Genomic DNA, 288,358 nt, shown 5'->3' with positions numbered 1-288,358 from the left:
CGTCTAATTTGCCATTGAGAATAGAATTCCTGCCACTCACCTATGGGTGAGCTGGCCAGCTGCCACCAGACTCCACATTGACAATGCGCTAACAGGTTAATTCACCCACTTGGCACTTGTCCCCTGCACTTGCTACAGTTGTGCTACTGCGTAATGGGATGAGTGATGGTATAGTCAACTTATTATACAGCATCTTGTGTAATGACAGGCGGGTGTCCTCCCCATGGTTGAATACAGAATGCTTCACTCTGCTGCCTGCTTGAGAGCTTTATGTTGCTTTCAGCCCTTCCTCTTGACTTTCCTCAGCTCTCTCACCAACAGTAAACATAAGAAGCCTTGGGAAGACGCCTTCAAGGGAAATATCAGAAAAATCATTTTAGAAAAATGAAGAAAAATATTGGTAACGGAAGCCTTTTAAGATGTCTGCTGCATGGTGCTAGGCATTCTGTGCATCCCTCACCCTCTGGTCTCCGGGACACTGCACTGGCTGCACCACTTTTAGGTACACCCCTGCAGGAATGAAGAGAGAGCCTAGAGAACACAATGTGCAACAATTAATTTTCCCGGGGGGTGGAGAGTGGGTGGGGGCGGGGGCAGGGGAGGGGGGGTTGTCTAGAAAAAACATTCTACAAGTTTTTCGAGGCATAGATACAATTGATAAAATTGGCTTTATAACTCTTTGCTCACTTCAATGATAGCGAAATGACTAATGTGGTGTTTCCTGGAGCGCCTCATAAAGCAAGCTTTTTAGAACTACCGGATATTACTACCACTTGTGTTTAAAACCAGGGGCTCTCTGGGGGGCGTGGCTTGCGCGCCGCTGCGAGATGGCGGTCCGCGCTTGAGCTCCGTGCTGAGCAAGTGCTGACGGAGGGTTAGCTGCCGCTTCGGACTGCCCCGGTCATTTCGGAAGTTGGCCTCATGGATATGAAGCTGTCAAGTGTGCTATGAGGGAGTGTTCCTGATCTTTGAGGCTGCTGGTGATTACATTTCGGGCGTCTTTAGTTGGCGCTCGGTGTTTTCGCGAGCGGCCGCCATTTTGTTTTCTCACGAGCGGAGATGTTGCTTCTCCTCAGCACTACGTCGACACTGCTACTGATCTGCCAGGAATAAGGACAAACAAGAGCTGGTGACGTTCCTCACATTTCCTAAGTTTTTATTGATTTTTTATTTTCCCCTGCTGCTTTGCTGCCTATTATGAACATATTTTTTGGTTTCCTACCGATATACTTCTCGTCAGAGCACCGTCATTGCCCTTTTATGGGGCCTCTTTGATTTATGTCTCTTGGTTGTTCCTGGGTGTTGGAAGGAGCCCTTGTGGTACCTGCAGAGTATGATTTATTTGTGAGGTGGTTCCTTTCCCTGACCCTGGAGGCCGCCATTATTTTTTGCCTGTTCTCTTGCTGAGAGCGCGCTCTCCATTTTGCTCGTTTCTCTTTGGCATATTGAGCTTTCCTACTACATTTGGCACTCTCTTTCCGTAATCTGTCTGGAGGAGTGTATTTTGCTCCTGCTGTGGTGGTGTGCTCGATGGCTGCGATTATGGGCCCGTCACCAAATGTTAAAGACGCAAAGGACTCTAAAGCGTCTCTTAAGAGTAAGTAAGTAAGTAAGTAGCTTTATTCGATACAAACATATCATAAAAGCATTTTCCACACATTTTTAAAAAAAAGAACATTTTTAAAAAACAATCATCAGTATAAAAACATTTCATATCCGAAACAGCGTATTGGGTAAGGGGGGTCCTTCACTGGGTTAACAGTTTTCTTGCAGTTCTTAGACGCCAAGCCCAGCCCAAAAATTTTGCCATACAAGTGGAAAAAAAGGGTCTAGCATCTGTACGTAAAATATGCAGAGCTTCTAAGTGAGAGCGAGTTCCCAAACACCTGCACAAGGGCTTCAACCACCTACGTCTCGGAGCTACATAGACGCTACATTCAAACAGCATGTGGGACACAGACTCTACCCTTAGATCACAAAATGGGCAATAGGGTACAGTTTGAGCGGGCGGTTTCCAAGTGGACATGAACTCACATAGTGGAAGCACCCCCACCCTAAACTTAATGTACAGTGCTCTGTCCCATGAGCTCTGAATGGTATCTAGATAAAGTTCCCTTGACGGCGAGTCTTTGACCGACAGAAACAGAACTACAGATTTACAATGATTTATACTTCGGGCCCTCTCATTGTCCACCCATGCCCAATAAACCTTCTTTAACTGTTGTTTCGGGGGTGCAGATTTGTTGGCCCAAGCCTCTCCTAGGCCTAATTTGTAGAGCAGCTTTTTTACCTCCCTAAGCCAGATGATCTTATGAAAACCCGGTAATGACAAAATGTCATTCAAGGCTTCTGCATAGCTTCTTAGTTCCTGTACATTCCAGATCCTGGACCATAACAAAAGTGGGCGTAATTTTGCTTGGTCGCAGATTGCCCGGGTACCTGCATCTAGCAGCAATGGGATTGTTGGCGTGCTGTGGGGCAAACCCATTAGATCTTTATGGAAGTTGTTCTCAAGATGGGCCAAAGTGTCAACTCCATGGGTGCCCCACAGCTCAGCACCATAAAGTGCCGCACTTACAACCCTAGCCCTATAAATATCTAGGGGAGCCCCAATAGGTTTTAATACTGAGGCTCGCTGTTCCTTGAGCAACACACCTGCCACCCTTTTGTGAGTAAGAAGGATTTTTTGGTGGTGTGCCTTCCAACTCATGGTATCACTGATGCGTATACCCAGATAATCAAATTCTTTGACGCGATCAAGTGGGACAGAATCTAGGACCGGGGGATAGACGGATTTTTTGGGCGGGTTAAGGACTAAAAACTTAGTTTTGCCTATGTTTATAGCCAAACCCCTTCCTTCACAGAAGGTTTGAAAGCTAGAAAGCAGCGATTGAATGCCCATTGGTGATTTTGAGATTAGGAGGGTATCGTCTGCGAACAGGAGCGTTGGGATTTTCCTACCAGCCAGGGTTGGTGCATCCGATGGTTGTTGTAGAAGATGCTCCACCACTCCGTTAATATAAAGAGAAAACAGAGTGGGGGCAAGCACGCAGCCCTGGCGAACGCCTCTGTCCACGGGGATACGAGATGTTTTCTCTCCCTGTGTACCCCATCTAATTTGGGCGAAATTCCTATCATGAAATTTCACGAGCAGCGACAGCAAATAAGGAGGGAGGCCTAACCCATCGAGGACGTTCCATAAAAGTGCACGTGGTACCAGGTCGAAGGCGGTCCGCAAGTCAATGAAGACTAGATACAGACTGCCCCCTCCCAGCACCACCACTTTCCAATAGATCATTAGAAGGCGGAACGTCTGCTCGATTGTGCCTGTTCCTGTTCTGAAGCCCGCTTGAAGATCTGACAGGATGTGATTTCCATCTGCCCACTCATTGATCCTGCCCAATACCACCTTCCCTGCTACCTTTTGAGAAGAGTCCAATAAACTAATTGGACGGTAGTTCGCTGGGTCGTCCCTAGAACCTTTTTTGAAAATAGGAACGACCTCAGCACCCCTCCATGAATCAGGAAAAACTCCACCCATCATAACTTCGTTCAAAAGCGAGGCAATTAATCTACTCCAAATGGGTGGGTAATTCCTGATTAGGTCTCCGGGGATTCCGTCAGGACCCGCTGCTTTGTTCGGGACAATACCTTGTATTGCTCTCTCTACTTCTAAGCTGGTAAATAGGCCATCATAGCACGGTAGGATGATTGTAGGATTAGGCAATAAACCCATGGGTGGGCAAGCTAGCTGGGGGAGGCCTGGGGGAGCGGAGTACAGTTGTGAGAAGTGGTCGAACCATACCCCCCCTATAATGTTACAAGTTAGCTGCTGGTCAGTGGGCTTTTCCCTAGATCTTAATAGGTCCCAGAACCTCTTGGCATCCTTCCTGGTGCTAGCCTCTACTAAGTCTCCCCAAAAGTTAAAATCATAAACCTGTTTGGCTTCAAATATGGTTTTTTTGTAGAATTTTCTAGCAGCCCTAATAGCAACTGTGTCTTTGGACTTTAATGTCACAACAAGTTCCTTCTTAGCTTCACGACATTTTACAGTATACCACTTATCTGACTGTTTAGGCAAGGTTTTCGGGGGACCCCTACGAGAGATTTGGGGAACAATAAATAAGTCACTCAGTGCCAAAACAGTCTCAGTGAATAGAGGTAAGATCTTATTGTCGGTTGAGCTTAAAGTGTTCATCCGGGGCTCCACCTCTTCCAAAATAGACCCGGCTTGGGCCATCCTTGTTTCATCAGCCAAGACTTTTGCCCACTTTAAGCGCCTGCTACAGTTTGCGGGGACTAATTCGTGGGAAGATTTCCACTTATGTCCGAGTGGGCCTTGGCTTCCAGCCTGCCAGGGAAATGAAATAGATAGCGATAAGGGGTTGTGGTCGCTATCGCCCGACACTATAACCTCCATATCTAGGTGATATAGCCAGAGATTGTAATTAAGCATAATATAATCAATCCTAGACGTATGGTCTTGTCTGTTATAAGTGTGTGCACCCATATGGTCAGATTTGGATCGGCCATTTGTCGGTCGCAAATTATGCTCCATACAGAGGGCATTGATCTCTATTGCGTTTTGCGACCATTTTGGAATCGGGTCAAGATTCAAAATAGGAATACCTCTCCTGGTGTCCTCCTCAAAAGTGTCCAAGATATCTTCGCTGGCCAAGGGCTCAAAACAGCAGTTAAAATCGCCTGCAAGCATTATATAGGAGTCCGCTTTGCAAGCAGCCAGGTTGTGGTTTAGGCCTGTAGTAGGTAGATGGGATACACCGCCTTTGGCACCCCTCAGGTAAATGTTGAAGATTTCCATACTTCTTCCCCCTTTGTGAGTTATCGTTAACCACTGGAGATCCGGTGATTGAGTAATTCTTTCTTTCACCCTGAAGCCGAGAGTAATACTAATCCATATAATAAGGCCGCCTGACGGGCGACCTTTGGATCCCTGCTCCTGGACTGCAGGGATAAAAAAGGTGGAAAATCCCACTCGATGTCTTGGCTCCAAACACCAAGTTTCCTGAAAGAGGCAAATGTGAAAGGGTTCCAGAAAGTCGTTCCATTCGGGGATGTCAAAGTTACGACCAAGACCAGCCACATTCCAAGATAACATTTTTAAAACAGAGTCAGCTTTTGGAGAGACCTTGATGGGATCAATGGGCATAGGCATAGGAGAAACAATCGCACCCACAGGTCTTGAGGACCTCACCAATGGCTCATTTTGCTGGAGAATGGGGGTCGCATAGGAGACCAGGCAGGTAGAATCCGGGTAATCAAGAGAAGTAGATGCAGGGGGGGTCATGGAGAGCAAGTTTGACCAATTTACCCTGCTACAATTTACTATTGTGTCCAATGACAAAGTCACCCCATCAACCCTTTCATTCTTGGATCGTCCTACTCGGACTGGACAATCAATGGAATGATGCCTTTGTGAGGTTAAGAATTCCCTTCGGGGTTGTTTGGGTGGTTGCACAGGGAGTCAATCCACCTCCTCTAGGCCACCAAATCTGTTAAAAGTAGAGAGACCATTCCAATGAGGGGGGGTCTCCCGGTGACACCAGGGCCTATTCGGCCGTTGGTGGTGTTGGACCAGTGACCAATTATCCCCCTGGTTACAGATGGATCGGGGGGGATAAAAAAAGGATAGTGGTTTGGGTTTGACTAAGGAGTCATCATTGCTAGGCCAACTACAGATGTGGTGTGCCGTGTGTGGGTCTTCGAAGGTCACTACTATGCAGTCCCCCGAACTGGATTTCAGCGTTGGCCCTACCCAGGGGGTCCTGCGGACCATCAGTACGCGACTTCTTCTACCATTGGGAATTGGTCTGTTAACATTTAACCAGTGCATTATTTTGTTTTTAAGCGACCAGTGATTTTCGAATTGGCCATTGCCTATCATAGGAACACCCGTCAAGACAACCACATAGTCGTTTGCCTCTGGGGGAAGGTCAATATAGCCTCCTCTAAAATTATCTTTGACTGGGGGAACCTGGGTTTTACTGGGAATCGATCTGTTTAGTGTTTCGCGTTTGGGATGTTGCAGGTTGCGTGTGAGACCTTGTGGGGGAGACTTTGGTTTAACACAAGCTTGCTCCTCCATAACTGGCCTTGGTTTAACGCGAGCTTGCTCCCCCATAACTGACCTTGGTTTAGGGACAGATTTTATTGTGGATGGTACTAAAGAGGAGGCTAGATTGGTTTGGGGTGCGGTAGGTTGTGGCATTGAGTCTGCTGCAATAATGCCCTGATTTTCCAGACTTTTCAACCCAAGAGTGGCCAAAGCAATAATGCTCTTCTCTATTTCTAGCAAGTTATTTTCTATCCTTGATAGTCTTAGATCTAGAGGTAACAAAAGTTTTTTAAGTGTGTCCCAAACCACCTCTATAAATTCTTTATTGTTATTGGTTAACCCGTCCACTTCGGGGTCCACACCTACTGGGGTATTAAGGAAGGGAATAGATGTATTTTGTCCCTGCCCCTTACTACATGACTGGGTATTAGGGGTATTCACTACTCCAGCTTTGGGTGCTGTGATGTTGGTCACTAGTAAATCTTTTGGGACAGCAATTTTCGCTTTCTTGCGGAAATAAGCTGAGCGAGAATTGCGTTTCCTCTTCGGTTGTTTACCACTGGGGATATTATTAGACAGATTCGGGAAAAGTGCAATGGGGACAGGAGTGTGCACACTAAGAGGTGTCGATGGAGTTTCCTCATTCTTACTTCCCGAGGCAAATTGGGGAGTAGCCGGGATCGGAGGATGGTAAACATCTGCCTGAGTGACTATACAATGCGGGCGGGCTGGGCGCTCAGGGGTAACAGAAGTGGCTATGTGGCCTAGAGAGGATTTCTTAGAAAGTGCAATTACTTGGGACACTCTTCTGGCGGCATCTAGTTCTAGCGAGACCCGAGATTGGAGCTTGAATATCTCTTCGTCTATAGCTATGTTAGTGCGGGTTATAAAGTCATCCATGGGGCCACTAATTTGTGACCCACGTTTAGAAGACTTGCTACGGGTTACCCTTGGATCCATAGCGCTAAGGCACTGTAACAAAGGTAGATCTATTTCCCCTCAGTTATTAGTTTAGCTTCCAAAACTGTCGAGCCAAGAGGGGTGGGCCAGTCCAGTCCTCTCAGTCCTCGAACGGCCTCAAACGGCCCGCTCTTTGCCCGGTCTTAGCCCGGTCTTAGCCCCGGACGCTCCCGCGCGCTCCCGCGCAGCGTCACTCTCCGATATTTATGGGCCAAAGACCAATGGGGTATGTTGTAAGAAGTTGGGGGCGGGGCGTTCAGGGAGAGCGGGGCCAGGTGACTCAGCCTCCGGGACCGGGACTCCTGGGAAGGTGAGTCCCGGTTCACGCTCGCAGCCCTGATTCCTCACACGCCCCCACAGAGCAGCCAGGCAGGAGACCACAGACAGGCGATACAGGTGAGGGGAATCCGCAGCGGGACCCGCGAAGCGGGTTCCGCAAGTCGTGGGTTTGAGCAGCCCTCACACAGGTGCAGCGTCGGCCAGGACCAACAAACAAACAAACAGCGTCCCACGAAGAAAGGGTCCAGGTGCCTTTTAAGTTTGTAAAAAGGTGGGGGCGGGGCGTTCAGGGAGAGCGGGGCCAGGTGACTCAGCCTCCGGGACCGGGACTCCTGGGAAGGTGAGTCCCGGTTCACGCTCGCAGCCCTGATTCCTCACACGCCCCCACAGAGCAGCCAGGCAGGAGACCACAGACAGGCGATACAGGTGAGGGGAATCCGCAGCGGGACCCGCGAAGCGGGTTCCGCAAGTCGTGGGTTTGAGCAGCCCTCACACAGGTGCAGCGTCGGCCAGGACCAACAAACAAACAAACAGCGTCCCCATCTCTTAAGAGGTCCAAACAGATATCCCCTACACCTGAATCCGCGCAAAAGGTCCCCAGTTCCACTCTTGAGACTATCCTGTCATGCCTTAATGAGGTATATGAAATTGCGCAGTCTACCAAGACTAACACAGATTTATTACAAGTGGAGGTGTTAACCATCAGGAATGATTTCAAGGCCCTTTCCCTTCGCGTTTCGGACACAGAAGCACGTATTAGTGGCGCAGAGGATTCCATGCAGAAGCAATCTAGATCTCTCTCAAAGTTAGAGCACTCAATGGCAGCATTGCGGAAAGACCTCACTGAGCAAGAAGATCGCAACCGTAGGTCTAATCTGCACATTTTTGGTCTTCCGGAGGATGTTGAGAAGGATGCATCTTCTATGATTGATTTCCTTTATCAATGGATTCCTTCCACACTGCAAATTTCTTTCCAAAGAGATTTTGAGCTGGAACGTGCACACCGGGTTCCCACCTTTCGCTCTAAATCTGCTACGCAACCTAGAGCGATAATTTTTAAGCCATTGCGCCATCAACATACAGAACAAATTTTGGCTCATATGCGGAAGGTTAGGGTTGTCTCTTGGAATGGACATCGTATTTCAATTTCTCAAGATTTTTCCAGAAACACGGTAATAAGGAGGAAGGGCTTTCTTAATCTCCGGAAGCGTTTAGCTGAGATGAATATCCCCTTCTCCTTTGCCGGACCTTCAAAATTCCATATTACTTTCAAAGGTCGCTCCAGAATCTTCGATGAAACTGCTGAATTGAGCTCGTTTTTGGACAATCAGATGGAGCTACAGATGGATCTTCAAATGGAGGCTTCGCTTGTTCCTGGTTCCTCTGGCACCTGATGTGGTTATACATACTACAATGAGTTTTCTTCTTTGCCAGATCTATTAAGTTTAATCTCTTTTAGATTTGTGCATGTGGTCCTAGTGTCCATTGTTCTTGGTGTGCTTTTGTCGTCTTTTGATGTTCCCTCCCTATCGTTATAGTGTAGTGGTTTTTTATTGTCGTTAGTACTTCTGTTTGATTCTTCCAATATTTTGTGGTAGTGTTTCTTGGTGGCTTTATTTCACCCATGTACACTTGTCGTCCTTATTACTCCTTTCCTTCACAATTTGTCTTTCCATATATTGGTCCGGGTTCGTTTCTTCTCCCATTGTATGACTTCTTTATTTTCCTCAAATTGGTGTGTGTGATTTGGTCTTCTCTCTCTTTGTTTTTTGGTCTTTCTCCCTGATCATCGTTTCGGTTGTCTCGTATATATGGAGTACGCCATTGTTTTTTTTTAATGTTTGGATATATTGTTTGGTTATGTATTTGATTCATAGATGCTTATTAGATGATTATTAATTGCTATTATTAGGGATAATCTTTCTTTTCTGTATAGTTAGTGTGAGAAGTTGGCCTGGTATATGATGCTCACTAGTTAAAGTGATCACCTTGTACCATGCCAAGCAACCCTTATGGTGTGGTTGTAAGTCAACCTTTTCGGACTAGCTGCCCTAGTGGTAGCGTAGGCTAAGCAGTCTTTGAGGCTAAACTCGTGAAGCGTGTTAAGCCAGCTGTTTTACCAAATGTAACCCCCTTTTATACCAATGAAAGGACACCACACAGATATATATTCAAAATATATATGTATTTATTTCTCAAAGTAACCCCTAGTCTCTTTATGAGCACAGGAGCACAAATCGTCAAACAAGATTACAGTAGAATACACAGAAGTTGCACTTTATATGGATAGGCCCTGGTGGCCGCTCGAACCATATACTAAAATAGTGGTATAAGTACCACGAACAGAAAAGGGAAAAGGCCTAGGGCCTCTAGAATCGCTGGGCCTACAAGGAGCTAACTTCAGTTAGTGACCAGGAGGTCCACGGGTGGCGTGTGCAGAGCAAATAGTCACACGCGTGTTCCCATAGGTTTCAAAGGGTGCGTAAAAAGTACAAAGTTACTGCAAAGAGGATCTTCCGGATGGACTAGGAACTCAAGATTTGGAACACAGGCACTAGAGATGTAATACTACACTTGGGCACAGGTGTGCCAGCTTTACCTCACCCACAGGAAGCGGGTGCATAGGCCTCGAAGTGCGTCGGGTTTCTTCTATCTGTTCCGTGGAGCTTGAAGACAAAGATGCTGCAGGCGGTCGGTCCGGGAGAGATGCAGTGGATCCAAGAGTGGATCGGAGATGTTGAAGACCTGTAAGCAGAGGGGACAGTGTTCACAGTCACTAGCCAGTGACCAGCGTGGCACCAGGTGGGTACCAGGCAATGTCGGGTGCAAACAGGAAGAAAGGTGTAGCTTGTCTCTGCAGCCACGTGGTCCCTGGAGGTCGACGACGTCCAGGAGTCGGTTCACGAGCTGTCCCACGCAGGCTCTCGCTGTCGGCGGTGTCGGCGACTTGATCGAAGCAAACAAGCCTTGGCAAAAGCAATTGTTGTAGGAGATGAAATAAGCTGATGGTTCTGACCAGCAGGGTCAGAAGGACTGCTCCTTTGGAGGGGAGCAAGGGTTAGTCTGGAGCAACCAGACCAGTGGTGTATTTTGTAAAGTTCGTCGCCAAGATGGCTACTAGCCAGCGGGCCAGCAACCGGTTAGGCGCGTCAAGTGGCAAAATGCAGAAGGGCCCCACGCAGATCGTGGAGATGCTGGAGGGCTCACCTTTGGTGCAGATGCTGCTCGAGGGTTGGGCTTCTCAGATCCCAAAGCACAACTTGGAGGGAGCCTCGGTTGTTGCACTTGTCAGCTTGTCGTGGTCGTTTCAAGATGGCTGGCTCCACGTGTCTCGGTGCCTCCACGGGTCTCCTCTTTTCAGGGACTGTGGATCGGGCGGTGAGAGGTCTGGAGGTCCAGGTCTTGTCAGTCTCTGGGCTCGGGCTCCGGCGGGAGGCGGCGGCAAAGCAGACGTTGATTCGCTGGATGGTGCTTGCGTTAGCAAGGTGGTCACTCCCTGACCACAGGGGAGATTTCCTGCAGTCTTCTGTGCAGCAGAATGTCGAAGTTCCCGTCTTCTTCTTAGTTTCAAGTTGATTCCAGGATGTCTGAAGTCTTAGGACGCAGCTCCTACCTTTAAGCGGATTCTAGGGGCCGGACTACCTGCTAGGTCCCTCCCTATGGGTGGGACCAGGAAGGGGGGTGGTTACACCCCCAATCCTTTGTCCAGCTCGCCCCAGGCCCGGGACTGGTGTGCCCCAGGACCGGTTTGAACTGGCATATGCACCGAGGCTCCTTGTGAGCCACAGGCATGTCTGGTTTCTTTCAAGCCCTACCTGTCCAATACACAAAATCCTGTCTGGGGTGGTGCATGCACCTCCCCTGGCAGGAAACCCTTTGTCCACACCTCCCAAGCTGGAAGGACTCCCAGCAGCAGGAGGGCAGACTTGTGTCTGTGGTGGCAGCATCCATTTTGTGGAGCTGAGGCTATGTCTGATTTTACCCGGGTTTCAGGTACTGTACATGTCGTGTCCCTCTAGAAGGGTGGAATGCTAACCCCGTCGCCAGAATTGGCGAGGGGTTAGTATTCCAATTCGTATGACACCTTACTCGACATGTTTTGATAAAGCCAAACCAAAGATAGCATTTAACCGCGAGGTTCATAATGCACTTAAGAGTATATGGTATGACGATATCTGGAAACAGTAGAAGGAAGTTGTTCCGACCACTGCAGACAGGCTCAGCTCATGCCAGAGCACCATCTCACATGGAACCAAGCACTCTGCCTTCAGGATTGTTAAGGCCTGCCATAGGAGTGACTTATAGGTTACCATGTGTCCCATTTAAGGGTAGGTATAGGTATACTACACCTAAGTAAGAGGTGATTACACCAACTTACCCCAGCTGAGTGATCAGCCAGTTGTGTCAAATTGTTAGGCCAAGCCTGGGGTGGCATAATACATGCTTCAGCCCCTGGCAGGCCTTGGGTACACCAATGCCCTGGGTACCTAGTGTACACTGGTACAGGGGCTGACAGGGTGATCCACTTCCAATTGGTTATGCACCTAGGGTGCATAGTTTTAATTTAGTAGAGAGAACAGCAGGCTGGGGGTCTGATTGACAGGCCCACAGCCTCAATATGTCAAAAACCAGTGAAGCAAAAAGCAAAAATTTGGGGTGACCATAGGATAGCAGACCCTACTCTCCTACACAACCCCCCCCCCCCCAAACGCTGGGACATTAAACTAGCCTTGACCAGTCTCATCTTCATGTCCTAAGTGGAAGTACCTGGAGAGACCATCTGCATTCCCATGGTCAGTACCTGGCTGGTGCTCCACTGTAAAGTCCATCCCCTGTAGGGAAATGGACCACCTAAGCAGTTTGGGGTTTTCACCCTTCATCTGATTTAGCCACAAGAGGGGCTTATGGTCGGTCTGAATCTTGAAGTGAGTGCCAAACAAGTATGGCCTCAGCTTCTTCAGGGCCCACACCACAGCAAAGGCCTCCCTCTCAATAGCTGACCAATTCTTCTCTCTGGGGGTCAACCTTCTGCTAATAAAAGCAATGGGTTGGTCTTGACCATCTACATTAAGTTGTGACAGCACAGCTCCCACACCCAACTCAGAAGCATCTGTTTGGACAATATGCTCTTTGGAGTAGTCAGGACTTTTCAGGATAGGTGCAGAGCACATGGCCTCCTTCAGGTCATCAAATGCCTTTTGACAGCTTACTGTCCACTGAACCTTTTTGGGCATCTTCTTGGATGTCAGATCATTAAGAGGAGTCACAATGGATCCATAGTTCTTAACAAACTTCCTGTAGTACCCAGTCAAGCCCAAGAAAGCTCGAACTTGAGTCTGGGTGGTTGGAGGGGACCAATCCTTGATGGATTGTATCTTACTCTCCAGTGGTTGAACTTGGCCTCCACCTACAAGGTGGCCCAAATATACAACCTTACTCTGCCCTATCTGGCACTTAGTAGCCTTGATAGTGAGGCCTGCCCTTTGCAGAGCCTCAAGAGCCTTCTTCAGGTGGATCAGGTGATCCTCCCAGGTAGAGCTAAAGACAGCAATGTCATCAAGATATGCTGCGCAAAAGTCATCCAACCCAGTAAGGACTTGGTTCACCAGCCTTTGGAAGGTGGCAGGTGCATTCTTCAGACCAAAGGGCATCACCACAAACTGGTAGTGCCCACCTGGGGTTGAGAATGCTGTTTTGGCCTTAGACTCCTCAGCTAATCTGATTTGCCAATAGCCAGCTGTTAAGTCAAATGTGCTCAAAAACTTTGCAGAAGCTAGTTTGTCTATGAGCTCATCTGCCCTTGGAATAGGGTGTGCATCTGTCCTGGTGACAGCATTGAGACCCCTGTAGTCCACACAGAACCTCATTTCTCTCTTGCCATCTTTGGTGTGAGGTTTGGGGACCAGAACCACTGGGCTAGCCCAGGGGCTCTCTTAGGGTTCAATTACACCTAATTCCAGCATTTTATGTACCTCAGCCTTTATACAGTCCCTGACGTGGCCAGGTTGTCTGTAAAGCTTGTTCTTTACAGGCAGACTGTCACCAGTGTCCACCACATGGGTACACCAGTCAGTTTGACTAGGTATCAAGGAAACCATATGTGAAAATGATTGTAGAACCTGTCTACATTCAGTCTGCTGATGGGCAGTGAGGTTGCCTCCAAGGGTCACTCCTTCAACTGAGCCATCTTCAGGGTTCTGAGACAACAGGTCTGGGAGAGGGTCACTCTCTTCCTCCTGTCCCTCATCTGTAGCCATGAGCAAGCCCATGTCTGCCCTGTCAACATATGCTTTAAGCCTGTTAACATGGAGTACCCTGTGGGGACTCCTGGGAGTTCCTAGGTCTACCAAGTAGGTGACCTCTCCCTTCTTTTCCAGGATTGTATGGGGTCCAGACCATTTGTCTTGGAGTGCTGCTGGGGCCACTGGCTCCAACACCCATACCTTCTGTCCTGGCTGAAACTCAACCAAGACAGCCTTTTGGTCATGCCAAGCTTTCTGTAAGGCCTGGCTTGCCTCAAGGTTTTTGGATGCCTTCTCCATATACTCAGCCATCCTGGAGCGGAGACCAAGTACATAGTCCACTATGTCTTGCTTAGGCTTTTTGAGAGGTAACTCCCATCCTTCCTTCACCAAACACAGTGGGCCTCTTACAGGGTGCCCAAACAACAATTCAAAGGGGCTGTAGCCAACTCCTTTTTGTGGGACCTCTCTGTAAGCAAACAGAAGGCAGGGTAGAAGGATGTCCCATCTTCGCCTGAGCTTTTCAGGTAATCCTTTGATCATACCCTTTAGGGTCTTGTTGAATCTCTCAACAAGCCCATTGCATTGTGGGTGATAAGGGGTGGTGAACTTGTAGTTGACACCACATTCCTTCCACATAGCTGTCAAGTATCCTGACATAAAGTTGGTACCTCTGTCAGATACTACCTCCTTAGGAAACCCCACTCTGGAGAATACTCCCAGCAGGGCCCTGGCCACAACAGGTGCTGTAGTGGTCCTAAGGGGAATTGCCTCTGGATACCTGGTGGCATGATCCACTACCACCAGTATAAATCTGTGCCCAGATGCAGTGGGAGGATCCATGGGACCCACTATGTCTATTCCCACTCTTTCAAAGGGGACCCCCACCACAGGTAGTAGTATTAGGGGGGCCTTTGTTGTGCCACCTGATTTGCCACTGGCTTGGCAGGTCACACAGGAGCGACAAAACTCCTTTGTATCTTCATTCATATGAGGCCAGTGAAAGTGAGGGACAAGCCTGTCCCAAGTCTTATTCTGGCCTAAGTGTCCTGCTAAAGGAATATCATGGGCCAAGGTAAGAAGGAAGCCCCTAAATTGCAGAGGTATAACCAACCTCCTGGTAGCACCAGGCTTGGGGTCTCTAGCCTCTGAATAAAGGAGCCCTTCATCCCAATACACTTTATGGGTACCTTGAGCATTCCCAGCAGCCTCAGCAGCAGCCAGCTGTCTGAGGGGTTCAAGAGAGGGACAGGATAACTGAGCCTGCCTCAAGTCAGCCCTTGAAGGTCCCCCTGTCCCCAGAAACTCAACCTGATCAGGTTCAAGCTCTTCAGGGACAGTTCCTTCAGGGTCCTCTAGATCAGCTTCCTGGGAAGGCTGATCATCACTCCGAGGCAGGGGGGAAGGCACAGCCTTGACCCTCCTGTTCTTCTTCTTGGTAGGTGCTTGGTCCATTGTTCCAGGATCCAAGACCTGAGGTTCAGTGAGGCACTTTTTGGCCTGTGACCTGGTCACAGCAAGGACATGTGATGATATACCTAACATCTCTGCATGAGTCCTGTACTCCACTTCTGACCATAGAGAACTCTCTAGGTCATTGCCCAACAAACATTCTACTGGGAGGTCTGCACTAACCACAACCCTTTTGAGGCCAGTTACCCCTCCCCATGAGAAGTTAACAACTGCCACACTATGTGAAGTAGTGGCATTGCTGGCATTGGTCACCAGGTAATTCTCACCTGGTATGTACTGTCCAGGGTCCACAAAGCCTGGTGTCACCATAGTGACACTGGCACATGTGTCCCTGTAGGCTTGAGCCACTTTTTCATTTATTAAAGGAGTCTGTCTGTACTTGCCCAGGTTACTGGGGCTCACAGTCAGGGACAAATCAATGTCCCCATCACAGATCAAGACTGCCTGTGTCAGGGTTCTGTCTAAGTCAGAATCTCCTTCAGTTCCCATAGTGATTCCCACTACACCCCTTGTCTGGGGACCAACACTGCTAACAGTAGTACTGGGAGCAGGTGCCTTAGGGGCAACAGTGTTGGGAGCTCCACCCTTTTTGCAATCACTAGTCCAGTGAGTTGTATTTTTGCAATGATTGCACCAGGGTTTCTTTTGACCTTCTTTCTTCTTTTTGGACTGTTGTTGGGACCCACCCTCCTTAGCAGTAGTTTGGGGCCCTGTTGAAGACTTCTGGTATTTAGGTTTCTGATCTCCACCCTTTTGGTCTGTTTTCTTCTGATCACCCCCTTGGCCCTGGTTCTGGTTCTTTTGCTTAACCCTGGTTCTGACCCATTTGTCTGCCTTCTTTCCCAATTCTTGGGGAGAGGTCAGATCAGAGTCAACCAAGTGTTGATGCAGTTGCTGGTTTTGACAGTTATTTAAAATCTGTTCTCTCATCATCAAATTATACAATCCTGTAAAATCAGATACCTTACTTCCCAGCAACCAACCCTCCAAAGCCTTAGTGGCACATTCAACATATTCAGACCAGTCCTGAGTCTGTGTCTTTTGGGTGTCTCTGAACATTAACCTGTACTGTTCAGTGGTTAAGCCTAACCCATCTACCAGAACACTCTTCAGGACTCTGTAATTTCTGACATCCTCTTCTCTAACAGTGAGGAGTCTGTCTCTGCCTCTTCCTTCAAAGGAGAGCCAGAGGATTGCTGCCCACTGGTCTTCAGGAACCTGCTGTACTTTGCAGGCTCTCTCAAGAGCAGTTATCCATTTGTGGATGTCATCCCCACTTTTGTAGGGGGGCACAACCTTAGACAGGTTCCTATTATCAAAGACCCTATCTTTGTCCTTAGGGACAATGCTGCCACCAGTGGGTATAGACCCACTCTCTCTAGGTTGCCTAGCCTTGTTCAGTTTTTCTTCCATCAGGGCTACTTCTAGCTCCTGCTTCCTGATCCTCAGCTGGGCTTCCTGCATTCTGGCCTCATGTTCCCTCCTCTGAGGGGTGGTCATCCTTTTCCTGGAGTGACCTTGAGAGCCTCTAGAGCCATGAGAAGCATTGGAGTCACCTGAGCGATTCCTTTGCCTCCCAAGCCCTGTGTTAAGTCCACTGGGGAGATCCAATGGGGTAAACCCACTGTCAGTCCCCAATAGCCTTAGTTTAGCTGGGCCAAGTATAACACTTGGCACTGGGCTAGTTCTCCCTTCATCATCACTACTTTCTGTATCAGCACCTTTATCACTCTCATCCTCTGTGGTATTATTGCCATCTAAGGGGTGACTATTGGAACTGGGTACCTCTGTAGCATCTTCAGAAGGGGGGCCTCCTGTTCCTGACCCTAAGGGGGCTAACTGGGAAGCTTTCTTGAGCTCTCTCTGATTCTCATCATTTTGCAAGAGTTCTCTGAGCTCAGCAGAGGTAGGGTTCTTGGGCTGTTTAAGGCCTCTAAGAGTTGCCAAATGCCTGAGCTCATTCTGATTAAGGGTAGCAAAGATGGATGGTGCCCTCTGGGGGTCACTCTCAACAGAGATAGGTACAGTGGACCCCTCTGCCCCAGCCATTGCTCTTAAGTGTGGGTGGATGTGTTGCAATCTACCTACACTTGGGTTTACCTACTAAACCTATCTAGTAGTTGTAGTCAGGGTGTGCTACTCCCTTTTCTCTACAACAACTAAGTTCAGTAGAACTTATGTATATCTAATCTTGTTTTATATGTACCTACAGGTACCTATGTGATCTTTCAATTGGTAACCAAGAGATTACAATGGTAAAACACAGCAAGCTCAAATCCAACCGCTGCTCACCAATGTGAGAAGTTGGCCTGGTATATGATGCTCACTAGTTAAAGTGATCACCTTGTACCATGCCAAGCAACCCTTATGGTGTGGTTGTAAGTCAACCTTTTCGGACTAGCTGCCCTAGTGGTAGCGTAGGCTAAGCAGTCTTTGAGGCTAAACTCGTGAAGCGTGTTAAGCCAGCTGTTTTACCAAATGTAACCCCCTTTTATACCAATGAAAGGACACCACACAGATATATATTCAAAATATATATGTATTTATTTCTCAAAGTAACCCCTAGTCTCTTTATGAGCACAGGAGCACAAATCGTCAAACAAGATTACAGTAGAATACACAGAAGTTGCACTTTATATGGATAGGCCCTGGTGGCCGCTCGAACCATATACAAAAATAGTGGTATAAGTACCACGAACAGAAAAGGGAAAAGGCCTAGGGCCTCTAGAATCGCTGGGCCTACAAGGAGCTAACTTCATTTAGTGACCAGGAGGTCCACGGGTGGCGTGTGCAGAGCAAATAGTCACACGCGTGCTCCCATAGGTTTCAATGGGTGCGTAAAAAGTACAAAGTTACTGCAAAGAGGATCTTCCGGATGGACTAGGAACTCAAGATTTGGAACACAGGCACTAGAGATGTAATACTACACTTGGGCACAGGTGTGCCAGCTTTACCTCACCCACAGGAAGCGGGTGCATAGGCCTCGAAGTGCGTCGGGTTTCTTCTATCTGTTCCGTGGAGCTTGAAGACAAAGATGCTGCAGGCGGTCGGTCCGGGAGAGATGCAGTGGATCCAAGAGTGGATCGGAGATGTTGAAGACCTGTAAGCAGAGGGGACAGTGTTCACAGTCACTAGCCAGTGACCAGCGTGGCACCAGGTGGGTACCAGGCAATGTCGGGTGCAAACAGGAAGAAAGGCTTAGCTTGTCTCTGCAGCCACGTGGTCCCTGGAGGTCGACGACGTCCAGGAGTCGGTTCACGAGCTGTCCCACGCAGGCTCTCGCTGTCGGCGGTGTCGGCGACTTGATCAAAGCAAACAAGCCTTGGCAAAAGCAATTGTTGTAGGAGATGAAATAAGCTGATGGTTCTGACCAGCAGGGTCAGAAGGACTGCTCCTTTGGAGGTGAGCAAGGGCCAGTCTGGAGCAACCAGACCAGCAGTGTATTTTGTAAAGTTCGTCACCAAGATGGCTACTAGCCAGCGGGCCAGCAACCGGTTAGGCGCGTCGAGTGGCAAAATGCAGAAGGGCCCCACGCAGATCGTGGAGATGCTGGAGGGCTCACCTTTGGTGCAGATGCTGCTCGAGGGTTGGGCTTCTCAGATCCCAAAGCACAACTTGGAGGGAGCCTCGGTTGTTGCACTTGTCAGCTTGTCGTGGTCGTTTCAAGATGGCTGGCTCCACGTGTCTCGGTGCCTCCACGGGTCTCCTCTTTTCAGGGACTGTGGATCGGGCGGTGAGAGGTCTGGAGGTCCAGGTCTTGTCAGTCTCTGGGCTCGGGCTCCGGCGGGAGGCGGCGGCAAAGCAGACGTTGATTCGCTGGATGGTGCTTGCGTTAGCAAGGTGGTCACTCCCTGACCACAGGGGAGATTTCCTTCAGTCTTCTGTGCAGCAGAATGTCGAAGTTCCCGTCTTCTTCTTAGTTTCAAGTTGATTCCAGGATGTCTGCAGTCTTAGGACACAGCTCCTACCTTTAAGCGGATTCTAGGGGCCGGACTACCTGCTAGGTCCCTCCCTATGGGTGGGACCAGGAAGGGGGGTGGTTACACCCCCAATCCTTTGTCCAGCTCGCCCCAGGCCCGGGACTGGTGTGCCCCAGGACCGGTTTGAACTGGCATATGCACCGAGGCTCCTTGTGAGCCACAGGCATGTCTGGTTTCTTTCAAGCCCTACCTGACCAATACACAAAATCCTGTCTGGGGTGGTGCATGCACCTCCCCTGGCAGGAAACCCTTTGTCCACACCTCCCAAGCTGGAAGGACTCCCAGCAGCAGGAGGGCAGACTTGTGTCTGTGGTGGCAGCATCCATTTTGTGGAGCTGAGGCTATGTCTGATTTTACCCGGGTTTCAGGTACTGTACATGTCGTGTCCCTCTAGAAGGGTGGAATGCTAACCCCGTCGCCAGAATTGGCGAGGGGTTAGTATTCCAATTCGTATGACACCTTACTCGACATGTTTTGATAAAGCCAAACCAAAGATAGCATTTAACCGCGAGGTTCATAATGCACTTAAGAGTATATGGTATGACGATATCTGGAAACAGTAGAAGGAAGTTGTTCCGACCACTGCAGACAGGCTCAGCTCATGCCAGAGCACCATCTCACTTGGAACCAAGCACTCTGCCTTCAGGATTGTTAAGGCCTGCCATAGGAGTGACTTATAGGTTACCATGTGTCCCATTTAAGGTTAGGTATAGGTATACTACACCTAAGTAAGAGGTGATTACACCAACTTACCCCAGCTGAGTGATCAGCCAGTTGTGTCAAATTGTTAGGCCAAGCCTGGGGTGGCATAATACATGCTTCAGCCCCTGGCAGGCCTTGGGTACACCAATGCCCTGGGTACCTAGTGTACACTGGTACAGGGGCTGACAGGGTGATCCACTTCCAATTGGTTATGCACCTAGGGTGCATAGTTTTAATTTAGTAGAGAGAACAGCAGGCTGGGGGTCTGATTGGCAGGCCCACAGCCTCAATATGTCAAAAACCAGTGAAGCAAAAAGCAAAAATTTGGGGTGACCATAGGATAGCAGACCCTACTCTCCTACAGTTAGTGTTTATATCTATTTCACTGTTATATCATTGATTGATTTGTTTACTTATCATTATTAATTGTCTTTTACGACTAGGTCGGATCTCTATAGATGTATTGTAATTGTTGGGCTTATGTTTCTTTATTTTCATGCTCGTATATTTAAGATATTCTCGTCTCTTTTAATTACATTCAGTGCAACGGGTTCTATGTATTTGTGGTCGGTTTTGTATAAGCTTATTTATAGAGTTTACATGTTTATATATCGTCTCTCTTCTCTTATTTATCTGCCATAGGGCTTCATTGATTGTTATATTGATCTTTACTACATGCTGTTCTCTACTATGTTTTTCGTATTTTCTTTATAATGTACCATATATTATCCTTTGTAATGTATTTCTTTCTCTTTATTCCTTTCTGCTCTTCGTGGCGTCTGCTTTGGTTTGATTTTACCTAATAGTGTCGATAGCTTTTAGCTTCTTTTTCATTAGCTCTTTTTGATTGCATTTGTTTTTTCTCTCTTTTCTACTCTTTCCATTTTTTATGCTCCCTTATAGGTGTTATCTATTTATTAACTTGGTTACATACGTCGCCTTTATAAACTTTATGCTGTACTGTTTATAGAATACTATAATTAATTCCTGTTCATATCCTTTAGACGGTTCTTCTTTTTAACTACGCATAATCAGATATGTACTGGCTTGGGGCTATTTATGCTGATGGTTTTTACCCCTCATGTTGGCCCCCTTGCTCTTTTTCCCATGTTCCCCCTGGTATGAATTTGGTCTTTTTCAGACCTTTCTTGTGGGCTCTTCTCTCTCTTTTTCTGTCTATTTTCTGGCTTTCTTTTTCCTCTTCTTTCTCCTTTTCTCTTCGGATTTCCTTCCTGGATTCTCCCTGTTGCGTGTTGATGTCTAGTGTCTGGTGGCGTGTTTTTTTGGAGGTTGTTGTTCATTTTTCATATATGCAATATCCTTTTCTCCTATTAATAGCTCTATGTCTGATTTGAATATACTCTCCCTCAATGTTAAAGGGGTTAAATCACCCAGTTAAAAGGTCGAAGATTTTAGACTACTGCAAATCTCTTTCTTCGGATCTAGTCCTTTTTCAAGAGACAAAGGTCTCTGTCAAGGAGGCGTTATTTCTGAAGAAAGAATGGGTGTCTGATGTTGCGTGTTCAGATGCTTGTGGTAAAAGAAATGGGGTAATTACTTTAGTTTCCAAACATTCTGGATTATCTATAGTTTCCTCTGAACAGGATACAGAGGGACGTTGGTTACTATCTAAGGTGTCCGATGGTAATGTTGTTCTCTTTGTCATGAATATTTATGCCCCTAACAAGGATGATCCGTCTTTTTGGAAAGCAATTACCGAAAAATTAAATGACACACCTCATTTGGGCAATCTTATTGTAGGAGGAGATTTTAATTTACCAATGGATCCTATATTGGATAGGAATACTGCTTTTAACTTTCGTCCCCCTCAAGCACATAAACAAATGATTAATATGTGTGCTCTGACCCATCTTCAGGACGTTTGGCGTCTCCATAATCCCACTGGCAGTGATTTCTCCTTTTTTTCTTCCCCTCATTCGTCTTTTTCACGCATTGATTATCTTTTGGTTCACTCCTCTCTTGTTCAATCTTCTTCTTCGCCGCTTATCCATCCTATCTTAATTTCAGACCATGCCGCGGTGACGTTCACACTTACGTCTTTTGCTCCTAGGGCAAGGGCTCGATCTTGGAGACTAAATACAGAAATTTTACATGATGATTCCCAGGTTCGAGAGTTTTCCAATGATATTGAGACGTTTTTTCTTGAGAATAGTGGTTCAGTAAGTTCCCCTGTGGTTCTCTGGGACTCTTTTAAATGCACTTTCCGTGGTCAGGTCATTAAGTGTATGTCAAGGAGGAATGCTGCCATTAAAAAGGAACTCACGGACTTAGCAGATGAGATTAAACGTCAGGAATCTATTTTTCGACATTCTAAGGATAAGTCATGCTTACAATCTATTAAATATTTAAAAATATTCGTACAATACTATTGTTACTAAGAGAGCTCATATTGGCCTTCAGGATCAGAAATCTAAGCGGTTGTTGTTAAAAAATCGTGCGGGCAGGATCCTTGCGGCTACTTTAAAGTTCCAGGAATCTTCTTATAAATCTTCCCAAATCTCTTCTATTAATGACCATCTTGGTAACAAAAAATTTCAGTCTGCAGAAATTCTTGAGGTCTTTCGCGATTTCTATAATAATTTATATACCCCTACTACTCAGGCTTCTTTTGAACAGTGCCAGGAGTTTTTGAAGACAGTTCCTTTGAAAGTTTTATCGGAGGTAGATAATAATTAATTGAATTGCCCGAATACCTCTGATGAGATTATTTCCGCGATTAAAGCTACTCGCTCTGGTAAGGCTCCGGGTCCTGATGGGTATCCTATTTTGTTTTATAAGACCTTTCTCTCTGTGATTGTTCCGAAACTTCAATCGGTCTTTGATGCTTTTATTAAAGATGGCTCTGTGTCTGGCTCTGCTGCTGATGCTACTATTGTAGTAATCCCCAAAGAAGGGAAAGATCATTCAGACCCCAAAAATGTTCGTCCTATTTACCTTCTCAACATGGAAGCTAAGATTTTTGCTAAAATCTTAGCTAAACGCTTAGAATCCTTCATTCCTCAATTGGTTCATCCTTCCCAAACAGGTTTTGTTAAGGGACGTCTGCACGTGATAATATCCGTACTTTCTGTCACATTCTAGGTGCCGCCAAGCGATCCAATCTTCCGGCGGCGGCCTTGGCCCTTGATGCTGAAAAGGCCTTTGATAAGGTCTCTTGGCCTTTTTTACGAGCTGTTTTATGTGCGCATAACCTTGGTGATTCCTTTATCCGTATGGTTATGTCTCTTTACTCCCGACCTAGAGCTAACATTAGAGTGAATGGAGCTACGTCGTCCTTTTTTAACCTGTGCCAAGGTACTAGACAAGGATGTCCTTTGTCTCCTCTTTTATTTTTGTTGTCCATCGATCCTCTTCTCAGAATGATTGACGTTCATCCAGACATTAAGGGATTTTCTTTTGGACCCCATCAGATAAAAGCAGCTGCTTATGCTGATGATGTTCTCATTTTCTCAGATGATATTGCACGTGCCATTCCTGCTATTTCTGATACAATTTCTATTTTCTCAAATGTTTCAGGTTATACCCTGAACAAAGACAAGACAGAGATGTTCCCCTTAAATGCTTATTGTTTCTCCTCACATATGGGCACGGCGGGCTTTAAGTGGCCATCTAAACAACTAAAATATTTGGGTATTTATTTTTGTTCCACCCTTTATGCTACGGTTTCTTATAATGAATCTCAAACTATTCTTAAGGTGCGACATCTTTTAGAAAATTGGTCTCCGAAGCATATTTCTTGGTGGGGCCGACTCCAAACTCTTAAAATGATGATAACACCTATCATTAATTTTGTTTCTTCTATGCTTCCAGTAAAGCTCTCTGATGCCTTTTTTCATGAACTTGATTTAATTACTTCCAAATTCTTATGGAATGACAAAAGGGCTAGAATTGCCTATAAATTCTTGAGGAAATCCTACGATATGGGAGGATGTAATCTTCCTGATTGGGAGAAATATCAGTCTGCTTTTCTGGCCTCTCAGGGTGCGCTCTGGTTTTCCTCTCCCTTTATTCATGTTCCAGCCTGGTTGCTAATAGAACAGGAATTGGCCTCTCCTCTTCCGACTGCCTCTTTCTTAACCACGAATACCCTTTCTATTCCATTCTCTAGATCTATTATTCTAGACACTATTGCTGCGGTTCGCAAGGTTGATAAGAGAGTGGCGACTCCACTGCATAAAACTAGATGGTCATCTATTTGGCGAAATTCCAAAATTAAAATTAATATTGATCCAGACTTGATGTCTTATTGGTCGGGGAAAGGTATCTCATTGGTTAAACACTTATATTACTCCAATAATGATCCTCTCCCTTTCTCTACCCTGGCTCAGCAATTTTCTTTATCTAATTTAGATTTTTATACCTTTCTTAAGATAAAGGTAGCACTTGCTAAAGTACATCTTCATCCTTCCTCCCCTACGATTACGCTTTTTCAATTATGGATTAAATCTGGTCATGTAGCATCTAGGATTTATAAATTTTTGTCGTCCTCGACACTTCCTTCTCAAACTGTTGCGCAGCAAAAATGGCTACGTCATTTCGAACATGGTGTTACCGATCATATTTCTTCAGACACTTGGCAAGACATTGGTAGGCTTTCTCTTCGCAATAAAATCGCCCCTTCATTAATGCAATCTAAGTTTTTCTCTATTAATCTTCTTCACTGGACTCCCACTCGTTTATACTCGTTAAATCTCAAAGAAGATAATCGATGTTGGAGTTGTGGTCTTGCACCAGGCGATTTCCAGCATATGTTCTTTGACTGCTCTCTTCTCCAATCCTTTTGGGGTTTAATTCACAAACACCTCATGCTTATCTTTAATATTAAGTTTCAACTCTCTTTTCCATTAATCCTTTTAGGCCCATTGGCGGCCTCGGTCCCGTTGCCTTTGGATTCCATGGAATTACAGTTGTTGGATCTTTTAATAACTATTGCAGTCAAAGTAATTCTCATGGAGTGGAAATCTTTTTCTTCAGTTTCTTACCATACTTGGTGGGCATGGGTTTCTTTCCTACGTAGTACTCATACGTCAGTTGATCATACTCATCTTTCTCCGTCTATATCCAATGGTGTGTGGTTGGCTCTAGATACGTACATGCAAATGGCCTCAGAGGGGTTGGTGGACCAATATCCTTTTGATGTGTCTGGTTAATGTTGTCTTGGGTGTGGGGTGAATCCTTTGGAAATCCTTTTCTCTTCTTTCTCCTAATCTTGTCTTTCTCCTTCTTTATTCTATCTTTTTTCCTTCTTTGCTTTTTTCCTTTCTTTCCTTTCATCCCCAAATTAATATCTGTTGAGGGTACTTTTGATAATCACTTCTCCCGGCTATCCATTGCTTCCTCTTTAATTGACTTATTGTTCTGATATTTCCAGATTAATGAATTTTAAGGTGCTATTTTTATTGTTTTTCTCTTAATCTCCCATACTGTGTGTTTCAGCTGATATCACTTGTATCACTCTTGCTTGTATAGTATGTTTGCATTTACTCCTTTAAAATAATAAACTCTTTTGAAATCAAAAAACCAGGGGCTCTCTTTACTGTCTGAGGCATACATCATGTTGTCAGAAGAAGATGGCAAAATGGGAAAAACAAATTTCATTATTGGAGAGAGAACAAGGGGAGATTTGTGTATGTCCATGGCACTCAAAAACTAACAAGCACAGACTGGGTGACTCTCAGCAGTGTAACATGTTTGTAAAATAAACGGGAACCTGCAGCTACGAGCACGAAGCACTAAAATTAACAGGCAGCGATGAGCCGGGGAGAGAGGGGACCACGGCATGGAATATTAAGTGACTGTGATAGGTGCCAAAGCATTGAAAACAAGGGAGGGCGAGGTTGAGACAGGCAGGGAAGCGAGAGTAGAGAAATGTAAACAAGCGCGCGGGGCCACACTAATTGAAAAAAGATGGACCCTGCGCGCCACTGCTCACTCCCGCAAGGTGGATGCCAGCGCAAGCACAAGTGTAACAAAAGTACAGACCGATTTCTAAAAGTCATCTCCTAGAGCAGTGCTGTGCACTGCGCTATGCTCGACCTAAAAACAAAAGGTTCCCGGGGCTGCTGCCAATGTCCTGGGGTGTTTTCACAACTCCTAATGGACATTGGCTACTTGCACTGCTTCAACAATTTACTTTCTACTCGCTTCCGCTTTATTGCCGATCTACTTTCTCTTTGGGCTTGATATAGTGTTTATCGTATAAAGCGTCATGCTGGCATAATAGTAAAGCTTTGCTGTAAACACCGCAGCAAGGGTTGCCGGAGGGTCGCTGCAACCACGGCACTCCCAGCTGCACTTGTTCACCTCTCTCCAGCGCAGCAGTCTGACGGTAGCAGTTTCAGACTTCTTTCAACAGTCCCTGTGTGCCTCAGACACTGATTTTTCAGAGGAGCATGACGGGGGCAGGAGCATTTGTTTTGTCAGTATTTTTCAGTTTCTATATATAAATACAGACAATGAAAAAATGTTTCCAGTCTGTATTTATATGTAAAAATCCATTTAAATGGAAAATTGGAAGCCTTAGTTACGATTTCTTCAATAGTTAATGCAGTAAAGGTGAGTGGCTGAACACAATCCACTTGAAGAAGGAACGCAAACTTATCTAGCTTTAAGAAAATAACTATAAACGATAAACTTTCGGTTGTGTGTCTGTCAACAACTTCAACACCAATTGCCGAACTGACTCAATCATAGACAGCAGACAATTTGGGATAAAAAGCAGTCCTCCTGCAATTCCCATATACAAACATTTAGAATGCCCATATAAATCCCAAGAGGTGGCAACCATTATGTTTTTTTTCTACAGTAATCCTTCATCCACTCTCTCGAGAAGCAACCAGAATGCCTACCTTCCAGTGCATAAAGATGTAAGTTCAAATACTTTGTTGTAGATTACAGCAAGGCAGACACAGGGCATAAACATGCAAATCTGAACCTTTCCCAGATCTCCCCCTGTCACAGTCACTCTCCAATCAGTAAGTATGACAGAAACAGTTTGGCATTTTTTGAGGCTGCTATGCCACTTAAACTGTGTTTCCACTATAAACTACAGACCCCTTCCAACTCTGAAACCCTTCTCTGGTTCGGCAACCATTTTGGCCCGGTTGGTATGAAGGTCATACCAGGAGTACCTCAACTACAATACAACCGATCTCATAACTCCTTGCTCGTATTTATAAAGTGGCCTACACTTTTACTACGCATACTAAAAGAAATCTCATCAAAGATAGGGACTATCAATTTCTACTGTCTTTAGAAATACAAAACCACCTGGAAACTGAAAATTTAACTCTTTGAAACTGAAACGTGGATTTCCAATTACGCTCCCGTTTTAACCAAACATCTATTCACTCAACATCATAACATTATACGCACAAACAGAATCACAAGTAATTTTGGGGCTATCATTCATTTTAAATCGCTAATATGCACTGAGATTTCTGGCATCAAAAACAATTTGTTTGAAGATGTGTCCATCCGTTGCACAGTTTATTCCAATACAGCTATCACTGTGGCAACAATCTACAGACCCCTGTAACATAAAATAATAACCTTCTAATTATAGGTGATTTTAACCTCTGGGACAATGCCACGACTTCACAACCAAGAAACTTCTACAACCAAGAATCACACTTCATAGAAAACACAAACTTCCTAGGTTTTACTCAATTGGTTTAATTGCCTGTCCGCAAGGCTGACGATATGCTCAATTTGAGCAATCTGAGCAACCTCAACGTTCCAAATATTACTTTCACCCGAGTTTCATGGTCAGATAACTCACAAGTCCATGCACTAATGCAATTTCTACACCCAAGGTGCACTGGATTCTGCCAACCCATTGGACATTCCCTGACACAGCCACATCTCCGTACACCTGAGAAACCTGCACTGGCTCCCCGTCAGCAAGAGAATCACGTTCCGACTCCTCACCCACGCACACAAAGCTCTCCACAACCAAGGCCCAAGATGCCTCAACGACCGCGTGACCTTCTACACTCCCACCCGCCAGCTTCGATCAACCAGCCACGCCCTCGCCGCCGTCCCCCGCATCCGAAGAGCCACAACAGGAGGAAGATCCTTCTCCTACCTGGCTGCCAAGACGTGGAACTCCCTCCCCATCCACCTCCGCCTGACCCAAGACCACCTCTCCTTCAGGAAGCAACTCAAGACCTGGCTGTTCGAGCAGTAGCGGACCCCCCTCCCCCAAGCACCTTGAGACCCTCCGGGTGAGTAGCGCGCTATACAAATGCTTGATTGATTGATTGAACCCTACCAGCGAGCTCTTCAAAATCTGATCTTTGTCCTCTCCAAACATTCCGTAAAATAAGCGAACTCATTCAAATGAGCCATGTAATGAAATGATCATCTTTTTTAGGAGGAATTTTCCAAAATTTATGACAAACTAAATAACAGTCCTACCGTTCAAATTTCCAGCTCCAGCCACTCCACTGTTCAACACATCATTCTGCAACTTCAGACCTATGGCCCAGGTAGAAGTGGTTAGATCAACTGTATGAATAACAGCTTTAAAAAGCCCACATCCGATGTGCAGTGAAGTGGAATAAGGCATTCTTCAAGGCACCTCAAGTGATGGAAAACATCAACACGTCTATTCAACAAGGAAGGATACGTGCTATGCTATCAACCCCTCTACTGTCAGCAGGTCCCACTGTCCTTTACAATTTTGGCCCAGTGTCCAGTCTGCCATTCATATTGTCCTAGGTTGGATCAAAAAATTCCTGTCTGACATGAAACATCAAGTCAGTATAGGCTCTCTGGACCCTATGTGGAAACCAGAGTATTGCGGAGTCTCAATGATCATCAGCCTCTCCATTATTATCAAACAAATACATGCACCCCCTGGATTAAATCATTGATATTTATCACGTAAAGGTCCAGCAATACAGAAGTGAATCTCAAAGTCTTTCCTCACACTAACTGAGAACGCACCTGACGAAAACAGACTCTCAGCCGTCTATTGAGCACATCATTCTTCTTTGAAAGAAAGCTTCCTATGCCTCAAAGGGTAGAAAAAAAGAAGCCCCAGTTTCCAATAAGAGGGAAAAAATACAAAACTCTTTCATTTAGATGCCAACAGCGGTGTGCTACCCTCCTCTACCATCAGTAAGAGCAAAATACCTGGGAATTATATTCAACAAGGATATGACTTTTGACCCTCAGATAAACTCACAAGAGCACCAGTTTTCAACTACCCATGCTGAGAATAATCAGACCTCACCTCCTGTCTTGCCATCTCACTGAAATTATGAGGACTCTGGTTCTCCCTAAAATGGATTATTGGAACAGTATCTGTGACTGAAATCTGGATGAATATCACTAAAATAAATAGGCTCATGCCTTTGGAATGCCATACCATCTTCCCTGAGAAGTCTAGGAGACCAACGACAATTCAAGAAAGAACTGAAAATCTCCTGTTCACCAAAGAGTCCGATTCCAAACTGAATGTAAAGCCATCGCACAGAGACTTTAACTGTTTACTTATTTAAACTTTTTCCAAATAGAACACAGAATAAATGAATTACATAGTCTTCCTTTCATCTTTTAATACAAATTAAACTTTCGTCCTTGTCGTTGTTCTCCTCTGCTATCCCATACTTTGAGAAAAAGCCTCTCTTCCTAAATATGCGGACTTTCACATGGTAATTTAATTAAATTCTAGTTTTATTAACTTTAATTACTTCACTTAGTTTGAATTATATTATTTTATTACTAATTGAGTTATGTTCTTTCTTTTTTTTATTTCTTTACATATTTTATTGATTTGGCTGTTTACACCAAAAATTACGGCCCTTGAGGCCAACAATAAACCAATTATGAACAACGAAAAGTTCAAAGAAAAGTCCAACTATCTGCACAAACACATCCTTTCTCCTACCACCGACAGCAATCGATAGAACAGGATGAAAATCTACAAATAAAATTACATTTCTCACAATCACCCGGGCCATTTTCAACCCGTAAATGCCCTGACTTCACCATCCGGCAAGGAACACATTGGTCGGATAGGTTCCAGTTCAATAACCTTATAACCCGTCTAAGGCTGCCAGAGTTTGGGGTGTTTCTGGGGACATTCTCTAGCTTTACATACTGCTACTTCCATCCCCATACAATGGAACTTTCCATTCTTCGATACAGCTAGCAATGGAAGAGTCACAGCCTTCCACTCCTGTACTATGTCCCATTTTGCCAGGGTCAGGCCTAAGTATAAGAGAGACAATCAATATCTATTGCCACCTAAATCATTCGTAAGATGTAGCAGGGTAGGTTTAGGGTCTAGTGGGATCGACCAGATGAGAACCCTCCCCAGGCAGGCTGTCACCCCACACCAGTATTTCTGTAGAGCAGCTCCATACTGGGTGCAAAAATGTGCCTTCCTGTACACCACACCGAAGACAAGTAAGGGATGCTATCACACCATGTACCAGAATCTTCGTCACGTGAAGTATATTCTGGAAAGATACATGAGTTGTATGAGCCGGAGTCGGGCCACTATTGCGACGTTGTTCTGGAGAACTCCAACATCTGTCTACCATGTAGTCCGGAGGGCCCGGAACACGTCTGGTTAATTGGATCTGAGTGTTTTGTATATCTGTTTAACCTTTTGGTCTCTCAGGTCTCCCATCAGTATTTTGCCCTCTAATTGAATTAATTTGGGCAGGACCACCAGGTATGCTATATAGGGATCAGAGCATGGCAGAGTTGTCGATATCTATGAAACTGACTACGATGTAGCTGATATTCGGTTTGCAGAATTTGAAATGACTTTAGAACTGTCCCGTGCATTATGCCCCGCAGTGCAGAAATGCCAATGAGGTCCCTTTGACAGAACCCCTTCAGTGTTGCTACCTTTAAAAGTTGATTACCTCTCCATTGAGGCGTCTATTCGGTTAATTTGTTCCACCACCCCATCTGTTGGAGGGAGGAGCGCCACAAATTAAAGACCACCCTCGTCGCTGGGCGGCGATCTTTTTTATCTCTGCCCCATACAAGTAAGTATATGTGTGTCTCCCATTGCCCACCTCTCAGATGCATAGGCGAGATCACCCTGAATGCCATACAACCAGTTGTTGATCATCAATAGATGTGAGGCACGGTAGTATAATTCAATATCTGCTGCAGAGAGTCCCCCACAGTAGGTGGACTGAAAACACTTGCAATATATGAGGTCCCCCATCCCAGAGGAAGGTAGTAGGGATAGTGTTCAATTAACAGGACAATCGTCACAAATTGTCATAAGGGAAGTTCCGTAGCTGATATAGAAACCGAGGCAGGGACACCATATTAACAAGCATTGGCATAGCCAATAGGTCTCGCCTTTGGGAACTTATAAGTATTTAGTTATGCAGCATCATATCCTTGGTGCAACAACATCAACTGTTCCATGGCTAAACACATATACAGTCCCAAAGGCGAGACCTATTGGCTATGCCAATGCTTGTTTTTCAAGGGAAGCTAAACCCCCACTGTACACTCTTCACACATGGCTATTCACGGTATGCCCAAAGGGAACATAAACTTTTGTAACCCAAGGAGAGTCTGGATCGTATGGGGGCAACCGGGACAATTCAAGTTAGACAGCATAGAGTCTGTGCACCAAATTCCAAGACCGATTCTGGTCCAAGAGAGTTTGTGTGGAAAGTATCCCAATAAATATTGAAATGAGAGAGACAGAAATACAGAAATTGGGAGTAAGCGAATTAGTGAGCGGGAGAGAAAGACAGAGAGAGAATGAATGACAAAGAAACAAAAATATAGAGATGGAATTTTGGAGTTAGGAGAGAATATGAGGGGAGGAGGGAGAGAAAGGAAAACAGCGGGGTAAAGAGAGAAAGATGGAGGGGAGGAACAGCGAGATGAAATAATGTAAAAGACAGAGGTGGGTAAATATTGAAGAGATAATGCTGTGAGAGAGAAAGAGACCAAGAGAATGCAAGAAAGTGGACCAAACCGATAGTGGAGAAGACAGAGATAAAATGGGGAGTTGGATAGAGAGGAAGGGATGGTGAAGTGGGAGTTTAGTTACTTCAACACTCAGACTGAGACCCTTTGTAAGCTGCAACACACTTCACGAACACACAACATGCCTGTAACTTCCTTTAAAACAACAAAGTACGAGTGTATGCACTTCTGTCGAAGAGCAGTGATGCCCTTGCTTGTTCACGAAATTCGAGTTAACTGTTTAAATAGTTTGCCTAGAGCTAGTGCAGATGGTGCTCAAGCAACCAGCTTCCTCACTGCCTCCGGTTCCTGTCCAAAAATGTGATATTATCTCCTTCATCTGCAATTGTTCGCAATTGTTCGCCTCGTTTGAAACTGCTCCTGACTTAGGTGCACCTCTTTCTGCTTCCCCCATACCTTTCTGCTACCTCAAATGCAGTCTGCTTGCCTCATACGTCTCTGCTTGTGCCAGCTGAAACTGCCTGCATCGGCCATGACAAACTGCCTAAACCTCAAAGGCTAAATCAAAATCCTTCCCCGATACGACCAGTTTCTTTAGTGTCCCTTCGCCTCTATCCAGATTGTGCTAGGGCCTATTTAACACCATTCAGATGCTGACATGCCCTCCCTCCCAGAACCTCCATTTCCCAATTCCAAAGCATGAACCCCAGAGCAGATAACGTGGATCTTCCTAAAGACTCGTGGGTGAACGCAGCCAACCAAGAGATTGCACCACCAACACAAAAGTCGAACCTGACCAGCTTTGAATCCCGGCGTCAGCTCAACACGTTGTCATTCAGAGCAAATCATTTAATATCTCCGTGCCTAGAGAAAAGATCTGATCTTGAGTAATTCATTCTGGTGCTCAAGTAAAGCACGTTTTCGCTACATACAACGTGCAGAAAACAAAACTTGCACATACTTAAAAAGCTATCAACATCATGTTTTGGCATAAGATTTACACATATTTAGCAACTCAGCAATTATGTTATTTCCATCGGAGTTTTTCGGGCGCCGTTTTTCATGATTTTGTATTGGTTACGTCGTGCTACACTTGAAACTACATGTCCCATAATGCAATATGAAGAAGGGGACCTGTGAAACTTGTTTGGTGCCCGAAATGCAGCTCAAACAAGCACCTTTGAACAGCCAAATCCATATTTTGCACCGTTTCAGCTCAGGCCCAGTTCTAGAGGGTGGGCCGGGTGGGCCAGGCCCACCCAAACATGAGCCTGGCCCACCCAAACATGAACAGTGGCCCTGGCAGTGGCATCAGCAAAGCCAACAGAAAATGGCCACTACAATTTAAAACGTTCTCTGAACGTTTTTTTTTTCTTCTTTCCGGCTCGCTCCCCCAAACACGCATCTGCATCTCCTATTAGAAAGGTGGGCTGTGTCCCTGCCCACTCGAAGTGCAGGTACAGTAGGGGCAGGGCGAAGGTGACAAATCCTTTCGTTGGCACTGGATTTGTGTACCGTCCTGCTGCCTGGATATTTCATTCTTTTCAGTGCTGGTGAAGAGGAGTTTGTTTATGCGGGTTCATTTTCCTGACACATAGGGCTGCTTATCAGATGAAGCTGTGACAGAGTTTGTAAGGAGTAGATAAGAGAATGTGTGGCTATTGTTGCGTTTTTTTCATCTGTGTGCAAGACGCATACTTTGTGTGCTGGGTATATTTTATTTAAATCGTTTGTTTAAATCGTTAATATCATTATCATGACTTGTTCTGCCAAGGAGGCAGGACAACTATTAAAATGTCCAGATAACTCTGGTGATTAATGATCCTGCTGGAGAGCAACCCTTTGTCTGTTTGTAGTTTTTAAATGCAGATAAACTGTAGTTAACGTGGATAGCTCAGTGGGTTACTGCATTTGTCACAGAGATCCTTTGATTACTTGCAGTTCAGAAGTTACAATCCTAACATAGGACAGTGACCTAAGAACTGTCATCAAAGACCTGCATTCAACCTAGAATGGTATAATTAGATTTTTTATGTTTTATTGTATTGCTAGTTAGTTTAAATGTTCCCAGTCTTTCATAATTCTAATGTTGCAATAAAGAGTTTGTTTGGGCAGATATACATTCTAATCAGTAAAGCCAACCCCCAACCACTGGGGTATGCTTTAAATCCTGTGTTTGTGCTTCTCCAGACCTAACCCTCTCAAAACATATTGCCCAGCAGTATGGATGACATGTGATTCCTACACCTGGTAATCCTCATTAGTTTATGTGACATTCCCTATAGGCTGATTTACATACTTGTATGATTCATTGTCTCTGCATAATGTGTGCGTGATGTAAAGTACTGTGACACCCTACACTAAGAGTAGCGCTATACAACAAATAAAATGCATACGAGAGAGGGGCTACGGAGAGATGATGGGCACTGTTGGAGGGTGGCAGTGAGGGCATCCGAGGGGGACATCATGGGGGGAGGGGCTATGGAGCGCTGAGGGGCACTGGTGGAGGGTGGCAATAAGGGACTCTGAGGAGGAGGTCATGGGGTGGAGCTACGGAGAGATGATGGGCACTGGTGGAGGTTGTTTGTGAGGGAGTCTGAGGAGGAGGTCATGGGGAGGGGCTTTGGAGTGATGAGGGGCACTGGTGGAGGGTGGTAGGGAGGAAGTATGAGGGGGAGGTCATGGGGAGGAGCTACAGAGAGATGAGGGGCACTGGTGGAGGGTGGTAGGGAGGGAGTCTGAGGAGGAGGTCATGGGGAGGGGCTATGGAGTGATATGGGCACTGGTGGAGGGAGGTAGGGAGGGAGTCTGAGAAGGAGGCCATGAGGGGAAGAGGCTACGGAGAGATGAAGGGCAGTGTTGGAGGATGGTAATGAGGAAATCCGAGGAGGAGGTCAAGAGGGGGAGGTGCTTTGGAGCGATGAGGGGCACTGGCTTCAAGGCTTTCGTTTAGTAATAGGGACTTCCTTAATCTTGAACGCTTTATAATATGCTTAGCATTCAAGTACTTGTGTTGAAGCCTGGCCTGCTGGAATTCGAGGGTTTGCAGTTATATCCAGACATTGCTCTTACTGCCTGGCCAGCTGGAATTCAAGGGTATGCAGTTAGGTTTAAATCTTAGTCTTACTTTCAAATAACTCTCCAGATGCCCTGTGTACACACCGAAGCAATCCGGTGTATCATGCTGCCTCCTTGCAAGTACATATGATGTAATCAGGGCTTGTAGACTACCTCCAGAAGCGACAAATTGGGCCCGCAGTGGCCCACCCGAATGCGCCCTTGGCCCACCCAAATAAAAATTCCTAGAGCCGGGCCTGTTTCAGCTACGGATTTCCGCCTTTCACATGCACTCGTCCCAGGAGCAATTGAACTGGCAGATTTCCTACTTGCGCACTTCCGGTCACGTCGGAAGTTCTGCAGTAGGAAAGCCATGTCTGGCGAGCATTGTGATGGCAAGGGCAAGTGAGAGCCGTTGAGATCTTTGGGGGTGGAGAGATGGTGATTGCTTTGTGGTTTCGGCGACATCGAGGAGTCTTTCCACACTCAGCAATGGCAATGAATGTCATATTACAGGCTGCACCCTGTCTGTCTATCCACCTATCCATCTATCTAGATAGATAGATACACACACCCACACTCACTCACAGAGTGCAATATACTATTCATTACATCAGCATTTAATGTAGAGTATAGATGTATCTTGTTTCCACTCACTGGAAAGTGTTTGATTTTGCTAATCTTAGTTACAGCAAGTGCGTCTCCAAGTAAGTGAAAGAGTGGGTATGTTGAAAAACATCTAGTGAATATAACTGCTTATTACTTGGAGACCCTCAGATCCATACACTCGGGACGGATACCAAATAACACCGCTTCCCCCGCCCCCATCTCTGAGCCACCACTGTGAGTGAGTGCACTGGTTAACTTGCACGCTGCTATCTCCGCTCCACCACTCAAAAGAAAGATTTCGAAGTCCGCATTAGTGAGCTTGACTATTGCCTTCAAAAGCATAAATAAGTTTATGTTCAACAGTCACACTGCCAGAGGAAGAGAAAGTACCGGCAGCCTTGGAAAAAGAAGTCACTGCGACAAACCACTGCTGTCATCAGGTTAAAAAAATTCACAACGCAACACCAACCTCCAAAGTAACTGCAATAGTTCATTGAAATCACGGCCCGCATTGAAAACAGAAAACAATACGACTGTAAAAAAAAAAGAGTTTAAGAACAAGCAAGCACTGCTCTCGACATCAGTGCTGACACTCGAAAGGAAAAACAAGACAAGCCCGGCGGAGCGTGGCGCGCGTGCTTGGCGGGGGTGAGGGAGCGCATTCCAGGCGGGGAGCGGACCCTTTGAAGTGTGATGCCAAACGGATTGCATGGCGGCACTATGCGCGTGATTGTGCGCGTGCTCGCCATGCAATCCGCTTTTCGGAGCCCCTTACAATAGTCTCGCTTTGTGATCGCTTACGCGATAGCAAGGCGAGACCTAAAAACGGCTGAGTGGCCTGTCAGTGACAATAGCAAGACAACCAAATTTGGATATCCTCTCATAGATGAGCCAGAACTGGCTCCAAATTATGCAACCACACCAGGGTCTCATCAGGGGAAATTAACACACCAAAATATTTAAACCCATCTACTACATCTGCAGTCCAGAATCCCAGTCGAGCACCCTGGGCCCCCCACCACTGGAAACACCGTTGACTTTGATAAATCGATGTAAAGACCCGAGGTCTCCCCAAAGATACGCAGGATTTGCAGAACACAGTGCTCGAATTCTGCTGGTGTGGAGAGGATAAGGACATCATTGGCGTATAACGCTATTCTATCCGACGGCCCTCTCTCCAGTCAGGGGCTCTATACCGAGGGTAAACAGCAGGGGGGGCAGGAGCTAATCCTGTCGTGTCCCGCGCTGCACAGGAAATGAAGCTGATCTGACACCTGCCACATGAACTGATGCAGTTAAATTAGTATACAACTTGAGGCAAAAATTAAGGCACTGAAGTAACACAAAGAGATAGTCCCAGCTAACAAAGTCAAAGGCATAGTCTATGTCAGCCAGGAGGACAGCCGCTGGGCTTTCCAGCCTGTCGGCGAGTGCCAATGCATAGTAGAGGCGTCTGATATTGTGGCGAGTGACACAATGAGGCATAAACCCTGCCTGGTCAGGGTGGATCAGATCAGGAATCAAACATAACAGCCGGTTTGCAAGTGCCTTGGCCATGATCTTAATTTCCAGGTTTAGCAGAGAGATTGGGTGGTATGAGGAATGCTCATTCACCAACTGGCCATGTTTGGGGAATGAGTCTCGCATGATTGAAAACCTTGACACAGTCGTAAGGGAATGCTAGAAATGGAAATGCTGTGAGTTCATGTGTACATGTGTGCGTGTACGCATGCGTGTAAAATTCCCATCATCCACCCGAAGTGGTTTGCTTCATCATCTGGGAATTGGGGACTAATTTAGAGAACCATCTTCTACTTGACAAGTCGTAGATCTTGGTCTCTTTTATGTCCCAGACTGGTAAGTGGTAGTTTTGTTAGATGATGATTGGGTGTGATGGTCGCAGTGCTGGTGAAAGGTGGTGTATAAGTGCTGTTTAAAATATGTCTAGCAAGGCACTAAATAAACTTTATTGAGTAGCTACCTTGTTGACAAAGTCTAAAAACAGTGCTCTAACAGTTTCAAAATATAATAACTGTGTTGAAAAACGGTCTACATGTTTCTGCTAACGGATGAAAATCATCCAAGCTTTCGTCAGGACCTAAAAGCTACTGCGAAAAAACTGTGTAAATTAGTAGTGAAGTAGTGTATACAACCTGGACCCTAATGGAGGGCCAAGAAACTCCGTAGGAGGTAGTTTACATTCACTGACCTACACAAATGGAGAGAAAGAAAGAGAACACAACATTGCAAAACAACCCTTCACATAGTGTAATTATCAAGGTTAACAAATAGCATCCAGAACAGTGTCCGGTACACAAAATACTCATAGATGTATTTAGACTATAATAAGTCTGTGAACTTCAATCGGATAGAACGACTTAATGGCACTTACCCCATGTGTGATGGGTGTGCGCCTCACCTCACCTGGCTACTGCTCAGGTTTAAGGAGGCCCCGCTCTGTAAAGAAATCAGAGGGTTCGACAGTATTAAAACCTAGTTGTTAGTTCAATTAAAAACGCTATCGCCCAGCCGCATAATGTCAAGATGCGCCCGATCTCACTGAACGTCACCTAAATGCTACATCAATGGTAAGATCTCGAGGCAGTACTAACTCTCGGTAATGCATGTGAAGACTTCGTAATCGGCCTCAGTAGGGGGCCAACTTATCTAATGCGTGTCACTTTGCATCAAGTCCAAGCCTTCGCTTAATAGCGTCGAGAGCGACGTTTAGATATTTCTGACGGTAGGAAAATGCCAACTCACCTATCCGTCGGTACCTCTTGTCAGGACTGAGCTCGTAGGGGAGGCAACCTGCGATGTGTACGAGCTCAGTAGAAATAGAGAATGCCGATCTTCGTTGTCAGGGCAACCAGGAAGAAACGCGGCCGTCATTAGAACGCTGATGAAACGTCATCGCGTTCCGTTGGTGAGCCTGGGAAATGTAGTATTTGAACCGAAGGTTCTAATGGAAAGTAGTCGATGGGACCACAACTACACTCATCATCTCATTTTATCCATGAAATATGGGAGAAATAGATTAATCAAATGTTTGTTATTACGTGGGTGCACTGGGCCAACAGGTATATATAGAGCCCGTGTCTCATACTAAATCACAGCGTCCGTTCAGGACTCGGAACCACCTGATAACACGAGTGTTGGTGTTATAAACTGGACCCTTATTAGACAGTAAAGATCAATTCGCCATCAGTCTTAGTGAGACCACACCTGACTGGGGCGAGCGAGAAATGCCTATGATATATTGAGCATCCCTAGCTCGTAGTACAGTATATCTGAGAGGTACTGATTGGTGTCTGCTCTTAGAGTGAGGCCCATGGAATATCATCATTCAGCCCATTACGATCACTTTGAAGTCTAAAGACCCATTTCTGTTCCTTGTGGAATAGGAAATTAGTGATGTCTGTTATGTGTGGTGGGATGAATGGTTGTTCAAGGACTAACCACCTTATGTCTTCTGGTTTATGATTTAATGTGAGAAAATGGTTAGTCATTCTAGTCGCTTGTTTTTTCCGTCTAATAGTACTCTTGTGTTCACTTATTCTCACTTTAATTTTTCGGGTGGTCATCCCTACATATTTAAGTGAGCAAGGACATGTAATCAGATAGATGACTTTCTCTGAATTACAGTTAGTATGTTTATTGAGAATCCAAGGTTTAGGGGTGCCAATATCAACCGATTTAGTAGGTTCAGTCTGTGGGCAAACTGAACAGGAACCACAGGGATAGTGGCCCTGAACAGGTGGCAGGTTCCAGAGTGTTGATGTGATAGGGTTCCTCTTAACTTTTGGTCGTGTGTGTACCAAATTGTCCCTGAGGTTCGTTCCTCTCTTGAATGAGAAGAGTGGAGGAGGGATTTTTTCATTGTTCAGATTCAGAATACGCCAATGCTTGCGTACCACTTTTTGCACGTCATTTGACAATGTGCTAAAGGTGTTAACAAATGTCAGTCTCTTGAGTGGTGGTTTTGGTGTAGCTGGCGCAATGAGAGCATCCCTGTTATTGTTTGCCGCTCTTTTTTTGGCTTGTCTTACCAAGTGTATAGGGTATTTCTTTACTTTCAGTTGTTGTGACAAATCGGCTGCATGTTTGTCATAAGTCTCTTTAGTGGAACAGTTTCTGCGTATGCGCAGGAACTGTCCGATAGGTAGATTGTTCCTTAAGGACTTGGGATGGTGGCTCTGGAAGTTCAACAGAGAGTTCTTCGCTTGGGGTTTCTTGTATAGTTCACTCCCCAGAGTCCCTTGTGTGGGGTAGATGACAATGTCTAAGAAAGGCAATCTGCATTTATCGTGTGTCACAGTGAATCTCAAAAAGTTGTTTTGGGTGTTTAACCAAGCATGGAAATCAAGCAAGGTGGTAACATTGCCACGCCAGACTACCAAAATGTCGTCGATATACCTCTTCCATATGACAATTTTGTCACGGAAGGGATTGGTATTAGTCAACACATTATTCTGTTCAAATAAATGAACGTAGAGATTCGCCAGGCTGGGAGCAAAAATGCTCCCCATCGATGTGCCGGAGGTTTGGAGGTAGATGGTTTCCTCGTACCTGAAGAAATTTTCCTTCATTGCCAGCATTGCACATTCCATGATGAAATTGATCGGGGTAATCGTGACCAGATCTTTCGTATCAAGTAGACACCTGATAGCCTCTAGTGTTTCATCTTGGGGAATGCAGGTATAGAGTGATTCGACATCGAAACTAACCAGTAGGTCTGTTTCGATGTCAAATGGAGTCTCAGGTAACAGTCTGAGGGCATCTTTAGTGTCCTGAAGAAATGTTGGCATTTCTTTGACCAAGGGCCGTATAAAAAAGTCTACAAAAGTGGACAAGGGTTCTAAAAGTGACCCTATCCCTGAAATAATGGGACGTCCTGGTGGTGGTCTAGTGGCTTTGTGTATTTTGGGGAGGACATAAAAGTAGGGCATGACTGGATGTTTTGTAATTAAGAATTCAGACTCTTGCTGAGTGATCCAGCCTGATTCTTTGGCTTCATAAACCATGTCATTTATCTCTTTGGACAGTCTTGCGGTTGGGTCTTCGGGCAAAACCCGGTAGGATTTTGTATCATTTAATTGTCTAAGACATTCCGTCCGATAGGTGGCTGAGTCCAAAATGACAATGGCACCCCCCTTATCAGCAGGCTTGATGGTAATAGTGTCGTCATTAGATAATGTCGTCATAGCTTGTTTCTCCAAGAGAGGAAAGTTACAATAGCCGCTTCTACTTCTAGAGCAGGGAGAAGTAACATCATTGGTCACAGCTTGTTCAAAGACTTTGACGTTATCTGGCACTAGATGTGCTGGTGGAATAAAATTGGAGGGTGGTCTTAGACCTGTGTTAGTTTCTGCGAATAGATCATCTTGATCTATCGTATCGCCTCCCTTTTCTTTATTCTTGAAAAAGAAATGTAGACGAACTTTACGAAAGAATTTGCCCATTTCACACCTCAGTTGGAAGGGGTCGCCTATGGAAGTTGGAACAAAACCTAAACCTTTATTTAGGACCTCTAGTTCAGTTGAAGAGAGTTGACGCTGGCTTAGATTCACCACTAGTTTATCACGTTCACATTCATTTCTTGTGATTGTGTGTCCCATATGTTCTAAGGGTTCTGTGGTGGCTGGCCTGTTTGCCAGTGTACTTGTTGTGTTGGTCCTCCTCTTCTCCTGCCTCTGCTGCGTCCACGGCCTTGCCATAAAAAAGGTTGCTGTCCAAAAAGGGTAGGTGGGGGTGGCTGGCAAGGAAAGGGTGGCATGTGTGGAGCATATGGTGAGGGTTGAAAACCCCACGGTGCGGGGGGCCACCAGGGTCTGGGTTGATCATAGTAGTTTTGTGTACCTCGTCTCCTGTTGGCCCGTGAGCGCTGATTGTTTTGTCTTTGCGACGGTGTCCCTGTGGTGGAACCCTCTGAATCTGATGAGAGGGTGTCTGTCCCTGATGAAGAATAATTTGAGCCATATTTCTTGCCCTTTTTGTTATATTCTGGAGGGATGTAGGTGTCGCTGGTATATGGGTAGACTTTTTCGAAGGAGAAACGAGCCAGATCTTTTTTGAATTTTTCTATCTTCGTCAATAAGATAGTGTCTTTGTGCTCTTTATTGGCTTTATTGGTGTCCTCAAGATTTCTTTTAAATAGAGCACTTGTGATGGTGGCTTTTATTTGGCCCTCTAGAGCTTGTATTTCTACAAGGATAAGGTCGGCTGCCTTTTTGGCTGTAGAGATGATTAAAATCAGCCAGTCGCGGGTACAGCACTTATACACCACCTTTCACCAGCACTGCGACCATCACACCCAATCATCATCTAACAAAACTACCACTTACCAGTCTGGGACATAAAAGAGACCAAGATCTACGACTTGTCAAGTAGAAGATGGTTCTCTAAATTAGTCCCCAATTCCCAGATGATGAAGCAAACCACTTCGGGTGGATGATGGGAATTTTACACGCATGCGTACACGCACACATGTACACATGAACTCACAGCATTTCCATTTCTAGCATTCCCTTACGACTGTGTCAAGGTTTTCAATCATGCGAGACTCATAGCTGTTTATGTTTACTACTTCGTGGATTTGGGGATTACAACTATTTGAGTCTTTAAACTTTATCCCTTGGACCCCCACTCTTCTTTGAGATATTATTATTATAGTATAATACATGTTTGGGGAATACCAATATCTCTGCGTGGCACCAGTCAGAAGGGAGGGTTGCAACACGGGCCGCAGAGTTGATCACTATTAACATGTGCTCCCACAGTCTGGGCATATAAGCTTTGTAAAATTCGCAGGTGAACCCATTCGGTCTCAGGGCTTCCTGGCGTTTATCCCGCTAGGGACGACGTTAGCTCATCCCCGGTTAGTGCGCTATCCAGTGACTCACGGTCAGTGTCAGAAAGAACCCTAAGGGGTAGAGCATGCACGAAGTCCATAATGTGCTCCTGGGATAAGACCTCTTGCTGGGCGTACACTTCCTTAAAGTGACCAGCAAAGCTATCAGCCACTTTCCGAGGATCTGTGAGCAATAAGCCTGATGAGTCCCGAACCAATGGAACAGGGGAGGGACGATGAGCCCTCTGACTCAGATTGTGGAGAATTTTACTAGATTAACCCCCCCCCCCTCCCCCCCATTGGTAAATGCGACTTTATGCTGCCAACCAGGATTGTTTGGAATCGTCTAGTATGACCTGCAGCTATTGGTGTGGAAAAACACCCAGCTGCCTACGCGCATTCTGCCCATCTGTCTCACGGCCTTGCACGTCAAGCAGCCTCATCCCAGCTTCAAGATCCACCAAGTTGCATGTCTTAAAAACGCTGCAACTCCATGCAGTAGCTAATATCAATCCCCCACAACGTGGGTTTCGAAGCCTCTCACAGCATCTCAGGTGAGACATAAGATGGGACATTGTGTACGAAATATTCCACAATGGAGAGTTCCATATGGCGGCGGTATTCTGGTCTCGTAGGTGCCAGGGAGAAAGGCGCCAGCGGATGGCTGAGTGACAGCAGCCCACCTGGAGCCGTATGGCGATCAGAGAATGGTCAGACAGCCCTCTGGCTAAAACTGCATTGACAGAAACCCTATGTTTGTAAGGCCGAGGAACCAGGAAATAATCTAGGTGGGAAAATGAGCCTAGGGCAGTGGATAGGAATGTTCAGCCCTCGTCTCCAATGATGAGCCCTCCACACGTGCACCAAGCCCAGAGAGATGAAAGAAGACAATAGCATCGCACCCGATTACGAGAGTGCCCTACCAGGGTTCCAACGATAATTAACTGCAGGCTATACAACCCCGTGCCTGTCCACACCCAGTACTATGATTCCCTCCGGAAGGCCTATCCATAGCTTTGTCATTTGTTCCACAAACATGGGATCCAGGGAGCGAGGGGCAACACGCACATGAATGTGCAGCGTTACAGTAATTGCAAGGTACCGGCCCTGGTGGTCTAACCATGTTTTAGTATGTTGATATGGAGCAGTATTTTTGATCAGCATACCTGTACCCCTAGACCTCCTAGTAAAACCAGAGTAGAAGACCTGAGAGTAACCAAACCGAGCCAGGCAAGGGACCTTATTGCCTAGAAGTTTTGTCTCTTGGAGGAGATGGACATCTTCACCCACCCGTCTGGCCTGTTGCAGTACTGCCCCTCTCTTTATCTTGTCAAACAGGCTGTTCCGTGACACTATCTGCAGATGGTCCATATGACTGTTGGGTGAAAGGTCACTCAAAAAGGAGGAGAAAGTGAACATCAACAGCTGTGGAATGTGAGCAGGCGGGAGTGTGGCAGACATGAAACATATTGAATAAACCAAAACTTACAAAACTCCTCAAAAAGGAAAACCTATCTTCCAGGAATAGCAAATTCCCTCCCCCCCCATACCTTGGAAACAGGAAGTATCTGTCACGAGGCACATCATTCTTGGGTCCCAACCGGAGCCCAGTCAGGTCTGATCCAATGATTCCCCATACCCAACATAGAAAATGACCAGAAACAGTGGCGGAACGTAGGCAACCACTCCTACGTTCTACGGCCACACACAGAGCAAAGTTACATTGAAAAGCAGAGAAAACACTTCTAGGATTAAGAAATCTCAACAATGTTACTTGGGAGGGACTATGGGCATTTCCTGGGAGTTCTGTGTTCTACCTCCAGCCACTGGAGAGTCTTCAGTCCGCTGTGCGTTCTGTGTGGGTTCTGTGGTGGGCTGTGCCATCTGTTGCGACACTTCGTCAAGGTCTTCGCTGGTTAGTTACTCCTGTGTCTCTGGGAGGAATCCAAGTCTATTGTCAGAGGAGTGTGAGGTTTTACACTCATTCTTTCATATGTCCATTGGAAGACCTTTTCTGGTGTCTTGAAGAACATGGTTTGAGATCGATGCAGGACTTTGAGCTTTGCCGGGTATAGAACCATATAGCAAATATTAAGGTCCCTGAAACGCTGTTTCACCGCCTGAAAAGACTGGTGCTAGACAAGTCTTGTATAGTCTGAAAAGATTATGATAGGCTGTGAATCATGCACTATTTTGTCCTGGAGCCAGGCAAACTTGAGTATAGCATCCCTGTCCATATAATTAAGGGGTTTTGCAATCACCGGCTTGGGCCACACCACAGGAGGGGGACGCCACACCAAAGCCCTATGGGACCACGAAACAAGAGGATAGAACCCTGGGGGCATCAATGTATGAGGCCAATGATCCAAGAAATGTTCCATCGAGGGGCCAAATGTAAGTTGCTGCGGCAGGCCCTCCCTTCGGCATCTTCGTCCCTTGCCACTAGCTTCCCAGTGACCGTTGTGAGCTTCATCACGGAATGCTGCAGTGCATTAACTGTGTCTTTGACTCCAGAGACGCTACTCTCTGCCTCTGTGATTCTCTCAAAGATGTTCCTCAGGTTTTGACGGAGAAGGTTTATTCCGGTGCCCACCACACCAATCATGGCATCAAGCATGTCCAGCGATTGTGTGATGGCCACCAGGAGGGCAGCGTTGTCAGGGAACAAGCCTACCTGGCCAGTCGCCCCCGGAAGTGCTGGGTGACCCCCAAGTTGGGTGTATATATCCGCAGTGTACTGTTTGGACTCCCAGATGAAGCATTGCCCTTGGCCATATTGGTGGAAATGGATCCAGATGTAACAATTGGACTTAAGATGTACTAAGCTGCACAGCTGACTTGCCTGTCCACCCTCCCTTCCACACCCAGCGGTCCCACGCAGGAGGCAGCAGGGGAAGTCAGGAGATCCAAGGAAGATGCCAAAGAGGGGTTCACCTCTGCAGCCCAAAAGACGAGCCAATGTAAGCAGGATCTGAGATAGGGAGCACATTTCTGCAACCTGCACTCAACCTGGCCAGCTGTCTCCGCAGCAGGAGCATCAACCCTGTGTGACCCCCTTGGGCGGGAGACACACAGCTAATGTCTAGGTGCATTCAATTATTGAGTCTGTAGAAAACAGCAACAGATACAGTACCACCAAGGGGAACAGGAACAACCCAGGCAACAGCATCCACAGAATCTGCAAGTAGGGCTAAGATCCACAGGTCTCCACACCACGTTTGCCCACTAGCAGTCTATATTCTCATCCAGGTGGCCATTGGGTCTCTAGGAAGTCATCCGCCCCAACTGCGACTGAGCGGCTCAAGGGGCAAACCTCTACCTACCAGGCCACAGGGGCTCGGTGTTAGAGAGACTGTGCTGAGTCTCTGATGTATCCAGTGTGTGGTAAATGAGCCCTCTGACCTCCTGTGTGGCTACAGGAAGACAAGAAGCAACAAGAGTCCTTTCCCTGAAAGAACCCAGCTGACTTGTTGCAACTGGACCTGGACTGGACTATAGTTTGACGATGGTGGCGACTACTCAGTCTCCGCCTTGGTCAAACTAATACGACAAAGTGAGGGCTGTCGGAGAATAGGCTAAATGTCAGCCTGCCCAATTTAGATGGGCAGACTTATAGCTGCTTTTTACTGCATGTCACCGCCAGGCAAACCCTGGCAGTAAGGGGAAGTAAAAACTTCAAAATTCCCCCCTCACCATGGGAAGTAACTCCCATTGCGAGGGATGTGTTGCTTTTTATTTTGAAATTCCAATCAATGCTAGAAATGTCCATCAACCTGACAGATGTTTCTAAATTTGGCTGTCTGGACTACTGCCAGGGCGATGGAATAAAATACTCTGTTGCCCTGGCTGAGGAGAGCCTGACCCACAAAAATTAAATCAGGCTGTAAGTCAGAAGGCAAAATCTTTGACCAGGATGCACTTGGTTGGTGTATCCGACCCACGCTACATCTCGGTCGGTCTCACATTCCATCTTGGAGCAGTTTTACTTAACCCTTGATTATCACTGGCACTTTGTGATTTATCATTGTGGTGTCATTTTATTAAATTCTACTATATTGTTAAAATTTGGTTTGGGAAATGTATTGCTTTGCATTTTGACTTTATTACTGTTTTGGTACCACTTAATACTTTACACATTGCCCTAAGTTAAGCCTGTCTGCTCCCTGTCATAGATACAGGGGAGCTGAGCTCAGGTTAATTTAGCGACTTTGATGGTTCACCTTGACAAGAGCTGTGATTATTCCTTGAAATAATTCCTAGAAATAATAATCCAACTTTATATTTATATATATTCACTTTTTTGTAGCAAATAAACTTTATTTCTGCAACCAAATGCCTTATAAAGTATGAACAGTCAGATAAATACAGATAAAACAAGAGACAAAAACAAAATAGCCATCCATTACAAAAGATGTGGTTAAAGGAGCTAAAAGCAATATACATAAAAGGGATTACGTCCAATACCCAAAGAAAATTTAACATATAAATAGCTAATTTCATCCTAACAAGTTAAAATCGTTAAAATACAAGGAACTTTCTTTTGATACCCCACATATGCCCTAAACATTTGGTCACAGCAGAAGCATATAAGGTGGATGGGTCAGATCTCAAAATCCTGAGGGCAACTAAATGATTCTGTGTGCCCATAACCCTACAGACAGGTTTCACACATTTATCCTGGGGAATCCTGTAGGCTGGGCATACAAACCAAACATGGGCAACAGTCTCAAGGAGATCTATGGAACAGGGTCATCACTTAGATACAAATACAGAGTTGGTCCACCTACTTACGAATGCATTAAGCAAGCCTGCCGGCAGCCCTTCTGGCCCAGGTCCACCACAATCCTTCAAGAAAATTCTTCTAACTACCTTTGCTGCCACACCATTAAAAAGAATCATAAACAATTCCTTAACTATGGGAATATTTCCAGAAGACCTAAAAAGGGCATACATATGTCCATTACTAAAGGAAACAAACCTGGACCCGCTTAACCCCAACATCTACAAACCAATTACAAATGGACCTTTCCTGAGCAAACTGATAGAAAGAGCAGCATTCGCCCAGATGTCACAATTCATTGAAGATAATTCCATAATTTCAAACTTCCAAACAGGATTCCGTCCAGGAAGAGGCACAGAATATGCACTCATTATCATCTGGGATGACCTTAAGAACACAGCTGGCATAGAGGGGAATGCTTTTGACTGGATCACATCCTACCTTCAAACCAGAACAAATGCCATCCATACCCCCTTTCTCATCCAAACCATACTTCACAAAAGCAGGAGTCCCTCACACTCATGTTTTTCAACATCTACATGAAGTCATTACCGGCACCGATAATGATTTTCACCTCACATGCTACAACTATGCAAATGACACACAAATACTTTTAAACTGGAAACCCCCAAAGACATTGGAAACTCACACATTTTCAGTTGCCTCAGAAGCGTGGATCAGTGGATGACATGGAGCTATCTCAAATTGAATTATTCCAAAATAGAAACACTCACATGTGGCGATTGGAGAAATTATATTTATAACCCACTCACTGCCTGGCCTGGCGACCTGGGAACACTGACTAAAGTATCTAACAAAATAAGAAACCTCGGCATTACCATGGACTCCAAGCTATCAATGAATGCCCAATTGCACAAACTAACAAGGTCAAGATTCAAAGGCTTACAAAACTCTACAACACATCTCCCCCTACCTGGGATTTCCACACAAGATCCAGGCTACTATCTCTCTTGTACTGTCTAAACTCGACTGTAGGAGAGTAGGATCTGCTTCACATGTTTACCCCCACTTTTTGCTGGTGTTTCACTGTTTTTCAACTTTAGTCTGGCTGGGTCCCTGCTATTCAGGGCCCCAGCCTAGCTGCTTCCTCTCTACATTGATTGAATGTACTTTAGGTACAACACAAATTGGATCCTGAGGTACCCTTGTGAGTCCCTAGTATATGGTATACTATGTACCCAGGGCATAGGTACCCCAGAGGCCTGCCAGAGACTGAAGCATGTATTATGCCACCCCTGGAAAGACACCCAAAATGACACCACAGGTCTGCTACTGCAGCCTGGGTAAGGTGGTGCATACACCCCTTACTGGGGTATAGGTTCACTATACCTCACCTAACACTGCACATACAAACCTATCGGTCACTCCTATGGCAGGCCTTATCAATCCTGAAGGCAGAGTGCTTGCTTATATGTGAGAGGGTGCCCAGGCATGAGCTAAGCCCCTCTGCAGACTTCGGAATCTCTTCTCCGGGGTAGTCAGTGGTGCAGCCTGACCATATACTCTTAAGTGCATTATATCTTAAACGGTTAATGCTAACTTTGGACTGGCTGCACGGAAACATGTTGTGTTTGGTGTCAAACACCTTGGAATCATACCCCCATACCAGTAACTGGTGTGGGAGTATGATCCCACCCTTCTAGAGGGAGAGACATGGCAGTGCTGGGTTACCCGGTAGAAACTTAACAGAGCCCTGGCATCACAAAATATATGCTGAAGTCACAGACACGGGTCTAGCCTCCTGCTGCTGACCGAAACTCCGGCAGGGGAGGCCTGGACAATAGGTTTCCTGTCACAGGGAGGTGTAACCACCTCCCAGACAGGCTTATGTGTATTAGGGCTTCGTGGAAGCACTCTCTGAGTGCTTTGAAGTCCTGCACTGGGGGCACATTTGGTGTCCCTGTGCATAGTCCAGCTCAAACCAGTTCAGGGGCTTCCAGCCCCTGCTCTGGCGCAAAACTGGACAAAGGAAATGGGTGTAGCCACCCTTCTTTCCAAATCCTCCCATAGGTGGGTCCCCAGAGCTAGTCCAACCCCTTCCTTAGTTATAAGTAAGGAACCTCTGTGACCAAAACTTTAGATATCCCTGGACGAAACTCTGAAGCTGAATCCTGGAACTTCGACGCTCTACTCAAGACTAGAGGACTGAAGAAATCTCCCTTGGGGTCAAGGAGTGAATTCCCTGCTTGGCAGGCGCCAACGAAGCAATTTGCCGGCCTGCATTTCCGAAGCTCCCGCCGGACTTCGAAGTATTTGCAGCCCAGGAAGAGGATTTCCAGACATCTCACAGGCCGATCCAAGTTCCCAGCAAAGCTTAGACCCACAGCCCTCGTGAGTAGCGTGGAACCGGAACTCCTGGTCATCGTGCACTTTTGCAAGTGCATTGACTTCTCGACGTCTCTTGAAGTCGTGCTTGGGCTCACTTGTAGCCCCCACCTCGAGCACAGAATCCACTGAGGATTGTCGGCCTAGTCACTCTGGGTGACCCGTGGGCTGCCATTTTGTGTTTCGTCTCAAGGTCCCTTTGCGATACCTGGTTCATCGACTGGTGGGTCCCTGAGGGGGTAACTTTGATTTTCCTTGGGCTTCCCTGGTTGCTCCAGATGGGCCCGACTCTCCACCAAGTGGTGAGTCCCACAGACCTTGCCGGTCTGCACCGAAGCATCTTTCTCGTTTCCGCATGGGTTGCTGTTGCCAAGGCTTGTTGTGTCCAATCCGGGCACCGACTTTGCAGCACTCAACATCCTTCGTGTGACAGCTCGAATCCAGCTCCTGGTCATCCTCGACACCTCCTGGTCCTCATGGCTGAAGATTCAAGCTTCACCTCCTTCACCTGAAATCACCCGACATCGGTGGGCATCTGCCTATCGTCTTCCTGGTCACTGGCAAGTGCTGAAGGATGTCTCTAGTCTGTGTCAGAAGGACAGGCGACAATTTCATAATTTGTCCAAATCAGAACATCATGCCCTGCAATGACTAGCTGAGGATGAGTCTATTACCATCAAACCAGCAGATAAGGGTGGAGCAATTGTCATCTTAGATACTGAGACCTATAGATCAGAATGCAGGCGCCAACTTGACAATTTTTGATTTTATCGATCATTGAAAATGGATCCCACTGCATATCTTTCTTTAACCATCAAGAGAATGGTAGATGAAGCAAAGGACAAGGGGTGGGTTACTGATCATGAGGCTTCTTTTTTAGTAACCCTCCATCCCATTACCCCTTATTTCTATGTTCTTCCTAAAATTCACAAGGACCAGCGACCACCACCAGGTGGGCCCATTATCTCTGGGATTGGCTCGATTTTAGAGCCTTTATCGACTTTTGTCAATTTTTTCTTAAGACCCCTGGTGCGTAGCATGCCGACTTATGTACAAGATACTAAGGACCTGCTACGCCTTTTGGCAGAAACTCCCTTTGACAACGAGCGGGACTATTTGGTCTGGTTCGATGTCGAATCCTTATACACATGCATACCACAAGATGAGACTTTATCTACGATTGAGAGATTACTCGATAACACAGCCATGGACAGTATAACACCGATCCAATTTATCATGGCCTGTGCAACCCTGGCAATGAAGGAGAGTTTCTTCAAATTCGAGGAAGAAATGTTTCTCCAAACCTCTGGTACTTCCATGAGCAGGGTTTTCGCTCCCAGCTTGGCCAATCTCTATGTTCATAATTTTGAACAAACAGAGATATTACAAGAGAATAATCCCTATGTACAACACATCCAAGTATGGAAGCGTTATATTGATTACATCTTTGTGGTCTGGAGAGGTCCTCCTGATTCTATCATATCATTCCATCACTGGTTGAACACGAGGAATGAGTTTCTAAAATTCACTTTTGAATTTTCCTTAACTAGTCTCCCATTCTTAAACGTGCGTATTTTTCCAGAAGACAATGGTTTGGGCATGGAACTTTATCGTATCCCCCCAGCACGCAATTCTCTACTCTCATATCAGAGCTTTCACCCTAAAGCCCTTCGTGATAACTTGCCATTTGGGCAATTTTTACGCATTCAACGTAATTGTACGTCTCTATTGAAATATGAGGAACACTCAAAATAATTAGCTCTTCAGCTAAAGGCAAGGAAATATCCGACAAAAGTAATTTGTAACTCAAAGAAAAGAGCGGCCAATAACAACAGGCAGGCATTGATTGAGCTGAATGCTCCGAAGGAAGAAGGAAAGAGACTTACATGTGTCAATACCTTTAGCGGTTATTCCAATGATATCAAGAAGAGTATCTTGAAACATTAGAAAATTCTCAATATTGGAGCTTCCCCTTTACCATCTCCCTTTTTGCTTTCAAAAGAAGCTCCAACATTAAGGATCACATTGTGCACACAAGACCCATTATGAAAAAATCAGGTTATCAAGCTTCTCCATGGGGATTACCTCCTGTACAGGGACATTTTCCGTGTGGGTCGTGCGCGACATGTGCACAGACCAAACACACTACGGAGATAGATATTGGGACAGATCGACCTTGGAGATTATCCAAGCACACTAACTGTAACAGTGAGAAGCTGATATATACGATCACATGCCCATGTGGTTTGCGCTACGTGGGTATGACTACACGCAAAGTGAAAATAAGAATCCTGGAGCATAAAAGTACCATACGCTGCAAGAAAAGGTCCACTAAGATGACTAATCACTTTATAGATCCGAACCACTCAGAATCCGATCTGAAATGGGTGGTTTTAGAGCAACCATTCATTCCACCACACATCACTGATTTTTCTAAGTTTTTACTTAATCGTGACCAACGGTGGGTGTTTAAGCTTCACACAGATACCAGTGGATTGAATGATGACATTCCCTGGTTATTACTGTGAATTGCACAATGAGAAGGTTTAATAAGTGCTCTCTATAATTTTTGAAGGTTCAATTCAGGCCAATCTAAGTGTTTTTATTGAGTCTTTCTACTAGCTATTTTGGCCTTTGCAAATAGAGGGCTATACAGGCCTTACCAGGTAGTTTTGTATCAACCTACTTTTTCTTGATTTCTCTATCCTTTCAAAACAAATGGTTTCAGATTGGCTTGATAGTATGGGCCACTGAAACTAGCATGATCATGGTGGCTCTGTTACACGACATTTCCTATTACCTATGGTCTGTCTACTATGCTATTCACTGATATGTTGGCAAAGCAACATTCTCTCAGTTCTATATGACTGCTTGCCATGAATTGTTGATTATATCTCTTGTCATAACTATATGGTGACTCTTCCACTTATACTGACGATGGGTTTCCATTCTAACAGAGATGTGAGCTATTTGGAGATACAACCATTTGACACAGACACCGTCTGATGAAACCGCTGACCGTGTCTGTCTTTTTTACCTTGGTAGCAATCTGGTTTTATTTTAACCGGTCTCTATGTTTACCTCTCAATCTTTATTTCCATTGAGGTGACACTACGATTGATTTGAAACATAGTGTGTGCGCATGTGCGAGTTGATTAGTACGCGCAGTATGCGCAATCACATCTATCGCGCATGCGCGTGATGTTGAGTGTGAACGGTATGCGCATGTGTGTCATTCTCTCTCCCCCGTTGATCAGGCAATGCTTGGTCGACTATGGGTCCTCATTATTGACGAAGAAGGCTTTAAAATCCAATGGCGCCTTCTGTGTGGTGCCTCCGGTCACAGCCTCAGTCTGCGACGGGGTTCTGACGGATAGGTGAGTACACACCATGCTTTTCCCTTGTATCGGTTGAAGCGACCGGTTTAGACTTAGCAGCTTATGCAGAAATAGTGACTTCGAGGGCTATTTGATGTCTTAGGTCCCCGTTATTTTGTTTGTCATGTTGGTCCTTCTGAATAACTCCCGGTACACAGATGGAGGTTAAGCCCATTGGTATAACAGAGTTTTGGGCAGATCATATAAGAATGGGAACTGAGATGTGACATGTACTTCCAGAATAAGCTACATGAATTTTTAGAGTGTAGAAGTCATTTTAAATGCTTTATGCTTATTTCTAGTCTACTTTTGCGTTTGATCTCTAGCATGTGAGCAGTTAGTGTTTCTCTATGTCGTTTTGTAGTAACCTGTGTGTTGAAATGGACATATGACACAGAGTTATATACTTATTTTTTGTAGAGCGGGGCCCCTTTCCCTGAGCTGTTGCCAGGTTGAGGTGAGGCTCATTATATCCAAAAGATTGGGTGAGTTAATTTCCACCTTTTAATTTGTTGAAGTAAGGGACAAGTAATGAGGCCCTTTCATTAAAAAATATGTGTGTTTATTTGCTTATTGTGGGGTATTAGCCTGACAAATGCCTATTTTCTGTTTTATAGGTATTTCCACTATCACTGATGGATACAATGGAGAATGGTTCATATCACAATAATATTGTGTTATGTTGCACTTTTTTAGGTTTTTCACTTAGCAGCAGCTTTGTACTTTTTTACGGTCCTGACAAAAGCCCAGATACTTTAATGATCAGAAGAGGAGAAACATGTTGACCTTTTGTTTACAACCAGCAGTTTAATTATCATACTGCTCTTGCACTGCTTTTTATATCTGCCAGTGGGAGCAAATCAATAAAGTTAGTTCTATTTGTTGCTCACTAGGTAGTTTTAAATCACATTCATTATTATTTGCCCTGCGTGTTTTCCATATTTTACCTTACTTGCCACGGGACTTTAGGATCCCTGACAGGTTAGCAGCTTCAATTTCTAAAAACATCCCTGAGCTCCTCCCTCACAGTGAGGGGGTTGTAGACCTCAGTGGAACTAGGTTTTTCCACTGAGAGGAGATTCCCAAATGATGAAGCATGTCACCTTTGGTGAGTGAGGGTAATCGTCCTTAAGGGATTTCTCTTTATTTTCTTTAACTTCTACATTGAGATCCAATACCCTTCATAATTTGCTACTTGATACACACTTTGTGAGTTTAGACCCAGTGAGGATATGTGTTAAAATACACTGGCAAGTGACCCAGACTCTGTCCCCTCTGCTTTCAGGTTCTTCTCATCTTCGATCCAGGCTTGGATCTCTTTGGACACTTCGCTTCTTCCCAGCAGCAGCACTTCTTTGCCAGCTCCCATTGAAATCGACGACGTGATCCGACACCATTTGACACCTATGCACCCGGCTTCCCTGGGTGAGGTAACACGAGTACTCCGGTGCTCCCATGGGTGTTGACCCTAGAACTTCCTAAGTCCCAAAGGGTTTGGTTCTGAATCAATTCTAAGTGTCCCTAATCTTTAAAAATCTAACCGCGACTTTCCCCATAGAAGCTAACGGGAGCTTGCGACTGTGTTCTCACACTGCACATGGCCCCCGTGGGTCCCATGTGTCACTACCTTGGGTGATTCTCTGGGGTTCCAGTGATTCTACAGGCTCTAGGCCTTGTGTCTAGTTAAGTCGTGGTACTTATACCACTATTTTAGTATATGGTTTGGCTCGCCCCTAGGACCTGACGTGTATTTGTGCTTATTCCTGTCATATTTGAAGTGTAACTTATGTGTTTTGACCTCTAGTCTCATAAAGAGCCTAGGAGGGTGTGTTTAGAAATAAATACACATATTTTATATATATACCTGGTGTGGTTGTCTTTCATTTAGGCACTCAAGGGATTATAGATTGGTAAAACAAGCTGCTTTACAGTCCTTCAAGACTTAGCCTGAAGGCTGCTCTCCATAGCTACCACTAGGATAGCTTTCAATAAAGGTTGTCTTTAACCTATAACCAATAAGGGGTTGTTTGGACTGGTACAGGGTGCCCACTATAACTAGTGGACAGCATATACCAGGCCAACTTCTCACATCGACTATGCCAAAAGCCTCTACCACTGATCATCTTTAACAACTATGAAAAGACTACAACGGATTCAGAACTTTACTGCCAGGCTATTCCTACATGTAAAGCCACAATCCCACATCTTCCCTGCCTTGAAGGCGCTACATAGGTTACCAGTTACCAGAAGATCCACATTCAAGCTGCTTTCTATCGTCCACCAAGCAATACAGGGCCTCTGTTCATCAGGAATGAAATCACCACAAACATTCAACAAAGGAACCTCCACTCTAGATTGACACCTTGCCTAAAAATCCCACCATACAAGAAAAAACCCATAGGTGGCACATCTTCCTCTGCTCAAGCAGCCAAACTATGGAATTAATTACCCACAAACATAAGATCCACAGATAACAATCTTATCCTCAGAAGACTACTCAAGGGTTGTCTCTTTCCTACATAATCACCAAACTCAAACACAAAGTGTACAGTATATCCCTGTGTATATAAACATTTGATTTGATTATATGTATGTATCTACATATGTGAATTTCTTGATATAAATATTTTTAATAGGTACTTATGTATCTATGTATTTATTACTTTACTACTACTGTAAAAAAAAAACTTTGACTCTCTCCAATGCACTACCCGTTATTTCTCCCTCTACCTCTCTTAATATACCCTCAATCTCCATTCCCTGACTCATCCCAAACCTCATTCTACTACTATGATCTTCAAAATAACCCTTTCTAGACTCTTCCCTCCTCTATGCCTCCTTGGATCACCCAAACCTTATTTTAACTCTATGATTTTCCAAACAACCTTTCTAATTTCTTTCCTCACCTATCCCTCCTTTGGCTCATCCCAAAACTCCTTTTACTACTCTGACCTCCTTAATTCATTTTTAGAGTCTTACCTCCTCCATCTCTTCTAAATTCTTCCCTCACCTATCCCTACTGTGACTTATCCAAAACCTCATCTTACTACTATGATCTCCCAATAAACACTTTCTAGACTCTTCCCTCTTTTATTCCCCCATTATCCTTTTCAATCCAACTAACAGACTCACATGTCCACCACTCAAATGAACTCAAATTTCAGTATAATAATCCACCACTTATCCTTTTTGGGTTCCGGAGTAGCGTGATACTCAATAAAAAGCAATTTGACGAATCATCAGGAGTAGTAAGCGCTATAGAAATACAATTACAATACAATTACACTGGAACTTTCGACTACTGCAGAAACAATCACCATGGCTCTGCTGAAACAAAGCAAGGGCAGTACATATTGTAAAGCATTCAAACTGCTGCCACCCATTAACCTAAACAAGAATATTCTAGTGAAAGTAATGGGGAAGGTTGTATGATTGAATTACGCATGCTTTTACAAACAATGCCTTTACAATGACTTCATTACAACTAAGCACAAAGGAAGTATGATAGGGTCTAAGGGAAAGTTTAATGACCTGCCTCAGTTCTAATCCCCTAATCCTATAATTGAAAAACAAATAAAGGAACTGGGGGTCTAACAAAATCCTGCAAATTGAGCAGAAATATGAAATAGAGGGCTAGTTAGTCCCACATAGCAGAGGAGGGAGTAAAAGAAAAAAGAAAAAGAAAGAGACAACCAAATGCAATCTATAAGGACCTCAGAGCGAAATTTTGGATACCCATCAATTGTTTGTGTGATCAATCTTATCATCTGGTCATCCAATCCAAAATAAGATGCTTCTCTTGATCATAGAGAGCATCTAATTGGGAGTGATTTCACTCAAGGGTGGTCCAAGATTGTCAACGGATTGGAGCGAGAAGACCAACCATAGTAAGATGATAGAGCAATCGAAAGGAGTGCAGTGCTACCAAAAGAAAATAGAGCGGTGTGTTAAAATAGAATTGTGAGAAAACACTACTAGTTTAATATGTGTCTCACATTCTAAGTAAAACAACAGTGCAAAAAGCAGTGTTAAACAAATAACTGCTATATAGAGAGGTCGACATGTTTCAGCCTAATGAGATCCATTTATCCCTGCGGCTTTCTTCAGGACCCTTGTTGTTAGATTTTCGCTACTGCAAACATGTGAAGAATAAAATGTATAGTGGAGAAAAGGAAAAAAGAAAATTTAAATTTATCTCACTATCATTTAAAGGTGGCACAATGTACAACCTTAAGTAGATCCTCCGCCTCAAAAGGCTGCAGTGTGCATCTGTCAAGAGAACAAATGGAGAGTGTCTCAGTCTTTAAAAATAGTACTCCCAATATTGTATTCGTACCCAGCCTTGTGTTAGGGGGCTTACCCGTAATGATCGAGGAACGGACCTCACCTCACCTGGATCCTGGCTCAGGACTAGGAGGCCCCGCTCTGTATGGAAGAAAAATTAACCTCCCAACATCCAGAAAATAATCATAAAAACCTTAATACATCTTCATAGGTGTGCTAGTGTAGTTAACTACTAGCGACTGTGTACCAAGTATATGTAAATAAAACCACACATATGGCAACCCAAGAGAAGAAACCTTGCCCATATACTGTGATAAAGTGCCGTAAAACAAGGGAAGAGGCAGTGTGAAAACCCATATTTTCTTTGCTTCCCCATGATGCTAAACGTCAAGTTTACACTATGAAAGTTCCTACAGAGTGTAAAAGTTATCAGGTAATAATACAAATTAATGTTGTCAGAAAAAGGAGGGTGTTCTCTGTAATGTTAAAGGCATAGTGGGAATGACAATCTGTATGTGCCAAACATGCTAAGGTTTTAAATAAGCTCCTATATAAAGTATCCACCAGAGGGAGCCTAAAACACGAGAGATTGCATATAAAACTACGGGCAAAATGACAATGTTACCTATGAAAAACCTCGTAAGGGTAGGGAGAGTGCTCACCTATCCGTCTTTGCCTCGTTGTGGCTGCAGAGTCAGGAGAGAGGTTACCCGAGCATTCAGCCAGGCGTGTTTATGAAGCCGAGAAAACCTCGTCAATTGCAAACGCGGGAGCCTATGATGTGCGTCATCAACTGTTGCCGGAAAAACATCAAGGACTTCAAAGTGACGTCACAGTGGAGGCGTCTGTAGTCCGTATATGTAGTTTACGCGCTAAAGATGTAGCTCGCGCGTTGCGGTTTGAGAGGGAATCGCTGTACATGTACACCGTAGCATTAACTGTGTATTGTCTGGTTTTTAAAGCCACTATTACAGACACCAGATCAAAGCACTCGAAACCTCAGTGTTAAAAAATTGAAGAAGAAACCATGGGAACGTGAACACGTGACCGCTAGTGTGTAGTAACTAACTACAAAAGGATGGCATATGTAGTTCTTAAGGAGATGTGTAGGTACTGACTACACCTCTTGAATGCTTGTATACAACTCACTCGTTACTGTGTGAGAGAGCCATGTAAAAGCAGCGTGAGTGCATAATCCCTAATAGGTAGTCACTACTAAAGAGGACTACAGGAAGATGTCAACAAAAAAATATTGGCATCTGTAGTTCATATAGATGCACTGCCTGGCCTAGTATGCGGTATTAAGATGTCATGGGACACTTAGCTATAATGCAACATCCTAAACCTTATGTGCATACCATGGTATCGTGGTGTTAGAACGTACCCAAAGCCAAATGCCATACCTTGGAACTATAATGTAGCATCATAGACCTCATGAGGGTACCAAAGTGACAGGGCATCCTAAATGAAAGAAACCAAAACCGCATAAGGGAGATATATAGAAACCATGAATTTCACAAACCCTTTTAAAGGGTGGTCCAAGGGATGTCATCGTTAAGACCCCTGACATCACTATGTAATCTAAACACCCATTTCTGCTCCTTTGTAAAGAGGTATTTAGTGATGTCACAGATATGGGACGGTATCATAGGCTTTTCAAGCACTGTCCACGAAAAATCTTCTGCCTTGGGGTTGTTTTCAATGAAATGTCTGGTTAATCTAGTGGTTGATTTCTTGCATCTGAATGAACTCTTGTGTTCTAACATGCGAGTCCTTACTTTGCGAGTTGTCATACCTACATATTTACATTGGCATGGACAAGTGAGTAGGTAAATAAGATTATCACTATTGCAATTAGTGAACTTCTTTTGCAACCAAGGTCTGTTAGTACCTATATCAATGGAGGTGGTGTGTATCGTTTGTGGGCAAATGGAGCAATTCCCACAGGGAAAATGGCCTGTCACTGCGGGGAGCTCCCATAAAGTGCCTACTGCTCTCTGAGGAATGGATTTCGGGCGTGTGTGTACTAAACGATCTCGTATTTTTCCAGATCTCTTGAAAGAGAACAAAGGAGGTGCCAACGATCCATCACAAGAGGTCAAAATGCGCCAATGTTTTCGGACACTCTTTTGTATCTCATTAGCCATCGTGCTGAAAGTGGTGACAAACGTCATCCGTTCAAGTATTGGTTTCTCAAAAGCGGGTTCCAAAAGCGCTTGACGGTGATTGTTAGTAGCCCGCTTTAATGAACGTTTCACCAATCTCCGAGGATATTGTCTAGAGACCAATTGTTCCGTTAGGGCCTCCGCGTGCTTCCTGAAAGTATTATCAGTAGAACAGTTCCTACGGACTCGCAGGAACTGTCCAAAAGGTAAGTTATCCCTTAATGATTTGGGGTGTTGACTGTCATATCGTAGTAGAGAGTTTCGAGACATAGGTTTCCGATAGAGTTCACTCTCTAACCCTGTAGGGGTAACAAAGATCGACAGATCTAGGAAGGCTAACCTTTTATCATCAATTTCAACTGTAAACTTCAGGAACTGGTTTCTGGTATTGAGCCATTGATGGAAAAGATGGATCGACTCACGATCGCCTCTCCACACCACCAGCACATCGTCAATATAGCGTTTCCACAATCGGATAGACTGAAGAAACGGATTAGTTGAATTGAAGATGTGTTGTTGTTCATAGGAATGGACATAGAGGTTGGCCAAACTAGGCGCAAAAATACTGCCCATGCTGGTCCCGGAGACTTGCAAGTAAATCTGGTCTTCGAATTTGAAGAAGTTGTCCTTCATGGCAAGTTTAGCCAATGCCATGATGAAATGAACCGGAGTGATGGAGTTCAGTTCGGTTTCATATAGAATAGCAGAAACTGTATCCAAGGTCTCATCTTGGGGAATAGAGGTATATAATGCCTCCACATCAAAAGAGACTAACAGATCCGTGTTCATATCAAAATCAATGATGGGCAGCAGACGTAATACATCTTTCGTATCTTGGAGATACGTAGGCATATTACTGACAATGGGTCTCAAAAAGAAATCTACAAACGTAGACAGAGGTTCCAGAATCGCTCCTTGTCCTGAGATGATGGGTCTCCCCGGCGGAGGTCTTTGGGCTTTATGTATTTACAACTAATGCATATGCTTTTACCACGAAAATGTAAGTATTTTACAGGTAAGTGTAACCCCTTTATATAGATAGATAGATAATACACTTCCCTGTGAAATACCCACATTTTCATTGCAAAGTCATGCGTGGTAAAGGCATATTTGTGGTAAAAACAATTGTTGCAAAGACATTCGTGGTAAAGACACATTAACTGTAATTGAGTCGTTGTAAAGGCTATGCGTGGTTCCGGCCTAGCTGTAAAGGCTGTTTCCAAATGGGGAACCATTTTTCACTGCTTAGGAGTAAGCTGGTTTTACTAAATCAGGCAGGGTTCATAGCCAGTAGAAAGACCTCAAATAATCCATGCACCATATTCACAGTAATAAACCAACTTAAACTGAGGCTAGACGCAGTTGCTTTGAAATCATGGATCGGCAAGCATCCAGCATAAATGGCGTACTGCAAGGTGTTAATCGTACAATATGTCACTCCATTCTCGCCCAATTCTGAGGATGTTCATGATGTGAACAACTTCTTCCCGCATGGGATTCACATCCATGCCACACACCAAAGTGATCACCTGCACTAAGCTGATCCATACAGTTTAAACATAGCCACATCCATGCTCACTGGATACACAAGGCAGCTATGCCTGAAACCCCAGCATAACCTATAATTCTACACACCATGCAAAACAATGACCCCTCCAGAACCAGTTGGTGCAGGAGACCCCGAATATTAGAATCATCCAAAACTGGGGTAGACAGACTGAAAAATCCCAAGAACGTTCCAAAAGAACAGGAAAACAAACTTAGGGCCACCAAATCGCCATCATCAAAATCATGTCTGCAATTTGTCTTTCAACCTAAGCAGACACCCTAGGAAGCATGGCAACCAGAGGAAAAGCATACAGTGTGTCCCCTGCAAGCTCCCAACCCCAGATACGGGTATCAGCGGACGTACTGGGAAAGCTGGGGAGAGATTCTTGAGGCAAAGAGGTTCACCTCATCCATGCCCTAGCTAACCATAAGTTCTCTGGTTCTCTGGTTCCAGTTCTCAATCAATGGTGTCTTTAAGGAACCAATATTTCCAGTCTGTCACCTTTTGGTGTGCCCAAGAAAGTACTCTGCTGTTCCCAAGATGCATCTGTTGAGGCAGAAGTCCCAAGAGTCCTTGGCCAATTCAGTCTGCATCTTGGAACAAGCACCTCCTTAGCAGATAATGTATCAAAGTAAATAAGTTGTTGTCCATCTTCAACTAAATAGAGCAGGTTATCATGAACTTGATCATACATTTCGAGAAATTCCAGACAAGTGCCGTGTAATTTTAGCTGCTCCAAACACCCCATTCCAGAAGATAAATCTCCAAACTGCGTACGCCAGTCCTAACATCTGGAGTCTGAGGAGGCATCAAAGAGGGCCTTTACATTTCAGGCACACATATGTTTCAGCCACTAGGTGACCTGTGTCCTAGCATCATCTGGCAGAGTCCCCAAGTCCAAGTATTTCAGTCCTTTACTCAAGTGGACACTTTCAGGCACAGAAGAGCCATGTAGTGAAAAGAAGCTGGAAAGATAACCTGTATGAAAGACTGCAATAGGGCCACTAATCTGGCAAACTGTCAAAGAGGCAGGAACTCCCAATAAAGAGCTTTTCTTTGTTCCTCTTTGATGTTGGCTATATTCTTGAATGGAAGGGGCTAGATGGCTGTGAAGAAATCTGAGACAATACCCAGTAAGGTCATCGTCTGGCTGGAGTTTGGTCATGTCCCTGTTGGTCACAAAAGAGACCAATCATCAACTCTAGATGTAACTGCAGCCTATTTACACTGTTTCATCAAAAGAAGATTATTCAGGTAAACTATAAAATAAACCCTTTGGGCCTCTGGTCTTCCATCACCCAATTGAGAAGCTTCACATTGCACCAAGGTGCTGAGGACAGCCCGAAAGGAGGCCAGTGAACTTGACCATTTGATCTCTCCACCGGAAATGGAAGAACTGCTTGTGAGGTATGAATATCAGGGAGGTCAGGTAAGAATCCTTTAGGCTCAACTAGACCATCATCCATGTGCAGCGTGGTATGCAGTAGGAGAATGTCCTCTATTTTGAAAAGGAGGTAATCCATTTGCTGAACCTGTGTTGGTTGATCACTGGTCTTTGTCCCTTATCGTTTTTTTCCACCAGGATGGTTTTGTTACAGGGGTGGCGAATCGTCCACACAAAAGCTACTTTCTCCTCCAAGGTTCTCCAAGGATGGAAAAATGAAGCAGAGTGGGATATCTTGTTTGCTTGTGGGATACATTAAACTTTATGTGGAAACCTACCACTGTTTGAAGTATCCAAAAGTCTCAGTCAACTAGCCCCATTTGTGCATGAAAAAATACTAGCAACCCTATCAATGTTAGATCAGAAAAAAGGGTGATTGTGAGCAACTGGGTTGTTGGTTCAATAGAGTGGAAACCCTGCTCGGGCAACAGTCACAATCCCAGGCAGGGTGAACCACTAAAGTCAGTCAGTCAGTCAGTCAAAAGTCACTTTATTCGGTTATTTAAAACCATAAAAGCATGTTAAAAATACCCATCACATTTCAAAACTAATTTTTTTTACATAAAATCAATCATGATTAAAACATAATCCCAAGTCTGAATATACATATACCACTATAAAATACAAACAGTATAAAAAACATTTCATACACAATGGATCAATGATACATAAAAGGATATGATTACCTAATCCTACTCACTCGCTGTTTCTTTTTTTTTCTTTAATCTAACTGCTGCTGCTAAAAAGCTCGCAATACTAAAAGTTTCCCAGGGACTACTCAACATCTGCAAATATATGAGCGCCGATCTAGCCTGCAGGAAACGTTTGTTCTTTAAGATAGGAAGGATATAACCTCTAAAGTCACTAAATAAACCTGAGATAACACTTTTCGTACCTTGGCACAAAAGCAGTCAGGCTTAACATATAGGTAATGTGTAAAGTATGTATGCAGCACACAAACAGTAATAAAGTGAAAACAAAACACAGCAATTTAAAATAGGAGAATAAATTGTTGGCAAAAAAAGGACAAAAATCCAATCAGAAGAACGAGAGTTATTATTTTTGATTGTTAACATTTAGGGGCCGATTCCGATCCTGAATCTTTTTTCCCCGTACGACTCGTATCCGTATTTTTTTCCGTATGAATCGTACAAGTCACGTCCGACCCGTGAAGTACGATCCGTATGGGAAAAAGTACATATGGATCTGCCCGATCCGTACGAATCGTAGCTGGAAAATTAGTACGAGACGGACCCGGACACTTCTCTGTACAAATCGTAAAAAATTAAGTCCGACCGTACTAGTACGTCCGGACCGGCTTTACAATTTACGATTCGTACGGAAAACGTCCCGTACACGGGGAATGACTTTGCCCGCTATGAAGCGAAGTTTGTACACACCGTATCCCAAGTGCGAATGTATGGTGCGTACCCCCAGCGCGTAGGTACGCACCGTACCCCCAGCGCATAGGTATGCACCGTACCCCCAGCGCATAGGTACTCACCGTACCCCCAGTGCGAATGTACGTGCGTACCCCCAGTGCATAGGTACGCACCGTACCCCCAGCGCGTAGGTATGCACCGTACCCCCAGCACGTAGGTACGCACTGTACCCCCAGTGCGAATGTACAGTGCGTACCCCCAGCGCGTATGTACGGTGCGTACCCCCAGCACGTATGTGCACACCGTACCCCCATTGCGAATGTACGGTGCATACCCCCAACATCGCGTATGTACGGCGGATGTTGCGGGTACGCGATGTTGCGGGTACGCACAGTACATATGCGATGGCAGTCTACGCACCCGCACCGAACATAAGCAATGGGGTGTACGCACCATACATAGCGATGTCCGTGTACGCACCTTACATCCATTACGCATGGGGGGTGTGGCTGTACGACTCGTACCCCTGTACCGTACTGAACCATGGACACTGTAAAACAGCACAAGGAGGGCATATTCGACTCGCACAACACCACAAAACACGTCTACACTGCACAATAAAATGGAAATGACTGACCTGAACACATCCAAACAGGCAAACAGAGGGGCAAAATCATAACCACCCCTTATAATACACCCACCAAAAATTCAAACTGAGCCCCACCCACAAATGGACCAATAAAAAGGGACCACACACACAAACCATGAGCCTTTGCAACAGACTCACTACTGCTACAGAGCACACACAAACCACTGCACCCATCCACCTTAACATATACACCTTCACACACACCCCTTCACACATACCCCCTCTCCACATTCAGACACACACCGTCACATTCAGACCCACACACCCACAACCATCCACACCCTCACCCCACACCATGCCCACCGACAAGAATCCAAAGTTCACAAGGGAGGAGCTGGAGATCCTTGTCAATGAAGTCATCAGAGTCGAGCCACAGCTGTTTGGAACATTGGTCAGACAGACCAGCATAGCTGAAAAATCACGCCTGTGGCAGAGGATCGTCGATAGGGTGAATGCTGTTGCACCCATCAGAAGGACCAGGACCGAATCCCAAGCCAGGTGGTACGATCTGCGGAGGGCCGGCGTCAAGAGAAAAATGAATGAAGAACACGCCCAGAGCAACATCACTGGAGGTGGTGCGCTCCGCAGACCAGTACATTACCATCCCTGGGAGGAGAAGGTGATGGCCATGCTTCCGCCGGTGGGAGTACATGGACTCCAAGGACTTCCAGAGCCTGGTGAGTACACAAACAACTTACGTAACATGGGGGTAATGGCATCCACACCCCAACTACACCAAATGCACGCAACTACCCCCAAGCCCTCACCCGCCAGAACCACAGTCAAAAACAACGCGAATGCCAATAACGTGTATGCCCCATTGAGAAAGCAAGGCCATGCTATGTCCCATGCTACATGAAGCACCAACCCACGAATGGATGTCCGGTATGCTGGGAGGGTGGGTGCCCCAAAACGCATGTTTGAATTCCAAATCAGACACAATTGCCCTCATCCCATATGGCCCAGCTACATACCCATGCACCATGCGCAATGCACAGGGATTGGGAAAGTACTGACAAGATAGCTCACACTTGGCCCTGGTGTAGGCAGCACAAGGCCCTCCTGTGACCAGTGCAAACACAAACACCAACACAACAAGGTCAGATATCTAGGACAGGAACTCACACTCACTGTCATGGCAGCATGCGCCATGGGGGGACAGCCACATCACCTGGGAGCCCCAGTGCCAAATCACACTACACCCACCAGCAGGCCCTGTCACACACACCCCTTACACAAGCCGACACCACCAGGACAGCCAATGGATTTACCCACTGTCACAATGGACATGTAACACAACAAGACCAATACTTAGCCGAAGAAGCACCCAAGCCACAAATCGACATGTCAAAGACTCAGGAGAACATATCAAGCTGTCCCCCGCAACATACCCATACACAAGTGAACATTGAGGAGAATGCTAGGCACATACAACTACCTGGAGGAACAGTGCCAACTTGAATGTGTATGAAACGTGCATGTTGCATGAAACAGCATTAACATTGTCTGTCTCTCACACACAGGGCAACATGATGAACATCCCCCCAACAATGGGGGTGAAGAATCACAGTCACAGGCTAGGGAGGAACCAGATCCCACCAGCAGCAACGCCTCTCAACACTCCACGGATGACCCCGACCGACCTGGACCTTCTGGTGTCCAAGCCCCTGCAGAACCTGGTTCAGGAACATCTGTGCCAACCACCACCCCCATTCCTGCCACATCCCAGGAGACACCCAGGAACCCTGCCCGCAGTGAACAACAGAGCCAGTCTGACCAGGAGGGACAAGGTGCGGCGGGCACCCAGGATGAGGCAGACAACACCGCCACTGCCATTCCTCAGGGGTCCTGTCGACCCGATGTGCCCGGCCAGGCTCGTGTGGGCAGGGGTGGTGGGAGTGGAGGCAGGCGGAGGCGAGAACCTGACCAGCCAGCTGAAGGGACCGGTATGTTACACTGGTCTGATCTCCCTGATCTCCCTGATCTCCCTGGTGTCACGCCGGTATGGAGGTATACCGGCGTGACACCAGGGAGATCAGCCAGGTAGTGGTGACCCTCACTGAGATCAAAAACCAGCAGGCCGAGCAACACGCCAGTCAACAACAACACCAAGGACGGATGGAGGCAAGACTGGCTGAGCTCCTGGCAGTGCAAAGGGACATAAGCCATTCACTCCGTCGGATCGCCGACAACATGGGCAACCCTCCCTGTCCCACCAGGCGCAGACCAGCACCAGCCACAGGGAGGGAGGAGGAGGAGGATTCGTCCGACGGAGCGTCCCAAACATCGTCAAGGCCTGCATCTGAGGGTCCCCGGAGGAAGGTTGGTCGTCCACGGAAAAGACCGTGAGAGGCAGCGGGCCATCCACATCTCCCAGGTCACCTGGCCTGGCACCTGGCCTTCATGTGCGACAGCATCACTTCATTGACTGACATCATCTGCCACATGGACTTGCTGGTCACAGTCTGACCAATGATGCCAAACACTGTGGGTTGGACTCTGATGACTTCAAATGCCAAGGATCCCATCTCCCCCTGTGAACTTTGGATTCTATGGTCCCTGCATTTCCCCTTTTTCTGTGCAAAAATCACGCCCCAGAGCTAGAAATAAAAAATTAATAATTGAAATTTCAAGTTGCAGTCATTTAGCATGAGTCCACAACATATGTGTGGGGATATGTCGAAGTATGCCTGAGTGTGGAACTAACTCCACCCATCCATACACTTGGATCTGAGTCCGGTCGAGGACACACATGGCTCACAATGTATCACAAAATACAGACATGGAGCACAATACTCATCCGTGATGGCCTCAAGCTGCTGAAGGGGGGCTTGCTATATTGCTCAGACAGACCAATTTGGAAGAGTTACATGAAGGTGTAGAGGTCATGGGTCATGTTGATGTGCCCGGGGAGGGAGTACCAGGTCTGTTTTGTGAGGTGGGAGAACTATCTCCTGCATGCAGATTTTATGTGGATGTGATGAATGGTGGCCAGGGCAAGGTGGGCTGCATGGAGTTGGGCAAACGGGGTGTTGGATGACACACGTCCAAGGTCGGTTTGGGTCTGGGGTTGTGGACTGCCTCCTGAGTGTGGTTGAGGAGTCTGAAGGTGATCCTGCAGCACACAGTGAGCCATTGTATCTCTCTCAGGTGGACGGTGATGTGGCTGGGGCGGGGGATGTTGCAGATGAGGTGTGCGGATGCACCCTGGATGTGGATAAGTTCTCCTGCATTTTTGCTGTTGTCCTCTGTAGAGGCCGGTGCTGTAGTTGAGCCGGCTGGTGTCCTGGACCAGGGGGACGGTCTGTCTTGCCTTGGAGTGGATCTATCTGGGGGTCATTAGCAGCATGTGGAGGGTGTTGCAGCATGAGGTACAGATGTTGGTGAGTTGCATGGTAATTGTGAGCGATGGGTCCATGATGAACGCCAGCTTGCGTGCGTGGCCACTGGGTGGTGGTGCGGTGCACAGACCAGTGGGACGCAGGGAGTTGACCCAGCCGTAAGGGGACAATCCTCAGATGATGACCTCTGTCCTGTCCAAGTCAAGCCTCAGATGGCTGATGTTCAGCCATTCATCAACGGATCTCATGCCTTCTTGAAGTTTGGATCTGGCAATGGCTGGCTCTTTGGTGAGTTTGAGGAGCAGCTGGGTGTCAATGGCATACCAGATGATGATGAGGTTGTGTGCACATGTGATGGTGGAGAGGGGGGTCATGGAGACATTGAAGATCATCACGCTGAGAGAAGAGCCCTGTGGCATGGGCCAGATGCCCCCAGTGTACTACATGTTGCAGGGTGGAGGCAGACTCCCTGGGCCTTGCTGGTGAGCTAATTTCTGATTTAATCCTGGGCCCTCCTCTGGATACCAGTGTTGGAGATGTGTGAGCTGACAGTGTGGTAGCACATGGTGTAGAATGCCGTTGAGAGGTCAAGGGTGGTGGCCTCACCATTGGTGAGCAGGGCAAAGTAGTCGTTGGTGGTGGCAATGATGACGGTTGCAGTGGTGTGATTACTGTTGAAAACGGTCTGGTGCCTGTTGGCTGCAGCTGGTTGCATGGAGGAAATTGGTCAGTTGGTTGTTGGGTGTCTTCCTGATGACATTTGCTGGGTAGGGAAGCAGGGTGATGTACCAGGAGATCCTGCGGTACTGCCGTCCGCTGTTTAAGAAGGGCTTGGGGCTCTGCATGCCTTCTGCACCCATGGAATGTGGCTAACTCAAAGGAGACATTCATGACGCGCTGGACGTGGGCTTCAAGGATGGGGAATGATGTGGTTGAGCTGTTGTGTGGGAAGGGGCCTGATGGAGAGCCAGAGTGGATGGTGCACATGATCCCGGTTGTGTACTTGCTGCTGACGGGAGTCCAGGACCTGAGGGGGTTTGTCTGCCTCTGTGTAGGCTGTTGTGTATGGCCATGAGCTAGCAGTGGTACAAAGTTGGAAGGGATGGGATCTGCCTTGCAAGGGTGGGGTGTCTTGGATGGAGATCTGCTGTCAGTTCACTCACAGTGCTGATGAGCTCCTTGATGTCGTGTGTTTGGGTGCCTTGGCACTATCTGAAGGATCTCCACTTGTCCTTGCTGATGATATGGTGATGGCTGTGTGTGGTGTGTTCCAGGGCTGTAAGGAAAATTATGTCTCTTTGTGTTGCAAGGTTTGCACAAGAGTCCGGCTAGGTCTGTAGGAGTCCAGTAGGTCTGCCTTGTCCCAGGTGCCTTAACTGTTGTTGTGCTTCACAGGAAAGTCCGTCAATGTGCCAAGATTGTTGGATCAGTTGCTGATCCAGTGCGTGAGTCTGCAGGGTGTGGCGGTGGTGTTGTTTTGAGTGTCCCACACAGCTTGTCTGTGGCGACTTACATCAAGCATCTTTGGGGGATCTGTAGCGGGGTGTGTGGCACTGTGTTGCTTGTTGGAGACGTGGATTCAAATGTTGATGGACCGATGATGGATGGTGGTGTGTTTCCCCTCTAGCAAGAAGTTACAGGCCCCCAGCCACATGTAGCCTGTTGAGGTGAGGGCTTGCGTGCAGATGTACGTGTTGATGGCTTAGCGGAATTGTGGATGTAGGCCTGCAGATCTGGAGATGAGTGTTACTCCGAGGGTTGCCAGGGAGTTGCTGTGAACCCGGATTTGTGACTCTGAGGGTGTACCTGTGAAGAAATAGCAATTCAGCCCCCGGGATTGGTTGTGGCGTCCCTGCGGGTGATCTTGGATCCGTCTGAGATGGCAATGAAGACGTCATGTGCTGAGGATGCTTTTGTCCAGGTTACAGTCATGAAGGTGATGTGTGGGGCTGTAGTGTTGAGAAGGTAACAGAGTCCAATGGCGTGCTGGTGGATGGAGCGGGTGTGGAGTAGGAGGCACATTACCTGGTTGTCCTGACAGGGTCAGGTAGGCTGGGCAGCGCTGTGTAGGCAGTTGGTGTAGCACACTCAGCATGCGAAGGTGTCGTGTGTGTGCTTAGGGGTTGCCTGATGGCAGGCGGATGATTGTCACGAGGATATTGCTTGGAGAGTGGCTGCAGCATGAGCCTGTTGTGTGACGTGGGTCATGCAAAGACTAGAGGGTCGTGCACTGTGCATGTTGCAGGCGCAGACGGTCCTGCCTTTGGCACAGTGCTGGGGCCACAGTGCCACAGAAAAGCTGCTGGCTGCATTTCGAATGGGTGGAGGGGGAAGGGCTGAGCATATTTGAGGCGTGGGGGTTGCACAATCAGGGCACTCTGAGTGGCGGGGCCGCAGGTGAGGCAGCAACAGGCGGAAGGGGTTAGAAATTATGCAAAAATCAACACACAAAGACAAGGAGGTCTGCAAGGCACAGTGCAACAGGTGCATGTCAAGGAAGGAGTGTCAGGTCACTCATGGGTCACTCCCAGAAAGTTTATGATCAATCACCATAAATTACAGCCACTGTATCAGGCAACAAAATGCGGAGATGCGCAAAGGAGACAAACCCTCAGCAGGCATTCACGTCCCGTTGTGGGGAGCAACCTGCACAAATACATGCACAACCAGGTACTTCATGCACAATAGAGATCATTAGCCATAAAGCACTGCATGCATGTTGCCAAAGTACACATACACTCATATGCTCAATCTCTGTCAATTATGCCATAGATGACGCATGCAAACTGGTAAGAGATTTGCAGTGACCGAGATGAGGCACTTTGGATTGTGCTGAACACCTTTATTCCACATACACACACAAAGGGATATGCATCCATATTAACAGACTCACAGGTCAGTTGACAGAACATGTGGGACATACGCTGGACACCCCCTTCACAACACGGATGATGTCAATCCCAATGAACTGGCACACAAGGTAAGGGGATGAGCAAAACACATCCTGCTGCACACGGAGAGGCTGCAATTCCCCATAGAGCATGTTGTTGTGATGTCCCCCACTATGTCCACCCGTAGCATCTGGAATGTTTCAGAGGCAAGGTTTACACACATTGATGCCTTCATCATACGCCATATTCCACTACAGATGACTGTCAAGAAGGCTGACTATCATGTCATGGGAGTGATGCTACATGTTATATGCTCCATCGTGAGAAGACATGTATGAATGGTACCACAACATGCACAGAAGCAGTCACCACACATTCCCAACCTGTACCACCACCAAAAAGCCTTGCTGCAATCCTTACCCAAACTGACATTTCCACATGTCCGTGCATGGAACGCTGATTCAGCACATGTTGCAATCCTCACGAGGAATAGCAGGAGGACAACGATGACACGAGCAGACAACAGGTGCAAAATAACTGGGAATGACAGACACACGAGAAATCACCTAAAACAATTCTCAACGCACACATGGAAGTGTACAAAACATGAACAATGTTGGACACATGTAAATTGCAAATCAAGTCTCTCCGCAAAACTGTGTTGCATGACATCATCACTCGAGTGACACATCAGAACACACATCCAAGTCACTTTGCATTCAGTCAGCTGGACACACACATTGCAACACATGCCAATCAATGCTACAAGCTTGCACACTCATACCCGGTGACTCACCATTATGAGAAGAAGTTGCGTATGAGCTGACTCCGGATATTATCCCCATCCTCCTCTCCATCACTAGCCCCGTGACCAAGCCCTTGATCCTCCACGGGTGGATGCTCCTGCTCATCTGGATCCAGGATGAGTGGCACTGCCTTCTCAACTGCCATGTTGTGCAGCATGCAGCACACGATGAAGATTTTGCAGACCTTCTCCGGGGCATAAGGGAGGGACCCGCCTGTCTTGTCCAGGCACCGGAATCGGCTCTTCAGGAGTCCAAACGTCCTCTCAATCACTTGCCTGGTCTGCCCGTGTGCATCGTTGTACCGGTGATCTGCAGCTGTTCTTGGGTTGCGGAGAGGTGTCATCAGCCATGGCATGTTGGGATAGCCAGAGTCCCCTACATGGAAACATCATGTAAATAAGTGGGTCAGGAGATGCCGTAAGAGACAAAGATACCGCAACACATAGGAAAAAAAGACTATACCCAACAAGACATGCTCGTTTGTTGTGCAGCCACTGCATCATTTGTGGCACCCTGCTACGCCTCATGATGTAGGCATCGTGTGCTGATCCTGGAAAACATGCACAGACATGGGAAATCAGCATGTTAGCAAGACACACCACAAGGGCATTTATCGAGTGGTAATGTTTGCGGTTGCGATAGGTTTGTTCCTGTGCCTGTGGTGGTACAAAAGCCACATGTGTACCATCAATGGACCCAATTACATGGGGCATCCCACCCAGGGCATAGAAATCCCCCTTGACATCCCTCAACCCCTCTGGAGTCGGAAATTTGATGAATTCATCAAGGTGCTCCAATATGGCTGCTAAAACATCACGCAGGACACGGCTGAACATAGTCTGGGACATCCCACCTACATCAGCTATGGTCAATTGAAACGTACCTGTGGCAAAAAATTGTAAGGCTGCCATCACCTTCATCTTGGGGGTCAGCGCAGTAGGATACCTGTGTTGCGGTTGGAGGTGTGGTGCCAGCTTGTTCGTCAGGTCCTCAATCAACTGTTGAGTGAATCTGTAACGGCGGATGCAGGCACGTTCCCTCATGGCACCCAAGTCTGGCATTAGTCTTGGGACAGGTGGTGCCCTGCAAAACATAGTTTTGAAGAATGAAGATTGAGAGTCAGCCAACATCAATGTCAATGAACATAGCACATGCTACACTGCTAATACACATCAGGTAACTATGGAGTCGGGTGTGTGCAATACATCCAGGACACAGATGCCAGCTTGCTGGTACTCCTACAAAAAGCCTGATACACCTGTTGATTGTCAAGTCTACATGACATGCCCTCAAGTGATTTGGGTTACAACAAACAAATGATGGACGGAATGCTGACAATGCAGACATTCTCCCCCAGTCAAGAGATCTGGGTTAAATCCATCGTTCTTTTGCCCACTACGCCACCCCAGTTCAGACATGGCCATATGCAAATCAGTCTTGACCCTGTGCCTCATGGGAACAGTCCAGCCCGAACTGCCAAGCCATGTCTTCCCTGGACCGGAATCAAGCATCCTAGGACCGGTTTCTGGCTATCAGCCGTCATCAGCCAGGATAGCTTGACTCCAGTGGCGTAGTGAGCACGGGACCCACGTCTGGGCATACCCATCCCACTTAGGGCGAAAAGTGTTACAACAAACAAATGATCGACGGAATGCTGACAATGCAGACATTCTCCCCCAGTCAAGAGATCTGGGTTAAATCCATCGTTCTTTTGCCCACTACGCCACCCCAGTTCAGACATGGCCATATGCAAATCAGTCTTGACCCTGTGCCTCATGGGAACAGTCCAGCCCGAACTGCCAAGCCATGTCTTCCCTGGACCGGAATCAAGCATCCTAGGACCGGTTTCTGGCTATCAGCCGTCATCAGCCAGGATAGCTTGACTCCAGTGGCGTAGTGAGCACGGGACCCACGTCTGGGCATACCCATCCCACTTAGGGCGAAAAGCGTTACAACAAACAAATGATGGACGGAATGCTGACAATGCAGACATTCTCCCCCAGTCAAGAGATCTGGGTTAAATCCATCGTTCTTTTGCCCACTACGCCACCCCAGTTCAGACATGGCCATATGCAAATCAGTCTTGTCCCTGTGCCTCATGGGAACAGTCCAGCCCGAACTGCCAAGCCATGTCTTCCCCAGACCGGAATCAAGCATCCTAGGACCGGTTTCTGGCTATCAGCCGTCATCAGCCAGGATAGCTTGACTCCAGTGGCGTAGTGAGCAGGGGACCCACGTCTGGGCATACCCATCCCACTTAGGGCGAAAAGCGTTACAACAAACAAATGATGGACGGAATGCTGACAATGCAGACATTCTCCCCCAGTCAAGAGATCTGGGTTAAATCCATCGTTCTTTTGCCCACTACGCCACCCCAGTTCAGACATGGCCATATGCAAATCAGTCTTGACCCTGTGCCTCATGGGAACAGTCCAGCCCGAACTGCCAAGCCATGTCTTCCCTGGAACGGAATCAAGCATCCTATGACCGGTTTCTGGCTATCAGCCGTCATCAGCCAGGATAGCTTGACTCCAGTGGCGTAGTGAGCACGGGACCCACGTCTGGGCATACCCATCCCACTTAGGGCGAAAAGCGTTACAACAAACAAATGATGGATGGAATGCTGACAATGCAGACATTCTCCCCCAGTCAAGAGATCTGGGTTAAATCCATCGTTCTTTTGCCCACTACGCCACCCCAGTTCAGACATGGCCATATGCAAATCAGTCTTGACCCTGTGCCTCATGGGAACAGTCCAGCCCGAACTGCCAAGCCATGTCTTCCCTGGACCGGAATCAAGCATTCTAGGGCCGGTTTCTGGCTATCAGCCGTCATCAGCCAGGATAGCTTGACTCCAGTGGCGTAGTGAGCACGGGACCCACGTCTGGGCATACCCATCCCACTTAGGGCGAAAAGCGTTACAACAAACAAATGATGGACGGAATGCTGACAATGCAGACATTCTCCCCCAGTCAAGAGATCTGGGTTAAATCCATCGTTCTTTTGCCCACTACGCCACCCCAGTTCAGACATGGCCATATGCAAATCAGTCTTGACCCTGTGCCTCATGGGAACAGTCCAGCCCGAACTGCCAAGCCATGTCTTCCCTGGACCGGAATCAAGCATCCTAGGACCGGTTTCTGGCTATCAGCCGTCATCAGCCAGGATAGCTTGACTCCAGTGGCGTAGTGAGCACGGGACCCACGTCTGGGCATACCCATCCCACTTAGGGCGAAAAGCGTTACAACAAACAAATGATGGATGGAATGCTGACAATGCAGACATTCTCCCCCAGTCAAGAGATCTGGGTTAAATCCATCGTTCTTTTGCCCACTATGCCACCCCAGTTCAGACATGGCCATATGCAAATCAGTCTTGACCCTGTGCCTCATGGGAACAGTCCAGCCCAAACTGCCAAGCCATGTCTTCCCTGGACTGGAATCAAGCATCCTAGGACCGGTTTCTGGCTATCAGCCGTCATCAGCCAGGATAGCTTGACTCCAGTGGCGTAGTGAGCACGGGACCCACGTCTGGGCATACCCATCCCACTTAGGGCGAAAAGCGTTACAACAAACAAATGATGGACGGAATGCTGACAATGCAGACATTCTCCCCCAGTCAAGAGATCTGGGTTAAATCCATCGTTCTTTTGCCCACTACGCCACCCCAGTTCAGACATGGCCATATGCAAATCAGTCTTGACCCTGTGCCTCATGGGAACAGTCAAGCCCGAACTGCCAAGCCATGTCTTCCCTGGACCGGAATCAAGCATCCTAGGACCGGTTTCTGCCTATCAGCCGTCATCAGCCAGGATAGCTTGACTCCAGTGGCGTAGTGAGCACGGGACCCACGTCTGGGCATACCCATCCCACTTAGGGCGAAAAGCGATACAACAAACAAATGATGGACGGAATGCTGACAATGCAGACATTCTCCCCCAGTCAAGAGATCTGGGTTAAATCCATTGTTCTTTTGCCCACTACGCCACCCCAGTTCAGACATGGCCATATGCAAATAAGTCTTGACCCTGTGCCTCATGGGAACAGTCCAGCCCGAACTGCCAAGCCATGTTTTCCCTGGACCGGAATCAAGCATCCTAGGACCGGTTTCTGGCTATCAGCCGTCATCAGCCAGGATAGCTTGACTCCAGTGGCGTAGTGAGCACGGGACCCACGTCTGGGCATACCCATCCCACTTAGGGCGAAAAGCGTTACAACAAACAAATGATGGACGGAATGCTGACAATGCAGACATTCTCCCCCAGTCAAGAGATCTGGGTTAAATCCATCGTTCTTTTGCCCACTACGCCACCCCAGTTCAGACCTTGACATATGCAAATCAGTCTTGACCCTGTGCCTCATGGGAACAGTCCAGCCCGAACTGCCAAGCCATGTCTTCCCTGGACCGGAATCAAGCATCCTAGGACCGGTTTCTGGCTATCAGCCGTCATCAGCCAGGATAGCTTGACTCCAGTGGCGTAGTGAGCACGGGACCCACATCTGGGCATACCCATCCCACTTAGGGCGAAAAGCGTTACAACAAACAAATGATGGACGGAATGCTGACAATGCAGACATTCTCCCCCAGTCAAGAGATCTGGGTTAAATCCATCGTTCTTTTGCCCACTACGCCACCCCAGTTCAGACATGGCCATATGCAAATCAGTCTTGACCCTGTGCCTCATGGGAAAAGTCCAGCCCGAACTGCCAAGCTATGTCTTCCCTGGACCGGAATCAAGCATCCTAGGACCAGTTTCTGGCTATCAGCCGTCATCAGCCAGGATAGCTTGACTCCAGTGGTGTAGTGAGCACGGGACCCACGTCTGGGCATACCCATCCCACTTAGGGCGAAAAGCGTTACAACAAACAAATGATGGACGGAATGCTGACAATGCAGACATTCTCCCCCAGTCAAGAGATCTGGGTTAAATCCATCGTTCTTTTGCCCACTACGCCACCCCAGTTCAGACATGGCCATATGCAAATCAGTCTTGACCCTGTGCCTCATGGGAACAGTCCAGCCTGAACTGCCAAGCCATGTCTTCGCTGGACCGGAATCAAGCATCCTAGGACCGGTTTCTGGCTATCAGCCGTCATCAGCCAGGATAGCTTGACTCCAGTGGCGTAGTGAGCACGGGACCCACGTCTGGGCATACCCATCCCACTTAGGGCGAAAAGCGTTACAACAAACAAATGATGGACGGAATGCTGACAATGCAGACATTCTCCCCCAGTCAAGAGATCTGGGTTAAATCCATTGTTCTTTTGCCCACTACGCCACCCCAGTTCAGACATGGCCATATGCAAATCAGTCTTGACCCTGTGCCTCATGGGAACAGTCCAGCCCGAACTGCCAAGCCATGTCTTCCCTGGACCGGAATCAAGCATCCTAGGACCGGTTTCTGGCTATCAGCCATCATCAGCCAGGATAGCTTGACTCCAGTGGCGTAGTGAGCACGGGACCCACGTCTGGGCATACCCATCCCACTTAGGGCGAAAAGCGTTACAACAAACAAATGATGGACGGAATGCTGACAATGCAGACATTCTCCCCCAGTCAAGAGATCTGGGTTAAATCCATCGTTCTTTTGCCCACTACGCCACCCCAGTTCAGACCTTGCCATATGAAAATCAGTCTTGACCCTGTGCCTCATGGGAACAGTCCAGCCCGAACTGCCAAGCCATGTCTTCCCTGGACCGGAATCAAGCATCCTAGGACCGGTTTCTGGCTATCAGCCGTCATCAGCCAGGATAGCTTGACTCCAGTGGCGTAGTGAGCACGGGACCCACGTCTGGGCATACCCATCCCACTTAGGGCGAAAAGCGTTACAACAAACAAATGATGGACGGAATGCTGACAATGCAGACATTCTTCCCCAGTCAAGAGATCTGGGTTAAATCCATCGTTCTTTTTCCCACTACGCCACCCCAGTTCAGACATGGCCATGTGCAAATCAGTCTTGACCCTGTGCCTCATAGGAACAGTCCAGCCCGAACTGCCAAGCTATGTCTTCCCTGGACCAGAATCAAGATTCCTAGGACCAGTTTCTGGCTATCAGCCGTCATCAGCCAGGATAGCTGGACTCAAGTGGTGTAGTGAGCACGGGACCCACGTCTGGGCATACCCATCCCACTTAGGGCGAAAAGCGTTACAAAAAACAAATAATGGACGGAATGCTGACAATGCAGACATTCTCCCCCAGTCAAGAGATCTGGGTTAAATCCATCGTTCTTTTGCCCACTACGCCACCCCAGTTCAGACATGGCCATATGCAAATCAGTCTTGACCCTGTGCCTCATGGGAACAGTCCAGCCAGAACTGCCAAGCCATGTCTTCCCTGGACCGGAATCAAGCATCCTAGGACCGGTGTCTGGCTATCAGCCGTCATCAGCCAGGATAGCTGGACTCAAGTGGTGTAGTGAGCACGGGACCCACGTCTGGGCATACCCATCCCACTTAGGGCGAAAAGCGTTACAACAAACAAATAATGGATGGAATGCTGACAATGCAGACATTCTCCCCCAGTCAAGAGATCTGGGTTAAATCCATCGTTCTTTTGCCCACTACGCCCCCCCAGTTCAGACCTTGCCATATGCAAATCAGTCTTGACCCTGTGCCTCATGGGAACAGTCCAGCCCGAACTGCCAAGCCATGTCTTCCCTGGACCGGAATCAAGCATCCTAGGACCGGTTTCTGGCTATCAGCCGTCATCAGCCAGGATAGCTTGACTCCAGTGGCGTAGTGTGCACGGGACCCACGTCTGGGCATACCCATCCCACTTAGGGCGAAAAGCGTTACAACAAACAAATGATGGACGGAATGCTGACAATGCAGACATTCTCCCCCAGTCAAGAGATCTGGGTTAAATCCATCGTTCTTTTGCCCACTACGCCACCCCAGTTCAGACATGGCCATATGCAAATCAGTCTTGACCCTGTGCCTCATTGGAACATTCCTGCCCGAACTGCCAAGCTATGTCTTCCCTGGACCAGAATCAAGCATCCTAGGACCAGTTTCTGGCTATCAGCCGTCATCAGCCAGGATAGCTTGACTCCAGTGGCGTAGTGTGCACGGGACCCACGTCTGGGTGTGCACGGGACCCACGTCTGGGCATACCCATCCCACTTAGGGCGAAAAGCGTTACAACAAACAAATGATGGACGGAATGCTGACAATGCATACATTCTCCCCCAGTCAAGAGATCTGGGTTAAATCCATCGTTCTTTTGCCCACTACGCCACCCCAGTTCAGACATGGCCATATGCAAATCAGTCTTGACCCTGTGCCTCATGGGAACAGTCCAGCCAGAACTGCCAAGCCATGTCTTCCCTGGACCGGAATCAAGCATCCTAGGACCGGTTTCTGGCTATCAGCCGTCATCAGCCAGGATAGCTTGACTCCAGTGGCGTAGTGAGCACGGGATCCACGTCTGGGCATACCCATCCCACTTAGGGCGAAAAGCGTTACAACAAACAAATGATGGACGGAATGCTGACAATGCATACATTCTCCCCCAGTCAAGAGATCTGGGTTAAATCCATTGTTCTTTTGCCCACTACGCCACCCCAGTTCAGACATGGCCATATGCAAATCAGTCTTGACCCTATGCCTCATGGGAACAGTCCAGCCCGAACTGCCAAGCCATGTCTTCCCTGGACCGGAATCAAGCATCCTAGGACCGGTTTCTGGCTATCAGCCATCATCAGCCAGGATAGCTTGACTCCAGTGGCGTAGTGAGCACGGGACTCACATCTGGGCATACCCATCCCACTTAGGGCGAAAAGCGTTACAACAAACAAATGATGGACGGAATGCTGACAATGCAGACATTCTCCCCCAGTCAAGAGATCTGGGTTAAATCCATCGTTCTTTTGCCCACTACGCCACCCCAGTTCAGACATGGCCATATGCAAATCAGTCTTGACCCTGTGCCTCATGGGAACAGTCCAGCCCGAACTGCCAAGCCATGTCTTCCCTGGACCGGAATCAAGCATCCTAGGACCGGTTTCTGGCTATCAGCCGTCATCAGCCAGGATAGCTTGACTCCAGTGGCGTAGTGAGCACGGGACCCACGTCTGGGCATACCCATCCCACTTAGGGCGAAAAGCGTTACAACAAACAAATGATGGACGGAATGTTGACAATGCATACATTCTCCCCCAGTCAAGAGATCTGGGTTAAATCCATCGTTTTTTTGGCAGTTCGGGCTGGACTGTTCCCATGAGGCACAGGGTCAAGACTGATTTGCATATGGCCATGTCTAAACTGTGGTGGTGTAGTGGGCAAAAGAACGATGGATTTAACCCAGATCTCTTGACTGGGGGAGAATGTATGCATTGTCAGCATTCCGTCCATCATTTGTTTGTTGTAACGCTTTTCGCCCTAAGTGGGATGGGTATTCCCAGACGTGGGACCCGTGCTCACTACGCCACTGGAGTCAAGCTATCCTGGCTGATGACGGCTGATAGCCAGAAACCGGTCCTAGGATGCTTGATTCCGGTCCAGGGAAGACATGGCTTGGCAGTTCGGGCTGGACTGCTCCCATGAGGCACAGGGTCAAGACTGATTTGCATATGGCCATGTCTAAACTGGGGTGGTGTAGTGGGCAAAAGAACGATGGATTTAACCCAGATCTCTTGACTGGGGGAGAATGTATGCATTGTCAGCATTCCGTCCATCATTTGTTTGTTGTAACGCTTTTCGCCCTAAGTGGGATGGGTATTCCCAGACGTGGGACCCGTGCTCACTACGCCACTGGAGTCAAGCTATCCTGGCTGATGACGGCTGATAGCCAGAAACCGGTCCCAGGATGCTTGATTCCGGTCCAGGGAAGACATGGCTTGGCAGTTCGGGCTGGACTGTTCCCATGAGGCACAGGGTCAAGACTGATTTGCATATGGCCATGTCTAAACTGTGGTGGTGTAGTGGGCAAAAGAACGATGGATTTAACCCAGATCTCTTGACTGGGGGAGAATGTATGCATTGTCAGCATTCCGTCCATCATTTGTTTGTTGTAACGCTTTTCGCCCTAAGTGGGATGGGTATTCCCAGACGTGGGACCCGTGCTCACTACGCCACTGGAGTCAAGCTATCCTGGCTGATGACGGCTGATAGCCAGAAACCGGTCCTAGGATGCTTGATTCCGGTCCAGGGAAGACATGGCTTGGCAGTTCGGGCTGGACTGTTCCCATGAGGCACAGGGTCAAGACTGATTTGCATATGGCCATGTCTAAACTGGGGTGGTGTAGTGGGCAAAAGAACGATGGATTTAACCCAGATCTCTTGACTGGGGGAGAATGTATGCATTGTCAGCATTCCGTCCATCATTTGTTTGTTGTAACGCTTTTCGCCCTAAGTGGGATGGGTATTCCGAGACGTGAGACCCGTGCTCACTACGCCACTGGAGTCAAGCTATCCTGGCTGATGACGGCTGATAGCCAGAAACCGGTCCCAGGATGCTTGATTCCGGTCCAGGGAAGACATGGCTTGGCAGTTCGGGCTGGACTGTTCCCATGAGGCACAGGGTCAAGACTGATTTGCATATGGCCATGTCTAAACTGGGGTGGTGTAGTGGGCAAAAGAACGATGGATTTAACCCAGATCTCTTGACTGGGGGAGAATGTATGCATTGTCAGCATTCCGTCCATCATTTGTTTGTTGTAACGCTTTTCGCCCTAAGTGGGATGGGTATTCCCAGACGTGGGACCCGTGCTCACTACGCCACTGGAGTCAAGCTATCCTGGCTGATGACGGCTGATAGCCAGAAACCGGTCCTAGGATGCTTGATTCCGGTCCAGGGAAGACATGGCTTGGCAGTTCGGGCTGGACTGTTCCCATGAGGCACAGGGCCAAGACTGATTTGCATATGGCCATGTCTAAACTGGGGTGGTGTAGTGGGCAAAAGAACGATGGATTTAACCCAGATCTCTTGACTGGGGGAGAATGTATGCATTGTCAGCATTCCGTCCATCATTTGTTTGTTGTAACGCTTTTCGCCCTAAGTGGGATGGGTATTCCCAGACGTGGGACCCGTGCTCACTACGCCACTGGAGTCAAGCTATCCTGGCTGATGACGGCTGATAGCCAGAAACCGGTCCTAGGATGCTTGATTCCGGTCCAGGGAAGACATGGCTTGGCAGTTCGGGCTGGACTGTTCCCATGAGGCACAGGGTCAAGACTGATTTGCATATGGCCATGTCTAAACTGGGGTGGTGTAGTGGGCAAAAGAACGATGGATTTAACCCAGATCTCTTGACTGGGGGAGAATGTATGCATTGTCAGCATTCCGTCCATCATTTGTTTGTTGTAACGCTTTTCGCCCTAAGTGGGATGGGTATTCCCAGACGTGGGACCCGTGCTCACTACGCCACTGGAGTCAAGCTATCCTGGCTGATGACGGCTGATAGCCAGAAACCGGTCCTAGGATGCTTGATTCCGGTCCAGGGAAGACATGGCTTGGCAGTTCGGGCTGGACTGTTCCCATGAGGCACAGGGTCAAGACTGATTTGCATATGGCCATGTCTAAACTGGGGTGGTGTAGTGGGCAAAAGAACGATGGATTTAATCCAGATCTCTTGACTGGGGGAGAATGTATGCATTGTCAGCATTCCGTCCATCATTTGTTTGTTGTAACGCTTTTCGCCCTAAGTGGGATGGGTATTCCCAGACGTGGGACCCGTGCTCACTACGCCACTGGAGTCAAGCTATCCTGGCTGATGACGGCTGATAGCCAGAAACCGGTCCTAGGATGCTTGATTCCGGTCCAGGGAAGACATGGCTTGGCAGTTCGGGCTGGACTGTTCCCATGAGGCACAGGGTCAAGACTGATTTGCATATGGCCATGTCTAAACTGGGGTGGTGTAGTGGGCAAAAGAACGATGGATTTAACCCAGATCTCTTGACTGGGGGAGAATGTATGCATTGTCAGCATTCCGTCCATCATTTGTTTGTTGTAACGCTTTTCGCCCTAAGTGGGATGGGTATTCCCAGACATGGGACCCGTGCTCACTACGCCACTGGAGTCAAGCTATCCTGGCTGATGACGGCTGATAGCCAGAAACCGGTCCTAGGATGCTTGATTCCGGTCCAGGGAAGACATGGCTTGGCAGTTCGGGCTGGACTGTTCCCATGAGGCACAGGGTCAAGACTGATTTGCATATGGCCATGTCTAAACTGGGGTGGTGTAGTGGGCAAAAGAACGATGGATTTAACCCAGATCTCTTGACTGGGGGAGAATGTATGCATTGTCAGCATTCCGTCCATCATTTGTTTGTTGTAACGCTTTTCGCCCTAAGTGGGATGGGTATTCCCAGACGTGGGACCCGTGCTCACTACGCCACTGGTGTCAAGCTATCCTGGCTGATGACGGCTGATAGCCAGAAACCGGTCCTAGGATGCTTGATTCCGGTCCAGGGAAGACATGGCTTGGCAGTTCGGGCTGGACTGTTCCCATGAGGCACAGGGTCAAGACTGATTTGCATATGGCCATGTCTAAACTGGGGTGGTGTAGTGGGCAAAAGAACGATGGATTTAACCCAGATCTCTTGACTGGGGGAGAATGTATGCATTGTCAGCATTCCGTCCATCATTTGTTTGTTGTAACGCTTTTCGCCCTAAGTGGGATGGGTATTCCCAGACGTGGGACCCGTGCTCACTACGCCACTGGAGTCAAGCTATCCTGGCTGATGACGGCTGATAGCCAGAAACCGGTCCTAGGATGCTTGATTCCGGTCCAGGGAAGACATGGCTTGGCAGTTCGGGCTGGACTGCTCCCATGAGGCACAGGGTCAAGACTGATTTGCATATGGCCATGTCTAAACTGGGGTGGTGTAGTGGGCAAAAGAACGATGGATTTAACCCAGATCTCTTGACTGGGGGAGAATGTATGCATTGTCAGCATTCCGTCCATCATTTGTTTGTTGTAACGCTTTTCGCCCTAAGTGGGATGGGTATTCCCAGACGTGGGACCCGTGCTCACTACGCCACTGGAGTCAAGCTATCCTGGCTGATGACGGCTGATAGCCAGAAACCGGTCCCAGGATGCTTGATTCCGGTCCAGGGAAGACATGGCTTGGCAGTTCGGGCTGGACTGTTCCCATGAGGCACAGGGTCAAGACTGATTTGCATATGGCCATGTCTAAACTGTGGTGGTGTAGTGGGCAAAAGAACGATGGATTTAACCCAGATCTCTTGACTGGGGGAGAATGTATGCATTGTCAGCATTCCGTCCATCATTTGTTTGTTGTAACGCTTTTCGCCCTAAGTGGGATGGGTATTCCCAGACGTGGGACCCGTGCTCACTACGCCACTGGAGTCAAGCTATCCTGGCTGATGACGGCTGATAGCCAGAAACCGGTCCTAGGATGCTTGATTCCGGTCCAGGGAAGACATGGCTTGGCAGTTCGGGCTGGACTGTTCCCATGAGGCACAGGGTCAAGACTAATTTGCATATGGCCATGTCTAAACTGGGGTGGTGTAGTGGGCAAAAGAACGATGGATTTAACCCAGATCTCTTGACTGGGGGAGAATGTATGCATTGTCAGCATTCCGTCCATCATTTGTTTGTTGTAACGCTTTTCGCCCTAAGTGGGATGGGTATTCCGAGACGTGAGATCCGTGCTCACTACGCCACTGGAGTCAAGCTATCCTGGCTGATGACGGCTGATAGCCAGAAACCGGTCCCAGGATGCTTGATTCCGGTCCAGGGAAGACATGGCTTGGCAGTTCGGGCTGGACTGTTCCCATGAGGCACAGGGTCAAGACTGATTTGCATATGGCCATGTCTAAACTGGGGTGGTGTAGTGGGCAAAAGAACGATGGATTTAACCCAGATCTCTTGACTGGGGGAGAATGTATGCATTGTCAGCATTCCGTCCATCATTTGTTTGTTGTAACGCTTTTCGCCCTAAGTGGGATGGGTATTCCCAGACGTGGGACCCGTGCTCACTACGCCACTGGAGTCAAGCTATCCTGGCTGATGACGGCTGATAGCCAGAAACCGGTCCTAGGATGCTTGATTCCGGTCCAGGGAAGACATGGCTTGGCAGTTCGGGCTGGACTGTTCCCATGAGGCACAGGGCCAAGACTGATTTGCATATGGCCATGTCTAAACTGGGGTGGTGTAGTGGGCAAAAGAACGATGGATTTAACCCAGATCTCTTGACTGGGGGAGAATGTATGCATTGTCAGCATTCCGTCCATCATTTGTTTGTTGTAACGCTTTTCGCCCTAAGTGGGATGGGTATTCCCAGACGTGGGACCCGTGCTCACTACGCCACTGGAGTCAAGCTATCCTGGCTGATGACGGCTGATAGCCAGAAACCGGTCCTAGGATGCTTGATTCCGGTCCAGGGAAGACATGGCTTGGCAGTTCGGGCTGGACTGTTCCCATGAGGCACAGGGTCAAGACTGATTTGCATATGGCCATGTCTAAACTGGGGTGGTGTAGTGGGCAAAAGAACGATGGATTTAACCCAGATCTCTTGACTGGGGGAGAATGTATGCATTGTCAGCATTCCGTCCATCATTTGTTTGTTGTAACGCTTTTCGCCCTAAGTGGGATGGGTATTCCCAGACGTGGGACCCGTGCTCACTACGCCACTGGAGTCAAGCTATCCTGGCTGATGACGGCTGATAGCCAGAAACCGGTCCTAGGATGCTTGATTCCGGTCCAGGGAAGACATGGCTTGGCAGTTCGGGCTGGACTGTTCCCATGAGGCACAGGGTCAAGACTGATTTGCATATGGCCATGTCTAAACTGGGGTGGTGTAGTGGGCAAAAGAACGATGGATTTAATCCAGATCTCTTGACTGGGGGAGAATGTATGCATTGTCAGCATTCCGTCCATCATTTGTTTGTTGTAACGCTTTTCGCCCTAAGTGGGATGGGTATTCCCAGACGTGGGACCCGTGCTCACTACGCCACTGGAGTCAAGCTATCCTGGCTGATGACGGCTGATAGCCAGAAACCGGTCCTAGGATGCTTGATTCCGGTCCAGGGAAGACATGGCTTGGCAGTTCGGGCTGGACTGTTCCCATGAGGCACAGGGTCAAGACTGATTTGCATATGGCCATGTCTAAACTGGGGTGGTGTAGTGGGCAAAAGAACGATGGATTTAACCCAGATCTCTTGACTGGGGGAGAATGTATGCATTGTCAGCATTCCGTCCATCATTTGTTTGTTGTAACGCTTTTCGCCCTAAGTGGGATGGGTATTCCCAGACGTGGGACCCGTGCTCACTACGCCACTGGAGTCAAGCTATCCTGGCTGATGACGGCTGATAGCCAGAAACCGGTCCTAGGATGCTTGATTCCGGTCCAGGGAAGACATGGCTTGGCAGTTCGGGCTGGACTGTTCCCATGAGGCACAGGGTCAAGACTGATTTGCATATGGCCATGTCTAAACTGGGGTGGTGTAGTGGGCAAAAGAACGATGGATTTAACCCAGATCTCTTGACTGGGGGAGAATGTATGCATTGTCAGCATTCCGTCCATCATTTGTTTGTTGTAACGCTTTTCGCCCTAAGTGGGATGGGTATTCCCAGACGTGGGACCCGTGCTCACTACGCCACTGGTGTCAAGCTATCCTGGCTGATGACGGCTGATAGTCAGAAACCGGTCCTAGGATGCTTGATTCCGGTCCAGGGAAGACATGGCTTGGCAGTTCGGGCTGGACTGTTCCCATGAGGCACAGGGTCAAGACTGATTTGCATATGGCCATGTCTAAACTGGGGTGGTGTAGTGGGCAAAAGAACGATGGATTTAACCCAGATCTCTTGACTGGGGGAGAATGTATGCATTGTCAGCATTCCGTCCATCATTTGTTTGTTGTAACGCTTTTCGCCCTAAGTGGGATGGGTATTCCCAGACGTGGGACCCGTGCTCACTACGCCACTGGAGTCAAGCTATCCTGGCTGATGACGGCTGATAGCCAGAAACCGGTCCTAGGATGCTTGATTCCGGTCCAGGGAAGACATGGCTTGGCAGTTCGGGCTGGACTGTTCCCATGAGGCACAGGGTCAAGACTGATTTGCATATGGCCATGTCTAAACTGGGGTGGTGTAGTGTGCAAAAGAACGATGGATTTAACCCAGATCTCTTGACTGGGGGAGAATGTATGCATTGTCAGCATTCAGTCCATCATTTGTTTGTTGTAACGCTTTTCGCCCTAAGTGGGATGGGTATTCCCAGACGTGGGACCCGTGCTCACTACGCCACTGGAGTCAAGCTAGCCTGGCTGATGACGGCTGATAGCCAGAAACCGGTCCTAGGATGCTTGATTCCGGTCCAGGGAAGACATGGCTTGGCAGTTCGGGCTGGACTGTTCCCATGAGGCACAGGGTCAAGACTGATTTGCATATGGCCATGTCTAAACTGGGGTGGTGTAGTGGGCAAAAGAACGATGGATTTAACCCAGATCTCTTGACTGGGGGACAATGTATGCATTGTCAGCATTCCGTCCATCATTTGTTTGTTGTAACGCTTTTCGCCCTAAGTGGGATGGGTATTCCCAGACGTGGGACCCGTGCTCACTACGCCACTGGAGTCAAGCTATCCTGGCTGATGACGGCTGATAGCCAGAAACCGGTCCTAGGATGCTTGATTCCGGTCCAGGGAAGACATGGCTTGGCAGTTCGGGCTGGACTGTTCCCATGAGGCACAGGGTCAAGACTGATTTGCGTATGGCCATGTCTAAACTCGGGTGGTGTAGTGGGCAAAAGAACGATGGATTTAACCCAGATCTCTTGACTGGGGGAGAATGTATGCATTGTCAGCATTCCGTCCATCATTTGTTTGTTGTAACGCTTTTCGCCCTAAGTGGGATGGGTATTCCCAGACGTGGGACCCGTGCTCACTACGCCACTGGAGTCAAGCTATCCTGGCTGATGACGGCTGATAGCCAGAAACCGGTCCTAGGATGCTCGATTCCGGTCCAGGGAAGACATGGCTTGGCAGTTCGGGCTGGACTGTTCCCATGAGGCACAGGGTCAAGACTGATTTGCATATGGCCATGTCTAAACTGGGGTGGTGTAGTGGGCAAAAGAACGATGGATTTAACCCAGATCTCTTGACTGGGGGAGAATGTATGCATTGTCAGCATTCCGTCCATCATTTGTTTGTTGTAACGCTGTACGGATACGCCAGCACTCCCATAGTGATAGGGACCCTACACACGCGTGTACGGTCCGTATCACTGTGGCGTACGCATACGCCAGCACTCCCATAGTGATAGGGACCCTACACACGTGTGTACGGTCCGTATCACTGTGGCGTACGCATACGCCAGCACTCCCATAGTGATAGGGACCCTGCACACGCGTGTACGGTCCGTATCACTGTGGCATACGCATACGCCAGCACTCCCATAGTGATAGGGACCCTACACACACGTGTACGGTCCGTATCACTATGGCGTACGCATACGCCAGCACTCCCATAGTGATAGGGACCCTACACACGCCCTCAGAGCGTATGTACGGTGCGTTTCACACCTGACAGTGGTGACAGGCGGCACACAGAAAGGAATTGAGCTGTCATACTTGGCCAAGGCTGGACATCAAGGCATTGTCTGTGCAGTACTACATGTGTCGGGCACAGGTGGGTCAGGCTGTGATGTGGCACTATACTCCTGAGGTGTGAAGCTAATAAAAGTATGATGAGCTGGGTACACATGTCATGTGTGATGGTGCCCTATGTGCCACACATCCCCTTCACTCCTTTGACATGTGTGCATGTAGTACAGACTTGTTGAGACATGCGTCACTGGCATGGCACAGTCAACGACACCCGCAACTGTCCCCTGATGCCAGGTACACGGAATATTACCCCTGACATGTGAATGCCCGCGTTGCACGCTGTAACTATGTCATGTGTGTGTCATGTGTTCCCATAGGTTTGCTGTAGGTGTTTGGTCAAATGCATCTGCAGTTGCTGCAACCAACATGTGTCTGTGTGTAGATGGCCATGGCACACTGTTACGCACACCAGCCCACATGTGTAATCCAACGTAAGGTGTGTATGTATGCATCAACACGGAGTTTCAAAACAAGGACATATCTGCATTCTCTCAATGTATGTGTGATCAGTCTTGACATGTAATCCTTCATGGCAAGGTGTGTGGTCTGTCCTTTTTCTATGACATGTGACCTGTGCCTCTAGTGTTCCGCAACCTGTCTGTACAATAAACATCCTTCTTCTGCACATGTGTGGATGTCTGTAACTCCTGCAATGCGTCTGCCTGTTCACTTACACTGGCCCACAGCTAGTTTCATGGCATGGCATATTGAGGTTGAGAATCAACCTTTGTAGCTGGCTCTTGGTAGGAGTGTCACCTGCCTGGCATACGTGTCCAGGGCATATTGCACAGAACTGACTCTGTATGTAGCATATGTGTATTGCCTGTTGAACATGTGCTCAGTACATTGACATTGGTGGTGTACTGTACTCACTCTTCGTTGTCCCTTCTAATTCACTGCAGGGCTCCGCCTCTCCCTCGACCAATTCCGGACTTGGCTGACCTGGGGGAACATGACTGTATACGCCGCTGCCGCTTCCCCCAACATTTGATTGAGGACTTGACGACACGGCTGGCACCACACCTCCAACCGCTACACAGGTATCCTACTGCACTGACACCCAAGATGAAGGTGATGGCAGCCCTACATTTCTTTGCCACGGGTACCTTTCAACATACCATTGCCCATGTTGGTGGCATGTCCCAAACCATGTTCAGCCGTGTTCTGCATGATTTTTTAGAGGCCATGTTGGATCACCTGGATGAGTTCATAAAATTCCCAACTCCTGAGCAGTTGACAGGTGTCAAGCGTGAGTTCTATGCCCTGTGAGGGATGCCCCATGTCATTGGGTCCATAGATGGAACACATGTGGCTTTGGTACCACCACAGGCACAGGAGGTAGCGTATAGGAACCGCAAGCATTACCACTCCATTAATGCCCTCGTGGTGTGTCTTGCCAACATGGTGATTTCACATGTCTGTGCTCGTTTTCCAGGATCAGCACACAATGCCTACATCATGAAGCGTAGCAGGGTGCCTGAAATGATGCTGCAGCTGCGCAACAAACGAGCATGTATTGTTGGTGGGTATACTCTGGCAGTCCTGTATTTAACGTCATCGTCCTGTCTTACTGCTTCTCCTGACCCACTGTTGTCCATGATGTTTCCATGTAGGGGACGCTGGCTATCCCAACATGCCATGGCTGATCACGCCTCTCTGCAACCCCAGCACGGCTGCCGATCACCGCTACAACAACGCCCATGGGCGGACCAGGCGAGTGATAGAGAGGACGTTTGGCTTCCTGAAGAGCCGATTCCGTTGCCTCCACAAGACCGGTGGCACACTCCCATATGCACCGGTGAAGGTCTGCAAGATCTTCCTCGTGTGCTGCATGCTGCACAACATGGCAGTGGAGAAAGCTGTGCCACTCATCCTGGATCCAGATGAGCAGGACCATCCACCCGTGGAGGATGAAGGGCTTGGTCACGAGGCAAGTGATGTGGAGGAGGAGGAGGCGGTAGAGGACATCTGGAGTCGGCTCATACGCAACTTCTTTGCTTAGTGGTGAGTTCCAGTGTCTGAGTGTGCACGCATTGGGCCGTGTGTGGCATGTGTTGCAATGTGTGTGTCCAGCTGCATGTCTGCCAAGTGAGTCAGAGGTGTGTTTGGATGTCTCACTCGAGTGATGGTGCAATGGAAGAATGTTTTTCCAGAGTCATCATTGTCACCTAGCATGTTGACAACCTTATACGTGCCGAGTACATGCACATGCACATGCATGCGGATGTACTTCTTTTGGCTGACTTCTGGTGTGTCTCTCATCCACAGGTACTTGCGCATGCTGTCTGCTGGTGGCATTGTTGTGCTCCTGCTATTCCTCATGAACACAGCAACATGTGCTGAATCAGCGTTACATGCACGGACAAGTTTGAAAATCTCCTTAGGGTAAGGGATGCAGCACGGCTTTTTGGGAGTGGTATTTGTTTTGAATGTGTGTGCACTGCTCCTGTTCATGTTTGGATACTTTACATACATGTAGAATCACCATGGGGCACATGACATGGAGCTGAATTCACCTGAATTGATGGTCAGACTTGGTGACAGTCATCTGTAATGGGATTGTGGATTGTGATGAAGCCATCAATGTGTGTAACACTGCCCTCGGAAACATACGGGTTGCACCGGGTTGACATGGTGTGTGAATTCCCCATTAGGGGCTCAATGGTGTATAGCAGCCTCTCCGTGAGCAGCAGGGGGTGTTTAGCTGTAACCCGTCACTTGTGTGCCAGTTCTATGGATTTCCAGCATCTGTGGTGCAAAGGGGGGTGCCAGTGTTGGTCCCACATGTTCATCCACATGACCTGTGTATGTGTTGACAGAGTTGCATTAGCATTCCGACACACATGAGTAATAAAGGTGTCCCTCTGCCTCCAAGGTGCCTCATCTCTGTCAATGGTGGTCTGTTGCCACTGTGCATGTGGCATGTCTGGCATTGTTCTCAGAGCTGGTGCATATGAGTCTATGTGTAGAGTAGCAAGATGCAAGCTGTTTGTCAGGGATTAGAATCTGTATTGTGCATGATGTCCATGGCTGTGTAGGTATTGAGGCATGTCAGTATCCACGACGGCCACTGTGCTGCATGTGAATCCATTGTGTGTGTGTGTGCCATGTTGAACCAGACATTCCTTCCTTGACATACACCTTTTGCATAGTTCCTTCCTGAGATCCTTGTCTTTGTGTGCTACTTGTGGCATTGTTTTCTTGACATGGCGCATGCTGCTGCAGGCCCTGCAGCAAGGGTACCCAGTGTCCACGCAAACGAGCTGGTGTTCATCATGGATTGCTTGCTGACATGTGCTATGCTGATCAGCAGCATCTGTGCCTCATGCTGCAGCACACTCTGCATTATGCACAAGATCCCCAGTTCCATCCACCTCAAGGCAAGAGGGAGACCATCCCCCAGGTCAACTACGACATCCGTGTCTAATCCTACCCTGCACTCTACGGACATGTGCGTTACAACTCCCATGATACTTGTCCACATCCAGGGTGCATCTGCACAGCTCTGCTTCTACATCCAGCGACCAGGCCACATCAACGTCCAACAGAGATGGGGGAATGGATCACTGCCAGATGCAGGATGACCTTCTCAATCCACGCACACACTCAGGATGCAGCCCACAACCACAACACAACCTTGTGGCACTGTGATCCAACACCCCATTGTGCCATCTCCATGCATCCAACCTTGGCCGGCCCACCATTCTCCACATCCACCTGACTTAAGCATGCAGGACATGGTTCTGCCACGTGTCTACACATACCTGGGACTCCCACCCCAGGACACTCCACATGATCCCTGACCTCTGCGCATGACTGTTGCTCTTCTAAATAGGTCTGTAGGCACAGTTGTGCGGGCACCCCCTCAGCTGGTTGGGCCCATCACGGGTGAGTATGGTGCGCCATGTCTGTATTGGATGATACATTATGACCCATGTGTGTCCTGTGCCAGACTCAGACCCCAGGGTATGGATGGTTGGAGTAACTTCTGAAATCAGGCATGGTTTGACTTTACAACACACACATGTAGTGGAATAATGCAAAATGACGGCATCATCTCGTGATTGTGATGATTTTTATTTGTGGTGGGGCACGTGTTTGGGGGGGATGACAAGAGGTGCTTGGCGGGAGTGTAGAATCCAAAGTTCACAGGGGGAGTTGGTATCCTTGCCATTGAAAGTCATCAGAGTCTATGCCACAGTCTTTGTCAACATTGGTCAGACAGTGACCAGCAAGGCCATGTGGCAGAGAATGTCATTTGCTGATGTGCTGCTGTTGGGCCAGAGGGCCAGGTGCCAGGCCAGGTGACCTGGGAGATGGTGATGTTCCGCTGACTCTCACGGTCTTTTGCGTGGACGACCCACCCTCCTGCGGGGACCCTCAGAAGCAGGCCGTGACGATGCTTGTGATGCTCCGTCGGATGAATCCTCCTCCTCCTGATCCCTCCCTGTGGGTGGTGATGTTCTTCGCCTGGTGGCACAGGGAGGGTTGCCCATGTTTTCGGCAATTCGACGGAGTACACGGGTCATGTCCGTTTGCACCTCCATGAGTTCAGCCTGTCTTGCCTCCATCCGTCCTTGGTGTCGCTGTTGACAGGCATGTTGCTTGGCCTGCAGGGTCTTCATTTCCTCGAGGGTCCCCTTGATGTCTGTGAGGGTGGACGCAATCTGGACAATGCCCCTGGCGTCACGCCGGTATGTGTCCAGGATGTTGCTGACGTGTGACATTACCGGTTCCTGAGCCAACTGGTCAGGTTTGCGCCTCCGCCGTCCTCCACTCCCACCACCCCTGCCCACTTGCGCCTGGCCTGCCGTTGTGGGCACATCGGGTCTCCGGGACCCCTGAGGGATGGCATTTGCGGTGTCACCTGCCTCCTCCTGGGTGCCCAGAGAACCTTGTCCCTCCTGGACAGACTGGCTGTGTTGTTGTGTGCGGGCAGGGCTCTTGGGTGTCTCCTGGGATGTGGCAGGAATGGGGGTGGTGGTTGGCACAGTTGTACCTGACGCAGGTGCTGCAGGTGGTTGGACACCAGAGGGGCCAGGTTGGTCTGGGTCATCCACGGAGTGGTGAGAGTCGTCGCTGCCGGTGGGGTCCTCTTCACGCAGAGCCTGGTCCTGTGAGTCTTCCCCCACAACACGATCGACGACGTTGACCTGTGTGTGAGAGAGACAGTGTTAATTGTGTTACATGCGACATCCATGTTTCATTCATTTTTGAGTTGGCACTGTTCCTCTGGGTGGTTGGATTTGGCTAGCATTCCTCTCACAGTGCACTTGTGCATGGGTATGTCCCTTGGCCACAGCTTTCGACACTTTACCTATGTGTGACACAATCTTAGTTGATGCATCTTTTGGGAACGCAGTCAGCAGTGTAGTGAGCGGGCGTAGCAAGCCATGCAGAGCCGCCTTACGTGTTGCACTGTACGTGGCCAAATGGTGTTTTTTCCATGCTATTTGAGAATGCAGGTAGGTAACTTAAGCATTTTGACAGGGTTCTGACAAACACAGTGGGTGGGTATACTGGGTGTAAGGTTATGTTTGTGCCTGCAGCACGGATGTACTCGTGCACAGATTGACACATGGCCGAGTGTTTATCAAAGGTTGAAGGGGGGGTTCACGCACTGCCAAACCTTGTCTACATGCACACAGTCCACCTGCTGATGAGCGGACATGGCCCCACCACCCAAGGGTTATTTGGTCTCCCTCTGTCTCCCTTTCTCCCTCCCTCTGTCAGCCTCCTCCCTCTGTCCGTCTCCCTCTGTCTCCCTTTCTCCCTCCCTCTGTCAGCCTCCTCCCACTGTCCGTCTCCCTCTGTCTCCCTTTCTCCCTCCCTCAGCCTCCTCCCACTGTCCCGTCTCCCTCTGTCTCCCTTTCTCCCTCCCTCTGTCAGCCTCCTCCCTCTGTCTGTCTCCCTCTGTCTCCCTTTCTCTCTCCCTCTGTCAGCCTCCTCCCACTGTCCGTCTCCCTCTGTCTCCCTTTCTCCCTCCCTCTGTCAGCCTCCTCCCACTGTCCGTCTCCCTCTGTCTCCCTTTCTCCCTCCCCCTGTCAGCCTCCTCCCTCTGTCTCCCTTTCTCCCTCCCTCTGTCAGCCTCCTCCCACTGTCCGTCTCCCTCTATCTCCCTTTCTCCCTCCCTCTGTCAGCCTCCTCCCTCTGTCCGTCTCCCTTTCTCCCACCCTCTGTCACCCTCCTCCCACTGTCTGTCTCCCGTTCTCCCTCCCTCTGTCACCCTCCTCCCACTGTCCGTCTCCATCCCTCTGTCAGCCTCCTCCCTCTGTCCGTCTCCCTTTCTCCCTCCCTCTGTCACCCTCCTCCCACTGTTCGTCTCCCTTTCTCCCTCCCTCTGTCACTCTCCTCCCACTGTCCGTCTCCCTGTCTCCCTTTCTCCCTTCCTCTGTCAGCCTCCTCCCTCTGTCCGTCTCCCTCTGTCTCCCTTTCTCCCTCCCTCTTTCAGCCTCCTCCCACTGTCCGTCTCCCTTTCTCCCTTCTTCTGTCAGCCTCCTCCCACTGTCCGTCTCCCTCTGTCTCCCTTTCTCCCTCCCTCTGTCAGCCTCCTCCCACTGTCCATCTCCCTTTCTCCCTCCCTCTGTCAGCCTCCTCCCACTGTCCGTCTCCCTCTGTCTCCCTTTCTCCCTCCCTCTGTCAGCCTCCTCCCTCTGTCCGTCTCCCTCTGTCTCCCTTTCTCCCTCCCTCTGTCACCCTCCTCCCACTGTCCGTCTCCCTCTGTCTCCCTTTCTCCCTCCCTCTGTCAGCCTCCTCCCTCTGTCCGTCTCCCTTTCTCCGTCCCTCTGTCACCCTCCTCCCACTGTCCGTCTCCCTTTCTCCCTCCCTCTGTCACCCTCCTCCCACTGTCCGTCTCCCTCTGTCTCCCTTTCTCCCTCCCTCTGTCAGCCTCCTCCCTCCCTCTGTCTGTCTCCCTGTGTCCACCTCTGTCTCCATCCCTCTCTCTCCCCCTCTCCCTCCCTCTGTGTGTCACCCTCTGTCACCTCAGCCCAGCTTCCTGGGCACACACAGTTTGCAGGTCTTTCAAAGGCCATTGGCTTGTTCATGTGGGTTTGTTTCTTATCTCCGGGCACCCATTGGGCGGAGTGTCTGAGTCTGCGCTGCTGCTGTGGCGGTGTGTGCTGACACTCTTTCAGAGTGATGCGTCTTCATTAGCTGCTGTTATGTGCAAATTGTGCCTTCATACCCATGTCATCCTGCAACGCGGCCACCATTAGCAGGCAACACAGTACTGTGTGGGGACACACTGTTTGTATGGCTGTGCCCTAGGTCATATGGGCTGAGGGCATTGTTGTGTGCTTCAGAGTTGCTCTATGTTAGTTTTGAGGCCCACCCTCCCGGCATCGGGGACATCCTGTCTTGTGTTGGTGTTTTGTGTGGCCTGTGACTTGGCATGGCTTTGCTTGGGGCATGGGGCATGGAGGCGCTAGTGGCATGTGTGTGTTTTTGGAGTGTGGTTGTGTCCGGTGCTGGCTTTGGGGGGGTTGCGTGCATTATTGGTATTTTGGTTGTGTATGGCATTCCCCCCTTGTGAGGTGAGTTGTTTGTGTACTCACCAGGCTCTCGGACTCCTTCTACTCCGTCTACTCCCACTGGCGGCAGCGTGGCCATCACCTTCTCCTCCCAGGGATGGCAGTGTACCAGTCTGCGGGGCGGCCCTCCTCCTGTGATATTGGCCTGGTTGTGCTCGTCCGTCATTTTGCGGCGGACCGTCCTCCGCAGATCGTACCACCTGGCTTGGCACTCATGCCTGGTCCTTCTGGTGGACCCAACAGCATTCACAGAATTGACAATCCTCTCCCACATGGCTGATTTTTCGGCTATGCTGGTCCGTCTGACCAATGTTCCAAAGAGCTGTGGCTCGACTCTGACGATTTCGTCGACAAGGACCTCCAGCTCCTCCTTGGTGAACTTTGGATTCTTGTTAGTGGGCATGGTGTGGGGTGTGGGTGTGGATGGTTGTGGGGGTGTGGGTGTGAATGGTTGTGGGGGTGTGAGTGTGGTTGTGCAGGTGTGTGTGTGTGAATGTGATGAGGGTGTGTTTGTGATGGTGGTTGTGTGAAGGAGTGCAAGTGTACGGTGTATTGATGTATGTAGTATGGTGCAGTGTGTTGTCTCTGTGGTCTGGCAGTAGTGGATCTGTTGCAAAGGATCATGGTTCGTGTGTGCTGGGCCTTTTTATTGGTCCATTTGTGGGTGTGGCTGTGTTTGAACTTTGGGTGGGTGTGTTATTAGGAGTGGTAGTGGTTTGGGCCTCTGTTTAGCTGTTTGTCAGTTGCAGGTCAGTGTATAGGATGTATTTGGGCTTGTTGGACATGTTTTGTGGTGTTGTGTGCATCGAATTGACTCTCCTTGTGTTTTTTTGGTTTGTCCTGGTTCAGTATGAGTGTTTTTTGCGTCTGTACGGTGCGTACATGGGCCATGTTGTTGTACAGTGCTGTCCTTTGCTATGGCTTAGTACGACTCGTACATGCGCGATGTTGGGTGAGGGTGCTGGTGTGGGGGCCTGGGGTAGGGTGCGTACAGACACGGGCAGGGTGTTAGTCCGCACCGTCCATCGGTGGTGGTGTTTCGCACCGTACATACAGGGGGGGCTGGGTGTACGCTCTGTACATACACTGGTGGGGTGTTGGTACGCTCCATTCATACACGGGTGGGGGTACGGTCCGTACATACACTGGTGGGGTGTTGGTACGCTCCATTCATACACGGGTGGAGGTACAGTCCGTACATACACGGGTGGGGAGTTGGTACGCTCCATGCATACACGGGTGGGGGTACGGTCCGTACATACACTGGTGGGGTGTTGGTACGCTCCATTCATACACGGGTGGGGGTACGGTCCGTACATACACTGGTGGGGTGTTGGTACGCTCCATGCATACACGGGTGGGGGTACGGTCCGTACATACACGGGTGGGGAGTTGGTACGCTCCATTCATACACGGGTGGGGGTACGGTCCGTACATACACTGGTGGGGTGTTGGTACGCTCTATTCATACACGGGTGGGGGTACGGTCCGTACATACACGGGTGGGGAGTTGGTACACTCCATGCATACATGGGTGGGGGTACGGGCCGTACATACACGGGTGGGGGTACGGTCTGTACAAACACGGGTGGGGAGTTGGTACGCTCCATGCATACACGGGTGGGGGTACGGTCCGTACATACACGGGTGGGGGTACGCTCCATACATACACTGGTGGGGTGTTGGTACGCTCCATTCATACACGGGTGGGAGTACGGTCCGTACATACACGGGTGGGGGTACGGTCTGTACATACACTGGTGGGGTGTTGGTACGCTCCATTCATACACGGGTGGGGGTACGGTCCGTACATACACTGGTGGGGTGTTGGTACGCTCCAGTCATACACGGGTGGGGGTACGGTCCGTACATACACTGGTGGGGGTATGCTCCGTACATATACGGGTGGGGGTACGCTCCGTACATACACTGGTGGGGTGTGGGTATGCTCCATTCATACACGGGTGGGGGTACGGTCCGTACATACACGGGTGGGGGTATGCTCTGTACATACACTGGTGGGGTGTGGGTACGCTCCATACATACACGGGTGGGGGTATGCTCCATACATACACTGGTGGGGGTTCGGCGCGTACATCCGCATCCGGGGGGCGTTTGGCGCGTACATGCGGGGGATGGGGGGGTTTGGCGCGTACATACGAGGGCTGGGGGGGTGTTCTGAGCGTACATACGGGGTCTGGGGTGGGGTGTTCGACACGTATGCGGTCACATGTCTCCATGGTTGCTATAGGAGTTCGGTCCGTACGGTGTTTTTTCCATACAGTTGTAAAATCGAAAGGACGGGAGTGATCGCACTTGCGCGGTCAGACTTCATTGTTCTGATTCGTACGGTAAATCGTCCGGGGATGTGTCGGACACATTTTCCGACCCGAGGACGTGTGGGGAAATGTTCCCGATGTGATTCGTATGGAGTTTTTCCCATGCGAATCGTACTTGGCAGTTTGTACGCTACTTGTACGATTCGTACGGAAAAAATTCCGGATACGATTTGTACGGGGGAAATTTTTCCAGGATCGGAATCGGCACCTTAGTTGAGAACACAGTTGCGCCAATGACTTGATACAGATTACTGATCTCTGTTGTTGGGTTTCAAAACCTGGCATAGAACTCTCCAGGATTAAGGTGCAGTGTAAAGAGTGGTACATAACAGGGTGCCTCTCAAGATTGTTAGCATTGTGAAACATTAGAGGAATCCCCTGCTTTCTATTCTGGGCTGCGCTGCATTAATTATTTTTTTTTTTTTAAATATTTGTATTCATTGCATAATGTCAAATATACAAATATCGATATTCATCATAGCATACCAAATTTAACATTTTACACATTTTTTTCCCTCCCACCCCCTTTCCCTCCCCTCCCCCCCACCCATTACCTCCCACTACCTCCCCCCACCCACCATGCAGGGGTTGTGCAGCTTCCCTTATCGTCTAAGAAGAATCCTCTATCCTTCAAATCATTTAGTCATTGGCTCCCAAATTTTTAGCCCTTTCATCCAAGCCTGTGTTCCTCTTTTCTCATAAATAGCTTTCTCAAAATTGTAATTAGCCGTCATACGAGACAGCCACTGATAAAAAGTTGGGGGGGAGGGATTCAGCCAAGCTGAAGCCAGACATAATCGAAATGTTGCCATACCAATAAACAGCAATTTTTCACCTGGTTACCCTTGTTGGTCCGTATCCACCCCTAATCCAATCAAAGATGGGGAAAGGACAATATCGTTCCCAAGCAGTTCCCTAAAAAAGGTTGAAATCTCTTGCTTTAGATTATTTAAGCCACTGCATGTAGCAAACATATGGTTTAAGTCCGCTTGATAGAATGAGCATCTAGGACATAAAGTCCCTCTCCCTGTCCCCCATTTTGCTATTTTCTTTGGGGTGTAATAAAGTGAGAAGCAAGTTTTGTAGTACTGGGCCTGAAGTCGGGCCGGGATTAAAATATTTTGCGCCAAATTTAATGAGTGTTTAAATAATTCTTCTGAGATTCCTATTTCTTCTTTCCACTTTTTTGCACGGTCTTCTAAGTCGTCTGGCATTAGTTCATTGAGGAGTTTATACATAACTCTAATAGGTGGTGGTTCAATCTTTCTCATATTATCAATAATATAATTATTACCAAAACCAATTGAGCCTCCGCATTTTTTACTTCAAAAATCCCGTATTTGTAGATATTTAAAAAAATGCCTCCTATCTAAATCAAACTTTCCCCTCAAATTGTCAAACGAGACTATGCCAGTTATTGTGTAGAAGTCCCCCAATTTGGTTAGGCCTTTTTCCTGCCAATTTTTAACTATAGAGTCTCTAAAAATTTCCGGCAAGTTATGATTATTACCAATTGGTGTATAGTAATTTAATCGGCCTAATCCAAGCTTTTTACGTATTGATTTCAAAACCTTACATCCACCAACCAGTATCTTAAAACGGACTTTCTTATAATGACAATCATGCAGGAACCTCCATGCCCATGCCTTTTCGCCCATTAAAAGTTCAATCAGTGTCGGTGTATCCTCTAGTGTTCTTTCTCTTGGTTTTTCACCGATAAGGGTTAAATTCCTCAAAAGAGTAATAACCCAATAATATAATCTTATGTTTGGAAGCGCAAGTTCACCCCTTTCTTTTGGCAAAGTTAAATATTTATGAGCCCTTCTTGGTTTATCATATGCCCAGATAAATTGTGAAAACAGATCCTCAATTTTCTTCAAACAATTATTGCTAAATTCTAATGGAATTGCTCTTAAATAATATAAACATTTGGGAAAAAAAAGCATTTTAATTATATTGCATCTTCCAATAATTGACAAATGTAGATTATGCAACCTGTTTAATTCCACTTTAGTTTTAGCTATCAAGGGATTGATATTCTCTTCAACAATATCTTCTATATTTGTCATAATATTAACTCCAAGATATGTGGCCTTATCAACCTGCCTATCATCATTATTCATAGTTATATTTTTACATAACATTTGTGTTTTAGAGCGATTGAGTGAATATCCGGAATATTGACCAAATCTCGCCGCCTCTGTCTCAATCTCGCTCATAGTTATTTCAGGATTGGCAGTCAGTACAGCTATATCATCGGCATAAGCCAATATTTTAGTTTCCCAGCCCTGAGAGATTATAGGGCTAATTTTAGGATAAGCCTCCAGTTGTTATCAAAAACTGTTTATATATAAGGCAAACAGAAGCGGCGAGCTTGGGCATCCTTGCCGAGTACCTCTTGAAATCTTAAATGAGTCTGTCAGCTCCCCATTTATATAAAGTTTTGCTGTAGGTTGGAAGTAATTACAACAAACAAATGATGGACGGAATGCTGACAATGCATACATTCTCCCCCAGTCAAGAGATCTGGGTTAAATCCATCGTTCTTTTGCCCACTACACCACCCCAGTTTAGACATGGCCATATGCAAATCAGTCTTGACCCTGTGCCTCATGGGAACAGTCCAGCCCGAACTGCCAAGCCATGTCTTCCCTGGACCGGAATCAAGCATCCTAGGACCGGTTTCTGGCTATCAGCCGTCATCAGCCAGGATAGCTTGACTCCAGTGGCGTAGTGAGTACGGGTCCCACGTCTGGGAATACCCATCCCACTTAGGGCGAAAAGCGTTACAACAAACAAATGATGGACGGAATGCTGACAATGCATACATTCTCCCCCAGTCAAGAGATCTGGGTTAAATCCATCGTTCTTTTGCCCACTACACCACCCCAGTTTAGACATGGCCATATGCAAATCAGTCTTGACCCTGTGCCTCATGGGAACAGTCCAGCCCGAACTGCCAAGCCATGTCTTCCCTGGACCGGAATCAAGCATCCTAGGACCGGTTTCTGGCTATCAGCCGTCATCAGCCAGGATAGCTTGACTCCAGTGGCGTAGTGAGTACGGGTCCCACGTCTGGGAATACCCATCCCACTTAGGGCGAAAAGCGTTACAACAAACAAATGATGGACGGAATGCTGACAATGCATACATTCTCCCCCAGTCAAGAGATCTGGGTTAAATCCATCGTTCTTTTGCCCACTACACCACCCCAGTTTAGACATGGCCATATGCAAATCAGTCTTGACCCTGTGCCTCATGGGAACAGTCCAGCCCGAACTGCCAAGCCATGTCTTCCCTGGACCGGAATCAAGCATCCTAGGACCGGTTTCTGGCTATCAGCCGTCATCAGCCAGGATAGCTTGACTCCAGTGGCGTAGTGAGTACGGGTCCCACGTCTGGGAATACCCATCCCACTTAGGGCGAAAAGCGTTACAACAAACAAATGATGGACGGAATGCTGACAATGCATACATTCTCCCCCAGTCAAGAGATCTGGGTTAAATCCATCGTTCTTTTGCCCACTACACCACCCCAGTTTAGACATGGCCATATGCAAATCAGTCTTGACCCTGTGCCTCATGGGAACAGTCCAGCCCGAACTGCCAAGCCATGTCTTCCCTGGACCGGAATCAAGCATCCTAGGACCGGTTTCTGGCTATCAGCCGTCATCAGCCAGGATAGCTTGACTCCAGTGGCGTAGTGAGTACGGGTCCCACGTCTGGGAATACCCATCCCACTTAGGGCGAAAAGCGTTACAACAAACAAATGATGGACGGAATGCTGACAATGCATACATTCTCCCCCAGTCAAGAGATCTGGGTTAAATCCATCGTTCTTTTGCCCACTACACCACCCCAGTTTAGACATGGCCATATGCAAATCAGTCTTGACCCTGTGCCTCATGGGAACAGTCCAGCCCGAACTGCCAAGCCATGTCTTCCCTGGACCGGAATCAAGCATCCTAGGACCGGTTTCTGGCTATCAGCCGTCATCAGCCAGGATAGCTTGACTCCAGTGGCGTAGTGAGTACGGGTCCCACGTCTGGGAATACCCATCCCACTTAGGGCGAAAAGCGTTACAACAAACAAATGATGGACGGAATGCTGACAATGCATACATTCTCCCCCAGTCAAGAGATCTGGGTTAAATCCAATGTCTGCATTGTCAGCATTCCGTCCATCATTTGTTTGTTGTAACGCTTTTCGCCCTAAGTGGGATGGGTATGCCCAGACGTGGGTCCCGTGCCCACTACGCCACTGGAGTCAAGCTATCCTGGCTGATGACGGCTGATAGCCAGAAACCGGTCCTAGGATGCTTGATTCCGGTCCAGGGAAGACATGGCTTGGCAGTTCGGGCTGGACTGTTCCCATGAGGCACAGGGTCAAGACTGATTTGCATATGGCCATGTCTGAACTGGGGTGGCGTAGTGGGCAAAAGAACGATGGATTTAACCCAGATCTCTTGACTGGGGGAGAATGTCTGCATTGTCAGCATTCCGTCCATCATTTGTTTGTTGTAACGCTTTTCGCCCTAAGTGGGATGGGTATGCCCAGACGTGGGTCCCGTGCCCACTACGCCACTGGAGTCAAGCTATCCTGGCTGATGACGGCTGATAGCCAGAAACCGGTCCTAGGATGCTTGATTCCGGTCCAGGGAAGACATGGCTTGGCAGTTCGGGCTGGACTGTTCCCATGAGGCACAGGGTCAAGACTGATTTGCATATGGCCATGTCTGAACTGGGGTGGCGTAGTGGGCAAAAGAACGATGGATTTAACCCAGATCTCTTGACTGGGGGAGAATGTCTGCATTGTCAGCATTCCGTCCATCATTTGTTTGTTGTAACGCTTTTCGCCCTAAGTGGGATGGGTATGCCCAGACGTGGGTCCCGTGCCCACTACGCCACTGGAGTCAAGCTATCCTGGCTGATGACGGCTGATAGCCAGAAACCGGTCCTAGGATGCTTGATTCCGGTCCAGGGAAGACATGGCTTGGCAGTTCGGGCTGGACTGTTCCCATGAGGCACAGGGTCAAGACTGATTTGCATATGGCCATGTCTGAACTGGGGTGGCGTAGTGGGCAAAAGAACGATGGATTTAACCCAGATCTCTTGACTGGGGGAGAATGTCTGCATTGTCAGCATTCCGTCCATCATTTGTTTGTTGTAACGTAGGTTGGAAGTAAAGCATCTTGAATGCGTGTATACGTTTTGGACCAATCTCGGCCTTTGCCAGGGTCTCCCATAAAAAAGGCCAAGAGACCCTGTCAAAGGCCTTTTCAGCATCCAGCAAAATTAGCGCAGTAGGATCCTTTATGATGTTAGCGGCATCAAAGAGTGATATAGCCCTTCTAATGTGGTCTGTTGTACCACGGCCTGGGATAAAGACATGTTGTTTTGGTGAAACAATTTTGTGAATCACCCCAGACAAACGAACAGCTAAGATTTTTGAGTAGATCTTACTGTCAGCATTTATTAAGGTAATCGGGCGATAAGAAGCAGGTTCGAGAGCTGATTTGTTCTTCTTAAGAAAAACGATTCTTTTTGCTTGTGTCCATGAGTCGGGAGGCCTCCCCCCATTATATAGATGCTCGATTAACTGTTGCATACCTCCCTTTAATTCAGTCGAGAATTTCTTGTAAAATTCCATTGGGATTTTATCTAGGCCAGTGGCTTTGCCACAAGGAAGACTATTGATACATAATAAAGTTTCAATCCATTGGGGGGCCTGTTCCATTTGCATCTGTTCATCCTGTGATAGTCGTGCAGGGGGAGATTGATCTAAATAAGCCTTAATATCTTTCAAGTTGTCGAGGTTAGTCTCGTAATACAATTCCTGATAATATCGATAGAATACCCTGCGTATCCCTTCTGGGTCAGTAATTTTACCTTGTGGGGTATCATTTATAGCTGCAATTGAGTTCCGTGTAGCTTTCAGTCTTGCCTTGATAGCTGAGTGATGGCCAACCTGTTCACTGCACTCGTAAGCTTCCTGTCTCCATGCGGTTAGAGTTTCTGCTGCTTTTTGTGCTATTATCTCCAAAAGGGATGATTTAGCTGCCATTATTTTTGCAAGCGAGTCTGAAGGGTCTCCCCCACTTTGAATTACTGTTATCAATTCTTCTTCTGCCCTTGCCAGACAACTTTGTTTATCATTTAATAATTGGCGTTTCTCTTTATTCTTGGATAATGAGAACCTAAATGTTTCTCCTCGTATTGCAGCTTTGAGTGCATCTCAGACAATTTCTATCCCTGTGCTTTCCAGATTCTCTCTAAGGAATTGAGGGATCTACAATTTCATATGCGTGCAGTAATCGTTGTTCATGAGCAAGGAGCGTTCAAAACTCCAGTTAGACATTCTTCTACTTCCCGGCCCTTTCCCTTTAAATTCGACTACTAAAGGATTATGGTCTGATATTATACAAGTGATTTTTTCTATTGAGCAAAGGTGTAGAATACAGTGTGATGCAAATATATAGTCTAACCTCACATGTTTACTATGTGGGCAAGAAAAGTGTGTATAACCCGGGTCTTGGGGGTACTGTGTATGCCAAACATCCGTGAGTGCTTGTTCGTGACATAATGTCTTCAATGCTCTCAGTACCTTTAGTTTCCTCCCTTTATAAATCCATGTTTTATTAGTATTAATATTCTTGCTAACAGGTAGGTTTATTCTGACATCTCCACATATAAGCAGTGGTAGAGGCCAAGTAGCTAACTCATTATTCAATTGGTCAAAAATTACCGGGTCATCCATGATACTTCCATAAATTGTACCTAAAGTGAATGAAGTAAATATATCTCCATTCCTTCTGCAACATTCTGTGATGACCCACCTCCCATTGCAATCAGCCAGTGTACGTGGAAATTGTATCATATGATTAGCTGAGAGAATCGCTACCCCACGTGTCCGTGTATTTTGTGTCGTAGCCCCTACTACTTTATATCCCAATTAAACGCTGCATTAGTTAAAATGGTCACTCTGCCACTGTTCGGATATGTGTTTAGAATACCACTGAATGGGTACCTGAAAAATACATTAGGGGCATAAATGCCTGCTCAGAGATGCCCAGGATCTCTTCACCCACACTATCATAGATTGGTTTATGAAGGTGGGCTCCCCCTACTGTAAATAACGACTTCCTGGAATAAGGGTGTCACAAATTACATAACATTGAGTCGAATCAATGATAGAATATCAATGTCAAGAATATCGAAGTCCTATCTACATTATGGTAAGTACAAAAATATTGGAAACAAATAACGTGTGTACGGACCATACCCACGCCCCCCAGAGCGTGGGTACGGTCCGTACACGCGTACACCTACATCACCACTACAATGGTGGTACGGACCGTACCCACGCCCCCCAGTGTGTGGGTATGGTCCGTACCACCATTGTAGTGGTGATGTAGGGGTACGCATGTACGGACCGTACCCTCGCTCTGGGGGGCGTGGGTATGGTCCGTACACGCGTACCCCTACATCACCACTACAATGGTGGTACGGACCGTACCCACGCCCCCCAGAGCGTGGGTACGGTCCGTACCACCATTGCAGTGGTGATGTAGGGGTACGTGTGTACGGACCGTACCCACGCCCCCCAGAGCGTGCGTACGGTCCGTACACCATTGCAGTGGTGATGTAGGGGTACGCGTGTACAGACCGTACCCACGGCCCCCAGATCGTGGGTACGTCCGTACACGCGTACCCCTACATCACCACTACAATGGTGGTACGGGACATACCCACACACCTCAGAGCGTGGGTACGGGCCGTACCACCATTGTAGAGGTGACGTAGGGGTGTGCGTGGTAGGCCCATACACACCCTATGAATGCATGGGTACGGGCCGTACCACCCGTACCCCTACGGCCCCATTACATGATGGATACAAGGCGTACACACGCCACAAATGTTGGTCTACCGCTTGGTGCAGCATATCAGCTGTAAATTGGGGGTGGTGTATGCCCAGGACAGCAGTGTACCACAGCAAGGGGGCAAGTGGGTGGGTGCAGAGGAATACCAGCAGTGGACACAGACATGTGAGGGGTGGGTGCAGAGGAATACCAGCAGTGGACACAGACATCGGGGTGGGTGCCTATCACTCCCAGCAGTGGACAGAGACATGGGGGTGGGTGCCTATCACTCCCAGCAGTGGACACAGACATGGGGGTGGGTGCAGAGGAATACCAGCAGTGGACAGAGACATGGGGGTGGGTGCCTATCACTCCCAGCAGTGGACAGAGACATGTGAGGGGTGGGTGCCTATCACTCCCAGCAGTGGACAGAGACATGGGGGTGGGTGCCTATCACTCCCAGCAGTGGACAGAGACATATGAGGGGTGGGTGCCTATCACTCCCAGCAGTGGAGAGAGACATGTGAGGGGTGGGTGCCTATCACTCCCAGCAGTGGACAGAGACATGTGAGGGGTGGGTGCCTATCACTCCCAGCAGTGGACACAGACATGGGGGTGGGTGCCTATCACTCCCAGCAGCGGGCACAGACATGGGGGTGGGTGCAGAGGAATACCAGCAGTGGACACAGACATGGGGGTGGGTGCCTATCACTCCCAGCAGTGGACAGAGACATGTGAGGGGTGGGTTCCTATCACTCCCAGCAGTGGACACCGACATGGGGGCGGGTGCCTATCACTCCCAGCAGTGGACAGAGACATGGGGGTGGGTGCCTATCACTCCCAGCAGTGGACACAGACATGGGGGTGGGTGCAGAGGAATACCAGCAGTGGACACAGACATGGGGGTGGGTGCCAATCACTCCCAGCAGTGGACACAGACATGGGGGTGGGTGCAGAGGAATACCAGCAGTGGACACAGACATGGGGGTGGGTGCCTATCACTCCCAGCAGTGGACAGAGACATGTGAGGGGTGGATGCCTATCACTCCCAGCAGTGGACAGAGACATGGGGTGGGTGCCTATCACTCCCAGCAGTGGACACAGACATGGGGGTGGGTGCCTATCACTCCCAGCAGTGGACAGACATGGGGGTGGGTGCAGAGGAATACCAGCAGTGGACACAGACATGGGTGTGTGTACATCCTTATCAGATGATCCCAATTCCATGGGTGTATGTACGCATCCCGATATTTGGACTATGTTGATAGTGCCATAACAACACATCACTGACAGCAGTGTCCCACTCCCATGAGGATGGATGTCTTTCCCCCACTGCATGACACACCACATGTGGGTGTGAGGACAAATCACACATGCATACCCACCCCTGGCAGATGCAGCACAAACCACACATAGAGATCATGCCACAAGACTGTATGGTCATGTCAATGCCTACTAAACTAAGAGAGACAAAGGGAACACACACTGTCACGCACATCCCAGGACTGATAGGAATGTACAGGTGCTGGGACAGCCACCAAGATGTTGTCTGTCATGGAAGGAATAGGGTGGAGTTCCCACAGATACAATGCCCACAATTGTGAGTCAGGTGTTCAAATACCCAGCAGAACAAGTACCATATGTGTGCTAGGCTGGGATTACACACATGCATTGTGCGGAAAAGGGACAATTTCTCCATGAAGGCATGGCAAAATACTCTATACACAAGTACAGTGAGTACCAAGGATGGCACAGACGATGCAGCCGGAGACATTGCTGAGCAGGCATGGCCAGAGTTGAAGGGATCAATCACCAACAAAGGAAATGTAGACACAGGGCAACACAACAATTGTGCAACCCTCTGCAGGGGAGATGTCAGGTGCCACAGAGGAAGGAACACTCCTAGGGACAATGTCTCCAAACACAAAGAGCAGACACGACCAAAGATTCTTTGCAGAGACCTTGTGAGGGCACGCAGATACCAGGTTCCACCCCATGAGATGCAGACTACAACATTTCCATGAAACATAACACATTCCCACAACCCCAACTCCTGGAGCCTCAGCATCAACATCAATACATGAAATGCAAGACTTTTCAAAACGGAAAAGAAAATGCTTTATTCAGCATGAAAAATTAAGATGTAGTAAAGAACACTATGTACAAAGGCCAATGACCAGTCCAGAGATGAAGTCCTTGGGGGGGGGACATGCCCACGCGTCTCCCCTAGCTTGCCTGCACATACTAAACCTCTGGTTCAGCGACTGGGGGGGCATCATGTGGGGAAGGACCAGGCACTGCAGGGACAGGAGGGGGAAGGGTAGGTGTGGTGGGTTCAGGGACGGACGACTCCACCACAGGGGGTGGGGCAGCGCCAAAGGTAGAGGCGAGCTCGGCACTGCACACTTCTGCCAGATCTTCAAGCGTCTCCCCTGCACCCGGAGAAACAACAGGCCCCAAGGAGGGGGGGGGGTCAGAGGGATGGCCTGCAGCGCTACTGGGGGAGGTGGTGGACAGGCTGGGGGACTTAACTCCCCTACCCGTGGAGTGCCTTAACCGTTTGCGGCCAGGTGAACTAGTGGGGCTGAGGCCCAGGCCAGCGAAGAAGGCCTCCTTCTCCGATTCTGGGGCAGGGGAGCCAAGGGGAGTGACATCGGAGGGACTGGGGAGTGAGTCATGTGGACGAGGACTGTGGCTGCATGCCTGCCTGTGTGCCCCAGACCCAGTGGGTGTGCCTGCTTCCCCCTGAGTGTGCGTGTCAGGAGGTGTGCGCTTGCCCTTACGTGGTGGTGTGCTGCTTGTGTCTGGTGGGGTGCGTGTGTGTGGATGTCTTGGTGTGCTTGGGACAGGCATGGGTGTGGGACTTGTGGATGGTACAGGGGTAGGGAGGGACGCAGCGCTGCAGGTGACTCACTACTGCCGTCAGTGACGAGTCCAGGGACCTCAGCAACATGCGTTGGTCAGACATTGCTGATGACATGCCCTCCATGTACGACACCATCTGGGTCAGCAGTCTGGTGTGGCCATGGAGGACAGTCAGGATCGATGTCTGCCCAACCTGCAACTGACACTGAATGTCCACAGACTCGGCAGTGATGGCAGCAGGGGGGACAGGGGCAGGGGGTGCGGTGCCTGGCACGAAGGAGACATGTGGTCGCCTAGCACGGACAGAAGGGACCCGAGCAAGTGGGAGGGCGGTGATGGGAATGGAGGGGGCGGTGACGGACGGAGTGCTGCTGCCAGCTGTTGGAGCAGCCTCCGCCCCCTCAGGGAGTTCAGCCTCGGACCCGTCAGCCTCGTAGTAAGTGTTGGTACTGGGCAGGTCCTCCGCCTCACTACCCTCACCCTTCGTGCCACTAGATTCCACCGACTCCTCAGCAGTGGTGGCACCAGTGCTCGATCCCTCCTCCACGTACGTGCCGGTGTCTGAAGGCATGCTACCTCTTGTTCACTGTTAACCCAACAGTAATGTCGCACCCAAGGCCAAATACCACATGCCAATGCAGAAGGTGTCCCCACACTCAGAGACCTGTGAGCACTTAGGAAACCCCAAAGAAATACATTGTGATTCCTGAAGTGTCACAAACCTTTACACAATTGACATGTCTAGAATGTGTGAATGTGCCACTTTGGGAACAGAACACACATGTGTCTGTATAACAGAAGTTACACAAGGAGGTGCACACCAAACTACATGTACACAGTTATTGTCTGAGCTGCCAGACTCATTCAAATAAGCCACTGTTAGGCAGAAATGGGGTATCAGTAAGTACATATACATGGCACCATGGTGTTCTGGATGACATGACACTCGTAAGTTGGTATCAGCAACAATCAAGGACTAACCCAAATGCAACCACACTGTGGGAACATGTACATGTATGAACTCTAAACAAGTTTTGTTCAAACTGTGCCTTACTTTAAAATGTGCCAGCGGGTCCCTGGAAAGTGTAAAGGTGGTGTCTTGTGCACTTCCTTGGGAGACATCTGTCATGCAGGCACATTATTGTCCTTCACAACAAAACAATAAGGTCAAGCATATGAAACATTGAGACATGTTGACAGGTGTAGTGATTGCCAAGGGACAATTTCTCTGAGTAACAACTTGAATAATGTCATTTGTCACATGGCTATCCGTCACCTGATTACACAGTTGGCTACACATATGACCTACTGACTGTCATCTGGAGTGGCACACATGTCCACACCCAGGACAATGAATAAGCTAATGGGCCTGCAATTGTTTTGTAAAAAAGCCTAGCTGTACTGTGGGGACACCCTCATGGCAAGCCAGAATGTACCCACAGATGTCAGCACACAAAGTCACAACTGTGTAGCATCTGAACCGCACACAGGTGCAAAAAATGTACAAGCAGGATACATGATTGTCCAAAACTGACACAGGCTACGAAGCACAAACATTAAGCACTGGCCAACATCACGGGGGCACTGCACAGTGACTTTCTGTACTGCGAATTATCACACACAAGTCAGAACTGGCAATGAAAAATCAGGTTTGAAAATGTACGCCCCTCCCGCACACACCCACCCATACCTGAGTCAATGTGGCTGATAACGATCAAGAAGTGACACCTCTTATTCATGGTTACAATAACTGTGCTTGAAAACTCGCTTCATTAACACAACATCACCTTGTAGGGCTGGCAAAACATATTTGTCACAAACAACCATCAACAGATTGTTGTGAATAGCCACACAGGCACTGCCCAGTGTGAGTATGCACAAGCAAACTGGTGTATCCCTGTCCAGTGGACACATGTAGCACACATGTGAAAAATACATCCTAGGCCAGGGAACAATGCCACAGAGGCAGGGCCATGCTGAACCCACAGTGAATGTGCACAGTGTTGGATGACACACATGATTAGGAGGGCAGGCTGTGTCAGGGGACTGTAGTGGGCACACTGCTCCATGGTCCTGGAATGAGCTGACTGTAACAGGAGCAACCGTGCCGACACTATGCATATCTCCCACTCATGCACATCATGTCTGAGGCCACAACATTGGTAATGCATGCTGCAAGTCTGTTCTTTTGAAACCTCACACTCCCATGTTGAGACTCAGCATCAGTGCCAACAATTATGCACCCCCAAATGACTGAACAGGACAGGGCACAGGCAGACCACCCCCAAACATGATGATGAAAGCAGTGTGCACCTTGATTAACTGGCAGCCTAGATGACCATGTGCAATAGTGATAACACACAGACCAGGTAACACATGTCAAGGAGGGGAAGGGAGGAAGAACAGCACAGGTTGACTTGGGTGAACAGGATATGCACTGCACATATATACCCTGGCAGTGTCTCCAGGCGACTGAGCAGCAACAAAAGCTGGTGACACACAACAAACACACATGTACCTACCCCCTTCCTGCTGCTGTAACTCCTGTATCTGCCTATCCAGGTCAGGGAAGACCACTGCCAGGACACGCTTCATTTGGTGGGTCAGGCGCCGGCGCCCGCCATGCTTGCGGGGAGCCTCCTCCTTCAGCATGACCCGGGCGATCCTCCGGGTCCAGCACCGGATGTCCTGCCATCTCTTCCTCACTTGTGGCAGGCGCCAACTGCGACCCTCCACCAATTGAACGGCCTTGACGGCCTCTTTCCAGATCTTCCCCTTATGGTAGGCGGTTACCTGTGAGGATGACAAAGTGGGACAACATCACTACACCTGCACCATGTCACAGAGACACACATTTTAACATCTTTGATTTGTTGAACAGGGCATAGTATGCTGGCAAGTAATAGCACAATAGTCATAGGGACATTTGCCACTGTGGACGCACCAATGCACTACATGGCATAGTAAGTACACAGGTGGCATGAGGGGTGCGAACCAATCCCTGATCATGGCACACACTGTGCATCCCAAGCAACACAAGGCTGATGGCCAGCACCGCAAAGCAGTCACATGCCCCAGGCCACTGACGAAACCGCAGCAGAGTACACAGACACACACAGGCACAGATCAATCACCTGCCTTTGTCAACAGCGGATACAAAGCTCACTCTGCACATGTGCCACTTGCCAGGGTGGTGTCACAGGTGTGGGGCTAGCTCAGCAAGTCAGACACACAGCACGGCTTCCTTCTCACATCAGATGGGTCGAGCAGTTGCCTCCTCCATGCAGCTGTGGTGCAACACTCCACATAGACACTCACCCACATGACAAGGAACATTCACACACATCAATGTCCAGGGGGCATACACATCATTTGGACACTCTCACCACTCTCACCACAGCACCACTCAACTCACACACATCTGTGGGTGCAGTCACCTGTCACACCGGGGTGACCACTGAATCACCGCAGGACAATAGAACAAGAATGCCCAAGAGGATTAGCCAGGCTGAATGTGCCATGCACTATGCAGTGAATGTCACAGTAAGCACAATGCAAGTGAGGAGTGCACACATGAACTATATCAAGCCCTGCATGAGAGACATAAGCCATCCACCCCCCCGGGACCCACTCTAAACAACATTGCATGTCTGTCACACCTGGACACAATGCCAGAAGTGACAGACACAAAAAAGGTGCACAGGCAAAGGTAGTGGAGTCAGCACTCACCTGCTCCCCTGGTCGACCATACAGCATGGGGTACCGTGGGAGGATCACATCCAGCAGGGCCTCATTCTCCTCCTGGGTGAAAGGCTGGGCCCTCTCCACAGTCCTTGACTTGGTGCCAGAGGGAGACAATACAGCAGCAGGGGTATCGACTGACATGTTGTGCAGGCAAGTGCCCTCTCATGGGTTCTGCCTGCCTTATATCTGCATTGCTGGCCTATTTCATTTACAGGAGTACAGAGTGATTGGTCAGACTCATTTACATCCTACGTTTCCTCCAATCCCTTTAAACATACACCAGTGACAGCCTTAGCATCTTTCGAATTTGCAGCATCATGTCAAGTCAACAACCACTTTGCAACAATGTATAATGTGGCCAACTGCTTTTTCCAGACCACATGATGTAAAGTTTTGAACTTGAAACTCGGTATCCATGACAACCAGCATGCATTTATGTCCTAATACTTGTCCCTCATGTGTCCCCATTGTAATTTTTAAATCCACACACAGGTACGGCGCGTTTCACACGTACCCCTAGGGCACCATCACTACAGTGATACAGCCCGTACTCACGCGTGTACGGGCCGTACACGCGTGAGTACGGCCCCTATCACTATAGTTGTTTTACCGTAGGCCATAGTGATAGGGGCCGTACTCATGCGTGTACTGGCCGTACACGCGTGAGTACGGCCCCTTTCACTATAGTTGTGTTACCGTAGGCCATAGTGATAGGGGCCGTACTCACGCGTGTACAGCCCGTACACGCGTGAGTACGGCCCCTTTCGCTATAGTTGTGTTACCGTAGGCCATTGTGATAGGGGCCGTACTCACGTGTGTATGGGCCGTACACGCGTGAGTACGGCCCCTATCACAATGGCCTACGGCAACACAACTATAGTGATAGGGGCCGTACTTGTCCCTCATGTGTCCCCATTGTAATTTTTAAATCCCCACACAGGTACGGCGCGTTGCACACGTACCCCTAGGGCCCATCACTACAGTGATACGGCCCGTACTCACACGTGTACGGGCCGTACACGAGTGAGTACGGCCCCTATCACTATAGTTGTGTTACCGTAGGCCATAGTGATAGGGGCCGTACTCACGCGTGTACGGGCCGTACACGCGTGAGTACGGCCCCTTTCACTATAGTTGTGTTACCGTAGGCCATAGTGATAGGGGCTGTACTCACGCGTGTACAGCCCGTACATGCGTGAGTACGGCCCCTTTCACTATAGTTGTGTTACCATAGGCCATTTTGATAGGGGCCGTACTCACACGTGTACGGGCCGTACACGCGTGAACACGGCCCCTATCACAATGGCCTACGGCAACACAACTATAGTGATAGGGGCCATACTCACGCGTGTACGGCCCGTACTCATGCGTGTACGGGCCGTACACGCGTGAGTACGGCCCTATCACAATGGCCTACGGTAACACAACTATAGTGATAGGGGCCGTACTCACGCGTGTACGGCCCGTACACGCGTGAGTACGGCCCCTATCACAATTAATGATAGGGGCCGTACTCACGCGTGTACGGCCTGTACACGCGTGAGTACGGCCCCTATCACAATGGCCTACGGTAACACAACTATAGTGATAGGGGCCGTGCTCACGCGTGTTGGCCCGTACACACGGCCTCAGAGCGTGCAGGGCCTAGGTGTGTCAGGCAGTGATGTGGCACATGTCTCCTCATGTTGTGGCACAATAGATGTGTGATGAGCTGTTTACACATGTCATGTGTGATGGGGCACTATGTGGCACACTCCCCTTCACACTTTGCACATGTGTGAATGTAGTACAAACGTGTCAAGCACTGCATCACTGGTATGCCACAGTCACCAACACCCGCAACTGTCCCCTGATGGCAGGTACACGGATAATTTCACCTGACATGTGACTACCAGCATGCCACGATGTGACTATGTCATGTGTGTGTCATGTGTTCCCATGAGCTTGCAGTTGGTGTTCCGTCAACTCCATCTGCTGTTGCAGCATCCAACATGTGTCTGTGTGCATATGTGCATGGCACACAATTACGCACACCATGCCACATGTGCAATACCACGTGACATGTGTCTGCATGCATCGAACATGGTATTGTGACCTGAGGACCTATCTGCGTTGTCTCCATGTCTGGGTTATCAGCATTTGACATGTACCCCTTCATGGAAAGGTGTGTGATCTGCCCTTTTTAAATGACATCTGACCTGTGCGTCTAGCTTCCCGCCTGCTGTCTGTATGAGATTACATCCTTCAAATGCAGATATGTGGATGTCTGTCACTCCTGTAATGTGTCTGGCTGTTCACTTACACTGGCACACAGCTCGTTTCATGGCATGTCATGTCGACCTTGCAAATAAACTATTGTAGCTGGCTCTTCGTAGGAGTATCACCTTGCTGGCATACGTGTGCTGGATGTATTGCACAGACCAGACTCTGTATTTAGCAGATGTGTATTAGCTGTTGAACATGTGCTCATTTCATTGACATTGTTGTTGTGATGTACTCGCTCATCATTATTCCTTCCAAATCTCTGCAGGGCACCGCCTCTCCTCCGACCAATGCCAGACCTGGGTGCCATGCGTGAACATGACTGCATCCGAAGATACCACTTCTCGTAAGAGTTGATTGAGCGCTTGACCACCCGGCTGGAACCACACCTCCAACCGCGACACAGGTATCCTACTGCTCTGACCCCCAAGATGAAGGTGATGGCAGCCCTACATTTTTTTGCCACCGGTACCTTTCAATTCACCATAGCTGATGTCGGTGGCATGTCCCAGACAATGTTCAGCCGTGTCCTGCATGATGTTTTAGAAGCCATGTTGGAGCACCTGGATGAATTCATCCATTTTCCCACTCGTGAGCAGTTGACAGGTGTCAAGGGTGAGTTCTATGCCCTGGGAGGGATGCCTCATGTAATTGGGGCCATTGATGGGACACATGTGGCTTTGGTACCACCACAGGCACAGGAGGTAGCCTTTCGGAACCGCAAACATTATCACTCTATTAATGCCCTTGTGGTGTGTCTACCTAACATGTGGATTTCCCATGTCTGTGCCCGTTTTCCAGGGTCAGCACACGATGCCTACATCATGAGGCGTAGCAGGGTGCCAGAAATGATGCTGCGGCTGCAAGACGAACGAGCATGTCTTGTTGGTGGGTATACTCTGTTTGTCCTCTGTTTATCGGTATCTATGTATCTTACGGCATCTCCTGACCCACTTCTTCACATGATGTTTCCATGTAGGGGACTCTGGCTATCCCAACATGCCATGGCTGATGACGCCTCTCCGCAATCCCAGAACAGCCGCAGAACACCGTTACAACGACGCCCATGGGCAGACCAGGCGCGTGATTGAGAGGACGTTTGGACTCCTGAAAAGCCGATTCCGGTGCCTCCACAAGACCGGCGGGTCCCTCCCACATGCCCCAGTGAAGGTCTGCAAAATCTTCCTCGTGTGCTGCATGCTGCACAACATGGCAGTGGAGAAGGCAGTGCCACTCATCCTGGATGCCGATGAGCAGGAACATCCACCCGTGGAGGATGAAGGGCTTGGGCATGAGGAAAGTGAGGAGGAGGAGGAGGACATCCGGAGTCAGCTCATACGCAACTTCTTCTCCTGTGTCTGAGTGTGCATGCTTTGAGCCTTGTGTGGCATGTGTTTCAATGTGTGTGTCCAGCTGACTGTGTGCTAAGTGACTTGGAGGTGTGTTCTGATGTGTCATTCAAGTGATGATGTCATTCAACACATTTTAGCATGGACACTAATTTGTTAAATTAGCATGGTGAGGAAATATGAATTTTTATGATCAATTGTGTCCCCTATCTTAGACCCTAACGGCTCCATGTACATGCTACAAGTACATGTATGTTCCCTCCACTTCCAGCGATGAAGACGCAAATACATTTGCGTCCAACGTTAACATGTCCTCTTTCAGATCCACCATGAATGGGTCGAATATTCCGTTCCTAAGTATGCATTGCCACCGTCTTTATATGGTGCACCTTTCACGTTTTTCAGCTCTGGCAAGTTAGGCCCTGAATTCTGCCATCGAGCTTTTCCTGCTTTCTGCCTCTGAATGCTCCAGCCTGGACCTGCATCTGTATCCATGACCTTTGTCTTACTTCCTGCGTGGCTAACGGTGCCTGGCCCGGCCTGTTGCCTGCCAAGACTGTATTCAGCCTTCAAGTTATCTGCTCCGCTCCTCGAGAAATTCCTGTCTAGTAGTTTAGGTAAACATCCACCCAGCTACAGAGCAAAGGGCCCGGCCTTACTGTCTCCGTGCAAGTAATTCATAGCTCCTGTTACCATGGTAGGCCCATGCCCCCTCGCATCTCATGTAGACACGTAGACACTTATACACGCACTAACAGTCAGTATAGGATAGCCTCTGCCCGAGGGACCTTTCCTTCCAGATAATACAGTTCCTTAAACACAAGATATTAGATACGATTTGGGATTAGGTTGTTCTGACATCCCAGACTTCTGTCTCCTCACGTAGGGCTAAATGTCAAGTCCCCTTCACCCTCCAGTTACACGTCAATCACACGTCATGCTGCTGCACGCGCATCTCTGCCATGTATTTCTGCTGACATTACAGGATTCTCTTATGGATCCACCCACCTGTGACATCCTCATAATGACGTTTCTAAGTACACGCCTATTGTAACGCCTTTTTCATTACGTATGTGTACTCTTATCTCTCCTCTCAACTGTTACGCCTTCTGCACCTGCCTTACTGAAATGCATTGACTATATATATGATAACCTGTCAATAAAGTATGCGTTATCCCTTCCCGAACCTTCGTGGTGACGGAATCCGATTGCCTGGTTCGAACCAATTCCTTTGTAAGGAATAAAACCCCTTTTAAACCCTCTAATATCACGGATTCTGCCTCTTATTTATTCTGAGTTATCCTTATTGAACTTTACCGCATAAATTAAGTACAGGTAATTAAAATTTACCACATAATTGGCGCCCGAACAGGGACTCCTCCCCCACCCCACGCGCCGGAGGTGCATTGCAGACCCGGTCTCCTGCCACAGCCGGACGGACAACTACGCGTACCTGCAGGATTTCCTGTACCTCCCTCAGGCCAACGGAGGTGACTGAGGCTGCGATCAACACCCAGACGAGGCGGTGAGGAGTGCGGAGGATCCCGACCAGAGCCTAGCTGAGAGAGCAAGATCCGAGGTATACAGAGGCCCACCAGGTTCCGAAGTTCCGAAGTATCCACGTCACGAGTCGAGTCGAGTCCAGTCTGGTCTAGTCCAGACCAGAGTTTCCGAGGCCTTCTGTTCCGTTCCGTGCTTCCCGGTGAGTACCGTTGCTGGGGACGCATCTAGACGTGCGCATTGGTTTGTGCCGGTCAAGGCGGGTTCGGGTACACAGACCCGGTCTGCACTGTTTTAGCAGTGTATCTGTACTGTTTAGCAGTACATCCAGTATTATGCAGTTAGCTAGTTTTATTCTAATTATCATTGTTCGTTTTAAAATGTTTTAATATGTTTTAAATGTCGTGGTATGAGTGATTGTTCGATCTTCATTACTGTGTTTATTGTATTAATTGTGTTCTAGTCCGAGTCAGAATCAAGTAGCAAGGTTTAAGATGCCGTTCTTTTCAAAATTAAGACAGATAAAAACTAGAAAAGGGATACTCGAGGAAGCCGTTCCCATTCCACCTAGGGACACTCCAGGGTACTTTATGTACCATAAACATGGCCTAGATGCCGTATTATATCTCGATTTGTGGGTGGACTACACCAAGGATTTAGCAGAGAATCAGAGATGGCCCGCTGCTGGGACATGGGATGCAGATTGCATCATGAGAGTAGAAGAAGCATTATGGAAAAAGAAAGCCAGACAGTCACAGAAAGATGCCATTGAATTATGGCGTAAAGAATCGCATAGACGCACAGAGAAAGCACTCAGAAAAGAAGAGAAAAGTAGGGAGGATTCAGACAAAGCCCGAGAAAACGTATTAATTGAGGAAGGTATCCGAGCAAAAGCAGAACAAGTAGACAGACAATGAAACACTCTTATGAATGGTATGTATCCTCTTCTGGCCGAGGGTTTACCTAAGGCCACCCTGGAAGTACCGAAAGATCTGCCACCTCCATTGCTTCCGACTAAATTGCTCCCCAAGACCGCAAAGGACATTTTCCTTTCTTCCTATTTAGACGATGTAGCCCCCGAATATGTTAATGCTCCGCCGCCACGCACACCACCTGCTAACGGCGCTCGACCCCGAGATAATCTGCCCCCACTTCCGCAGCAACATACTCCTCCTTCCGTTCCAAACCTTCCGCCCGTTCCTTCACTCCTTCCTGCATCTATTCTTCCTACCTTACACCCAATGAATCCTTTTGGACCTAGCACCTCAGGAGGAGCGACAGGAAGTTTTCATACGCCGCCATCAGTGCGTCGATTGACTTATAGGGATTTAGCACACCAACGTACACCTCAAACAGCGAATTACGACATACTTAAAGAGCCTCTTACAGACTGTAGATATGATCCAGTGCCCGGTAAAGACGACAGAATGATGCTATCATCAGTACGTCTACGACGAGTTGCGAACTATTTAATGATACTACCAGGAATGGTTGATCATCTAGACAAAATATATCACTTTGTCCAAACAGGGCAAGGTCCCGAAAGTATTGGCGAGGCCATGGCATACCAGAAAGTGGACACGCAAAAACTGTTGTTACGCTTCTTCATAAACTGCCTGATAAGAAACAAAGATAGGCCTAGTGCAGACCCGGAAGAAATGAAAGCACTTAACAAATGGGGTCAGAATATAGCAGACGGAAAACATGATAAACAGAATAGTATAAAAAATATGTACCGAAGGATCCGAAAAACAGTAGAACAAATACGTGAAAGAGAACAGCCTGAAAGAGAACTAGATGCAGATAAAACTGAATCCTCGGAGGAGGAGGAACAACCAGAAACGACAACAGGACAATTACAATTACCAGCTAGAGAAATGATAGCTTATGTAGGTAAGGGAAGATCTTTTAATAATTCAATGCGTCCGATACGTCCAGAAAGTAAGAGAATTTTTCAAGCAGCCATGTCAAATCCAAAGACCCCTGAACACTTATTTCAGGCCACTGATAAAATACTTCAAGAACGAATGGGGTACCATGTACTCGATTCTATGGATGAACAAGAATTAGCCAGGTCAGCAGTACAATGGGCTGACAGTTCTGATAAATATAGTGATGACGCGCTAGTACACACGTTTTTGAATCTTTCACCAGACGAACAGCGTTTAGCTGGTATGTACATGATACAACACCTCCTTATATTGTATAAAGGTCAACATTCCGATCCTGGTCCCCTACCTGATATACTGATAGAACTACTCATGAATAAATGGAGAGGTCTAGGTACGGATCTAATTAAAGTAATTCTAGAACATCGGCACAGATACAGTGCCTTCCTGTGTCCACAGCTTGATCCAGCTCCCTCCATGGAAAGAAAAATGTATTACATAGACAGACAGAATCCCTTACGCGAAGTGCACCCAGTTAGAAATGATGATAATACTTTTAGACGCGTGTTTGTGTACACGCCCATAACTAAAATAGAACTATTGGAAATGAAAAAATTAGTGCCCAGCCATGACAGAGATCCAGCAGGTTTTCACCGTGAAATAAAAGACATGTTACTCATGGGTGATTATACCTATCCTGACATTATGAAAATATTAAAAGTATTATTGCCTGCCGGTATTTACGAGAAACTCAAAGAAAAAGAATGGGAGGTGGGAGAGCAAAAGATTGATTGGACTGCATTAGAAAACGAAGAAAATACCCGAACTCCAGGCCTAGGGCTTGGGGACAAAACTAAAGCGTTACCAGGATTGTTAGTACAAGTATTGCCACGTTTATTAACTACGAAAAAGGAAGACTGGGGTGCAATCTCAGCCTGCAAACAGAAACCCGATGAAGACACTAGTGATTTTTATTCCCGATTTGAAAAATGTTTTGGTATTAATAGCGGCCTGAAAGCAAGTAGCGATTCATATCCACATCTTTTTGTAACAAAATTAGTCGAGAATTCCCTGCCCCAGGTTAAGAACAGAGTATTGAAAGTCGAGAGCACTTGGCAAGCTAATACCCCGTCACAAATGTTACAAATGTTACAGTACCACCAGAATAGAATTAGAGAAGAACAAGAACACGAACAAAGACGTATGAAAGATACGAAAATGAAAATGCTCGTTGCTCAGTCAGTTCCAGCTGACGGTCATAAAAAGGGTGCGACACAGTCCAGTAATTCAGCGGCTCCTGTTAAAGGGACATGCAACTATTGTAAACAGCCAGGTCATTATATACACGATTGTGCAGTTCTGAAACACAATATCTCTACGGGTAAAACCAAGGAGAGACCGCGTCCACCTAGACAGGATCAGATCCAACCACAAGTACCTCAGAATGTACAGCCTATGCAAGCTTCGCAATAGGCCGTAGCAGTACCACAGCCACAGCCTAGTGCCGCAACACAAAACACGACACAACAGATGTACCAGTATGCACAAAATGACTATCCCGATTATCAGCGATACACATGAAACAGCCTAGAGAGGGAGGTTGGCTTGCCTCTTATTGAGGTTCCCGTAGATCAAGAGGGTCCTTATGTACATAGTGAAGTATTAGGGAAAGACAGAAAGTTTTTAATTGATACAGGGGCAAGCAGAACAACTATAAGTCACGACGAGGTTCCAGGGGCACCCCTCTCAGGCTCACAGAATGTTTCCCTTGGATTTTCAGGAAAGCCTATTGTTAACGAAGTATCGCAACCTCTTCCTCTTGCAGTTGGTCCATTGATACGGACTACAGATTTATTGCTTACAAAATCATGCCCAGAAAACTTGTTAGGTATAAAGACACTGTAAGCACTAGGAGCTGTAATATGTTGTTCCCCAGAAGGGGTACGATTATTTTTGCGTGACTTTAAAGGTCACTACGTATTGAAAGATATAGACCACCGGTTACAGAATGTCCCTGCACATTTATGGGCACAAGGCCCCACTGATGTAGGTTGTATGCACATTACACCATATCGAGTCACACTCAAAGCAGGAGTGGTATTACCACGAATTCGACAATACAAGTTACCTCCAGATGCTGTAGTGGCTTTGCTGCAAATCATTGACGAGCTCATTGCACAAGGAGTGGTTGTGGAAACCGACTCCAATGTATGTAATTCTCCTATCATTCCAATTCTTAAACGTACTGATCCAAATGCGCCCCCAGTTTATCGATTAATTATTGATCTGCGCGAATTGAATAAATGCATTGTACCACAGTATCCCGTTGTTCCAGATATCTCTTCGTTATTGACAGCTATTGATTCAGAAGCAACGTTCTTTACTGTGATTGACCTCAAGAACGCCTTCTTTAGCGTCCCAATCGATCCGGAAAGCCAATATTTGTTCGGATTCTGTTTAAATGGACGAAGCTTCAAATTTGCACGCGCACCTCAAGGATTCACAGAAAGCCCCAGCATCTATAGCCAAGCACTGAAAAGACAACTTGACAGTATCCACATGCCTGTTAACACTACCCTGCTTCAGTATGTCGATGATCTACTGATCACCGCCCGAAGCGAGCCCGAATGTGAAAAAGCATCACTGACGGTTTTACATTTCCTGGCTGACAAGGGGCACAAGGTGTCCCCTTCGAAGCTGCAATTCTGTGTTCAGCAAGTTGTGTACCTTGGGCACTTGCTGTCCAAAGGGGGGAGACAGCTCACACCTGACCGCATCCAGTTAATTGTAAACATGTCACCACCCAAGACACAAAAGGAGGTGCGGGCCTTCATAGGCCTCACTTCGTACTGTAGACAATGGATTCCCCAATATGCATTTCTAGTAAAGCCACTCATTCAGTTGACAACCCAGGAGGCAGCGACTTCGACTGTCCTCCCTTGGACTCAGGAACATACACAAGCTTTTGAAGACTTAAAGAAAGCCTTATGTCAAGCACCTGTTTTAGCGACACCATGTTACAGTAAGCCTTTTACACTATTTGTCACAGAACGCGAAGGTACTGCCTTGTCAGTACTCACCCAGGAACAAGCAGGTTCACACAAACCGTGTGCTTACTTTTCTAGCACATTAGATCCAGTAGCCCAGGCTCTGCCTACGTGCCTGAAATCAGTCGCAGCGACAGCTTTAGCGATCAGACAAAGCGATTCCATAGTATTAGGACATCAATTGACAGTGCAAGTTCCACATTCCGTGGAAGTTCTTTTAAACCGAACACAGACCCAGCACTTGACTATAGCACGACTGACAGGTTATGAATTGACGTTGTTTCAGCCACACATAGAAATCAGACGCTGTAGTACATTAAATCCTGCCACACTTTTGCCATTAAGTGGAACAGACCCATTGGCACATGATTGTATTGAAGTCATTACTATTACGACAAAACCCAGACAAGACTTGACAGACATTCCATTACCAGATCCAGACCTGACACTTTATGTGGATGGTTCATGCATGAGAACAAGTACAGGAGAGTTAGTGGCCGCTTACGCAGTCACAACAGACACCGAAGTTATTGAAACGTATTGTATTGACACCTTGTCAGCTCAAGCAGCAGAGCTCATCGCTCTGACACAAGCCTGTATTCAAGCCAAAAATAAAAGAGTTAACATATACACAGATTCACGTTATGCATTCGGAGTTGTACACGACTTCGGAGTCCTCTGGCGAGAGAGAGGTTATTTAACTTCTCACGGTGCCAACATTCAACACGGTCCCCTCATTCAAGCTCTGTTAGATGCAATACATCTGCCTACTGCGATATCTATCATGAAGTGCAAGGCACATACAAAAGTCATCGATATCATTTCCCAGGGTAACGACCTGGCAGACCGAACAGCTAAGCAAACAGCACAGAATCGGACTCATGCAACTGACTTGACAAAGACAATAGTTCCAACATCGACACACTGCATGACAGTTAGGGATCCCGCCCTTGATGTAATTGACATACAGACACATGCTACACCAGAGGAAATCAAGAAATGGCCTGAACTAGGAGGGATCCAAACAGATCAGGGATGGATGACGAAGGGAAAATCTACATGGTTTCTCCCCGACTCCATGGTTCAAGTTATCATTAACACAATACATAGTCCAGCGCATCTAGGAGAGAAAGCTATGTTAGACAGTATTCGAAACATCTGGTTCAATAAACACTTACGAGCAGCAGCCAAACAGAAAGTGCGTACTTGCATGATTTGTTGCCAGTTCAACCCAGGTAAAGGCATTCCTCTAGAGCAAGGTGGATTTCAACCTCCCAATCACCCTTTTGAAGTCCTCCAGATGGATTATATCCAGATGGAACGTTGTCGAGGATTCAAATATGTCCTCGTAGTTGTATGCGCACTTTCCCGTTGGACAGAAGCATATCCAGTCTCAGATTACACTGCCCCGACCACTGCCAAGCAGCTGGTTCGTGAATTCTTCCCACGGTATGGTTTGCCCCGTATCGTGTACTCAGATAATGGTCAACCATTCTCATCCGAGCTAATGAAACACATTTCACTCCTGTTAGGCTATCAATGGAAATTCCACTGTGTCCGGCATCCCGAGGCAGCAGGTCTCGTGGAGCGTCATAATCAGACTCTGAAAATACGACTTTCTAAAATCTGCAGAGAGAAAGGCGTCGACTGGATAGTAGCTTTACCAGTTGCGCTCTTTTACATGAGAATGATAGCACATTCTCGAACAGGGCTATCCCCGTACGAGGTGGTCTTCGGTAGGCCACCAGATATGTGGGGGACGCCTATACCTCGTAAAATCACTGATGTTGATTGTAATATGCTGACAGATTACCTTGCTTCCTTGATGTCTGCACTACAATCTTGCCGTTCACAGGTAGCTGCAGCCTTTCCCGACAACACCGAGGTGAAGCCCCATGAAGTGGTTCCCGGAGACTACGTATTTATAAGAAATTTCGACAGGAGGAGCCCGCTGGAGCCTCGCTGGCAAACGCCGAAATTAGTACTCCTGACCACGAGGACAGCAGTGAAGATTGAGGGTCGCAAGGGTTGGCTACATTCGAGCCATATCAAGAAATTACATGGACTGCCTTCTGATTTGAACTCTCAGCCCTACCCTCCTCCACAGACTGACTCAAAACTCCCCCTGGTCGAGAAAACTGCTTCCCAGGAATATAAACTGAAACTAAGGTCTAGCAAGTCAGACAATTTGATTGTTTAAGTCCTCTCCTAGGTGAATCGGTTAAATTAGTCTCTGACATGTATCCTCTAGACCGAAACAGAGAGAAAGATAGACAGAAACAGCTCAAGAAACGTGCATATTGTAAATTACTTCGTAGTCACTGTATAGTGACATTATTGATTATGTTTTTTCTAAATCTTCTGATTATTGCTGCAAGTATACTGTTGCACATATACTACCCTATTTTCAAGCGTGCACATTCTGCTTCCGATGTTACTGCCGAACACTCTTTTAGCGAATTACCTCCACATGAGTTGCCCTACAGACTTGCGCTGCGCAACATCACATTCATTAGTATGTTACATCACTTCCATCAGACCAACAACGCTACAAATTGTTGGATATGTGGCCGACTCCCTCCCTACCAGAAATACAAGGGAGTTCTGCCCCTCTTTCCATATCCATTCACACACAATGGTTCCTGTGGTGCATGGTTTAGTTTGATTAATTCTTTAGATTCAGATACCATAATTTACCAGAGCAACTGGGTATGGGGAAACCTGAACTTAGTTTTGCTTAAAGCCTGCTACCCTAACAAGGAGGGACTTCCCAAAAGGACAGGAACTGATCTAGAAAATGAAGTATATGGATTAGGTAATTTTACACTTAACCTCATGATTCTGAATGTTGAATCCGAAGCCGCACCAGTCTTGCCTGCTATGTCCGTATTACCAGTCAAAGGTGAATTATGTGTAAGAAAGAATGGTACAGTACACTTGGGTCATAGTAAATGTACTACTGTGATCGAATTCAGTGATCAAGGCAAGTCTACATTTAGAGCTTCCCGTCATTCCTACTTCATTTGTGGTCATACCGCATATATACGTTTACCTCTAGATTAGGATGGTACCTGTTACATTGCATTCCTTCTGCCACCTGTTTTCCTAGCCCCTCCTGATTATCATAGAAACACCCATCTAGTACACAATAGACCCCAGAGAGATCTCCCGATTGTCGACTACGCTGAAACGGCATGGGAACAATACACAGACTTCAATAAAGGTCTCTTCCCCTACATAGGTGTTGTCTCTAATAGTAAACTGATACGCAGATTAACCAGAACCCTTGAAGCAGTAGTGAATGAAACTACCTCTGCCCTAGGCAACTTAACAGAGGAGCAGTCTGCGATGCGGATTGTTGTTCTCCAAAATCGTCTTGTCCTAGACGTCATCCTGGCCGATAGGGGCGGAGCCTGTAGAGTCATCGGATCGAGTTGCTGTGTTTTCATTCCAGAAAACGCACCATCAGTATATAAAGCCATAACTCATCTCCATAAGATTGCAAGTCAGATACACCAGAATCCAGGCACCTGGACGTGGTCCGGTTGGTTCTGGAGTGTGTTGTCAGCCTGGGGATGGAAAGTCCTATCCTTCCTAGGTATTGCCCTTCTCATAGTATTCAGTTGCTGCCTGTGTCTACAATGTGGACCAGCGATTTGCGGCCTGTGTGCCACATCATGTATTCCACACTCAAGTTCTCATTCAAAATCCCGGAAGAAGAAAGAAGAACAAATGATGTTACATGAACAGATTGATGGATTCCTGAGGATCGATATCTCATGAAGGGTCCGTAGGGGACAAGGAGGGAATGAGGAAATATGAATTTTTATGATCAATTGTGTCCCCTATCTTAGACCCTAACGGCTCCATGTACATGCTACAAGTACATGTATGTTCCCTCCACTTCCAGCGATGAAGACGCAAATACATTTGCGTCCAACGTTAACATGTCCTCTTTCAGATCCACCATGAATGGGTGGAATATTCCGTTCCTAAGTATGCATTGCCACCGTCTTTATATGGTGCACCTTTCACGTTTTTCAGCTCTGGCAAGTTAGGCCCTGAATTCTGCCATCGAGCTTTTCCTGCTTTCTGCCTCTGAATGCTCCAGCCTGGACCTGCATCTGTATCCATGATCTTTGTCTTACTTCCTGCGCGGCTAACGGTGCCTGGCCCGGCCTGTTGCCTGCCAAGACTGTATTCAGCCTTCAAGTTATCTGCTCCGCTCCTCGAGAAATTCCTGTCTAGTAGTTTAGGTAAACATCCACCCAGCTACAGAGCAAAGGGCCCGGCCTTACTGTCTCCGTGCAAGTAATTCATAGCTCCTGTTACCATGGTAGGCCCATGCCCCCTCGCATCTCATGTAGACACGTAGACACTTATACACGCACTAACAGTCAGTATAGGATAGCCTCTGCCCGAGGGACCTTTCCTTCCAGATAATACAGTTCCTTAAACACAAGATATTAGATACGATTTGGGATTAGGTTGTTCTGACATCCCAGACTTCTGTCTCCTCACGTAGGGCTAAATGTCAAGTCCCCTTCACCCTCCAGTTACACGTCAATCACACGTCATGCTGCTGCACGCGCATCTCTGCCATGTATTTCTGCTGACATTACAGGATTCTCTCATGGATCCACCCACCTGTGACATCCTCATAATGACGTTTCTAAGTACACGCCTATTGTAACGCCTTTTTCATTACGTATGTGTACTCTTATCTCTCCTCTCAACTGTTACGCCTTCTGCACCTGCCTTACTGAAATGCATTGACTATATATATGATAACCTGTCAATAAAGTATGCGTTATCCCTTCCCGAACCTTCGTGGTGACGGAATCCGATTGCCTGGTTCGAACCAATTCCTTTGTAAGGAATAAAACCCCTTTTAAACCCTCTAATATCACGGATTCTGCCTCTTATTTATTCTGAGTTATCCTTATTGAACTTTACCGCATAAATTAAGTACAGGTAATTAAAATTTACCACAATGGTGATAACATCATTCCTGTCGAGTACATGTCCATGTCTGCCGATAACTAGCTCTTTGCTGACTTGTGGTGTGTCTGTCATCCACAGTTTCTTGCGCATGTCGTCTGCTTGTGTCTTCGTTGGCCTCCAGCTATTCCTCATGAGTATTGCAACGTGTGCTGAATCAGCGTTCCATGCACGGACATGGTGAAAAGTCATTTTGGGTAAGGAGTGCAGCAAGGCATTTTGTGTGTGGTACGTGTTTGGTTTATGTTGGGACTGCTCCTGTGCATGTTGTGTTACCATGCATACCTGTCGACTCACCATGGGGCACATGACATGTGGCATGGCTCCCATGACTTGATATTCACCCTTCCTGACAGCCATCTGTAATGTTTTGTGGAATGTGATGAAGGCATCAATGTGTGTAAAACGTCCCTCAGGAACATACGGGATGCTGATGGTGGACATAGTGTGGGACATCCCCATAAGAGGCTCAATAGCGAATTGCAGACTCTCCGTGTGGAGCAAGGGGTGTTTGGCTCACCCACTTCACTTGTGTGCCAGCTCAGTAGGATTTTACACATCTGTGTGTTGCAGGGGCTGTCCAGTGTAGGTCCCACATGGTCAGAGGAATGACCTGTGAGTCTGTTCAAAAGGATGCATTTCCCTTAGTGTGAGCCTGAGTAATAAAGGTGTTCCTCACACTCCAAGGTGCCTCATCTCTGTCAATGCTGGTCTCTTGCCACTTTGCATGCGGCATCTCTGGCATAGTTGTGAAAGATTGTGCAGAGGAGTCCATGTGTAGTTTAGCAACATGCATGCAGTTCCTCATGGATTATGATCCCTATTGTGCATGAAGTCCATGGTTGTGTATGTATTTTGGCTTGTTGGTCCACACAATGGGCCATCAACACCTGCTGAGGGTGTGTCTCCTGTGCGCAGCTCGGCCTTCAGTTCCCTGATCCGGTGTCATTCATCTTTGGTGTTTGTGCATGCATTGTCTCTGGGTGTGCCATGTAAAACCGGACACTCCTTCCTTTACACACACCTGTTGCAGTTGTCCTTCAGACATCCTAGTCTTTGTGTGCAAATTGTGGAATATTTTCAAGGACATGCCGCCTGCTGCTGCGGACCCTGCAGCAAGGGCCCACAGAGTATCCTGATTTGGCAACACACACGCCTCAAAGATGCTCCTCCCTTCCTCCCTCCACCCATTCATTTGGCTGTCCTCAGCTTGTCTATGCCACAGTTGGCGCCACGCGGTGGCAAAGGATGGACCATCAGCACATGCAACGTGCACATTGCACGACCCTTATGTCCTTCCATGACCCACATCACACTACGGTCTGATGTAGCAACCACACTCCAAGCAATGTCCATCCGCAAATCTACCGCATGCTGTCAGACATACCCTAAGCGCACACACGACACCTTTGCATGCTGAGTGTGCTACTCCAACTGCCTGCACAGCGCTGCCACGCCTTCCAGGCCCTGTCACACCAACCAGGTCATGTCCCTCCTACTCCCCACCGGCTCTGTACCCCAGCAAGGCCATGGGAGTGGGACACAAGGCTTCTGCATGTAGTATGGTGTCGTCGTCTGGCACATGGCACAGGTATCATCTCTCAGCGTGTCAATGTACAATGTGTCAAGGACCCCCCTCTCCACCATCACATGCGCACAGCACCTCATCAGCTGGTATGCCATTGACAGCCAGGTGCTCCTCACCCTCACCAAAGACGCAGACATTGCCAGTTCCATTATTCCTGAATGCATGAGATCCATTGATGAATGGCTGTACATGAGCCACCTGAGGCTGGACTTGTACAGGACTGAGGTGATCATCTGAGGATTGTCCCCTTACAGCTGGGTCAAGTGCTTGTGTCCCACCCGCAAGAGCCCTGCCCCGGCCCCCAGTGGCCACACACACAAGATGGTGTGCATCATGTATTGCTCGCACACATTTGCCATGTCAGTCCACAGCATCTGTACCTCATGCTGCAACGCCCTCTGTATTATGAACATGATCCACAGATAGATCCACTCCAAGGAAAGACAGACCATCCCCCATGTCCACAACAACATCCGTGTCAAATACTGGCCTGCCCTCTACGGAGCACGTACATCCAAACTCCCGGGAAACTTGTCCACATCCAGGGTGCATCTGCACACCTCAGCTTCAACATCCTGCGCCCCAGCCACATGACCGTCCACCATAGATAGCTGCAATGGATCACTGTCTGCTGCAGGATGACCTCAACACTCCCCACCCACACTCAGGAGGCAGTCCACAACCCCGACACAAAACCAACCTTGTACGTCTTGTCATACGAGACCCCGTTGGGCCATCTCCGTGCATCCGACCTTTCCCTGGCCACCATTCTTCACATCCACCGTACTCCTGCATGCAGGACATAGTTCTCCCACCTGCCAACACATACCTGGGACTCCCTCCCCGGGAACATCCACATGAGCCATGACCTCTACGCCTTAATGATAATCTTCCAAATAGGTCTGTCCGCTCAGTATTGCAAGCTCCCCCTCACCAGCTTGTGGCCATCACAGGTGAGTGTTCTGCTCCATGCCTGCTTTGAATGATACCTTGTGACCCATGTGTGTCCTGTACCAGACTCAGATCCCAGGGTATGGATGGCTGGAGTTAGTTTAACACTCAGGCATAGTTTGACACTTACACACACATATGTTGTGGAATTAAGCAACATGACAGCAACGTCTCATGTACCAAATAATATTTTTATTTGCGGTGGGGTACGTGTTTTGGTAGGTGAAATTAGGTGCTCTACCGGGGGAATAGAATCCAAAGTTCACAGGGGGAGATGGTATCCTTGGCATTGGAAGTCATCAGAGTCCAGAGCACAGTGTTGGTCATCATTGGTCAGACTGTGACCAGCAAGTCCATGTGGCAGAGAATGTCTTTGGATGAGGTGCTGCTGTTGCGTCAGAGGGCCAGGTGCCAGGCCAGGTGACCTGGGAGATGTTGATGGTCCGCTGACTCTCACTGTCTTTTCCGTGGACGACCCACCTTCCTCCGGGGACCCTCAGATGCAGGCCTTGACGATGTTTGGGATGCTCCGTCGGATGAATCCTCCTCCTCCTCCCTCCCTGTGGCTGGTGCTGGTCTGCGCCTGCTGTCACAGGGAGGGTTGCCCATGTTGTCGGCAATCCGACGGAGTGAATGGCTCATGTCCCTTTGCACCGCCAGGAGCTCAGCCTGTCTTGCCTCCATCCGTCCTTGGTGTTGTTGTTGACTGGCATGTTGCTCGGCCTGCATGTTCTTGATCTTGTTGAGGGTCCCCTGCATCTCTGTGAGTCTTGACACTACCTGGCTGATGCCCCTGGTGTCACGCCGGTATGTGTCCAGGATGTGGCGTATGTGGGACATACCGATTCCCTCAGCTGGCTGGTCAGGTCCGCGCATCCGCCTGCCTCCACTCCCACCACCCCTGCCCACTTGAGCCTGGGCTGCCGTTGTGGGCACATCGGGTCTACGGGACCCCTGAGGGATGGCATTTGCAGGGTTGCCTGCCTCCTCCTGGGTGCCCGGAGAACCTTGTCCCTCCTGGTCAGACTGGCTCTGTTGTTCAGTGCGAGCAGGGCTCCTGGGTGTCTCCTGGGATGTGGCAGCAATGGGGGTGGTGGTTGGCACAGATGTACCTGACGCAGGTGCTGCAGGGGCTTGGGCACCAGAGGGGCCAGGTTGGTCGGGGTCATCCACGGAGTGGTGAGAGTCGTCGCTGCCGGTGGGGTCATCTTCACGCCGAGCCGGGGACTGTGATTGTTCCCCCCCAGTGTTGGGGGAGATCCACGACGTTGCCCTGTGTGTGAGAGAGAGGCAATGTTAATGCTGTTTCATGCGACATCCATGTTTCATACATATTTATGTTGTCACAGTTCCTCCAGGTAGTTGGATGTGCCTAGCATTCCTCTCAATGTCCACTTTGGGATGGGTATGTTGCGGGGGACAGATTGAGATGTTCTCCTGAGTGTTTGACCTGTAGAATTTTGGCTAGGATGCTTATTTGGCTATGGATTGGTCTTGTGTCACATGTCCATTGTGAGAGTGTGTAAATCTGTTGCCTGCCCTGGGGGTGTGTGCTTGTGTAAGGGGGGTGTGTGTGACCGGGCCTGCTGTTGGGTGTAGTGTGATTTGTCATTGGGTCTCCCAGGTGATGTGTCTGTCCCCTCATGGTGAATGCTGGCATGACAGTGAGTGTGAGTTCCTGTGCTAGTTACCTGTGCTTGTGGAGTTGGTGTTTGAGTGTACAGTGGTCCCAGGAAGGCCTTGTGCTGCATAAAGCAGGGCCAAGTGTCAGCTACCTTGTCAGTACTTTGCCAGTCCCTGTGCATTGTGCATGGGTATGTACCTATGCCATATGGGCTGAGGGCATTGGTGTCTGCTTCTCATTTTCACAATGTGTTGTGTGAGGCCCACCCTCCCAGCCTCCCGGACATCCAGTCTTGGGTTTGTGGTTGGTGTAGCCTGGGACATGGCATTGGCTTGATTTGTGAATGGTGCATGGAGACGTTGGTGGCATGAGCGTGGTTTTTGAGTGTGGTTGTGTGCGGTGAGGGCTTGGGGGAAGTTACGTGCATTTTGTGTATTTGTGGTGTGGATGGCATTCCCCCCATGTTACATCAGTTGTTTGTGTACTCACCAGGCTCTGCGACTCCTTGGACTCCGTGTACTCCCACCGGCCGAAGCGTGGCCATCACCTTCTCCTCCCAGGGATGGTAGTGTACGGGTCTGCGGGGCAGCCCGCCTCCAGTGATGTTACTCTGGGCGTATTCCTCATTCATCTTCCTCTTGACTGCCCTGCGCAGATCGTACCACCTGGCTTGGCATTCATGCCTGGTCCTTTGGATGGGCGCAACAGCATTCACCTTATCGACGATCCTCTGCCACAGGCTGTTTTTCTGGGCTATGCTGGTCTGTCTGACCAATGTTCCAAACAGCTGTGGCTCGACTCTGATGACTTCGTTGACAAGGAGCTCCAGCTCCGCCCTTGTGAACTTTGGATTTTTGTCTGTGGGCATGGTGTGGGGTGTGGGTGTGGATGGCTGTGGGTGTGTGGGTGTGAATGTGACGGTGTGTGTGTGAATGTGAGTGGGGGTGTTTGTGAAGGAGGTTGTGTGAAGGTGTGTGAGTTAAGGTGTAGTTAAGGGATCAGTAAGGTGCAGTTGTTTGTGTGTGGGGTCTGGCAGCAGTGGGTCTGTTGCAATGGCTCATGGGTTGTGTGTGTGGTCCCTTTTTATTGGTCCATTTTTGGGTGTGGCTGTGTTTGAATTTTGGTGGGTGTGTTATAAGAGGTGGTTGTGAGTTTGGGCCTCTGTTTGCCTGTTTGGATGTGCCAGGTCAGTCTTTGAGATGTATTTTGTCATGTAGACGTTTTTTGTGGTGTTGTGCGAGTCGAATTGACCCTCCTTGCTGTTTTACAGTGTCCTGGTTCTGTACGAGTATTTTTCTCATAGGTACGGTCCGTACATACGCGATGCTGGGTGAGGGTGCTGGGGTACGGGGTTGGGGTGCTGCGTGTACATGCAGTGGGGGTACGGCGCTTACAGGTGCGGGCCTGGGGCGGTGGGGGTACGGCGCGTACAGGTGCGGGCCTGGGGCGGTGGGGGTACGGCGCATATAGGTGCAGGCCTGGGGTACCCGCATACATGGGGGGTACGGCGCATACATGCGGTGGGGGTACGGCGCGTACAGGTGCGGGCCTGGGGCGGTGGGGGTACGGCACGTACAGGTGCGGGCCTGGGGCGGTGGGGGTACGGCGCATACAGGTGCGGGCCTGGGGTACCCGCGTACATGGGGGGTAAGGCGCGTACATGCGGGGTACGGCACGTACAGGTGCGGTCCTGGGGCGGTGGGGGTACGGCGCATACAGGTGCAGGCCTGGGGTACCCGCGTACATGGGGGGGGTATGGCGCGTACATGCAGGGGTACGGCACGTACAGGTGCGTGCCTGGAGTACCCACGTACATAGGGGGGTACGGCACGTACATGCGGGGGTACGGCACATACATGCGGGGGTACAGCACGTACAGGTGCGGGCTAGGGGTACCCGCGTACATGGAGGGGGGTACAGCACGTACAATCGGGGGTATGGCACGTACATGCAGGGATACGGCGTGTACAGGTGCGGGCCAGGGGTACCCGTGTACATGGGGGGTACGGCGCGTACATGCGGGGGTACGGCGCGTACAGGTGCGGGCCTGGAGTACCCGCGTACATGGGGTGGGGGTACGGCGCGTACTGGGGGGGTACGGCACGTACAGGTGCGGGCCTGGGGTACAGTGCGGACAGGGGGGTGTACGGTGCTGACATATTGGGGGGTGGGGGGGCTGTACGGCTCGTACACGGGCACAAGTTTACCCGTGTACATGTGTGCTACTGCGTTGGCTCCGTACGGGGCCTTTTACATGCGGTTGTGTATTCGGACGGGCGGTACGAATCGTACTTGCGCGTTCGGACTTTTGTTTTACGATTCGCACGTAAAAATGTCCGGCTCCCTCTCGTACACTTTTCACGAGGCCATTCGGACGTAAAAAATTCTGACTCCCTCTCGTAGACATATCCTGAAGCTATTCGTAGGTATTTTTCACGTCCGAATCGTACTTGGCCGTTTGTACGGTACTTGTACGATTCGTATGTAAAAAAATACGGATACGAGTCGTACGCAATTTTTTTTCCCCGGATCGGAATCGGCACCATAATGTAAATAAAATTAAACATATACGTATAAAATATGATGTATATACATACTTAATATTATTTACAATTAATTATTCTTATTAATTAATAACTTATAAATTGTTAAAAAAACATTTTATAAATTATAAATACATACATACACATACAACCATAATATAAATAAAAATATAAAGAAGATATATAACACATTTTAAAAAAAGTGTTAAATAAATTATACACTACATTCACTAAAACAGTAGGGAAAGTGTTGGATAGCGTAGAGGTTGAAATTACTATTCCAACTCCAGAGAGTGCAACAGTAGGGAAAGTGTTGGATAGCGTAGAGGTTAAAATTACTATTCCAACTCCAGAGTGTGCAACAGTAGGGAAAGTGTTGGATAGCGTAGAGGTTCAAATTACTATTCCAACTCCAGAGAATGCAACAGTAGAGAAAGTGTTGGATAGCGTAGGGGTAAAAATTACTATTCCAACTCCAGAGAGTGCAAAAGTCGGGAAAGTGTTGGATAGCGTAGAGGTTAAAATTACTATTCCAACTCCAGAGTGTGCAACAGTAGGGAAAGTGTTGTATAGCGTAGAGGTTCAAATTACTATTCCAACTCCAGAGAATGCAACAGTAGGGAAAGTGTTGGATAGCGTAGGGGTAAAAATTACTATTCCAACTCCAGAGAGTGCAAAAGTAGGGAAAGTGTTGGATAGCGTAGAGGTTAAAATTACTATTCAAACTCCAGAGAGTGCAACAGTAGGGAATATGTTGGATAGCGTAGGGGTAAAAATAACTTACTAATAATTACAATCATTTAAAAAAAAATAATAATAATGTAATTATTAAATAACAATGCAATTAATAAACAATACCAATAAATAAGCACTTAAAAATAATTACCAATTAATAATTAATTAACAATTAAATTGATAATTATAATTAAATAATCATTATTAACAATTAATTACCAAATAATAATAAAATAAAAAATTATTAATTTTCAATACCCAAAAACAATAATTATTAAAAACTATTTAGCAATTGATAATTAACAATACATTATTGATAAATACCAATCCATATTAATTAATGACAATTAATTACCAATTAATAATTAATGAACAAATTACTTTCCAACACATCAAAATATTAATTATTAAAATGTTATTATCAATTAATAATTAATTAACAATAAATTAATTATCAATACTTAACAATAAATAAATAATTACTTAATTACAATTAAATTACTTCCCACCCTATTGTCCTATAAACTCACAACACACTTCAATAATAAATTAATACACTTAATATAATTACCAATTAATCAATTAATAAAAATGAATTACCAATTAATAATTATTTAACATAAAATTAATTATCAATACCAATAAATAAAAATAAATAATTACTTAATTAGAATTAAATTACTTCCCACCCTATTCCCCTCTAAACCCACAACCCGCTACAAAACTAAAAAGCAAAAATAATTACTAATTCCTACAATTTTTTAATTCATTTAATATAATTAAATTACTTCCCACCCTATTCCCCTATAAACCCACAACCCGCTATGGTACTAAAACGCATGATTTACTTTTTTTTTTAAATTACTAACTTCTAAAAAATTCATACATATATTCTAAAACCAGTACAATAATTAACAAAAAATATAAATACAAACATAAAATACATAATAAAATACATAACACTAATATAAATATCGATATTAGTAACATCGATATTTTTGCTATCGATATTACTAACTTCGATATTAACAAAAACGATATTTCTTACCTTCAGGTCGATATTCTGGTCGTCGATATTCTTGACTTCGATATTGTGTCCCTACGATATTTCAAACTCGATATTATTGTAGGTCAAAATTGAAAACTCTATATTTAGACTGTTTACCCATTGAGTGGTAGTGTGGGAAACTGGATTGATCTGTGTACTCCAAAAAGACAGAATATAAGAGGCGTAGCTGCCAGGAAAAAGTTATTTTAAGGCTGCTCATCCTGAATGATGGAACAGATACAGAGTGAGACTCATATACATTACTGTTCACTAAGGGGCCTATTACAATGTTGGTCGGAAAGCCTCCGACCGACATCGTCGATTTAAATTCCGACCGCTTACTTACAAAGTAGCCGGTCGGATTTGAAACCGGCCAGTCATTCCGGCTGAAACCTGATGGGCTCAAGGAGACCTGCCCTTAGTCACAATGGACAGCGTTTCCACTGTTGGGATTACGATGCTTGGTTTCCGACAGGCTTTCCATGTTGTGCTTTTTGACATGGAAAGCCTGTCGGAAAGTGAGTTTGGGGGCCCCTAGGAGGGCCCCTTTCTCTTTGCAGCATCCAGTTGGGGGCCGAGGGGGCACCTATGGTGTCCCCCTGTTGATCCCAGCACCATGTGGTAGGCACACTTAGGTGCACGCCACCCGGTGCAGGGATGAACACAACCTCCCATTTCCCTAGGGAGCTTGCGGCTGTAGCACAAGCTCCCATTGGGAAATGTGAGATGGTGCAGTCTCATCGTAATCAGGCAGTCGGGACCGCAGACCGGAGGTCGGACGGTTCCAATTCTGCAATGATATCGGTTGGAAGCAACTCTGACTGACATCATAATCGGCCCCTATGGTTTCAGTGTTGCGGGTTTGTTTGAGGGTTCCTGTGTGAATTTATTCAACTCACCTTTGTGTGCTAATTTACAAATGTTAACTTCTCCTTTGCACTGGCATTTTCCACTAGTCGCACTCAATGTTATACAAATTTGATTAGTGAATTTATTTGCTTTTCTTTAACCATACAGCCTTGCATTTATACAAGGAGTAAAAACAGTACAAGCTGCTTCAGCATTTTTATACTATTAATAAAGATTCAGTGATGGAAAATTTTCTTACTTTGAATTCTGCAAACTCAAGTTCAGATACCTAATACACTTGCATGTGACTTTGGAACCTAAGTTCAATACATACAGGGTCTGATTATGTAGTCAGTTGGAGGCATCTCTGCAGTTTCGGAACCGATCGACCTCGGGTCGGGGGATGCGAAACTGCGATTACGATGCGACTGCACATTGTGCGGTTTGCCACTCCCATTTCCCTATGGGAGCTTGTATGGCAGTCGGAAAACGGCCGCCGCACAAGCTCCCATAGAGAAATGGGAGGTACTGTAAATCCCTGCACCATGTGGCCAGCACCGTGTGGGATTTATAGGAGGGAAATAAAGGTGCCCCCCACCGCCCGGCCCACAACCGTAGGCCGCCGAGTGAAGGGTGCCCTGTTAGGGGACAACAAAGTCGCTTTGCAACAGGCTGTTCATGTCGCAAAGCCCAACATAGAAAGCCTGTCAGAAACCAACATCATAATCCCGACGGCGGAAACGTCGTCCTTAAGGCATTATATGGTGGTTCTGTCTGGAGGCTGGTTTGGCCTCCAACCGCTGTCATTTTAATACAGCGGTTGGACTTCAAACCAAGGATGTCAGTCAGTAAACCGCCGACGAGCAGTTGGAGGCTTACCGACTGACATTCTAATCAGGCCCTAAGTTTAACTGAACGCCCCAATACTCAAATTCAATTAATCAGTATTGTGACAATTATCTTGACTATCCAACAAACATCCAAAACACTGTGGGGCCGAATCTGGCTGCAAATCGTACCGACCGACACGGACCCGGAACAGATACCGACCGGCACGGACCGGCGCCGTACGACCCGTGCAGTACGATGCAATGCGTGTGAATTACAACCGACACGTATGGAATACAAGCCGTATGACCGAGCCGTAGGAAAAACAGTGATTCAGTTGGAAAACTGACGCGAATCACACCGACCGACACGTACCCGGAATGAACCCGACCGACACGTACCCACGATGTCCGATCTGCGCAGTACAATGCAATGCGTGTAAAACCAGACCGACCCGCACCGAGCCCAAGCCGCATGACCGACACGCACAGAAAACAGGGAGCCCAAGCAATAGAGATCTCTGCGTCCGACGCATAGGAAACACAAAAGAAAGTCAGCGTGAACGAGCCGGAGAAGTCCGCACGAGCCAACATCAGCGTCCGTCTCAGTCAGAAGAACGTCTCCTTCATGACTAGAAAACCCAAAGGAAAAAAAGACAAAAAAAAGATCAAACAAGCAATCACAAAGCCAATAAGTTAAAAAAAAAACCTGGAACAAAGACACCCACAACTCCACCTATATAAAGGACATCAATCACTACCATGATCCTTTGCAAATAGGAGACAACAGCCAGCAGCAAGCACCATCACACAGCAACCACAGACACACTCACACATCACACAACTCTCACACCATTAGCACCTCACCAAAAGCACACACACATACATCTAGCAAAACCAACACTAAGCCACACTCACTTGCACACTCACACACACATCACTCACCACCACCACCCATCACCATGCCCCAAAGAAGAATCCAAAGTTCACAGATGATGAGTTAGAAGTGCTGGTAGACGAGATCATCAGAGTAGAGCCACATTTGCTTGGTACATTGGTCCAAAGGACCCCCATGTCACAGAAAACAAAGATGTGGGCGAGGATTGTGGACAAGGTGAACGCACAAGCACCAATGTTGCGTACAAAGGACGATATCCAGAACAGGTGGTATGACGTGCGCAGGAGGGTCAAGAAACTAATCGAGAAAGATCACGCCTTGAGTCAGCGCACTGGCGGTGGCCCTCCTGCCAAACCAGTCTACTTCAGGACCTGGGAGGAGAAGGTGCGGGACATCCTACCACCAGAGAGCGTCCATGGTCTAGCAGACATACCAGAGCCTGGTGAGTACACAAACAACATACTCAATATTGTGTGGCAAGGGGATAGTGAAACCATGCACCGTTAGCAAAGCCACAGTAACCAATAGATAATCATCCCAAGATGTGTATGCTTGTCAGACAAACACAATACCTGCCATCGCATAGTGACTTGGAACTGTGTCATGACATGTACAAACCTACCAACAAATAGAGCAAGGCAGTGGCACAAATCCAAATAAACACTGTCAGACAGTTTGCCAACACAAACACACTACCTCACAGTGCAGCTGACTGACAGGAAGGAATAGTGGGTATGCAGGTGAAGTGAGTGTATCCAAAAGCATGATGGGGTTTGTAGTCTCAGATAATGCTCCCCCTCCAAATTGGCCCATCAAGACCTCTCTGAAACATGCCCACATCACAGGGAGCGGAAAATGAATGACAAGATTGCTGACACTGGGTCCTGCTGTGGGGAGCACAAGGCCCTGGTAGGGGTTGTGCGCTAATCAGAAGCAGGACACCACTGACTGACATCCTGAAAGGCAACTTGCACGCCCTTCAATGGAAGCACGTTTCATGGTGGGATGTCTGGCTGGGTGAGAAGGAGGACTGACAGCTCTGACCATACTTACCAGCATGTGGAGACACACACACCCCTTAACACAAACTCCACACAACTCACCGGGTAGAATGCATTGACCCACACCTCAGTGAAATATCAGCAAAAGATACACAGTACTGGGTTATGCTGTGTGAAGCACAGGGGCTCTCTTTGGACTTGTAGCCAAACAAACACCAGGCTTTCACAGTTAGCCATCTTGCCATTGCTGTCACACCTCCTCACAGGGAAGCACAGTCAAGAGGAAGGGAGTATGAGCATGCTGGGAAGGGGGTGTAGCCAAGAGCATGATGGGAGTTGCAGTCACAGACAATCCCCAGCCATCCACATGGCCCAGCAGGCTCACACTGAACCATGCTCGCCTCACAGGGAGTGGGAAGGGACTGAAAGGATGTCTGACACTGGGCTCTGTTGTGGGGAGCACAAGGCCATGCTGGGAACTGGGCACCAACAAACACCAGGACTGCACAGTCAGCTATCTTGCTATTGCTGTCACACCCCCTCCCAGGGAAGCAAAGTCAAGAGGAAGGAAGTATGAGCATGCTGGGAAGGGGGGTGTAGCCAAGAGCATGATGGGAGTTGCAGTCACAGACAATCCCCAGCCACCCACATGGCCCAGCAAGCTCACACTGAACCATGCTCGCCTTACAGGGAGTGGGAAGGGACTGACAGGATGTCTGACAGTGGGCTCTGTTGTGTGGAGCACAAGGCCATGCTGGGAACTGGGCAACAACAAACACCAGGACTTCACAGTCAGCCATCTAGCCATTGCTCTCACTCCCCCTCACAGGGAAGCAGAGTCAAGAGGAAGGAAGTATGGGCATGCTGGGAAGGGGGGGGGGTGTAGCCAGACGCATGATGGGAGTTACAGTCACAGACATTCCCCTCCCACCCACATGGCCCAGCAAGCTCACACTGAACCATGCTCGCCTCACAGGGAGTGGGAATGGACTGACAAGATGTCTGACACTGGGCTCTGTTGTGGGGAGCACAAGGCCCTGCTGGGAACTGGGCACCAACAAACACCAGGACTGCACTGACTGACATCTTGCCATTGCTGTCACACCCCTCACAGGGAAGCACAGTCAAGAGGAATGAAGTATGGGCATGCTGGGAAGGGGAGTGTAGCCAAGAGCATGATGGGAGTTGCAGTCACAGACAATCCCCAGCCACCCACATGGCCTAGCAAGCTCACACTGAACCATGCTCGCCTTACAGGGAGTGGGAAGGGACTGACAGGATGTCTGACAGTGGGCTCTGTTGTGGGGAGCACAAGGCCATGCTGGGAACTAGGCAACAACAAACACCAGGACTTCACAGTCAGCCATCTAGCCATTGCTGTCACACCCCCTCACAGGGAAGCAGGGTCAAGAGGAAGGAAGTATGGGAATGCTGGGAAGGGGGGTGTAGCCAGACGCATGATAGGAGTTGCAGTCACAGACATTCCCCACCCACCCACATGGCCCAGCAAGCTCACACTGAACCATGCTCGCATCACAGGGAGTGGGAAGGGACTGACAAGATGTCTGACACTGGGCCTGAGAAATCATGTGGCTGACAATCACACTTATGCACTGGCCAAACAAAACGTGGCCGCACACACAGCCATTGCAACCATATGTTCCAAATCATTGTCTGGGGATGCAGTGTCCAGGGGTGCCCCCTGGCCGGGCTGGGGAGGTGTGTCTTGCAGATGACAAATGTGGAGAGCCATATATGTACATTGCACAAAACACACAGGAACTCACATAAACATCATTGACAGGGGACATCTGACAGTGAATGGAATGGACACTCCAATATAGCCGACACCATAGCATGTTCGCATTCATACTCAGTGCTGTTGTGAGCTGCATTCCACTCCTACATCGTGCTGAAACATATGCATCCTTCACACAACACACCACTCACCAGACACTGTAGACACAAGGTCAAACCTGGACTGCATTGGAGGAGACATGCTACTCACAGCAGCCAAACTGCAACACAGACACCAACGGCCCTCACTGTCATGAGCATTGAAAAGCCAGAGTGCTACCTTGCCCAATCCATGTCACCATGGGGAACATTGACAAGTCAAATCACATATGCACGTACAAAACTCAGCACCAGACTCATTAATAATGGTGACATCATCACTTGTATGAAATGAGATGGGAACTAGGAACACTGTAAAAAAACACTTCCTCCAAAGAGATCACAGGCATACCAGACTGTGACCATGTCGTACCAATACACCAATGTGGCACACAAAGACTAGCAAACTCTGCTACCACACATTCCCCAATAGTACAACATATCCCCAGTGAAATACCGCATATGTCCTTGTTAAAGCTCACATGTGTACAGGGATGACACACCTGTGTCAGCAACGTGATGGCCCTTGGGTAGTAATGGTCATGTACAGGCAAATTTATCCATGAGCTGGGCATGCTCACACTTCGACATGCACATTGAAATGTTTCATTTTGGCTGGCCAATGTGCAACAACAATATCAATCTCTGTCCATGACAACCCTGGACAAAGCAGTGTACAGGCAGGCATCCTTTTGTACAGTAGAAAATGTCATGTTTGTGAACCTTTGATGCCTGTAGAAACCTAACTTACATTGCGTGTCTCTTCCAAACACAGGTGGTGCTGGGGACACAGCACCAAATGAAGAGGATTCCCAGTTGCAGACTCTGGTGGACACTGAGCTCTCTGGTTTGAATCTGTCTCTGTCCTCTTCGAATGACGACGAACAACCTGACACCTCCGGTGTGAGCCATCATGCAGCACCAGCAGCACCAACATCTGCACCCCCTGTACCCACGCCTCCAGCATCTGGAAACAGACAGGGTACCCCCGCCAACACAGACAGACCAAGGCCACAGAACACCGACAGCAGAGGGACACAGGACCCCCCGGAACCTACAGCCAACACCACCAGCAACACCACCCAAGGGGTCCCAGTGTCACCTGTGCGTGCTGCCGCTGGTTCTGACCATGTGGATAGGGGTGCTGGGAGGGGTGGGAGGCAGAGGGCGCGCCTTGCAGAGGGGTCTGGTCTGCATGATGACCCCCAACTGGCACGCATCATAGATGCGTACCAGGATAGCACCGAAGGATTTGGTCAGGTATTGGGGATCCTCAAGGACATAAAACAGGAGCAGGCTGCCCACCATGCCCGCATGGAGGCAAAGTGGGATGCACTTACTGCGTGCATCGGTACATACTCCAAATCCTCCGCCAGATCAGCACAAACATGTCCACACCTTCCAGTGTGGCCACAACATCTGTTGCTACACCATCTGCCAGTGCCACAGGGAGGGAGGAGGACTCTGGTGGAGAGTCCCCTGCACCGCAGTGGCCTGCACCTGAGGATCCCCCCCCCCTCCAAGAAGAAGAGGGGTCGTCCGAAGAAGGACATGTGAGACGCAGATGTTCCTGTATATCCCCCAGGGCCTCTAAACCTGTTCTGGACAATGTTCTTTGTGCGCAACCCGTTCACCTTGTCGGATCAGACACAACTCGCCTACATGACATGGAGGGTTCATGTTGGTCCAATGTAGCAGATGACTGTGGACTTTACTCTGGACATTTCATATACCAACACTTCCAACTCTACTGTGAACTTTGGATTCAAAACCCAATGTACAGCACCCACCATCCTGTGCACTATCCTCACACATGTTCAGAAATAAACTCACCAGTACACCATACTTGCCTCTGTTGTGATTCCATCTTGTCATGTGTCATGGATATGTTGATCCGCTAAATAACACAGTGCATGCCAAATACTACAACAATGTGACCACCGTTATGTGAGTCATGGTGATGTGACACATGTGAGGGAGACACACCACTATGGCACCACAACACATACTCACCATGGCTATGTTACTCATCCCACACAATGATGTTGACCTGAAACACATTGGTATGCACAGACACAACACCTATTCACAGTCAGTGGTACAAAGTCCACAGGTGAGGTAAGCAAATGTCACTCAGATGTGGGAAGACAGACAACGCACCTAACAAAGCATAGCACAGGTTCATTACACATCAGCAATGTTTATTCTAAAATAGTTGCAAGGCAATTGTACGTTACAGTGGACACACGGTCAAAGAGTGTCTGAGAATTGAAGTCCAGGGGTGTGTGGCACATCACTTGATGGGAATTGCCTACTCCCACACTGATGTCGGATTCTGGGTGTTGGGGGTCTGTGTTGACCAAACAACAGGCAAAGTATCCTGGGAAGGACAGACACAAGACACAGTCAAAAGCACAGCAGAACAGGAGAGAAATACAATACACATGCACAAAACATGTCACAAGAAACCTACACAGAAAAAAGTTAGCAGTACTACACTATTGTGGAGTACAGACCACCTGAATGGACACATCACTGCACGCATCCAGTCAAGTGGCACACAGATACACTCAGACAGAAACAGAGCAGCCACAACACATTTCAGGCTAACTCCATACATTGACATAACAACCCTGTAAACTCACATTCAGGTGAAGAAGTTGTTGATGACCTGTGTGCGGACGTCACCCTCATCATCATCATCACTGGCATCGTGTCCCAGGACAGGGATCCTCCACAGGTGGCGGAGGTCGGTCATCGTCATCCTGGATGAGAGGCACCTTCTTCCGCACTGACATGTTGTGTAGCATGCAGCATACAAGGATAATTTTGCACACCTTTGCAGGGTCATATGGGAGGGCCCCTCCAGTCTTGTCCAGGCAGCGGAAGCGGCTTTTCAGGAGACCAAATGTCCGCTCAATCACCCTCCTGCTCTGACCATGTGCCTCATTGTAGCGCATCTCGGCTGGTGTCACAGGGTTCCTGAGGGGTGTAAGCAACCACGGCATGTTGGGGTATCCGGAGTCACCTACACACAAACAATTGAACAATTAGCAGAGTTTTGTAGGAGGGCGGAATACAACATTGCCAAACACACACAATGGTAAACAGTCAGTACACACCGACAAGCCAGGCACGCTGGTCTGGCATCTGTGACATCAGCGCTGCAATGCGACTACTCCTCATGATGTAGGCATCGTGCGCAGAACCAGGGAAACGTACACACACAAGTGTGATACACATGTCTGCAAGACATACCACCAGAGCATTGATGGAGTGGAAATGTTTCCTGTTCCGGTATGCCTGCTCATGTGCCTGTGGTGGTATCAGGGCCACATGTGTACCATCAATAGATCCAATGACGTTCGGCATCCTCCCCAGTGTATAAAAGGCATCCTTTATTTCAGGGAGTTGAGCTGGGCTAGGGAACTTGATGTACAGGTCAAGGAAATGCAACATCCCCTCCAACACATCGCGTAGCACACGACTAAACATAGTTTGCGACATACTACCAGCAGTAGTCACAGTGTACTGAAAGGTACCAGTAGCAAAGAAGTGCAGGGCTGCCATCACCTTCACCTCTGGGGTCAGTGCTGTAGGGTATGTCCGGCCAGGTGCAGATGTGGCGCCAACTGCTCCGCCAACTCCTCAATCAGTGGCCTGGTGAAGCGGTACCGTCGGATGCAGTCGCGTTCCTCCATGGTCTCAAGGTCTGGGAACAGTCAATGGACAGCTGGTGCCCTGCAGAACAGAGATACACAAAGGAAGATTCTCGGTTCATCCACCCATGTGGCCATGACCAAGCAAAATATCACATGATACATCATGACAATGCACAATGTACTGAGGTGTGTGCTGTTGGGCATGGACACATATGTCACCTACATGGCCATTACCTCACACCTCACATCTCAAATCCACATGTCCACATAAGACCCATGTAGTGCAATGGCCAATCATTGGGCTGTGTCACCCAACCTATGTACTGCTGTGACGTTACAAACACACACCACAGTGACAAGTGAGGCCTGATGTCTCCCAGGCATCACATATCTTTGCCATACAGATACCCAGGGTCCCTGTATTGCCACATCGACACTGGCTTGACATGGGGTATCATGTACACGCCACAAGGCAACCGTGAGTCCCACAGGTAGTGTCCACTGTTGTCTCTGCAGGCCCTACATGTACGTCTCGTAGACACACACACAACATCAAGGTTGATGCACAAACCACATGGATGTGGAGACTGTCTCCCATTGGGCACATTTGATCAGCCACATCTGAGACACAACATGCACATAGACTGTGGGTGTACATGAGAATTGTGGCCACAGGTCTCACTGTGACATACATGCCATCACCCCCAGGACTCAGGGTGTATGTGACATGTCCGAAACATATCCAACCTGCAACTGTGTCCATGACTCATGCCCATAACTGTACAGGTGCACATCACAGTGGTAATGTGCACAACACACAAAGGATTCTGTCCCCATGAACACGCGCACAGCCTAGGAGTGGCTGAACAAAAGTGCCACACAACAAACCAAATGTTGCCCCCAACACAGGGAATGCAGCCTTACATGCCATGGGACACTGTGTGGCCAATGCTGTAGTGTGGAAGGTGTGCACATGAGTCCCTGGCAAGTAATTGTGTGTTGAAGCAGTCAAATAGTCACACCAATGAGGTCCGACGCGGGTGACAATGCGTACGCATTGCACGGTTCATGACCAAGCTGTGCGTACGCTTTGCCATTGAATGCAATGAGGCCCGACGCTGGTGACAATGCGTACGCATTGCACGGTTCATGACCGAGCCGTGCGTACGCTTTGCCATTGAATGCAATGAGGCCCGACGCGGGTGACAATGCGTACGCATTGCACGGTTCATGACCGAGCCGTGCGTATGCTTTGCCATTGACTGCAGTGAGGTCCGACGCGGGTGACAATGCGTACGCATTGCACGGTTCATGACAGAGCCGTGCGTACGCTTTGCCATTGACTGCAATGAGGCCCGACGCGGGTGACAATGCGTACGCATTGCACGGTTCATGACCGAGCCGTGCATACGCTTTGCCATTGACTGCAATGAGGTCCGACGCGGGTGACAATGTGCACGCATTGAACGGCTCATGACCGAGCCGTGCATACGCTTTGCCATTGACTGCAATGAGGCCCGACGCGTGTGACTATCATGCATGCGCGTCGGGCAGGTATGGTCCGAGACAGGCGTACGCCTTGGCCATTGAATCGCATGGAGACAGGTGCATGTGTATTTTCAAAATACGCGTTGTACAGTCAGTTGACCGAGCCGGGCACACCCATTGGCTCTGGAATGTCATGGAGACGGATGCAGGTTTAACAAGTACGAGTTGTGCGCAGGAAATTCAGTTGGATGCCTACAACAATGTTGCAATTCTTAGGGTTTTATGAAAGTGAAGATTTGAACGATGCGGAAGACGTGTACGAGTCGTACATTTCCATGGATTGGCCAGATTCATAGAACGCAACCATGTTGGACCTATCACTGGAGACACATGGCACAGAGTCTGCCTCTGCAGCACAGATATAAGGCTGGCTGGACCCCAGGGAGCTCACTTGCCTGCACTACATGCTACTGGACCACATCCCTGCTACCACTGCTGCTGTCTCTGCATCCTCTGGCTCCTGCTATGGCACGTACTCTGGAGAGAGCCCCAGCCTTCACTGGGGAGAACCAGGCCCTGCTGGACGGGCTCCTTTCACAGTACAGCAAGCTGTATGGGAAACCAGGGGAGCAGGTGAGTGTGCAGTCCACTCCCTTCCTAATTGTGCATGTTGTCTGACTAGCAGTACTAGCAGTGTTTACACCAGTGGCAAGCCTACTCACTGAGTACTATCATCCCCAAAGTGTGTAGGTACATGTAATGAACAGGTGTTCTGCAGCTAATGTGCATTTGTGCAAGCTTAAACTTCCCCGACATTGTTAACATGTCAGACATGCAGGGCATTTGTCCTTTTCCATGGGTGCACTACCTGTGTCACTCATTTTACTTTGTGATGATGACATGTATATCCAACTGTGTGCAGCACAAATAGGGGGCATGTGTGTTAATGGACTTTTAACTTTGTCATCCTCACAGGTTGATGCCCACCAGAAGCAGGAGATATGGCTGACCATCGCCCGGGCAGTTCGATCGGTGGGGGTTTACAAGCGCTGGATCCGCAACTGCCAGAAGAGGTGGCAGGACCTTCTGGGCTGGACCCGGAGGATCGCAAGGGTCCAGCTGAAGCTGTCGCCTCCTCGCAGGAGGGGCAGACACCGGACCCTGACCCCCCATGTGCTCCAGACACTGGCGGTGGTCTTCCCAGACCTGGATAGGCAGCTGAAGGCCAGACAGCTGATATGCTTCTTTTCCGGATGCTGTGACGTGCCGTACGTCGCGACCCGTCCGGCGCGTAGTAAGTACGCATCGTACTTGTCCAGGCGGAAACTGCTTTGGATACTGCTTCTGGGCGACTCGGTTCGGTGTTAGGAGTTACGGCTCAGACGGAGAATGGAGCTTGAATCACAGCCTACGTGTCGGTCGGATTTTTCGCAGTTATGCGCATCGTACTTCATCAACAGGACGGACCGGCTCAGAGTACGGGACGGTCACAAGGTAAGGCTACGAACAGCTCTCGGAGAGCAGTCCGACCCGGATCGGAATCGACCCTTGTGTGTTTTTGAAGTGCAGTATACTCAAGGGCCTGCCAGCTGACATATGCACTACAAAACACTTAAAAACAAAAACACTTTTAAAATTGGTATTCCTGAAGTACAGCCTTCAGTTTTACCTGTGACAGGAACATAATAAACAAATGACAAGTAAACTATATTATAATGTCATAGCTTTGTGTTAAAAGCAAACACCCATTGAGTTTATAAAACCACAATTTCTGGAACTGGAACTGTATGTTGTGCAACTGGTACAGAGGAAGGCATAGCAAATGTCTGTCCGCTTCCTGAATTCCAATGGCTTAGTATGAAGCCATACTATTTTCTTCTCCAGCCCCTGAAATATGCATTTTTCCGCCCACGAGTAGCGGTTCTCATGGCCGCCATATTAGTATGGCCAAACATAGCCCATTTCCCATCCGCCGCGGTGCAACCGCGGCAGTGGGAGCCAATGGAGACTCACCGCCGTGCGGAATGACGTCCGCCCCGCTCCACAAATTAGGATGCCCTAAACAACCAGGCGCACCGCAGCGGAGAAACCGCCCAACCACAGACGGCCCCAACCACCATGGATCCAGCTCTACACATTTTCCGGTGGTGTACCTGCTACATCACCAGCAACTCATGGTTCGCCGCGGACGCCGCCGCAGGTACGCAATAACACAACCACAAAACACAACACATGGGCTGACACAGGGTCCAAATCCACATCAGCCACCCTGGTGGAGACAGGAACACATCCACAATGGCACCCACACATGACCCACCTGCCACCAAGTCACCCCTCTGCATCCTGGACAAACATCTTCCGCGGCCATGCAACAATGTCCCGGTCACGTCACCTCAGCTGTGAAGACAAGGGAATACATGAGCACAATGCAGAAGGCAGAGCCAGTGCCAGTGCCAGACATGGGCAGGGCACAAAGAGCACAGGGCCACACCTCCACCCACCACACACTAGCACACCCCCAGAAGGCACATGCCATGTGCGTGCCCTCCAGTGCACCCCCATGCACAACAACAAGCCAGGTGAATCCACACCCTGCACCACACACCAAACAACCAGGGAGACAGCTATTGCAGGAGTGGCTGCAGAGGAACACACAGCACAGTAGAACAGGGCCAGGGAAACACACACAACACAACACCACAAACACTCAGGGCAATAAAAAAGAGTACAAGCACCAAATGAACACACACACACATACAAGGAACACACATCCTACTGGACACACAGCCTGCCAAGTCACACAGACATACCCCATACTGACACACAGACACATACACACACCACATGCCAACAGCAATGGAGCGCAACAAATAGGAAAGCCAAAGTGGGGTGCACACTAATGGAAGGCCATGGAGACAAACAACAAGCATGTGTACATCACATCAAGACAAGGAACAGAAAACAACACCCTCAGATCATCAAAGCACACATGGCTGGTAAAGTTAGTGAAGTCAAACCACAGACAGCTCAGTGCAACAACACAGGGAGATAGCAAGGCAAACCAAGTATAGGCACAAGAATGAAAGGAAGGCCCTGAAGTCAAACTGTGAACAGCCACACATGTATACAACTACTTCACAGGAGACCACCAGCAGCACAACACACAGGGCCCATTGACACACTCCATGACTGCCAAACACCAGTAGGAATCTACACACATACCCCCCTCACACCAGCACTACACAACACCAGTGTCAAACACACTGAAGGCTGGCAATACTTGCCAAGCAATACACAGACAAACAATCACACACCCTGGGGGTAGCCACAAACATCACACGCACACACAGGGATGCCAGAACAAATGTCTGCACAAAAACAACAGACAAACACATAACCCAACAGAAACACACACAGAACCACAACAAGAACAGACATGCCCTGTGCAGCTAAACTGTGGAAAGGCAATGGGAGCACAGACACAACAGGAGTGCACAACCTCATCACTCAAGAACAATGCACAGACAACATACCACAACACAGACAAGAAGTGCATCAGCACAGAACAACACAGCCACATCAAACAAACAACAGATGCACAGGCAAAACAATCACATAGCAAACACAGCAGGACATCAGGGGATGCACACCAGGCAATGACAAGGCAACAGATACACACAGCACTGCATGCACAACAAGCAGTGTGTGCATACCAAGCATACCAGCCACACACAGACATGAGTGACATAACATTAACCCACACAACACCAATCAGCACAGCACAAAGACAACAGCACACCCAGGAAGTGAAGCAGTACCACAGCCAACACACATACATCAAACAAAACACCAACAGATGCACAAGTCTGGGATAGAAAGGTGGAAACAACTTGACCAGAGGACTGGGCTGCACACACAGTTGAACTGCATATGAGCAACCATGACTGCCAAACAGCACAAGAACATCACATACAACCCATTGGGGAAATGCCCTGAGTGACACATTGCTCCTGGCCAAAGAACTGCACCACAAAGCACAGTGTCACAAATGAAGTGATGGGGAGGCACACACACATGTAAAGCAAGTGGACAGCTGACATCAAAGTGAACTGTACTGCATGTCAGTAGGTGACATGGCAGGAGTGTACCATACAAAAATAGAGGTAGTGCAGACTCACAATCGGTAGGCATCTGAAGCACAGATAGGGGATGTATGACACCACACACAACATGCCATACTGGAGGCAAAAAGGCACCATGTGACAGCAATGCATGAGAAAACACAACCGCAATGGCAGTGTGGAGCAGCAGGTCTGCAGTCTCCACAAACAGTAACAAGACACATGGATGTTCAACAAAACACAACACTGACTTGCCAGTCACACACTCTGCATACTCACAAGTGACAAAAACAACAGGTAGGAGTCATCCAGAACTGCAAGGACACACCAACACACTGCACAGTGCACAACATACAACTCACATATGTGCATACAGCCACATCCACAGGGCTGAACAATCAAAACATCAGGCATACAACTCCTGGGTGACACATGTGTGTAGTTGACAATGCAGGGGCATGCACACATCAACACTTCCGACAAACTCACCCCCTTCACACTGTACACTTCCTGACCATTCAAGAGCACACATTGAAAGTAAGCCATGGGACTAGGATGACTGCCCATCACAAGATGACCACACACATATACTACTGGGCACACATAAAGGAAGAATACACATACATGATGACCCTGGCTAGCCTGCCTACAATCATGTGTATAGAATCCCACTCTGTGCTGGCAGTGCCTGTCACACCTGTAAAAAATAGAGTAAGTGAGCCAAGACATTGGCTATGTTGAAGTGGCACACAGACCATGTGGCACAGTAAACCATATACACACAGCAAAAGAACTTTATACAGTAAGGACACTGACAAAACAGACAACAGGAGCAACTGTCTTTATTCACATATTGCACAGATAGGCACCATGAGAAGAGCATGGCACAAAATGCAGAGTATGTCCATGAGAAGCTGCACAGGCAAGGGCAAAACAGCAGTGAACAATAAGGCCAGTGCAAAGTGCAGAGTGTGTCCATGAGAAGCTGCACAGGCAAGGGCAAAACAGCAAGGCCAGTGGTCAGTCCAGGGTGCAGAGTATGTCCATGAGAAGCTACACAGGCAAGGGCAAAACAGCAGTGAACAACAAGGCCAGTGGCCAGGGCAAAGTGCAGAGTATGTCCATAAGAAGCTGCAGAGGGAAGGGCAAAACAGCAAGGCCAGTGGCCAGGGCAAAGTGCAGAGTATGTCCATGAGAATCTGCACAGGCAAGGGCAAAACAGCAGTGAATGACAAGGCCAATGGCCAGGAAAAAGTGCAGAGTATGCCCATGAGAAGCTGCACAGGGAATACTTGAACACAGCCAAGAGCAACAAGACCAGTGGCAAAAACGAAGTGCAGGGTATGTCCAGGAGAAGCTGCACAGGGAATACTTGAACACAGAAAAGAGCAACAAGGCCAGTGGCAAAAACAAAGTGCAGAGTATGTCCAGGAGAGGCTCCACAAGGATTGTGTGTGACTGTACCTTTCCATGGACAGCAACACAGTCAGGGGGTAACAATGTGCAGTACAGGCCCACCTGGGTGAGAGACAGGTGTGTGAGGGTGACTACCACTCAGACTTTGCTGTCAGGCGGACTGGGAGCTGGCTGTGTCTCGGGGACTATTGGGGCACCTGACCGGGGAGAGAGCGGCCCAGCTGAGGTAGAGCTATCAGTGGCTTGGCAAGCTGGAGGGCTGCTTGGACCAGGTGGTGTAGTGGCACGTGGAGGTGGAGTCATGCAGACGGGAGACAAGGTGTGGCTGGGAGATTGTGGAGGGCTGCCCTTCAACTTCTTGGGGATCCTAAATGGCTCCCCTGCATTGGTATCAATTGGAAGTGATGTGGACACAACAGGAACACTCACCACCAAAGCTGCATCAGGTGCAGATGCTGGCACCCCCTCTGGTGATGTGCTGGATCCAGCGGAACGCTTTGCCTGGCTTCGCCTTTGCCCCCCTTCCCCTGTTTATTAGGTGTTACCCCTACAGTGCCCTCCTTCCCCTGCTTCACTGGGCTTGGAATGGGAGTCGAGGTGGTGGGTGAATCTGCCTTGGAGCCCTTCCTAGGTGTACCCTTGGCATGCACCACCTTCTCGGTGGGCACAGAAACTGTTATGCTTCTCTTTGCGGGATGCTTTAGGGACAGAAGAGTCCTTGGATGGGGATGCCTCTGAGGCATGTGAGCCTGACTTCTGCTTCTTTGCATTTTGTCCCCTGGTGTTGCCTGACAGGCTTTTCTCTCTGCGCTCTGGGATGGCTTTGGTCTTCTGTGGGGATGGTGTCTGCGTCCGGGACCGCTTGGGTTGCTGCTGCTGTGTGCTTCGTGTGGTGTATCGTGACTTTGATGTATGTTGACCGTGGTCACTATTGTCAGACGTGGCCAATGCCAGGGGAGTGGACAAAGGGACCGAAGCTGTACTGTGAGTATGTGCCTTTTGAAGGGCTGACCTCACTGTGGAGGACAAAGCCTGGACAGTCCGGTGCAGCCCACCCACGCCTGAATGTATGCCCTCCATGAAAGCAACCACCTGTGCCAATTTTTTGTCGTGGTCAATGAAGGCATTGAGGAGAGCTGTCTGGCCTACACACAGCTGGCGCAAAAGGTCCACAGACTCAGCACTGATGGCAGCAGGGGGGACAGGGGCAGCGGTGCCAGGGGTGAAGGACACTCTTCCCCTCTTACTGAGGCGGACACGGGCAGCACCAGAGGAAGTGGCTGGGAGGGTGGGCACTGGCCGCTGTGTGGTGGAAGATGATGCAGAGTCCCCGTTCCCTGTGCCTGCCAACATGGATGCATCCCCGCTGGCATCAGATGGTGTGGTACTTTCGTCTCAGGCTGGGATTCCTCCAGCAGACTCATGTCCCCCTCTGAGGCACTGGTGACATATGTGTCCCTGGACTCCTGTGCAGCTGTTGTGCTTGTTTCACCACCACTGGTGTCCGTCTCCTGTCCCTCCGTGACAACAGGAGATGCTGCATTAGAGAGAGAGATGTAGGGTCAGTTCAGTGGCAGCAACAGAACAGACATATGCAAGCAATGCATAACAAAAGATGACTAAATCTACATGTTGCACACCACCCTGTACAATCACATTGGGTGGGCCTGTCTGCGCCCGTCAGCGACTGACAGAGGCTGGGCTGGGCATCCCCTCTTACGTTTTGGAGCCAGAATGGGTGAGCGCAAATTAGCTTCTTCAAATGACATGGTGAAGATGAAAGCAAAAGTCCCCCGCAATTGTGCCTCCATAATATCTTACTTAACGACAGCTGTGGGACCCATTACATCTGAAATTCATAATGTGGAAGCCCAATTGGCTATGGGAGGTGAGGCAGTTGTTGGTAATCCCCTCCAGCTGGAGGCCTCATCTGATGAGATTCCTAATCTTATTCCGGTTGAGGATCCTCCGGAGGAAGTTTGTGGCTTAATGCGAGACAGTATCTCTTCATTGAACCCATACCCTGTACCATGAATTAGAGATGTTGATAGTCCGGACAAAATCCTATTTAAGGAGTCGGCTTCGGCCCCCGTAAGGAAGAAGAGAAAGAAGGACACCAAGCTCGGTTTGAACAATAAGGAGCTGGTAATGCAGGAGGGGGGAAGAAGTCGCTCAACTGTGGAGGAGCGGCCGCCCGTCCATCTTGTAAACAACACAAAGGACATGGAATTAGTTCTTAACCCATATTGACACTCTCTTTGACACACTAAGGGTTGAGATAATTAATTGTATGAATTTAGGGCTGAAGGGATTATGAAGAAACTAGCTTGTCTAGAAAGAAAATGGGAGGGTGTGTCATGTCCTAATGCTATTACCAGGGAGTTGAATAGTAATATACAATGTAGCAAAACGCTTTGTAACAAGAATACCCTACATGTTACCAGGGCGACTCCCATGGGGGATGGCAGTGCAATTGTGCCTCAGTCAGGGATTACGCCTGGAAAGTCCCCCCAAAAAGCCGAAATGAGTGATAATCAGGTTGGGTTACCTAGGAAGTCGGAAATAAGATCAAAGGCGGAAATGTGTAAATTGATGGGGGGGGGGGGTTAACCAGGTCAGGCTCCATCTGCCACCTGAAGCCACCCCGTTAGTGGCAGTTTTAACCGGGGTACCCCTTCTTAAGGAAAATGTTGTGGAAGCACCTGATGAGTTAATTCGTAAAGTTAAATTCTGGTGTGCTTTGCACTCTGAAGGAGGATTTAATGCATCTTCACATGTTATTATGGCTAGACGGGTCGGGTGGGTAGTTCCCTGCCCCAAACAGAAGGAGGGTGTTGGAAATGGCCCTTTTTGCAGGGTCATCCCTAAACATTTTGCCTTCCTCCTGTATTCTTTTTTACCTGTTTGTGTTGATTTTATGACTCTGGGCACTTTACCACTGCTGAACAGTGCTAAAGTGCATATGCTATCCCTTTGTAAACATGATATGTGAATTGGTATATCCATGATTGGCTTATTTGGTTTACCTGTTAGTCCCTAGTAGCGTGGCCTCTGTGTGCCCAGGGCTGGTAAACCAAATGCTGCTGGTGGGCCGGCAGCGCTGGTTTGCGCCACCCACAGAAGCAGCTTGTAAAGTGTGTCTCAGACCTGCCACTGCAGTGTCTGTGTGCAGTCTAGAACTCAAAAACACATGAGCTCCACACTGTGTGGAGTAGGGAACAAGAGGCACAGGGTTTTAGGAGCTAGCAGCCTCCAACTATGAATGTTTAACCACAAAAGAGCTGCTCCTAAAGTGATAACCACTATAAGGTTTGAGTTATATTGTGAGTGGAGACATCTCACAAAAAGTAACGGACTGGTCTCACTCACCACCTGGTGTCATGCTTCATCATTGACCAGTCCTCGCCCTCTAAAACCTTGGTTTGATAGAGGGCGGGCATACACCTGACGACAGGGATGCACTTCTAAACTAAGTGGGGGCCCGTGTATGAGTGAGTGAGATTAAAAATCATTATAGTTATCCTCATTGTGGTTATCACTTTAGGAGCAGCTCTTTGTGGTTAAACATTCATAGTTGGAGGCTACTAGCTCCTAAAACCCCGTGCCTCTTGTTCCCCCCTCCACACAGTGTGGAGCTCATGTGTTTTTGATTTCGTACAGCTGATGGCTGTGGGAACATAAACAGGGGTAAAAATATTCCTAACAATAGGAAAAAGTACTGATTACCCAAGAATCAGACTAATAGGAACTGACGGATACAGTTAATCCCCAGTCCTTTCCCCACAGATAAAAAGAACGGATCACAATTTGATCCAGACAACCCATCAACTTACCCTATCTCACCTCACTCTACTGTAACCATGGATACGGAACTTTCATTTGGGGATGAGATCTTAGCTGAGATCCTCAGTGCACCATCTTTGCTAGCTGAAACTGTGGTAGCTCAAACAGTTAAAATCTCTGACGAATGGGAAGCAATATCAACAAAGATGAAAGATCAGATATGCACGGCCCTACATGGGGCATTTATGACAGAGTACCTCAGAAAAAACACCGCCCGTGAGGACTCATAGTCACCAACGAACCAAGGTTGTTACTTAACAATGAAGAGTTCCGTACTAATTGGTCATGCATTGCCTGGAAGTGTACCAAGGATTGGCTCATTTTAATCATCAAAACCGCCAGGCAGCTGGCTGCTGCCCTCCTTGTTGAAATTCAACAAAGTGAATGCAAATTAAAAACAACGGTACAGTTGTCAGTCTTCAAGAAGAAACTTGAAGAAATTAACAATGACCACTCCGAGTACAAAGACTACCTCACACAATCGAAGTTAACAAAACTGAGAAAAGATGTGCAGAAGTTTAGTAGAGAAACAGCGTATCCATACATAACGGACGAACACTATGACAAACCTGCCCATAGCAAACAGGCAGAAAACAAAGATTCAGACCTACTCCATTGAATTGGACTTTCAGCTCAGGGGATGAAAGGAGTGACACTAGCAGTGATGAAAGCTCAGGACAACAGCAGAATAGACAGCAGGGCTACCGCCAAACAATGGCACCACAACCACCACCCTTTGGTTTTTGGCAACAACCTTACTTTCCACCAGGATTTGGCTTCCCACAAGGTCCCCAGCCTTTTTTATACCGGGGCGGGGGCAGAGGCCGACAAAAAAGAAGGAACACAAGGGTGCAGTGGGAGGACCAACCATCCACCACGGTGGTGACCAGGAGCAAAGGGAGGGCGAACATGCCCTCAACAAGCAGGGAATAACCAACATTGTTAACCTCAGCAAACATGTTCTGACTACTGATGAGGAAACAGTCCTATCAAAAGGACTGGGTTTCGTCCCTACACCAAAGAATGATGCCTTTGTACTCCACACAGAACTTGCACAGTTCTTCAGAAAACTTAAGCTACGCGATTACTTTGGTGATAATGAAGACAAGACTGAAGAAGTAAAAACTACAACAGGACTTAGAAAGAAGTCAATATTCCAACCACCAGCCCAGAAAACCTCATGTCAAGTACTAGCTTTTGAAGAAGCAGTACTCAACAAAATCAAGGGGATCAACTTCCAGAGTACCAAGGGTTTCCAAAACCTTACGAAAAATTAGCACACAGCACTGCAAAGTCTGAAGAACAACCACGATCTTGTGATAAAACCCGCGGACAAAGGTGGAGCAATTGTGATTAAGGACCAGGAGATGTACCAAGAAGAGTGTAAAAGACTCCTCTCAGACACAGTTAGTTACGCCATACACAGAATTGATCCAACCACATCCCTCATGACGAGAATCAAAAATATGGTAGAGGAGGCCCTCACCAATGATTGGATTACTAGACAGGAGGCGGGTTTCCTTATTAATGAGGAACCTAGGATCCTTAGATTCTACACGCTCCCTAAGATCCACAAGTCTGGACCCCCCCACCCGGAAGACCCATCGTATCCGGGATTGGATCAGTTCTGGAACCTCTTTCGCAGTTTTGCGATTGGTTCCTCAGACCGATTGTGAAAAAATCACATTCCTACCTTAGGGACATCAAGGATGTCCTTTACCTTCTCCGAGATCTGGAAATAGATCCTACAGAGAACCTTCTCATAAAAATGGACATAGAGGCCTTATACACAAGCATACCACAGAGACAAACCTTGGAAGTGGTGGAACAAATTATCCTAAACATGGAGTGGAATTTCATCACTCCCCAACATTTTGTGATGGAATGTGCTGAATTAGCACTAACTGAGAATTTTTTCGAATTCGAAAACACCATCTACCACCAGATTACCGGTACTTCGATGGGCAGCACTTTTGCCCCAAGCATGGCATGTCTCTATGTCCAACAATTTGAGGAAGACCACATTTACAATCCTAATAATCCATTCCTGAAACACCTTAATGTGTGGAAACGCTTTATTGATGATGTGCTGATTGTATGGCACGGAACCAAGGAAGAGGCAACAGAATTTGTCCAATGGGTCAGTTCCAAGGACACCCATCTCAGATTCACACACACGATTGATGTGAACCACACAATTTTTCTGGATCTAGACATTACCATAACCCAAGAAGGATTCACAACAAAGGTTCATAACAAAACCACAGATAAAAACATTTACTTCTCTATGAGAGCTACCATCCTAGGGCCCTGAGACAAAACCTCCCGGTAGGTCAGTTCCTCCGAATCCGACGGAACTGCTCGAATACAACAACCTTTGAGGAGCAGGCTGAACAACTGGAAAATAAACTTCTAGAACGCCACTACCCGAGAAAAATGGTGAGACGAGCAAGGAAACGTGCCAAGAACAATCCAAGAGAGTCACTACTAGAGGATATAACAAAAAGAGACACCAAAAGACCATTATGCGTTACGATATACACTCCAATCTCAAACAAAGTACAAAAAATCATGAGAAAAAACTGGCACATCCTCAATAGTGCTGGAAACCAGTGGCAGCCACCTTTATTTGCCTTTAGAAGGAACAGGAGTCTGCGCGACAAACTAGTACACGCAAAGAGACCATCGACCGGAGAAGAGGAAAAACAAACCCTGTGGAGCCAACCACGGCCCGTCGGCCACTTCTCCTGTGGAAACTGTACATCCTGCGCACTCACTTCTAATACCAAGGAGGTAGACATAGGAATGGGGATCCCTTGGCAACTGCGAGAATACAGTAATTGCAACACGGAGAACGTCGTATACCTCTTGAACTGCCCATGTGACCTCAAATACGTTGGCATGACCACCAGGAAAATCAAAGTGCGTATCAATGAACATCGGAGCACGATTCGGTGTAAAAAGACCAACACCAAACTGACTCGTCATTTCACTGAAAAATCCATAAAGACACAGACCTGAAATGGACCATTCTGGAAGTAATGAAAAAACAAAAGTTTGACCTTACTAAAGCCCTACATGTAAGAGAACAACGCTGGGTGTTCCGTTTACGAACCTGGGACAAAGGGCTCAACGATGAAATACCGTGGCTCCAAACGGGGCGTTGAAACCTCTAACAACCACCAGTAGATTAATTCACACTAACACATAGACGAAGTGTACCTGTCTATGTGTCACACGACACTGTGAAACCATCGGTACATGCAGTGCCCTGTCTTAAATGAGTTTACTTAAAATGGGATGAGTCTACCTGGAATTATCACACTTAGCTGGCTTTTTAACTAAGCCGAAGTCGTGAGGCTAATAGGCCACATGCCCTCCAAAGTCATCCTCCCCCAGCTGGAACCGTCTCTCACCCAGGCTTAACGCATGAATAGAAATGATAGCGCAGACACTCAGCGCTGATACCCAACATTTGACATCCCTACCCTTATCACCCTCATTATGATCTTCCTTTGGAATACCTGTTTGCACAAGTGCATCAGAGCAAGTCCAACTGAAAACTGCCCGCTAGTACACGCACAACATCGCCCATCTGGGCAGCTCTAGACTCTGGGTAGAATACCCCCCCTTTGTTCTGGGCAATCAGCCGCTCACCCGTTCACACACCGGGTGCTCAGCAGTCACGCACCAGTCACACACAGAGCAGACGTGTACTTCTGCCCCTTCTGCAAAATCTCGCCCCTCTGGGCAGTTGAAAAAATCTAGGTAGAATTTCACCTTGCATCACAGTAATTGTCCGCCCACCCGTTTCCACATCGGGTGCCTTGGCAGTCACGCACCAATAGCACACAAGAGCATGCGTGTACTTTTGCCAATTTAAAACTAGGCACTGTCGCGTAGGGCACGGACCACCGCGCACTTTTCCTCAGTGATTTCCATCACGCGCTTCACTTCTCTAATCTGAGCATGTGCGTAACTCCACCATTTTGAAACCAGGCACTCGCGCTTCAGGACACAGGAAGTAGTGCTCCGGGTTTATTCACACTGTGCATGTGCACAGTGCGGCCATGGATGAATCAGGCTTCCCCTCCAGGGACACAGGAAACCACGCACCTGATTTCACTTAGCACCACTTAAAACCAATTTGCTTAAGTGAGCAGACTATAAAAGCACAACGGCTCTCCACCCAGTCCTACACCGGGGAGGAACGGGAGCAGTCGCCTAGGATCCACGCAGGAAACTTTCCTTGAGGCAGTAAGGGTGTGAATAAGATCGGGTTGAATGAAAGTACTTTGGGGAAATTAGCACAATTGAGGATGAATGTTCTGTGTGTTTGTACTTGAAAAACCATAATTCTCACGCCAGCTGTGATCTATATGTTTTTTCCACATGTTCTGACAAACAGGGGTTTCCCCTCCCCTCCCCTACTCCCATGGGGCCAGTAGCTTTGGTTTTTAGGGTAAGAACAGTGAGACACGTGCTCTAACCTTTGCATCCCCATCATGTACACAAATTGAGTGGCACATGTCACATGAGTAGTCACTCAATTGAGTTCAGTTATTCGCCACTACTACTGTCTGTTGTTATATATTTTTTCTCTCCCTAAATTTTCTTTTACAGGCTTGAATCTAGGAGCCATCCAATTGTGGAGTGTGACAGTGATCACGCCCACACAGTGGTACACTCTTGCCCCCATTTACATATTTAGGTCCTGATGAATGCCCCCCTCCTGGGCCAAGACGGCAGAAACATGTCGACCTCTAAACACAACGGTTAGGGGACACTAATTCCCCCACATACCGTCACCTGCTTTTAAACATCATATAGTTACCTTTCACATTAAAAAACACAATGAGGATAACTATAATGATTTTTAATCTCACTCACTCATACACAGGCCCCCACTTAATTTAGAAGTGCATCCCTGTCGTCAGGTGTATGCCCGCCCTCTATCAAACCAAGGTTTTAGAGGGCGAGGACTGGTCAATGATGAAGCATGACACCAGGTGGTGTGTGAGACCAGTCCGTTACTTTTTGTGAGATGTCCCCACTCACAATATAACTCAAACCTTATAGTGATTATCACTTTAGGAGCAGCTCTTTTGTGGTTAAACTGCCATCTTGGCTGTGAAGTGCACCCACTTCCCTGCCCCTGAACCTTCCCTTGGCATCATGTAAGCCACCCCTATGGTAGGGTGCATTGTATGTGTAAGGTAGGACATGCTCTGATGTGTGTAGCATGTCCTGGTAGTGAATTACACCCCATTTCATTTTTCACTACTGTAAGGCTACCTGTTCTCCATAGGCCAGAATGGGCAGTTTGACTATCACACTCTATAGTCTTAACTGACCCCAGGAACATGGTAGAAAAACGAATTTAGTATGCCTGAGCTCAGAATATTAAAATACATCTTTTAGTGAAGTTTATTTTTATATTCTGGGTTTGAAAATACCACTTTTAGAAAGTAGGTATTTTCTTGCCTAAGCCTTCCAGTGTGCTCTGTTGTTATGTGTATTGGCTGTCTGGGTTGGGGAATTGCAGTAGACAGGGTGAAGTGTTTCAGTGGTGAATAGAGAGATCTGCCTCTAGATGGGTGGGAGGAGTTGCACCTGGGACCTGAATTGGGCTGTGCCTTCCCTCCACAATGCTGGCTCCATCTCCTATGGTGCGTCTGATGTCTCTGTCCTGCAGCCTGAAAGGAAAGAAGCAGCCTGGTAAACAAAGTGCTCCAGGACTGAGCAGAACTGGTTCTGGCTGGGTTCAGTGACTTGTGACCCTTTAGAACAAAGACTTTTGGGGTATAAATATCTGTGCTGAAACCCCTACAATTTGTATTGCCCCTGGATCTCAAGACCAACCTCTGTCCGTGGAACTGAAGAAAGCTGCAGGAGAGGACTGTCCTGGTGTTGTTTGCTGTTCCCTGGATTGGCCTGCAGTAGTTTTCATTGGACTGGAAAAAAGAGCAAAAATGAGCTGTAAGAGAACTTTTTAATCTTGAACCTGCAATCACCCAAGGGCTAGAGAGAGAGCTAGCCCCCTGACTGAATTCTCAGGCCCAGTAGACTTCATTTCGTCGCTAAAGCCTCAAAATTATCGCTAACGCCCAAAAATCATCGCTACACCTACAGAGCGTAAAGAAAATCATTGCATCGCTGCCACTGAAGGCTCGCTGGCCTGATTATCACCCCGCACGTTTGCGGCCAGAAAATCATCGCTACAGCTGCTGAGCGTAAAGAAAATCATTGCATCACTGCCGCTGAAGGCTCGCTGGCCTGATCATCGCCCCGCACGTTTGCAGCCAGAAAATCATCGCTACAGCTGCTGAGCGTAAAGAAAATCATCGCATCACTGCCGCTGAAGGCTCGCTGGCTTGATCATCGCCCGCACGTTTGCGGCCAGAAAATCATCGCTACAGCTGCTGAGCGTAAAGAAAATCGTCGCATCGCAGCCGCTGCGGGCCCGCTGGCTTGATCATCGCCCCGCACGTTTGCGGCCAGAAAATCATCGCTACAGCTGCTGAGCGTAAAGAAAATCGTCGCATCGCTGCCGTTAAGGGCCCGCTGGCCTGATCATCGCCCCGCACGTTTGCGGGCAGAAAATCATCGGTACAGCTGCTGAGCGTAAAGATACTCGTCGCTAACCCCCGTTAGCGTGAGGAAAAACCTAGCTAACCCGCCGGAGCGACATTTCTTGTGGATTATTTGACAACATCTCAGAACTGTGAGTAAAAAGGGTCGCAGAGACCATTGCCCTGAACTGAGCTTTACCTTCCCCATTGGAACTATTTTTGCAGCATCCAGAGAGAACTATTTTTGTACAGTATTGTGGTTTCCTCGTTATTTGGTCTTGTGATAAGCCTCTATATAAAGATAACAATTTTATTGATAACTACCTGTGTTGTGTCCTTTTGTAGTGTTCCTCACTGTATTTGCTGTGTATGATCATCAACGCTTTACACACTGCCTCTAAGATTAGCCTAACTGCTTGTGCTAGGTTACCACAGGGTGGAGCAGGGATTGTCAAGGGGGTGCAGCCTGTCACTCTGACTTAGAAAGAAGGGTCCCTGCTTGGACAGTGGCCATCCACTGCCAACCAGAGACCCCCATTTCTAACAGAGGGTGATTGTGTTGTTATTAATTTTGACCAAAGGGATAATGCGGGTTTGCTTTTTCGAGGTAACAAACAGGGGGGGAAAGAGGGTATTATTGCATTTCCCTTAGGCTTCTTTTAGCTGCCCAAAATTGCTGATCGACCATACAACCTCACACACAGGCATGAACTGGACATTAGTTTTAAGCCCAGGGGTGACGATCACTTTCAGGAGGGATTAGGTGGTAATCCTGCTGCTCCCCTAATCTTGGGGAGAGAGGTAGGAGTAAGCTCTGTCAACCACAGGCTAAAATTAGCGAATAGATTTTTGCCACTGAGCCAGATGGACAGGAATGATTGACTGATTGGTGGCTCCCCTATACAGGGGCAAGTTGTAGATACTCAGAGGGTGGATCCAAACACTCTGCCCAATAAAAATGGGCCAAAAGCGCCAAGTCAAGTGAAAATGCTGAGTTAGAACATAGCAGGATGACCCTTATGGAATGATTTACTAAGGGATTATGAGATCATCGGGCTCCAAGAATCTTGGGAAGTTGACAATATTTTTTGGCTGGATGGTTACGCAACATAACGGGCAGATCCAAAGGTGGTTTTATAACTATGATCTCATTAAAGGTTGCAGGAAGCCATCGTAAACTGGATCTCGGTTTATCGAACTGTCTTGCTGTTGAAATTGTTCCCACCAATGCAACTAGGATTTTAATTGAGAACTTTTATAATTCATTTGATAGATCTAATGCTATAGAGCATCTATCTAGTCTTAAATTGTTTCTAGAATCCTATAAGGAGAAACAAGTCACACTTTATTCGGTAATAATTTTGGGTGATTTTAATATTTATTTATGTCAAACAAAATTGCCAGGTTACAGATAGTTCAGGCCCAGGGAAATATATGGAGACACATTTTGAACATACACAACAAGGTGTATTTCTTGATGACATCCTGTTGAAGTTTGGTCTCCCATACCCAATTGAAGGGATTGGCGAGGTAGTTGTACTGATCCAGCGCAAAAGACAACATTTACATATTCTCCTTATGTCACAGATTCTTATTCACAAAGGTTCATTCATACATTCATTGGTGGGGCCCATAACACCAACACACTTCACATTCACAAAAACTCACTTGAATCTGTACACAGTGGAAGGGGTTTCTGGACATGTGGGTACCATATTATTTATCAGGATTAATTTTCGTACTACTTTATATATACATTCTATATACACTTTCTGAATCCTGACTTCATCATCAAGGCACTCCACCGTTTGGTCGATGGACCAACTAGTTGGACTCGTTGATGGTGAATTAGAACCAGCTAAAACACAATTAAATTCTAGGAAAACATTTGATATCTTCAGTGATTAATTTAAGAACCACAAAACTTGTTTCTTGTTAATGCAATTTGTTTATCTAAATCATTAATCAATCCTTTTAATCTTGCATTTATTTACTACAGCTCATAATTTGAAACTCAGATTTATTAAAGAGTAATTAAACATTTTAGAAATTTCATTTAAACATAAATGAAGGAAAAATGCAGTAAATCATTTACCAATGAACAGGCAACAATAGCTTCAAATCAAATAGGGAGTTATCCGCATTCTCAAGTAAAGATTCCTTCAGACAGGCAGTCTGACCCTCACCAAGGGATCAAACCGTTAGGCAAAAATGCAGGATATCTGAGATTCTGCAATGTCCATACATCAATCCGCAGCATGGATTAACTCCATACCCAGACTGGAAGCATAGAACTTAATGAAAAATAGGAAAGTCAGGAAAATTGAAAGAGGAACAACCACCCAACAAGAACTCCCTCTCAAAGAATAACCCAAAGACGAACGCAACCGCAAACTCCAACTGCAACTCTCGAACTCCTCCCGAACCCACCAACACCCGTAATGACAGTTGAGGGGTTATTATACCTTTTCTTGCCTTACTTCATACAAAATATTGCAACTTTAGGGGCAGACCAAATGTTCTGATTGGACAGTTTAGGGTTATCAATAGTTCATTGCATTCTTCCCAGTGAAAACTGGGTTCTGCATAGTGACTTGGCACATGAGTTCACAAATTGTGATGGTCCTTCCGATTTCCATGCGGGGACCAGCAAATGTATCTTTTCAAGGCAAAAGGGTCCTATTGACAGTTTCATTCTTTGTCTCTTCCTTGGTTCTCATACGGTCATCTACTGGCTTGCGGTCAAATACCCAACTCATCGACCTTGGTAGGGAACACGGTGTCTGGAGTTCATTTCACCTCGTGATCTCCAGAGCTATCTGGGCATGCGCAGAAATCATCGCGCGCACATGGTGGCATCTGCTTCAGAGAACGCCATCTTGAGTACTGCGGCCTAGTAGGCCCGAATGTTAACTAAGCGAAAATAGACATATCAGCAATTAAAATATAGAAATGAAGGTTCTAATGTTCAAACCCACACTAATCCCAATATATATTAGTATCTTCCTAGCTGCAGCAACATTTAAAGCGATAATACTTACCATACGATAACTTTGAGCCACAATACAATCACGAAGCAATATAAACCATGCAATTTTACTATTTTAACACAATCTAAGGTTGGTTTGCATACCATTGTTAATTATTTAACTTTGCCATGCAAGTAGCAATTTAATCCCACGTGTATTTATGTTTATCAAGGTGCAAATATTGATTAGTACCACTTCCACTTCAAACATGTTATGTAAATTAATTTTAGAATGATTACGTAATTAATTTCATGCAAATTAGAGGAGGTATACAAAATCTTGTTTTACCTGCTCCATCAATCCCCCCTTTGGTGATTTTAAACATCACCACTACTCACTAATTTCACTAAATTTAACTAAGGAAATGGTTTTATTCGAATCCACTTGCATTTGTCAGTTCAAACAATAGTGTTCTCCACACTGTTCTTTTTTGTTTTCTTGTACACATTTTCTTTAAATTCTTCTAATTCTATTTTCTCTATTTCTCTTTCCCTTCTTTCTTTCTCTTTATTTTTCTTGTTTTCTCTTTTTATCTTATTTTGTAGTTTTCTTCTCTTTATGCACAGACATCCTAATCTCAATATTAACACTAGAATAATCACAAAAGTCACAGGTATTAGTATTTTGCCCACAAAAGAGCTACCTAATTTTGTTAATAAATTCTTAATAGAGGAAAAACTTTTACCAAGTTTTTCCCATACACCTTCAACCTCCATTGGAACAATTTCTTCATGCAATTCAGGTATATTTTTAATATATTTCTTTATATTCTGACTTTTGTCAGGAATGTAAGTACAGCAATGTTGTACTTTCAGCATTCCACAGACTCCTTCCTCTTTTGCCAATATAATGTCAAGGGCAAGTCGATTTTGCATTACCATAGCTCTCAGGGCAACCATTTCGGTATTTACAATTAAGAACCCTCCAGCTGTGTTTGTTGATAAACGATCCACAACTGTAGACAATTTTCTAATTTTATGTGCATTCAGAGATATTCCAACTGCTGGTATCAGTGCTCCAAAAATATCACCAATAATTTCTGGCCAACTCTCCCTTCTTCTACATGTTAGCTGTCTACCTATTTCATGCAATCCATTTTCTCCCCTTTCTACATGAAATATTTTTGGAAAGACCAGGCCTAAGTAGCAAGTTCCGTACCAATGGTCCGGCACGTTTAATAGGCTTTGTTTCCACAAATGTAGTATATTCCAGGGAATACTGGATCTTTTCCTCCTTTAAATCCCCATCCTGCCAAGATTTTGTATAAATCCTGGCACTCACTTGCACCTACAAAATAAAAATTATCTCTTCTTATGCATAATTTCCCTTTCTGGGGCCTATCTAAAGCCATTGCCGGGTTTGTTTATCCTTTTAAATGATTTTCCTTCCCGACATCCCAAAATGGTGTTTCCATCTTTTCCCCAGTCACTTTCTTTTGCATTTTGATTCTCCTCTCCTCTACCATATTCAGGAAAGTTTTCTCTTCTTTTCTTAAACTACAAGTAAGGTTGTTCTTAAACACTTCTTCTAAAGTTAGTTTTCTTGTTTCTAGGAAAATTCGCAAAGATTTTACCAGGTTTCACCTTGTTTAATTCAGGAACTACAGGAATTTGTGAGAAAATATTATCTATGTCAGTGTAATAATATTCTAATTTGCCTGTTTAATAAAACAAACTTGCTAAGACACTACAAGTTGACTTAGGGACGATCCTAATATCCAGCCCTTTAAATAAGGAGAGTGGGAGAGGAAGGTAGCCCTTTATGCAGATGATATTCTTGTTTTCTCTTCAAATTTACAGGCAGCATTTCCAGCTGTTATTAGTCTGGCTCAGGAGTTTGGGCTTATCTCAGGCTATGAAATCAATGCTTCAAAAACGGAGATTATGGGTTGGAATTTAGGAGTAACCCAGCATCAGTACCAGACCAGTCCTAAAATGAAGTACTTGGGGATAAACATTCAGCAGGACATCACTAGCATAGCTGAGACTAACTTGACCAGGGTAGCAAAGGAGTGCCAGAGGCTAATGAAATCTTGGGCCTCACTCCCTCTATCCATTATTGGCAGGGTTAATCTGGTCAAGATATCACTACTCTCCAAAATTACTTTCACTTTTAATAGTATTCCCCTCCATTTTGAGAAATCTCTAATCGACAAACTGCGGAGGAACATAAATTTGTTTGTTGGGCATATAAATCACCCAGGATCGCCTGGAAAAAATGGAGGCGCAGGAGAGAAAAGGGAGGTCCTGCTCTACCAGATATTCAGCTTTATGCCTGGGCCTTCCAACTCTCTCACTCGCGCATGCTCTTGAAATGCCTGTCAACACTGGGGTGGGCGCGATGTTTCTAGCAATGCTCAGGGCTGCTAATTTGTCGGTGGAAGGTTTTCTGTTTAAATTTGGCGATCCAAAGTTCTTCAAAAAAATCAAGCTGAAAGTTCTCCAGGGCTTAGCCAAAACATGGGTAAAACTAAGGAACTCTGTCGCACTTGGCTAATTTTCTAGTCTGGCTCCCCTCTGGGATTCCCCTGGGGCACCAGAGTGCTTGAGGGATAGGCTGGCAACTCCCTTGAGGGAATCAGGACTGGTTGTTTGGGGGGATTTGATCATGGTCTGTTCTCTTATTTCTTGCGAGCAACTTAGGGGTGTTGGCTTATCTAGATTTAAATACCTTCAGCTAGAAAGTTGGGCTCATTCACATTCTCAACGAGTTGGAGGAAGTCTTCCTCGGAGGTGGTAATTCCCTGGAACATCAGCTCGTAACGAAGCTCCCTGGGAGGAAGGAAGTCTCTTTATGGTACCAAACCATCTTGGAGGCGGTTGACGGCGAATTCAAACTGGCCGAGGACCTGTGGGGAGGGCCCTTACCTGCACAGGACTGGGATACAATATGGCAGAGCTCATGTAAGATTTTATATGAGGAGATAAAACCCGCATGGCTAAAAAGGAACCACCTGTTTACCATCCACAGGGCATACTTTTCTCCATTAAAACTCTAAAAAATCACTAAAGGCTTACCTGTCTGCTGAAAGAAATGTGGACTGGTCTCGGCTTCCGACATCCATATTTTTAAGGAGTGTCCCGCCCTTGTCTCCTTCTAGGAAAGTATCAAAAATGTTTTGGAAAATACCCTGGGAAGCCCTGTCAACATCGACTTACCTTTAATTATATTCGGCTTGGCAGACAATGTCAAGGGCCCTGCCAGATCACTGCTCTTTTATGCCATTTTACTAGCAAGAAGACAAATCTGCATAAGATGGATGGATTCTACTCCCCCCTCTCTTTTTGACTGGCAGATCTCGGTTTTGGCGGTCGCTAAGCTAGATTTAATGAGAACAGGCAGTAGAAAAAAGAAAGCTTTTTGGAACATCTTGCAATCCCGATAGGGCTCAGAGGAAAACGTTTTTTTTTTTTTTTCCCTTTGTCCTATGATTATGCTGCCTCTACACTCTTTGGGCTTTGTTGGAAACACCCAGTCTAGTACTGGCTGCCCCACGTTAAGAGCCATCTAGCTCCTGCAGTTTAGCAGAAGAGTTGTCTCAGCTGGTTTCTTCATGTCCACCCAAGAAAGTCTTGGTACCTGTAGGTGGGTTCTTTCAATCTCAGACTCCAATGCCTCTCAGCTTGCTGAGTGAGGGTATAGATAATCTGGGTGCGCATTGAAGTGAGATTGGCGGCGAATGAGGATTCAAAAAAAAAAAAAGTTGAAAAAAAAAAAGACACAAGTCATCCCATATGTCAAAGTAAGGTGATGATAAGTGACACCTTCAGATACAGATGCAGGCAACTGCATACAAACGTAACAATCTCTAACATCCATTGTTTCTACTTATTCGTATAATAGCTTTGCGAGAACCTTCTTAGAAAAAGCGTTTATAGACTTATCTTTATGAAGTTCTGTTCTATCTTCCAGTTTTGTGATATGACTGTCATCAGAGTTTTGGCTAACGGTTCCATTCATTGAGTGTCTGTCTTCATTTTTAAATGTTAATCTAAATGAAATAGTTATGACTAATATATTCCAAACAAGCATTAATAATCCTGTACAACAAAAACACATTCTACACCATCTTCGGAAAAATCCACATGTTGGATTTCTATTCTCAGTGTTTGCCATATTGTCAATAATCAGTGTCTTTTGACTTAGCCTCTTTCTTCAAAATTTTCCTTGTCTAAACCTAAGGCTGTAGTTGCCAACTTGGTTCTTTCTGGTCATTTATCTTATCCGGGCTTTCGATTCCTTTCAGAGTTGTTTGCCTCTTAATTCATGTGTGTATCATCCTTATCCATTGGCTCACAGTCTTCATTCGGAATTTCGTGGTCATCAGTTTCTTCTTTAATGTCAGACAATATTACTCTCAGAATTTCTGAGCCTTCTTCTTCCTTGTCCACCTTCTGCACAATCACTCTCAGACCTTCATGGCTATCAGCTTCCTCTTGTATATCAGGAAGTGCCACATATGTCCATTCTGGTGACTTGTACTTCTGGTTAGGCCTTTTTATTCTCTTTGTACGTTGCTTCTGATCCGTGTCCTCTTGTTTTTCTTGACTGGACACTTCATTCACTTGTTCTGCATTATCATGCTTTATTCTTGTCAATCAGTAGCTCAGTTTCTTGATTTTGTTGGGCCAAGCATCTTCTTTCAATGGCCTTTTCAATTGAGATCCTTTCTCATCTCGTTCGGTTTTCCCAGCCCTTTTTCTCAAATTTCTTTCCCCTTTATTTTCTGTTTCGCTTTCTTCGGATTCTGTCTCTGTTTGGATATCACTTTCTTTTAATTTTATTCTCAATATTTCCGGTTCACTGTCTGAATCTATCCCTCCTCGTGTTTCTTCCACACAATCTTCCTGCTGTCTATCTGACCCTTTTTCTACCTGTTTAGGTTGTGTCCCTAAACCTGCTCGGGGTTCTTCCGCAATCACTTCACCCTCACTCTCTGTATCTAATTCCTCTCCTTCTATCTCTACAATTTCCGGAGGAATTTCTCTTGTACTTGTACTCGGGATTTCTTGGTTAATGATTACTTGTTCAGTTTCTCCAGTTTCATGATTAGTTCTTTCTCGTATTCCTGCTTGCTCTGTCTCAGATTCAGAACTAGTATCTGAAATTTCAAGGCGTCGTCTTAGTGGTACATTTTCCTGACCAATAATTTTACTTCGACCTTGTTCATCTGCTTCTGGTTCTTGTCTTGTTTTTGTTTCTTCTGATTCTGATTCCGAACTGGTATCTGATACCTACGGATGTTGTCTTTCAGATTGATCTTCCGGATTAGGGATGCGAAGAGTGTGACTGGCATGAATCCAGTTCTTCACCCCTGCACACTTCACAGCAGTTGTCGTAATCAGAATCACTTGGCATGGTTTTCCCCAGCGTGGAACCAGACAATTTCTTCTGCGCTGTACTTTTGTGCGGACCCAAACTCCAGGACTCAGATCATGAGCTGGCTTCCTTTCAAGAGTGGTCGCATCTGGTCCAACCTGATGAAACACAGAATGTACCATATAAGCCAATCCTTTACAATAGTCCAAGACGAAGTCATCAGATATAGGCAGCAGTTTGTTGACAGGAACGAAAACATGTCTCTTTGCTCTTCCCATTATAATTTCATGGGGGCTCAGACCAGTTTTCCTATCAGGAATTGATCTAATGCTCATTAAGACAAGAGGCAAGACATCTGGCCATTTGAGACCTGTGGCCAAACACATTTTTCCCAATATGTTCTTTATGGTGCCATTCATTTGTTCCACCACTCTAGAAGACTCTGGTCGGTAGGCACAATGCGATTTTTGTTGTACTTTTAATGCTTCACAAATCAGTTTTATAATTTCATTCTGAAAATGTTTTCCCCTATCTGTTTCAATCGTTATTGGGAAACCAAACCTAGGAATGAACTCTCTCAGTAGGAGTTTCGCAAGAGTAACGCCATCATTTCTTCTGGTCGAGTAAGCCTCAACCCAACGAGAAAAGAGACAAACAATCACCAGTACATATCTTAACCTGTTGCATGAGGGCATTTCAATGAAATCAAGCTGCACACGAGTAAAAGGACCTCCCTCCCGTCCTATGGTTCCCAAGCTCACCACAGTTTTCCTTCCTGGATTAAGATGCTGGCATATGAGACATCTCTGGCAAAGGCTCTCAGCTATAAGCCGGAATTTTGCATTATACCAGGTTTGTTTGAAAAGTCTAATCATGGCATCCCTTCCAATGTGTGCTTGCCCATGGAACATCCGTGCCATGGTAGAGATCATGCTATCAGGCATTACTGGTCTTCCATCTCTGTAAACCCAAACTCTGTCCACCTCCCTTTGTGTGCATCCTGATTTTATCCATTGTTTTTTCTCTTCTTCTTCTGCTGCTTCCTGTAACTGTCTCACTTCATCCCATGTACTTACTGTGTTAGTAAAAAGCAAGGGACATAAACCCATTTCCTTTTCCCTGTTACGATTCAATGAGGTCTGATTTCGAGCACAGTATTGGGCTATGTCATTTGCAAATTCATTACTAGCTGACACATAATCTGTTCCTTTCTTGTGTGCTGTACATTTTACGACAGCTATTTCTTTAGGCAGCTGTATCACCTCAAGTAACTTGCCAACTATTTCTGCATTTCTAATTGGAGTTCCACTCGACGTCAAGAAACCTCTGTGGGACCAAATCTGCCCAAAGTCATGCACAACTCCAAACCCATATTGGCTGTCAGTAACCACAATGACTCGCAAATTCTTTCCCAACTTGCATGCTCTAATCAGTGCAAACAACTCGGCAACTTGAGCAGATCGTACTCCTTTCAAACAAGATGCTTCCAAGACAAGTGCACATAGCATATGCAGCACTCAAAATTCCTTCTTCAGTTCTCAGGCATGACCCATCTACAAACATCACATAGTCAGACTCTTTCAAAGGCATGTTCTTTATATCAGGACGCGGTTTGGTGCAAAATTCAAGCACTTCCAGACAATCATGATCAACATCATCCTTCACTTCGGCATTCACAGCATCAGGCAGTAACGTCGATGGGTTCACATTAGTGCATCTTACAAGATTTACATCTGTAGCATCCAAAATCACCTTTTCATATTTAGTTAGACGACTATGCGTCATGAACTGTGTTTTACTTCTTGTCAAAAGGATTGCTACATCATGTGGGACAAACACTCTCACAGGATATCCCATTACAATTCCTTCACTTTGTTCCAAGCTCTTACATGTAGCAGCTACTGCTTTCAAACATCCAGGCAATGCTACAGCTACTGGATCTAGTACAGCTGAAAAATAGGCAATTGGTCTTCTCAATCTTCCATGTCTCTGCACTAACACTGAAAGAGCACATCCATCTCTTTCACTGCAATAAAGCTCAAATTCTTTTTCATAATCAGGCATTCCAAGAGCCGGTGCTTCACACAAGCTGTCTCTCAATTGTTTAAAAGATTTTATCTCTTCTTTATTCAGCTCAATTGGATCTCTCACATCACTCTTTGTCAAATGCACCAATGGTTTTGCAATCAAAGAAAAATTACTAATCCACTGGCGACAGTATCCCACCATTCCAAGAAACATTCTGACTTCTCTCTGTGTCATTGGGGCTCTCATTCCTTTAATGATTTTAATCCTATCCAATGTTACTTTTCTCAGGCCTTTTGTCAATCTTATGACCTAAGTATTGTACTTCTTTCTGACAAAACTGTAATTTTGATGGTGATACTTTAAGTCCTCCATCTGCCAACTGAATTAACAGTGCAATTGTGTCAACAACACAGGCTTCTTGCGTCTTCGATGCCACTAATAGGTCATCGATATATTGGACTAGCACTGAACTTTCTGGCTTCTTTAAATCTTCCAGTGATTTTTTAAAGATCTGATTAAATATGGAAGGACTTTCTGTATGCCCCTGAGGGATACGGCACCATGCCAAAATACGCTCAACAAACCGAAACGCAAAATTTTGTTGGCTATCAGGGTGCAATGGAATAGAAAAGAAAGCATGACACAAATCAATGACTGTGTACCATTCTGCATCATGGGGAATCTGATATAGAATTACTGAAGGGTTTGGCACAATGGGACACCAAGGAACAACAATTTTTCACCTTTCTCAAATCCTGCACTATTCTAAAAGTCCCATTTGGCTTTTTCAAACCCATGATCAGTGAATTACATGGACTGCTCATTATCTCTCTTAGAATTCCTTGTTCAATCATTCTGTCTATTACAAGTGTTACTCCTGTAACTATCTCTGGTGTCAACTTGTACTGAAGAGTATTCGGGTAATTTACTCCTTCCTTTACAATTATTTTCACAGGATCTACTTTTTTCATTAATCCGACATCTTTTCCTGTGAAATCCCACACTTCTGTTTCCACTGTTTCTTTTAATTCCTGAGGCATTCCCTCTGGATCAAATACAACAAATGCATCAGTAATTTCTGGTTCTAGGTTAGCCATTGTCATTCTATAAAGAACATCATCATCTGGAGTTTCAAAAGCTATACCATCAGGTGTACAAAAAATGGTGCAGTTCATTTTACAAAGCAAGTCCCTACCTAACAGATTTACAGGACTAGTGTCACATACTACAAAGCGATGCGATTTTCCCTATTCTAACCTTTACAGGATCGGTAAGATAGGCTTTTATCTGTTTATTAGAAACTCCAACCACTTGGATTGTCTCACCAGAGAGAGGAAGATTTTTTACTTCAGCTGATCGAACAGTTGAGCGAGTAGCACCAGTGTCCACTAGGAAAGTAACATTTACTTCATTCACCTTTCCATCCACAAAGGGTCCCGTCTGGTCTACTTTTAGAGTTGCGCCAAGTACGCACTCCTCTTCCTCTCCTAGGCACCGTCAATAACTCTCCTCTGACTCACTTTCATCGCGTTGCAGCCAATACAGCGAAATGGCACCAGCGCGCGGTAGCTTTGTTACCTGTTCTTTGTTGTAGAATCCTGTCTCATTACTGTATCTTTGAGGATTTAGGTTCTGTGGAAAAGGTGGCTTTGGCAACTGACACTGTTGGGTAACAACCTGCTTCTGTCACGGCGGTTGGCAACTCACCTCATTCTGCACCTGTGGATTTAATGATGAATTATCACCATTGGCTTTTGGTGGCAATTTACACTCGGATTTCCAATGTCCTAACTTTCCGCAACCATGACATGGCCACTTCTTTTTAGCTTCATCTATGCTAATCTACCCTTTTCCCTTTCCAATATTAGGTTTTGGTCTTGCTTGCCCTATTCCACTGGTTTGTTCAATTAACTGGGCTTCTTGTCGCTCCGCTACTTTAACCTGTGCCCACATTGCCTTTTCCTTCAACTTGCGTTGTTTGGCTTCAATTTCATCACTAAAATATTTTGCATGACGCAACACTTCGTCTATCTTTTTATTTTGCCAGTCTACTGTATGTTGTTTAATCATTTCACTAACTTCAGGCCTTAAACCATAAACAAATCTGTAAACAAAATGACTCAAATCCTTTTCACTTAGTTTCTCATCTCCACTGTATTGCTTAAAAGCCAACAGTAACCTTTCGTAATATGCATGCACTGATTCTTTGACCTCCTGGTGAGTTCTGTCAATTTTTACCCAATCAGTGTCTTTCGGAGCTATCATATTTCAGAAACGTAATTACCTGATCATATTTTTTCATTACTTCTGGATCTGGGGCTCCTGTCTTAGGATCCCTAGGATACTCTTGGGTTGGCCAATCTATAGTGATCTTACATTCTGTCCATAAATCTGCAGGCACAATTATGTCAACAAGACCAATCAGATCTATCCATAACACTTTTGAAAGTTTGACAAATCTATCTACCTGTCTATACCATTCAACTGGTTTTTCTCTCAACCTTGGTAAATCATTGGTAAATGACAAAATATCCTGTCTAGTCCATGGAACATGTACATATCCTCCTCCAGGAATTTCTCTCATGGGACATTCTGTTACCACTGGTTCTTTCTCTCTCATCGGGAAAGCTAGAGAGGCTTTGTCTGTAATGTCCTCTCTCCTTCTAAACCATCTACTTTTCCATCGGTTCACATCACCCCATTTTCTTAATAATGCAATTAACTCTTTAATTTGGGTTAACCTTACTGTAGTATTCAAGTTTTCAATGTCTTTTTCAGTAAAATCTACTCTGTATGGCTTCTGCAATGGCCTTATGTTTTCAAAATCTATTCCCATTTCACTCGCTGTCTCTTCTAGCTTTTCATGCAAAGTCCTTGCTCTCCAAGTAATGCTTTTACATAAAAACATTAATTCCTCATCCTGGTATGCTTTTAATTTTTCAGTTGGAATGGTTCCTACAATTAATTCTTCTAAAGTTAATTTTAATTTCGCCACATCTAAAGGTTGTGGTTCTGTATCCTTTTTCTGCAAACTCCTTAACCAATCACTTAATTCTTCAGATGTTGGTCCTACAGGGGTTGTCACTATTCTCATTTTATCTACCATTTTCTCTGGGGTTTCTGTGGCTGTTTCTGTTGCCATAGGTGTCTTTTTTGCTGGACTCTGGTTTACAGTCAATTTTTTAGGTGTACTTAGTCCTGGTATTCCTGCAGTAATCTTCTATTCATTTTCTCCTGAACCACTCCTTTCTTTCTCCTTTTGCATACCGCCATTATACGGGACTGTTAAACAATGCTCATAATCCTTTTGTTTATCAAAAACTGGTATCACTGGTCCTATAGTTACAGGCACATTCACTGCTTCCATAGTATTTGTTAATTCTCTAATCTTTTCAGTTAATTCCTGTGTTGTTCTAGCTAATTCAACAGACTTTTCATTATCAGATCTTACCGTTTGTGACATTTCTGAATCATTAAATGGATTATTTTTTTACAAAATTATTCGGCATTTGTTCAAAACTTTTATTTGTTACAGTTTCCTTTGGCGATGCACTTGGTGTCACCATCACAGAATCCTATTGATATGGAGGTGTTTTTTTTAATAAAAAATGTTCTCCAGCACTTCATCCTCATATTCATTCACTCCATATCTATAACCTTCTGACTCCGTATTATTTCTTTTTTACGTACATTTTCTACCACCTGTATCTCCAGCACTTCTCAGAGGAAACATGCCTTCTGTCACGCTCGCATTATGCCATCTTCTCATTCTGTCACCATGGCTTTCTTGACCATAATATCTACCAAACACATACTTATACCTTCTTCCACTCCAATGCCTTTCTCTTTCATACATCTCTTATTCCCATTCAGTCAAAGCCTCAAATTTGGTAGGTCTGGGTTTCGGTTCCAATCTCATCATTCTATCCCTCAAATTTCGTAGTCCAGCTAGACTAAATGAACCATTCTCTGGAAACGCTAGTACTCCATCATCTTTGGTATACTTTACCCAATTTTCCAACCAAATGCATACATGATAACCATATTTCGCCACCATAAAGGATGCAGGCGTTTTCGGTGGAGGAAGTATCTGTCCTTCTCTAGTTACAATCTGCTTATCTTTCTTAAATAGGTCTTTAATTTTTCCAAACTATGACTTTTTCTCCTTTTCAGGTGGATCGTTATACATCTTATTTTATTTTTCAAACTCTTCATCAATGAAGCTTTGCAATTCACCTTTTCATGGCTTCTCAGTTTTCTGACCAATCCTAGCGTGACTCACACTAACGCACCAATCCAGAGCGTCTAAGTCACTCTTGTAATTCTCCAATCCTAGCACGTCTCACACTAACACACCAATCAGTGAAAGCTTCGTCTCTCCACAGCTGACCAATCCCAGCGCAGTCTTTCTGTCATCAGCCTTTCCCACTACTCCTGCTCTTGCTGACCCCTCCTTTACAAAATTTATCGGCAAACTTTTCTTACTTTTTTTATCAAAATCAATTAGTAACAACATAAACACATCTACATTGCCTGTTTTGCTGAAACCAAAGAGATAGCTTTGTTCATTTACACAAGAATTCTGTCTTTCTAGTAGGCAGCGCATACCTCTACCCTACCACAGACGTTTTTGTTTCGCCGATAAAGTAGCACTTCCCTCTACCTTACCCTTCTAACAAACAAAAGGCAAACCCGTTTCTCTGGGGATAAAACACATGTGGAGACTACAATGCTCCTGAGAATTAAGGCCAGAATGTCACAAGGAAACCTATTGCTATTCCACTCACACACATTCATACGGAGATTTCCCTAACATAACACAATTCCGTGTTATCACAATTCTTGAAACCAGACAATGTTCAATTCCATGTGACTTCTCTTGCCACATAAATCCACTCCCTACTTCCCGGAAGCTTCACATTTCCAACTACACTTAACATTAACAAAACTCTACATAAAGTGTTAAACATAAATCAATAATCACCAAACCAATGCAATAGAAACCATCACCTCTGCTACAATGAAATACTGATCCAGCGCAGAAGACAAAATTGACATATTCTCCTTATGTCACAGATTCTTATTCACAAAGGTTCATTCATACATTCATTGGTGGGGCCCATAACACCAACACACTTCACATTCACAAAAACTCACTCAAATCTATACACAGGAGAAGGGGTTGCTGGACATGTGGGTACCTTATTATTTATCAGGATTAATTTTCTTACTACTTTATATATACATCTCATATACACTTTCTGAATCCTGACTTTATCATCAAGGCACTCCACTGTTTGGTCGATGGACCAACTAGTTGGACTGGTTGATGGTGAATTAGAACCAACTAAAACACAATTAAAGTCTAGGAAAACATTTGATATCTTCAGTGATTAATTTAAGAACCACAAAACTCGTTTCTTGTTAATTCAATTTGTTTATCTAAATCATTAATCAATCCTTTTAATCTTGTATTTATTTACTACAGCTCATAATTTGAAACTCAGATTTATTAAAGAGTAATTAAACATTTAGAAATTTCATTTAAACATAAATGAAGGAAAAATGCAGTAAATCATTTACCAATGAACAGGTGACGATAGCTTCAAATCGAATAGGGAGTTATCCGCATTCTCAAGTAAAAACTCCCTCAGACAGGCAGTCTGCCCCTCACCAAGGGATCAAACCGTTAGGCAAAAATACAGGATATCTGAGATTCTGCAATGTCCATACATCAATCCGCAGCATGGATTAACTCCACACCCAGACTGGCAGCATAGAACTTAATGAAAAATAGGAAAGTCGGGAAAATTGAAAGAGGGACAACCACCCAACAAGAACTCCCTCTCAAAGAATTACCCAAAGACGAACGCAACCGCAAACTCCAACTGCAACTCTCGAACTCCTCCTGAACCCACCAACACCCGTAATGACAGATGAGGGGTTATTATACCTTTTCTTGCCTTACTTCATACAAAATATGGCAACTTTAGGTGCAGACCAAATGTTCTGATTGGACAGTTCGGGGTTATCAAAAGTTCATTGCATTCTTCCCAGTGCAAACTGGTTCTGCATAGTGACTTGGCACATGAGCTCACAAATTGTGATGGTCCTTCCGATTCCCATGCGGGGACCAGCAAATGTATCTTTTCAAGGCAAAAGGGTCCTATTGACAGGTTCATTGTTTGTCTCTTCCTTGGTTCTCATACGGTCATCTACTGGCTTGTGGTCAAGTCCGCAACTCATCGACCTTGGCAGGGAAGACGGTGTCAGGAGTTCATTTCACCTCGTGATCTCCAGAGCTATCTGGGCATGCGCAGAAATCATCGTGCGCACATGGTGGCATCTGCTTCAGAGAACGCCATCTTGAGTACTGCGGCCTGGTAGGTCCGAATGTTAACTTTGCCAAAATAGACATAGCAGCAATTAAAATATAGAAATGAAGGTTCTAATGTTCAAACCCACACTAATCGAAATATATATTAGTATCTTCCTAGCTGCAGCAATATTTAAATCGATAATACTTACCATACGATAACTTTAAGCCACAAGACAATCACGAAGCAAAATAAACCATGCAAGTTTACTATTTAACACAATCTAAGGTTAGTTTGCATACCATTGTTAATTATTTAACTTTGCCGTGCAATTAGCAATTTAATCCCACGTGGATTTATGTTTATCAAGGTGCAAATATTGATTAGTACCACTTCCACTTCAAACATGCTATGTAAATTAATTTTAGAATGATTACATAATTAATTTCATGCAAATTAGAGGAGGTATACAAAATCTTGTTTTACCTGCTCCATCAGTACCTTCTTTTAAAGGTAGGGGAATGAACACAACTATTGACTATATTTTCATTGGTTCTTCCTTGGAAGTTTATGTCAAAGATTTTACTGCTTTATGGTCACAGTTTAGTGACCACAATCCGTTGCACTTGATTTTGGTTGGAGGAATAGGGCTTAATTTTGAGTTTGACAGATGTATCCCTAATCAACCTATTAAATCCAAAGATCAGGGTCGTAGACTTAAATGGTGTAAGATGATCCCTGAAGAGTTTTGTAACGAGTTAGATGTTAAAGTGGGATCGAAGTTAGAGATCTGCTGTGACCCTAGGACTTTGGATAGCAAGATTCTTGTGGCCTACGTTGAAATATGCAATCAAGTGGCTGGAGCTTTAACGTTCACCTGTAAGGAATACCCTAATAGATGTGAGAAATGGTTTGACCACGAGTGCACTACCGCTCACCAAAAGTTGATGGTTGCTCTGAAACAAACACCACATGACAAACCCCTTATAGCCAACCTCAGGAAAAACTATAAACTAGCGGTATATACTCGTAAAAACAAAAATTAAAGAGGAAGCTTGGATTGAGTTACATTCCACTAACGTAATTAAAAATAGCGCCAAGTTCTGGCATGTTGTTAACAAGCAGTTATTTTCAAATAATAAGAGCGGCTCGTTGGATTGCAACATCCCAGAAGCGGAGTGGCTCAACCACTTTAAACATATTTACAGGGATCAAGGGGATAAGGGGCCCCAAAGCACACCTTATGTCATGGAGAACTATACCCTTGTGTTTACTGCTCAGGAAGTAGTTGCGGCTATTGACCAGATGTCAAGTAATAAAGCACCTGGTCCGGATGGTGTCCCGGTGGATCTTTTAAAAACTAATGTTCTATTATGGTCTAATATACTTGCAAATGTTATTTCCGCGGCATGTAAGTTTGGCCTACCACAATCTTGGTCTCGGTCAAATATAGTCCTGGGCTTTTAAAAAGGGAAATAGATGAGACACTCGATGTTATAGGCCTATCTCATTGATAGACTCTGCTGTGAAAGTTTTAGGTAGAGTTGTCCTTGGTAAACTCACTGACTGGTTAAATGATTGTAATATCCTCTCAAACCTACAGTATGGGTTTAGGAATGGGAGAGGAACCATGGACCAGTGTTTAAATGTATCTTTATTGGCCGGGAAATATACGATCGCGAAGAAAAGTTCACTTTATCTGGCCTTTGTGGACCTTTCTTCTGCCTTCGATAGAGAAAATAGATCAAAACTCTGGCAGCTGTTATTAAAACTCGGTCTAGATAAGAACATTGTACATTTTCTGGCTGATTTACACAAAGACTTATCTGCCACAGTTAGATTTGACCAAAAAGGCCACCTTACCAGTTGCATCCGTATTGTTAAAGGTGTGAGACAGGGATGCATTCTAACACCACTCCTATTCACTTTATATATTATCAATATGGAATCGGTCTTAATAGGAGCAAGCAAGGACATACCACGTGTGGGAGAGCGGTTAATCCTGGCTCTCCTATACGCGGATGATGCTGCCTTGATAGCTAGAACTGCAATTGACCTCCAGCACCTTTTAACTTCCTTTGCCGATTTTCTGAAGTCATTAGACCTGGATGTTAATTTTTCTAAATCGCACACAATGATCTTAGGACGTAAACCAAGGAAACTAAAGACTCTTGTTTGTGAAAACAATGTGATATCATGGGTTAATTCGTTTACTTATTTAGGGGTTTTATTTGATGACAGGGGATCGTGGATTCCACAAATGAAAGCCAAAAGAATTGTTATGGCCAGATCCACCTTAGCTGTTCTTGACTTTGCCCGAAAATTGGGAGCAAAGCCTATGCAAGCTATGTTAAACATCTATAGGGCCAAATGTATTACCATCGCATGTTATGGATCTGACATATGGGGATACAGGGAATCGAGGGACATTCAAATAGTTGAAAATAAATCTCTTAGAAACTTGTTATCTGTCCCACAGTCAACATCCTCTTTTATAATCCATCAAGAAACTGGGTTAGGCTTTGTATCTGACCTAATCAGCATGGCACCCTTATTAAAGTAGATAAGCATTTGGACAAACCCAGAGCTAGGGATGAATCGTGAAATCATTTGTGATTGTTTAGCACTTGATTATGCAAGCAGTATCCCTTGGCTGAGCCACGTAAAAAAGCTCGCCACCAATCTAGGAAGGCCAGAAATGTTTAATTCCCCAAAACTTGATTAAAGCAGATTTGATCTGGGCTAAAAATAAGTTTTTGCAGGTTGCACAGATGGATAGGGAGGCCAGTGAGATTAAAAAAACGTTGGTCTGGGCACATCGATTATTGTCCACTTCAAGTACCATGGAACCCTATTTAAACTTAGTCACAAATCAGCATCACCGTTTCTTTTTAGTAAGATTTAGATTCAATCAACGACATTTACTTCTGGCCGAACCGAAGGGATGGAAAAAGATTGAGGACCTGGGTGTTTGTTCATGTGATAGTTTTTAACATTGCTAGTTTTCTGACTGCAGTGGTCAGAATAAAGAAAAAAAGGATTACTATGAATTAGATCGTTTGTAACCTTGAGAAATTTGTAACTTTTCTATCATGATGTGTTTTGTATATGATCATACTATATCTTTTTTGTACCTTGTTGCAATTGAAATATTTTAAGTATTTTTTGTAGTATGCTTTTATGGTTTTAAATTAACCAAATAAAGTGAATTTGACTGACTGGCTCCGTTCAACAAGACACACAACTAGCTCTGAGCACACCTAGGGACATGATGGGGGCACACTACTTGTTGCCACTGACAGATCTGGATGGCACACGAGTGGACAACACAGACACAGGCTACAACATGACATTCCACAATGGCCATGAGCCCATGCCACCCACCATGTTGTACTTTGGGGCCCAAAGACTGGTTCACATTGTTGTCAGATGTCTAGGCCTCCCAAATCTGAGTGCATGCAATGGACGCATTGATGAAGGCACAGTCAGATCGGGCACACTGCCGTTCCCTCCCATGGGATTCCTCAGACTACCCCAATGCAGACGATACCTGAATACCACGACTCAGAATGCAATGGGAATGAACAGCATTCTAATTACCTTTGTAAGTACAGGTAGGGCACATGCGTAACACCTGCACCCATCCCAGCAGCCACTTACATGCCACTGCATCACACTACCAACATCACATAGGCCAGCGCTGGCACAGGCTCTGTACACATGCAGCCACTCCCAGACAAAGTCACCCTCCCCGAATGCTCACCCCTGGCTTGCTGCTGATGCTCCTTCAAACGTGCATCCAGCTCAGGCTGTGTCACCGCCAAAATGCGGCCCATTAGTGATGTCATGCTGCGCCGTGCCAAACGCCCAGTGCGAGGAAGCAGCCCATGGTCATCTTCGCCACGTTCTTTGCCAGCCGGCTGATGTCGTCCCACCTCTTGTAGCAGTGGGTGCGCCATCGGTTTGAGTCCCCCAGAGCTCGCACCTTGGCCGCAATAGCCCTCCAAACGGCCTTACGCTGGTGTACCTTGAGCTGCAGGCATGGGAGACAAGAGGGGGAAATGATCAGTGACACAGTGTTATATACCTACATCTCTCAGTACAGCAGCAAGATACAAACTTATCACAAATCCAAAGATATGTCTAACAGAGACAAGAATACATCTCACATGGTACATCTGCATGGGAAAAGCTGATGTAAATGCATGCAGGTGTGAGGGGGAACACAGTCCCTGCACATCTCACACACATGCAGGATGCCAGCACTGAAACCCCTATGTAGCCTGCCCACATCTCCAGTCCATTTTTGGGTTGACCAACACATACATAACATATCAACCTGTGTTTGGGGGTAGACTCACTGTCGCTAACACTGCGCAGCCCTCGATGTCCCTGCCCAGTGAATAGATAACTGTGTCATGGATGTCACATTGAGGGACATGATCTCACAAATCAAAAATCCGCATCACAAGGCTGGTCGTGTGTAATCTACAGTGTTGAAGTGGCTCATAGCTGGAGTGCAATTAGAAAAGACTGATGTAATACTCTGTAAGTGAAGTGATGTGTCCTTGTCTTTGTAGGCGGGGACTGTGCAGGCCAGCTGGGCTCGCACTGAGATGGACAACAGGGGCACACACAGCCATTCAGCCAAGCAATCACTATCCTGACTCCTGCATGAACAACTTTCTGCATCACTGTATGCCTGACAACACAACACAGGTCGCTCATACATACATGTGCAGGCAGGGAAACCTTTTGCATTGGGTACACACACCTTCCCCCTGGAGAAAGCATGTTAGGCAGTGCATGACACAACCCCACACTCTCAGACACATACTGCATCAGTCCAACTACATGTGTGCCCCCCCTGCACTCCCCCCCACTGTTGAGGACTTACCATGACATTTGGGTCACCATATAGCCTTGGGTACTGTGTGAGCACCTCGTCCACCAGGACCTCCAGCTCCTCGCTCGTGAAGGGACTGGCACGGATCTTCTCTGTCCTTGCCATCACTGTGGACATGAGACAACAGCGGCGGAATTGGGTGGTGAGGGGTTTCTGGCAGCAGTCCCTGGAGGCAGCAGCAGGTGGGTGGTCACTGGCAGCAGTCCCTGGAGGCAGCAGCAGGTGAGGGGTCTCTGCAGCAGTCCCTGGAGGCAGCAGCAGGTGAGGGGTCACTGGCAGCAGTCCCTGGAGGCAGCAGCAGGTGAGGGGTCACTGGCAGCAGTCCCTGGAGGCAGCAGCAGGTGGGTGGTCACTGGCAGCAGTCCCTGGAGGCAGCAGCAGGTGAGGGGTCTCTGGAAGCAGTCCCTGGAAGCAGCAGCAGGTGAGGGGTCTCTGACAGCAGTCCCTGGAGGCAGCAGCAGGTGGGTGGTCACTGGCAGCAGTCCCTGGAGGCAGCAGCAGGTGAGGGGTCACTGGAAGCAGTCCCTGGAGGCAGCAGCAGGTGAGGGCTGTCTGGCCGCAGTCCCTGGAGGCAGCAGCAGGTGAGGGGTCTCTGGGAGCAGTGGAAATGTGAGGCTCCCTCCCACACATATGTAGCCCCCTGGGGTCGTTTCAAAGGTGCCAAGCTGCAGCAATTGGTGGTCCAGGTCTGCCTCTTGCAAATGTATCCAATGACCGCCTCCGTGATGGCGGAGCACGCCTACCGCGATTTTTAAACTTCATCATGCCACTGCAATCAAGGTTCCCATTGGCTGTAAGGGCATGCTCCATGGCAGTGACACACCGCTAGGCCCGGTGTGCGCTACCATGATGGTGCATCTTTCAAATGCATCCAATGACCGCCTCCGTGGTGGCAGAGCACGCCTACCGCGATTTTCAAAATTGCATCATGCCACTGCGATTAAGGTTCCCATTGGCTGTAAGGGCATGCTCCATGGCGGTGACACACTGCAGGGGCCAGGCGGGCGCTACTGCGATTTGGGCAGCGGAGCATGCCAACTGCCATTTGGGCATGTCTCCATGCCTATCACTACCGTACCTGTGTAAATGGGGAGTGCTGGTGACACAACGCTAGGGACAGGCGGTAGCTACCGCGATTTGGGTGCCATATTTTCACGAGGCACCGCGATTTGGGCGGCGGAGCATGCCAACCCCCATTTGGGCATGTCTCCATGCCTATCACTACCGCACTTGTGTAAATGGGGAGTACTTGTGACACACCGCTGGGGCCAGGCGGTAGCTACCGCGATTTGGGTGCCATATTTTCACGAGGCACCGCGATTTGAGCGGCGGAGCATGCCAACCGCCATTTGGGCATGTCTCCATACCTATCACATGCATATCTCCATTAAGCCTGGGCATTGAACTACGCTCCGTTCGCGGAGCTTGCGAAGTTTAGGTAACTTCGCGATTCGCGTAGAGCGCGAAGTTGCAGATTGCTACGCAATCTAGCGCGTAGCGTAGTAGTTTTGCTTCCTCGCGCGCTCAATATTCATTCTCTTACCGTGATTCTGCGATCGCCAACTTGCTTTTCTGTCCATTCGCGAGCACCACGAGATTTGTAATACGGCTGCCCAAGCCCGCGAGAGTGTGCGAACGCGAACACGTCATTCGGGCGCGCGACCTGACTTCCGGCGGCTGTCTTGGTAAGATCGCGATCCCGACCGAACATGCAAAAACTACAATCTGGCGAAGAATATCTCTCGAGCTTCATAAAACCTTCTCTTAAATGATCATTTTGCTCAGAAAAACTCCTCAGATTGTGATTTTGCTGTAGTCTTTTGTGTAAGGAGGAGTCCTTTAATTTTTTTAACTCATTTTTTCAAGAGGAAGGAAGTGCCCCTGAGTCTACAACTTCCTGTTCCTGTCCAACAGGCTCCTCCCAGTGCTTTGTGCATGTGCTGTTCACTTTCATTTGGATTTGGAGCTGGAAGGATCACTTTTTGTGTCTGTCTACTGCATCATACCATTGGATTGGATTTATTTGAGGACTTTTTGATTTGAGATTTAATTTACTACAAGTAAGTTGGAGAATTGGTGTGTTTGTTTCATTGGGGCTTGTTTGTGTACCTACATTTTTCTGGGATTTTCATTGTTTTTAAAAATTATTGTTGTGGCGGGTGGCCTGTACTTTCAATAGGGGCCTAGTTGTTTTTCAGCCAGTAGGGTACCCATGGGTCCTGTAGAATTTCAACATCATGTAGGGCATGGATGGCATAGGATTGAAATGGTAAATGTGGCTGTGGTGTATTTCACTGTTGGTGTGTGTGTGTGTGTGTGAAATACCTTTGTTGGATGTGTGTGCTTGATGTGTAACTTCTTTCCAATCCTTTCGTAGCCCTGTTGATTTTCATTTTTGTATTAAAGCTGTGTTGTTTAGCAGGCCTCCTTTGTCTGGTCATATATTATAGGCCTGCTTCAGTTCATTGTTTTCCATGGCCTGTTGTGACTGTGAGTGCCCATGTGGCTTGTGGCAATTTTGTGGTGGTAGTTTAGTAGTGTGTGCTTATTTTTCCATAAAGGCCTGCATTTCTTTTCTTTGTTCCCCTTGGCTTATGCTTGTTGTTGTTGTGTCCTCCTGGCCATGTGTGGGGCGGCCATTTTGTGTAGGCAAGCATTGTGCTTTTGCCATAGGCTTCCATTGACTGTTCCAAGTTTGTGGCCTAGTCTGCCAGTAGGCCCAGAGGTAGTCAGCCTCAAATCTTTGGTGCGTTATTTAAATTTACAGTTTGTGTTGTCTGTTGATTTTTTTTTATACCATGGATGGCTTTGGATTTTATTGCAAAAGGTGTTTTTTGGGGTGGAATAGCAGTTTTTGGGTGTGTGTCAAATAAATAGGGCTTTTCAGACAGTAGGTAACCCTAGGGATTCAGCTCGCGTACTTTCGGTAACTCTGCACAGCGCGACAACGCGGACTTACAGTTTTCGTCATTTTCGCGCTCTCAATATACGTGTTCGCGCACGCGATAAAGCCTTTTTGTACAGTTCGCGATCCCGAACACGCAGCATTTGCAATCTGGCAAACAATATCTCGCGAGCAACATAAATCTTTCTCGAAAACGCTGATTTTGAGCATTTGGCTAAAAAACTCCTCAGGTTGTCATTCAGCTGTAGTTTTAGAGCACGGAGTCACTTTTATTTTTTTTAAAATATTTTTATGAGAGGAAGTAAGTTCCACAGACACTAGAACTTCCTGTTCCTGTCCTTTGTAATCACATTTTGGTTATTATTGTGGTGGGTGGCCTGAGCATGTGTGTGGTGGCCATTTTAGGAAGGCAGGCATTGTGCTTTTGCCATAGGCGTACATTGACTGTCTTCCATTTCTTGTTGTGGGTGCGTGGCGGCCATTTTGTGGAGCCATCCAAGCAGTGTGCTTGCTTTTGCCATTCTATTCCAAGCTTGTGGCCTAGTCTGCCAGTAGGCCCAGAGGTAGTCATCCTCAAATCTTTGGTGCATTATTTAAATTTACAGTTTGTGTTGTTTGTTGATTTTTATTTTACACCATGGATGGCTTTGGATTTCATTGCAAAAGGTGTTTTTTGGGGTGGGATAGCAATTTTTGGGTGTGTGTTAAATAAATAGGGCTTTTCAGCCAGTAGGTAACCCTAGGGATTCAGCTCGCGTACTTTTGGTAACTCTGCACAGCGTGGAAATGCGGACTTACAGTCTTTGTCATTTTCGCGCTCTCAATATGCGTGTTCGCGCACGCAATAAAGCCTTTTTGTACAGTTCGCGATCCCGCAGCATTTGCAATCTGGCAAACAATATCTCGCGAGCAACATAAATCCTTCTCGAAAATGCTAATTTTGTGCATTTTGCTAAAAAAACTCCTCAGGTTTTCACTCTGCTGTAGTTTTGGAGCACGGAGAAGCTTTAATTTAAAAAATATATATTTTTAGGAGAGGAAGTAAGTCCCACAGAGACTACAACTTCCTAATCCTGTCCTTTGTAATCACTTTTTTGTTATTATTGTGGTGGGTGGACTGAGCATGTGTGGCGGCCATTTTGTGGAGGCAGGCATTGTGCTTTTGCAATAGGCCTGCATTGTCTGTCTTGTATTCCTGACCTTTTCTTGTTTTTGTGAGTGGCCTGGCCATGTGGTGGCGGCCATTTTGTGGTACCAGCCACTGTGCTTTTTCCATAGGCCTCCAAGCTTGTGGCCTAGTCGTACAGTAGGCCCAGGGGTACTACTCATCAATCATCACGCGATTTTTAAACTTCATCATGCCACTGCAATCAAGGTTCCCATTGGCTGTAAGGGCATGCTCCATGGCAGTGACACACCGCTAGGCCCGGTGTGCGCTACCATGATGGTGCATCTTTCAAATGCATCCAATGACCGCCTCCGTGGTGGCAGAGCACGCCTACCGCGATTTTCAAAATTGCATCATGCCACTGCGATTAAGGTTCCCATTGGCTGTAAGGGCATGCTCCATGGCGGTGACACACTGCAGGGGCCAGGCGGGCGCTACTGCGATTTGGGCAGCGGAGCATGCCAACTGCCATTTGGGCATGTCTCCATGCCTATCACTACCGTACCTGTGTAAATGGGGAGTGCTGGTGACACAACGCTAGGGACAGGCGGTAGCTACCGCGATTTGGGTGCCATATTTTCACGAGGCACCGCGATTTGGGCGGCGGAGCATGCCAACCCCCATTTGGGCATGTCTCCATGCCTATCACTACCGCACTTGTGTAAATGGGGAGTACTTGTGACACACCGCTGGGGCCAGGCGGTAGCTACCGCGATTTGGGTGCCATATTTTCACGAGGCACCGCGATTTGAGCGGCGGAGCATGCCAACCGCCATTTGGGCATGTCTCCATACCTATCACATGCATATCTCCATTAAGCCTGGGCATTGAACTACGCTCCGTTCGCGGAGCTTGCGAAGTTTAGGTAACTTCGCGATTCGCGTAGAGCGCGAAGTTGCAGATTGCTACGCAATCTAGCGCGTAGCGTAGTAGTTTTGCTTCCTCGCGCGCTCAATATTCATTCTCTTACCGTGATTCTGCGATCGCCAACTTGCTTTTCTGTCCATTCGCGAGCACCACGAGATTTGTAATACGGCTGCCCAAGCCCGCGAGAGTGTGCGAACGCGAACACGTCATTCGGGCGCGCGACCTGACTTCCGGCGGCTGTCTTGGTAAGATCGCGATCCCGACCGAACATGCAAAAACTACAATCTGGCGAAGAATATCTCTCGAGCTTCATAAAACCTTCTCTTAAATGATCATTTTGCTCAGAAAAACTCCTCAGATTGTGATTTTGCTGTAGTCTTTTGTGTAAGGAGGAGTCCTTTAATTTTTTTAACTCATTTTTTCAAGAGGAAGGAAGTGCCCCTGAGTCTACAACTTCCTGTTCCTGTCCAACAGGCTCCTCCCAGTGCTTTGTGCATGTGCTGTTCACTTTCATTTGGATTTGGAGCTGGAAGGATCACTTTTTGTGTCTGTCTACTGCATCATACCATTGGATTGGATTTATTTGAGGACTTTTTGATTTGAGATTTAATTTACTACAAGTAAGTTGGAGAATTGGTGTGTTTGTTTCATTGGGGCTTGTTTGTGTACCTACATTTTTCTGGGATTTTCATTGTTTTTAAAAATTATTGTTGTGGCGGGTGGCCTGTACTTTCAATAGGGGCCTAGTTGTTTTTCAGCCAGTAGGGTACCCATGGGTCCTGTAGAATTTCAACATCATGTAGGGCATGGATGGCATAGGATTGAAATGGTAAATGTGGCTGTGGTGTATTTCACTGTTGGTGTGTGTGTGTGTGTGTGAAATACCTTTGTTGGATGTGTGTGCTTGATGTGTAACTTCTTTCCAATCCTTTCGTAGCCCTGTTGATTTTCATTTTTGTATTAAAGCTGTGTTGTTTAGCAGGCCTCCTTTGTCTGGTCATATATTATAGGCCTGCTTCAGTTCATTGTTTTCCATGGCCTGTTGTGACTGTGAGTGCCCATGTGGCTTGTGGCAATTTTGTGGTGGTAGTTTAGTAGTGTGTGCTTATTTTTCCATAAAGGCCTGCATTTCTTTTCTTTGTTCCCCTTGGCTTATGCTTGTTGTTGTTGTGTCCTCCTGGCCATGTGTGGGGCGGCCATTTTGTGTAGGCAAGCATTGTGCTTTTGCCATAGGCTTCCATTGACTGTTCCAAGTTTGTGGCCTAGTCTGCCAGTAGGCCCAGAGGTAGTCAGCCTCAAATCTTTGGTGCGTTATTTAAATTTACAGTTTGTGTTGTCTGTTGATTTTTTTTTATACCATGGATGGCTTTGGATTTTATTGCAAAAGGTGTTTTTTGGGGTGGAATAGCAGTTTTTGGGTGTGTGTCAAATAAATAGGGCTTTTCAGACAGTAGGTAACCCTAGGGATTCAGCTCGCGTACTTTCGGTAACTCTGCACAGCGCGACAACGCGGACTTACAGTTTTCGTCATTTTCGCGCTCTCAATATACGTGTTCGCGCACGCGATAAAGCCTTTTTGTACAGTTCGCGATCCCGAACACGCAGCATTTGCAATCTGGCAAACAATATCTCGCGAGCAACATAAATCTTTCTCGAAAACGCTGATTTTGAGCATTTGGCTAAAAAACTCCTCAGGTTGTCATTCAGCTGTAGTTTTAGAGCACGGAGTCACTTTTATTTTTTTTAAAATATTTTTATGAGAGGAAGTAAGTTCCACAGACACTAGAACTTCCTGTTCCTGTCCTTTGTAATCACATTTTGGTTATTATTGTGGTGGGTGGCCTGAGCATGTGTGTGGTGGCCATTTTAGGAAGGCAGGCATTGTGCTTTTGCCATAGGCGTACATTGACTGTCTTCCATTTCTTGTTGTGGGTGCGTGGCGGCCATTTTGTGGAGCCATCCAAGCAGTGTGCTTGCTTTTGCCATTCTATTCCAAGCTTGTGGCCTAGTCTGCCAGTAGGCCCAGAGGTAGTCATCCTCAAATCTTTGGTGCATTATTTAAATTTACAGTTTGTGTTGTTTGTTGATTTTTATTTTACACCATGGATGGCTTTGGATTTCATTGCAAAAGGTGTTTTTTGGGGTGGGATAGCAATTTTTGGGTGTGTGTTAAATAAATAGGGCTTTTCAGCCAGTAGGTAACCCTAGGGATTCAGCTCGCGTACTTTTGGTAACTCTGCACAGCGTGGAAATGCGGACTTACAGTCTTTGTCATTTTCGCGCTCTCAATATGCGTGTTCGCGCACGCAATAAAGCCTTTTTGTACAGTTCGCGATCCCGCAGCATTTGCAATCTGGCAAACAATATCTCGCGAGCAACATAAATCCTTCTCGAAAATGCTAATTTTGTGCATTTTGCTAAAAAAACTCCTCAGGTTTTCACTCTGCTGTAGTTTTGGAGCACGGAGAAGCTTTAATTTAAAAAATATATATTTTTAGGAGAGGAAGTAAGTCCCACAGAGACTACAACTTCCTAATCCTGTCCTTTGTAATCACTTTTTTGTTATTATTGTGGTGGGTGGACTGAGCATGTGTGGCGGCCATTTTGTGGAGGCAGGCATTGTGCTTTTGCAATAGGCCTGCATTGTCTGTCTTGTATTCCTGACCTTTTCTTGTTTTTGTGAGTGGCCTGGCCATGTGGTGGCGGCCATTTTGTGGTACCAGCCACTGTGCTTTTTCCATAGGCCTCCAAGCTTGTGGCCTAGTCGTACAGTAGGCCCAGGGGTACTACTCATCAATCATCACGGGTGCATGGAATTTAAACAACTGTTTTTGTGTTGTGCATTAAATTCCAACATCATGTATGGCTTTGGATTGAATTGTAAAATGTGGGCTTTACTGTTTTTTCGGGGGTACATAAATGCTTTTAGTTTTTATGTGTATATGTTCGTTGTTGTTGCTCCCTGATGCTGCATCCATCCCATAAGATGCACACATTTTTATTTAGGGCAAACAGGCTACACTACATTTATGTTTTTGTTCTTTGCTATTCTTCTTCCTGAGTGTACACAGTACAAGTACACCAGGAGCCCTGGCCTTGTCAGTCTCTTAAATGGCTATACTGTTGTTGTTCACTGACTTCATAAAATTTAATAATTGTGACCACCCACCAGACACTAAGAAGTTATATATTATATTATTGATCTTTTGACTGATGTTCTTCTGGCTTTTTTGCTTTTAGGTGCACAAAAGACAGAGGAGGTGTGTCATCATCATCGACCGTTGTGGTGCCTGACCGACGTCCTGCTGCTGTACACGACGTGACGTGTGAGTGACCTGACCAGGCATCTCTGCAACTTGTGCAACTGAGTGCTGTTTTGACATCTGAAGAAGATGCCCCCAAAGAAAGCAGGTAGCAGGTCCTCCGGTACCAAGAAAGTTGCCATGGAGAAGAAGGAACAGAAGAAGAAGGAAGTGTTACTTAAGTCTGGTGTGCCTCCCAAAACCTTTTTTGGGACACCAAAAATGACGCCTGCAGCAGCGGTGTCGGGGGGCCAAGCTGGGGGCAGCACCTCCACATCAGTGGGCCCAACCCACCAACCCAGGCCCAAGCAGATGAGTGTGGAAGAGGTAGCCAGCCTTATGGTGGAAAGCAGTGATGCTGAGCCTGAACTAAACTTATCGCTATCTCAAAGTAGTACACAATCAACGCAGGAGGGAACACAGCAGATACGTGGTCAACAGCCGCAACCACCGCCTGCAATAGTAGCTGTAGTTCCTCCCGAAGTAGGGGCAGTTCAGGAAATTGAGCCTCATGCAGAGGAAGAAGAGGAAGTCACTCCTTTAGAAGTTCCATTGGCTTCCAAATCCCCAGCAAGGAAAAGGAGGGTTAGTACATCAAGTTCTTCACCAAGCCCCCCTTCTGAGGATCTAGATGCCACTTGGAAGCCACAAACTGAGTCTGAGAGGGAAACACGTCACAAGAGCAGGCATGGGAAAAGGAAGGTCCCAGAAAGCCTTACACATATGAAGGTTGATGTAGAAGAGCAGGATGATGATGATGATGATGATGATGATGATGAGCCAGTCATCACGGACATCACTCCCGGGCCTAAGGAGATGGAGACCAACATTTTTACACTATCCAAAATGGCTGCGAGGGATGTAGCAGGCATACCTCCTAACAGGTAACACCAACACGACCTCCAGCTTCCATATTTACATTAGCAAAGGGCCGGCAGCGTCCTACATCCAGCACAAGCACCACCTCAGCAGAAGTAGGTAGTGGTACTGCACAGAGTCAAATTCAACACACACCCTCCAGTTCATCCGGCATTGGAAGTGGGAGTGGCACCTCCAGCAGGAGACAAACGTTAAGCTCCGCAGTGTGGGACTTTTTTACGGTTAGCGGAAAGGAGGAGAACATTGCTATATGGTCATACCTCTGTTAGTCGTGGTAAGCTTGGTACAAACTATGGTACCGGAGGCCAAATGACCCATCTGAAAAAACACCACGCAATCCAGTGGGAGGAGCACGTTAGTTGCATGAAAACTGCAACCATTGCTGTTGGGCATAAACGAGTAGAAAGTCCGCTCACGGTGGAACAGGAAGAAGAGGGAGACATTCTCTGTGGTAGTGGTACACAAAGTAGCCCTGTTCCCAGCACTGCAGTGGTAACACCCACATCCTTAGCCACATCTCATTGACACAAGAGTAAGAGTCAGCCTGAGACACCAAGGAGTGCTGCTGGCCCAAAAAGTGTGACATTGACCACAGGAAGGAATACCATGCAGCCTACCATTCTTGGCATGTTTACTAGGCCGGAGGGGCAGTACGAACGCAACCACCCAATAGCACGTTTGTACAATGCGAAGCTGGCTAAAATGTTAGCACTGGACCTTCTCCCTTTTCCTTTTGTTGAAGGGGTGGGTTTTCTTGAATTTGTGACCACCATCTGCCCAAAATGGAAAGTTCCCAGCCGCTACTATTTCGCAAGAGTTGCTGTTCCAGCACTACATCACGACGTGCTGGAATTGCTTGGAAAAGCCTTAAAACAGAGTGCTGTTCAGAGTATACACCTGACAACAGACATGTGGACCAGTTGCCAAGCCACTGATTACATGTGCATCACTGCACACTGGGTCTCTTTTTCGGGTGTTAAAGATAAGATATCTGACGGTGTTGTTGACACCGCTGAGATTTTTAAAGACACTCGCAAACATGCACCTGTAGCCATGTTTGCTATGGAGAAATCTCATACTGCTGCAAACATTTTGGATGAGTTTAACAGCAAGGTGTTTGAGTGGCTGTGACCAAGAGGGCTTACCATTCATTGGTTTTGTTGCCACGGACAATGGCAGTAATGTAGTTAGGGCCATGAAAGATGGTGGCTATTTCAGGGTCCCATGTTTGGCACACTGCATTAACATTGTTGTTCAAGACTTTCTGAAAAATGAAAGCAAAGTCAGCAGCTTACTGACCACCTGCAGAAGAATATGCACACATTTCAACCATTCTTTTAAAGCCCGGAAGCAGCTGAGGGTCATTCAACGTGAGCATAAAATGCCAGTCAAAGCACTCATCCAGGAGGTGCCAACACGTTGGAACTCAACGTATTACATGCTTGAGCATCTGTTTGAGCAGTACATACCACTTAATGCTTATGTCATGAAAAGGTCAGGAGATCCTACTGTGAAAGGCATGACCGTTGAGATGGCCCAATGGGACCTCGTCAAATGCTTGACAGAGATGCTACTTCCTTTTGAGGTCTTCACACGTGAAGTGAGCAGGGAGGACTGTATTATGGGCCAAGCTATCCCATTGTTGTACATGCTAGAGCAAGAGCTGAAGGAGGTGTCAGAAATGTACGCAGGTGTGGATGACAAAGTAGACGCATATTATTTGGCAGACACCTTAGTCGCTCGCTTATCTGACAATACAAGGATTCAAAATAACATTGTGTCACATCCACATTACATTACTGCCTCAATTTTGGATCCACGTTACAAATTATTGCTGCGCAGTAATGAAGTAATTCCTTTTTCAGAAGTGGATGTTGCCCAGTACAAAACTTTGATAGCTGAGGAAGCCACTGACTTTGAAAATGAACGGATCTTAATTAGAGGCCCGCCCCCCCAGGGAAGAAAAAGTACTGCAGGGCACCCAGAGTCAAGTTCTACTTCAGAGGCTGAGAGCAGTGCGTTTGCCTCCCAGCAGTCAACAACACTGCCAGCAATAACATCAACAGCACCAACAGGATCATCAGGCACATTTAAAAAAAACGGCAGGTGATTGGTTTCTACGGAAAGGGTTTTGTACGTCCATGACTGATGCAAAGGCAAAAGAGGCCAAGCTAATCGGAGCACCCCTGAACATTGAGCGGATGGTTCAGGCCTATCTAGATGACACAACAGAGGTCTTCATGGAGCAAAGCGCATTGGTGTATTGGTATGGGAAAAGAAGCCAATGGCCAGTGCTCAGCAGGCTGGCGATAAGGTATGTGACTTGCCCTGTTGCAAGTGTCTCTTCAGAGCGTGTTTTCAGTGCTGCTGGTGCCATTGTTACTGTCAAAAGGACCAGTCTCTTGCCCAAAAGCGTTGAGAGGTTAACCATGATCAAAATGAATCAACACTTTATACCACCGGAGTACAAAATACGTGAATCACAGCAGGAAGAGGAGAGCGACTTCGATGACATAAGTAGTGGGTTGTTAGACGTACTTCTGTCCGAACCACCAGAGTTTGAGGACAAGCTCCTCTTCCCTGACAACTAGGCTTTCAAATTGTTCTCTCTTCCTTTATTTGTGTGTGACTGTGTATCTGTTTTTCTGGTTCAAAATCTAATCACAACAAATCCATCAACAGTCTCCTCTTTTTATTTCCCTATTGGAGTTGCACGTCTGTGCATAACTGTCCACTCCACTCCTCAGGGTCCTGCTCCATCTTCCTTACTCTCCCTAAATACATTTCATTGCGTATAACGCGGCAGTATATAAATAGCAAGGATGTGACGCTGTTGTTTGTGTAAGAACATCTGAGAACCCCGTGAGACGAGACGCTACGCGTTTTAACAAGGTAAGGCATGGAGGACCGTTTCGATCTTAAATGGCAGTGGTTCTACAATAGAGAGTGCTGCAATATGTAGTCCAACGCTTTTGAAAAAAATATTTTTTACGAGCTAAGTTCTAACATAACCCTTTAACACCCAGTTGTATATTTTATGTCTTAGGGAAGGTAGGAGATAGGGAACTCCCGAGAAAGGAACACAGCTGTTTTTCAACTTAGGTTGTTTCGCTTTGGAAATATACTACCGGCTTATAGTTAGAAATCCTTGTTCTATGATTTTGATGTTAGCACGACCTTTAATAGTCTAGGCGTGTATTTTGAGTTTAGGGAGTTGATACCGTCCTTACAAAACAATAGCGGACCGAGCAAGGTAGCCCCAATGTTAAGGGAGATTAATTCGATTTGAATAATGAGATTTGATTTGACGGTACGTAACCTCACGTATAATAACGAGACCCCTAGGAGTAATTTAACAAGGAGGTTTTGAATTACATGGAATACCAAGCAAAAAGAAGAACCCCTCTGTTTGGTACCGGGGAGGAGATCTAAAATAAGGCCCCCAAACCAGATTATAAATGGGATTGATATACAAGTATGCGGTCTAGGACGAGGACCCCCAGTTTCGAAAATGATTTGGTATGTTATAGGATTTAATGGCATCGAAAGTATTGAATCTGCTTTTCGAGCATGAACTTCATAAAAATAGCTTCATTGTGAATATTGAGAACTTGTGTGGACTCGTGCTTAACACAATTTGTAAATAAATGATATCTCCTTTTAAAATCTTAGGAACTGGCCTCTGCTTGAATTTAATAATAGCAAGAGAACCATCGATATCGTGAGGAATAATTAAAACAAACTGAACTACATTGAAAACAATTGGAAAGGCTTAATATGAAATAAATACATACTACTGTTTTTACGGTGAGCGAAATTCATATATTTTCTTCAAAAACTTTTTCATGAAATCCCCAAAAATCTAGGGATCTATTGACATATGGATATTAATACTAGTCTATACACACTCTGTCCTAATAGGGTTCACAAATTATGAAACGCGTTGTATGATTAAATATGTACAAGAATTGAGGATTAATCATAAGAAGATACAAGTGCGACATTAGGGTGAGTGGTGCCTCAAAATATCTTTTTCTTTTAAAAAAATTTTAAAAATACTTAAAAATTAAAAAGTGAAGAACAAGGAAATTATGACACAAATAGTGAAAATTAAAAAAATCACAAATGTGTTCATATAATTTGTATTTGTTTTGACAAACTAGGACGAAGTGAATTGACACACTCCCCCCTGGCTATTTAGGATAACGATCATGAAGCCCCATTTCTGTGTAAGTATAATTACTAAACATGGGTTGAATGTAGGCTAATTTCACTAATACATCCCTGGTGACAAACAAGATGTGATGTTATCACTGGACGATTTAGTATGTCCCATGTGTCTCTTTCACAATTAATTAAGTAATGTACTTCAAGAGACCTTTTGCTATTAATAATGATATTCTACCTCGACCGTTAAATTTGAGGCGTGGCAACAGCAGACAATCCTGCATTAAGCATCAACAAATCTGTGATTTAGTTAAGTATGAAGTACAGTTTTTCCTGTACTTCTATACCAAGCAATGGATTAGAGAAGATACAATGTATTGCTTGGTGTAGTCATCCATAATCAAGTATTCTGAACTGAAGAGAAGAAATAGAACTATAAGCACATGAATGTAATCTAATTGTATGTATCCCTTTTTTATAGATTGATTGTACTTGCTAGTGAGAGCTGTTTTTAAAGTGTTGGTCCTGAAGAAGGTGTTACATAATATATACTGCACCGAAACGCGTCGACAAGAGGACACAATTGTATTTGTTGCTTTTATATCTCAATCTTTATTGCACTTTCTATCTTTATTTTAAGTGTTTTATTTTATGTTAGATTTATTGTAACTATTGATTAGAATCATCAAACATGAATTATTGTGAATGAATAATTATGGTTGTGTTTTTATATGAATGCTGTTTTCTGATGTTTACTGCAATACATTAAGCAGTTTTGGATACAATATTGTTATACAGTTTGTGATATAGGAATTTTTAATAAAAATAATACATCCCATTCTTGCTGTGCTATAGTCTTTAGATTTCTTGTCTTCTGGTTCATTATATATTGTATATAATTTTACCGTTGGGAGTATTTCGAATAAACCCAAAAGGGAAGTCTTTTAGTTTTGAATACTTTACATACCCGGTCCCTTTTGGTTAAACCTGGGAAACTCTCTCTTTTTGTACTTACATTTCAAGCAAGCCAGACATTGGATGGAGATGGAGAATAGTACAATACATGTTGCCTCTAACAGTCCCTCCATAAGAAGTGAAACATGACTCCAGCTATATTCCGTTTTGTTTCCAAGCCAAAAGAAACTCATCACTGACTGTCAGAAGGCTAGGCAGGCATCAGATCTGACAGCCAAAGAGAACAGCAAGACAGGTAAGGAGTGATTATTGTGAATGATGGCATACATTGCATTGGATGCTGGCTGACTACGAATGAATGTGCATGAAGTAGAACTATACTAGTTTATCGACAAAGTAAAAGTGACTCAGGTGAGGTGACAGTTAATGTTTCCTTGTAGTTTAATAACCACATTGTACTCCTACCACTGCAGGTGCCGGCCAATATCCGTTGCAATTTTGTAATATGGAATATATTATAAACTTAATCAGTCACTACAGACTGAGTTGGTGTTGGAGAACACGTACCACACGGTCATCATCATGATGCTGCTGAGCATACTATCTTTGCACACAGTCAGTCAGTTGGATCGGAGATAATTGATGGAATAACTGCGTTTCATGGGCTGACTTAAAAGGTAAACAGTTTGAACAAGAACCACAGCAGACCTAGGCTAGATGTCCGTGTAGTGGTGGGGACTGGAGTAGAGTGTAGTGGTATGAGGGACAGTGGCGCATTGATTTAGTCACTTAATTTGGAAAATGCTAGGTTGCTGCAGTGCATATGACATTTGTCTGGCTCGGTCAAAATGTAAGTAAGGGGTAGGGTGCATGGCCTGTGCCGCGGTTCTCCTGTTCTGTGGCTGTGCTGGCTCCTGAGTCCTGTCCCGTTGTTGTTGTAGCTTAATGCTGTAGACACTATGTATCCTATCCAAGCTGCCTCAGTCTGAAAGTGTTCTCTCTAGAGTCTTGTCTTCTCTTCTTGAACTCTAGTGTAATTGAGTTTATTGTTTTAAATGCAGTAATCTTTAAATACCTAGTTTGTTTTTCCATCTACACTTACAGGCCGGCCTTTAACCTGTGCTATAGTGGGAGAAACAACTCACACTTACCTTACCAATCCACATCAGGCAGGCAGTGGTACCCAAGATTGATGTGCGGAGTGTCCATGGAAGGGAGGACCAAGAGGAATGATGAGAATGATGCAACTCCACATTTGGACCAGGATAATACAGCAACTTTAGTATCATTCATCATTCGTCTCTAAATTTATTTGATTCCTTTTTTCTCTTCAATCATTACGACTGTGTGTTGTGGTTTGGTAATTGATCCCTACAACTATTTTTTCATTTCCTTTGCTAGCTTGAAAAATAAAAATAAGCCGGGTACAGCATGTAATTTGGTTCGGTCTGAGCTCTGAGGGCGGCAGACAGGCAAGGCAAATTTCATATTAATTATTTCTTCCCTGTATTGTCTCAATGGGTAATAGTAGTTAGGAAGTACAACTCATTATCATTAACCATCAAGTTCTCTTCCTCAGCATGAATGCATTTGCTTTTTCTCACTTTATACTTTGATTTCTGTGATAATGGATCATGGTCGTCTTACAAGATTGTGTTTTACTTTTGTTGTGTCCATGCATACTGTCTGTTTTTCTTTCTCAAACCTTTCCCAAAACCCCACTTCCCATCTATTCATCAATCCCTAACCCTCTTCCCCCGGGCTGTGTGATTTATATTGAGGTGTGATGTGACTACATTAAATGTACACCAACAATTGATCACACGCTTGCTGAGGCAGATGTGGTGAAAGCAACACTAATTGAATTTCAACTAAGGCAGGGCAAGGATCTTCTTCTGCTTGCCCACCCATGCTGTAGTTTTCTTTGTTCTACTACTCCTCCCACAGTCTCTCAGTCAAGTGACTTTCTCTTTCTTTTTCCAAATGCTATTGCCAGTGTCTACTACTACCACCACAATAATGGCATCTTCTCCGTTCATTTGGGAAACCAACCATGCAGCCATCAGTGTGCCGAACGTCATCATCAATCACAGGTAAGATAAGTTTGGTGGGAGGTATGGACTAGGAGGAGAGACTGACAGTACTATTATGAGAATTAAAAATAACTCAGTGAGGGGTACTGCATCTATCGGTTTGTGTGTTACAAAATCGGCAGATCTTTTAAATCAAACACTGGCTGTGGGCATGCAGCAGCACGGAAACAAAGTAACAAACCATGTAACTTAGATTGAATTCAGAAAACAGTAACCCACCACAAAACATTAACATCGTATAAGTAAATAGTATAAAATGTAATATCCCCTAACAAAAATAAACTATCCCACTCTGACCTAACCCACCCCCCTCCCTAACCCCAACCAATGTCCAAAACGAAACGAAAGTCCAAGAGTCCCAATGTTCGAACGAATCCCCAACGCCCAAAAACCAACCCACCAACAATAGGAATTAAAAAAGGGGCAAATGACAAGGTCCTCTGTAGTTGGCGGGCCTTCAGGTGTTTGTCCACCAGGATTTTTACCCGCTCCTCTAGGTACTCCTCTAAGCGGGCCATCCGGCAGGGCAGCTGGCGGCGAAATGCCCTGCAGTTACATGCAGGGTGGAGGGCAGCAGTGGTTGAGATGGAGGCGCGGCGGCGGGCGGCTGCCGAACCACGGCGCCGTGAAACTGGAGGCAGGGCCTGACTGGGGCCCGGGGCATTGGAGGAGGCTGCAGCTGCAGCCGCCTCCTCCTCCTCCTCCGCCTGAGCCACCAGCCGGCGATATTCTTCGCAAATGGCCTCCAGTTTACGGCGCCGGGCCCTGGCGGCCAACTCCTTGCGAGATGGTTTTGGTGTATCGCATTCTGTGGTGCAGTGCGCACAATGAAAATAATTTTATTTATTTTTATGTTGATTACCTGTATTTGGCCGTAATACACAGTTTACTCGCCAGTGCCACCCACCCTGCCCCTCCCCATGTCACCGCCCGCCAGCACTCCCACCACCAACCGCTACTGCAGAGGGCACTTTGCATTCATTGATTGTTTAACCAATAACCATAAACAACAGATAGGCCACCCTTTGCAGACTGGCTGACCCAATCGAAAATACATTAATAATAATAGGTAGGGAGTGGTCCCCAGAGTGGGAGGAAGGGGCTTCCGCTTGATTATATATATATATATATATATATATATATATATATATATATATATATATATATATATATATATATATATATATATATATATATATATATATATATGACATGCTACTGCAAGTCTACTGTATTCTGTTAATACTACCTATATTCCCCTATGCTTTGCTACTGTGGGGCAGTTTCTTTTACATTTTCTTCAAAGTAAGAATCTCCAGTGACACTTTCCACCTATACTGTCTATTGATGATAGTACATCCAGGCATACATCCATTAAAGTAAACGTTTATCCTTCTTTTTTATATATCTCATACTTAGTTGGTTTCACCAACAACCACCCATGCTTCCGCTCCTTCCTTGCTTGCCTTGGCTTTGAGGTTGAATTTGAACCAAACACCGCTGATTCTTGCTATCTAGCACTATCCACCCATACTGTGTCGCCCACCCAGGCAGGCATTCTCTTTCACCTTCCACCCATCCTTCAACAACCCATGCATCTGATCTGATTACTATCAGCCACCTATGCATGCTTCCAATAACATATCCTTCTCTGCCAGTCAGACATATTATTTATCTCGCCCGTCCTTCCACCCTTAGTTCTTTCCCTCTTTGTTCAACACATCCATCAAGGTCATCTGATCTGAGTTTGTCTTCTCCATAAAACCTTTACAGCTGATTTTGGAGTCAAACAGAAGAGGCCATTGGTTACTCAACTCACGCTGCTAATGCTAAGTAAAGGGTGTCTTCTTCAACCGTTGTATAATGTTCACTACAACTTAATAAGTCGCACAGTACAGTGAAATAGTGAACACACTTCCATCTAGTAATATCAAGAAGTAATGAATATAAGTTACCACCGCCGGCCACTGCTGCTGGCTCCCCACTGTCTCTCCTGCAGGTGCCGCCAGTTCTCCTGCCCCCCCGGAATGGCCGCATCGCCGCTGGCCCCGCCGGCACTGGTGGATGGTAGTGTGCCTAGAAAAAAACATCACAAATTTTTAGATGCCTGGCAACCTCCCCCTATTTTATTAGTGTTCACTTGGAACATTGAAAAAAAAGTTAATCCAACATACATCAGCACTAGACAGTAAGTACAGTCAGTAGACAGACACTAGTAGTGATATGGTTCCTAGGGTCATCTAGTCCTACTCTACTCTTTTGAAAGTTAACCTGAGCCATTTGTAACCCTTTTAGATTCATCATGTCGACTACTACTCTTTTGGCGCATATTTAATTATACCTGCCAGCTTATTGACATGTGCAGTAGACGCCTTTGAGGCCACTTGACTGTTGCGTACAAGTAAAGAGGTCGAAAAACAACCCACTTATTGAGTTTGTTTAGTCCATATTGCTTAGCCATCACATACATGTTACACTTTTTGCCATGACTGCAAAATGCTTGCATTCACTAGTATACTATCTAACGGCTAACGCGCAGCATTTTTCTCATATAATAGGCGGAAGATTCCCTTCTACAAACCAGAGATTTACAGAGCTTATTATGATGCAAGATGATGTAACCAGTATTTCTACGTTCTACGGTGAGGGGTCTTCCAGAATTCAAAAGATCTTGGTTCTTGTTCTTGTTGTCATGCACTTGTAAATGTTTACTGTTTTAATCTTAGGCTTTTTTCTGGCTTATTGACTATGGCTGTAGTAAATTAAATTTCATATTAACGATGGACAGAGTTTGTTACTTGTTTCAAATAAACCATTTGAACTTACACATAGACTCTGTGGTATTTGGTGTGGTGGGGTGGACTTACACAAGTGAGTGAGCAAAATGGTGTTATTATGTTCTGGGTTGTCTGTCTCAGTCATCATCAACATTGTGTATCTTCTTCGTGGGGGGTGTCGGGAGTGGGACCCTAATGTGAGACACTATAGTTAGTTGGTCAGGGGATCGTGGGTTCTTCGGACTGAGGTGTGATCAGTAAGGTCCAACCACCCATCACCAACATCCTATTTGTTGTGCATAGTTCTGTATGTGGCTCTGCAGAATCACTAGACAATAGTAGTATCATGTACTATACGATCAAAAATACTAGTCAAATATCTGGTTGGCCATTTTGTTTGTGGTAATTGTCAAAACCTCAACAATGAGAAGACTAGAAGAGGACAACCTAAAGGACAGGACACAGTGGCTAGAACTATTGGTCAATCAGAGTTTTATTATTCCAAAGAAACCCTTCAATAAAGAGTGGGCAACTGTGCAAGCTTCGCTACAGACAGAGTAATAATAGTAATAGTAGTAGTAGTAGTACAGAGAGTCATAGCAGAGGCAGTTAGAAGCAACTTAGTTAGAGGCAGGGATAAACAGAATTTGGAAACAGATAGTCAAGGTCAAAGAAGTAAGCTTTTGTAAAAAATAGAATTAGAAAGTTTAACCATAATTTATAGTTCAGAAAAAAAAGATGCAGTAAAAGTTAGGGAAATATAAATGTCAATATAACCACTGGAGGACTTACTGGGGCCAGCAGCAGGAGCCTCGGTAGAGGAGCGGTCCTGTGGTTCCCCCGCCGACTCCGACCCCGTCTTCTTGCCCCTGGGTGGTGCTGATGATCATGTAAAATATAATAAAGAAAGAGACAAACATTAAGGAGTGCTGTGAAACAAATAATAATAAATCATTTGGAAAAATAAGTCAAACAACATTTTAGGAAACAACAATTGCAATAAAATTGACCTATCTAATCAGATGGATCGACTACTGGCTTCTTCCTGTATTCACGGATCATCTACTTATTTATGAACACTCCAGTGTTCCATAATCATTCTGATTACAATACGAAGCCTAGTAAGTACCACCTGACCTGCACAACCTATTCCAGACGGGCCAATTGTTCACTAAGTCTGCATTTCCATTTTTTTCAGCCATCAAATTCATAGATGAGATGGAGGACACATGCATACATTTGTGCACACATACATACAACAAATTGTGGGTTGGTTGCATGATTCTGATCTAGTTCTGCTACTGACTGACCATGCTAAGCCTGCCACTCACTAAACAAAGTACAAAAGGTTCTACGGAGGACTGGGGTAAGCAGCACTCAGTGACAGAGGAGGCGTCACGCAGACCGCATAAAACAATTATTAACTAATACTAACAAACTAAACCTAGTATCCAATATCCATCCACCACTATTTCATAGTAGGACAATGGAAGGACTAGAGTCTCTCTAGCAAATCGTATTACCTAACTTCAGTTCTGTAAAAAAAACTCTTACATAATCAGCACAAGCTAGTGCAAACTAAGTTGCAAACAAGTAAGAGTGCCACCGAGCACCTGGGTCCTTAAATCAAAGAAGATTTTGCTTTTTGGAACGTAATTTACCAGCAACGCTTGGCACGCAGCAGTAATCTTGTTGTTCGTCAAATTTAATTTATACACAATAAGTTACTCACCAATCCCGACGACATCGACACCTAGCAGGTCCAACAGTTCCTGCTCCCGGTCCAGGATGTCGGACCACCGGTGGGCTAGCTGATTGTGGGTGCGCCGGACCCCAGTGCACCGGAGCACTGCCCATGCACCTTCGCCCACCGACGGTGCCGCTCCTGGGTAGCATACCCGGAGCCGGGCCTGCTGCCTGCTGCCAAGGTCAAGGGGCGGTGGCGCTGGATGAAAAAAACAAGGGCGGCCACCTCCTCCTCCCCAAACAGTTTCCGGGCCTGTACCCCTGCAGGACGCATTCTGCCGCAAGGCAGGCGGCCCTTGTCTGCTGCTCCTGCAGGTCCCTTGCCCTTGGCACTAGCTGTGCCCTTGGCCATGGTTCTGGGGTGGGTGGGAGGCGGAAAAGAAAAGTTAGAAGTGGAAAAAACAGTTAGGGGGAAGAAGAAAGAAAGAACTTTATAAAGGTAAAAAAAACACAGTAAAAGTAGAAATAAAATGCAAAATATAAACTTAGGCAAAGAGAGAGATAGATGATAACTAAAAAAAGTCCGAAAAAATGCTTTAAAGACAAAGGATTGCAAAGATAAAGGGAGGATAGAAAAGTAGGCCCAGAACCATAGCATAGAGTGAAAAACAAGATGGCCGCGCCCATTCGCGACCGCGTGGGTAAGTTTGCGCGATATTTCTCGCGAACATGCACTATTCATCGCGAACAAGTAAAATGCGCTCCTGAACACGTCAATGCACATCGCGAACACGCTATCCGCGACCCGGAACAGGAAATAAGGCATCGCGAGCGGGCGGGACAATTGAAAAACAAGATAGCCGTGCCCATTGGCGACCGCATGGGTAAGATCGCGATATATTATCCCCCGAGCATGCAAACAGCTCTCCGAACACGCTCACCACGCTCCCGAACAAGAAAAAGCCATCACGAACGAGCGCCCCAAGCAACTACGCAAGCTCGCGAAGCTACGCGTATCTCGCGTAGTGCAAGTACATCTTCGCGAAGCTTCGTGAAGCGCAACTACGCGAACTACGCCCAGGGTTAGTCTCCATGCCTATCACTACCGCACTTGTGTAAATGGGGAGTGCTGGTGACACACCGCTGGGGCCAGGCGATAGCTACCACGATTTGGGCGGCGGAGCATGCCAACCACCACTTTGCAATACATGGATACGTATCACTACCGCACTTGTGTATTGTGGATTGATGGTGACACACCGCTGGGGCCAGGCGGTAGCTACCGCGATTTGGGTGCCATACATTCACATGAGGCACCGCGATTTGGGAGGCGGAGCATGCCAACTGCCATTTGGGCATGTCTCAATGCCTATCACTACCGCACTTGTGTAAATGGGGAGTGCTGGTGACACACCGCTGGGGACAGGCGGTAGCTACCACAATTTGTGTGCCATACAATAGTAATGGCCATCTGGCAAACATCAACAGTGCATAGTGCCCACATGGTCAATGGCACATCATTGTGCATATGATGCCAATGTTCCATTTACTCCACTGGTGACTACACTAAACTTCCTTCTACTTGTGCATTGGTGTTTCACTCTTTGGTAGTTGTGACAGTTTCCTTTGCTTACCTATGTGTACACTGTGCATGGCAATGGGGTCGGTGTGCATATTTGTGCAATGAGAGGGCTGGTGTTTTCATATGGCCCATTCCTTTTGTGACAAATGGGTGGGTGCACGTACTGGCTACTTACCTGTAATGTGCTCACATTTGGCTTTGTTATGTGACACATCTGTGTGTGCGTGGTGGAGGCTTACATCCTGCTCAGTCGGGTCACAAGACAGAATAATATGTCTACCTACCTGTTAGTTTGTTTGAGGTGGGCCATTAGATGCCACATGCATCTGGGTGGTATGGAGAGCTCCATCTTGCTGTACTGGGGGACAAGGGTGCATGGTGGGAGTAGTGGTACAGGCCTCCCACCCCCAGACACCCTCCCAGGGAAGATGGCTACCTACCTGTTGGGTGGAGGTGAACAATGCAATGGATGCCACATGCTTCTGGGTGGGGCAGTGCTCCATCCTGCTGAGGTGTGGGCCAGGAGGCATGGTGGGAGTAGTGGTTTAGGCCTCCCACCCACAAACACCCTCACTGTGAAGATGGCTACCTACCTGTAAGTTTGTTAGGTGTACTGCAATGGCTTCCAACTGCTTCTGGGTGGGGGAGTGTTCCATCCTGCTCAGGTGTGGGACAGGGCATGGTGGGAGCAGTGGTACAGGCCTCCCACCCACAAACACCCTCACTGTGAAGATGGCTACCTACCTGTAAGTTCTCAGGCGCCTAGCCTGTGCCCGGGAAGACAGTGAAATACTGAAAGGGTCAGTGCGATCACACATATTAACAAAATCTGTCGTAGGTTTAGAACCTTACCTGGCGCAGATATATAATAAAAATGACAGATTCTTAATGACTAGATTCAGACTGGATCTTTTACATCACATCTTAGCTGTTCCCGCGGGGTTCACAAGAGATATTGGATCAAAGGGTCCTTGCGGCTGCGATCTGGGATCTCCGCAGGATACCCTCCATTTTGTATTCTTTTGTCCATTTTATGAATACCCGCGGGCTGTTTTCTTAAAAACCATCCTAAGAGTGAATAAATTTACCCAAGTTAGGGTAGCACTCTTATACTTAAAACTCTCCTCGGAACCCCTTACCTTGTTTTGCACCGTGAACTTTTTAAGACTAGCTGCAAAATTAAGGAAGTCTAGACGTGAGGTGTAAGCAACCTCGCTTGCTGGGCACCGATGGTTGGGTGATATGATTAAAGTTACTTCTTAAAACTCGTATATGTCCTGTATATAACTGTAGACATCACCGAGGATGTATGTAAACTATGAATTGTATGGCATAGTGTATCTGGGATTTTTTATGGTATTTTTAATATGTCTCAGCCTATTTTACAAAGCATTGTTTTAAACTGGCTATGATCATGCATTTTAATTAATTTTACTGTGTTGGTATCTCGTACCTTATAGCTGTTAGCACTCTGCACTTTAAAAATGCTATGAATTCGCAGCCTTTCATAAGTCCCAGTGTAACCCTGTTATTAAGGTTCCGGACAGACTCTGTAGAAATTATTAATTTTAATAATTTTAAAATTAGTTGCTCATATTATTGTATTGTGATATGTGTAAATGTATTGTTCTTTTCTTGGATGTTTCAATATCCGAATAAAGATATTTTGATTGATTACCTGTAAGTTTGTTCGGTGTACTGCAATGGCTTCCAACTGCTTCTGGGTGGGGGAGTGCTCCATCCTGCTCAGGTGTGGGACAGGGGGCATGGTGGGAGTAGTGGTACAGGCCTCCAACCCACAAACACCCTCCCAGGAAAGATGGCTACCTACCTGTTAGTTTGATGAGGGTAATGTAATGGCTGACACATGCTTCTGGGTGGGGGGGAGGGCTCCATCTTGCTAGGCTGTGGGACAGGGTGCATGGTGGGTGTAGTGGTACAGGCCTCCCACCCCAAACACCCTCCCAGGGAAGATGGCTACCTACCTGTAGGTTTGTTTGGTGTACTGCAATGGCTTCCAACTGCTTCTGGGTGGGGGAGTGCTCCATCCTGCTGAGGTGTGGGCCAGGGGGCATGGTGGGAGTAGTGGTACAGGCCTCCCACCCCCAAACACCCTCCCAGGGAAGATGGCTATCTACCTGTAAGTTTGATGTGGGTCGTGTAATGGCTGACACATGCTTCTGGGTGGGGGGAGGGATCCATCGTGCTAGGTTGTGGGACAGGGGGCATGGTGGTAGTAGTGGTACGGGCCTCCCACCCACAAACACCCTCACTGTGAAGATGGCTACCTGCCTGTAAGTTTGTTAGGTGTACTGCAATGGCTTCCAACTGCTTCTGGGTGGGGGAGTGCTCTAGTCTGCTGAGGTGTGGAACAGGGAGCATGGTGTGAGTAGTGGTAAAGGCCTCCCACCCTCAAACACCCTCCCAGGGAAGATGGCTACCTACCTGTTTGTTTGATGAGGGTAACGGCTGACACATGCTTCTGGGTGGGGTGGGGGAGGGTTCCATCTTGCTGATGCTGTGGGACAAGGGGGCCTGGTGGGAGTTGTAGTGCTGGCTGCCTTTACACATGCCCCCATGATAATGTTGCTAGATATGTTTGGGGTGAATGAGTCAGTGAATGTTGGATCTGTGAGACATGGTTTTGTGAGTGTGTGGTGCAGATGAATGGAATTTGTCCTAGGTGGTGTAGCTTTGTAGTTGTGCAAGACAGTACATAGTAGTGTGGTGGTAGTCATTTGTTTGCACTTACCAGCCTCCACTCCCCCGGGTACTCCTGTGAGACTCTCTGGATGCAGTATGGCAAGCACCTTCTCCTCCCATGGTGTGAATGGTTTTGGTGGAATGGGAGGGCCACCGCCAGTCCTCTAAGCCAGCGTACGGTTCTTGCTTCTCCTCTCTTTGACAACCCTCTTCAGATCATGCCACCGCTTCATGATCTCCTTTTTAGATCGCGGGGTGTTCCCTACTGCATTGATCCTTGCCCACATTTGCGTCCTTGTGGCTAATGGTGTCTGTTGGACCAGACTACCAAACAGTTGTGGTTCCACTCTGACTATCTCATTTACCATGACTGTCAACTCACTCTCTGTGGGCATTTTATGTGTTGACATGGTGTGTGGTGTGCAAAGTGGTTGTGGGTGCAGGGGTGTGAGTGATGGGTGTGGTTGTGATGTGTATGGTGTGTGATGTGCAGGGGGTTTAGTAGTGCAGGTGTGGTAGTGATGGTGGTGGTGGTGGTGATGTGTGTGTTCTGTATTATTTTGCCTCTCCTCTCTGATCTAGTGAATGCCCTTCTCTTCTGGAGTGTTGCAAACGATTGTGGTCAGGGAAGTGGCTGGTTTTATACTCAGCTATGTGGGTGTGTCCAAATGGAGTATTGCTGTCAGGTGTGTTGTGTGTGTGTTGTCCTGGGAATTGTATTTTTATTTTTGCCATGTGGTTGTGTCATTGGGGTGTGTTTTGTATTTTTGGGGGCATGGCTAGTTTGCTGTGTACACTTTTTGGCCTTATTGTGGGTTTTTTCATTTGTCCGCCATATTTTTCACGGATCGTCCACAGCGGTGGCTATGTTGCAACTCTTTCGCTGACTCTCCCATGTATCCCTGTGTGCGACCGCGGCGGTCTGAAACAGCGGAACGTACCGCGGGACCATCGGGGATATCCTAATTTGCGGTGTGTCCGCTATACTTGCGGTGGGTTGGTGTTTTCCGCTGCAATTCTTTTGCAAAGATTTTGGCCATCTGCGCCCACTATGGGCAGTTTTTCTTGACCCCGCTCCGCCGCAGTCGGTGTTTTTTGGTGCTTGATCCTAATTTGGCTGCCGGTTCGCCCACCACCCTAGCGGTGCAGGGGCCGGCCGCCAGTGGTGCGGCAGTCCCGCACTGGCAATTAGGATGCCACCGACACCGTGGCGGTGGCATCCTCTATTCCCAGCATTGTCATGCACAAGGTGACAGGCACCGTGCGGTGGCTGCCACCTTGTCCGTGACAATGTAGGGGGTACCATAGGTACCCCCCCATGTGCACCCTCCACACCCCCAATACCCTGGGGGCCCGTAACGGGCACCCAAAAGCTAAATCTGCATGGCTTTCCATGGCGGGGTCTCCGCCATGGAAAGCCCTGCACCGCTGCCCATGCTAATATGGATGGCGGTGTCTAGCAGACACCGCCACCATATCCAGCCCCTTTTCTGCCCGGTCGACTGGTCGACCGGCAGAAAACAGGCGGACGGTCTTTCCGTCCGCCGGGGTCCCCCCGCCATACTAATATGGCGGGGGGAAAAGGGTGGCGGGCAGGGTATGATGTAGGGCAGATCGCCACCGCCATGCGGGCAGTGGTGATCCGCCCTACATCATAATAGACACCTTAGTCTTGACCCTGAAATCTGAAAAGAATTTTAAAAGAGTGTAATATACAAAAAGAATGGCAACACAATATTTATTGTATGGGCTTAAAAAGAAAAGTATATAACATTCAAATTCACCAATAGACATTCTCTGGGATGCTAGGAAAAGAAGATTTACTCTTTTGCCTCACTGAAACAATATGCAATTGATTAGTCATTAAATTAGCCTATCAGTACAAAGTGACACACCAGAATCTTGATTGAGCTTTGTTAGCTCAAAGAGAGGGTTGAGAGGCAATACCGTCCTCCTATACTCGCTCACCCCCTCCATCAGCACATAAATACCCACAATAACTCTGCTTTATGCCTACCATCTTCACTAATTTAACATCTCACACAAAACTCTGCTTTCTCCTTTCTCTAGCTGTAACAATTCGTATTTACTTCCCCTCTCCTGCTCCCCACATACTACCCCCAAAATTATGAATAACAAAATATCATGATGAAAAAGTATAAAGTCAAGAATATACTGATGCCAAAGATGTCACAGAACGGACTATTAAATTGTAATATTAAATAAGTGTTTTGATATTTTTGTAAATATGTTATAGCAAAATATTTAAAAAGACAATTTTGAATATTTTTGTTGTCAGCACTTTAAATGTTTGTTTTGAATTCATTTTTGTATTATAGATTTATAAAACAAATTTGACACATTTTATTTCATTTTTTATATCTTTTTTAAAGTAAAAATGTATCTTTAATGTATTTAAATTGTAATTTCTAAATTCTTTTCTTGTTTTACCTTTGAATAAAATTTTGTTTGAAATATAATTTATTAAATAACATAAAAAATATATTTCTAGGTGTATAAATAAATAAATGTTATTTTAAATTATGATGTACAGCATGTACTTATGTTAAATGTTTACAGTACAAATTACTCCTAATTTATTATAGTTATTATTTTATATGTTCATTTGATTGATTTTGTATCTAGGTATGTCGTAGAAAAAGTTACTTTAATGAAAAAATGTATAAATAAATTAAAGAATGTTGTTATTCTAGTTATTGTTTTTTCAATTGAAAAATATGGTGTTTTGTAATTGTTTTGAAATTAATTTGTTTGGATGCTCTTTATATATTTTGTTATTTTGGTGTTTTTATTTCACTCATTTTTAATGTATTTGATGCAAAATGATTCTATATGTATATGAATACATTATGGGGTCGTTTCCGATCCTGTATTTTGTTTTCCCGTACGACTCGTATCCGTATTTTTTTCCGTACGAATCGTACAAGTCACGTCCGACCCGTGAAGTACGATCCGTACGGGAAAAAGTACATACGGATCGGCCCGATCCATACGAATCGTAGCGGGAAAATTAGTACGAGACAGACCTGGACACTTCTCCGTACAAATCGTAAAAATGAAGTTCGACCGTACTAGTACGATCCAGACCGGCGTTACAATCTACGATTCGTACGGAAAACGTCCCGTACACGGGGAATGACTTTGCCCGCTATGAAGCGAAGTTTGTACGCACCGTACCCCCAGCGCGAATGTATGGTGCGTACCCCCAGCGCGTAGGTATGCACCGTACCCCCAGCGCGAATGTACGGTGCGTACCCCCAGCGCGTAGGTACGCACCGTACCCCCAGCGCGTATGTATGGTGCGTACGCACCGTACATTCGCGCTGGGGGTACGGTGCATACCTATGCGCTGGGGGTACGCACCGTACATTCGCGCTGGGGGTACGGTGCATACCTACGCTCTGGGGGTACGCACCATACATACGCGCTGGCGGTCTACGCACCCGCACCCTACAGAAGCAATGGGGTGTACGCACCGTACATAGCAAGGTCCGTGTACGCGCCATACATACACAACGCATGGGGGTGTGTGGCTGTACGACTCGTACCCCAGTACCGTACAGAACCACGGACACTGTAAAACAGCACAAGGAGGGCCTATACGACTCGCACAACACCACAAAACACGTCTACACTGCAGAAGAAATGAAAAGTACTGACCTGGACACATCCAAACAGGCAAACAGAGGGGCAACCTTACAACCACCCCTTATAACACACCCTCCAAAAATTCAAACTGAGCCCCACCCACAAATGGACCAATAAAAAGGGCCCACACACACAAACCATGAGCCATTACAACAGACTCACCACTGCTACAGAGCACACACAAACCACTGCACCCATCCACCTAAACATATACACCTACACACACACCCCTTCACACATACCCCCTCTACACATTCACACACACACTGTCACATTCAGACCCACACACTCACAACCATCCACACCCTCACCAAAGTTCACAAGGGAGGAGCTGGACATCCTTGTCAATGAAGTCATCAGAGTCGAGCCACAGCTGTTTGGAACATTGGTCAGACAGACCAGCATAGCTGAAAAATCATGCCTGTGGCAGAGGATCGTCAAGAGGGTGAATGCTGTCGCACCCATCAGAAGGACCAGGAATGAATGCCAAACCAGGTGGAACGATCTGCGGAGGGCGGTCAAGAGAAAAATGAATGACGAGCACGCCCAGACCAACATCACTGGAGGTGGCGTGCCCCGCAGACCAGTACATTACCATCCCTGGGAGCAGAAGGTGATGGCCATGCTTCCGCCGGTGGGAGTACATGGACTCCAAGGACTTCCAGAGCCTGGTGAGTACACAAACCACTTACGTAACATGGGGGTAATGGCATCCACACCCCAACTACACCTAATGCACACAACTACCCCCAAGCCCTCACCCACCAGAACCACAGTCACACACAACGCGAATGCCAAGAACATGTGTATGCCCCATTGATAAAGCAAGCCCATGCCATGTCCCATGCTACATGAAGCACCAACTCAAGAATGGATGTCCCGTATGCTGGGAGGGTGGGTGCACCAAAACGCATTTTTTAATTCCAAATCAGCCACAATTGCCCTCATCCCATATGGCCCAGCTGCATACCCATGCACCATGCCGAATGCACAGGGATTGGGAAAGTACTGACAAGATAGCTCACACTCGGCCCGGGTGTAGGCAGCACAAGGCCCTCCTGTGACCAGTGCAAACACAAACACCAAGACAACCAGGTCAGATATCTAGGACAGGAACTCACACTCACTGTCATGACAGCATGCTCCATGGGGGGACAGCTACATCACCTGGGAGCACCAGGGCCAAATCACACTACACCCACCAGCAGGCCCTGTCACACACACCCCTTACACAAGCACACACCACCAGGACAGGCAATGGATTGACCCACTGCCACAATGGACATGTAACACAACAACACCAATACCTAGCCGAAGAAGCATCCAAGCCACAAATGGACATGTCAAAGACTCAGGCGAACATATCAATCTGTACCCCGCAACATACCCATACACAAGTGAACATTGAGGAGAATGCTAGGCACATACAACTACCTGGAGGAACTGTGCCAACTTGAATGTGTATGAAACATGCATGTTGCATTAAACAGCTTCAACATTGTCTCTCTCTCACACATAGGCCAACGTGATGAACATCCCCCCAACAATGGGGAGGAAGAATCACAGTCACAGGCTCGGGAGGAACCGGATCCCACCAGCAGCGACGCCTCTCAACACGCCGCAGATGACCCCAACCGACCTGGACCCTCTGGTGTCCAAGCCCCTGCAGTACCTGCTTCAGGAACATCTGTGCCAACCACCACCCCCATTCCTGCCACATCACAGGAGACACCCAGGAGCCCTGCCCGCAGTGAACAGAGCCAGTCTGACCAGGAGGGACAAGGTGCGGCGGGCACACAGGAGGAGGCAGACAACACCGCCACTGCCATCCCTCAGGGGTCCCGTCGACCCGATGTGCCCACAACGGCAGGCCTGGCTCGTGTGGGCAGGGGTGGCAGGAGTGGAGGCAGGCGGAGGCGAGAACCTGACCAGCCAGCTGAAGGGACCTGTATGTCACACATCCGCAACATCATGGAGGCATACCGGCGTGACACCAGGGAGATCAGCCAGGTAGTGGTGACCCTCACTGAGATCAAAATCGAGCAGGCCGAGCAACACGCCAGTGTTAGAATCCGGGGTCTCTGTTAGCGCAGGTATGCACTTGCGACAAGCAGGGACCCTTTCCTCTAAGTCAGGGCGTAGGATTACCTCTTTAAAAATAACCCCTGCTCACCCTCTAGGTAACGTGGCGCGAGCAGTCAGGCTAGATTTCCAGAGGGCATTAGGTTAAGCGTTCAAGTTGTCCCACACAATAATCACCACCCCACCACACAAAGACACAAGGCTGTATTTATATCAAAATAAAGTTCTTTATATAAAAGATTTCTTCAGGCAGGTTGTCAAAATACAGTTCTCTTGCTTTAAATAAAGTTCCAGTTACTTTCAAATGCTTTCAGGCAGTCCACAGTTCTTAAAATGGCAAAATTGTACTTAGAATATCTTCTTTGGGGTGTCTGTGCGCTTCGTAGCGCCTTGCGTACGCTTCGTACGAGGTTTTGGACGTCACTTGCCGTTTCTCAAGCTTCTCGCGTGAGCACGCGTACTCGGGACGTGAACCGTACGGACCGTACCTTCGTTGGTACGCGTCGTACACGTCCGGTATGCTTCTTGCCAAAGCTCACGCTTCCCGCGTGAGCGCCGTCAATGTGTTTAAAGCAGGACGAGCCGTACCTCCGTTGGGACGATGCGAACAGCTGATTTTGAACCGTACACCAGTTCACAACACACGTGTTCGTCGTGTATCAGGTCTACAGTGCTAGTACGGCCCGAACAAAGCAGTGGACGGGTCGTACTTCAGCGCGTTCACACACAGTACCTCAGTTCTTGGGTCGGATGATCGTAGCAGCTTCGGTTGTCCTTGCAGGAGCGTCCCACATCGCGGTGTCGTCCCTCTTCGGCAGTGGGCGGCGGTGCTTCGTGGGGGGCTCAGGACGGTCTCGGCCACACGATCAGGGGCAGAAGCAGGAGGGCAGCTCGGGGGCAATGTCTTCAGCGCGTCGCGCTGTCAGCTTCACGGCGAGGGCACAAAAGGCGTCGCAGGTCCTCACAGGAGCTTCCACGGCCAGGGGGGTCGCAGAGGCTCGGCGCTTGGAGCCTACACAGTCTCTCCTTTGCAGTGCGAGCTACGGCTCGGGGGGCAGGTGCTTGCGGTGCTTGGACCAGGGAACAGGTCTTTGCGGTGCTTTCAGTAGCCCCGGTGGCAGATGTCGCGGTGCTTAGATGAGGGGCACAAGGTCCTCAGGGGTCAGCTTCACAGGATCGCTTCCAGCAGTTCTCCTCTTCTGGGGTAAAGGTTGCGCCCACTGTTCCTGGGGCGCAGTTCAGGGGGCAAGTTCACAAGCAAGCCCTTGGAGATTGTTTGAAACCACAAGTTGATGCAAAGTCTTTTCCTTTAGTCTTTTCCTCTCCTTCCAGCAGACAGGCACCCACTGCAGGCCAGTCTCTCAGGCAGAGAGACAGTATTCCTCCTTGAGCTTATCCAGGTCCTTCTCCTTCAGGCAGAGTTCTTCTTGGCGCAAACAGGATCTGATTTCTTAGGAGCAGGGCTCCTTCTTTTATAGCACAATTCTTTTGTTCTTTGTCGCCAGGGGGCCTGGGCCTGGCTCAGTCCAGTTTTGGAGCACTTTGTTGTGGTGACTCTGCTCTTTCCTTTCAGCAGCAGGGCAGAGACATCAGCCGCTCCACAGGGGGCGGAGTCGGCTTTGTGGTGGCAGAGCACAGGTCTATTCAGAGTCATAGGTGTACTCCTCCCACCCATCCTGGTGTAATCTCTCTACCCACCACCTGGCAGCCAGCCTGTCTCCTGGAATTCCCCAGCCCTGCTCCTTTACTGTTACTAGGCAGAACACACACACACACAGCAGAGGCGGACTGAAATGGCCAGGTCAGTAAATACTAACTTTCTAAAAGTAGTATTTAGAAACACAGGATATTAAAATAAACTTTACTAAAAGAAGTATTTTATTATTCTGAGTTCAGGCATACTAAACTTGACTTTCTACCATGCTCTATGAGTCCACTGGGATTACAGCGTGTAGTAATTCCAGCAGCCGATTCTGGCCTATGGAGAGCAGGTAGCCTTCAATAGTGAAAAATGAAAATGGCTGTAATTCACTATTAGGACATGCCACACACATCAGGGCATGTCCTACCTTATACCTACAATGCACCCTGCCCTTGGGCCTACCAGAGGGGTGACTAATATGTAGTTAAGTGAAGGTTTGGGGACTGGCAAGTAGGTGCACTTGCGCAATCAGCGCGACAGTACCAGACCGCGCGCAGGTTCTGCAGTGGCAGACCCTAGACACATTTTACTAGGCCGCTTCTGTGGGTGGCACAACCAGTGCTGCAAGCCCTCCGGCAGCATTTGTATTTACAAGCCCTGGCACTCCCGGTGCACTTTACTAGGGGCTGATAGTAAACCAAATAAGCCAAACATAGACACCAGTCAATGTATACACTTTACCATAGGGAGAGCATATGCACCTTAGCACTGATCAGCAGTGGTAAGGTGCCCAGAGTCATAAAACAGCCAACACCAGGTCAGAAAAAATACAGGAGGAAGGCAAAAAGTTTAGGGATGTCAGCCAGTCAACAACAACACCAAGGAAGGATGGAGGCAAGACTGGCTGAACTCCTGGCAGTGCAAAGGGACATAAGCCATTCACTCCGTCGGATCGCCGACAACATGGGCAACCCTCCCTGTGACACCAGGCGCAGACCAGCACCAGCCACAGGGAGGGAGGAAGAGGAGGATTCGTCCGACGGAGCGTCCCAAACATCGTCAAGGCCTGCATCTGAGGGTCCCCGGAGGAAGGTTGGTTGGCCACGGAAAAGACCGTGAGAGGCAGCGGGCCATCCACATCTCCCAAGTCACCTGGCCAGGCACCTGGCCTTCATGTGCGACAGCATCACCCCATTGACTGACATCATCTGCCACATGGACTTGCTGGTCACAGTCTGACCAATGATGCCAAACACTGTGGGCTGGACTCTGATGACTTCAAATGCCAAGGATCCCATCTCCCCCTGTGAACTTTGGATTCTATGGTCCCTGCATTTCCCCTTTTTCTGTGCACAAATCACGCCCCAGAGTTCAAAATTAAAAATGTAATGATTGAAATTTCATGTTGCAGTCATTTAGCATGAGTCCACAACCTACGTGTGGGGATATGTTAAAGTATGCCTGTGCGTGGAACTAACTCCAGCCACCCATACACTTGGATCTGAGTCCGGTCGAGGACAAACATGGCTCACAATGTATCACAAAATGCAGTCATGGAGCCTAACACTCACCCGTGATGGCCTTAAGCTGCTGAGGGGGGTCTTGCTATATTGCTCTGACAGACAAATTTTGTAGAGTCACATGAAGGTGTAGAGGTCATGGGTCATGTTGATGTGCCCGGGGAGGGAGTACCAGGTCTGTTTTGCGAGGTGGGAGAACTATCTCCTGCATACAGAGGTCATGTGGATGTGATGAATGGTGGCCAGGGCAAGGTGGGCTGCATGGAGTAGGGCCAACGGGGTGTTGGATGACACACGTCCAAGGTCGGTTTGGGTCAGGGGTTGTGGACTGCCTCCTGAGTGTGGTTGAGGAGTCTGAAGGTGATCCTGCAGCACACAGTGAGCCATTGTACCTATCTCAGGTGGACGGTGATGTGGCTGGGGCGGGGGATGTTGCAGATGAGGTGTGCGGATGCACCCTGGATGTGGATAAGTTCTCCTGCATGTTTGCTGTTGTCCTCTGTAGAGGCCGGTGCTGTATGTGAGCCGGCTGGCATCCTGGACCAGGGGGACGGTCTGTCTTGCCTTGGAGTGGATCTATCTGGGGGCTATCAGCAGCATGTGGAGGGTGTTGTAGCATGAGGTACAGATGTTGGTGAGTTGCATGTTAATTGTGAGCGATGGGTCCATGACGAACACCAGCTTGCCTGCGTGGCCACTGGGTGCTGGTGCAGTGCACACACCAGTGGGACGCAAGGAGTTGACCCAGCCGTAAGGGGACAATCCTCAGATGATGACCTCTGTCACGTCCAAGTCCAGCCTCAGTTGGCTGATGTTCAGCCATTCATCAACGGATCTCATGCCTCTGTGAAGTTTGGATCTGTCAATGGCTGGCCCTTTAGTGAGTTTGAGGAGCAGTTGGGTGTCAATGGCATAACAGATGATGATGAGGTTGTGTGTGCATGTGATGGTGGAGAGGGGGGTCATGGAGACATTGAAGATCGTCACGCTGACAGTAGAGCCCTGTGGCATGATCCAGATGCCCCCAGTGTACTACATGTTGCAGGGTGGAAGCAGACTCCCTGGCCCTTGCTGGTGAGCTACTTCCTGAGTGAATCATGGGCTCTCCTCTGGATACCACTGTTGGAGATGTGTGAGCTGACAGTGTGGTAGCACATGGTGTAGAATGGCGTTGAGAGGACAAGGGTGGTGGCTCACCATTGGTGAGCAGGGCAAAGTAGTCGTTGGTGTTGGCAATGATGACTGTTGCAGTGGTGTAATTACTGTGTAAAACGGTCGGGCGCCAGTTGGCTGGAGCTAGTAGCATGTAGGAAATTGGACAGTTGCTAGTAGAGTGTCTTCCTGGTGACATTTGCTGGGTAGGGAAGTAGGCTGATGTACCAGGAGATGCTGTGGTACTGCCGTCCGTTGTTTAAGAAGGGCCTGGGGCTCTGCATGCCTCCTGCAGCCATGGAATGTGGCTAACTCAAAGGAGACATTCATGACGCGCAGGACGTGGGCTTCAAGGATGGCGAATGATGTGGTTGAGAAGTTGTGTGGGAAGGGGCCTGATGGAGAGCCAGAGTGGATGGTGCACATGATCCCGGTTGTGTACTTGCTGCTGCTGGGAGTCCATGACCTGAGGGGGGTTTGTCCAGCGGAAAATAGTGCTGTCTGCCTCTGTGTGCCAAGGCTGTTGTCCATGGCCATGAGCTTGCAGTGGTACAAAGTAGCAAGGGATGGGATCTGCCTTGCAAGGGTGGGGTGTCTTGGATGGAGATCTGCTGTCAGTTCTCTCACAATGCTGAAGAGCTCCTTGATATCGTGTGTTTGGGTGTCTCGGCACTATCTGAAGGATCTCCACTTGTCCTTGTTGAAGATATGGTGATGGCTGTGTGTGGTATTTTCCAGGGCTGTAAGGAAAATTATGGCTCATTGTGTTGCAAGGTTTGCACAAGAGTCCGGCTAGGTCTGTAGGAGTCCAGTAGGTCTGCCTTGTCCCAGGTGCCTTAACTGTCGTTGTGCTTCACAGGAAAGTCCGTCAATGTGGCTAGATTGATGGATCAGTTGCTGATCCAGTGTGTGAGTTGGCAGGGTGTGGCGGTGGTGTCGTATTGAGGGTCCCACACAGCTTGTCTGTGGCAACTTACATCTGTCATCTGTAAGGGATCGGTAGCGGGGTGAGTGGAACTGTGTTGCTTGTTGGAGACGTGGATTCAAATGTTGATGGACCAATGATGGATGGTGATGTGTGTCCCCTCCCGCAAGAAGTTACGGGCCCCCAGCCACATGTAGCCTATGGAGGTGAGGGCCTGAGTGCAGATGTACGTGTTGATGGCTTACCGGAATTGTGGATGTAGGCCTGCAGATCTGTAGATGAGTGTTACTCCGAGGGTTGCTAGGGAGTTGCTGCAAACCCGGACTTGTGACTCTGAGGGTGTACTTGTCAATAATTACCTATTCAGCCCCCGTGAGTGGTGTTGGCGTCCCTGCGGGTGATCTTGGATCCGTCTGAGATGGCAATGAAGACGTCATGTGCTGAGGATGCTTTTGTCCAGGTTACTGTCATGAAGGTGATGTGTGGGGCTGCAGTGTTGAGGAGGTAACAGAGTCCAATGGCGTGCTGGTGGATGGAGCGTGTGTGGAGTAGGAGGCACCTAACCTGGTTGGAATGACAGGGTCTGGGAGGCTGGGCAGCGCTGTGTAGGCAGTTGGAGTTGCACACTCAGCATGCGAAGGTGTTGTGTGTGTGCTTAGGGGTTGCCTGATGGCAGGAGGATGATTGTCACGAGGACATTGCTTGGAGAGTGGCTGCAGCATGAGCCTGTTGTGTGACGTGGGTAATGCAAAGACTAGACGGTCGTGCACTGTGCATGTTGAAGGCGCAGACGGTCCGTCCTTTTGCACGGCGGTGGGGCTACAGTGGCACAGAAAAGCTGCTGGCTGCATTACAAATGGGTGGTGGGGGAAGGGCTGAGCATTTCAGAGGCGTGGGGGTTGCAGAATTAGGGCACTCGGAGTGGCGGGGCCACAGGTGAGGCAGCAGCAGGCAGAAGGGCTTAGAAATCATGCAAAAATCAACACACAAAGACAAGGAGGTCTGCAAGGCACAGTGCAACAGGTGTATGTCAAGGAAGGAGTGTCAGCTCACTCATGGGTCACTCCCAGAAAGTGTATGATCAATCACCATAAATGACAGCCACTGTGTCAGGCAACAAAATGCGGAGATGCGCAAAGGAGACACACCATCAGCAGCCATTCACGTCCCGTTTTGGGCAGCAACCTGCACAAATACATACACAACCAGGCACATCATGCACAATAGAGATCATTAGCCATGAAGCACTGCATGCATGTTGCCAAAGTGCACATACACTCATATGCCCAATCTTTGTCAAGTCTGCCATAGATGACGCATGCAAACTGGTAAGAGATCTGCAGTGACCGAGATGAGGCACTTTGGATTGTGCTGAACACCTTTATTCCACATACACACACAAAGGGATATGCCTCCATTTTAACAGACTCACAGGTCAGTTGACAGAACATGTGGGACATACGCTGGACACCCCCTTCACAACACGGATGATGTCAATCCTAATGAACTGGCACAAAAGGTAAGGGGATGAACAGAAAACATCCTGCTGCACACTGAGAGGCTGCAATTCCCCATAGAGCATGTTCTTGTGATGTCCCCCACTATGTCCACCCGTAGCCTCTGCAATGTTTCAGAGCCAATGTACACACACTTTGAAGCCTTCATCAGACGCCATATTCCACTACAGATGACTGTCAAGAAGGCTGACTATCATGTCATGGGAGTGATGCTACATGTCATATGCTCCATGGTGAGAAGACATGTATGCATTGTACCACAACATGCACAGAAGCAGTCACCACACATTCACAACCTGTATCACCACAAAAAAGCCTTGCTGCAATACTCACCCAAACTGACATTTCCAAATGTCCGTGCATGGAACGCTGATTCAGCACACGTTGCAATCCACACGAGGAATAGCAGGAGGACAACGATGACACAACCAGACAACAGGTGCCAAATACCTGCGAATGACAGACCCACGAGAAGTCACCAAAAAATGATTCTCAACGCACACATGGAAGTGTACAAAACAGCAACAATGTTGGACACATGTAAATTGCATATCAAGTCTCTCTGCAAAACTGTGTTGCATGACATCATCACTCGAGTGACACATCAGAACACACATCCAAGTCACTGTACATTCAATCAGCTGGACACACACATTGCAACACATGCCACTCAACGCTACAAGCTTGCACACTCATAGCCAGTGACCATTATGAGAAGAAGTTGCGTATGAGCTGACTCCGGATATCATCCCCCTTCTCCTCATCATCACTAGCCTCGTGACCAAGCCCTTGATCCTCCACGGGTGGATGCTCCTGCTCATCTGGATCCAGGATGAGTGGCACTGCCTTCTCAACTGCCATGTTGTGCAGCATGCAGCACACAATGAAGATTTTGCAGACCTTCTCTGGGGCATAAGGGAGGGACCCGCCTGTCTTGTCAAGGCACCGGAATCGGCTCTTCAGGAGTCCAAACGTCCTCTCAATCACTCACCTGGTCTGCCCGTGTGCATCGTTGTACCGGTGATCTGCAGCTGTTCTTGGGTTGCAGAGAGGTGTCAGCAGCCATGGCATGTTGGGATAGCCAGAGTCCCCTACATGGAAACATCATGTAAATAAGTGGGTCACGAGATGCCTAAGAGACTAAGATTCCGCAACACATAGGACAAAAAGACTATACCCACCAACAAGACATGCTCGTTCGTTGTGCAGCCGCAGCATCATTTGTGGCACCCTGCTACGCCTCATGACGTAGGCATCGTGTGCTGATCCTGGAAAACGTGCACAGACATGGGAAATCAGCATGTTAGCAAGACACACCACAAGGGCATTTATCGAGTGGTAATGTTTGCGGTTGCGATAGGCTTGTTCCTGTGCATGTGGTGGTACAAAAGCCACATGTGTACCATCAATGGACCCAATTACATGGGGCATCCCACCCAGTGCATAGAAATCCCCCTTGACATCCCTCAACCCCTCTGGACTTGGAAATGTGATGAATTCATCAAGGTGCTCCAACATGGCTGCTAAAACATCACGCAGGACACGGCTGAACATAGTCTGGGACATCCCACCCAAATCAGCTATGGTGAATTGAAACGTACCTGTTGCAAAAAAATGTAAGGCTGCCATCACCTTCATCTTGGGGGTCAGCGCAGTAGGATACCTGTGTTGCGGTTGGCGGTGTGGTGCCAGCCTGTTTGTCAGGTCCTCAATCAACTGTCGAGTGAATCTGTAACGGCGGATGCAGGAACGTTCCATCATGGCACCCAAGTCTGGCATTAGTCTTGGGACAGGTGGTGCCCTGCAAAACATAGTTTAGAGGAATGAAGATTGAGAGTCGGCAAACATCAATGTCAATGAACATAGCACATGCTACACTGCTAATACACATCAGGTAACTATGGAGTCTGGTGTGCAATACATCCAGGACACAGATGGCAGCTTGCTGGCAATCCGACAAAATGCATGATACACCTGTTGATTGTCAAGTCAACATGACATGCCCTGAAAAGATTTGGGGGCCAGTCTGAGTGAAGAGCCACAGATATCACCGGAGTGACACACAACCACATAGCTGCATTTGAAGGATGTCAGCTCATCCAGACAGCTGACTGCAAGGCACACGCACAGGTCACATGGAATGTCAAATGTACATGTCACACACAGTGCGATGAAGGGGTACACGTGACAACACAAAGCCACAGCCATTGAGACGACAAACACATGAATGACTGAAAATATATGATGTCCCATGCACACAGACTCTACAGCCTTGGGAATCCACATGTGGCAAGGTGTGCGTAGATGTGTTACATGCCCACCTCCACACAGACCCCTGTTGGATGCACCAACAGCAGATGCCGTTGACGGGACAATGACATGAAGCTCATGGGAACACATGACAAACAGCCGACATAGTCCCTAAGGGGCACGCTGATCGTGACAGGTCAGTTCATAAGTGTCCCTGTCCTTGGCATCAGGAGACAGGTGCGGGTGTTGATGACTGTGCCACCCACTGCTGCTATGCATGACACAATTGGACTACAGACACACATGTGGCACGTGTCAAGGTGATGTGTGCCACATCGTGCCCCATAACACATGACATGTGTCCACAGGTCAGAACACATCAATTGTGCAACTAGATGGAAGGACCAGTGCAAGATCACAGGCTAACACACCTAGGGCCTGCACCTGAAAGTATGCAATGATAAGTACTTGATGTGTCCAAGTACGTGTAGGCACTGTTAGTACACGTCCGTGTACGCACCAGTCGTACATGGACATGTACGACTGGTGCGTACACGGACGTGTACAACTGTTGCGTACATGTACTAACAGTGCCTACACGTACCTGTACACGTACGTGTAGGCACTGTTAGTACACGTCCGTGTACGCACCAGTCGTACACGTCCGTGTACGACTGGTGCGTACATGGACGTGTAGTAACAGTGCCTACAAGTACTTGGACACGTCCATGTACGCACCAGTCGTACACGTCCGTGTACGACTGGTGCATCCATGGACGTGTACTAACAGTGTGTACACGTACGTGTCCAAGTACGTGTAGGCCACTGTTAGTACATGTCCGTGTACGCACCAGTCGTACACGTCCGTGTATGACTGGTGCGTACACAGACATGTACTAACAGTGCCTACACGTACTTGGACACGTACGTGTACGCACCAGTTGTACACGTACGTGTACGCACCAGTCGTACACGGATGTGTACGACTGGTGCGTACATGGACATGTACTAACAGTGCCTATACGTACGTGTACAGGTACGTGTAGGCACTGTTAGTACACGTACGTGTACGCACCAGTTGTACACATCCGTGTACGCACCAGTCATACACAAACGTGTTCTACTGGTGCCTACACGTACGTGTCCAAGTACGTGTAGGCATTGGTAGTACACGTACGTGTACGCACCAGTTGTACAAGTACGTGTACTAACAGTGCCTACACGTACCTGTACTAACAGTGCCTACAGGTACGTGTCACACGCACAGTGCAACTGGTGCCGTAGGGGTACGTGTGAGACACACCGTACCTGTGTGTGGCTTTCAAATTTACATAGGGGACACATAAGGGACAGGTATTAGGCCCTAAATGCATGCAGGTTGCCATGGATACCGAGTTTTCTCTTCAAATTTTTCCAGCAGGTGTCCTGGAAAAGTCAGTTGGCCACAATATACAATGTTGCAAAGTGGTTGTTGACTTGACATGATGCTCTAAATTTGAACGATGCTAATGCTGTCACTGCTGTATGTTTAAAGGGATTGGAGTAAACGTAAGATGCGAATGATTCTGACCAATCACTATGTACTCCTCAAAATGAATGGCCCTCAGCAAGACAGATATAAGGCAGCCAGAAGCCATGAGAGGGCACTTGCCTGCACAACGTTCCTGTCGACAACCTTGCTGCTGTCTCTGCTTCCCTGGACCATGTCTCGTGCTGTAGAGAGGGCCCAGCCATTCACCCTGGAGGAGAATGAGGCCATGCTGGACGTCCTCCTCCCACAGTACACCAGCCTGTATGGGAGACCAGGGGAGCAGGTGAGTGCTGAGTCCACTACCTTTGCCTATGCACCTGTTGTGTGACAGTCAATATTGTGTCCAGGTGGGACTGACATGCAATGTTGTTCAGAGTGTGTCCCGGTGGGGGGGATTCTTATGTCACTCATGCAGTGCATCATGTAGTTCCTGTGTGCACTCCTCACTTGCATGGTGCTTACAGTGACTTTCACTGCATAGTGCATGAGACATTCAGCCTGGCTAATCCTTGGGGGCTTTTCTTCATGTTGTCCTGAGGTGATTCAGTGTTCCCACGGTGTTACAGGTGACTGTACCCACAGATGTGTATGAGTTGGGTTGACCTGTGGTGAGAGTGTCCAAATGACGTGTACGACCTCATGGACATTGACGTGTGTGAATGTTCCTTGTCATGTGGGTGAGTGTCTATGTGAAGTGTTGCACCACACCTGCATGTGGAAGGCTACTGATCTAACCATCTGATGTGAAAAGTGAGCCGTGCTTTGTGTCTGACTTGCAGAGCTGCCACGACCCCTGTGACTCCCCCCTGGCAAATGGCACATGTGCAGAGTGAGGGTTGTATCCGCTGTGGTCAATGACAGGCCAGTGCTCAGTGGCTGGGTGTGTCTGTCTAGTCTGCTGAGGGTGCGTCAGTGGAGTGGGACATGTGACTGCACGGCACGTGCTGCCCATCAGCCTGCTGTTGCATGTGCTGCACAGTGTGTGGCATGTGCATTGAGTGTTTTGCACCCCTCATGCCACCTGTAGACTTTCAATGGCATGTACTGCATGTGCGCTTGCACACAGGCCACTTGCATGTTGTGAATGAGGCTATTCCTGTCAGCATCCTATGCCCTGTTCAACATTTCAAAGATGTTCTGATGTGTGTTTCTGGGACATGGAGCAGGTGTATTGATGTTGTGTCACTTTGTCATCCTGACAGGTAACTGCCTACGAGAAGGAGGTCATCTGGGACAACGTCGTCAGGGCCGTGAGGACTGCGGGGGGCGTGATCAGCAGCTGGCCCAGGTCCGCAAGAGATGGCAGGACATCCGGTGCTGGACCCGGCGGATCGCCCGGGTCCAGCTGAAGCTCTCTCCACCTCGCCGCCACAGCGGGCGCCGACACCTGACCCTCCACATGAAACGTGTCCTGGCGGTGGTCTTCCCTGACCTCGATAGGCAGTTAGAGGAGGAACTGCAGCAAGGAGGGGGTAGGTACACGGCTTTTTGTTGTGTTATGTGTCGTCAGCTTTAGGAAGTGCTATTTTGTATGAATACACTCCCAGCGTTCATATGTGCAGTGCATTTTCTCTTTCTAAATGACACCTGCCCATCTTTTTCATCCCTTCCTCTCCTTGACCTGTGTCCCCTGGTGTGTGTGTAATCACATTTGCACATGGTCATCTATGGTGCCAGTACATCTAAGTGCACATTGCTTTCTGCATCATGTGGGTGTCTGTGACTTGTGTCGGTACCTTGCCTGTGCCATGACCTGTTCACTATGTAGGGGGTCCATAGTTGTTGTCACTGATGCTGATTCTCAACATAGGAGTGTGAGTCTTCAACTGGACACCCTTGCAGCATGCATGTGCAATGTTGTGGCCTCAGACATGATGTGCATGAGTGTGAGATATGCATAGTGCCATGACGGTTGTACATGGTAGAGTCAGCTCATTCCAGGACCATGGAGCAGTGTGCCCACTGCAGTCCCCTGAGACACCCTGGCCTCCTAATAATGTGTGTCATCCAACACTGTGCACATTCTCTGTGTGTGCTGCATAGGTCTACCTCTGTAGCATTGTTCCCTGCCCTACTTTGATTTGGTTAATGTGTGCTACATGTGTCCACTGGACAGGGATACAACATTTTGCTTGTGCATACTCACACTGGGCATTGCCTGTGTGGCTATTCACAACAATCTGTGGATGGTTGTTTGTCACAAATATGTGTTCTCAGCCCCACGAGGTGATGTGGTGTCAATGAAGCTATTTTGCAAGCACAGTTGTTGTACCCTGAATAAGAGGTGTCACTTCTTGATCTGTATACTTCACATTGACTCAGATTTTTAACTGGCAGGTCTGACATTTGTGGGAGAATTGGCTGTACTAAAATACACTGGGCAGTGCCCCTGTGATGCTTGCCAGTGCTCAATGTACGTGCTTTGCAGCCTGTGTATTTTTTTTTACCAAGAAGAATCCTGCCCATACATTTTTTGGCACGTGTGTGGTTCTGATGCAACGCAGTTTGGACTGTGTGTGCTGACATCTGTGTGTACATTCAGGCTTGCCATGAGGCTGTCCCCACAGTACAGCTGGCCTTTTGTAACACCCAATTGCAGTCCTATTGGCTTATGCATTGTCCTGGGTGTGGACATGGGTGCCACTCCAGATGACAGGCAGTAGGTCATATGTGTAGCCAACTGTGTCATCAGGTGACGGATGGCCTGGTGACAACTGAAATGATTCTATTTGTTACTCTTCATGATTTGTAGCTTGGCACTCACAGCACTTGTCAACAGTTGTTCATGTTTCACATGTGGAAATTCGTTGATTTGTGTTAAGAACACTAATGTGCCTGCATGCAATATGTCGTACAAGGCAGTGCACACAAAAGTACATTGACACTGTCATGGAATGAGCTGGCACATTTTCTATGAAGCCACTGTTTTAAATACATGTTTTCACAGATTCTCCATTTACATGTTCCCACTGTGGTCTTGATTTTGTGAGACTCATTAGTTGTCGGTGATACAAACGAACGAGTGTCAAGACGTCCAGACCTCCGTGGGCCCATGTATATGTACTTTCTGCAACACAACCTATTTCACCCCTTCTGCCCTCAGTGAAGAGTCTGTGGACACACTGCACCAGTTGCAGGTTGGTCAGGCATCAATGCTGCATGTCCTCCATGAACACACTAGACTGCTCACACAGTTGGTGTCGTTCGTGGACGGCATGTCATCAACGATGACTGAGCAACACAGGTTTCTGCGGTCCATGGACTGTTCACTGAAGGAAGCAGTGTCTCTCTTGCGGCGCTCCGTCCCCCCCTATCCCGGACCCATCCACACTGCCATCTCCCAGGCCTGTCCAAAGCACACACAGACAGCCACAGGCACACACCACAACAGACACATCCAGCACACCCCCAACTAAGGCACAGCGCACACCTCCTGGCACGCACACTAAGGGGGATGTAGTCACACCCACAGGGTCTGGGGGCAAACGGCAGACACGCAGCCACAGTCAGAGTCCGCAGTCCTCATGACCCACTTCCTCCAAATCCACTCCCCTTAGCTCCCCTGGCAAAATGTCACCCAAAGAGACCTACATGGCTAGTCTGTCCCTCAGCCCCATTGTGACACCACCCCGCAAGCGGTTGAGGAAGTCTCTGGCCAGGGGAGTTGAATCCCCCCCCCCATGTCCACCACCTCCACCAAGAGCGCTGCACCCCATCCCTCGGACACCCCCCCTCCGTTGGCCCTGGTGTTCGTTCCGGTGCAGGGGTTCCTCTGGACGCCCTGGCTACAGTGTGCAGTGAGCTGTTCACCACCACCTTTGGCGCTGCACCACCCCCTGTGGTGGATACGTCCAGCCCTGCACCCACCACACCTACCCAACCCACTCCTGTCCCTGTGGTGCCTGGTACTCCCACTGATGATGCCCCCCCCCCCCCGGTCGACAACCCTTGAGGTGACTTTGTGCAGGCAAGGTACGGGTGGACACACTCGCATCCGTCCACCCTTGGACTCAATCTATGGACTGGCCATTGGCCTTTGTAAATAGTGATTTATTACAACTTCTTTTGTTTGTGTGCTGAATAAAGCCTTTTCTTTTAGTTTCCACACTATTGCATTTCAGGTACTTGATGTTGGTGACGAGGCCCTTGAAGTTGGTGTTCTGGTAATGTGTTAGGGTTCTGAGAAATGTTTTAGTATGGTGGTCATGAGGTGGACCATGGTGTCTGTGTGCCATCTCATTGTCTGTGAAAATATTAATTTGTAGTGTTTGTTATTTGGGATTGTGAGACATTGTCCCAGGAAGTGTTCCTTCCTCTGTGGCACCTGACATGTTCCCTGCAAACAGTTGCACAATTGTTGTGCTGACCTATGTCAACATATCCTTTGTTGGTGACGGATCCCTTCACCAATGGCCATGCATGCTCACCAATGTCTCCTGCTAACTCGTCTGTGCCATCCTTGCCAGTCACTGTACATGTGTTCTGTGTATATAGGAATGGCATCAGGGAGCAATTGGCCCTTTTCAGCACTATGCATGTGTGTAGTCACGGCCTAACACACAAATGGCACGTGTAATGCAGGGTATTTGGGCACCTGACTCACAATTGTGGGCTTTGTATCTAGTGGCAGTGGAACCTATTCCTTACATGAGAGACATCATCTGGGTGGCTGGACCAGCACCTGGACATTCCTATCACTCCTGTGATGTGCGTGACAGTGTGTGGTCCCCTTGGCTAACTTATTTTAGTATGCATTTCCATGACTATACAGTCTGTTGGCATTAAATCCGGGTGTGTATTGTGGGGCATCCGCCATGGGTGGGTATACATGTGTTGTATGTCCTCACACCCACATGTGGTGTGTCATGCAGTGTGTGAATGACATCCATCCTCCTGGGAGTGGGGCACTGCGGGGAGTGATATGCACAGACCCCTCATATGTCTGGGCACTGCTGGTAGTCCTCTGCACCCACCCCTCATATGTCTGGGCACTGCTGGGAGTCCTCTGCACCCACCCCTCATATGTCTGGGCACTGCTGGTAGTCCTCTGCACCCTCCCCTCATATGTCTGTCCACTGCTGGTAGTCCTCTGCACCCACCCCTCATATGTCTGGGCACTGCTGGGAGTCCTCTGCACCCACCCCTCATATGTCTGGGCACTGCTGGTAGTCCTCTGCACCCACCCCTCATATGTCTGTCCACTGCTGGGAGGGATGTGCAACCACCCCTCATATGTCTGTCCACTGCTGGTAGTCCTCTGCACCCACCCCTCATATGTCTGGGCACTGCTGGGAGGGATGTGCAACCACCCCTCATATGTCTGGGCGCTGCTGGGAGTCCTCCGCACCCACCCCTCATATGTCTGGGCACTGCTGGTAGTCCTCTGCACCCACCCCTCATATGTCTGGGAACTGTTGGGAGGGATATGCACCCACCCCTCATATGTCTGGGCCCTGCTGGGAGGGATATGCACCCACCCCTCATATGTCTGGGCACTGCTGGGAGGAATATGCAACCACCCCTCATATGTCTGGGCAATGCTAGGAGTCCTCTGCACCCACCCCTCATATGTCTGGGCACTGCTGGTAGCCCTCTGCACCCACCCCTCATATGTCTGGGCACTGCTGGTATTCCTCTGCACCCACCCCTCATATGTCTGGGCACTGCTGGTAGTCCTCTGCACCCACACACCCACCCCTCATATGTCTGGGCCCTGCTGGGAGGGATATGCACCCACCCCTCATATGTCTGGGCACTGCTGGGAGTCCTCTGCACCCACCCCTCATATGTCTGGGCACTGCTGGGAGGGATATGCACCCACCCCTCATATGTCTGGGCACTGCTGGGAGTGATATGCACCCACCCCTCATATGTGTGGGCACTGCTGGGAGGGATATGCAACCACCCCTCATATGTCTGGGCACTGCTGGGAGGGATATGCAACCACTCCTCATATGTCTGGGCACTGCTGGGAGTTCTCTGCACCCACCCCTCATATGTCTGGGCACTGCTGGGAGGGATATGCACCCACCCCTCATATGTCTGGGCACTGCTGGGAGTGATATGCACCCACCCCTCATATGTGTGGGCACTGCTGGGAGGGATATGCAACCACCCCTCATATGTCTGGGCACTGCTGGGAGGGATATGCAACCACTCCTCATATGTCTGGGCACTGCTGGGAGTTCTCTGCACCCACCCCTCATATGTCCAGGCACTGCTGGTAGTCCTCTGCACCCACCCCTCATATGTCTGGGCACTGCTGGGAGTCCTCTGCACCCACCCCTCATATGTCTGTCCACTGCTGGTAGTCCTCTGCACCCACCCCTCATATGTCTGGGCACTGCTGGTAGTCCTCTGAACCCACCCCTCATATGTCTGGGCACTGCTGGGAGTCCTCTGCACCCACCCCTCATATGTCTGTCCACTGCTGGTAGTCCTCTGCACCCACCCCTTATATGTCTGGGCACTGCTGGTAGTCCTCTGAACCCACCCCTCATACGTCTGGGCACTGCTGGGAGGGATATGCACCCACCCCTCATATGTCTGGGCCCTGCTGGGAGGGATATGCACCCACCCCTCATATGTCTGGGCACTGCTGGGAGGGATATGCAACCACCCCTCATATTTCTGGGCACTGCTGGAATTCCTCTGCACCCACCCCTCATATGTCTGGGCACTGCTGAGAGTCCTCTGCACCCACCCCTCATATCTCTGGCCACTGCTGGTAGTCCTCTGCACCCACCTCTCATATGTCTGGGCCCTGCTGGGAGGGATATGCACACACCCCTCATATGTCTGGGCACTGCTGGGAGTCCTCTGCACCCACCCCTCATATGTCTGGGCACTTCTGGGAGGGATATGCACCCACCCCTCATATGTCTGGGCCCTGCTGGGAGGGATATGTACCCAACCCTCATATGTCTGGGCACTGCTGGGAGGGATATGCAACCACCCCTCATATGTCTGGGCACTGCTGGGAGTCCTCTGCACCCACCCCTCATATGTCTGGCCACTGCTGGGAGTGATATGCACCCACCCCTCATATGTCTGGGCACTGCTGGGAGGGATATGCAACCACCCCTCATATGTCTGGGAACTGCTGAGAGTCCTCTGCACCCACCCCTCATATGTCTGGGCACTGCTGGGAGTCCTCTGCACTCACCCCTCATATGTCTGGGCACTGCTGGGAGTCCTCTGCACCCACCCCTCATATGTCTGGGCACTGCTGGTAGTCCTCTGCACCCACCCCTCATATGTCTGGGCCCTGCTGGGAGGGATATGCACCCACCCCTCATATGTCTGGGCACTGCTGGGAGGGATATGCAACCACCCCTCCTATGTCTGGGCACTGCTGGGAGTCCTCTGCTCCCACCCCTCATATGTCTGGGCACTGCTGGAAGTGATATGCACCCACCCCTCATATGTCTGGGCACTGCTGGTAGTCCTCTACACCCACCCCTCATATGTCTGGGCACTGCTGGGAGGCCTCTGCACCCACCCACGCACCCCCTTGGAGCTGTACACTGCTGGCCAGGACCTACACACACATCAATTTGTAGTTAACATGCTGGGCCAGTCCTCTATGCCCACATTCATGGCGTGTGTACGCCTCGTATCCACATTTTCCTGCTGCCGTAACGGGGTATGTGTGGTACGGACCGTACCCACGCATGTATGCGTGGGTACGGTCTGTAACTGGTTACTCATGGGGCCGTAGGGGTACGCACCGTACCCACGCATTCATGCGTGGGTACGGTCCGTACCTGAGTACTCATGGGGCCGTAGGGGTACGCACCATACCCACGCATTCATGCGTGGGTACGGTCCGTACCTGAGGACTCATGGGGCCGTAGGGGTACGCACAGTACCCACGCATTCATGCATGGGTACGGTCCGTACCTGAGGACTCATGGGGCCGTAGGGGTATGCACCGTACTCATGCATTCATGCGTGGGTACGATCCGTACCACTGTTGTCATGGCGCCGTAGGGGTACGTGTGGTACGCACCATACCCACGCATGTTGTTCTCACCTTCTGCGGCGTGTGCGTCCGGTGCGGTGCACCAGGTCGTAGGCCAGGAGGACCGGGATGACATGTACAATGGGGTTCATGGCTGTGCGTCACGTACCGGGGCTCCGTGGCGTTGCCGTTCATGTCGGACTCTGCTTTTCCGGCTGTGTTTGGCTCTTATAAACAAAGAGCTGTACGGAGTGACGTCGATACGAATCGTACTTGCTGGGCTGGAAAAAGGTGGTGAAATACGTACGGACATCGCGTACAAGCATTTCCGGATCGGAATCGTGGGTATTTTTTTGCTGTACGGTCTTTTGTACGATTCGTACAGAAAAAGGCTTTCGGTACGAATCGTACTTCCTAGGTCGTGAAATGAGTTTACCTGGTACGAGTCGTACGGAGAAAACGCTCCGTACGACTATTCGTAGGGCCTTTTTACAGGATCGGAATCGGCCCCTTAATGTTTATCTTGTATTTGAAAGTAATGTTTTTTCGTGGGAGGGATATGCACCCACCCCTCATATGTCTGGGCACTGCTGGGAGTCCTCTGCACCCACCCCTCATATGTCTGAGCACTGCTGGGAGTGATATGCACCCACCCCTCATATGTCTGGGCACTGCTGGGAGGGATATGCAACCACCCCTCATATGTCTGGGCACTGCTGGGAGTCCTCTGCACCCACCCCTCATATGTCTGTCCACAGCTGGTCGTCCTCTGCACCCCCACCTATGTCTGGGCACCGCTGGTAGTCCTTTGCACCCACCCCTCATATGTCTGGGCACTGCTGGGAGTCCTCTGCACCCACCCCTCATATGTCTGGGCACTGCTGGGAGTCCTCTGCACCCACCCCTCATATGTCTGGGACCTGCTGGGAGGGATATGCACCCACCCCTCATATGTCTGGGCACTGCTGGGAGGGATATGCACCCACCCCTCATATGTCTGGGCCCTGCTGGGAGGGATATGTACCCAACCCTCATATGTCTGGGCACTGCTGGGAGGGATATGCAACCACCCCTCATATGTCTGGGCACTGCTGGGAGTCCTCTGCACCCACCCCTCATATGTCTGGCCACTGCTGGGAGTGATATGCACCCACCCCTCATATGTCTGGGCACTGCTGGGAGGGATATGCAACCACCCCTCATATGTCTGGGAACTGCTGAGAGTCCTCTGCACCCACCCCTCATATGTCTGGGCACTGCTGGGAGTCCTCTGCACTCACCCCTCATATGTCTGGGCACTGCTGGGAGTCCTCTGCACCCACCCCTCATATGTCTGGGCACTGCTGGTAGTCCTCTGCACCCACCCCTCATATGTCTGGGCCCTGCGGGGAGGGATATGCACCCACCCCTCATATGTCTGGGCACTGCTGGGAGGGATATGCAACCACCCCTCCTATGTCTGGGCACTGCTGGGAGTCCTCTGCTCCCACCCCTCATATGTCTGGGCACTGCTGGAAGTGATATGCACCCACCCCTCATATGTCTGGGCACTGCTGGTAGTCCTCTTCACCCACCCCTCATATGTCTGGGCACTGCTGGGAGGCCTCTGCACCCACCCACGCACCCCCTTGGAGCTGTACACTGCTGGCCAGGACCTACACACACATCAATTTGTAGTTAACATGCTGGGCCAGTCCTCTATGCCCACATTCATGGCGTGTGTACGCCTCGTATCCAAATTTTCCTGCTGCCGTAACGGGGTATGTGTGGTACGGACCGTACCCACGCATGTATGCGTGGGTACGGTCTGTAACTGGTTACTCATGGGGCCGTAGGGGTACGCACCGTACCCACGCATTCATGCGGGGGTACGGTCCGTACCTGAGTACTCATGGGGCCGTAGGGGTACGCACCGTACCCACGCATTCATGCGTGGGTACGGTCCGTACCTGAGGACTCATGGGGCCGTAGGGGTACGCACAGTACCCACGCATTCATGCATGGGTACGGTCCGTACCTGAGGACTCATGGGGCCGTAGGGGTATGCACCGTACTCATGCATTCATGCGTGGGTACGATCCGTACCACTGTTGCCATGGCGCCGTAGGTGTACGTGTGGTACGCACCATACCCACGCATGTTGTTCTCACCTTCTGCGGCGTGTGCGTCCGGTGCGGCGCACCAGGTCGTAGGCCAGGAGGACCGGGATGACACGTACAATGGGGTTCATGGCTGTGCGTCACGTACCGGGGCTCCGTGGCGTTGCCGTTCATGTCGGACTCTGCTTTTCCAGCTGTGTTTGGCTCTTATAAACAAAGAGCTGTACGGAGTGACGTCGATACGAATCGTACTTGCTGGGCTGGAAAAAGGTGGTGAAATACGTACGGACATCGCGTACAAGCATTTCCGGATCGGAATCGTGGGTATTTTTTTGCTGTACGGTCTTTTGTACGATTCGTACAGAAAAAGGCTTTCGGTACGAATCGTACTTCCTAGGTTGTGAAATGAGTTTACCTGGTACGAGTCGTACGGAGAAAACGCTCCGTACGACTATTCGTAGGGCCTTTTTACAGGATCGGAATCGGCCCCTTAATGTTTATCTTGTATTTGAAAGTAATGTTTTTTCGTGGGTGGGTTTTCTATGTTTTTTACAGGGTTATGGATCCAAAGTTAAGCTACTAATGTGTCGATTCAAAGAAACCAATGTTTTTAGTTTCGATTTTCTTTAATTTGTCAGTTTTCCTAGGGCGTTCATTTTTTTATTTTTTGGTTTGGTGGGGTGGAGGGGGTGTTACGGTTCCTTAAAATGTGTTCCTTTTTTGGATTTAGTTTGCACAGGTTTAATTTTTGCATTTGTCTGCCAGGCATTTTTTTGACTATATTTTCCTGTTATTTTGGATTTTATTTTGACAACATAAATATGGAAGATCTACAGCTACAGTAGTGTAAGTTTTTTAGTGTTGTTTTGGGTGTAGGGTTTATGTTTATATAATTAGTATTTTCGTTTCGTAATTATATGATATGTTAAAGTGTACATTTTTTTATTATGTGTTCAATGTTTATTTTAGTGTTTTAATATTAATATAATATTAGATTTATTAATGTTTTAAGAGTTTAATTTTATTTTTTGTTTATAGTTCAATAGAGTTAATATAGTATTTTATAATATTTGTCTTTTTTGTTGTGAAAATTAATCTAGTTGCTATTGTGGGGTTCAATATTTTTTAAATTTTAAGGGGCAGATTTATGAGCCCCTTGCGCCACTTTTGCGTCACTTTTAACATGGGAAACGTGACGCAAAAGTGGCGCAAGGGGCTCATAAATCTGCCCCTATATATTTATTTTAAGGTAACAATATTTTACAGAGTTCCCCAGTCTGGATCCACCAAATGGAATATGGCATTAAAAAACAACAATGGCCCCTACAGAGAGCAAAAACTCCCTGCGAATAAGGACAACTGTTTCTCAGTTACTCACAAATAAACCCATCTGTAAAAAGCTTATTTCTGAGAAAAAAAAACGTAGGAGGTTGCAACACCAGAGTCGATTCTGTCAGCAAGGTGATCTTTAGATATTATGGGTGGTACTTTGCCTGGAAGGAGGAGGACAGGGCCTCAGCCAATCTGGAAGACTCAATGGGCCCAGTGCCGAGATACAGATGAGCTTCTATGACTATTACTTGTCAGCCACCACACAGCCCAATTTAAACGTGCGTCATTGGATCCACAGGCTTATGGGCAACAACAGCAGCCTGCATTTAGTATCACAGTTTAGAGTCCCCCACAGCCTACAATGAGGCCTTACGAAAGGCTCTGGTGACTCCAACTTGAGTAAACATATACTGTTATGCACCACGGGCCATCTGGAGCATGACAGGCAAGCTCAGTGATGCTGAAATTCCCTTTACAGCCAAATCTGTTCACAATTAAAATTACCCTTTTTTCTGGCCAGAGTGTTAGGATTCAAATTAGGGAATAGCAGGATTCTGTCTATTTCCTCAAACTTCCACAATGTCTCCTACAGTATTCTGACTATTATTTTCACCACAGACCTTCAGGCAGCACTTTCATAGAGTCTTTTCGCCAGTGGGAAGGTGTCCATCATGAGGCATCCCTCAACACCCCTGTCCATCCATGGTTTGAAAATGTCTTCTTTTGTCCTTGCCTGTACAAGACATGGTGGCCAGCCATGTTGAATTACTCTAAGAGTTAGGCACAAAGGTTTCAGAAGGAGCTCCAGCACTCGCAATAAAGTGTCAGGTGCAAATCCAGTAACATCGGTTCCTTACATTTGCCTTCATAGAGCCCATACGTTTGAAAATTCAGCTTGCACTGATCCCCATCGCTTCTCTGCAATCATGTTCTTTTGCAGGTATCACCAACACTTTTCAGGCGCCGTGGCAGGCAAAAGATCGGAGGACACTCAGGTGCTCGAAAGATCACAGCTATCTTGGTGTCACACAGACCTCACAACCAGGAGGACTGCAATTTAAAATGTGTTTGTTGATTTCACATTTTACAAAATATTTTAAAATGGAGGAAAAACGCTTTTGAATGAAGGAGCGAATGCCATTTTAAGTTGAGTGAACACTGACATGAATAAGGTACTGCAGCGCTTTGGGTAAGACTGCAAGCGCATAGCTTGTGGTTCCTGGAAAGCAGATGTAAATGGCAAGGTTTCCAGAAAATCAGGTGGTCGGATATTGCTCTAATAACAACAAGATATGAATTCCAATTATTTGCAGTCAGGTAAGAGAATGATCTGCCATATGTTATAGCTGCAAGGGTTCCAGCTTTTGAAACATGCTTGAAGAAGGGAAGAGTCAATGTGCACCAAAAGGTTTAGAAATGGGAGGTCAGTGAGGCAGAGCTGTCAGGGCTCAGAGACAGCTGCTTCTTTTTAGTGCCCCCCCCCCCCCCACCCCCAGTCTGGTTCTGTCCAAGGTTGGGCACAGTGACGGCAGTCATAGTCAGGTCACAGAAAGTAGTAATCCAGTTGTGGAACTCAACTAGTATACAGACGGCGAGAACATCTCCACAACTGCATTTCCAACACCTACAAACCAAGACTGAGAGAGCTTTCCCTCCAGGGCTGGAGGACAGTGCACAAGGTGCCAGAAGACAGTGTGGGAGGTGCATCTGGGGGGCCGCAATCAGAGAGATTCCCCAAAGGGCTATACATACATTTTAGTGCAGGGTGAGAGCTATGTCAAAGGCACCCAGAGTGAATACCAGCAAACTGGAATAGCATCCTGGGGGAAAATCAGCAATAAATGATAGACTGAGGCAGTGGTAAAAGGTCTACAAGGGCAATAACTGTAGCTCACTAGCAAGATTAGGGTGCGCGTCATGTTTCAGAGAGGTTGAGGCGATGTGCAAAGACATTAACTTAGGCTTGTCTGCCCCATAACCTCATCACATCAGTAGCACCATAAAAGGTGTAAGCTGTTTTTGTTCGAACACCAAGCCAGGGGACCCTTAGGGACCCCTTCCCATTTGAGAGTGGCTTACTACCTTTTTGAAATATGTAGTAAGCTGCAAATGTTTTGCAAACCACAATTGCAGTTGCAAAACAATTGTATATAGAAGTGCGACTCGCTATTAGGAAGGGACGCCCTTGGCACGCCACTTCCTAATAGCTTGTTTCAAACTCTATTTTGTGAGTCGGTAATAGGTTACCGTCTCGCAAAATAGGGTTTGTACATTGCACAGACCATTTTTGCAGTCGCAAACAAGCCGATTTCCCATTTGTGACCGTAAAAAACTGTTGTACATCTGGCCCTAAGTGTATGTGTGTAATGGAGGCTAGTGGGATTCAGCCTGGATACCCCTGGCCTGTGCATGGCAAAGGTGAGGACTGTGCTCCCAACAATAGAAATGTAGTGCTCACATTCCTGAAGCTAGACAATGATGTGAGGAGAGAGGGTCCAGTACTTCTTTGGTTATTCTAGTAGGTCATTAGGGTAGCAAGGAGCTGCTGACTATTATTCCTAAACACAGCCATTTGATGGATAGTAGGAGTGAGGACTGGGTGTGATGACTGTTATGAAAGATAAGGAAGCCTTCAGGTGAGGCTTGGAATGTTGTCTTTCCCGGATTACACATTCAGGTGGGCTGATGGTAGCCAGGTGCAGAAAACCAACACCCATTTGTATCTCTGTTGCAGGTGATACAAACGGCAGACTGCCCCCTACATTGGCAGGCATCACTCTATACAAAGAGTATATCTGGAGAACATCCTGGAAAGGACACTTGAAGGGAAACCCACCCTTAAGCAGCCTTGGACAAACTGAGAATTGCCATGAATAGGTAAAACTGAACGACTGAGCACACATACTATTTCTTGGGGGTGATTTAATCTTATTAATGCTACTACAATTCCTCCTTAGAAACAAAGGGGGAGCAACTTAGAACAGAGTTGAGAGAACCTGGGGACAGAGGGACAGTGAGATTGGGGTGGGCACTGAACCTGCCTAAACATCGCCCACATCACTAACGGGTTTTGCTGCTTGCGGTGTGTAGTAATAAGTTCCAGTATGGAATAAAGTATTTTCTTTCTTATAAAGACAAGCACTGGGTGGAACATTTACTTTATTGGAGCAATGACTGACTGTTGAGCGTTGAGCTCAAATACACCCACATCACCTCTCTGAGAAGCCTGTGACTGCCCGCCCTTGCTACCCTGAGAGTCAAGTGTGGAAATGATTGTACTTGCCTAGTTCTTAGAGCCATAGTAGGCCGGACCCTGGGATATCAGAGGTAAACGACCTCAACCTTTACGGTTGAAGCCAAGAGCCCCCACTGCTTGCCCCGTGGGCCACCGAACAGGGTCTAACACATTATCAAATGGGAATGAACAACATGTGAAGTTATTGGAGAATAATGTGCGAGCAACAACATTGAGAATCCTGGAATTCCCTTCAATTGCAGACACAAGGGGCATTAAACCATTGCTGTAAGAGTACAGCATAGGTATTTAGAGTTACTTGACTTTCAACATACAGCCCACAAACATAAACACCTGGAGGGGGGACTGTTTTACTGAAACTGGGCTCCTAAACCAAAAGAGAAATTGCCTCCAAGTTAGCCTTAAAATAAATCATCAACAATTCACTACAGACATATTCTCATATTCACCAAGCTGAGTTGAATGAGGCAGAAAAGGGTAACAAAAATTATAAAAGAAATGTTGCACTTACACTGGTGAGCTTAAGTCAAAGGTATGAATAAGGGAAAAGTACACACCTTCACACAACCAAAAGCAGACAAATCTTTTTGTAAAGAGTGAGTGTCCACAGGCTGCATCTGATGCATGACATTTCATATGCTTGACTAGAGTTGGTCTTAATAACCTGTTGAAGGCAGAATGGGATGGCAAGATGTATGCCACACATGTTTGTTGTCATGTCTACGATTTGTTTTATGTCTCTCTCACTCCCTAATCCCTCTAAAAGTGAATTTTGTTTGATCTCCAATTGAGGTGTAATTTCTGAGTAGGTGTTTCTACACTGTGGTGTTGTTGCATTTGGACATAATGGGCTCTGATGCAACCCTAGGAAACTGATATTTATTGTGGTATCTACCCTTTGCAAGCATAATTAAACTATAAATGACTAAAATAACAGATGATCAGAAAAGTAGACTATGATGTAACTATCCATTGCAAGCCCAATTCAAATACAAATGGTTAGAAAATAAATGGAGGATCTGCCAAGTAAAGTATACATAGATTATTATCAACTGCAGCTGATAACCATGAACTTTGGAAGTCACCTGATGAAATTGCAGAATTCACCTTTAAGTCCAAAGAATCAAAAAAGATACCATCAGTTTAGCTAGTTGTAGACTAATGTCAAAATCTGTCCTCAAGTCACAGGCTCCGTTACCTGGCAATGGAGGCAGGCTGAGAGAGATGGCTACCCAGTACTTAAGCATAAAGAAATGTGAACTACAAAAATCAGTATTTCTGTTTTGTCAGAGTTTAATTTCAAAGAATTATAGCACGTTTAGAATAACTCTTGAAACAATGTTTTGTAACTGGGCCTGATTTACAACCAACAAGTTTGTTAAGATGGGCACCTCCAGGTCCCAAAATATCACTCTCACCTGCAGAGTTCCCTCGGGTTCCATACTGTCTCCTACTATGTTCAACCTATACCTGGAGCCACTTCGTGCTCATCTTACAAATAACAGCATCAAGATTCATCAATATGCCAATGATACACAACTGCATTTGAAAGTCTCCTCTGCTTAAGACATCCAATGCCTCAAACACAGCTTGCACATGATCCAGATCTGGATGCCCAGAGACTACCCAACCAAGAGACAATTTCTGTTATTTCACAAAAACAAAAATCATGAAACAGTACAAACCTGGCTCCATTACATGAACTTTGACAGCTTCGAAACAGTACTGTCAACAAATGCCAAGTCACTTGGATTCACCTTGGACACAAACCTCCTTTACAAAGAACACAAGGGCATACAAAAAAGATGGCCTGGTACGAGCTCTCTCTTCAAAATGAAAGTGAAACAGTTTCTTCCAGAAAGCAACTACTGAACTGCTGTTCCATCCCTTCAACTCTGATATCCGGATAGTTGTAATACCCTGCCTCATGTGCTCCCAGACTCCATACTGGCAACCCCTAAGGGCATCCTACACATCACAGCCCGTCTCATCCATTGTCTGAAGAAATATGATCACATTATCCCCATCCTTATGGAATGCCAATGGCTCCCTTTGCTGTCCTACGCCATCTTCAAAACCAGCTGCATCATTTATAAAGCCATCACAACCAGCACCCATGCTTATCTTGTAGATAAGCTCACCATCTCTGGTAGTTCTTGACACACCTGCAGCCAGCAAATGATTTACAAAATGTGGCTAAGGCGGCTAACGCCACACTTATCACAAAAGTGTGACCACTTACCTATAAACTAGACTTATATAGGAAGTGGGTGCATGAGTAAAAGGGATCAGCCACAATAAACCCCGTGTAGGGTAATATCCTTATAAAAACGAAATTATATTACTCAGCACTCCAAAGAGACGTCGCAGAAACAAACAAGTATTCAGAATGGGTTGTTCATATAAGATAAATCAGTTGTCCAAGTTTCAGTAGAACATAATGGAGGAGCCCCATATATGATTATTGTTCACTTCTTTATTGTTCGCCTTCTTATAAAATTATCCATTTATTTATTTTGATTGCCAACATGCTTCACTCCCCTGGGACTTCTTCAGGGCTTAATCAGATTCCATGTATCAACATTGACTGTCTTATTTAATGCTCTGATGGTTTTCAAAACTGAACAAATATGATCCCCTAAAATAGTTCAATTTTCGTACGGCGTCACATGCAGCATGTGCATAGCACACCATCAGACTGCAGACTAGGAAGTGTATTAAAGAAAACACTATAAAGCAGGCCTCTTCCATCTATACACCCACAATTTGAAACATTCACATATCGATCAGGAATGACCTGTTGAGCCTGACCCTTTTTCCACGGTTATCCCCAAACTTTTTGCATTCGTCCTCCCATTTTTTCTGACCAATTTATGCTGGCTTTAGGGCTCTGGGCACTTAATCACTGCTAATCAGTGCTAAAGTGTATATGCGCTGTGTAAATTGTGATTATGATTGGTTATCCGGGATTGGCATACTTGATTTACTGGTAAGACCCTAGTAAGGTGCACTGTTCGTGCCCAGGGAATGTAAATCAAATGCTACTAGTGGGTCTGCAGCACTGACTGTGCCACCCACATGAGTGGCACTGTAAACCCATCTCAGGCTTGTCATTTCGGTGTCTGCAACTGCAGTTTTAAACTGACATGTCGACCTGGCAAGTGCACCCACTTGCCAGGCCCAAACCTTCCCTTTTATTACATGCAAGGCACCCCTAAGGTAGGCCCAAGGCAGCCCCATGTGCAGGGTGCAGGGTATTTAAAAGGTAGGACATGTACTGGTGTGGTGTGGGGCCGGATAGTGAAATACTGACAATTACATTTTTCACTATTGCAAGGACTATCTCTCTCATAGGTCATCATTGGAGCTGCCTTGTAACATCATACAAGTGCAACTTTGAATTGGGAAGGGATAGAGACTTGAAGTTTGGGCTCTCTGAACTCAGAATAAAAAAAAAAACATCTTTCTGTGAAGGTGGTTTTTAAATTGTGTGTATAAAAATGAAACTTTCAGAGTGTGGGCATTGTTTTGCCTCTGTCTGCCTGTGGAATACACGTCTGGTTTAGGCTGACAGTTGAGCTGTTTGTGCATTAAATCTAGACAGCCACACAAAGGGAGTTAAGGTGTGCCCTGCATGTCCTGATTGCCCATTATCAGGCTGATGCGCCTTCCTGAGCTAGAGTGGTGGGAGGAGTTGTCACTGACACCTGAATAGGGCTGTGCCTGTCCTCAAACAATGCTTTTGCCACCCCCCTGTAGTGTGTCTGGAGCCAGGACCGGGCAAGGCAGAATTGGTGCACTACAAAGACTATCCTTCGAAGTATGGCGTCTTCAAAGGCGAAATGGGATATAAGTATTGGACCTGTAACCCCACATTTTTGGAACACTTCTGGACTAAGAGGAGCTTTTGCCAAGAAAAAGAGCTGGAGAAGCTGTAGGAGGGGAACTGTCACTTTACTTGTTGTTGTGTTGGGTTGGCCTGCTGCTTGCTGCTTCTGTCTTAGATAGTTAAAGGACTATACTTTGCTTTCTTGTATCCTGCTTACCCATCATATCCACCCCAGCAAGCATAGCATAGAGCTCTGAGATAAGGCGCTTGTCATCCTTTTTGCAGACCAGCCATTTCTTGAAGACCGTGAGCGGACAGGAGGCCGCTACCTTACAGCCTGGGGAGGTCACCCTATGCCTCAGCTGCTGGTAATGGAATGCATCAGCAGCGGGTAGAGAGTATTACTGTTGTAGCTGTTCTAAATGGATGATACCTGATGGATCGAAGAGGGAACCCACTTGTTTACACCCTTCTCTTGCCAGCGGCAGAAAACCTTCGCCTGCATCCCAGGGAGAAATCAGGGTTATCAGCAGTTGGCGACATCGGGGAGGGGAACGATGTCAGCCCCTTGCGGAGGGCCATGTTGTCCCAGACTTTCATCGTCATTGCCGTCACCGGCGACAAGTACAACCACCATGCAATAAATTTATGAGGGAGCCAGGCTACCTGCCAAATGTTTACACCGGCCACCGTCTGGCCAATAAAGGACCAGTACTTTTCAGAGAGGGGTCTATTCCATTCTACTATGTATCTGAGTTGCGTGGCTTGGTAATACCAGCTGATCAGGGGGAGCCCCAAACCACCTTCACCCTTTGGCCATGTTAGTTGGCTAGTCAACCCTCTCCGTAACCCATATACATTTATTGATAGTGAGTTGTAGCGAGCGCAGCACTCCGGGAGGAGGGGCCAGCTGGATCGTTTGAACAATTTAAAGAATACGCTGCAATGCTATCATTTTGACAGCCGCAATGCACCCCGACCAAGCCAGTTGGAGTCGACCCCATGCCTCCAGTGATTTATTCATCTGGTCTAGGAGGGCCCTATAGTTTATCGCCAGGGTCTTTGCTCCTGTGGAAACAAGCTGTATGCCCAGTTACGAGATGGTGTCTGTTGACCAGGTATGGGGAACTGGGTGCGAAGAGCTACCTCGTGGGAAGAGCTAACCGACAGGTTTAATATCTGGGACTTTGTCAGGTTAACTTTAAACCCAGAAACGTCACTGAAAGTCTGCAGCTCCTCCAGCAGATTCAGCAGAAAGTTCATCGGGTCCACCAACGAAAGAATTACATCATCGGTATACATACTGCTAGTGTTCGTGTCTGCGCCAACCGAATGCCTGTAATCCGTTGGTTGTCTCTAATGCGTTGTGCCATGGGTTTCATGTAGAGAGCATAAAGAAGCTGGAGAGGGGACAACCCCGGCAGGTGCCGCTCTTTATCAGAAACATAGCCAAGGACGCCCTATTGACTCAAATGAATGCTCTAAGGGCGCTGTAGATACAACTCATCCACCTAAAAAATGTCTCTCCAAACAAGAAATGGCAAGGGGTTTGAAACGTTTCTCCGCGTTGATGGACAGGAAAAGCGCCTCCTTTCGAGATCTCTTAGTGAGGTCCAGGAGGTGTATCAGTCTGTTAGTATTGTCCTTTCCTTGTCTCATGGGAATGAAGCCGGACTGATCCGGGTCGATCAGTTCTGCCATGACTAGATTCATGCGAGAGGCCAGGACTTTCCTGGTTGAAGTATTACAGACACAGAGGCTTCAAACATTGAGTTGGTCAGCGATCCTGAGTCGCAAAAAGAATTTAAAAGTCGAGTAAGGAGGGGGGAGTGATCTCCTGACAGAAGGATTTATAAAACAGGGTCGATAAGCAGTCTTCGCAGGCTTAAGATACGCAATGGCTGCAACTACCCCCTCAATCTGTATCGGTTGGCCCATTTGGGACGCGATCACCATCAGTAAGCGTCTCAATGAGACTCCCCGCAGGTAGGGACTCCGTTCTCCCCAAGGGCCATCGGAGTCAGAGTGTAAAACCTGATAAAAGTCCTTGAAAGTGGATGCGATTTGCTCATCCGTGTGCACTTACTCCCCCCAGGTCTGTTTAAATGTTAGAAATGGGATCTATGGTTGGCTAAGGCTTGCGCCAAAGCCAGGCAGAGACCACCACTGTAGGAGAGTAGGGTCTGCTATCCTATGGTCACCCCAAATTTTTGCTTTTTGCTTCACTGGTTTTTGACATATTGAGGCTGTGGGCCTGCCAATCAGACCCCCAGCCTGCTGTTCTCTCTACTAAATTAAAACTATGCACCCTAGGTGCATAACCAATTGGAAGTGGATCACCCTGTCAGCCCCTGTACCAGTGTACACTAGGTACCCAGGGCATTGGTGTACCCAAGGCCTGCCAGGGGCTGCAGCATGTATTATGCCACCCCAGGCTTGGCCTAACAATCTGACACAACTGGCTGATCACTCAGCTGGGGTAAGTTGGTGTAATCACCTCTTACTTAGGTGTAGTATACCTATACCTAACCTTAAATGGGACACCTGGTAACCTATAAGTCACTCCTATGGCAGGCCTTAACAATCCTGAAGGCAGAGTGCTTGGTTCCATGTGAGATGGTGCTCTGGCATGAGCTGAGCCTGTCTGCAGTGGTCGGAACAACTTCCTTCTACTGTTTCCAGATATCGTCATACCATATACTCTTAAGTGCATTATGAACCTCGCGGTTAAATGCTATCTTTGGTTTGGCTTTATCAAAACATGTCGAGTAAGGTGTCATACGAATTGGAATACTAACCCCTCGCCAATTCTGGCGACGGGGTTAGCATTCCACCCTTCTAGAGGGACACGACATGTACAGTACCTGAAACCCGGGTAAAATCAGACATAGCCTCAGCTCCACAAAATGGATGCTGCCACCACAGACACAAGTCTGCCCTCCTGCTGCTGGGAGTCCTTCCAGCTTGGGAGGTGTGGACAAAGGGTTTCCTGCCAGGGGAGGTGCGTGCACCACCCCAGACAGGATTTTGTGTATTGGTCAGGTAGGGCTTGAAAGAAACCAGACATGCCTGTGGCTCACAAGGAGCCTCGGTGCATATGCCAGTTCAAACCGGTCCTGGGGCACACCAGTCCCGGGCCTGGGGCGAGCTGGACAAAGGATTGGGGGTGTAACCACCCCCCTTCCTGGTCCCACCCATAGGGAGGGACCTAGCAGGTAGTCCGGCCCCTAGAATCCGAATAAAGGTAGGAGCTGTGTCCTAAGACTTCAGACATCCTGGAATCAACTTGAAACTAAGAAGAAGACGGGAACTTCGACATTCTGCTGCACAGAAGACTGAAGAAAATCTCCCCTGTGGTCAGGGAGTGACCACCTTGCTAACGCAAGCACCATCCAGCGAATCAACGTCTGCTTTGCCGCCGCCTCCCGCCGGAGCCCGAGCCCAGAGACTGACAAGACCTGGACCTCCAGACCTCTCACCGCCCGATCCACAGTCCCTGCAAAGAGGAGACCCGTGGAGGCACCGAGACACGTGGAGCCAGCCATCTTGGAACGACTACGACAAGCTGACCAGTGCAACAACCGAGGCTCCCTCCAAGTTGTGCTTTGGGTCCTGAGAAGCCCAACCCTCGAGCAGCATCTGCACCAAAGGTGAGCCCTCCAGCATCTCCACGATCTGCGTGGGGCCCTTCTGCATTTTGCCACTCGACGCGCCTAACCGGTTGCTGGCCCGCTGGCTAGTGGCCATCTTGGCGACGAAATCTACGACAAACACCGCTGGTCTGGTTGCTCCAGACTGGCCCTTGCTCCCCTCCAAAGGAGCAATCCCTCTGACCTTGCTGGTCAGAACCAACAGCTGATTTCCGAATCCTCCTGCAATTGCTTTTGCCAAGGCTTGTTTGCTTCGATCAAGTCGCCGACACCGCCGACAGCGAGAGCCTGCGTGGGACAGCTCGTGAGCCGACTCCTGGACGTCGTCGACCTTCAGGGACCACGTGGCTGCGGAGACAAGCTACCCCTCATCACCTGTTTGCACCCGACATCGCCTGGTACCCACCTGGTGCCACGCTGGTCACTGGCTAGTGACTGTGAACACTGTCCCCTCTGCTTACAGGTCTTCAACATCTCCGATCCACTCTTGGATCCACTGCATCTCTTCCCGACCGACCGCCTGCAGCACTTTTGTCTACAGGCCCCACGGAACAGATAGAAGAAACCCGACGCACTTCGAGGTCTATGCACCCGCTTCCTGTGGGTGAGGTAAAGCTGGCACACCTGTGCCCAAGTGTAGTATTACATCTCTAGTGCCTGTGTTCCAAATCTTAAGTTCCTAGGTCATCCGGAAGATTCCTTTTGCAGTAACTTTGTACTTTTTACGCACCCATTGAAACCTATGGGAGCCCGCGTGTGACTATTTGCTCTGCACACGCCACCCGTGGACCTCCTGGTCACTAACTGACGTTAGCTCCTTGTAGGCCCAGCGATTCTAGAGGCCCTAGGCCTTTTCCCTTTTCTGTTCGTGGTACTTATACCACTATTTTAGTATATGGTTCGAGTGGCCACCAGGGCCTATCCATATAAAGTGCAACTTCTGTGTATTCTGTGATAATCTTGTTTGACGATTTGTGCTCCTGTGCTCATAAAGAGACTAGGGGTTACTTTGAGAAATAAATACATATATATTTTGAATATATATCTGTGTGGTGTCCTTTCATTGGTATAAAAGGGGGTTACTATTGGTAAAACAGCTTGCTTAACACGCTTCACGAGTTTAGCCTCAAAGACTGCTTAGCCTACGCTACCACTAGGGCAGCTAGTCCGAAAAGGTTGACTTACAACCACACCATAAGGGTTGCTTGGCATGGTACAAGGTGGTCACTAGAACTAGTGAACAGCATATACCAGGCCAACTTCTCACATTGGTGAGCAGCGGTTGGATTTGAGCTTGCTGTGTTTTACCATTGTAATCTCTTGGTTACCAATTGAAAGATCACATAGGTACCTGTAGGTACATATAAAACAAGATTAGATATACTTAAGTTCTACTGAACTTAGTTGTTGTAGAGCAAAGGGAGTAGCACACCCTGACTACAACTACTAGATAGGTTTAGTAGGTAAACCCAAGTGTAGGTAGATTGCAACACATCCACCCACACTTAAGAGCAATGGCCGGGGCAGAGGGGTCCACTGTACCCATCTCTGTTGAGAGTGACCCCCAGAGGGCACCATCCAGCTTTGCTACCCTTAATCAGAATGAGCTCAGGCATTTGGCAACTCTTAGAGGCCTTAAACAGCCCAAGAACCCAAACTCTGCTGAGCTCAGAGAGCTCTTACAGAATGATGAGAATCAGAGAGCACTCAAGAAAGCTTCCCAGTTAGCCCCCTTAGGGACAGGAACAGGAGGCCCCCCTTCTAAAGATGCCACTGAAGTACCCCTTCCCAATAGTCACCCCTTAGATGGGATGCCTACCACAGAGGATGAGAGTGAAAAGGATACTGACAGTAGTGAGGATGAAGGGAGAACTAGCCCAGTGCCAAGTGTTATACTTGGCCCAGCTAAACCAAGGCTATTGGGGACTGACAGTGGGTTCAACCCACTGGATCTCCCCAGTGGACTTAACACAGGGCTGGGAAGGCAAAGGAATCGCTCAGGTGACTCCAATGCTTCCCATGGCTCTAGAGGCTCTCAAGGTCACTCCAGGAGAAGGATGACCACCCCTCAGAGGAGGGAACATGAGGCCAAGATGCAAGAGGCCCAGCTGAGGATCAGGAAGCAGGAGCTAGAAGTAGCCCTGATGGAAGAGAAACTTAGCAAGGCTAGACAGCATAAAGAGAGTGGGTCTATACCCACTGGTGGCAGCATTGTCCCTAAGGACAAAGATAGGGTTTTCGACAATAGAAACCTGTCTAAGGTTGTGCCCCCCTACAAAAGTGGGGATGACATCCACAAGTGGATAACTGCTCTTGAGAGAGCCTGCAAAGTGCAGCAGGTTCCTGAAGATCAGTGGGCAGCAATCCTCTGGCTCTCCTTTGAAGGAAGAGGCAGAGACAGACTCCTCACTGTTAGAGAAGAGGATGTCAGAAACTACAGAGTCCTGAAGAGTGTTCTAGTTGATGGGTTAGGCTTAACCACTGAGCAGTACAGGTTAATGTTCAGAGACACCCAAAAGACACAGACTCAGGACTGGTCTGAATACATTGAATGTGCCACTAAGGCTTTGGAGGGTTGGTTGCTGGGAAGTAAGGTATCTGATTTTACAGGATTGTATAATTTGATGATGAGAGAACAGATTTTAAATAACTGTCAAAACCAGCAACTGCATCAACACTTGGTTGACTCTGATCTGACCTCTCCCCAAGAATTGGGAAAGAAGGCAGACAAATGGGTCAGAACCAGGGTTAAGCAAAAGAACCAGAACCAGGGCCAAGGGGGTGATCAGAAGAAAACAGACCAAAAGGGTGGAGATCAGAAACCTAAAGACCAGAAGTCTTCAACAGGGCCCCAAACTACTGCTAAGGAGGGTGGGTCCCAACAGTCCAAGAAGAAGAAAGAAGGTCAGAAGAAACCCTGGTGCAATCATTGTAAAAATACAACTCACTGGACTAGTGATTGCAAAAAGGGTGGAGCCCCCAACACTGTTGCCCCTAAGGCACCTGCTCCCAGTACTACTGTTAGCAGTGTTGGTCCCCAGACAAAGGGTGTAGTGGGAATCACTATGGGAACTGAAGGAGATTCTGACTTAGACAGAACCCTTACACAGGCAGTCTTGATCTGTGATGGGGACATTGATTTGTCCCTGACTGTGAGCCCCAGTAACCTGGGCAAGTACAGACAGACTCCTTTAATTAATGACAAAGTGGCTCAAGCCTACAGGGACACATGTGCCAGTGTCACTATGGTGACACCAGGCTTTGTGGATCCTGGACAGTACATACCAGGTGAGAACTACCTGGTGACCAATGCCAGCAATGCCACTACTTCACATAGTGTGGCAGTTGTTAACTTCTCATGGGGAGGGGTAACTGGCCTCAAAAGGGTTGTGGTTAGTGCAGACCTCCCAGTAGAATGTTTGTTGGGCAATGACCTAGAGAGTTCTCTATGGTCAGAAGTGGAGTACAGGACTCATGCAGAGATGTTAGGTATATCATCACATGTCCTTGCTGTGACCAGGTCACAGGCCAAAAAGTGCCTCACTGAACCTCAGGTCTTGGATCCTGGAACAATGGACCAAGTACCTACCAAGAAGAAGAACAGGAGGGTCAAGGCTGTGCCTTCCCCCCTGCCTCAGAGTGATGATCAGCCTTCCCAGGAAGCTGATCTAGAGGACCCTGAAGGAACTGTCCCTGAAGAGCTTGAACCTGATCAGGTTGAGTTTCTGGGGACAGGGGGACCTTCAAGGGCTGACTTGAGGCAGGCTCAGTTATCCTGTCCCTCTCTTGAACCCCTCAGACAGCTGGCTGCTGCTGAGGCTGCTGGGAATGCTCAAGGTACCCATAAAGTATATTGGGATGAAGGGCTCCTTTATTCAGAGGCTAGAGACCCCAAGCCTGGTGCAACCAGGAGGTTGGTTATACCTCTGCAATTTAGGGGCTTCCTTCTTACCTTGGCCCATGACATTCCTTTAGCAGGACACCTAGGCCAGAATAAGACCTGGGACAGACTTGTCCCTCACTTTCACTGGCCTCATATGAATGAAGATACAAAGGAGTTTTGTCGCTCCTGTGTTACCTGCCAAGCCAGTGGCAAATCAGGTGGCACAACAAAGGCCCCCCTGATACCACTACCTGTGGTGGGGGTCCCCTTTGAAAGAGTGGGAATAGACATAGTGGGTCCCATGGATCCTCCCACTGCATCTGGGCACAGATTTATACTGGTGGTAGTGGATCATGCCACCAGGTATCCAGAGGCAATTCCCCTTAGGACCACTACAGCTCCTGTGGTGGCCAGGGCCCTGCTGGGAGTATTCTCCAGAGTGGGGTTTCCTAAGGAGGTAGTATCTGACAGAGGTACCAACTTTATGTCAGGATACTTAACAGCTATGTGGAAGGAATGTGGTGTCAACTACAAGTTCACCACCCCTTATCACCCACAATGCAATGGGCTTGTTGAGAGATTCAACAAGACCCTAAAGGGTATGATCAAAGGATTACCTGAAAAGCTCAGGCGAAGATGGGATATCCTTCTACCCTGCCTTCTGTTTGCTTACAGAGAGGTCCCACAAAAAGGAGTTGGCTACAGCCCCTTTGAATTGTTGTTTGGGCACCCTGTGAGAGGCCCACTGTGTTTGGTGAAGGAAGGATGGGAGTTACCTCTCAAAAAGCCTAAGCTAGACATAGTGGACTATGTACTTGGTCTCCGCTCCAGGATGGCTGAGTATATGGAGAAGGCATCTAAAAACCTTGAGGCAAGCCAGGCCTTACAGAAAGCTTGGCATGACCAAAAGGCTGTCTTGGTTGAGTATCAGCCAGGACAGAAGGTATGGGTGTTGGAGCCGGTGGCCCCAGCAGCACTCCAAGACAAATGGTCTGGACCCCATACAATCCTGGAAAAGAAGGGAGAGGTCACCTACTTGGTCGACCTAGGAACTCCCAGGAGTCCCCACAGGGTACTCCATGTTAACAGGCTTAAAGCATATGTTGACAGGGCAGACATGGGCTTGCTCATGGCTACAGATGAGGGACAGGAGGAAGAGAGTGACCCTCTCCCAGACCTGTTGTCTCAGAACCCTGAAGATGGCTCAGTTGAAGGAGTGACCCTTGGAGGCAACCTCACTGCCCATCAGCAGACTGAATGTAGACAGGTTCTACAATCATTTTCACATATGTTTTCCTTGATACCTAGTCAAACTGACTGGTGTACCCATGTTGTGGACACTGGTGACAGTCTGCCTGTAAAGAACAAACTTTACAGACAACCTGACCACGTCAGGGACTGTATAAGGGCTGAGGTACATAAAATGCTGGAATTAGGTGTCATTGAACCCTCAGAGAGCCCCTGGGCTAGCCCAGTGGTTCTGGTCCCCAAACCTCACACCAAAGATGGCAAGAGAGAGATGAGGTTCTGTGTGGATTACAGAGGACTCAATGCTGTCACCAGGACAGATGCACACCCTATTCCAAGGGCAGATGAGCTCATAGACAAACTAGCTTCTGCAAAGTTTTTGAGCACATTTGACTTAACAGCTGGCTATTGGCAAATCAGATTAGCTGAGGAGTCTAAGGCCAAAACAGCATTCTCAACCCCAGGTGGGCATTATCAGTTTGTGGTGATGCCCTTTGGTCTGAAGAATGCACCTGCCACCTTCCAAAGGCTGGTGAACCAAGTCCTTACTGGGTTGGATGACTTTTGCGCAGCATATCTTGATGACATTGCTGTCTTTAGTTCCACCTGGGAGGATCACCTGATCCACCTGAAGAAGGCTCTTGAGGCTCTGCAAAGGGCAGGCCTCACTATCAAGGCTACTAAGTGCCAGATAGGGCAGAGTAAGGTTGTGTATTTGGGCCACCTTGTAGGTGGGGGCCAAGTTCAACCACTGGAGAGTAAGATACAGTCCATCAAGGATTGGTCCCCTCCAACCACCCAGACTCAAGTTCGAGCTTTCTTGGGCTTGACTGGGTATTACAGGAAGTTTGTTAAGAACTATGGGTCCATTGTGACTCCTCTTAATGATCTGACATCCAAGAAGATGCCCAAAAAGGTTCAGTGGACAGTAAGCTGTCAAAAGGCATTTGATGACCTGAAGGAGGCCATGTGCTCTGCACCTATCCTGAAAAGTCCTGACTACTCCAAAGAGTTTATTGTCCAAACAGATGCTTCTGAGTTGGGTGTGGGAGCTGTGCTGTCACAACTTAATGTAGATGGTCAAGACCAACCCATTGCTTTTATTAGCAGAAGGTTGACCCCCAGAGAGAAGAATTGGTCAGCTATTGAGAGGGAGGCCTTTGCTGTGGTGTGGGCCCTGAAGAAGCTGAGGCCATACTTGTTTGGCACTCACTTCAAGATTCAGACCGACCATAAGCCCCTCTTGTGGCTAAATCAGATGAAGGGTGAAAACCCCAAACTGCTTAGGTGGTCCATTTCCCTACAGGGGATGGACTTTACAGTGGAGCACCGGCCAGGTACTGACCATGGGAATGCAGATGGTCTCTCCAGGTACTTCCACTTAGGACATGAAGACGAGACTGGTCAAGGCTAGTTTAATGTCCCAGCGTTTGGGGGGGGGTTGTGTAGGAGAGTAGGGTCTGCTATCCTATGGTCACCCCAAATTTTTGCTTTTTGCTTCACTGGTTTTTGACATATTGAGGCTGTGGGCCTGCCAATCAGACCCCCAGCCTGCTGTTCTCTCTACTAAATTAAAACTATGCACCCTAGGTGCATAACCAATTGGAAGTGGATCACCCTGTCAGCCCCTGTACCAGTGTACACTAGGTACCCAGGGCATTGGTGTACCCAAGGCCTGCCAGGGGCTGCAGCATGTATTATGCCACCCCAGGCTTGGCCTAACAATCTGACACAACTGGCTGATCACTCAGCTGGGGTAAGTTGGTGTAATCACCTCTTACTTAGGTGTAGTATACCTATACCTAACCTTAAATGGGACACCTGGTAACCTATAAGTCACTCCTATGGCAGGCCTTAACAATCCTGAAGGCAGAGTGCTTGGTTCCATGTGAGATGGTGCTCTGGCATGAGCTGAGCCTGTCTGCAGTGGTCGGAACAACTTCCTTCTACTGTTTCCAGATATCGTCATACCATATACTCTTAAGTGCATTATGAACCTCGCGGTTAAATGCTATCTTTGGTTTGGCTTTATCAAAACATGTCGAGTAAGGTGTCATACGAATTGGAATACTAACCCCTCGCCAATTCTGGCGACGGGGTTAGCATTCCACCCTTCTAGAGGGACACGACATGTACAGTACCTGAAACCCGGGTAAAATCAGACATAGCCTCAGCTCCACAAAATGGATGCTGCCACCACAGACACAAGTCTGCCCTCCTGCTGCTGGGAGTCCTTCCAGCTTGGGAGGTGTGGACAAAGGGTTTCCTGCCAGGGGAGGTGCGTGCACCACCCCAGACAGGATTTTGTGTATTGGTCAGGTAGGGCTTGAAAGAAACCAGACATGCCTGTGGCTCACAAGGAGCCTCGGTGCATATGCCAGTTCAAACCGGTCCTGGGGCACACCAGTCCCGGGCCTGGGGCGAGCTGGACAAAGGATTGGGGGTGTAACCACCCCCCTTCCTGGTCCCACCCATAGGGAGGGACCTAGCAGGTAGTCCGGCCCCTAGAATCCGAATAAAGGTAGGAGCTGTGTCCTAAGACTTCAGACATCCTGGAATCAACTTGAAACTAAGAAGAAGACGGGAACTTCGACATTCTGCTGCACAGAAGACTGAAGAAAATCTCCCCTGTGGTCAGGGAGTGACCACCTTGCTAACGCAAGCACCATCCAGCGAATCAACGTCTGCTTTGCCGCCGCCTCCCGCCGGAGCCCGAGCCCAGAGACTGACAAGACCTGGACCTCCAGACCTCTCACCGCCCGATCCACAGTCCCTGCAAAGAGGAGACCCGTGGAGGCACCGAGACACGTGGAGCCAGCCATCTTGGAACGACTACGACAAGCTGACCAGTGCAACAACCGAGGCTCCCTCCAAGTTGTGCTTTGGGTCCTGAGAAGCCCAACCCTCGAGCAGCATCTGCACCAAAGGTGAGCCCTCCAGCATCTCCACGATCTGCGTGGGGCCCTTCTGCATTTTGCCACTCGACGCGCCTAACCGGTTGCTGGCCCGCTGGCTAGTGGCCATCTTGGCGACGAAATCTACGACAAACACCGCTGGTCTGGTTGCTCCAGACTGGCCCTTGCTCCCCTCCAAAGGAGCAATCCCTCTGACCTTGCTGGTCAGAACCAACAGCTGATTTCCGAATCCTCCTGCAATTGCTTTTGCCAAGGCTTGTTTGCTTCGATCAAGTCGCCGACACCGCCGACAGCGAGAGCCTGCGTGGGACAGCTCGTGAGCCGACTCCTGGACGTCGTCGACCTTCAGGGACCACGTGGCTGCGGAGACAAGCTACCCCTCATCACCTGTTTGCACCCGACATCGCCTGGTACCCACCTGGTGCCACGCTGGTCACTGGCTAGTGACTGTGAACACTGTCCCCTCTGCTTACAGGTCTTCAACATCTCCGATCCACTCTTGGATCCACTGCATCTCTTCCCGACCGACCGCCTGCAGCACTTTTGTCTACAGGCCCCACGGAACAGATAGAAGAAACCCGACGCACTTCGAGGTCTATGCACCCGCTTCCTGTGGGTGAGGTAAAGCTGGCACACCTGTGCCCAAGTGTAGTATTACATCTCTAGTGCCTGTGTTCCAAATCTTAAGTTCCTAGGTCATCCGGAAGATTCCTTTTGCAGTAACTTTGTACTTTTTACGCACCCATTGAAACCTATGGGAGCCCGCGTGTGACTATTTGCTCTGCACACGCCACCCGTGGACCTCCTGGTCACTAACTGACGTTAGCTCCTTGTAGGCCCAGCGATTCTAGAGGCCCTAGGCCTTTTCCCTTTTCTGTTCGTGGTACTTATACCACTATTTTAGTATATGGTTCGAGTGGCCACCAGGGCCTATCCATATAAAGTGCAACTTCTGTGTATTCTGTGATAATCTTGTTTGACGATTTGTGCTCCTGTGCTCATAAAGAGACTAGGGGTTACTTTGAGAAATAAATACATATATATTTTGAATATATATCTGTGTGGTGTCCTTTCATTGGTATAAAAGGGGGTTACTATTGGTAAAACAGCTTGCTTAACACGCTTCACGAGTTTAGCCTCAAAGACTGCTTAGCCTACGCTACCACTAGGGCAGCTAGTCCGAAAAGGTTGACTTACAACCACACCATAAGGGTTGCTTGGCATGGTACAAGGTGGTCACTAGAACTAGTGAACAGCATATACCAGGCCAACTTCTCACAACCACTCTAAGTCAGGGCTGGGGAGTTACACGCCGAAGATAACCCCTGCTCACCCCCTTGGTAGCTTGGCACGAGCAGTCAGGCTTATCCTGGAGGCAATGTGTAAAGCGTTTGCGGGCGCACACAGCAACAACACCCTAGGCCCACCACAAAATAAACTCCACACAAGGTTATATATAAAAAATAGCCTTTGTATTATAATAAACACATTAGATGATAATCACATAATTTACACTGTGCCAACTGGCACTGGGCAAAATTTTACAGGGCACTATTTACACAAGACAGGGCCACATGGACCACTGTCAGAATTAGCACAAATCACCAATTGTAAATGTAGAACATATACCAACTGTACACAAATTATAACGGTAGAGCAGAACCAGTAACTACTGGCGCAATAATGACCTCAGCATTATCATAATAGAATCAGGTATAAAACCTATCCTGTATACATCACAACGGCATCAACACATTATGCAATTTCTCACAAGTCTAACGCATTAGACCTTACCTCATAAGTATAATTACACTAGTGGCGTATATCACACAGGGAAGTATAATCTCCCTAACATAAACCTAAACAGGTAAAACAACTGCCTATGCAGACATCATATCTAGAGGTATAAAACACAGGGTGCGCAAAACATACTACACAGCTGTGTTGATTTAGTGCCTGCGCTTGGCGCATGCGCACTTACACGGTGAGCTGAGAGGGTGTGTGGGGCCCTGGCCAATCACAACGCACTGAGAGGTATTTCACGGCAGAATGGCGCGAGCGCGCGTCACTGCATCCTCCTGAGGCTCAGCCGGGAGAGAGGCGACTGTTTGACATTCAGCGTAGTTTGCACAGTATTTTTTTAAATAACTGTTTTATTCTGATTTTACTGCCTACCTTCAGCTTTTAATGTGTTTTTAGTTTTGGCGGCCCGCTACGATCCTTGTTTCAGCGCAGCTGTGTTGATTTAGTGCCTGCGCTTGGCGCATGCGCACTTACACGGTGAGCTGAGAGGGTGTGTGGGGCCCTGGCCAATCACAACGCACTGAGAGGTATTTCACGGCAGAATGGCGCGAGCGCGCGTCACTGCATCCTCCTGAGGCTCAGCCGGGAGAGAGGCGACTGTTTGACATTCAGCGTAGTTTGCACAGTATTTTTTTAAATAACTGTTTTATTCTGATTTTACTGCCTACCTTCAGCTTTTAATGTGTTTTTAGTTTTGGCGGCCCGCTACGATCCTTGTTTCAGCGCAGCTGTGTTGATTTAGTGCCTGCGCTTGGCGCATGCGCACTTACACGGTGAGCTGAGAGGGTGTGTGGGGCCCTGGCCAATCACAACGCACTGAGAGGTATTTCACGGCAGAATGGCGCGAGCGCGCAGCGGACGCGCGCAGCGGGCGTGCCGCTGGCGCGCCGAAGGCGCGCCAAAGGCAAGCCCGTCTGCGCCCGTCCGCGCTTGTCCCGCGCCCGGGGCCGGATATTCTGCTTGCCATTCTCATGAGGGGAGAAAAACTTGGTCTAGGAATCAACTGCTTGACCTGTCTAAACAGAATTGTGCAATCCCTACCTGTTTGTCACTTGACAGAATGCGGATAAGGGGCGGAAACTACTGCGAGTCACAATGCAAATCATGTAAGTTTCTTCTGCCTAGACCTACTCCCATAAAGTCGCTTGATATTTCCACTCCACCTGGGGCCAACAGATTAGACAGTTACCAGGAGGAACATTCCATCAAAGCAGCCCTGATAAACTGCAGATCACTGCCTAAGCATGCTGCTGATCTGTGGCTGCTTCTTAAAACCTTAAATTTGGATTTGCTATTCTTGACCGAAACATGGCTGCGTGAGGGATCGAATCCAGATATTTGCCTGACTGTCCCCATAGGTTACAGAATGGTTATTGCCAACAGAGCCGACAACAGACTTGGAGGAGGTCTGGCAATAATTTTGAAAGCAGACTGGGATATCTCATATAAAAAAATAACGGAGCTGGATCCTATTAAGCTCAACAAAAATCAGTCTACGGCAGGTCTTCTGATTTATAGACCCCCTAGTACTCCGACTTCTTACTGGTCGCCACTTTTCGACTACATTGCCAACCATTCACTGCGTTACTCCAGCTACACTGTACTAGGAGATTTTAACATACATATGGACCTTGCAACATGTCCTCAAACCACCTTAGTGGACGATGCACTTAAAAGTTTAAATCTTGTGCAATTAGTCAACTCTCCCACCCACTCAGCGGGACATACACTAGATCTCATCTTCTCTAACGACAGGGCCATCAGTGTGGAAACACTTTTACCAGTAACCTGGTCAGACCACATGCTAGTCACATTCACGCTGGGACTACTATGTCCTGCCAAAGTCAGTGGACCCACTGTAGAAAAAAGAAGAAATTGGAGGAAAGTTATTTTTGACGCTATGAAAAATGAATTAGCTAACTCCACTCCTACTCCTTCAGGTGATCCCAATAGGGACTCTTCCCTCTTCAATACATGGCTGACCTCTGCCCTAGACAAGATTGCTCCGATCAGATCCTGTAAAGTAGTTAGGAGCAAGCCTTCAGCGCCGTGGTTCAATACTGAACTACAATTGGCTAAAAGTCACTGTAAAAAACTGGAACGCATCTGGAGAAAAAAATATGAAATCTCAGCCAAGTATACTTACAAAGAAGCATTGAAAAAATTCCATATCCTCAAGCGCAAAACTATGAAAGTTTTTTTTGCTAAACAAATTATGGAGGCAGAGAACTCCCCTAGGGAGATTTATAAGATAGTAGAGAGCTTTCTGAAACCTCAATCCCTGAAAAGTATCATCCCGACTACCCCTTTGCTGTGTGAGGAATTAGCCTCTTTTTTTCATGATAAAATTGCGGCCATTTACTCTGCCTTCCCGATTACCGATGAGCGGGAGAGGCCCCTGACTGGTCATCCAGGTAAATGGTCCGACTTTCATCGGTATGAAAAGGATGCCTCCCTGAGGGATCTTATGAAAATTAAGTCTGGCTGCCCCTCTGACCCCTGCCCGGCTAGAATTTTCAAACTTCTAGCCCCGGCAGTGAACAATACATTGAACAATGTTTGGAACACCTCACTTGACACTGGTATTTTCCCTACAGAATGGAAGAAAGCCTTTGTCTGTCCTATTCTAAAAAAAGAAGACTCTGATCCCACGGAACTGAAGAATTTTAGGCCCATCTCCCTGCTTCCCGCTCCTGCAAAAATTCTGGAAAAGGAGGTCCAAAGGCAACTGTCTGACTTTCTCGAATCCAATAACTGCCTACATGACTCACAATCCAGTTTTAGGGCGGGATATAGTACTGAGACGGCACTGCTGGAGGTGACAGAATCAATCCGGGAGACTATGGATCAAGGTAGCTGTGCCATGCTGGTACTGCTTGATCTGTCGGCGGCCTTCGACACGGTCTCCCATAAGATCCTGCTCAACAGGCTCCACTCACTAGGTGTTACAGGAACTGTTCTACGCTGGTTCAAGTCATTTCTGGGAGATAGATCTCAACAAGTCTTTCTTCACCCACACGTGTCAAGTGTTAGGACACTCTCGAAGGGGGTCCCGCAGGGGTCCGCCCTGAGCCCATCTCTGTTCAACGTATATCTGGCCCCCCTGGCATCCATTGTTGAAGGCCTGGGTGTATGTGTCGTTTCTTACGCTGACGACACCCAACTTATCTTCTCCTTCAAAGAGCATAACGAGAATGCTTTCACTAAGTTCAGGCAGTGTCTCCGTGATATCTCCTCCTGGATGACCGATAACTGCATGAAACTAAATACTGACAAGACCGAGATATTGTTTTTTAATCAGCCGACCCCTCCTCAAGTTGAGCTCTGGTGGCCTGCAGAACTTAACCCCCCCCCAATTCCGGTCAACTCAGCAAGGAACCTAGGCTTTAGAATGGACACCCAACTCACTGGCAAGGCTCAAATAGCCTATATTTCCTCACAATGTTTCTGGAAACTGAAGGCACTTCGCAGGTGTCTTCATTTCCTTCCTATGGAATGCAGAAAGATGGTGGTGCATGCGCTTATCACTTCCCAGTTAGATTATGCTAACAGCCTCTTCATTGGTCTGCCTGACTATCTTATGAAGAGACTTCAAAGAATTCAAAATTCTGCTGCGAGATTGATTAGAAATGTGCCACTAAGGTATCATATTACTCCACATTTGCGGAGCCTTCACTGGCTGCCCGTAAAAAAAAGAGTAATGTTTAAGGCCCTGGTCCTAGCCCATAAAGCACTCAGAGAGGTTGGCCCTCGTTATCTGAGACAGAGGCTCCAAAAATATCAGAACGCCAGAACCTTACGCTCCAGCAACCTGAACCTCCTTGCCACTCCACGTTTTAGAAAAGCTAGAATAGGAGGGAGGGCCTTTGTAGTAAAAACGGCTACTTTGTGGAATATGATGCCTAACCACCTACGCCAGATTAAAGCTGAACTCCCTTTCAGAAAGGCCCTCAAAACTTGGTTGTTTGACCTCACGACTTCCGTCTAACGTCTCTCTCACCCCGCTGTCCTCTGCATGACCTATGGATGCTAGCGCCGGGACACCTCCGTTGGAGGTAGCTGTCGCGCTTTACAAATGATTAAATAATAATAATAAATAATAAGTGCTGCGCAGCTGTGGAAGGCCAACGATGAGGCATGGGCTCTCAAATGGTCCTTGACACAATATGCCAAAACGATGGAGCCACCTAGGCTCTAAACACAACATGTCCCCCCAGTACTGTGGAGCCACACGGGGCTCCTGAAATTAATATGCGCCAATACAGAACAGAACTTGCACCAAATCCTTATGGGGCGCACTTGCGTTTCCAATGACATATGCACCCGATGCAGTCACGCACTAAAAATAGCTGGACCCCCAGCGTTGGAGCCATGCAGGCTCTGAAAACAATTATGTCACACATTGGAGCCACACGGGGCTCTGTAATTAAGGAATGAATAATATGGGCTAAGCGTTGGAGCCACACAGGCTCGGTAACCAAATACATGCCCCCTATTCGTTGGAGCCACCTAGGCTCGGAACAGCTGTGCCCCATGTTGGAGCGGCCCTCTGGCAGGCGGGGCCGCTCGAGACAGGTCCTGCACTGTGCCTCGCTCAGGCACTACCCGCGATTCGCACGGAGCCGTCCCAGCCACTTCCACTCACCGGCTGTTCTCTTCACCTGGTCCCTCTTCTGGGACTGGGGCTAACTGCTCATGCCGCCCGCCTCACACTTCTCATGGGGCTCCCGAGGCTCCCAGCCACTCAAGGGAGCCCCACTGGGACGCGAGGCAGCTCCCGGCATGGTCCTTCACCTGGGTCCTCTCCTAGGGCCCAGGACTTCTCTCCGCGTCGCCCGGTCCGCTCTCTCAGACCGGGGCTTCTCCATGGGTGGCAGCGGCATGCGCAGGACTTCCACCCGACCCGTGACTCGGGCCGCAGCGGTGATTTCGACAGCGGCAAATGAGGGGTAGGCTCCCACGGGGGGAAACAAAGTCAACAAGCCGGGTGGGCACCCGCAAGGGCTCACATCAGCGGGGTGGGCACCCGCTTTAATCCCGCCAGTACAACAAAGACGCAGGTTGGGCACCTGCGCACCAAAAGCAAAAGATATGCGGGGTGGGCACCCGCAAGGCCGGCATCACAGGGGAATCCCTCAGCTGGGGATTCCCTCTCTCTCCTGGGAAGCAGCGCAGCAAGGCATCCGCGCTCTTCCTAATAAAGGGCCAAATAAGTAAAAGCGCTCCCAGGCGCTAGAAGAAGGCAAAGGTCCTGGGGCAAAGAAAGATGAATCCACAAAGGTCCCAGAAGTCCATCAGGCATCCAGGGGCTGGGCAGGGCCCAGGGAGGCAAGCCTTTCCCTGGGCCCCAGCAGCAGCACGCCCCTGGTCGATTCGAGTCCAAGAACAGGAACATTTTCATGGGGTCACAGCCGCTCTTTTATAAACAGAATCCTTTGTCTCCAAAGGTGCAGGGAAGGGGCGAACCAGATGCAACTGGTTCCTGAGCACTTTGTTTTGCTCAGCCCCTCTCCCTATTCACAGGACAGGCCAGGGACATCAGACGCACCACAGGGGGTGGAGCCAGCATTGTGTAGGGAAAGCCCAGCCCTATTCAGGTCCTAGGTGTACTCCTCCCTGCCATCAACATGCAGATCTCCCCACTCACCACCGGGGCAGACCCATCCTGACTCCTGGAGACAGACACACCAGCCAATCACAAGCCAGACAGTCACTGCACATTTATTACACAGACAGGCCAGCTTCTAGAAGTGGCACTTCTACACGAGACACCGTAACGCCGCTCACATCATTGCGCAGCATTCACTCTCACGAGTTCGCACATACCAAACTCGACCCTGCACTCCTCTCACATCAGGACTTAACACGGTCACTCAGATCCCCATGCATTCCTATGGGAGGGCAGGTCAGTCTCACTAAAACATACACAGAGCGCACGCACTTTCCACTGGGACACAGTGTGAAAGCGCCTAGGGGCCTAAAACCACTAGTACAACATAGGAAAAAGGCTAGGATAATGCAAAGAGTTCTAGGGGTGAACTTGCCAGAAGGGCCAAGTCCAACACTAAACTAGTTGACTGAACCCGCTAGGGTCTTAGCACGTAGCCTATGCGCGAGCATGCGTCTGCAGCGGTCACTACTGAGAAAGAATTTGTATTTGAGCTGGAGAAGGGCGTATTCTGCCCTGTTCAGGTCCAGGTGTTTTTAAAGGTAATCTCTTACGTGCGTTTATTTATGGCTTCTAACTCTGTGACCACCTGCCCCAGATGTTGGCGTTTCTCATGTCGTGCCCTATTCTCTGCCGCCGATATAGCCATGAATTCACCTCTCACTACCAGCTTCAGTGCTTCCCACACCAATGCTAGAGGGGTATCTTCCACATCAATGAGGCGCAGGAAATCGTCAAGCACCTTGCGCATTGCCAACATCGTGGTGGGGGATTGCAGCATCAAGTTGCGTAATCACCATCAGGAGGCATTAGTTGGGGGATCGCCCGTTCGCAACGTCAGCAAGATCATGACATGGTCCGGAAGAGAACATGGCTCTATGGTCGTTTCCCCCACCCGGGTCATACGTGAAGGGGTCAGTAGCAAATGATCAATGCGCACGTATGACTTGTGCGCTGCTGAAAAAAAGGTATAGTCCCTTAATGCAGGGTGCAGCTGGCACCAAGTATCATAGAGCCTCCCCTCCTGCAAGCCAGCTTAAGCAGCCTGCAGTGAAAGCTCCGGTTTGCGACGAGCGCTGGAGGAAGCAGTCAAGCGAGGGGTCCATGACTATGTTAAAATATCCCCCCACAAGCACCGCCGAATCCGGGGTGGCAATACAGTTGCAAGTGCACTCAACGTAACATGTTCTTGGCGTTCATTTGGGTGTAGATGTTAGCCAGGGTGAAGGTCAGGGAGCCCCATTGTATGCGGACTGCCAGTAGATGTCCTTTTGTCTCATCGATCGTGAGGATCAGTTTCCCATTAAACTTCTGTGCTAGTAGGATAGCTACCCTGTTAGACCTGGCACCTTGGCGTGAGTCTCCCTTCCACTTTTTGTCGTTGTGCCTCATGTGTTTTGCTGGTGTTGGCTGCTCAGAGCACTGTGCCACTGCCAACCAGTGCCACAGTGCAAGTGCTCCCTATGTAAAATGTATATGTTGGTTGGATTCCATGGTTGGCTTATTTGGTTTACTATCAGACCCCAGTAAAGTGCACCAGGAGTGCCCAGGGCTTGTAAATACGAATGCTGCTGGTGGGCTTGCAGCACTGGTTGTGCCACCCACAGAAGCGGCCTAGTAAAATGTGTCTAAGGTCTGCCATTGCAGAACCTGCGTGCAGTCTGGTACTGTCATGCTGACTGGGCAAGTGCACCCACTTCCCAGTCCCTAAACCTTCCCTTAACTTTATATTAGTCACCCCTATGGTAGGCCCAAGGGTAGGGTGCATTGTAAGCATAAGGTAGGACAAGCCCTGATGTGTGTGGCATGTCCTAATAGTGAATTACAGCCATTTTCGTTTTTCACTATTGTAAGGCTACCTGTTCTCCATAGGCCAGAATGGGCTGTTAGAATTGTTACATCCTATGATCCTAACAGACCCAGGGAACATGGTAGAAAATCGAGTTTAGTATGCCTGAACTCAGAATAATAAAATACATCTTTTAGTAAAGTTTATTTTAATATTCTGTGTTTGCAAATACCACTTTTAGAAAGTTGGTATTTGCTTGCCTACCATTTCAGCCCGCCTCTGCTATGATGTGTATCTGCCTGTCTGGTTTGTGTGAGTGACGGGGCTGGGGAAACCCAGTGGGGCAGGGCTAGGTAGCCTGGTGGTGAACAGAGAGATTGACCTCCAGATGGGTGGGAGGAGTGCACCTGGAATCTGAATAGGGCTGTGCTCTGCCACCACAATGCTGGCTCCACCTCCTGTGGAGCGGCTGATGTCTCTGCCCTGCACCCTGAATAGAAAGGCAGAGTCATGTCAACAAAGTGCTCAAGAACTGGTTTGGACTGGGCAAAGGCCCCTCTACCCCAGAGGAACAAAGGAATTAGGGGTATAAGTATTGGGACCCTTCTCCCAAGAAATTAGATCCTGCTTGACAAGAAGAACCTCTGCCTGAAGAGAAGGAACTGGGAAAGCTGTAAGGAGGAGTACTGTCCCTGACCTGGGGGATTGGCCTGCAGTGGTTGCCTTGCTGCTGAAAGGAGAGGAGAAAAGACTACAAAAACTTTAATTCAACTTGTGCTTAAAAGATCTCCAAGGGCTTGTACTGAGCTTGCCCCCTGAACGAAGTCCCAGGACCAGTGGACTTCACCCCCAGCTCCCCAGAGTCTTTTGGAAGTTCCTGCTGCTGTTGTTGGGACTGCGTGTCGCAAGGAGCTGGAAGCGCGACTCGAGAAGGAGGAGCGTGCCGCCATCGGAGCTGTTGTCGTCGCATCTCGCAAAGGGTGTCGCCGCTGCAGCATCGCATCGAGCGGAAGCGTCTCGCATCATTCCGGAAGTGTCTCGCAACGCCGAAGAAGCGTGTCGCCATCGCAGCCATCGTAGCTGACGCATTGTACCGCATCAAGAGAAGAGTCTCGCATCGAGGAAGAAGCGTGTCACCATCGCAGCCATTGTAGTTGTCGCATTGCACCGCATCAAGAAAAGTGCCTCGCATCCACGGAGGAGCGTGCCGCCGTCGGAGCTGCTGTCGTCGCATCGCATAAAGGGGTGACGCCGCTGCAGCATCGCATCGAGCTGAAGTGTCTCGCAAACATCGGAGAAGAGTGTCGCTGCCAAGGCCGCTGTCGTCGCATCGCGTAAAGGGGTGACGCCGCTGTAGCTGACGCATCGAGTCGAGTCTTCTCGCAACATCGGAGAAGCGTAACGCATCTGGAAGATCTTCACGTCTTTATTTCTTTGCACCAAAAACTTCATCGCATCAGCATCGTTGCAACACTTGAGTTGCCCTGCTTGTCGCATCTAAGGTACATTGACTTAAAGTGTCGTATTTAAGAACTTAAGAGAACTAAGCAAACTTCTACCATCTAAAGTAACAGTATTGTGTATTTTTGTCGTTTAATGGTCTTGTGGTAACTCTATATAAAGAATCCTTATTTTTAATATAAAAACTTGTGTGGTGTCCATTTGTAGTGTTGTCACTTGGTTACTGTATGTGTTCACAAATGCGTAACCTATAACGCTCTGAGATAGGCCTTGTCTGCTTGCGCCAAGCTACCTAGAGGGTGAGCAGTGGTTATTTTAGGAGTGTAACCCCTTACCCTGACTAGAGGAAAGGTTCCCTGCTTGTCACAAGTTTCTACCTGTGCCAACCAGAGAACCCGGATTCTAACATACCCCATTCTTCTTCGTGGGGTCCGGTGACCACAGTTGGAGGGGGAAACCAGCGGAAGCGCATGCGAGCGGTGTCTTTGAAGAGTAGCTGTGTTTTTGGTAGTAAGCATATGTTCCCCCTTGCACTCTCTAAGAGGGGCAGTAGTGCAGTGCACATTATTAGATTGTTTAACCTCTGGACATTAAGACTAAGTATCTTTAGCTCCTTAGACATGGCCTGTGGAAGGAGCGACACACGCAGCACGGTTCAAGTAAGGTCCTAGTGGAAGGTGAATTCCTGACTGGTGACTAGGGAGTGCATTAGGGTACCAGCAGTGTTGTGTTGAGGGTACCTGGTGTGCAGGATTAAAGAGAAAAAATATTAACACCAATAAAGAAACACATCATGAACAAACACTTGGACAAGGGGTGACATCAGTCCGTTACAATGATTGAACTTGTACGGGATGTTGGCCTGTTGGGACATCTGAAGGTGTCTTGAACTCTGCTACCGCTGGATCTCTGTTCCCAATTGGGGGGTCACGGCAAAGTAGTAGTGTGTTTGGCATGCCTCTCCAACTCTGCCTCCCGGAAATCATCCTGCCTGGCAATTGTGGGACATTCAGGGAGCCCCCTGCGATACCGGTGAGCTGGTTAGAGTGGTGAGTACCGCCTGTCCGTCTTTAACCATGGTGCCAGTGTCTGGTTTGTGTCTCCCAGAGGATTTCACTGGTCTTCGCAAGGGGTTCTGCATCCGCTGGTGATCAACCTTAGTCTCCGATCCTGCCTCTGCATCTGCCTCCTCCTTTAGGCTCACCACCTCAAGAGCTTCTTTAAGGGATCTCAGCTGACACAATCTGCCCTCATGCCGAAAGATGAGGCGGAAGGGGTGCCCCCACGAGTATGTTATCCTTTTCTTCCTGAGGTGCCTGTGACAGGGCGAAATTCTCTCCGCTTGTGTAGGGTAATCGCTGACAGAGCCTGATACAACATCGGAGTGTATCCTCTGAATTGAATCGGATGAGACTCTCTACCTCGGTGAACAATTGTTTCTTTAATTTGAACATCCTAGACACAAGCCAGTATATCCAGAGGAGGGGACAGATCGAATTTGGATTTCAGGTTCATCTGTGTACTCCAAGATGTGGCGAAACAGGGCCCCTACATAGCCCCTCAGGTCATCTGCTTCCGCCTTGGCTGGCACCCCCTGGAACAGCACGTTGTTTCAACACGATCGATTTTCTAAGTCCTCCGTGTGCACCTGTAGCTCCACTTGCTGCTCTTTTAACATGAGGATCATCTGTTGCAACACCTCCAGTCTTACAGAGCTGCCATTCGGTCCCCCACCTCCTCTAGGTCCCGGCACACCTCTTTCAAGTCCATGGAGAGCTGCGTTTGCATAGTTTGGAGGTCTTCATGAAGGGACGCAAAGCGTGACGACATAAAAGCTTTCGTAGCAGGACCATCTGTCTCCTCTGCTCCTTCTTGGTTATCCATTTCGAGTAAGGGGGGCATAAGCAGCAACCCAGCCGCTGCTGGCTTAACAAGCATGTCCTTTAGAGATCGGTCCTTCTTGGAGCGCACAGAAGACATGAAGCAGGTCCCCAACCAGCCCTCCCGCCACTGGTGCTTCCGGGCTCTTGCCTCGCTGACTTTAGGACTTCTCCCAGCTCCAAGAGCAGTCATGTTTACAGAGGTTTGTCTCTGGTCGCGTACTCCAGGGGGACCACCTTGACCATTCTAGGACTATGTGGTCGGTTTGCAGATCTCTCGATGGGTATTGTTAGGCATCCTGGCGCTATTCCCTAGCGCCTCAGCTAATCTCTCAGCAGTCTCAGTGAGCGATAAGACCTAATTAAGTCCTACGATACTGCAATCAGGCGCTTCTGCGTCTGTGCTCCGCTAACTGGCCGCCTCCTGTGTTGCACTAGGCTCTCTTTTGGTCAGGTTCCCAGGTAGGACTCAGGGATCCTCTCTTCTACCCATTGATCTGTGTTCTGGCGTTGCCTTCTCAGGGCCCATTCGCCGTTGTCTTCTATTGCTGACTCCTCAGCCTGACCCTAGGATGCTGGCATGGATATCCTTCACCAATTTCTATCTGCAGCCTTGCTTAGCGTGTCGGGCCCTCGCGTGTGGAAGGAGGGGGGATGTTCAGCCTCGCTGTCTTCCACCTCCCTTCTTAATGTGCAGCAGTGATACAGCCTACCTTCCTTGCAGTTACCACTGCAGCCGAAGGCAGACAGCTCTCCCTCCAGGTGCTGTGTTTCCTCCTGAGGCCTGCTCGTACCAGCTGCAGTAACTGGGACCCCCTTAAGCAACTCCTCGGGCCTGGGCTGTTACTGGAAGTCCCTGCGTAGATGCCTCTAGTTGCAGATAGGCCTCCTTTCCGCTGTGAGATTCTCCTTCAGGAGCCTCCGCCCGCTTTAGGGCCACATCACTAGGGTCCTTGCCTCCAGGGCTGCTTGGCTGTTCTAGGTGGTTAGCGGATTCGGGCTGCTCTTCTTGCTGCCTCCGTCCTCTGTTCCGCGGTCTCACTCATTGGCTGTACTGCTGCTCTCCGACTCTGCCATCTTCGCGGACCCCTGTCAGTAAGCAAACTCGCCTCGGCCGCTACTTCTCGTCAGGGCATCTCAGCATCAGGAACCCCCATGACACGCCAACTCCAGGCCAGGCATGGGATCTTCGTGGGTGGGAGGAGGAGGTGGTCACTTTTCTCAGTGTTCCTCCCTGTACCCGCCACTGAACCAAGCATTTACATCTGGCCCGGCGTGGTCGAGGGCAGACCGTTTCCCACCTCCGGTGGCTGTTCAGCTCCAACCGGTGCTCAGGCCGCGGGCACCGCTTCATCAACTCCCTCACCTCTTCAGGCACACTATGCGGGGATACAACTGCAATTCCTAGGCGCTGTGGGGTCTGCAGGACAGCACTATCCGGAGCACATGTGTGGCAGAGTCGGAGAGACACAGAGGCATGTCTCATCCGGCCGCCATCCAGACCACCCCCCCACTATTCTTTTTTGAAAGGTTTCCGAGGTACTGTTGTGTCATACTAGTTTAGCTGCTAGCAAAAAAAATATCAAGGAATGACTATATTTGGACACTTTTAGTTCCAAGAGTAGATTGATTATTTCCTTAAAAAGGTCAAGTCTGGTCACCCTTCAAGCAAACTATGCAGTCCTTTAAATATTGTCCCTTCTTAATTTCTGTTGCTATGTTTTAAGATCTAATATGCCTCACTAATGTGATACATAGCACCAGTGTAGACAAGTTTTAATTTGTTAGAAAATAATTATTAATTTAGGCATGTTTAAATTCGCATAACTAAAGTTTGAATTCATATCCTTAATTAAATATGTACAACTTAAACCAATACGATGCCTTAGGAAGTATACATTTAGACACAAATCAGTAGTTGTGGTGTTACACAGATCTTTATGGGAATACACATTTTCTTTTGAGCGCAGCAGAGTAAGAGGACAGAGATGTGCATGATTTTTGCAGTCAGCACAGCATGTGTAGGTGTGAGACTGCAAGCACACTGACAGGAGTTAGTGTGTGCATGCAGGTTCAACTGAGTGGTGAGATATTCATAGGAATCGACATTTCCATTTGAATATTTTAGAGCAAAGTGTAAAATGTAGAAAACATAGTATTTGGAAGCAGGATGATGTCTGTGAAAATGATTAATTTATTTTATGTTAATGAATTAAACTTATCTTTGGAAACTTTAATTTAAGAAGCCAACAGACCAGAAGCATAAAGCAGATTTCGATATTCAACTTTTTTATAGCACAAACCTGGACCGAGGGTATCAGAGCGCTTTACAAAGGTTGAACATACATCACTTACAAGGTATACGCAAGACACATAGTAGGCACGCAGGGTAGTAATATACAATGAAAGGTGAAATAAATGTTCAGTTATTTCCAGAGGTGGAGAAGCTTAGTTTTTTCGGTTGTTGGGAGACTAAATGTTCAAATATTTTCACAGGTAGTGATGCTCAGGTTTTTGGTAGTTGAAGGGAGAATGCACAAAAGTAAGTCAATTATCTCAGATGGGTGAATTCAGGTGTTAGTTGAGAAGAAATAATTTAAGGTTTTTCCTGAAGCATAAGAATGATTGATTGTCACATAGATCCTGAGGAAGAGCTTCCCAAATTCTAGACACATTCCCAGAGTTCCAGAGTAGGAAGGGGCAAGTGATTTTTCTTTCTTACGTTTGGGAGGAATCAAGAGTAGAGTGTTTGAACTTCACAGAGGCTTCCTTCAGCCATCTTTTGACAGTTTGTTTGCGAGGTAATTTGGTTTCTTTTTCTAAAGAACTTTTTGGGTTAAGCAAGCTGTTTTAAATATGCGTCTTGCTTCAATTGGTAGCCAGTTGAGTTTCTTAAGCATGGGAGTGATGTGATCATAACGTCTCTACCCTGAGAGAAGTCTGGCCGCTATGCTGAGCAGGTGATTTTTTTAAGTACCAGTGATGGTTGCATTATTGTAGTCCAGTTTAGAGATGACTAAGGATTGCACCACAGGCTACACTACTGATATAATTTATTTTTTGTAACACTAAATCACATGTAGCTATTGACCTTTCCTTTCCTCTCCTACCTATCCACCACCAAGCTTGATCGGAAGAAGCAAAGAACACGCCAAGAGTATGAGACACTAGATTTAATAGGCTAGACATCTGCTACCCATCTATCCATTCTCACTAAAATATGGGAACACCACCTAATTCCTGGAGTTTTCAATAACAACAAAATAAAGTTGAAGATCTGGATCAGATAATGAATGTACAGTTTCCTTGTCACTGTGACAGAAAGTTTCAATTATATTAAGGACATTCAGGCAAGGATTATGCATTAATTAATTAATTGTATTCAAAACTCCTGCAGCACTGAAAGCATCACTAATAAAAAACAAGATTCCCATAAAATCTACAAGAATGAGAAGCAAACTATAAATCCCAGAACAACTTGAATCAAGTCTTCTCCAATCAGGAGCCAACGCTCTCCATAACAGCTCAAACTTCTTCCGTGAGGTCCTATTTTCTTCATGTAACCTGCACTAATCAAACCATTCCATTTCATGAATTCTGTTTGGCCCCCAAGCCTATAACACAAACTCAGGAGGCTAGCCCCAATATCCAAATCATTCAAAACAGCAAAGCAGATCAACCTTAATACCACTCGACAATTTCAATAACCAAAGACATACTTAGACCTTCTGACATTCACTGAGAGGCGGGGATTGTGGGGGGCAGGGTACACTGGCTGCAAAGAAGCCAGGAGGAATACTCCTCGCTGGCGAGTCTGTAATAGAACTGAAAATTACCATCATTATGGCTATAAAATGTAAAGTTCTATGCCAGAACCTGAGGTGAGGAATATGCAAGTAGAAGGGTTACTCACCAGAAACGCCAAGTCTACTACTGGCTTAAATCAGAATTCCTTGAAAGTAGATTCGGCAGACCAATCTGCTGCATTTATATTATCCTCCAATCTACCTCCAAGAGCAAAGGCCTTTGATGCTATCATACCAAAACAGGAAGAAACAATGCCCACTTCAGACATGATCCAGCTGACCCCTCTTGTAATCGTTGGGGTGATACTCTCCCAAAAGATTTACTAATGCAGATTAGGACCTCATATTTTTCTACTCATAAGTCTTCAGGCAATTCACAACACAAAGCCTAGGAGAGTTAGGAAAAGAAGGATAAGTTACTTTGTGCTCCATGAGATCACAAAGGTCAGCTGGGGAGAACATTCTGCCAGACAAATACAGGGCCCTCACATCAGACACCAGTCTCCCTGAGACTAGCCAAAGTAACAATGCACGTTTTGCTGTAAGCTACTTCCTAGAGAGGAAATGATTTTAGTGCCATGACAAAAAAAATATTCAGGACCAAAATTTACATCCCATAAAAATTAGTACTTGTGTTCCGCAAGTCTGGGTGAAATTAATTTCTTGCAACAGCTCATGGAATTTCACCCCATAGAACACCCTTGCAACGGCAAATTCCCCACCAATATGGCTGAATGAGCAGCTTTGACCAAACAGTAAGCCAAACCCTGATCTGCTAGCTCTGTTGAGACGTTTGCAATTTGAAGAAGTTTTGCTTCCAAGGGATCCAAAACCCAGTTCCAGACAGCCACAAGGCCAAGTTTGCCACATAGAACCTTTTTGCTGGGTCTGTCTACTCAAGCCTTGGAGATTAACATCTGAGCTTGCTTCAAAATATCTAGTTACTGACCTGTGTCCCCTAAAATATGCCGCACCATGAGGCAAAGAGAGATATTTCCATGACTAGATGGTGTGGGTGCACCTAAATGAGTCAACAGAATGCTGGGATCGCCCCCCAGCTTTGCCGCACCATCAACTGCTCCCCCGAAACCACCATCTTGACTGTTGTCTGCTCTACCGCTTACTCTTGGCATTCTTAAAACATCCCGTTTTATATTTTGGTTATATTTTGTTTTGTATTATCCCCTGATTTTAATCTTGAGCCCTCTTACCTGCACAATAAAATTTCGAATTCCACCGCTGTTGGGCGGGCCCTTTTCCCGGAGAAACTGAAATCTTGGCGGCCATATTAGGTGCACACTGGGACGCCTGGCGGCGCCATCTTGGAGGTCGGACGTTCTAGTCGTCACAAGGACGCTAGACGTATACATAAGGGGGTCATGCTGACGCGCAGCGGATTCGCGCAGCGGGGTTACCGGATTTCCGCCGGAGTTACGCCTGAGTTCAGCCCGTCTGCGCCCGTCCGCGCTGAGGACGTGCATTCGTCGCCTCAGGTAACATGTTCGTACTCCTTTCAGGAGATGATTGCTTTAAAGCCTTCTCTACTAGCCTGTCACCACAGCTTTTCGCCTGAGGGCATTCTACGCTCTTCTGTATGCCATACTTGTAACGGTGTTCCATTGCCCTCTTGCTCTCTTAACGGGACAACACATACCTCTATCATTCCACTGAACCATACCCAATTTAGAAAGGGTTTCCTAGTCAATGCTAGGTCACTCATTAAAAATAATGTCGCCTTTCACGATTTTGTGACTGCCAGGAAACCCTCCTGGGTGTTTGTGACAGAAACTTGGGCCTCGGACTCGTCTGGTCATGATTTATTGATGGCTATTCCTGAAGGCTATGCATTGCATAGACTTGACAGAACTAGATGTAGGGGGGGCGGGCTGGCAATTCTTTATAAAGCTTCCTTTGCCTGTAGTATTAAAGCCCTGTCCGAGTCCTCGGACTCCTTTGAGGCCATGTACTTTTTTATCTCCTGATCCCCTTCGGTATCCTTTACAGGCATCCTTATTTATAGACCTCCTGGACCCAGATCCAACTTTAGCTGTGAGCTCTTTAGAATTTTGGAACCCTGTGAGAAGTTGGCCTGGTATATGCTGTTCACTAGTTCTAGTGACCACCTTGTACCATGCCAAGCAACCCTTATGGTGTGGTTGTAAGTCAACCTTTTCGGACCAGCTGCCCTAGTGGTAGCGTAGGCTAAGCAGTCTTTGAGGCTAAACTCGTGAAGCGTGTTAAGCCAGCTGTTTTACCAAATGCAACCCCCTTTTATACCAATGAAAGGACACCACACAGATATATATTCAAAATATATATGTATTTATTTCTCAAAGTAACCCCTAGTCTCTTTATGAGCACAGGAGCACAAATCGTCAAACAAGATTATCACAGAATACACAGAAGTTGCACTTTATATGGATAGGCCCTGGTGGCCACTCGAACCATATACTAAAATAGTGGTATAAGTACCACGAACAGAAAAGGGAAAAGGCCTAGGGCCTCTAGAATCGCTGGGCCTACAAGGAGCTAACGTCAGTTAGTGACCAGGAGGTCCACGGGTGGCGTGTGCAGAGCAAATAGTCACACGCGTGCTCCCATAGGTTTCAATGGGTGCGTAAAAAGTACAAAGTTACTGCAAAAGGAATCTTCCGGATGACCTAGGAACTTAAGATTTGGAACACAGGCACTAGAGATGTAATACTACACTTGGGCACAGGTGTGCCAGCTTTACCTCACCCACAGGAAGCGGGTGCATAGGCCTCGAAGTGCGTCGGGTTTCTTCTATCTGTTCCGTGGGGCCTGTAGACAAAAGTGCTGCAGGCGGTCGGTCGGGAAGAGATGCAGTGGATCCAAGAGTGGATCGGAGATGTTGAAGACCTGTAAGCAGAGGGGACAGTGTTCACAGTCACTAGCCAGTGACCAGCGTGGCACCAGGTGGGTACCAGGCGATGTCGGGTGCAAACAGGTGATGAGGGGTAGCTTGTCTCCGCAGCCACGTGGTCCCTGAAGGTCGACGACGTCCAGGAGTCGGCTCACGAGCTGTCCCACGCAGGCTCTCGCTGTCGGCGGTGTCGGCGACTTGATCGAAGCAAACAAGCCTTGGCAAAAGCAATTGCAGGAGGATTCGGAAATCAGCTGTTGGTTCTGACCAGCAAGGTCAGAGGGATTGCTCCTTTGGAGGGGAGCAAGGGCCAGTCTGGAGCAACCAGACCAGCGGTGTTTGTCGTAGATTTCGTCGCCAAGATGGCCACTAGCCAGCGGGCCAGCAACCGGTTAGGCGCGTCGAGTGGCAAAATGCAGAAGGGCCCCACGCAGATCGTGGAGATGCTGGAGGGCTCACCTTTGGTGCAGATGCTGCTCGAGGGTTGGGCTTCTCAGGACCCAAAGCACAACTTGGAGGGAGCCTCGGTTGTTGCACTGGTCAGCTTGTCGTAGTCGTTCCAAGATGGCTGGCTCCACGTGTCTCGGTGCCTCCACGGGTCTCCTCTTTTCAGGGACTGTGGATCGGGCGGTGAGAGGTCTGGAGGTCCAGGTCTTGTCAGTCTCTGGGCTCGGGCTCCGGCGGGAGGCGGCGGCAAAGCAGACGTTGATTCGCTGGATGGTGCTTGCGTTAGCAAGGTGGTCACTCCCTGACCACAGGGGAGATTTTCTTCAGTCTTCTGTGCAGCAGAATGTCGAAGTTCCCGTCTTCTTCTTAGTTTCAAGTTGATTCCAGGATGTCTGAAGTCTTAGGACACAGCTCCTACCTTTATTCGGATTCTAGGGGCCGGACTACCTGCTAGGTCCCTCCCTATGGGTGGGACCAGGAAGGGGGGTGGTTACACCCCCAATCCTTTGTCCAGCTCGCCCCAGGCCCGGGACTGGTGTGCCCCAGGACCGGTTTGAACTGGCATATGCACCGAGGCTCCTTGTGAGCCACAGGCATGTCTGGTTTCTTTCAAGCCCTACCTGACCAATACACAAAATCCTGTCTGGGGTGGTGCACGCACCTCCCCTGGCAGGAAACCCTTTGTCCACACCTCCCAAGCTGGAAGGACTCCCAGCAGCAGGAGGGCAGACTTGTGTCTGTGGTGGCAGCATCCATTTTGTGGAGCTGAGGCTATGTCTGATTTTACCCGGGTTTCAGGTACTGTACATGTCGTGTCCCTCTAGAAGGGTGGAATGCTAACCCCGTCGCCAGAATTGGCGAGGGGTTAGTATTCCAATTCGTATGACACCTTACTCGACATGTTTTGATAAAGCCCAACCAAAGATAGCATTTAACCGCGAGGTTCATAATGCACTTAAGAGTATATGGTATGACGATATCTGGAAACAGTAGAAGGAAGTTGTTCCGACCACTGCAGACAGGCTCAGCTCATGCCAGAGCACCATCTCACATGGAACCAAGCACTCTGCCTTCAGGATTGTTAAGGCCTGCCATAGGAGTGACTTATAGGTTACCAGGTGTCCCATTTAAGGTTAGGTATAGGTATACTACACCTAAGTAAGAGGTGATTACACCAACTTACCCCAGCTGAGTGATCAGCCAGTTGTGTCAGGTTGTTAGGCCAAGCCTGGGGTGGCATAATACATGCTGCAGCCCCTGGCAGGCCTTGGGTACACCAATGCCCTGGGTACCTAGTGTACACTGGTACAGGGGCTGACAGGGTGATCCACTTCCAATTGGTTATGCACCTAGGGTGCATAGTTTTAATTTAGTAGAGAGAACAGCAGGCTGGGGGTCTGATTGGCAGGCCCACAGCCTCAATATGTCAAAAACCAGTGAAGCAAAAAGCAAAAATTTGGGGTGACCATAGGATAGCAGACCCTACTCTCCTACACAACCCCCCCCCAAACGCTGGGACATTAAACTAGCCTTGACCAGTCTCGTCTTCATGTCCTAAGTGGAAGTACCTGGAGAGACCATCTGCATTCCCATGGTCAGTACCTGGCCGGTGCTCCACTGTAAAGTCCATCCCCTGTAGGGAAATGGACCACCTAAGCAGTTTGGGGTTTTCACCCTTCATCTGATTTAGCCACAAGAGGGGCTTATGGTCGGTCTGAATCTTGAAGTGAGTGCCAAACAAGTATGGCCTCAGCTTCTTCAGGGCCCACACCACAGCAAAGGCCTCCCTCTCAATAGCTGACCAATTCTTCTCTCTGGGGGTCAACCTTCTGCTAATAAAAGCAATGGGTTGGTCTTGACCATCTACATTAAGTTGTGACAGCACAGCTCCCACACCCAACTCAGAAGCATCTGTTTGGACAATAAACTCTTTGGAGTAGTCAGGACTTTTCAGGATAGGTGCAGAGCACATGGCCTCCTTCAGGTCATCAAATGCCTTTTGACAGCTTACTGTCCACTGAACCTTTTTGGGCATCTTCTTGGATGTCAGATCATTAAGAGGAGTCACAATGGACCCATAGTTCTTAACAAACTTCCTGTAATACCCAGTCAAGCCCAAGAAAGCTCGAACTTGAGTCTGGGTGGTTGGAGGGGACCAATCCTTGATGGACTGTATCTTACTCTCCAGTGGTTGAACTTGGCCCCCACCTACAAGGTGGCCCAAATACACAACCTTACTCTGCCCTATCTGGCACTTAGTAGCCTTGATAGTGAGGCCTGCCCTTTGCAGAGCCTCAAGAGCCTTCTTCAGGTGGATCAGGTGATCCTCCCAGGTGGAACTAAAGACAGCAATGTCATCAAGATATGCTGCGCAAAAGTCATCCAACCCAGTAAGGACTTGGTTCACCAGCCTTTGGAAGGTGGCAGGTGCATTCTTCAGACCAAAGGGCATCACCACAAACTGATAATGCCCACCTGGGGTTGAGAATGCTGTTTTGGCCTTAGACTCCTCAGCTAACCTGATTTGCCAATAGCCAGCTGTCAAGTCAAATGTGCTCAAAAACTTTGCAGAAGCTAGTCTGTCTATGAGCTCATCTGCCCTTGGAATAGGGTGTGCATCTGTCCTGGTGACAGCATTGAGTCCTCTGTAGTCCACACAGAACCTCATCTCTCTCTTGCCATCTTTGGTGTGAGGTTTGGGGACCAGAACCACTGGGCTAGCCCAGGGGCTCTCTGAGGGTTCAATGACACCTAATTCCAGCATTTTATGTACCTCAGCCTTTATACAGTCCCTGACGTGGTCAGGTTGTCTGTAAAGTTTGTTCTTTACAGGCAGACTGTCACCAGTGTCCACAACATGGGTACACCAGTCAGTTTGACTAGGTATCAAGGAAAACATATGTGAAAATGATTGTAGAACCTGTCTACATTCAGTCTGCTGATGGGCAGTGAGGTTGCCTCCAAGGGTCACTCCTTCAACTGAGCCATCTTCAGGGTTCTGAGACAACAGGTCTGGGAGAGGGTCACTCTCTTCCTCCTGTCCCTCATCTGTAGCCATGAGCAAGCCCATGTCTGCCCTGTCAACATATGCTTTAAGCCTGTTAACATGGAGTACCCTGTGGGGACTCCTGGGAGTTCCTAGGTCCACCAAGTAGGTGACCTCTCCCTTCTTTTCCAGGATTGTATGGGGTCCAGACCATTTGTCTTGGAGTGCTGCTGGGGCCACTGGCTCCAACACCCATACCTTCTGTCCTGGCTGATACTCAACCAAGACAGCCTTTTGGTCATGCCAAGCTTTCTGTAAGGCCTGGCTTGCCCCAAGGTTTTTAGATGCCTTCTCCATATACTCAGCCATCCTGGAGCGGAGACCAAGTACATAGTCCACTATGTCTAGCTTAGGCTTTTTGAGAGGTAACTCCCATCCTTCCTTCACCAAACACAGTGGGCCTCTCACAGGGTGCCCAAACAACAATTCAAAGGGGCTGTAGCCAACTCCTTTTTGTGGGACCTCTCTGTAAGCAAACAGAAGGCAGGGTAGAAGGATATCCCATCTTCGCCTGAGCTTTTCAGGTAATCCTTTGATCATACCCTTTAGGGTCTTGTTGAATCTCTCAACAAGCCCATTGCATTGTGGGTGATAAGGGGTGGTGAACTTGTAGTTGACACCACATTCCTTCCACATAGCTGTCAAGTATCCTGACATAAAGTTGGTACCTCTGTCAGATACTACCTCCTTAGGAAACCCCACTCTGGAGAATACTCCCAGCAGGGCCCTGGCCACAACAGGAGCTGTAGTGGTCCTAAGGGGAATTGCCTCTGGATACCTGGTGGCATGATCCACTACCACCAGTATAAATCTGTGCCCAGATGCAGTGGGAGGATCCATGGGACCCACTATGTCTATTCCCACTCTTTCAAAGGGAACCCCCACCACAGGTAGTGGTATCAGGGGGGCCTTTGTTGTGCCACCTGATTTGCCACTGGCTTGGCAGGTAACACAGGAGCGACAAAACTCCTTTGTATCTTCATTCATATGAGGCCAGTGAAAGTGAGGGACAAGTCTGTCCCAGGTCTTGTTCTGGCCTAGGTGTCCTGCTAAAGGAATATCATGGGCCAAGGTAAGAAGGAAGCCCCTAAATTGCAGAGGTATAACCAACCTCCTGGTTGCACCAGGCTTGGGGTCTCTAGCCTCTGAATAAAGGAGCCCTTCATCCCAATACACTTTATGGGTACCTTGAGCATTCCCAGCAGCCTCAGCAGCAGCCAGCTGTCTGAGGGGTTCAAGAGAGGGACAGGATAACTGAGCCTGCCTCAAGTCAGCCCTTGAAGGTCCCCCTGTCCCCAGAAACTCAACCTGATCAGGTTCAAGCTCTTCAGGGACAGTTCCTTCAGGGTCCTCTAGATCAGCTTCCTGGGAAGGCTGATCATCACTCTGAGGCAGGGGGGAAGGCACAGCCTTGACCCTCCTGTTCTTCTTCTTGGTAGGTACTTGGTCCATTGTTCCAGGATCCAAGACCTGAGGTTCAGTGAGGCACTTTTTGGCCTGTGACCTGGTCACAGCAAGGACATGTGATGATATACCTAACATCTCTGCATGAGTCCTGTACTCCACTTCTGACCATAGAGAACTCTCTAGGTCATTGCCCAACAAACATTCTACTGGGAGGTCTGCACTAACCACAACCCTTTTGAGGCCAGTTACCCCTCCCCATGAGAAGTTAACAACTGCCACACTATGTGAAGTAGTGGCATTGCTGGCATTGGTCACCAGGTAGTTCTCACCTGGTATGTACTGTCCAGGATCCACAAAGCCTGGTGTCACCATAGTGACACTGGCACATGTGTCCCTGTAGGCTTGAGCCACTTTGTCATTAATTAAAGGAGTCTGTCTGTACTTGCCCAGGTTACTGGGGCTCACAGTCAGGGACAAATCAATGTCCCCATCACAGATCAAGACTGCCTGTGTAAGGGTTCTGTCTAAGTCAGAATCTCCTTCAGTTCCCATAGTGATTCCCACTACACCCTTTGTCTGGGGACCAACACTGCTAACAGTAGTACTGGGAGCAGGTGCCTTAGGGGCAACAGTGTTGGGGGCTCCACCCTTTTTGCAATCACTAGTCCAGTGAGTTGTATTTTTACAATGATTGCACCAGGGTTTCTTCTGACCTTCTTTCTTCTTCTTGGACTGTTGGGACCCACCCTCCTTAGCAGTAGTTTGGGGCCCTGTTGAAGACTTCTGGTCTTTAGGTTTCTGATCTCCACCCTTTTGGTCTGTTTTCTTCTGATCACCCCCTTGGCCCTGGTTCTGGTTCTTTTGCTTAACCCTGGTTCTGACCCATTTGTCTGCCTTCTTTCCCAATTCTTGGGGAGAGGTCAGATCAGAGTCAACCAAGTGTTGATGCAGTTGCTGGTTTTGACAGTTATTTAAAATCTGTTCTCTCATCATCAAATTATACAATCCTGTAAAATCAGATACCTTACTTCCCAGCAACCAACCCTCCAAAGCCTTAGTGGCACATTCAATGTATTCAGACCAGTCCTGAGTCTGTGTCTTTTGGGTGTCTCTGAACATTAACCTGTACTGTTCAGTGGTTAAGCCTAACCCATCTACCAGAACACTCTTCAGGACTCTGTAGTTTCTGACATCCTCTTCTCTAACAGTGAGGAGTCTGTCTCTGCCTCTTCCTTCAAAGGAGAGCCAGAGGATTGCTGCCCACTGGTCTTCAGGAACCTGCTGTACTTTGCAGGCTCTCTCAAGAGCAGTTATCCATTTGTGGATGTCATCCCCACTTTTGTAGGGGGGCACAACCTTAGACAGGTTCCTATTATCAAAGACCCTATCTTTGTCCTTAGGGACAATGCTGCCACCAGTGGGTATAGACCCACTCTCTTTATGCTGTCTAGCCTTGCTAAGTTTCTCTTCCATCAGGGCTACTTCTAGCTCCTGCTTCCTGATCCTCAGCTGGGCCTCTTGCATCTTGGCCTCATGTTCCCTCCTCTGAGGGGTGGTCATCCTTCTCCTGGAGTGACCTTGAGAGCCTCTAGAGCCATGGGAAGCATTGGAGTCACCTGAGCGATTCCTTTGCCTTCCCAGCCCTGTGTTAAGTCCACTGGGGAGATCCAGTGGGTTGAACCCACTGTCAGTCCCCAATAGCCTTGGTTTAGCTGGGCCAAGTATAACACTTGGCACTGGGCTAGTTCTCCCTTCATCCTCACTACTGTCAGTATCCTTTTCACTCTCATCCTCTGTGGTAGGCATCCCATCTAAGGGGTGACTATTGGGAAGGGGTACTTCAGTGGCATCTTTAGAAGGGGGGCCTCCTGTTCCTGTCCCTAAGGGGGCTAACTGGGAAGCTTTCTTGAGTGCTCTCTGATTCTCATCATTCTGTAAGAGCTCTCTGAGCTCAGCAGAGTTTGGGTTCTTGGGCTGTTTAAGGCCTCTAAGAGTTGCCAAATGCCTGAGCTCATTCTGATTAAGGGTAGCAAAGCTGGATGGTGCCCTCTGGGGGTCACTCTCAACAGAGATGGGTACAGTGGACCCCTCTGCCCCGGCCATTGCTCTTAAGTGTGGGTGGATGTGTTGCAATCTACCTACACTTGGGTTTACCTACTAAACCTATCTAGTAGTTGTAGTCAGGGTGTGCTACTCCCTTTGCTCTACAACAACTAAGTTCAGTAGAACTTATGTATATCTAATCTTGTTTTATATGTACCTACAGGTACCTATGTGATCTTTCAATTGGTAACCAAGAGATTACAATGGTAAAACACAGCAAGCTCAAATCCAACCGCTGCTCACCAATGTGAGAAGTTGGCCTGGTATATGCTGTTCACTAGTTCTAGTGACCACCTTGTACCATGCCAAGCAACCCTTATGGTGTGGTTGTAAGTCAACCTTTTCGGACCAGCTGCCCTAGTGGTAGCGTAGGCTAAGCAGTCTTTGAGGCTAAACTCGTGAAGCGTGTTAAGCCAGCTGTTTTACCAAATGCAACCCCCTTTTATACCAATGAAAGGACACCACACAGATATATATTCAAAATATATATGTATTTATTTCTCAAAGTAACCCCTAGTCTCTTTATGAGCACAGGAGCACAAATCGTCAAACAAGATTATCACAGAATACACAGAAGTTGCACTTTATATGGATAGGCCCTGGTGGCCACTCGAACCATATACTAAAATAGTGGTATAAGTACCACGAACAGAAAAGGGAAAAGGCCTAGGGCCTCTAGAATCGCTGGGCCTACAAGGAGCTAACGTCAGTTAGTGACCAGGAGGTCCACGGGTGGCGTGTGCAGAGCAAATAGTCACACGCGTGCTCCCATAGGTTTCAATGGGTGCGTAAAAAGTACAAAGTTACTGCAAAAGGAATCTTCCGGATGACCTAGGAACTTAAGATTTGGAACACAGGCACTAGAGATGTAATACTACACTTGGGCACAGGTGTGCCAGCTTTACCTCACCCACAGGAAGCGGGTGCATAGGCCTCGAAGTGCGTCGGGTTTCTTCTATCTGTTCCGTGGGGCCTGTAGACAAAAGTGCTGCAGGCGGTCGGTCGGGAAGAGATGCAGTGGATCCAAGAGTGGATCGGAGATGTTGAAGACCTGTAAGCAGAGGGGACAGTGTTCACAGTCACTAGCCAGTGACCAGCGTGGCACCAGGTGGGTACCAGGCGATGTCGGGTGCAAACAGGTGATGAGGGGTAGCTTGTCTCCGCAGCCACGTGGTCCCTGAAGGTCGACGACGTCCAGGAGTCGGCTCACGAGCTGTCCCACGCAGGCTCTCGCTGTCGGCGGTGTCGGCGACTTGATCGAAGCAAACAAGCCTTGGCAAAAGCAATTGCAGGAGGATTCGGAAATCAGCTGTTGGTTCTGACCAGCAAGGTCAGAGGGATTGCTCCTTTGGAGGGGAGCAAGGGCCAGTCTGGAGCAACCAGACCAGCGGTGTTTGTCGTAGATTTCGTCGCCAAGATGGCCACTAGCCAGCGGGCCAGCAACCGGTTAGGCGCGTCGAGTGGCAAAATGCAGAAGGGCCCCACGCAGATCGTGGAGATGCTGGAGGGCTCACCTTTGGTGCAGATGCTGCTCGAGGGTTGGGCTTCTCAGGACCCAAAGCACAACTTGGAGGGAGCCTTGGTTGTTGCACTGGTCAGCTTGTCGTAGTCGTTCCAAGATGGCTGGCTCCACGTGTCTCGGTGCCTCCACGGGTCTCCTCTTTTCAGGGACTGTGGATCGGGCGGTGAGAGGTCTGGAGGTCCAGGTCTTGTCAGTCTCTGGGCTCGGGCTCCGGCGGGAGGCGGCGGCAAAGCAGACGTTGATTCGCTGGATGGTGCTTGCGTTAGCAAGGTGGTCACTCCCTGACCACAGGGGAGATTTTCTTCAGTCTTCTGTGCAGCAGAATGTCGAAGTTCCCGTCTTCTTCTTAGTTTCAAGTTGATTCCAGGATGTCTGAAGTCTTAGGACACAGCTCCTACCTTTATTCGGATTCTAGGGGCCGGACTACCTGCTAGGTCCCTCCCTATGGGTGGGACCAGGAAGGGGGGTGGTTACACCCCCAATCCTTTGTCCAGCTCGCCCCAGGCCCGGGACTGGTGTGCCCCAGGACCGGTTTGAACTGGCATATGCACCGAGGCTCCTTGTGAGCCACAGGCATGTCTGGTTTCTTTCAAGCCCTACCTGACCAATACACAAAATCCTGTCTGGGGTGGTGCACGCACCTCCCCTGGCAGGAAACCCTTTGTCCACACCTCCCAAGCTGGAAGGACTCCCAGCAGCAGGAGGGCAGACTTGTGTCTGTGGTGGCAGCATCCATTTTGTGGAGCTGAGGCTATGTCTGATTTTACCCGGGTTTCAGGTACTGTACATGTCGTGTCCCTCTAGAAGGGTGGAATGCTAACCCCGTCGCCAGAATTGGCGAGGGGTTAGTATTCCAATTCGTATGACACCTTACTCGACATGTTTTGATAAAGCCCAACCAAAGATAGCATTTAACCGCGAGGTTCATAATGCACTTAAGAGTATATGGTATGACGATATCTGGAAACAGTAGAAGGAAGTTGTTCCGACCACTGCAGACAGGCTCAGCTCATGCCAGAGCACCATCTCACATGGAACCAAGCACTCTGCCTTCAGGATTGTTAAGGCCTGCCATAGGAGTGACTTATAGGTTACCAGGTGTCCCATTTAAGGTTAGGTATAGGTATACTACACCTAAGTAAGAGGTGATTACACCAACTTACCCCAGCTGAGTGATCAGCCAGTTGTGTCAGGTTGTTAGGCCAAGCCTGGGGTGGCATAATACATGCTGCAGCCCCTGGCAGGCCTTGGGTACACCAATGCCCTGGGTACCTAGTGTACACTGGTACAGGGGCTGACAGGGTGATCCACTTCCAATTGGTTATGCACCTAGGGTGCATAGTTTTAATTTAGTAGAGAGAACAGCAGGCTGGGGGTCTGATTGGCAGGCCCACAGCCTCAATATGTCAAAAACCAGTGAAGCAAAAAGCAAAAATTTGGGGTGACCATAGGATAGCAGACCCTACTCTCCTACAAACCCTATTTTGGTAAACTCCATCTTACCATACTTGGGGACCTAAATTTTCATTTGGATGACCTGGGGTCTAAAGATACGCTTTCCTTGGTGGACTCGCTGGATGTGTGTGGCTTCACCCAACTGGTGAACAGCCCAACCCATCGAGCCGGCCACAAACTAGACGGGGTGTTTACCAACGACCCGAGACTCTCGGTTGGTCCCCCCTGCCTCTGGTCTGGTCCGACCACTTGGCAGTGCCTTTAGAATTAGCATCTTCCCCTGTAGGTGCGCCTAAGCTGAGTTCCACCAACAGAGAACCCAAAAGGAGCTATAGGAATATTACCAACGAAGCCCTTGCTCCATTTATAGGGGGCATCTTGTACTCTTCTACCAGGGAAGCTGGTGAGGCTGCACAAGAGCTCGCTAATTCTATCACTAGAGCTGTAGATGTGCTAGCCCCTGCTTCCCTTCGGTACTCAGCAAGGCGTAAACCCTCAGCTCCTTGGTTCACCGAGCCGTTCAGGCTCCTGAGGCAGAGCTGTAGGAGACAGGAGAGAAGATGGCGAAAATTCTGGGACCCCACTGAAGGAGAGGCACACAAACGTCTGTTGCGAGAATACAAGGTCAGGGTGATAAAGGAAAAGCAGGAGTTTTTCTCCAACCTTACCACATCCCTTACTTCATCTAAGGAACTTTTTAAGATTGTGGACTCCCTTTGTAGCCTTCAAGTGCCTGATCCAGTTGTAGGTTCGCAGGAGTTGTGTAATAAAATCTCAGAGTTTTTCCATAATAAAATCGAGGATATCTATTTTGCTCTGGAAACACAGAGGAGTACACTGGGGACTCACTCCCCCTTGGCCCTTGTAAAATTGGAGTCTTGGACCAGAGATCCCTCTAAGACCCTCACCCATTTCCTGCCGCTTTCCCTTGAGGAGCTTGATCTTCTGTTGGACAGGACAAAGTCAGCCTCTCCCTTGGACCCCTGTCCCTTGAAAGTGCTGAAAGCATGTCGGGACACCCTATTACCGCCTCTGATGGAGGTAATGAATGGTGCCATGGCACAGGGTACTTTCCCGGCAGCCTGGAAAAAGGCGATAGTGAAGCCCCTGCTTAAAAAGTCCACCCTGGACCCAGAAATGCTCAAAAACTTCCGTCCTATATCTCTGCTGCCTGCTCCAGCCAAAATGCTCGAATCCCACCTTAATCTTCATCTGTCTGCCTTCCTGGATTCCTCTGGGTATTTGGACAACTCCCAGCATGGATTCAGGAAATTCCATAGTACGGAATCTGAACTCACTATGGTGGTGAATAATATTCGAATGAAGGTGGATCAAGGTCAGACCACTCTTTTGGTCCTACTGGATTTAACGGCAGCATTTGATACCCTGTCTCCCTCGACTTTAACATCACGTCTGAGGGAGGTAGGAGTGGCGGGCCCGGCCCTGAGCCTTTTGTCCTCTTTTTTAGATCTAAGAGAGCAGAGGGTCAAGCTTGGAGAGTTCCTCTCCCCTGCCAAATCCTTGCAATGTGGGGTTCCACTGGGGTCGGCCTTGAGTCCGACCCTGTTTAACATCTACGTGGCCCCACTTGCTAGGCTTGTGAAATCGTAGGGGATGGAGGTTGTGTCATACGCCGATGACACGCAAATCATGGTGTCCCTGGCTCACTCGGCTAGTACATCCGCGTTCAACTTTAGGAACTGCATGCAAGCAGTCTCCGAATGGATGATCCAAAACTCCCTAAAGTTGAACGGTGATAAAACCGAGGTCCTGATCTTCGGTAACAATCAGGATATTTGGTCCAGTGAGTGGTGGCCCCCATCTTTGGGAACCTGCCCTATTCCATCCCACTCTGCCAGGAACCTTGGCGTTATATTTGACACCTCGTTGACCATGACTCTCCAGGTCAATAGAACGGTGGCCACTTGCTGGGGGGTTATGAAGATCCTTAGGAGAATCGTTCACTATCTCTCACCCCAGGCCCGTAAGCAGACGGTGGTTGCGCTAGTGGGTTCAAGGTTGGACTATTGTAACGCACTATATGTAGATATCAACAAGGGTCTCATTCATCGCCTCCAGGCTGTCCAGAACGCTGCAGCAAGATTTGTTTTAGCTGCACCTAATGCTTTCTCGGCTACTTTAGCCAGGAAGAGCCTGCACTGGCTTCCAATCCAGCATAGGATCTCGTTCAAACTTTTGTGCCTGGTGTTTGGAGCCCTATTGGCTGGATCCTCTGATGCCTTAGGTTCCCTGCTAACCTGCTATACCCCAAGCAGGTGTCTCCGCTCCTCTGAGATGAATCTTCTGGTAGTTCCCCTATTTAAGAAAGTCAGATGGGGCAGCAGGGCCTTTTCTAACGTGGCCCCTCGATTATGGAATGCCCTCCCCTCGGAGATTAAGGCCCAACCTTCACTAGCCCTTTTTAAAAAAGCACTCAAAACGTGGTGTTTCATTAAGGCCTACCAGTAAGCAAGTCCATTTGATTTAACTAGCATTTTTGGGTTAGGCGCCTTGACGCCCATTGGGCTTAGTAGCGCATTATAAATTGGATTTCATTTCATTTCATTTCATCTTTCCAGATGACTGGAAACACGCCAAGATCAACCCCCTGCTGAAGAAACCATCTGCTGATTCAACAGACCTCAAGAACGTCTGACAAATATCTCTCCTCTCCTTCCCAGCCAAGGTTATCGAGAAGGCCATCAATGCCCCACTCTACAAGTTCATCTAAGAAAACCATGTCCTGGACACCTCCCACCCAGTTTGCGAAGCAACCACTGCACCGAGACCGCTCTCCTCGCCGCCACCGACAACATCCGCTCCCTCCTTGAGCAGGGCAAAACCACAGCCATCATCCTACTGGACCTCTCTGATGCCTTCAACACCTTCTCCCACTGCACCCTAATCACGAGACTCCACAACGACGGCATCCGCCACGAGGCACTGGACTGGTTCCCCTTCCTTCCTGACCGGACGAACACAGCGAGTCAGACTAAGCCTGTTCCCCTCAGAACCCACAGAGATCAGCTGTGGAGTGCCCCAGGGCTCCTACCTGAGCCCTACCCTCTTCAACATCTACATGGCTCCCCTCGCAACCATTGTCAGAAGCCACGGACTCAACATCGTCTCCTATGCCGACGACATCCAGCTTATCATCTTCCTCACCAACGAACCCACAGACACAAGAATCCGCTTTCACAACGGATTAAAGGCAGTAGCTACCTGGATGCAAAACAGCAGCCAAAAGCTCAACTCAGACAAAACCGAAGTACTCATCCTGAGACCCGCCCCCTCAGCCTGGAACGACTCCTGGTTGTCTGCAGTACTAGGAACCCCTGCCACCCCTATGGACCACACACGCAACCTTGGCATAATGCTGGACTCCTCGCTCTCAATGAACCACCAAATCAACGCAGTATCCTCATCCAGTCAGATGGCTCCCCGTAGAATCCAGAAAGACGGTCACCCACGTACTCATCACCAGTAGACTAGACTACAGCAAGGCACTCTATGCCAGCGTCACCCAGAAACAGCTCAGGAAACTACAGAACATCAAAAACACTGCAGCTAGACTACTCCTCGACATCCCCCGCCGCTGCCACATGACACAACACCTCCAAAACTCCACTGGCTCCCTATCAACAAGACAATCACCTTCAAGCTCCTCACATGTGCCTACCAGGCCCTCCATGATGCAGGACCAGAATATCTGAACCACTACGGCGCTTTCCACACACCTGTCAGTCAACCCCGCTCTGCTCAACTCACCCTGGCCTCTG

The sequence above is a fragment of the Triturus cristatus genome, chromosome 1_1 (genome assembly GCF_964204655.1).
Source record: "Triturus cristatus chromosome 1_1, aTriCri1.1, whole genome shotgun sequence".
NCBI lineage: Eukaryota > Metazoa > Chordata > Amphibia > Caudata > Salamandridae > Triturus > Triturus cristatus.
Note: the sequence above shows the minus strand (reverse complement) of the source record.